The sequence below is a fragment of the Thamnophis elegans genome, chromosome 2, assembly GCF_009769535.1.
Source record: "Thamnophis elegans isolate rThaEle1 chromosome 2, rThaEle1.pri, whole genome shotgun sequence".
Lineage (NCBI taxonomy): Eukaryota > Metazoa > Chordata > Lepidosauria > Squamata > Colubridae > Thamnophis > Thamnophis elegans.
The window spans coordinates 161,470,184-161,688,279 of record NC_045542.1 but is presented as its reverse complement, the minus strand read 5'-3'; the positions used below and the strand labels follow the sequence as shown (position 1 = coordinate 161,688,279).

The following is a 218,096-nucleotide window of genomic DNA, read 5'->3' as shown; positions in this document are numbered from 1 at the left end:
CCTTCGCCTTCATCTCCACGGATGCTCTTCACCCGTTTTCCTCTGTTGCCCACTTGCCTCCCTCGCCTGCCTGGGCTGCTCAGCCAGACTGACATTTGCTTAGCCCAAGATAATGCTGGCAACCATTTCCTTGACCTTTCAAGCAAATGACTGCAATGGAGGGAAACTAATCAAGGAGAGGAGCAACCTAGAACTAAGGAGAAATTTCCTGACAGATAGAATAATTAATCAGTGGAACAACCTTTCTCCAGACGTTATAAAATTCTCCATTGCTGGAGGTTCTTAAGCAGAGATAAGACAACCATTAGGACGGGGGTTGGCAACCTTTGGCTCTGGAGCCACATGCGGCTCTGGGCCCTCTGTTGCGGCTCCCCACCACCCTGTCCTAGTAAAGGGATGGAAGAGCCATTGTCTTGTCTTGGCAGTGGCATAGTCCCAGTCTTGGTGCGGGAGTGAATCACCCCTGCACTTGCCTTTCCACAGCAACAGCTTTCTGCCTTCATCGCATTACATTTGCTATTGCCACCAGCAAAGAGGGCTGGGAGAGAACAGCGTGGGCGGATCTTGTGGGGTGGGGCCTCCTCCACGCTTGGCCTTCCTCCTCCCTTCTCAGGGGGGCCAAGGGAAAGAAGTGGGAGACGTTGGGAAGTGCTCCCCTCCCCCTTGGAGCATTGAGCACAACAACCCAGTGGGGAGGGGGGAGATGGCCTGGCAGAACCCTCCCCATTGGTGAGTTGGATGGCAGAGAGGCCTGGGCCGGTTCTCCCAGTGGGACCTCCAGATGTGAGCTACCGCCTTTGAAAGGCACCTGTTTCTGTTGCCTGTGCCTTCCCCAATCTTAGCTCTTTTGCCCCAGTGAGAGCTATGTCTCTGCTCCCTTTCTTTTCCTGTGCCTTCCCTGGGCAGAGATGCTGAGGCCGTGTTTGTGGGGGGGGGGGGAAGCAGAGGTGTCAGGGCTGCTCCCCCCCTCTCAGCAAGCCGGGCCTGGAGGAGCTCAGAGAGTTTCAGGGGACCACCGGAGGGTCAGAAGAGGCTCCAACAATCCTTCGCAGTGCAAGCTTCAGAAGTGGTTTTCGGCCGGTTTGCTCCGGTCCAGGCGGACGGTTAGAGGCAGTGTTACAATGCTCCGCCCACCCACCCAGGCATCATCCCAGCCCTGTGCATTTCCAGGGCGCGTGCGTTCCCGCTCCTGAATCGGTGTTGAAGAAAAGAGGATGCCGTTATTGGCACTCTTCTCTGTGCCGAAGTAGATTGAGTGGGAGAGAGGAGGAGGAGGGGGAGGGAAGCCTCCACTGTGGCAGAAAATAACAGGGCTTGGACGTCTCAGGATCAAGGAGAAGTTTATTTGGCAGCCAGGTTCAGAAAAGGAAGTCAAAGGCAAGCATGCAACTTCCGAAGAACTCTTCCCATGGAAGGAGGCATTCTTATACGTTCTCAAAAGCAGCACAACACGGAAACACTTAGCCCATTTCTGACTGGTTACGTTGAGGAGAGAAGCCTTAGAAGCAGATACTGTCTTGCTTCCCCTTTTGTCTGGGCCAAAGGTATGAAGCTCTAGTCTCGTAATGGCTTTGTGAGAACTTTAGCTGAACTCCCTGTGGTTTTGGGCTTTTGACAATTCCTGTTTTTGTACACATCTTAAAAGCAGGTCTTTATATCTTCTTTCCGCCACGTCTCACTTTATGTTTTAATTTACTTTTTATCCTGCCTTACCACTGCGGGTTCGCTCATTACTCACCCAGCCTGGATTTCCAAAAGGAAGGAAGAAAAACAGGAACCGAAAAGCCTCAAGGAGAGCACGCAGGGCTTTCCAAGAGAGCGAGAAGAGACAGAAAGACAAAGAGAGACAGAGGTAGAGACATAGAGAGAGGGAGGTAGAAAGAGAAAAAGGGGGATGAGAGAGAGGGCGATAGAGAGAAAAAGAAAGCCAGGGGAGAGGGAGATAGAGAAAAAGAAAGATGAGAGAGGGAGATAGAGAAAAAGAAAGGGAGGGAGGGAGGTGAGAGAGAGGGAGATGCCTATTTCCCATAGCAAAGAGAACATGGAGAGCCACAAAACCTGGATAGGCGTGGCTGAGAGGGTCATGTGACTGGGGAGTCAGTGATGTCATGTTGGCCATGCCCATCCAGGTTTTGTGGCTCTGGGTGTTTCATTTTCGGTAGGAAACCAGCCCAAGTGGCTCTTGGGAGAGTTTAAGGTTGCAGACCAGAGGTGGGTTGCTCCAGGATCGGGCAAAGCAGTGATGGTGAGGTGGGAGACTCTGCCCGTCCCGGCTGGACGCTTCTGCGCGTGCGAGCACCCACATGAGCACAAGCAAACTGATAGCCCCAGGATTTGCAACCCACCTCCGTTGCAGATCCCTGGCATAGGATTTCCTACATCATTGGGGGTTGGACTAGAAGACCACCAAGGTCCCTTTCCAACTCTGTTATTCATCCATCCCTTCATGCTGTGTCACTGGAAGCTTTCAAGGAGATACTGGACTGCCAGGTGTCTAAACTTGTGTAGTCTCCTGCTTGAATAGAGGGTTGGACTAGAAGACCTCCAAGGTCCCCCCAGCTCTGATTAAATAGGATTCAAGCTTCCCCCACTCCCCGGGGGGGGGGGGCAAAGATCCCAGGAGGAAAAAGAGAGATGCCTGTCCCAAAGGGGCTTTTTCTAGAGGCAAATGGACTTTCTTGTTTTCCTTTGAAGACGTTTTGCTTCTCATCCAAGAAGCTTCTTCATCTCTGAATGGATGGGGAGGGGGGAGGGGGAACTATTTGAGAGGCTGCCAACAAAGAAAACGTGTCTATTTGTATATATGTCTGTGTGTTTGTGTGTGTGTGTGTGTGAGAGAGAGAGAGAGAGAGAGGGAGACAGACAGACAGAGACAGAGAGAGGGGAGAGAGAGAAAGAAAGAAGAGGATGAGAGGGAGATAGAAAAAGAGATGAGAGAGAAATGAGAGGGATAGCAAGATAGAGGGTAACAGAGGGAGAGAGAGAGAAAAAGAAAGACAGACGAGAGAAAGAAAGATGGGAGAGAGGGAGATATATAGTGAAAAATCCTCAATAAAAGAATTGTTCAGAATAATGAAGAGTCTTTTTAGAGCATGGACTGAGTCAAGATGGCCGTCAGATGGTGCCGTGCTGTGCAGTCCATGCACTGTAGTTGTTGATGTGCTCCGAATGTTGGATCTGCCGGACTCCTATTGGCTACTTCAGTGGGGCTTCTGGCATCGTCCCGCCCCCTGTGAGCCCCTTGATCCGGACACCTGGTTCCCCCGAGGCGCCTGGTACCCGGATGCCCCTCAGGTCTGATGGAGGCTCTTTCTCCTTATGGATTTCGGGCTCTCTGGGAAGAAGGTCCAGTCCTGGGAGACACGGAAGGTCAACTGGAAGTAGGGAAAAGAGCCCAGTGTGCCTGTTTCACACTGCTAATTCCTTCACACACACACACACACACACACACACACACACACACAAAAACATACACAGCATCTCCATCTGCCAGCCTTCAGCTCCTCCTGCCATAAAGGGGTTTCATTATTTGTGGCCCCTCCTGTGTGGGATTCTCTGTCCTTCCTTCCCTTCTGAGCTCAAGTGGGAGAGGCTGAGTTTGGGTCGGTCCCCCCTTTCAGCCCAGAGCCCATCAGGCACAGCTGGAGGGCAGAGGCAGCCATGGGGGTTCACCACAGGCAGCCATCACCTTACGACCATTTGAAAGTACAAGAGAGCCCCCACACACACAAAAGGTCCTTTATGACGGAGGTTCATAATGGGCAGATGACCATAAGTTGAGGATCACCTGTAAGGTATTGATTTTTATTTATTACCTAATTTGGAAACCACCAATATCACCCAGCAGAGTGAATGATTTGCCTTCTTGGGAATGGATGGGGAGAAAGAACTATTTGAAAGATTGTGCATGTTTGTGTGTCTGTGTGTGTGTGTGAGTGAGTGGGTAATTATTCTACAAAGCCCCAGAGGGCAGGAGAAGAAACAATGGATGGAAAGTAATCAAGGAGAGAAGCAACGTGGAGTTAAAGAGACGCTTCCTAAGAGAATAATTCACCAGTGGAAGAGCTTTGCCTTCAGAGGTTTTGGGTGCTTCATCACTGGAGGCTTTTAAGAAGAGGCTGGACGGCCCTTTGTGAAGAATGGGATAGGATCTCCTGCTTGAGGAGAGGGCTGGACTAGAAGACCTCCAGGGTCCCTTCTGTTCGGATTCCTGAGAGCAAGGGGCGTGGCTACTTGCAGAACGCGGAACCCGAAGGGAGAGCAGAAGCCCCGCCCCGGCCTTCCCGTCTCCGTCTGCGCCTGCGCGTTCATCCCCGGTCTTTCCTCCGCTGCTCAGCATGGCCGCTGAGTCCTCCGTAGAGGGTCGCTCGGCCTCGCCTTGAACAGTTGGGGCTCCTTCCGCTGCGGTCCCTTCCTGCCAGGAGGGCTTTTCCTTCGCAGGAGAAAGGTAGCTGGAGTGGCCCCTCTTCCCCGGAGGGTCCCTGAGCCTGCGAGGATCCCGGGATGGGAGGGCTGGGACTGGGCGTCTCTGGGAACAGAGGGAAGGCTCCCTACAGACGGAGCTTTTCCCCTAAGGATTATGGGGGGGATGGAAGGGAAACCCCCAGAGAGGCTCCTCGCCTCCCCCGTTCAGTTTGGGGGGTTCTTTAAGGGGGGGGAGTTAAGTTGCTTTGAACTGAGCTCAGGATCTCCCAACCCGGAAAAGGTCCTTTTTCTTTCTTCTTAATCTAAAGAGAGAGAGAGAAAGCGGATGTTCTTTGCTTTCGCTTCCTTTTGTTTGGCGAAACGGAACAAAACCTTTTAAACTCCCAACTATTATTATTATTGTTTGGTTTTGTGCTGAAGAGGCTGCGATGTGGAGGTTCACAAATGACACCCTTGAAAGCCCTTTGGACTGGAGGCCCAGCCTGCTACCATGGCTACCCCCTCTAGCAAAGATAAGAAACTGTACACTCTGGATGCCAGCCTGGAGGATTTACTTAAGCTGCCACCTATCGATCCTCCGGTAGCGGCCCTCACCTCAACGTCTGTGCTTCCGCCTGATCTGTTGGGGGGCCTTAAGGCTGAGGATAAGAAATCTGAGAATGCCTGTCATAAGAAGCACCAGGCGGCCGCATGGGCAATTAAGACGTCTGCCTCGGCTTCCTTTCTTTCCAGGGCTGCTCTCCTCTGGTGGAGGAAGTTAATGGCGAGGGTTCCAGTTAAGGATACCAAGTTGAGGCAGGAGATTAATAAAATCATGGCGGCCACTGAGTACACTGCTGATGCCACCCTCAGTGCGGCTAAGTTCGCTTCTCGAACATACTGTACACAGTTATATTAAAGGTCTTTGATAGGCGTATATAATTTATTAATAAAATTATTATTCAAAATAACGAAGAGTGTCTTTTACAGCACGGACTGGACGGTCAAAAGACTCGAGAAGGCAGTCAGATGGTGCCATGCTCTGCAGTCAAAGTCCTGCTGCTTTCTAGCTTTATGTGTGTTTCCCTTTAAAACAGCCGCCATCTTGGTTCTTTTGGCTCCCTCCTCCCTCGCTGGATACTTCCGACTTTGGGATTGAATGAAAAGGAGCAGATTTTCCATTCACTTTAGGAAAAATCTCTTGGCGATTCGGATGGAGCCCCTGCTCGTAAGGGCAGATGATGGGTGGCTGCCTTTGGCAGCATTTACAGCCTCCAGTCTTTTTGTATATAAAGTGACAAGATTTGCACATCTGGATCAGGGGATTTTCTGCCCTTCTTCCTTGCAAATCCTCTCCAGCTCAGTCAGATCAGATGGCAACCCTCCATGGAGAGCCATTTTCAGGTCCCTCCAGAGATGGAAAGGAAGGCGGGTGAGATACGTTCACTGCCTTTCAGTTATTGTAAAAATAATAAACGCAGATATAAGTGAGGAAAAAAAATCAAACCATTTCTATTCGGCAGTGGCTGGGCAACGTTTTCAGCCTTGTATCCCTGTTGCATTGTGTTGGGAACAACAGGAGATCTGAGCTGCTCCCCCAAACTCTCTTCTTTCCTGTCTTGGGGTCTCTGGGATTAGGAAACAAAGGAATGTGAGAAGACCCCTCCATGCTCAGAGACCCCCACCCAATTTTAATTCTCAGATGGAGGGTCATCATGTGACTTCTGCCCCAGTGGCTGTTCCAGATCAGTGTAAATCCTGATGATACCTGAGTGAAAAGTTCCTGGGAGTAAAAGTAAATAAATATTTATTATCCTGTTAGGAAGGAACACCAAAAAAGTAAAAGTACCCCCCCCCCAAAAAAAAGTAGAGATCCCCGCTGGTTTCTGGCTCTTTAAACGGAGTTCCTAAAGAGAAGAACCTTAAAAAGGTCTTCTCTGTGTCTATCCTCATACAAGGGCACACACACAGACACAATAACACACAAATACAGACGAGAAAGATACTGGAGGAGGAGGGGCAGCCCTGCTTCCAATGTGCTGCAAAGGTACACTCTTCCCATGGGCAGAGGAACCCTCGACATCGACGCCCATCGGAGGAACAGAAGAAGTTTCGGAGCAGGGGGAGGGGCGGAGGGGTAGGGAGCTGGCCAAGGGGCGGGGCCTGAGGGCAGGCCTGAGAAGAGAGCAGAGGCCCCTCCCCCAGATGCATCTTCGCTTCACTCCGCGTGTCCCACTTTGCACGAGGAGGATCGTCACTGGATCCCTCGGGAGAGACTTCTGGGTCCCGCTCGGGACAGGTGAGGCTGCCTCCCAGGAGATCCCCTCCTCGCCAGGAGGAAGGGAGCTGCGGATCCCACTCTTAAATGGGCCTTAAAAGGTGTTTTGCGATATGCAATGTGCAATTAACCCAGACTGAGCTCATTGCAATGGGGAGGCTGGGATGTGGCAGCTCCTCCTTGGTGGATCTTTTGGAAAGCACAAACAGTCCGGAGGTTTTGAGGATGGTCTTGTGAGCAGCTGAGAGAAGAAGCTGGTGGCCAGGAGGTTGCCTTGCCTGATTTTGAAATGCCCAAAGTAGCGTTGGGTCCCCTGAAGCCTGGAATCTCGGGGGCCTTGCAACCTCCAAAAAGAGCAGGAAAGAGCAGCCCTTTTCTGATCTCTCTCACCTTCCTTTGAGGTTTCCTACTCACAACTATTCATTGGTCCCTCTTGGGCTTCATCCTGCTGGCTTCCTCCATTATGGCCCATCAAGATCTTCTTGAACCTCGATTCTGTCTCCTGTTATTTTGTATCCTCCTCAAACAACCCTATTTTTCCTCTTCCTCCTCCAGGTCATTTCTGGATTAAGCTCAGCATCTGAGTCCTTTTCATTTCCCTTTGCAGGGGAATAGTGAAGATGTGGCTGTGAACTCCAGAGAAGAGAAAGGGGCATTTTGGATCAGAACCCCCGAAATTTTGGCCGGGACTCAATCTTAGAAAATTAGGAAATCTTGGCCCCTTTGGAGGAGGAGCTTCCTGCACAAAGGGCCAATCGGTTAAGGAGAAATCAAACTGTTTGGCGGTGGGGATCCTCCCTGGCCTTGACCCAGAGGGGTAACAAGTAACCCAGAGACAATATTAAAGGTGAGTCAATGAAACTTGGTTTGGAAAATAAGTTTTTTAAAAATCTTTATGTGTAGCTTTATTTGCTCTGATCGGCAATGATCCTTTTCGGGGTGCCTGTGCTGTCACCCCTGGAGAAAAATGAAACTCCGAATCGGAGCCATTTCCCCCTCCTCCTTTCCTGTGGGATCTTCTGGGATCGAGTCTCTTTTAGGGTGGCCTGACTGAGCTCCTCCTTCTAATACACAAACACAGACACAGCATTTTGGTCTGACCTGGTTGTGCTCAGGGCATCGGAGAAGCAACCTGGGGTGTCCCAAGGAATCGGCCGGCCTCTCTCCCATCCGGGTAGGAAATGCAGAGGGATGGTCTCAATTCAGACAGTCCCATGTCTTCTGCTAATCCCTGGGTTGTGGAAGGAACCAGATGGGGCCCCAAGGGAAGCTCTGGATGGAGAAGCCAACAGCTGCTCCGTTCCCTTCTTGAAACGACATGGAACAGGCGGCTTGGAGGATGGCACGAAGGCTGCAGAGGCCTCCGGTCTGGGGATTAAGGGAGCATTTCTGGGTGGCAACGGTGACACTGGGCTGAAGTCCAGTCCTGGGGTCAGTGGCAGATGTCTGAAATGGCTGAAGGCCCCAGAACTCCACTTAAGGCACCATCTTGGCACTTCTGCCCCATTGCAGGGCCCAGGTGGGGCGACTGAGGCTTGTGGGGGCAGCTGCAGCTCTCCTACTTCATGCATGGCCTGTGCTGGACTTCCAGGGTCTCCCCCCTTCACCCCTTCAGGCACCCCTCCACCTCTTCCCTGGGTCTGCCTTCACTTAACAACCTCCCCAAAATCACTTAATGACCACAACAACGTAAGTGTTTTCCACCTAGAGATTTTTTGACTCTGCATTTCCCAAAAGGAAATACTTTTCTCTCTTTCTTTTTTCCTTCCAACAGCAGATAAAAGATTGTGACCAAAGATTTACCTTGAAGACAACAGAGGGTAGAAAATCAGCCCAAGTCAGCAACCAAGAGGAACCATGGAGCCTTGGAAACTTTTTGACCCCTCACCAAACACAAGCAGCTCTCCACCAAAGGACAAAAAATCCCATGAATGCTCAGAGTGTGGGAAATCCTTTGCTCTCCAGTCCCTCCTTTTGACCCACAGGAAGGTCCATGTGGGAAGTGGATCCAGTGAAGGTTTGGAGGGTGAGAAATCTTTCTCTGGGAAAAACTCCAAGGATCTCAGAATCCCCCCAAGACTAAACCCCTATAAATGTGAGGAATGTGACTTATGCTTTAGTCAAAAGTCAAGCCTTCTTAGACATCAGAGAATCCACACTGGACAGAAACCTTATCAATGTCTGGAATGTGGGATTTTTTTCCGTGAAAAAGCCACTCTCAGAAACCACGAGAGAATCCACACAGGGGAGAAACCTTACAAGTGTTGGGAACGTGGGAAGAGCTTTTCTCAGTACTCAGGTCTTTGGCTCCATGAGAAGATCCATGCAGGAATAAAGTCTTACAAATGCTTTGAGTGTGGAAAATGTTTCACCCAGAGTTCAGGTCTTCGGAGTCATCAGAAAACACACAGAGGGGATAAAAATGTAAAGTGCCTCGAATGTGGGAAAAGTTTTACCTTGAAATCAAGCCTGGTGCTACATCAGAGAATTCACACTGGAGAGAGACCCTATGAATGCCCAGAATGTGAGAAAAGATTTGTAAATTCTTCTCAACTTCGGAGGCACCAGAAGAGGCACAAGGGGGAGAAACCCTATGAATGTAGGGAGTGTCGGAAAGGTTTTGTTACACAAACAGAGCTCCAGGTTCATCAGAGAATCCACACGGGAGAAGCCGTATAAGTGTGGGGAGTGTGGGAAATGCTTCTCCACAAAAAACAACCTTGGAAGTCATCAGAGGCTCCACACAGGAGAGAAGCCACACAGATGCGTAGAATGTGGGAAATCTTTTGCTCAAAGTGCAGCCCTTTGGAGACATCATAAAACCCACACAGGGGAGAAGCCACATGAGTGCAACGAATGTGGAAGATTTTATCCTACCTCATCAGCCCTTAGAAGTCATGTGAAAACTCACACAGGGGAAAAAAAGTACAAATGTTTGGACTGTGGGAGACAATTTGCTGCGTCATATTCCCTTAGAAGTCACAGCCGAATCCATACAGGAGAGAAACCTCACAAATGCTCAGAGTGTGATAAATGTTTTCCACGGAAAGATTCTCTTGTGAGGCATCAGCGAATCCACACTGGAGAGAAACCATATAGATGTCTGGAGTGTGGAAAATGTTTTGCCCGATCTTCAGCACTGCACAAGCACACCAGAAGTCATACATGAGAGTGGCCTTACAAGTGTGCAGAGTGTGAGAAACCATTTCATTGCAAATCACAGTTAAAAATGCACCAGAAAGTCCATAACAGAGATAAACCTGCTTAGTCGTGAACAATTTGGATTTTTTTTTTTAACGTCACATGTTATAATTTACCAGGAACTGAGTTATATGTGTGTTGGCAGAGAACTGGAAGTCTTTTATTTCTGACCATAAATGGGAATGGATTTCTGATCATAAGTTACTACAATCATAACGTGTACCAGGATATCCTTGTTATTTTTTACTAGCCCTTGTTAATGAATAGGGAGAACTGAAGATTTAGAGAGGAGAAAAATGGGCTGAGGGTGGAATGAAGATGCATCTTATTATTTTATTTAGTGATAAAGGGTTGGTGTTGAATATGCTGGCTGAGGATGAAGAGGAAACATTTATTTTTCCTACTATCTTTTTGGGAGGGATTTTTTTTTCATTGTTTTTTCATACGTTCACGCACATACATACAGTATATTCACAATCATACTAGTACACAGTTGTATTGAAGGTCTTTGTTTGATCGGCATATATAATTCATTAATAAAATTATTATTCAAAATAATGAAGAGTGTTTTGTAGAGCACGGACTGGACGGTCAAAAGACTCGAGAAGGGAGTCAGATGGTGCCATGCTCTGCAGACAAAGTCCTGCTGCTTTCTAGCTTTATGTGTGTTTCCCTTTAAAACAGCCGCCATCTTGGTTCTTTTGGCTCCCTCCTCCCTCGCTGGATACTTCGGACTTTGGGATTGAATGAAAAGGAGCAGATTTTCCAGGGCGCTGCTCAGGAGAGTCCAAGCAAGGGTTAAATACAGCCAAACTGCCCAGAACTGAATTGAAACTTTAAGCCACGCCTCTGGTGCTGGTTATCTTCAGAATTTTTCAATTCAGCTAGCCCAGCGAATGCGCTTAAGGTTTCTCTGCAATTAATTTACTAGCTTGGACTCTCTTGGGCATTTATTGTGAGTATTATTCAGTTTAGGATGTGAACAGGCTGAGTGAGTGTATTTAGGATTATTTAATTCGTTCTTGGCTCACTGTTCTTTCCTCCCGCATCCTGTTTAACTCCCAGGCGCCGCTCGTAACGCAGGCAGCTGCTCGGGCAAGCGCGCGGGTCGGAGTTCCGATGCCAGCGCTGTTGCGACCCTTGTTGGGGAGGGGGAAGCCCCACTGGGGCTCCTGTTGTTGGCGTCCGTGCCTTGAGTGGAGGTGCGGAGCCTCAGAGCTCCGGATTGCTTGGCGGCAACTTTTAAAGTGATTAGTTTCTTTCCGGCCGCCATTTTGGAACTATTTATAGTTTCGGTTTCTACTTTATACCTTGTGCCGTAGCTGCCTGCAGCCTGATTCACAGCAGGAGCCGCGAGGAGCCACTCTTCGTCCGGCCTGGCTGGCAATTTGGTGTGTGTCCCTTTCACTTGAGCGGCAAGGATTGGCGCTGCTGGCCACAAGCCTCATTCCTGCAGTGCTGGGAGCCGTTAACGCTTGCCCTTTATTCCACCTGCTGGATATTGGGGCTGTGACCCCCCACGTCTCTTCAGAGCGTCTGTTGTTTTGCAGGGCTTTTACAAGGTGGTGAGTGGAGGTAGCCCCTGATTATCATTTTGCCCACAGTTCCTATATGGCTGAGCAGGCTCCCGAGGATTCCACCCAGGTAGGGGGTTCGTCGAGGGTTTTCTCCAGGCAGGCTGGCATTGCCGATCTGGTGAGTCTGTCCGTCCGAGACCCGTGGCGGATTCGTCCACAAAAGATTTCTCTCTGCCAGGGGGCCCTTCTTCATCCAGCCATTTGGCACTTGAGAGGGATCTCTTAAGCAAGGACAACCTTTCCACCAAGGTGATCAGCACCATTCAAGTATCACGTCGTCCTTCCACGACTCAGATTTACGACGCCACCTGGAGGGCCTTTGTTGCCTGGTGTTCTTCCAGAGGTGTTGTTACCTCGAGGCTTGACTACTGTAACGCGCTCTACATGGGGCTGCCCCTGAAAAGTGTTCGGAGACTACAACTAGTCCAGAATGCAGCCGTGCGAGCGATATATTGATACACCCACGTCATACCTATCCTCCGCGAGCTGCACTGGCTTCTCATTGGTCTCCGTACGCAATTCAAGGTGCTGGTTATCACCTTTAAAGCCCTACATGGCCTAGGACCCGGATATCTGTGGGACCGTCTTCTGCCACTCCCAATGACCGATACGATCGCATAGGGAGGGCCTTCTCCGGGTGTCGTCAGCCAGACAATGTCGGCTGGCAACTACCCGGGGGAGGGCCTTCTCTGTAGCCGCTCTGACCCTCTGGAATAAACTGCCCCTAGAGATCCGGACCCTACCCACTCTCATGGCCTTCCGTAAGGCTCTTAAGACCTGGCTATTCCGGCAGGCCCCGGGCTGTTGAACTCACGATTGAGTTCCATCCCCGATTAGACTGGGTGTATGTTGTGGTCTTTTTAATCTATGTTTCTGTGTTTTTAACTTCTATTGTAAATGGATTGTTGTAAGGCCCCCGGAGTCCTTCAGGATTGGGCGGCCTATAAATTTATTAAACATCAACATTAAACACAGCTTCGATTCCTGTCATCCTGGACTTTCTGCAAGACGGCCTTGACAAGGGTTTGGCGCCTAACACTCTTCGTCGTCAGGTGACTGCGCTCTCCACCATCCTGGCCCCCGAGGGTCACCTTTCTCTCGGCCGTCACCCCACCATTCGCAGTTTTCTCAGGGGGGCGACTAACCTGAGGATTAATGGGACCCCACCTCACTTAGGACATTCAGGCCCACTTGGCTTTTGCCCATATTGTTATGCTGCAGCCTGATTGTGCAGTTGTTGAATTTCATTTTTCCCCTCATTAAATCTACACTCAATTCCCCCTAATGAGAAAAGAGAACAGAATTTTAGAAATGTTTGCAAATGAATTAAAAAAAAGGGGGGGGACATTGGCATAAGTATTCAGACCCTTCACTCAGTTACTTTGTTGAAGCTCCTTTGGCAGCAGTTACAGCCTCCAGTCTTTTTGTATATAAAGTGACAAGATTTGCACATCTGGATCAGGGGATTTTCTGCCCTTCTATCTTGCAAATCCTCTCCAGCTCAGTCAGGTTGGATGGTGACCATCCATGGAGAGCCATTTTCAGGTCCCTCCAGAGATGGGAAGGAAGGCGGGTGGGATATGTTCACTGCCTTGACTTATTGTTAAAAATAATGAAGGCGGATATAAGTAGGAAAAAAATCAAATCATTTCTATTCCGCAGTGGCTGGGCAATATTTTCAGCCTTGTATCCCTGTTACATTGTGTTGGGAACAACAGGAGATCTGAGCTGCTCCCCCAAACTCTTTTCTTTCCTGTCTCGGGGTCTCTGGGGATTAGGAAACAAAGGAATGTGAGAAGACCCCTCCATGCTCAGAGACCCCCACCCAATTTTAATTCTCAGATGGAGGGTCATCATGTGACTTCTGCCCCAGTGGCTGTTCCAGATCAGTGTAAATCCTGATGATACCTGAGTGAAAAGTTCCTGGGAGTAAAAGTAAATAAATATTTATTATCCTGTTAGGAAGGAACACCAAAAAAGTAAAAGTACCCCCCCAAAAAAGTAGAGATCCCCGCTGGTTTCTGGCTGTTTAAACGGAGTTCCTAAAGAGAAGAACCTTAAAAAAGGCTTCTCTGTGTCTGGCCTCATACAAGGTCACACACAGACACATAGGAAAAAAGGAAGAAACTGGAGGAGGAGAGGCAGCCCTGCTTCCAACGTGCTGCAAAGGGACACTCTTCCCATGGGCAGAGGAACCCTCGACATCGACGCCCATCGGAGGAACAGAAGAAGTTTCGGAGCAGGGGGAGGGGCGGAGGGGGAGGGAGCTGGCCAAGGGGCGGGGGCTGCGGGCGAGGGCGGGGCCGGAGAAGAGAGCAGAGGCCCCTCCCCTCCCCCTGGATGCATCTCCGCTTCCTTTTGCGTGTCCCGCTTTGCATGAGGAGGATCGCCGCTGGATCCCTCCGGAGAGATTTCTGGGTCCCGCTCGGGGCAGGTGAGGCTGCCTCCCAGGAGATCCTCTCCCCGCCAGGAGGAAGGGAACTGCGGATTCCGCTCTTGGGTTTCCAGGGTTTTCCTGGGGAAGATCCGGCTCTGGCGTTGCCTGCAGGAAGCGGATCCCTCCCCTCCAGGGGGGCAAAGGGGGTTCCGTCCTCGGGCTTGATCTGCCCCCTCCTCGCCCGGCCAAGGCTCCCCGGGGGGAGGGGTGGATCTGGGAAGCAGCTTTTGGGGAGATCGCTTTCAGAAGGTCTCTCTGTGGTCCTTTTGAACAGGAAGCCTCTGAACCTCCGTCTCCCTCAAGTGCAGTTGGAAAAATGGAGTAAATGGGCCTTAAAAGGTGTTTTGTGATATGCACTGTGCAATTAACCCAGACTGAGCTCATTGCAGTGGGGAGGCTGGGATGTGGCAGCTCCTCCTTGGTGGATCTTTTGGAAAGCACAAACTCTCCGGAGGTTTTGAGGATGGTCTTGTGAGCAGCTGAGAGAAGAAGCTGATGGCCAGGAGGTTGCCTTGCCTGATTTTGAAATGCCCAAAATAGCGTTGGGTCCCCTGAAGCCTGGAATCTCGGGGGCCTTGCAACCTCCAAAAAGAGCAGGAAAGAGCAGCCCTTTTCTGATCTCTCTCACCTTCCTTTGAGTTTTCCTACTCACAACTATGCATTGGTCCCTCTTGGGCTTCATTCTGCTGGTTTCCTCCATTATGGCCCATCAAGATCTTCTTGAACCTGGATCCGTCTCCTGTTATTTTGTATCCTCCTCAAACAACCCTATTTTTCTCTTCCTCCTCCAGGTCGTTTCTGGATTAAGCTCAGCATCTGAGTCCTTTTCATTTCCCTTTGCAGGGGAATAGTGAAGATGTGGCTGTGAACTCCAGAGAAGAGAAAGGGGCATTCTTGGATCAGAACTCCTGAAATTTTGGCCGGGACTCAATCTTAGAAAATTAGGAAATCTTGTCCCCTTTGGAGGAGGAGCTTCCTGCACAAAGGGCCAATCGGTTAAGGAGAAATCAAACTGTTTCGCGGTGGGGATCCTCCCTGGCCTTGACCCAGAGGGGTAACAAGTAACCCAGAGACAATATTAAAGGTGAGTCAATGAAACTTGGTTTGGAAAATAAGCTTTTTAAAAATCTTTATGTGTAGCTTTATTTGCTCTGATCGGCAATGATCCTTCTCGGGGCGCCTGTGCTGTCACCCCTGGAGAAAAATGAAACTCCGAATCGGAGCCATTTCCCCCTCCTCCTTTCCTGTGGGATCTTCTGGGATCGAGTCTCTTTTAGGGTGGCCTGACTGAGCTCCTCCTTCTAATACACAAACACACACACAGCATTTTGGTCTGACCTGGTTGCGCTCAGGGCATCCGAGAAACAACCTGGGGTGTCCCAAGGAATCGGCCGGCCTCTCTCCCATCCGGGTAGGAAACTCAGAGCGATGGTCTCAATTCAGACAGTCCCGTGTCTTCTGCTAATCCCTGGGTTGTGGAAGGAACCAGATGGGGCCCCAGGGGAAGCTCTGGATGGAGAAGCCAACAGCTGCTCCGTTCCCTTCTTGAAACGACATGGAACAGGCGGCTTGGAGGATGGCACGAAGGCTGCAGAGGCCTCCGGTCTGGGGATTAAGGGAGCATTTCTGGGTGGCAACGGTGACACTGGGCTGAAGTCCAGTCCTGGGGTCAGTGGCAGATGTCTGAAATGGCTGAAGGCCCCAGAACTCCACTTAAGGCATCATCTTGGCACTTCTGCCCCATTGCAGGGCCCAGGTGGGGCGACTGAGGCTTGGGGGGGCAGCTGCAGCTCTCCTTCTTCATACATGGCCTGTGCTGGACTTCCAGGGTCTCCCCCCACCCCTTCAGGCACCCCTCCACCTCTTCCCTGGGTCTGCCTTCACTTAACAACCTCCCCAAAATCACTTAATGAGCACAACAACGTAAGTGTTTTCCTCCTAGAGATTTTTTGACTCTGAATTTCCCAAAAGGAAATACTTTTCTCTCTTTCTTTTTTCCTTCCAACAGCAGATAAAAGATTGTGACCAAAGATTTACCTTGAAGACAACAGAGGGTAGAAAATCAGCCCAAGGCAGCAACCAAGAGGAACCATGGAGCCTTGGAAACTCTTTGACCCCTCACCAAACACAAGCAGCTCTCCACCAAAAGACAAAAAATCCCATGAATGCTCTGAGTGTGGGAAATCCTTTGCTCTGCAGTCTCTCCTTTTGACCCACAGGAAGGTCCATGTGGAAAGTGGATCCAGTGAAGGTTTGGAGGTTGAGAAATCTTTCTCTGGGAAAAACTCCAAAGATCTCAGAATCCCCCCAAGACTAAACCCCTATAAATGTGAGAAATGTGACTTATGCTTTAGTCAAACGTCAAGCCTTCTTAGACATCAGAGAATCCACACTGGAGAGAAACTTTATCAATGTCTGGAATGTGGGAATTGTTTCCGTGAAAAATCCACTCTCAGAGACCATGAGAGAATCCACACAGGGGAGAAACCTTACAAGTGTTGGGAATGTGGGAAGATCTTTTCTCAGAAGTCAAATCTTTTGGCCCATGAGAAGATGCATGCAGGAATAAAGCCTTACAAATGCTTTGAGTGTGGAAAATGTTTCACCCAGAGTTCAGGTCTTCGGAGTCATCAGAAAACACACAGAGGGGATAAAAACGAAAAGTGTCTCGAATGTGGGAAAAGTTTTACCTTGAAATCAACTCTGGTGCAACATCAGAGAATTCACACTGGAGAGAGACCCTATGAGTGCCCAGAATGTGAGAAAAGATTTTTAAATTCTTCTCAACTTCGGAGTCACCAGAAGGAACACAGAAATGAGAAACCCTATGAATGTAGGGACTGTGGGAAAAGTTTTCTTACACGAAGAGACCTTCAGATTCATCAGAGAATCCACACAGGGGAGAAGCCGTACAAGTGTGAGGAGTGTGGGAAATGCTTCTCCAGAAAAGACCACCTTGGAAGGCATCAGAGGGTCCACACAGGAGAGAAGCCATACAGATGCGTAGAATGTGGGAAATGCTTTGCTCGTCAGGGAGTCCTTTGGACACATCATAAAACCCACACAGGGGAGAAGCCATATGAGTGCAACGAATGTGGAAGATTTTATCGTACCTCATCAGCCCTTCAAAGTCATGTGAAAACTCACACAGGGGAAAAAAACTACAAATGTTTGGACTGTGGGAAAGCATTTGCTCAGTCATCTCACTTTAGAAGTCACAGCCGAATCCATACGGGAGAGAAGCCCCATAAATGCTCAGAGTGCAATAAATGTTTTTCTCAGAAAAGTACTCTTGTAGTACATCAACGAATCCACTCTGGAGAAAAACCGTATAAGTGTCTGGAGTGTGGAAAACGTTTTGCCGGATCTTCAGCACTGCGCAAGCACTCCAGAAGTCATACAGGTGAGTGGCCTTACAAGTGTGCAGAGTGTGAGAAACCATTTCTTTGCCAATCAAAGTTAAAATTGCACCAGAAAGTCCATAACAGAGAGAAACCTGTTTAGTCGTGAACAATGTGGAATTTTTTTTTTACGTCACAAGTTATAATTTACCAGGAACTGAGTTATATGTGTGTTGGCAGAGAACGGGAAGTCTTTTATTTCTGACCATAAATGGGAATTAATTTCTGATCATAAGTTGCTACAATCATAACGTGTACCAGGATATCCTTGTTATTTTTTACTAGCCCTTGTTAATGAATAGGGAGAACTGAAGATTTAGAGAGGAGAAAAATGGGTTGTGGGTGGAATGAAGATGCATCTTATTATTTTATTTAGTGATAAAGGGTTGGTTTTGAATATGCTGGCTGAGGATGAAGAGGAAACATTTATTTTTCCTACTATCTACGCACATACATACAGTATATTCACAATCATACTAGTACACAGTTGTATTGAAGGTCTTTGTTTGATCGGCATATATAATTTATTAATAAAATTATTATTCAAAGTAATGAGTGTTTTTTACAGCACGGACTGCCACATTAAATCTACACTTAGTGCCCCATAATGAAAAAAGAAAACAATTTTAGAAATGTTTGCAAATGAATTAAAAAAGAAAAAAAACTGAAACGAGACATTGGCATAAGTATTCAGGCCCTTCACTCAGTTACTTTGTTGAAGCACCTTTGGCAGCAGTTACAGCCTCCGGTCTTTTTTGGGTATGAAGCAATAAACTTTGCACATCTGGATCAGGGGATTTTCTGCCCTTCTTCCTTGCAAATCCTCTCCAGCTCAGTCATGTCGGTGACCGTCCATGGAGAGCCATTTTCAGGTCCCTCCAGAACTGGGAAGGAAGGCGGGTGGGATATATTCACTGCCTTAACTTATTGTTAAAAATAATAAAGCTGGATATAAGTGAGGAAAAAAATTAAATCATTTCTATTCCGCAGTGGCTGGGCAACATTTTCAGCCTTGTTTCCCTGTTGCATCTAGTTGGGAACAACAGGAGATCTGAGCTGCTCCCCCAAACTCTCTTCTTTCCTGTCTCGGGGTCTCTGGGTATTAGGAAACAAAGGAATGTGAGAAGGCGACATGCTCCATGCTCAGAGACCCCCCACCCAATTTATAATTCTCAGATGGAGGGTCATCATGTGAATTCTGCCCCAGTGGCTGTTCCAGATCAGTGTAAATCCTGATGATACCCGAGTGAAAAGTTCCTGGGAGTAAAAATAAATATTTATGGTAGTGGCGGCATTACGAGGCTCCGCCCACCCACCCAGACATCATCATGGACCTTCTGCGGATGCGCTTCCGCTACCTAACAGGTGGTGAAGAGGATACCATTATTGGGGCACTTCTCTGGGCCTAAGCAGGATTCAGTGGGGGAAGGGGAGCAGGGGGAAGGGGAAGCGTAGGAGGGAAGGAGAAGCCCATCTGGCTTTCCTCTGAGGTGGGGAAGACCCAGTATCCCCTCCTTGGTCTGCCCACTGATCTCGCAGAGCCTCGCTGTGGTGCCTCGGCTGTGGTGGGGCCAGGAGGCTTTGCACGAGAGGAGAAGGAGGGGGAGGAAAGCCTCCACGGTGGGTTGACTCCTTCCTCCCCCAGCCCCAAGGAGACCACGCAGGGCTTTCCAAGAGGGTGAGAAGAGAGAGAGAGAGACAGAGGGGAGAGAGAAAGAAAGAGGAGGATGGGAGGGAGATAGGAAAAGAGATGAGAGAGAAATGAGAGGGATAGCAAGATAGAGGGTAACAGAGAGGGAGATACAGAGAAAAAGAAAGACAGACGAGAGAAAGAAAGATGGGAGAGAGGGAGATATATAGTGAAAAATCCTCAATAAAAGAATTGTTCAGAATAATGAAGAGTCTTTTTAGAGCATGGACTGAGTCAAGATGGCCGTCAGATGGTGCCGTGCTGTGCAGTCCATGCACTGTAGTTGTTGATGTGCTCCGAATGTTGGATCTGCCGGACTCCTATTGGCTACTTCAGTGGGGCTTCTGGCATCTTCCCGCCCCCTGTGAGCCCCTTGATCCGGACACCTGGTTCCCCCGAAGCGCTTGGTACCCGGATGCTCCTCAGGTCTGATGGAGGCTCTTTCTCCTTATAGATATGAGGCTCTCTGGGAAGAAAGTCCAGTCCTGGGAGACACGGAAGGTCAACTGGAAGTAGGGAAAAGAGCCCAGTGTGCCTGTTTCATACTGCTTCACAAGCTTGTACTCAACCCGGAGAAGACCGAATGGCTGTTGTGTTTCCCTCCCAATAATTCGACCAGTGTTCCATCGCTCAGGCTGGGGGGTCAAATTTTACACCCCTCAGAGAGGGTTCGCAACTTGGGAGTCCTCCTGGATCCACAGCTGACTTTCGAACACCATCTGACGGCTGTGACCAGGGGGGCATTTGCCCAAGTTCGCCTGGTACGCCAGTTGCGACCCTACCTGAACCGGGAGGCTCTCACAACAGTCACTCGGGCCCTTGTGACCTCTAGGCTGGAATACTGCAATGTGCTCTACATGGGGCTTCCCTTGAAGAGCATCCGGCGACTTCAGCTAGTCCAGAATGCGGCCGCGCGAGTGATCGTGGGTGCACCTCGGTTCGCCCACATAACACCCATCCTCCGCGAGCTGCGCTGGCTACCTGTTGATCTCCGGGTGCGCTTCAAGGTGCTACTTACCACCCATAAAGCCCTCCATGGTAGTGGATCTGCGTACTTGAGAGACCGCCTCCTGCCAATTACCTCCCTGCGACCTATAAGATCACATAGATTGGGCCTCCTCCGAATACCATCTGCCAGTCAGTGCCAACTGGCAACTACACGGAGGAGGGCCTTTTTCAGTAGCAGCTCCGACCCTTTGGAACGATCTCCCTGTGGAGATTCGTACCCTCACCACCGTCCAGACCTTCCGCACAGCCCTTAAGACCTGGCTATCCCGTCAGGCCTGGGGTTAAGATCACAATCTGTCCCCACCCGAATGAAGAATGAATGTTGTGTACTATTTTACTCTTATGTATTGTTTTATGTTTATTGTTTATACCCCCCCCTCCCTATTTTATGTAAGCCGCCCTGAGTCCCCTCGGGGAAAAGGGCGGCCTATAAATATTAATAAAATATTAATAAAATATCAAAAATATCAAAAAAACTGCCTCCCTCTCCCTCTCTCTCTCTCTCTCTCTCTCTCTCTCTCTCTCTCTCTCTCTCTCTCTCACACACACACACACACACACACACACACACACACACCATCTCCACCTGCCAGCCTTCAGCTCCTCCTGCCAAAAAGGGGGTTTCATTATTTGTGGCCCCTCCTGTGTGGGATTCTCTGTCCTTCCTTCCCTTCTGAGCTCAAGTGGGAGAGGCTGAGTTTGGGTCGGTCCCCCCTTTCAGCCCAGAGCCCATCAGGCACAGCTGGAGGGCAGAGGCAGCCATGGGGGTTCACCACAGGCAGCCATCACTTTACAACCATTTGAAAGTACAAGAGAGCCCCCCCCCCCCACAAAAGGTCCTTTATGACGGAGGTTCATAATGGGCAGACGACCATAAGTTGAGGATCACCTGTAAGGTATTGATTTTTATTTATTACCTAATTTGGAAACCACCAATATCACCCAGCACAGTGAATGATTTGCCTTCCTGGGAATGGATGGGGAGAAAGAACTATTTGAAAGGCTGTCAAGAAAGAAAAGATTGTGCATGTATGTGTGTCTGTGTGTGAGTGAGTGAGTAATTATTCTACAAAGCCCCAGAGGGCGGAAGAAGAAACAATGGATGGAAAGTAATCAAGGAGAGAAGCAACGTGGAGTTAAAGAGACGCTTCCTAAGAGAACAATTCACCAGTGGAAGAGCTTTGCCTTCAGAGGTTTTGGGTGCTTCATCACTGGAGGCTTTTAAGAAGAGGCTGGACGGTCCCTTGTGAGGAATGGGATAGGATCTCCTGCTTGAGGAGAGGGCTGGACTAGAAGACCTCCAGGGTCCCTTCTGTTCGGATTCCTGAGAGCAAGGGGCGTGGTTACTTGCAGAAGGCGGAGCCCGAAGGGAGAGTAGAAGCCCCGCCCCGGGCTTCCCGTCTCCGTCTCAGGCTGCCCGTTCATCCCCGCGCTTTCCTCGGCCTCGCCTTGAACAGTTGGGGCTCCTTCCGCTGCGGTCCCTTCCTGCCAGGAGGGCTTTTCCTTCGCAGGAGAAAGGTAGCTGGAGTGGCCCCTCTTCCCCGGAGGATCCCTGAGCCTGCGAGGATCCCGGGATGGGAGGGCTGGGACTGGGCGTCTCTGGGAACAGAGGGAAGGCTCCCTACAGACGGAGCTTTTCCCCTAAGGATTATGGGGGGGATGGAAGGGAAACCCCCAGAGAGGCTCCGCGCCTCCCCCGTTCAGTTTGGGGGGTTCTTTAAGGGGGGGAAGTTAAGTTGCTTTGAACTGAGCTCAGGATCTCCCAACCCGGAAAAGGTCCTTTTTTCTTTCTTCTTAATCTAAAGAGAGAGAGAAAGCGGATCTTCCTTGCTTTCGGTTGCTTTTTTTGGCGTAACGGAACAAAACCTTTTAAACTCCAACTATTATTATTGTTTGGTTTTGTGCTGAAGAGGCTGTGATGTGTAGGTTCACAAATGACACCTTTGAAAGCCCTTTGGACTGGAGGCTGGTCTTGCTAGGAAGCTGCAGAATAGAATAGAATTAAAATTAGAATTTAGAAATAGGAATTGAATTCTTTTTTGGCCAAGTGTGAATGGACACACAAGGGATTTGTCTCGGGTGGAGATGCTCTCAGTGTACATAAAAGGACAAGATACGTTCATCAAGAATCATCAGATGCAACACTTAGTGAGAGTCCTAGGGTACAAATAAGCAATCAGGAAACAATATCAATGTAAGGATGAAAGCCACTAAGTTCGTCTTGCAGTCATAAGTGGGAGGAGATGGGTGATAGGAATGATGAGAAGACTAATAGTAATAGTAATGTAGCATTTGTGAAAAAACTGTTCTTGTGTCTAGTTGTCTTGGTGTGCAATTTCTGTCCAGGATGTGAGGGGTCTGTAGATATTTTCACAGCCCTCTTTGAATCAGTACAGTACAGTTAAGTTAGTCCCATGGTTGTTAAATGCATCCGATTTTTCCCTTTGGCTTTGCTTGTCAGAAGGTCGCAAAAAGGGGATATCGCGACCCCAGGACACTGCAACAGTCGTAAATATGATTCAGTGGCCAAGCGTCAGAATTTGGATCATGGAACCAAGGGGAGATCCTTGCAACGGTGGGTTGAAAAACCCTCATGTCACTTTTTTCAGTGCAGTTGTAACTGTGAACGGTCACTAAATGAAATGTTGTAAGTTGAGGACTACCATATTTTTCGAAGTATAAGATGCACCAAGATTTTGAAGAGGCAAATTTTTAAAAAAGTAGGTAGATAGATAGAGGGATAAAGAGGGACAGAAAGAGAGAGAAATACAGTAATTAGTTAGGGAGAGGGATAGAGAGAGAGAAATACAGTAATTAGGTAGGGAGAGAGAGAGTGGGTAGGTAGGTAGGTAGAGGGATAGAGAGAGAGAGAGAAATACACTAGGTAGGGAGAGAGAGAGTGGGTAGGTAGGTAGGTAGAGGGATAGAGAGAGAGAGAAATACACTAGGTAGGGAGAGAGAGAGTGGGTAGGTAGATAGAGGGATAGAGAGAGAGAGAGAAATACACTAGGTAGGGAGAGAGTGAGTGGGTAGGTAGGAAGATGTTTCCAGATGTATTTATCCATGTCCTGGAGAAAGAAATTGCTGACAACCTGCAGCACCTAAGACTTGTTTCTGTTGGCACAGTACTTGATCAATGTAATTGTCATCAATCACTCTAACTAAAGACCTTTCCGAAAGGAAAAAAAAGGTTTTGCACTCTGCAAACCCCACCAAAACGGCCGATTTTTCACGAAAACGGGCCTGTTTTTTTCAAATAAAAGCCATGGATAGCCTTGTGGAGGGGGGGCTTCCAGATTGCTCCTTGGGGGGGAGGGGCAAACACCAAGCAAAAAACAGCCCGGTTTTTGTCGAAAAAATTGAATGGGTAGCCTTATGGAGGCTTATAGAGTGCTATTGGGGGGTGGGGGGGTAAAAAATGGCCCATTTTTTGCTCATTTCTGCCCTCCCCTGCCCCCAGGACCTGGGAGCAAGGGAGGGCAGGATCTCCTGTTTGAGGAGGTGGCTGGACTAGAAGACCTCCAGGGTCCCTTCTATTCGGATTCCTGAGAACAAGGGGCGTGGTTAGTTGCAGAAGGCGGAGCCCAAAGGGAGAGCAGAAGCTCCGCCCCGGCCTTCCTGTCTCTGCCTGAGCCTGCGCGTTCATCCCCGGGCTTTCCTCCGCTGCTCAGCATGGGCTCTGGAGTCCTCCGGAGAGGGTCGGGCAGTTGGGACTCCTTTCGCTGTGGTCCCTTCCTGCCAGGAGGGCTTTTCAACTTTGCCCATATCATTTAGGTAGTCCTCGACTTACGACCACAGCGGAGCCCCAAATGTCTGTTGCTAAGTGAAGCATTTGTTAAGTGAGTTTTGCCCCGTTTTGTGACCTTCCTTGCCACAGTTGTTAACTGAATCAGTGCAGTTAAGTTAGTCCCACGGTTGTTAAGTGAATCTGTTTTTCCTATTGGCTTTGCATGTCAGAAGGTCACAAAATGGGGATCATGCGACCCCAGGACACTGCAACAGTCATAAATACGAGTCAGTGGCCAAGCATCAGAATTTAGATCACGGGACCATTGGGGGATGCGTTGGGCTGGAAGACCTTCATGATCCCGTCCAAGGGAAAGCTTTTGTGATTCTCTATATTTCGCAAAAGGAAATTTATTTCTCCTCTTTTCCCCCCTCATCTCACAGAGAGTAAAAGATTGTGACCAAAGATTCACCTGCAAGGCATCTATCAACAGACAGTAGAAAATCAGCACAAGATAGCAGCCAAGAGGAAGGATGGACCGTGGGAAAGTGCTGGATCCCCCATCAGGCACAAGAAGCACTCCAAAAAAACACAAAAAACCTCATGAATGCTCAGAGTGTGGGAAATCCTTTGCTCACAGGTCCCTCCTTTTGACCCACAGGAAGGTCCATGTGGGAAGTGGATCCAGTCAAGGTTTGGAGGGCGAGAAATCCTTCTCTGGAAAAGACACCAAAGATCTCAGGAGCCCCCCAACACTAAAACCCTATAAATGTGTGGAATGTGACTTATGCTTTAGTAAAAAGTCACACCTTCTTAGACATCAGAAAATCCACACTGGAGAGAAACTTTATCAATGTGTGGAATGTGGGAATTGTTTCCGTGATAAAGCCACTCTCAGAGGCCACGAGAGAATCCACACGGGGGAGAAACCTTACAAGTGTTGGGAATGTGGGAAGAGCTTTTCTCGGAAGTCAACTCTTTCGTCCCATGAGAAGATGCATGCAGGAATAAAGCCTTACAAATGCTTTGAGTGTGGAAAATGTTTCACCCAGAGTTCAGGTCTTCGGAATCATGTGAGAACACACACAGGGGAGAAAAACGAAAAGTGCCTCGAATGTGGGAAATGTTTTACCTTGAAATCAACTCTGGTGCAACATCAGAGAATTCATACTGGAGAGAAACCCTATGAATGCCCAGAATGTGAGAAAAGATTTGTAAATTCTTCTCAACTTCGGAATCACCAGAAGGGACACAGAAATGAGAAACCCTATGAATGTGGGGACTGTGGGAAAAGTTTTCTTACACGAAGAGAACTTCAGATTCATCAGAGAATCCACACAGGGGAGAAGCCGTACAAGTGTGGGGAGTGTGGGAAATGCTTCTCCGCAAAAAACCACCTTGGAAGGCATCAGAGGGTCCACACAGGAGAGAAGCCGTACAGATGCATAGAATGTGGGAAATCTTTTGCTCATAGTGGAGCCCTTTGCAGACACCATAAAACCCACACAGGGGAGAAGCCATATGAGTGCAACGAATGTGGAAGATTTTATCGTACCTCATCAGCCCTTAAAAGACATGTGAAAGCTCACACAGGGGAAAAAAACTACAAATGTTTGGACTGTGGGAAAGCATTTGCTCATTCATCTCACTTTAGAAGTCACAGCCAAATCCATACAGGAGAAAAGCCCCATAAATGCTCAGAGTGCAATAAATGTTTTTCTCAGAAAAGTACCCTTGTAGTACATCAACGAATCCACTCTGGAGAAAAACCGTATAAATGTCTGGAGTGTGAAAAACGTTTTGCCCAACCTTCAGCACTGCGCAAGCACTCCAGAAGTCACACAGGAGAGTGGCCTTACAAGTGTGCAGAGTGTGAGAAACCATTTCATTGCAAATCAAAGTTAAAATTGCACCAGAAAGTCCATAACAGAGATACACCTGTTTAGTCGTGAACAACGTGGAATTTCTTTTTTTAACATCACATGTTATAATTCACCAGGAACTGAGTTATATGTGTGTTGGCAGAGAACTGGAAGTCTTTTATTTCTGACCATAAATGGGAATTAATTTCTGATCATAAGTTGCTACAATCATAACGTACCAGGATATCCTTGTTATTTTTTACTAGCCCTTGTTAATGAATAGGGAGAACTGAAGATTTACAGAGGAGAAAAAAGAAAAATTACAAGAAAGGAATGTGAGAAGACCCCTCCATGCTCAGAGACCCCCACCCAATTTTAATTCTCAGATGGAGGGTCATCATGTGAATTCTGCCCCAGTGGCTGTTCCAGATCAGTGTAAATCCTTTATGATACCCGAGTGAAAAGTTCCTGGGAGTAAAAATAAATATTTATGGTAGTGGCGGCATAACGAGGCTCCGCCCACCCACCCAGACATCATCATGGACCTTCTGCGGATGCGCTTCCGCTACCTAACAGGTAGTGAAGAGGATACCATTATTGGGGCACTTCTCTGGGCCTAAGCAGGATTCAGTGGGGGAAGGGGAGCAGGGGGAAGGGGAAGGGTAGGAGGGAAGGGGAAGCCCATCTGGCTTTCCTTTGGGGTGGGGAAGACCCAGTATCCCCTCCATGGTCTGCCCACTGCACTCACAGAGCCTCGCTGTGGTGCTTCGGCTGTGGTGGGGCCAGGAGGGTTTGCACAAGAGGAGAAGGAGGGGGAGGGAAGCCTCCACCGTGGGTTGACTCCTTCCTTACCCAGCCCCAAGGGCTTTCCAAGAGGGTGAGAAGAGAGAGGGAGACAGACAGACAGTCAGAGTGGCGGGAGTGTCAGCCTCTGCTTTGCTACTGCTTCGCCTGCCATTGAAACGGGGAGGGGGGGCATGGTATTTGGGAGGGGACTCATTGTTGTGCTGGAGGAAGATTCTAGATTTTGAACTGACCACCTTACTGCTCATGTGGAAGAGGAGTGTTTCCCGCCCAGGCCAACGGACCAGCATTCCATCTTGATGATGCCTTTCGACGTTATCTCACACCTGACATTTGGGAGAATTATTATTGGACCGTGCACGGGATGCCAAAGGGAGGGGGATGAATTATACAATATATTATTCGCTTTCGCGCCTAAATAACCAGACTTAGCTTAGCTTAGCTTCTATTCATTTATAATTAGTAAAAGTACACTTGATTTCAACAAATGGAGTTCTGTGGTTTTCTTTCCTGATTTTTGAATGAAGAAGGGCTGACAGGGAGAGAGAAAGAAAGAGGAGGATGAGAGGGAGATAGAAAAAGAGATGAGAGAGAAATGAGAGGGATAGCAAGATAGAGGGTAACAGAGAGGGAGATAGAGAGAAAAAGACAAACAGACGAGAGAAAGAAAGATGGGAGAGAGGGAGATTTATAGTGAAAAATCCTCAATAAAAGTATTGTTCAGAATAATGAAGAGTGTTTTTAGAGCATGGACTGAGTCAAGATGGCCGTCAGATGGTGCCATGCTGTGCAGTCCATGCACTGTAGTTGTTGATGTGCTCTGAATGTTGGATCTGCCGGACTCCTATTGGCTACTTCAGTGGGGCTTCTGGCATCTTCCCGCCCCCTGTGAGCCCCTTGATCCGGACACCCGGTTCCCCCGAGGCGCCTGGTACCCGGATGCTCCTCAGGTCTGATGGAGGCTCTTTCTCCTTATGGATTTCAGGCTCTCTGGAAAGAAGGTCCAGTCCTGGGAGACACGGAAGGTCAACTGGAAGTAGGGAAAAGAGCCCAGTGTGCCTGTTTCACACTGCTAATTCCTTCACACACACACACACACACACACCATCTCCACCTGCCAGCCTTCAGCTCCTCCTGCCAAAAAGGGGGTTTCATTATTCGTGGCCCCTCCTGTGTGGGATTCTCTGTCCTTCCTTTCTGAGCTCAAGTGGGAGAGGCTGAGTTTGGGTCGTCCCCCCTTTCAGCCCAGAGCCCATCAGGCACAGCTGGAGGGCAGAGGCAGCCATGGGGGTTCACCACAGGCAGCCATCACTTTACGACCATTTGAAAGTACAAGAGAGCACCCCCACACACACAAAAAGTCCTTTATGACGGAGGTTCATAATGGGCAGACGACCATAATTTGAGGATCACCTGTAAGGTATTGATTTTTATTTATTACCTAATTTGGAAACCACCAATATCACCCAGCAGAGTGAATGATTTCCCTTCCTGGGAAGACAACCGTTTCATTCTATGGCCGCCTCTCTTGTGAAACACAACAGGGTGTGTGGGGGCTCACAACAAAAGTAAAACCAACATCAAGAGGAGTAAAAAAACCTGACATCTGAAACACACACACACACAAACCACAACCTCTAATCCTGCAGAAAAGTCACACTTCCTGGGTCCCTCTAGATGGCAAATGAAACCGGTCAAGATCAGGGTTAATTACAACTTTGATCATGGTTTGTGTCCCCTTCATCAGTTGCTGCTTTCAAAAGTGAGAAAGGGCCCTGCCAGCCACACTCACCTCAAACAACTTCTGGCCTTGAAGGTGGATTTGAATTCTAACATTTCTCCTTCTGGAGCAGAGGATAATTTTCCTAAAGGTTCATTATCCTCAAACATATGTGTGTCTACACGGATATTGGTACATACATGTGTATGTCAACATCCGTGTTTCTCAACCTTGACCACTTTTAAGCTGCGTGGATGTCCACTCCCAGAATCCCCCAACTGGCCTGAATCCCGGGAGCTTTAAGGCTTTAAGAATGACCATTCCAAACCAACCCCCAGGACATCCAGTATGGCCTAGTGGTTAAGGCCCTGCGTTAGGAAGCCTGAGGCCATGGGTTCCAGTCCCCTCTTCGCCATGAAAGCCAATGGGTGACCTTGGGCCAGTCGCTTTCTCAGCCTAGCCCACCTCACAGGGTTGTTGTGAGGAGAATAGGCGGAGGAAGATGTGTTCCCTTCTTTGAGTTATTTGTAAAAATAATAAAGACAGATATAAATAAAATAAAAAAAACAATTCCCAATTTGCAGGGGCTGAGCAGCATTTTCAGGCTTCTTTCCCTCTTCTGTTGCCTCCTTGGGAAGAAGCTTGAGACCTTGGCTGCTCCCCCAAACTCTCCTCCCTCCTGCTCCCCTCCAGGGCTCTGGTGATTGGCAGCTGACCCACCCAAGAATGTGAGTCTCTGCAGAAACCCCCCTCACTCAGAGACCCCTCCCCCATTTAAGTTCTCAGGAGGGAGGGGCATCCCGTAACCTCTGCCCCAGCGGCTGTTGCAGATGACTGTAAGGTGTGACCGTCACTCAATGAAAAGCTCCTGGGAGGAAAATGAAAGATTTCTTATCCACTTAGGAGGAAACAGCCATAAAGTCTTTCGGCAGGCAGGAAAAAGCCAACTCTGTGTTTCTGCTAGAAGTTACTGGAACTTTGAGCGGAGTTCCCGAAGAGGAAAAAATGGGAAAAAAGTGTCTATCTGAGCTCATTGAAACAACAGACAAACTCTTCTCCCGAGAGGAGGAACCCCTCCCACTCCCCCTGGCTGGATTTCCGCTTCCCTCCGCGGGTCCCTCCTTTGCAGGAGGAGGATCGGCGCTGGATCTCTCGGGAGAGGCTCCTGGATCCCGCTCGGTGCAGGTGGGGCTGCTCTCCCTCCCGCCTCCACGCCGCCCCTTCAGCCAGGAGATGATCTCCCCTCAGGAGGAAGGGAGCTGCGGATCCCGCTCTTAGGTTCGCAGGGTTTTCCTGGGCGAGATCCGGCTCTGGCGTTGCCGGCAGGGAGCGGATCTCTCCCTTCCCTCCAGGGGGACAAAGTGGGCTCCGTCCCTCGGCTGGATCAGGTGCAGTTGGAGAAACGTAGTTTAAAACGTTTGTTGAGGTTTGTAATTTGCTCTTAACACAGATTGACCTCATTGCAATTGGGGGGGGGGGTTGTGGGGAAAGAAAAAAGGCTTTAAATGAATTGAATGGAGTTCATGTTGTCTTAACCCCCAAGAGATCCTTTTTCTTTGAGCTCCACCTAAAAGGCCAACAATTAAATCCTTTCTTCTAAGGCTAATCTTTACTTTCCTTCTGCTTTAAGAACGTGGGTAGAATTTCTAAGCTTTGTATTTTCCTCCTTTTGCCCAGAAGAGGCTGGGATGGGGCAGCCCCTCCTGGGTGGATGTTTTGGAACCCACCAATTCTATGGAGGTTTTGAGGCTGGTCTTGTGAGCAGCTCCTAGGAGAAGCTGATGGCCAGAAGGCTCACTTGAATAATTCTCTCTGTATTTGTTTGAACCGCCTACCTGGATCCTTCAACTTCCAAAGAGAGCAGCCCTTTTCACACATGCTCTTTTGCCCATCTGATCTCTCTCTCTCTTCTTCCATTGAGTCTTCCTACTCACAACTATGCAATGGTCCCGGCTGGACTCCCTCTTGGTAGTTTCTCTCCATTTTGGCTCATCAAGATCTCCTTGAATCCCGATTCTCTCTCCTTTATTTCTACCATTAACAAATAATTCCACCTTCTGCTTCCTCTTCCAGGTCATTTAGAGTACAGAATTAATGTTGGCATCTGAGCCTTGTTCCTTTCTCCTTGCAGGGGAACAGTGAGGATCTGGCCGTGAACCCCACAGAGGAGAAAGGGGAGTTCTTGGATCAGGATCCACCAACCTTTGGCTGGGACTCCATTCTAGAAAATTTGGAAATCGTGGCCCGGATGGAGAAGCAGCTTCCTGCACAAAGAGCCAATCGACTAAGGAGAAATAAAATTGGTCGGCAGTGAGGGTCATCCCTGGCCTTGACTCAGAGGGGTAACAAGTGACCTCTTGATCGTAACTTTAAAGGTGAGTAAACAAATCTTGGTTAAATCTTGGTCTGGAGAATAAGCATGTTAATTATTTTAATCTTAATTTGACAAGAGAGTGATGCAGTGAATTGAGGGCGTAATATCTTTAATTGATACTTGTTGTAAGAAGCCACTCTTGGTCTAGTTGGAGGTGGACCCTGGAGGGAAGGCCACAGAGTGGGGGAGTTGCAACGGCTGGGTGGATGCACCCTTGAGGCCGAAAGAGGCTTCCTGGGGACTCAGCTTGGGGTGGGGCTGCCCCTGTCCAGCCTTCATCCTGTCCCTCCATGGGGAAATGTTCTCTCAGCCCAAACTGCGTCTTGTTCCAGGGATACATTTTTAGCCATGATCCGTGCAGGCTGTTTGTGCCTTGTCCCATAATGCACTTGGGGGTACAGTTTAGTAAGCTGAAGTGCTTGTGCCTTGTCCTTAAACCTCTATTTAAACTCAATTATTGTGGATCCTTTATTGTGGATTTTGTGGCTCTCTACATTTCTGAAAAGGAAATACTTTTTTCTCTTTCTCCTTCTAACAGAGGATAAACGATTATGACCAAATGTTTACTTGCAAGACAACTGGCAACAGATAGTAGAAATTCAGCCTAAGGAAGCAGGTGCCACAAAGCATGGAGCGTGAGAAAATCTGGAATCTCCCATCAGATACAAACAACACTCCGAAAAACTATCAAAGAACCCATGAATGCTCCGAGTGTGGGAAATCCTTTGCTCTCCACTCCCTCCTTTTGACCCACAGGAAGGTCCATGTGGGAAGTGGATCCAGAGAAGGATTGGAAGGTGAGAAATCCTTCTCTGGAAAGGATGCCAAAGTTGGCAGAGTAAAACCCTATAAATGTGAGGAATGTGACTTATGCTTTGGGCGAAAATTAGGCCTTCTTACACATCAAAGAATCCACACTGGAGAGAAACCTTATCAGTGTCTGGAATGTGGGATTTTTTTCCGTGAAAAATCCACACTCAGAAACCACGAGAGAATCCACACGGGGGAGAAACCTTACAAGTGTTGGGAGTGTGGGAAAAGCTTTTCTCAGAAAGCTCATCTTTGGATCCATGAGAAGATTCATACAGGAATAAAGTCTTACAAATGCTTGGAGTGTGGAAAATGTTTCACCCGGAGTTCAGGTCTTCGGAGTCATTGGAAAACACACACAGGGGAGAAAAACGAAAAGTGCCTCGAATGTGGCAAATGTTTTACCCTGAAAGGAAACCTAGTGCGACATCAGAGATATCACACTGGAGAGAGACTCTTTGAATGCCCAGAATGTGAGAAACAATTTGTAAATTCTTCTCAACTTCAGAGACACCAGAAAGGGCACAAAAAGGAGAAACCCTATGAATGTAGGGACTGTGGGAAAAGTTTTGTTACACGAAGAGACCTTCAGATTCATCAGCGAATCCACACAGGGGAGAAGCCGTACAAGTGTGAGGAGTGTGGGAAATGCTTCTCCAGAAATGACCACCTTGGAAGCCATAAGAGGGTCCACACAGGAGAGAAGCCATACAGATGCGTAGAATGTGGGAAATCTTTTGCTCATAAGGGAGTCCTTTGGACACATCATAAAACCCACACAGGGGAGAAGCCATATCAGTGCAACGAATGTGGAAGTTTTTATCGTACCTCATCAGCCCTTAAAAGACATGTGAAAACTCACACAGGGGAAAAACACTACAAATGTTTGGACTGTGGGAAAGCATTTGCTGATTCATCTTCCCTTAGAAGTCACAGCCGAATCCATACAGGAGAGAAGCCCCATAAATGCTCAGAGTGCAATAAATGTTTTTCAGAGAAACGTACTCTTTTGAAGCATCAGCAAATCCATACTGGAGAGATACTATTTAAATGTCTGGAATGTGGGAAATGCTTTGCCCAACCTTCAGCACTTTGCATGCACACCCAAAGTCACACAGGAGAGTCGCCTCACCCAAAGTCACACAGGAGAGTTGCGCCTTGCAGAGTGCAAGAAATCTTTTCATAGCAAACCAAAGCTAAAAGTACATTAGAAAGTCCAGAGGAGATAAATCCCTTCAGCTGTGAACAATGTTGTTAAGCAACCTCAAATCCCATTAGAGAGTACACAAGGAGGCAAGAGGGCGTAGGTATGGGGAGTGTGAGGACGTTTGGCTCACAAAGCAGCATTAGTCACTTACCAGAGTGATTACACAAAAGAGTTATCAGTTCGTGTCTATATATAATGTTTTGCAGAGGACTGGTAATTCCCAACTTGCGACCACAACTGGAAATGGGTTTCTGGTTGTAAGTTATTAATAGTCATAAATCAAGACACCCATTTTTATCTTTTACTAGACCTTTGTTGATCAATGAAGAGAACTGAAGATTTAGAGAGGAGAAAGTAGGGTGAGGGGTGGGGTTCACCCACAAATGCGCGATAGACGTAAGCGCGCCAACAAAACCACGACGGACAAATGAGCGCCGTCAAAATTGCTAATTGATTTTCGACAATAGCGCGCCGACAAAATCGCGAGTGAATGTGCGGGTCTCTGAGCCGAGGGCAGCCCTGCCTGCCTGCTGCTGCCCTCCTACCGGAGGATTTCCTGAGCCTGCCGTAAGTTGCAGGCAGGGATTTTCCTCCCGTTTTACGTGCTCAATGAACATTTGAATTAAGGTTTGGCTTAAGATCTCCTGGGGGACGAGGGTGGGATGGGGGCTGCTGTGAGCTTGGAAGCAGAGGGGGAGAAACTTTCTTTGGGCCTTTGCTCCGGACTGACCACCGGAGAGGGCCAAAAGGGCTCCAGGTTGTGTCTCTGGACTCAGTGGGGATTGAAAGAGACAGGGATGAAGCTGGAGGACGGGCAGAGAACTGGGGGGGGGGGGGAGGCAGCCGAGCCCTTGGCTGTGCCTAAGAGGGCTTGCATATATGTAAGGCAGAGGGAGGAAAGTAAGGTTTGCCCCTTTACTTCTCGAAACTGAAATTACCTTCTTGTGCTTGTCATCGCACTTTTGTCGGCGCGATTTTGACGTCGCGTTTTAATCGGCACTATTTTGTCGGCGCGCATATGTCTTATCGCGCAATTGTCGGGTCACGAGGGGTGGAGTGAAGATGCATCTGGTGTCTTATTTAGTGATAAATCATTGATGTTGAATATGCTGGCTCAGGATGAAGAAGAAAAGTTACTTTTTACTATCTTTTGGGGAAGGTTTTTTTTCCTTTTTTGTCATATGTGCACATACTTACATGCTGTATATTCCCACAAAGTCATATTTAAACGTTTTATATAGATTTCCCTTATAAGTAGTTCCTTTTGTCAACTTACAGTTTCTTTCCCACAGTTTTTTTCCATTTGTCTAGTTCTATAGTTATCCCAAAAAAAAATTCCCCATTCTATCATTGTCTCTTTTATCTGTTCATCTTTCATTTTTAGGCTTAACAAAAAAATGTATATTTTCTTTATTATCTTTTCATCTACCGCTAACATTATTTGATCAAATTTTGTTTGTTCTTTATAGAAACCATAAGTCTTAATATCTTTATATCTCGATTGTATTTGCATATGTGACCACCATGGTAGGTCCACACTTTGATTCTGTAACTCTCGTTGGGTTTTTAAGTTTCCCTTCCACATTCAGAATATCTTTATATGTAATTTTTTTTCAAGATTTACTACATTTGGATGGATAAATGCTTCCATTGTTGAGAGCCAAGCTGGTATTTCCCTGTAAATGTTTCCTTCCACCTTTTCCCATACTAGGAGCAGAGCATTTCTTATCTGATGTCTTTGGAAAATCTTTGGAGTTTTCTTTTTATTACACCATAAAAAGGTGTGCCATCCTAATTGGAGATTGTGGCCTTCTAAAAACAGTAACCTTCTGAATCTAAGAGTTATCCAGTCTCTCACCCATGTTAATGCAGAAGTTAGATAATAAAGCTCTCAATCTGGTAACCCGAACCCCACATTGTTTTTAAATTCTTGCAACATTTTCAGTATTATTCTTGCTTTTTTCCCTTGCCAAACGTATTTCAGAATTATGTTTAGCTCATCAAAGTATTCCCCCCCCCTATTTTTATGGGGATCATTTGGAATAGAAAAAGTAGCCTCGGTAAAATATTCATTTGTATAAGTTGCAATCCTCCCTACCATTGATATCTGCAAATGTTTACATTTTTCAAGTCCGGATTGATTTGTTATAGTAATTGTATATAATTATCTTCTTTGATTGTTACAAATCTTGCTGTTAAATATATTCCCATGTATTTTACTTTCTTAACTATTTGTAGATCTAATTTCTTCGTCAATTCACCTGTTTTTCTGTAAGATTGTGAAGATATTAGTTTTGTCTTCTTTTATTTTCAGTCCTGCAACTTTCCCATATTCTGATGGACCCTTTGGACGCCTGATGGACCCTTTGGGATTTCAGACGGCGCTTGGAGAGATACCTGACTCCCTTGCCCACAATCCGGCAGAGTCCTTGGTCGCTGCTTGGAACACAGTGGCGGCTGAGGAACTGGACCAGATTGCGCCTTTGTGGCCTCTCCGTGGCAGTGGATCCAGGAGGGCTCCTTGGTTCACCGAGGAACTCCGGGAGATGAAGCGCCAAAAGAGACGCCTAGAGCGACGTTGGAGGGCTAGTAACTCCGAATCCGACCGAACACAACTAAGAGCCTTTATTAGGACTTATTTAGTGGCGATACGGGCGCCAAAATGTACTCATTTTTCCGCTCTTATTGCATCCGCAGAGTCTCGCCTGGCCGCCCTGTTTAGGATAACCGGCTCCCTCCTGAAAGGGAGGGATGCGGGAGAACCCTTACAGGGGAGAGCTGAGGAATTCTTTCAGTTTCTGTCGGACAAAGTCGCTCGGATCCGGACGGACCTGGACTCCACTTGGACAGTACCAGCAGAGATACCAGGGGAGGGCCTTGATCGGATTTCTTGGAGCGAGTTCCAGCTTGTCTCTCCTGAAGAAGTGGACAAGGCCATGGGAGCAGTGAGTCCCTCCACCTGCTTACTGGATCCGTGTCCCTCCTGGCTGGTCTTGACCAGCAGGGAGGTAACACAAGGCTGGCTCCAGAGGATTGTTACACCTCTCTACAGGAGGGATCTTTCCCGCACCCTCTGAAGGATGCGGTGGTAAGACCCCTCCTTAAGAAGCCTTCTCTGGACCCAGCTATCCTTAATAACTACCGTCCAGTTTCCAACCTCCCTTTTATAGGGAAGGTTGTTGAGAAGGTGGTGGCCTTTCAACTCCGACGGTCCTTGGATGAAGCAGATTATCTAGATCCCATTCAGTCGGGTTTCAGGCCTGGTTACTGCACCGAAACTGCTTTGATCGCGCTGACCGATGATCTCTGGCGGGCCAGGGATAGAGGACATTCCTCTATCCTGGTGCTTCTTGACCTCTCAGCGGCCTTCGATACCATCGACCATGGTATCCTTCTGCGACGGCTGCAGGAGGTAGGAGTGGGAGGCACCGTTTTACAGTGGTTCTCTTCCTCTCGGACAGGTCGCAGTCGGTGTTGGTTGGAAGACAGAGATCGACCCCTAGGCCCCTTAAATATGGAGTAACGCAGGGCTCAGTCCTGTCCCCCCTCCTATTTAATATCTACATGAAGCCACTGGGTGAGATCATACGCCGGCACGGGATTAAATACCACCAATATGCGGACGATACCCAATTGTATCTGTCCGCCCCGTGCCAACTCAGCGAAGTGGTGGAAGTGATGTGCCAGTGCCTGGAGGCTGTCAGGGTCTGGATGGGAGCGAATAAGCTTGCACTCAATCCAGACAAGACCGAGTGGCTATTGATGTTTCATCCCTTAGCCTGGGGGTGAAATCTTACACCCCTCAGAGAGGGTCCGCAAGTTGGGTGTCCTCCTGGATTCGCAGCTGACGTTAGAACACCATCTGTCGGCTGTGACCAGGGGGGCTTTTGCCCAGGTTCGCCTGGTGCACCAGTTGCGGCCCTACCTGGACCGGGAGGCACTTCGAATGGTTACTCATGCCCTCGTCACCTCAAGGCTTGATTACTGTAATGCGCTCTACATGGGGCTGCCCCTGAAAAGTGTTCGGAGACTACAGTTGGTCCAGAATGCAGCCGTGCGAGCGATATCGGGTGTACCCAGATACACCCATGTTACACCTATCCTCCGCGAGCTGCACTGGCTTCCTATCGGTCTCCGAACGCGCTGCAAGGTGCTGGTCATCACCTTTAAAACCCTACGTGGCCTAGGACCTGGATATCTGAGAGACCGCCTCCTGCCACATACCTCCCAACGGCCGATAAGATCTCACAGGTTGGGCCTTCTCCGGGTGCCGTTGACCAGACAATCCCAGCTGGCGGCCCCTCGTGGGAGGGCCTTCTCTGTAGCTGCTCCGGCCCTGTGGAATGATGTACCCGTAGAGATCCGGATCCTTCCCACTCTCTCGGCCTTCCGAAAAGCCACTAAAACCTGGCTATTCCGGCAGGCCTGGGGCTGTTGACTTCATGAACGAGGTCCAGCCCCACCTAGATTGAGTGTATGGTGCGTTGCTTTTAAATTTGTTTCTCTCTTTCTATTTTTTAACTTTTTATCTTTAACCTTGTTTTTGTAAGCCGCCCGGAGTCCTACGGGATTGGGCGGCATATAAATTTATTAAATTACAATTACAATTAATTCTCCTCTTTTTCCCATTAACTTGGGAGTGGGGGGGGGGCATTTCCAATGGTGGTTCTAAACTAAATACTGAATCATCTGCCAACGAAAAGAAAAAGAAAACTTGCTTTGAGGACTCAGCCAGTCTACCTACTTCCCCGCTTCCTTCCCCCTCTCAGGGCTTGTGGCAGCTCTGAGGCAGCCAAAGATGGCTTCAGCCAGGTTCCCTTCAGAGTGGGCACAATGCAGTGCTCAATCCCTTCTCCTTTTCCCAGCGTCCTCCATAAGCTTCCACAGGGGAGCAAGCAGGTTTCCTGGACGGTTGAAGAAACATCCTTCTCGACTCCTGGGTGTTTCTAGCAGAGTCAGCATTATGTGTGTGACAATATTGTGCAATATTCAATTTACTGTGAATTGTAAATGGATACTACATTGTGTTTCGTGGGACCCAAAATTCAGTTACTGTGAGGTTGTCCTGTGTACAGTTCTCTTTTTAACCATAAATAAATAAATCTACCCCCAAACAACTCCGTTTATCTAATCTGGGAGAACCAGTCTGGCCTAGTGGTTAGAGCCCTGGGCTAGAAAGCTGGAGGCTGAATTCAAGTCCCTCCTTGGCCTTGGGGGCCTCCTGGGTGACCTGGAGCCAGTCACCCTCTCAGCCTAACCCACCTCACAGGGTTGCTGTGAGGAAAATAGGCAGAGGAAGGTGTGTGAGATATCTTTGCTGCCTTGATTAATTGGTAAAACTAATAAGGGTGTGTGTGTAAATAAATAAATAAATAAAATTCTACTCTGCAGAGGCCTATCAGGGTTTCCAGGCCTCTTTCCCCTCTCAGCTGATGAGCTGCCATACTTGTATTGCCCCGATGGGAACAAGCATGAGACCTGGGCTGCTCCCCCAAACTCTCCTCTTTTTGCTGTCCTGGGGAAGACTCACCCAGGCTCATTCGTCTTCAGAGTCCCCCACCCAATTTAAATTCTCATGATGTGGGGGGGGGGCATCACGTAACCTCTGCACCAGTGGCCATTGCAGATCACTGTAAGACGTGAAACTATTTAAGTTTAAATTAAAATTTCCAGGGAGGAAAATGAAATATTAATTATCCAAATAGAGGGAATTTATAGGACAGGGGAGGCCATTGGACTCCCAGCATCATCCAGGTTTGATTTGGGGGGGGATCCCGGAGAAGCTTTGAGATGCTTTGGTCAAGACGGCTTGGAGAATGGCACAAAGCTGCAAAAGCCACCAGAGTGGAGATTAAGGTGACCCTGGGGTGAAGTCCAGGCCTGGGGGCAGTGGCAGTTGGCTGAAACTGCTGAAGGCCCCATCCCTACCCCTTTAAGGCAATTATTGTGTGGGAAATATTTTTCTGGACTGTCTACCTGGGTCTGGAGGTAAAAATGCCCTCCATAAAACCTCCAGGTGCTCAGATGGCCAGACCCTCTTTCCGGGTGACAAACCACATCAGAGCTTGGAGTGTGGAAAATCTATTGCTTGAAATGAGACAATCTCTTTATGGATTTAAAGCTCCTTGGGAAGAAGGTCCAGTCCTGGGGCACACAAAAGGTCAACTGTGAACCTCTCAATCTGGACACCTGGTTCCCCAGAAGTGGATCCCACTGTAGCACAAGACTGGAGGGGAGACGGAGTTCCCCTCGATGCTGCTCTTCCTCTGGGTCAGGATCCCCCCCCCTTCTTCTTCTACAGTGGCCCCTAAATCAGTCCAGGAAAAGAGCTGAGGGTGGGAATGGGGGGTAGGTCTTTGGTGGCCTCCAAGCTTCGGTGTCTCCCTGGAGACGTCTCATTCCCCAACTGGGTAACATCATCAGGGCAGCAACCAACCACTGACTTCAGGAGCCCCAAGGATCCTTCAACTGTTACGGGGCCTTTTTGCACAACTCTTTCAGGGGCATCTGCAGAGCTTCAGCTTCCAGCGCTCTCTCTCACAAACACATACACACAAACAACAAACACAGCATTTCGGAGCACGTGGCCCTAGCTGAAAAGGGGAGGTGAAGGGGCGGGGCTTCAAAGAGTAGGCGGAGCCCGAGAGGAAGCCAGACGTCCCGCCTCCCCGCATCTCCCCTCCCATTGGCTCCGCTTCCCTTCGCCCGGCGAGGATCGGCGCTGGATCCCTCGGAAGAGGCTTCCGGGTACCGCTCGGAGCAGGTGGGGCCGTTCTCCCTCCGGTCTCCAAGCCGCCGCTCCAGCCAGGAGATCTTCTGCCCCCCAGGAGGAAGGGAGCTGCGGATCCCGCTCTTCGGCTCGCAGGCTTTTCCTCGGGGAAATCCGGCTCTGGCTTTGCCTGCAAGGAGTGGATCCCTCCCTTCCCTGCAAGGGAAACAAGGGGGCTCCGTCCCCGGGCTGGATCTTTTTCCTCCTCGCCCGGCCAAGACTCCCCTTGGGGGATCCGGGAAGCAGCTTTGGGTAAGTTGTTTCAGGAGGTCTCTCTGTGATCCGTCTCTGAGCATGCGTACTGAGCAAGTGCATTTGGAAAACAAAAGTGTAAATTGCGCTTTAAAACATTTACTGGGATTTGTAATGTGTTATTAACACCCTCTGACCTCTTTGCAACGGGGAGGGGAAAAGAAAGAAGTTTAAATTAGTTGACTTGAGCTCGTGTTTTCTTGAGCCACAAAAGAGATCCTCTTTCTTTGAGCTCTTTCCTCTGAAAGGCGGAAAAACCCTTTGTTTTTATGCTAATCTCTACTTTGCTTCTGCTTTAAAAAGATGGGTAGAATTTCTAAACTTTGTATTTTCCTTCTGTTGCCCAGAAGAGGCTGGGATGTAGGAGCCCCTCCTTGGTGGGTGTTTTCCTAAGCACAAAGGAAGTTTTGAGGGGGGTCTTGTAAGCAGCTGCTATATAACAAGCAATAGCAATATAGCAATAGCAGTAGACTTATATACCGCTTCATAGGCCTTTCAGGCCTCTCTAAGCGGTTTACAGAGAGTCAGCATATTGCCCCCAACAATCTGGGTCCTCATTTTACCCACCTCGGAAGGATGGAAGGCTGAGTCAACCCTGAGCCGGTGAGATTTGAACCGCTGACCTGCTGATCTAGCAGTAGCCTGCAGTGCTGCATTTAACCACTGCGCCACCTTGGGCAGGAGGCTGCCTTTCCCAATTGTACATAGATTCCTATACATTCCATAAATTCCTAACTGGAATCTTGATTGCTTTGCAGCCTCTAAAAAGACCAGGAAAGATCAGCCCTTTTCACACATGCTCTGCCCCATCTTCCACTGAGATTTCCTAGGCACAATTATGCTTTGGCCCCTATTGGACTTCAGCCTTTCTTTCATTTTGTCTTATTCGGACCTTCTTGAATCTATCTCCATTATTTTGTATCCTGATCCAATACTCTTATTTTTGCCTCCAGAATCCAGATCACTTCCAGATTATGTTCAATATCACTGTTGGCATCTGAGCCTTTTTTTCATTTCTCTTTGCAGGAGACCAGTGAGGATGTGGCTGTGAACCCCACAAAGGAGAAAGTTCCTGGATTGCGATCCACCAACCTTTGGCCAGGACTCCGTTCTAGAGAATTCGGAAATTGTGGCCTGGATGAAGAAGCGGCTTCCTGCACAAAAATGGCCAATAGATTAAGGAGAAGCCAAACCGGTCAGCAGTGAGGGTCATACCTGGCCTTGGCCCAGAGACCTCTTCATGGTAACTTTAAAAGTGAGTAAACAAATCTTGGGTTAAATCTTGGTTTGGAGAACAAGTGTCCATTTTTTAAATCTATATTTGACAAATGAGCAATGCAGAAAAAATGGGTTTTGCTCCCAAGGTGAGGGCATCATGTAGTTCCATTGAGGACTATACCTTGAATGCGGTTGGTCAGCCAGTTACAAATCTACCAGGTGGTGATCCTATTCCACATTTTCTTTATCCCGGCAAGAACTAGGCTGTGGTCTACTTTGTCACATGCCTCACTGAAGTCCATGTATTTTATGTAGACAGAATTGTTATTGTTTTGTCAAAGAATGCAATAAGGTTTTCTGCCGTGGTCTCTTTTTGACAAACCCATGTTGGCTTGTAATAATAGCTTTGTTTGTTTCTAGGCTTTGGCAGATCCAATGCTTGATTATCTTTTCCAGGATTTTCCAGGGACTGATGCCATAATGTTTGGTTTTTAATTTCCTTGATCCAATTCCCCTCCCCCCTTTTTTAATCTTTATTTTATAAAATGTACAAAAAGTGTCACGAGGAAGGCCGGATTGAGAAGTCATGGTGGGATGGGGCTCATATGAGCCAAAGTGAGAAGAAGCAGGAAAGGGGATAAGAATCAGAAATGGGTTGTTTACATTAGCCTGAACTCTTTTTCCTTCTCTTTTGCTTAAGTGATGCCTTAGTTTATTTTATTGTCATTGCACCTCGTACAACAAAATTAAATGCCATCTTCGGTGTATACTATAACTATCAAAAAATAAAACAAAAACACTCATACTTTGCATTTTATGCAACTGAATTGAAAACCCCTGATATTGCATTGATATTGCACTATACAGTAGAATTCAATCTAGTTACTGCCCTGGGATAGAAGTTGTTTTTCAGCTTCTTTGTCCTTGTTTTTATTATCCTGTATCGTCTGTCAGATGGTAATAGTTAAAAAAAAAGAGTGCCCAGGATGAGATATGGATATTTAAGGAGGTTTTGAACTTTCTTAAGGCAGAGGGAGCTATAAAAACTCTCCCAAGGAAGGGAGAGGGCAAGCAATGATCCTCTGGGCAATGATGTTAAACCCTCTGGAGAGCTGTCCTATCTGCCTCCGTGCAATTGGCAAACCAAACACAGGTGCAGTAAGTTAAAATACTCTTTGTGGTGCAGCAGTAGAAGGTCACTTAGTTTTTGGTAATTTCTGTAGTTTGTCCTGGACTTACCACCACAATTGGAGTCTTGGTCGTTGAGCAAAGTGGTCATTAAGTAAGATGTCACAGGAGAGCTTGGCTCAATGACTGCAACGCTGTACTCCTGATTGTGGTTGTGAAGCGATTTCACATGTGGCTAAACAAAGTCCCAGGTAAGGAATGTGGGGTTGTCTGAAGGGAGCAGGAGAGGCCTGGTGATTCCCAGGCACAGGCTGCATTCGACTTCAGGGCTCCTGGACAACCTAAGAGATGCTTTGGGACACGTTGCTTGGAAACAGTGCGGAACATGCAGCTTAGAAAATGGAGCTAGGTTGCAAAGGCCTCCAGTCTGGGGATTAAGGGCGCATCTCTCAGTGACAGTGGTGACCCTGGGGTGAAGTCCAGGTCTGGGGACAATGGCAGCTGCCTGAAACTGCTGAAGGCCCCATCCCCTCCTTTAAGGCAATTATTATGTGGGAAATATTTTTCTGGACTGTCTACCTGGGTCTGGAGGTAAAAATTCCCTCCAGAAAACCTGTGGGAGAGGCTGAGTTTGGGTCGGTCAGTCTTGTAGATGGGTTTGCAGGGATCACAGGAGCCATGGAATAGCCAGTAAGATGGTCTTTATTACATATGAGTAAGGTGACAGCGATTCGAATTGTAACAGATCGCGCCCCAGTATTTATAAGACATGTAACAACCCAAATAACCAATCAGAGCCAGATACTGCACAGCAACTGCTGCTGCAGTACCTTGGCCAATTAGAGGAGCCTAGCTGCTTCTTGGAGGCTAGCAACAGCTTCTAATGCCCCTAGGCCAATTAGGGCTCAGCAGAGTGGTTGCTGGCCCTTTTCAATGTATCTGAATACACAACACCCCTTTCCCCCAGATTAGTTGATGGGGGAGGGTGGAGGACACCAAATTATAACAAGCAACTTTGAGATTTACTTTTGCATTATCCCCCAGGTTAAGAGAATTATTTTTATTAATACATTTCAACAGCAGTTCCCCCAATTTTATTGATTCATCCCCAACAGCATTCCGTGAATGAACTATTACATGTGAGTGTGTGGTTCACTTTAAGAAGCAATTCTATGTCTTTCTCCTTCCCTCCAGCTCATTTATTCGCATTTGCATTTCTCCTCCCTCCAGTAATTTATTCCCATTACGTTACGTTCCTCCTTCTCTCCAGCTAAGTACACTTTGTTCTTTTGTTAGCTCACTTTATTCTTTATTAGCTCACTTTTCCCAAGTTCTCAATTCACATTCCTCCCTTTCCCCCCAGCTAATTGTTTGCATTACGTTTCTCCAGTTAATTTGTTTGCATTACGTTTCTCCTTCCCTCCAGTTGCTTTACACAATTCACATTTGCATTTCTCCCTGTCCCTCCAGTTGCTTTACACAATTCCCAATTTCATTCCTCCCTTTCCCTCCAGCTGCATTATTCACATTTTATCTTATTTAATTTAAAATTCCCCCAATTTTACTGCGCATGCCAACAGACCCCAAAAAGTTCTCTTTACAGTCCTGGCTTGCAGGAACGGCCCTGGAGGCGGCTCGCGGCTTGCCGATAGCTCTCCAGGAGTTGTGGATTAGCCGGGCAGCATGGAGATCGGTGAGGCAGGCAGGAGGGATTTCAGCTTTCCTCCCAGCATCGGAAGGCTTTGGCCGGAGGAGAGGCACAGCGGCAAGGCTCGGGGAGGCCGTGAAGGCAGGCGCGGAGGAATGGGGCCCTTCTGGGAGGGCGCGGAGGCCTTGGGAGGCCGCAGAGGCGACAGAAGGCCGAGAGGGCTGGCGCGGAGGCCGCGGAGACATCGGGGCCCTTCTGGGAGGGCGCGGAGGCCGTGGGAGGCCGCAGAGGCGACAGAAGGCCGAGAGGGCTGGCGCGGAGGCCGCGGAGACATCGGGGCCCTTCTGGGAGGGCGCGGAGGCCGTGGGAGGCCGTAGAGGCGACGGGAGGCCGAGAGGGCTGGCGCGGAGGCCGCAGAGACATCGGGGCCCCTCTGGGAGGGCGCGGAGGCCGTAGAGGCGACGGGAGGCCGAGAGGGCTGGCGCGGAGGCCGCGGAGACATCGGGGCCCTTCTGGGAGGGCGCGGAGGCCGTGGGAGGCCGAGAGGCGACGGGAGGCCGAGAGGGCTGGGACACGCCTCTGTCCTCCTCCTTCTTTCTCCCTCTCTCTCTCCGGGTCAGGCAACGAGGCTTTAATTTTTTCTGGCTGGCTGGTGGGCAGCCTTAGCAGCAGAGAAGCAGGCAGACTTCGCAGGCAGGCTGAGTTGCCGGATCGCGACGCAGTTCGGCGATCGGCACGGCTGGCTGGCTCCCTGAAGTGCACAGGCCACCCAACGACCTCGGGCCCAAACAGTACCAGCTGAGATTGGCTTCCGCAGAGGTTGAAGCTTCTCTTGCTGGACTCTCCTTCAGCTGGGCTCGAGCTGGCTGTGGGTTCCGGCGGGTCCTTCACGGGCTCTTCACGGTTGAGCCACTCGGTCCGTTGCTCGTCCTTGCGCATCGGCGGCTCTCTGTCCCACGGGCAGAGGCCGTGCCAGATCGATGCCAAGTTGGCGTAGACGCCAGCAGGCTCCAACGGGGGAGGCTTGGTAGCCTCTGGAGTTGTGCGAAGTAGAGGTTGCTGCGACTGGCTATTTCTTCTCGTTCCAGGCTCCGTGGGAATCGCGGATCCCATCCTCGTCGCCAGTCTTGTAGATGGGTTTGCAGGGATCACAGGAGCCATGGAATAGCCAGTAAGATGGTCTTTATTACATATGAGTAAGGTGACAGCGATTCGAATTGTAACAGATCGCGCCCCAGTATTTATAAGACATGTAACAACCCAAATAACCAATCAGAGCCAGATACTGCACAGCAACTGCTGCTGCAGTACCTTGGCCAATTAGAGGAGCCTAGCTGCTTCTTGGAGGCTAGCAACAGCTTCTAATGCCCCTAGGCCAATTAGGGCTCAGCAGAGTGGTTGCTGGCCCTTTTCAATGTATCTGAATACACAACAGTCCCCCCTTTCAGCCCAGAGCTCATCAGGCACAGCCGGAGGGCAGAGGCAGCCATGGGGGTTCACCTCAGGCAGTCCTCCAGCTGCACCATTTCAGAGTTACGATGGACCCCACTCACAAAAGCTATTCATGACCTGGATCCATAATGTGCAGGGACACACTTAAGGTTGAAAGTCTGTAGATATTTATTTAGATTTATTATATAATATAGAAACCACCCACATCACAAGTTACTTATTTCCCCTGTTGGCAAACATCTATGCTCTAAGTTGAGGATACTCACCTTGAACAAATTCTGGTCTTGATTGTGGATTTGAATTCTTACATTCATCCTATCAAAAACAGCACCACAAAAAAACAGATTAGGAACACAAGTTGAAATAGGGAAGAAAATGGTAAGTGAGCACCTGTCTACCTTAGACAAGTTCAAATCACCAGGACTGGATGGATTACACCCCAGGGTTCTGAAGGAACTGCCGGACGGGATCACAGAACCACTGAACTATATCTTTCAGAGATCCTGGAGCACCAGGAAACTGCCAGAGGACTGGAAAAGAGCTGATATAGTTCGCATCTTCAAAAAAGGGAAATAAATAGATCGAGGAAACTACAGACCTATCAGCCTGACCTCAATAACAGGGAAGATTCTGGAAAAGATAAGCAATGAATCAACAAACACCTAGAAGGAAACAGAGTAATAACCAAAAGCCAACAAGGGTTTGTCAAAAACAGATCATGCCGGACTAATCTTATTGTATTCTTTGACAATGTGACAAAATTAGTGGACCAGAGGAATGCCGTCAATATACCGTATTTTCACCCATATAACTCGCGGGTTATATGCGTTTTTACATGCATAGCACCCCCCCCCCCTCGTGGGGTATAAAAGTGGGCGGGGTATACGGAAAATATTTTACACAGATTAACTACGGTAAAGGGAGAGCTTGGGAGTTCGAGGAATTGGGAGGCAGCTTTACCTCGGTTCCCCATTCTCCATCGGGGGCACGTGCAACCAGACTGGAAAGGGCTGGGGAGACTTGGCTCGGCGGCTCGGGCTGGGGAAGGGTTGGAGGAACGGAGGAGAAGGAAACTGCTGAGATCGGGGGAAGGAACGTGAGACGAAAGCCTGTGCGAGCTGCGGAAGGGTTGGAGGAACGGAGGAGAAGGAAACTGCTGAGATCGGGGGGAAGGAACGTGAGACGAAAGCCTGTGAGAGCTGCGGAAGGGTTGGAGGAACGGAGGAGAAGGAAACTGCTGAGATCGGGGGAAGGAACGTGAGACCCCACAGCCCATTGACCCCTCCATGTTTCCAACGTGGCCGGCCAAAAGCGAAGCGTGTGAAACGAGGCACAAGCCCGCGACCCCCAGAAGGAGGACTGGGGTACAGTCAGCTGGGTGACGATGACATTAAAGATACTTCCTTATGGCATAGTTTATACTCCTTCACTTCAGAGGGGGGCTAGGAGAGCTTTTCCTCCCACGGAGTTCAATAAAGTAGATGGAAGGGAGGGAGGAAGGGTCCCTCCCTCTTACTTTCCGCCCATTGAGATGAACCAGAGCCCTTCTTGAACCGGAGCCGCTTGCGTTGATATACTGTCCATCTATCCGTCCATCCACCCACCCTTCCTAAATAACACCGAAACCTTTTACAAGAAAATCCGCTCAAATCCTCTTACAAATATCTGGGGATATGGATTTTTTCTTCTTTGGGGAAAAAATATTTCCTTCCACTCCCCTCCAGAAGAACGGAGCTGATCTCGGAGTTTGGATTCTTAGGACTTAGGAGTCCCAGGGCGGTTTTCTCCCCCCGTAAAATCCCCCTTTTCTCCCACGATCCTTGCAGGCAAAGCGTTGAATTCCCTGGCAAAGAACAAACGGCAGGAAGGGAGAATCCGGCTCCTTTATTGTAGGAAACGTTTCTGAGGTTTATGGAGCTTAAAGGTTCAAGTGCAAGAAAACGGGAAAGAAAAAATGAAAGAGAGAGGGGGGGTGCCGTTCTTGACTTCCGCAGGACTTCTTCTTGTCGTCCTCCCTCCCCCGAGCTGTAATACACATGCTCGTTCAAACACACACAAGCACGCACACACACACACAAAACACACAGGCGCACGCGCTGCCCGTCTGCCTTGCTAGCGAAGGGCGAACGCCGCGGAGCGCTCTCGTTTAGCAGGCGCGGGCAGGGGGTTTTTCGGGGCGAGAGAGGGGTGGTCGAGAGGTGAAGAAGCGGAGGGTGAGGCGTTGGGCTCCGGATGGTATGGAGAAGGGTGAGCAATTGTCTTTTGGGGTCTTTTTTTTGGGGGGGGGAGATTGGCACGGTTGGGCTCTCCTTCTTCCTTCTGATCACCTCTTCAGCTGACTGTTCGGGCTGTGCAGTTCCGCCCGCAGGCGATGCCCCTTTGATCCGAACCGCGTCTCCGCTCCCTCGTGCCAAATAGCAGCAAAAGATACAAAGAGCAGGTGGAGAGTACTCTTCAACATCTTCAACAATGATTTGGATGAGTGAGGGGATCGACGGGGAACTCATCAAATTTGCAGATGACACCAAGCTGGCAGGAATAGCCAACACTCCAGAAGATAGGCTTAAGATACAGAAGGATCTGCACAGATTTGAACATTGGGTGCTAGCCCACAAAATGAAATTCAGTGGTGAAAAAAATAAGGTTCTACATTTAGGCAAGAAAAACGAAATGCACAGGTACAGTATAGGTGGTACCTGCCTCAACAGTAGTAACTGTGAAAGGGATCTTGGAGTCCTAGTGGACAACCATTGAAATATGAGCCAGCCGTGTACAGCAGCTGCCCAAAAAGCCAACACAGTTCTAGGCTGCATAAACAGAGGGATAGAATCAAGATCACGTGAAGTGTTAATACCACTTTATAAGGCCTTGGGAAGGCCACACTTGGAATACTGCATTCAGTTTTGGTCACCATGATGTAAAAGGTTGTGGAGATTCTAGAAAAATTGCAGAGAAGAGCAACAAAGATGATGAGGGGACTGGAGACTAAAACATATGAAGAACGGTTGCAGGAACTGGGTATGCGACTGCGTGGGTGTGGCCAATTTAAGAGATCATTAATGCACACAAAATAAACTTTTTTTTTTTTGCACCTCGGGGTGTTTTATTTGCTTTTGTTTGCATGTTGCTCTTTTGATTGACTTTTCGTTTTACTAGACCATTTTTTTCAGTTGCCTAAGAGTCTAGTGGCCCACTTCCACATTTGCAGCAATTTTTCTCAGCCCCAAGGAGCTTGTGAAATCTCTCGTTTTCTTTCTCTCTCCCTGTCTCTCTTTCTCTCAATCCCTCTGTCTTTTTCTCTCCCTCTTTTCCTGTCTCTCTCTTTTGCTCTCTCCCCACTTTCTCTTTCTTTCTCTGTCTGTCTCTGTCTCTCTTCCTCTCTGTCTCTCTGTTTCTCTGAATATCTTCTGGGGGAAGAGGAGGTCAAAAATGGGTCCCTTTTTTTACTTTCCCGCCTCCTGGGCATCCATGCAGGCCAAAAATGGGCTAAAATAGCCCAATTTCTTTTGCCTCCTGGGGCATCTCTGCACTCCGTTTTTCATCTCCCCAACCTCCAGAAGCATTCTGCAGATCAAAAATGGGTGAAAGCAGCCCATTTTCTTTGCCTCCTGGGGCATCTATGCTCTCCATTTTTCACCTACCCTGCCTCCAGAACCTCTCTGCAGGTGAAAATTGTTGGTCTTGCCTTCCAGTTCCAGCCCATGGGACTCACGAAGGTACGTTCTGCACTCGGCGAAAGGGTGAGTGGGCCGATGTGGGCGGGGCAGCCTCGTGGTCCTGTGCGGGCCGAATTAATGGCTTTGGCCGGCCATATGCAGCCCACGGCCCGTAATTTGAGGACCCTTGTTATTAGCAATAGCACTTAGATACATAATGCTTTACAGCATTCTCTGAGCACTTTACAAATGACAGCATCTGGCCCTCAACAATTTTGTGATTTTTTCTGTTTCTCGAAAGGAAATAATGTTCTCATCTTCTTTTTTGTTCCACCAGCAGGAAAACAGCTGTGACCAAAAGTTTACCCGCAAGGCAACAAACAAGAGATAGTAGAAATTCAGCCCCAGGAAGCAGCCAAAGGGCCAGCATGAAGCGTGGGAAACTCTTGGATCCCCCACCAGACTCAAACAGCCCTCCAAGAACGGCCAAAAGACCCCATGAATGCTCAGAGTGTGGGGAATCCTTTGCCCGCAGGTCCCTCCTTTTGACACACAGGAAGGTCCACGTGAGAAGTGGATCAAGTCAAGGATTGGAGGATGAGAAATCTTGCACTGGGAAAAACTCCAAAGATCTCAGGAGTCTCCCAACTCTAATACCCTATAAATGTGAGGAATGTGACTTATGCTTTGGTCACAAGTCAAGCCTTCTTACACATCAGAAAATCCATACTGGAGACAAACTTTATCAATGTATGGAATGTGGGAAATCTTTCAGCAGAAATTGCATTCTCAGACAGCATGAGATGATTCACACAGGGGAGAAACCTTACAAGTGTTGGGAATGTGGGAAGAGTTTTTCTCAGAAGGCAAATCTTTTGGCCCATGAGAAGATCCATGCAGGAATAAAGTCTTACAAATGCTTTGAGTGTGGAAAATGTTTCAACCAGAGTGCAGGTCTTTGGAGTCATGTGAAAATACACATAGGGGAGAAAAATGAAAAGTGCCTCGAATGTGGGAAATGTTTTACCTGGAAATCAAACCTGGTGCGACATCAGAGAATTCACACTGGAGAGAAACCCTTTGAATGCCCAGAATGTGGGAAACGATTTATGGTTTCTGCTAACCTTAAGAGACACCAGATGCGTCACAAAGGAGAGAAACCCTATGAATGTGGGGAGTGTGGGAAATGTTTTGTTACACGAACTGAGGTTCAGAGTCATGAGAGAATCCACACAGGGGAGAAGCCGTACAAGTGTGGGGAGTGTGGGAAATGCTTCTCCCAAAAACAAAACCTTGTAAGCCATCAGAGGCTCCACACAGGAGAGAAGCCATACAGATGCATAGAATGTGGAAAATCTTTTGCTCAAAGTGGAGCCCTTTGGAGACATCATAAAACCCACACAGGGGAGAAGCCACATCCATGCAACGAATGTGGAAGATTTTATCGTACCTCATCAGCCCTTAGACGTCATGTGAAAACTCACACGGGGGAAAAAAACTGCAAATGTTTGGACTGTGGGAAAGCATTTGCTCAGTTATTTCACCTTAGAAGACACAGCCGAATCCATACAGGAGAGAAGCCCTATAAATGCTCAAGAGTGCGATAAATGTTTTTCTCAGAAACGTACTCTCTTAAAGCATCAGCGAATCCACACTGGAGAAAAACCATATAAATGTCTGGAATGTGGGAAATGTTTTGCCCAACCTTCAGCACTTCGGATGCACACCAGACATCACACAGGAGAGTGGCCTTACAATTGTGCAGAGTGTGAGAAACCTTTTCACAGCAAATCAAAGCTAAAAATACATTAGAAAGTCCATAGCAGATAAATATCTTCAGCGGTGAAGAACATTGGAAACTTTTTTTTAAAGACCCATCTTATAATTCAGCCGGAACTTCACAGAGTGATAGAAGGGAATTCCTATGAATGTTTGGCCTGGGGGAAATGTTTTTGCTAGGGAAACAACTTCAAATTCTCTGAGAATTACACAATGAGGGAAAAGGCCATAAATATTCGGAGTGTGAGGATGTTTTGCTCTGAAAACAGCATTAATATATTACCAGAGTGATTACACAAAAGATATCAATTCATGAGGAGTATATATAATGTTTTGCAGAATACAGATAATTCCCGGTTTGCAACCACAACTGGAAATGGATTTCTGGTTGTAAGTCATAAATCAAGGGACCCAGATATTATTTTTTACTAGAGCTTTGTTGATCAATGAAGAGAATTGAAGATTTAGAGAGGAGAAAGTGGGGTGAGGGCTGGAGTGAAGATGCATCTGATGGCTTATTTAGTGATAAAGCCATGTTGAATATGCTGGCTCAGGATGAAGAAGAAAAGATTATTTCTTTACTATCTTTTGGGGAAGGTTCTTTTTCCTTTTATCACATTATCTTTGTCATATGTGCACATACTTACATGCTGTACACAGTCATACATAAACATTTTATATAGATTTCCCTTAGAAGTAGTTCCCATTGTCAACTTACAGTTTCTTTCCCACAGTTTTTTGCCATTTGTCTAGTTCTATAGTTATCCAAAAAAAAATTCCCCATTCTATCATTGTCTCTTTTACCTGTTCATCTTCCATTTTAGGCTTAACCAAAAAATGTATATTTTCTTTATTATCTTTTCATCTACCGCTAACATTATTTGATCAAATATTGTTTGTTCTTTATAGAAACCATAAGTCTTAATATCTTTATATCTCGATGGTATTTGCATATGTGGCCACCATGGTAGGTCCACACCTTGATTCTGTAACTCGTTGGGTTTTTAAGTTTCCCTTCCACATTCAAGATATATTTATATGTTAACTTTTGTTAGAGATTTACTACATTTGGATGGATAAATGCTTCCATTGTTGAGGGCCATACTGGTATTTCCCTGTAAATGTTTCCTTCCACCTTTTCCCATACTAGGAGCAGAGCATTTCTTATCTGATGTCTTTGGAAAATCTTTGGAGTTTTATTTTTATCATACCATAAAAAGGCGTGCCATCCTAATTGGAGATCGTGGCCTTCTAAAAACAGTAACCTTCTGAATCTAAGAGTTATCCAGTCTCTCACCCATGTTAATGCAGAAGCTTGATAATAAAGCTCCCAATCTGGTAACGTGAACCCCCCCATTGTTTTTATATACTTGCAACATTTTCAATCTTATTCTTGCTTTTTTCCCTTGCCAAACATATTTCAGAATTATTGTGTTTAGCTCATCAAAGTATTTCCCCCCCCCCCCCTATTTTTATGGGGATTGTTTGGAATAGAAAAAGTAGCCTCGGCAAAATCTTCATTTGTATAGTTGCAATCCTTCCTACCATTGATATCTGCAAATTTTTACATTTTTCCAAGTCCGCTTTGATTTGTTGGAGTGGTCGTGTATAATTATCTTCTTTGATTGTTACACATCTTGCTGTTAAATATATTCCCAAGTGGAGTTGCATTATATATAAGAAATAATTACCTCTCTACAGAAATAGAGCACAACAATGATGAGAACTATCTTGAAAGCATTTGGGCCAATATTAAAGGTTGGGGGGGGGGGGGAAATGACATTGCCATAGGTCTATACTACTGGCCACCCAACCAAGCAGAGGAAGTAGATGAACTTTTTGCTAATCAGTTAACTAAGGTATGTAGAAAACACACCACAATAGTAGTGGGGGATTTTAACTACCCTGACATCAACTGGGAAATAAACTCTGGGGAAGCAACTTAGAACTGAGGAGAAATTTCCTGACAGTTAGAACAATTAATCAGTGGAACAGAAGTTGCCTCCAGAAGTTGTGAATGCTCCAACACTGAAAGACTTTAAGAAGAAGTTGGATAGCCATTTGTGTGAAACGGTATAGGGTTTCCTGCCTAGGCAGGGGGTTGGACTAGAAGACCTCCAAGGTCCCTTCCAACTCTGCTATTGTATTGTTGTATACTGCAAATTCTTTGTCAATTCAACTGTTTTTCTGTAAGATTTTTAACTAAGGTATTAGTTTTGTCTGTGTTTCTTTTCAGTCCTGCAACTTTCCCATATTCTTTTATTTTTCCCATTAACTTGGGAGGCCCATTTCCAATGGTCCTTATAGAACAAGGGTAGTCAACCTTTTTATACCACCCACTTTTGTATCTCTGTTAGTAGTAAAATTTTCTAACCGCCCACCGGTTCCACAGTAATGGTGATTTATAAAGTAGGGGAGTAACTTTACTTTATAAAATTTATAAAGCAGAGTTACAGCAAACCCCTATCGCCCACCATGAAAACTGGAACGCCCTCGAGTGGACGGTAGGGACCAGGTTGATTACCACTGTTCTGGAATAAATACTGAATCATCTGCCAATGAAAAGAAAAAGAAAACTTGCTTTGAGGACTCAGCCAATCTATCTACTTCCCCCGTTCCTTCCCCCTCTCAGGGCTTGTGGCAGCTCTGAGGCAGCCAAAGATGGCTTCAGCCAGGTTCCCTTCAGAGTGGGCACAACGCAGTGCTCAATCCCTTCTCCTTTTCCCAGCGTCCTCCATAAGCTTCCGCAGGGGAGCAAGCAGGTTTCCTGGACGGTTGAAGAAACATCCTTCTCGACTCCTGGGTGTTTCTAGCAGAGTCAGCATTATGTGTGTGACAATATTGTGCAGTATTCGATTTACTGCGAATTGTAAATGGATACCACATTGTGTTTCGTGTGGCCCAAAATTCAGTTACTGTGAGGTTGTCCTGTGCACAGTTCTCTTTTTAACCTTAAATAAATAAATCTACTCCCAAACAACTCCACTTATCTAATCTGGGAGAACCAGTCTGGCCTAGTGGTTAGGGCCCTGGGCTAGAAAGCTGGAGGCTGAATTCAAGTCCCTCCTTGGCCTTGGGGGCCTCCTGGGTGACCTGGGGCCAGTCACCCTCTCAGCCTAACCCACCTCACAGGGTTGCTGTGACGAAAATAGGCAGAGGAAGGTGTGTGAGATATCTTCACTGGCTTGGTAAATTGGTAAAACTAATAAAGGCAGGATGTAAATAAATAAAAATTATTTTAAGGCAGCATGAATTCTGGGAGCTGAAGTGCCCCCATCTTCAAAGACGACCATTCCCAACCAACAACCAGGACATCCAGTATGGCCTAGTGGTTAAGGGCGTGCATTGCGAAGCCTGAGGTCATGGGTTCCAGTCCTGCCTTGGCCATGAAAGGCTCATGGGCAACCTTGGGCCAGTCTCTCTCTCTCTCTCTCAGCATAACCCACCCCACAGGGTTGTTGTGAGGCAACTAGGTGAAGGAAGATCCGTGGGATATCTTCACTATCTTTGACTTATTTGTAAAAATAATAAAGGTGGATATAAATTTTAAAAAGCATTTCCATTTTGCAGGGGCTTGGCTGATGGTTTCCCCCTTGCAGGGCGTTGCCTCCATGGGAAGAAGGAGGAGATCTGGGTTCTTCCCCCAAACATTCCTCTTTCCTGTCTTGGGGTCCCCGCTTCCAGCCTGCAGAGAGGGTCACTCTTCCCATGGGCAGAGGCATCCTCCATGCCCACCGGAGGAACAGAGCCGATTGCGGAGCACGTGGTCCCTGTAGGGAGGGGAGATTAGAGGGGAGGGGCGGAGGGGGAAGGACACGCCCCTCCCCTCCCCCTCGCTGCATATCCGGTTCCCTCCGGGGATTCCCGCTTCTTCCTCGGAGGATCGGCGCTGGATCCCACTCGGGGCAGGTGAGGGAGCCCTCCGGCCTCCAGGCCTCCCCTCCTCCCAGGAGATCCTCCCCCCGCCAGGAGGAAGGGAGCTGCGGATCCCGCTCTTCGGCTCGCCGGGTTTTCTTCGGGGAGATCCGGAATCTGGCGTTGCCTGCAGGGAGCGGATCCCTTCCTTCCCTCCAGAGGGACAAAGAGGGCTCCGTCCCTTGGCTGGATCTGCGCCCTCCTCCCCCGGCCAAGGTTCTCCGGCTGGATCCGGGAAGGAACCTTTGGGTAAGTTACTTTCAGAAGGTCTCTCTGTGGTCCGTCCGAGGTCTCTGAGCAAAGAAATCCCGCGTGTGCAGTTGCAAAAAGGGAGCTTTAAAACTTGAGGTTTGTAATGTGCTCTTAGCACAGATTGACCTCATTGCAATGGGGAGGGGAGAGTTCGGGGGAAAGAATGGAATGAATTAAATGAATTGAATTGATTCTATCCCTCTGTTTATGCAGCACCGCCGGCTCATATTTGAAAGGTTGTCCACTAGGATTCCAAGATCCCTCTCACAGTTACTACTATTGAGCAAGGGATCACATATACTGTACCTGTGCGTTTTGGGTTTTTTTTGCTTAATTGTAGAACCTTACTTTCTCCTTCTTTTGCCCCTAAGGGGCAGTGATGTGGCCTTTCATGGCGGATGTTTTACAAAGCAACGGTGCTCTCCTCTGCTTCCCTCCTACTCCCTGAGGGACTGGCATGAAGAGTGGGGGGAGGCAGAATACTTGGGGCTGTTGGAAGGAACAGAACTAAGGGCAGTATCTCCTGCAGATGCTGCTTCAAGATCAGCCGGCATCCCTCTTCATACCAAACTGCTTGGACACCTTGCCTAAACCTCTTTAGTTGTGGGGTGAGGGAATGGAAGGAGAATCAGTCTTTTTCACTCATCCTCTTCCCCCTCTGGTCTCTCTCGTCTTCCTTTGAGATTTCCTACTCGCAACTGTGCATTGGTTCCTCTTGGGCTTCCATCTTGCTTGTTTTTGTTTTTTTCATTTTGGCTCATCAATATCATGGTTAAATCTTGGTTCGGAACATAAGCAATTTTTCATGGTTCCAATTTGAGTCGGTCACCAGGATCAGAGGTTTTATCTTCCAAGCTTTCAGACTCATGCTGGAGCCCATCTTCGGTGAAGTTCTCTCTAGCAGAGTGTGTCCTGTTGTGTGTGTGTGCTCCACACACACAACCACACCACACCCAGAACAGCACACACTCTGCTGGGGGGAGGTTCCCTGAGGATGGGCTCCAGCACGAGTCCGAAAGCTCGGAAGACAAAACCTCTGGTCCCAGCAACCGGCCCAGATTGGACCCTGCAATTTCATCCTGGGATACGAATATTTACCTTCATTTGTGCTTTATTTTTATTGGACAAAACAACAAGGCTGTGACGTTTTTTGCCTTAATTATTTGTCTTTCCTATAGGCAGTCCTCGATGTATGACTATAACTGGATTGCAATCCCACTGGTTGAGCAAAGCAGTAATTACTTGACAGGTCACATCACTGTTTGCTCAAGAACTGCAATTCTAAACTCAATGTTGCGGTTGTTATTAGCAATGGCACTTCGACTTAGATACTGTACATAGTGCTTTACAGCAGTCTCTGAGCAGTTTACAAATGTCAGACTCAACAATTTTGTGATTTTCCATGTTTCTCAAAAGGAAATAATGTTCTCATTTTCTTTTTTGTTCCACTGGCAGGAACACAACTGTGACCAAAGCTTCACCTGCAAGACAACTGTCAACAGATAGTAGAAAACAAGCACAAGGCAGCCACCGCCAGGAAAGCATGGAGGGTGAGAATCTCTTGGATCCCCCATCAGACACAAGAAGCACTTCAAAAACGGCCAAAAGAACCCATGAATGCTCAGAGTGTGGGGAATCCTTTGCTAGCAGGTCCCTCCTTTTGACCCACAGGAAGGTCCATGTGGGAAGTGGATCCAGTCAAGGTTTGGAGGGCGAGAAATCCTTCTCTGGAAAAGACACCAAGGAGAGAATCCACACAGGGGAGAAACCGTACAAATGTGGGGAGTGTGGGAAATGCTTTCCCCAAAAAAACACACTTGGAAGGCATCAAATGTTCCACACGGGAGAAAAGCCATACAGATGCGAAGAATGTGGAAAATGCTTTGTAGACAAGCGAGGACTTTTGCGTCATCATAAAACCCACACAGGGGAGAAGCCATATCAGTGCAACAACTGTGGAAGATTTTATCGTACCTCATCAGCCCTTAGAAGTCATGAAAAAACTCACACAGGGGAAAAAAACTACAAATGTTTAGACTGTGGGAGACAATTTGCTGGGTCATCTGCCCTTAGAGTTCACAGCCGAATCCATACAGGAGAGAAACCTTACAAATGCTCAGAGTGTGATAATAGTTTTCCACGGAGAGATTCTCTTGTGATGCATCAAGAAATCCACACTGGACAGAAAGCTTATCAATGCCTGGAATGTGGGAAATGTTTCCGTAGAAAATCCACTCTCAGAAACCACGAGAGAATCCACACAGGGGAGAAACCTTACAAGTGTTGGGAATGTGGGAAGAGCTTTTCTCGGAAGTCAACTCTTTCGTCCCATGAGAAGATGCATGCAGGAATAAAGCCTTACAAATGCTTTGAGTGTGGAAAAGGTTTCACCCAGAGTTCAGGTCTTCGGAGTCATGTGAAAACACACAGAAGGGAGAAAAAGGAAAAGTGCCTCGAATGTGGGAAAAGTTTTACCTCGAAATCAACCCTGTTGCAACATCAGAAACTTCACACTGGAGAGAGACCCTATGAATGCCCAGAATGTGAGAAACGATTTGTGGATCCTTATCAACTTCAGACACACCAGAAGAGGCATCAAGGGGACCTTCCCCATAAATGTGGGGAGTGTGGGAAAAGTTTTATTTCGCCATCCCAAGTTCAGATTCATCAGAGAATCCACACGGGGGAGAAACCCTTCAAATGTGGGGAATGTGGAAAATGCTTTGCTCAAAAAACAAATCTTGGAACGCATCAAAGGTTACACACAGGAGAAAAGCCCTACAGATGCGAAGAATGTGGAAAATGCTTTGCAGAGAAGCGAGGCCTTTTGGGTCATCACAAAACCCACACAGGGGAGAAGCCATATCAATGCAACGACTGTGGAAGATTTTATAGTACCTCATCAGCCCTTAAAAGTCATGAGAAAACTCACACAGGGGAAAAAAGCTACAAATGTTTAGACTGTGGGAAAGCATTTGCTCATTCATGTTCCCTTAGAAGTCATAGCCGAATCCATACAGGAGAGAAACCTTACAAATGCTCAGAGTGTGATAATAGTTTTGCTCGGAGAGATTCTCTTGTGATGCATCAACGAATCCACACTGGAGAAAAACCATATAAATGTCTGGAGTGTGGGAAATGTTTTGCCCATTCTTCAACCTTTCGCATTCACACCCGAAGTCACACAGGAGAGTAGCCTCACAAGTGCACAGAGTGTGAGAAAGCTTTTCGTAGTAAAGGAAAGCTTAAAAAGCACCAAAAAGTCCATAGCAGAGATAAATCTCTTCAGTTGTGAACAATGTTGGGAACACTTTTCCCCCCCAACATTAAGTCACATCTTAACATCTTAAGTTGCTACAGTCGTAAGTCAAGGAACCAGATACTTCCATTAATTTTTACTAGGCTTTGTTGATCAATGGGGAGGACTGAAAATTTAGAGAGGGGAAAATGGGGTGAAGGGGGGAATGAATCTGGTGGTTTATTTAGTGATAATAGTTTTGTTGTTGAATCTGCTGGCTGAGGATGAAAAGGGAAACTTTTCTTTTTCCTATTATCTTTTTGGGCGGGATTTTTTCGCTTTTTTCATTGTCTTTCTCCTATATTCACACACAAATATTTGTATTAACTTTCTTTCCGTGCATATAATCCTTAATAAAAGTATTGTTCAAAATAACCAAGAGGGCCTTTTTCAGGAGATGGACTGGGAGGGGTTGCAACACACAAAATGGCAGTCAGATTGTGAGATATTTGTGCAGCCAAAGTGGGCTGAGGAAGTGGCTCTCGGACTTCACTGGATGAGGAAATGGGCGGAAGGGAGGAGCAGGAGGAAGAGGAAGGCCGTCACTGAGTCCAGGGCCCATGGTTCCCAGCAGCTACTAGAAGGTGGAGCCACGCTTCTCAGGAGGGGTGAGAAATCTGATGCAAGAGGCTACTGGAAGACGCCCCCTAGAGGAGAGATGGGGAAGTGTCGGTTGCGGCAGGGTGCACCTTTGGTGTGGGGGGGGGGGTCTGGAAGGGGGAGGAAAATTAGGGGAAGGGGAGGTGCTTCCTGATGGACCTCCTCCATCTTCCCAGGGTGGAAAAAGGCAGGCAGACGTTCAACTGGTCCAGCAGTCCATCTGGAGGGAACCTTGGATCCCCCTGGGGCCTCTTTGCCCCCCAAAGTGGCAGGAAATACGAGGGAAGGGAAGAGACCCCCAGGAGTTCTCTGGGCTGCAAGGAAAGTAATATTCCTGCTTCTCTCTCCCTCTTCCTTGTGGGGGAGGGATCTGGGGAGGGGGCCACAATAAGGATACCTACACCCATAATCCTGAGCTCTCCCAGTCCCCAACTTCCCTGGATATCCCAAACTCCCCCCCCCCCAAATCTTCATCTCCACTAGCTTTATTTGAATGGTTTTCATGGCCTCTTTCCTGTCCCCCTCCCAAATAGCCTTCCCCCCCCAAGACCATCTCACAGGGAGGGGCCCCACCACCCTTTGCTAAAGGGGGAGTTTGGAAGGACAACTCAGAGCCCCGCCCAAAAAAACAGAAGCAGAGTAGGTGAGAGAGGAAGGTTTTCTGTTTTGGGGGGGGGTTTGCAGCTTCAGGGGGGGTATTCAGGGAGCTCCTTCATGCCAGGACCGGAGGGCAGTGTGAGCTTCCTTTTGGGCCCCCCCCCCCCCATGACTCTCAACTGGAATCTCCCTTTCTCTGTGTGTCTGGAGGGGTGGATTAGATGGCCCCTTAAGGTCTTTTAGGGCCTCCACCAGTCCCGGCTGTGTGTGCTGAGATTTCAAAAGGGGAAAGTGGAGTCAGGGTCTCTATGGAGAACCTCCATCCTCCAGCTCATGGTTGTCTCTAAGATGCTTTTCCAAAAGGAAATTGGACTTTCTTGGTTTTCCCCCCCTGAAAACATTTCCCTTCGCATCCCAGAAGCTTCTCCAGTTCTGACTGAGTGGTGGAGGATGGAAGGATTGATATTCCTTGCAGTCCTTTGGTTCTGAATCAGGGGTGCGGAGCCTTCCTGAGGCTGCTGAAAGGACCCTGTTGTAGACCGTAGGAGGGGGGGGGCTCCTTTCCACCCTCCCTCAGGAGGGCTCCTCATTTTGGCAAAGATGGCCGCTTTGGCCCTTCTCTCCATCCAGGGCTCCTCTCCGTCCAGAAGGTGGACGTGGCTGTCCCAGAAAGAGCCACCCAGGTCTTTTCAGGAGCAGATGGACCTCTCCTCCTGATGGGCTTCTCCTTTGAGACGCTATACAAATCCTTCCTTTCTCCCCCCACCCCTCCCAGTCAGCCAGAACTGAAGAAGCTTCTTAGGTGAGAAGCGAAACATTTTCAGGTCCCCAAAAAGTCCAGTTTGCCTTTTGGGGGGAAATGAACCTTTGGGAAGAGAAGCAGAGTTTTGGGGCTCCTTCCATCTCAGTCGGGGGGGGGGGGGAGGAAGTTCCCAGCAGTAGCTGGTCCTGAGCTTTTTTTAGAAGTTAACTAAGGGGGGGGGAGGCAGAGACTGCCTGGAAGATTATCTGGGGGGGGGGGTAGTATACCTGAAGGGGCATCCTGGGGGTTCTGAGAAGGGGACCCCCAGATTCCCTGGTTATACCCAATTTTTTTTCTCCCCACAACCTAAGTGTTACTATCTGCCCTTGCATGAATTTGGGGTTCAGGTCTCTTCTCTGTCCCCTGCAGCCCCCCCCCCCCGGGCCATCTCAAAGGCATAGTTCCACAAAAGGGATAGTTTTGGGGAGTCAATTTAGGGGAGCAACCCCCCCCCAATATTTTTCTCCCTGAGTTCCCACTTCCCATCCAGGTTCTGAATCACCAATGGGGGATGATGCGGTGGGGGGTTCTGGGTCTCTTCCTCAATTTCAGACTCTTCCCCCAAGAAGGGAATCAAAGCTCAGCGCTTCTCGCACTGAAAAACTGAAGTTGGGGAAACACTTTTGCCAAGAAAGCATCCTTTTTTATATATACTTTTGGTGCAATTTGTGGATTCAAGCCAGAAAATGCCTGAGTTTCCCTCTTTCCCTCTTCCTTTCCGTCTCCTTCCTCTTTGGGCTCACAGCCACTGGTGTGCGTGTTTGTGTGGTCATCTTATCTCACATCAGCTCCCTTTCCGCTACCCCTCCCCATCTGGGCTACTAGGGAAGTGGAAGGGGGGAGAGCCCCCTCTTTGTCCAGCCCGGGAAAATTGGGCAAGAGGGAGGCTCCTGCAGGTTCCCACCTCTTACCCCCCCACCCTATTCCCCACTACTGACATACCAGCCCCTTTCTCCCCCCTCCTTCCCCCAGGAGCAATGAGGGCCCCTCCCTGCTCCGCCTCTTCCCCAGAGGATCCCCCTCCTTACTGGGGGTCTCCTTCCCCCCTTCACTTCCAGGGATCCAGGCTAGTGCCCCCACCAGCAGCATGGGGGGGGGGGAAGGATCCCACCAGAGACATATACAGATGCAGATTAACAGACTTGGAAGGGAACTTGTAGATCATCTAGTCCAACCCCCACCCAATCAGGAGACCCTGCACCATTTCTGACAGATGGCAGTCCGGTCTCTTCTTGAAAGCCTCCAGTGATGAAGCTCCCACAACCTCCGATGGCAAAAGCTGTTCTATTGGTTGATTGATCTCACTGTCAGAAAGTTCCTCCTTATTCCCAGGTTGAGTCTCTCCTTGCACAGTTTCCATCCCATGGATGTTGCCCCACAAGCCCCCCCCACAAAGAGAGATGAGAAATACACAGATGCTCCCAGCCCTAGAGGCAGCATCCGTGGGTCTGGATGGGGGGGAGGGGAAGGGAGCGTTCACTTCGGAATTGGGGGTACCCCAAATCAAGGCAACAGTCGGTCCACTAAAGAAAGAAAATTGCAAAGAAGTAACAGGCAGCAGAGAGAAAGCAGAGCTGCTGAACTCATTCTCTGCCTGAGTGCAAAACCTTTTCTGAAAAAAAGTACTCTGTGACACCTCAGCAAGATACAGGACATTGTAGAAAAAAGATTGTGAGAAATGCTCCACTCACCATTCAGCATTTCGCAGGCACAACCGAAATCACACAGGAAAGTGCTTTTACAAGGGTGCAGAGTGTGAGAAACCTTTTCATTGTAAATCAAAGCTAAAAAGGCATCAGAGACTTTCTGATAGCAGAGATAAATCTCTTTAGTCGTCAACAATGCAGGAAACATTTTTTAAAAAACTCACATCTTATTGCTCATTAGTAACCAATGATTATCACTGTTGTATCTTATGATTCTTGATGAATGTATTCTATTTTATTTTTATTTATGTACATATGCACCAAAGACAAATTTCTTGTGTGTCCTATTGCACATGGCCTATAAAGTATTCTATTTTATTCCTATTCCTATTCTATTTTGTTCTATGAAGTTTAAATCCACCCCTCTCCTAGAGAAATGAAATATTTTAGGAAATATTAAAGGGGAGAATATTTCCTCTAAATACGAGACAGAAACTCACCCCCCACATCCCTTTTGTCAATGAGCCATCAAGGCCTGAGTCAGTCTATTCTACATAACAAAGATCTCCCCCTTCAGCTCCAGGGTGATGGGATTAAGGCATGCTAGTATTAGCCCTTTACCCATCTCACCACAGGGCACCAATCAGAATACAAGGTTAAGTTCAAAGTGCAGAAAGGGCACAAAACCAGGGACTTTCAGCATCTCTGTTCCTTTTTCTTCTTCACCCAACATCTGGGAGCATGTGATCCCCCATTTCTGTTCAGGAGCTCAAGCCATGTGGTCCTGTCCACCATTAAACCATCTTTCCAAACAGCCTCCATGTCTCCAGTGTCTTTTTCCCCACTTGGAGCTGAACCCAGAAGGACATTTCTTCCAACAGTATTTAAATTCCTTTGTGGATATTCTTGGTATTTGTTTTACTGTGATATTTCATCATTATCCATATACCATGTTACATTCAATATTATTTCTGTTAGTCTGGATCCAATTACCTTGTATTCCATAGAGATATCACTTCAAATAGTCTAAATTTAATGTGATGTGTTTGTAGCTTCAGTAAAGGAGACTCACTTAAATTAGTCACTTGCCTCTAACCAGGGTTACTTCTCTCCTTGTCCATGAAATGGCATCTCCTCCCCAGCCCCCCCCCCCAGCACAATGTTATCCTGGCTGTTTTACTTGGGAAGTGGTCTCTTCCCTCTTGATCCCATAGAAATATCCTTTGCGACATAGTTGTTGATATGTTCAGAAACCGGGATCTGCCATTGACTCCTATTGGCTACTTCAGTGGGGCTTCAGGCATCTCCTCGCCCTCTGTGAACATCTGGATCTGGACACCTGGTTCCCTAGAAGTCCATCCCACTGTAGCACAATGGAAGACGCCCCCAACTGGAGGGGAAACGGAGTTCCCCTCGAGGCTGCTCTTCCACTGGGTCAGGATTCTTCTTCTTCTTCTTCTTCTTCTTCTTCTTCTTCTTCTTCTTCTTCTTCTTCTTCTTCTTCTTCTTCTTCTTCTTCTTCTTCTCCTCCTCCTCCTCCTCCTCCTCCTCCTCCTCCTCCAGCTGCAGTCAAGGGAAAGAGCTGAGGGTGGGAATTGGGGGGATGTTGGTAGCCTCTGACCTTCGGTGTTTCCCTGGAGACGTCTCATTGCCCCGACTGGGTAACATCATCAGGGCAGCAACCAACTAGCAACCTCAGGGACGTCAACTAACTCTCTCTCTCTCTCTCTCTCTCTCTCTCTCTCACACACACACACACACACAAAGAATCACAAAAACACAAAAGCGTTTCGGAGCACGTGGTCCTAGCTGAAAGGGAGGGGGGAAGGAGAAGAGGCGGTGAAAGGGCGGAGCTTCAAAGAATAGGCGGACCCGAGAGGAAGCCAGAAACCCCGCCCCCCGCCTCTCCCCTCCCATCGGCTGGATCTCTGCTTCCCTTGGCCCGGCGAGGATCGGCGCTGGATCCCTCGGGAGAGGCTCCTGGATCCCGTTCGGAGCAGGTAAGGTTGCTCTCCCTCCGGCCTCCAGGCTGCCCCTCCTCCCAGGAGGTCTTTCCCCCCGCCAGGAAGGAGGGAGCTGCGGATTCCGCTCTTCGGCTTCTCGGGGATTTTCTCGGGGAGATCCGGCTCTGGCTTTGCCTGCAAGGAGCGGATCCCTCCCTTCCCTCCAGGGGGGCAAAGGGGGCTCCGTCCCTCGGCTGGCTCTGCCCCCTCCTCGCCCGGCCAAGGCTCCCCTTGGGGGATCCGGGAAGCAGCTTTGGGTAAGTTGTTTCAGGAGGTCTCTCTGTGATCCGCCAGAGGTCTCTGAGCATGCGTACTGAGCAAGTGCATTTGGAAAACAAAAGTGTAAATTGCGCTTTAAAACATTTATTGGGATTTGTAATGTGTTATTAACACCCTCTGACCTCTTTGCAACGGGGAGGGGAAAGGAAAGAAGTTTAAATTAGTTGACTTGAGCTCGTGTTTTCTTGAGCCACAAAAGAGATCCTCTTTCTTTGAGCTCTTTCCTCTGAAAGGCGAAAAACCCTTTGTTTTTATGCTAATCTCTACTTTGCTTCTGCTTTAAAAAGATGGGTAGAATTTCTAAACTTTGTATTTTCCTTCTGTTGCGCAGAAGGGGCTGGGATGTAGGAGCCCCTCCTTGGTGGGTGTTTTCCTAAGCACAAAGGAAGTTTTGAGGGGGGGGTCTTGTGAGCAGCTGCTAGATAACAAGCGGATGGGCAGGAGGCTGCCTTTCCCAATTGTACATAGATTGGCCCAGACACCTCTTCATGGTAACTTTAAAAGGGAGTAAATAAATCTTGGGTAAAATCTTGGTTTGGAGAACAAGCGTCCATTTTTTAAATCTATATTTGACAAATGAGCAATGCAGAAAAAAATGGGTTTTGCTCCCAAAGTGAGGGCATAATGTAGTTTCATTGAGGACTATACCTTGAATGCGATTGGTCAGCCAGTTACAAATCCACCAGGTGGTGATCCTATGCCACATTTTCTTTATCCCAGCAAGAACTAGGTTGCGGTCTACTTCGTCACATGCCTCACTGAAGTCCACGTATTCTATGTAGACAGAATTTTTATTGTTTTGTCAAAGAATGCAATAAGGTTTCCTGCCGTGGTCTCTTTTTGACAAACCCATGTTGGCTTGTAATAATAGCTTTGTTTGTTTCTAGGCTTTGGCAGATCCAATGCTTGATTATCTTTTCCAGGATCTTCCCAGGGACTGATGCCAGGATGTTTGTTTTTTAGCTACCTTGATCCAATTGCCCCCCCTTTTTAACTTTATTTTATAAAATGTACAGTGTCACGAGGAAGGCCGGATTGAGAAGTCATGGTGGGATGAGGCTCATATGAGCCAAAGTGAGAAGAAGCAGGAAAAGGGGATAAGAATCAGAAATGGGTTGTTTACATCAGCCTGAACTCTTTTTCCTTCTCTTTTGCTGATGTGATGCCTTAGTTTACTTTATTGTCATTGCACCTCGTACAACAAAATTAAATGCCATCTTTGGTGTATACTATAACTATAAAAAAAAATCTTTGCATTCTATGCAATTGAATTGAAAACCCCGGATATTGCATTAATATTGCACTATTGTATTTGTATTTATTTGGTATGTATGCCGCCCAATCTCGGAAGACTCAGGGAGGCTTACAGGTAAAAAAAGGGAAGGGGGGGATACACAGGATACAAACAACATTAAAAATTCGACAACATTCATAACTTAAGATGGGGCTGGATAAATCAACAGCCCCAGGCCTGCCGGAACAGCCAGGTCTTAGTCGCTTTGCAGAAGGCCAGAAGGGTAGTAAGGGTCCGGATCTCAACGGGGAGATCGTTACATAGGGCCGGAGGAGCTACTGAGAAGGCCCTCCCCCGGGGAGTCGCCAGCCGACATTGACCAGCAGATGGAATCCGGAGGAGGCCTAATCTGTGGGATCTAATAGGTCTCTGGGAGGTAATTGGCAGGAGGCAGTCTCTCAGGTAGCCAGGTCCGATACCATGTAGGGCTTTAAAAGTAACGACTAGCACCTTGAAGCGTGTCTGGAGACCAATGGGAAGCCAGTGCAGCTCGCGGAGAATAGGTGTAACGTGGGTGTACCTAGGTACACCCACAATTGCTTGTGCGGCTGCATTCTGGACTAACTGAAGTCTTCGAACACTCTTCAGGGGCAGCCCCATGTAAAGCGCGTTACAGTAATCCAGTCTTGAGGTGACGAGGGCGTGGGTGACTATCCGAAGGGCCTCCCAGTCCAGATAGGGTCGCAATTGGTGCACCAGGAGAACCTGGGCAAAGGACCCCCTGGTCACAGCCGACAAGTGATGTTCTAGCATCAGCTGTGGATCCAGGAAGACCCCCAAATTGCGAACCCTCTCTGAGGGGCGTATAATTTCACCTCCCAGGTTGAGAGTTGGACCATCCTTGGGAGGGAGCATCAATAGCCACTCAGTCTTGTCGGGATTGAGTGCAAGCTTGTTCGTTCCCATCCAGACCCTGACAGCCTCCAAGCAATGGCACATCACTTCTACCGCTTCACTGAGTTGGCACAGGGTGGACAGATACAGCTGGGTATCGTCCGCATATTGGTGGTATTTAATCCCGTGCCGGCGTATGATTTCACCCAGTGGCTTCATGTAGATGTTAAATAGGAGGGGGGACAGGACCGAACCCTGCGGCACCCCACTATACAGTAGAATTCAATCTAGTTACTGCCCTGGAATAGAAGCTGTTTTTCAGCTTATTTGTCTTGTTTTTATTATCCTGTACCGTCTGCCAGATGGCAATAGTTCAAAAAAAAAAAAGAGTGCCCAGGATGAGATATGGATCTTTAAGGAGGTTTTGAACTTTCTTAAGGCAGAGGGAGCTATAAAAACTCTCCCAAGGAAGGGAGAGGGCAAGCAATGATCCTCTGGGCAATGATGTTAACCCTCTGGAGAGCTGTCCTATCTGCCTCCGTGCAATTGGCAAACCATTCAGAGGTGCAGTAAGTTAAAATACTCTTTGTGGTGCAGCAGTAGAAGGTCACTTAGTTTTTGGTAATTTCCGTAGTTTGTCCTGGACTTACCACCACAATTGGAGTCTTGGTCGTTGAGCAAAGTGGTCATTAAGTAAGATGTCACAGGAGAGCTTGGCTCAATGACTGCAACGCTGTACTCCTGATTGTGGTTGTGAAGCAATTTCACGTGTCGCTAAACAAAGTCCCAGGTAAAGAATGTGGGGTTGTCTGAAGTGAGCAGGAGAGGCCTCCCAGGCACAGGCCGCATTCGACTTCAGGGCTCCTGGAGAACCTAAGAGATGCTTTGGGACACATTGCTTGGAAACAGTCCGGGACATGCAGCTTAGAAAATGGAGCTAGGTTGCAAAGGCCTCCAGTCTGGGGATTAAGGGCGCATCTCTCAGTGACAGTGGTGACCCTGGGGAGAAGTCCAGGTCTGGGGACAATGGCAGCTGCCTGAAACTGCTGAAGGCCCCATCCCCCCTTTTAAGGCAATTATTATGTGGGAAATATTTTTCTGTACTGTCTATCTGGGTCTGGAGGTAAAAATTCCCTCCAGAAAACTTCCAAGTGCTCGGATGGTCGGACCCTCTTTCCGGGTGACAAACCACATCAGAGCTTGGTGTGTGGAAAATCCGTTGTTTGAAATGAGACAATGGTTGTCCTGCATTTGTGAGTCCCCTCAGAGGGGGCCCTTAGAAATCTTTTTAGCATCGAAAAGGTTTTATCCTGAAATCTTTTCAAAAAACACACAAGCGGGTCAAAATCGTGATAAAGAAAAATGCTCCCTGGCCTGGGTTATTATTAAATAAAGCTTCTCATTTTTTAAATTTAGAGTACACTTAAATCCCTTTAAGGATATTCTTGTTAAGTCTCTTCCTACGATATTTCATTATTATCCATATACCTTGTGACATTAAATATTTTTCTTGCCTATTTCTATCGATCTGGAAGCAATTACCTTATATTCCATAGAGATATCACTTCAAATAGTCTAAATTTATTGTGATGTTTTTGTAGCTTCAGTAAAGGAGACTCACTTAAATTCGTCACTTTACTCTAACCATGGTTAATTCTCGCCTTCTCCTCCATCCTCTATGAAACGGCATCTCCTCCCCAACCCTCCCCAGCACAATGTTTTCCTGGCTGTTTTGCTTTGGAAGTGGTTTGAAATGTTCCTTTATGACATAGTTGTTGATGTGCTCAGAATCTGGGATTTGCCATTCCTATTGGCTACTTCAGTGGGGCTTCTGGCATCTTCCCGCCCCCTGTGTCTGGCATCTTCCCGCCCCCTGTGAGCCCCTTGATCCGGACACCTGGTTCCCCCGAGGCGCCTGGTACCCGGATGCTCCTCAGGTCTGATGGAGGCTCTTTCTCCTTATGGATTTCAGGCTCTCTGGGAAGAAGGTCCAGTCCTGGGAGACACGGAAGGTCAACTGGAAGTAGGGAAAAGAGCCCAGTGTGCCACTTTCACACTGCTAATTCCTTCACACACACACACACACACACATACACACACACACACACACACACAGCATCTCCACCTGCCAGCCTTCAGCTCCTCCTGCCAACAAAGGGGGTTTCATTATTTGTGGCCCCTCCTGTGTGGGATTCTATGTCCTTCCTTCCCTTCTGAGCTCAATTGGGAGAGGCTGAGTTTGGGTCGGTTCCCCCCTTTCAGCCCAGAGCTCATCAGGCACAGCTGGAGGGCAGAGGCAGCCATGGGGGTTCACCTTTCACACGTTTCAATGGACCCCACCTGCCAAAGCTATTCATGACTTGGATCCATAATGTACAGAGACCCACTTAAGGTTGAAAGTTGAGGAATCGCCTGCAGTTATTTATTTATATTTATTTAGTATCAAATATGGAAACCACCCACCTCACAAGTTAGCTTCTTTGCCCCGTTAGGAAACGTCTATGCTGTAAATTGTGGACTGAATGTCATAAAGCGCTGATAAAACTTGGGGCACTTGCAAAAGGGGGTCATTGTATAAAGGCAAGAAATTGGACTCTGTGTCCAGAGTTGTCTTATAAAACACAACTCTGAAAAGGGACTCGCAACTCTAAAGCCAAAATCAAGAAAACCAAAACAATAAGGTACCTGAGACACACCCACAAACACAACCAAATTCTCCAGTCCCAGCCTTCCTCTGTCCCAGATATTGGGGAGGGAAACAGCCCCCTAAAGCTTTCCAGAAGGTTGGGGGGGGGCTGCAGCATCCCCCCCAGGACAGAGACTGCTATAGAAAAATCACACTTCCTGAGTCCTGCTGGATGGCAAATCATAAAGGTGAAGATCTGGGTTGATTCTCCATTTCATAATAGTTTGTCTCCCCTTCTGCAGCTGCTTGTTAAAAGTGAGCAAGGGCCCTGCCAGCCACACTCACCTCAAACAACTTCTGGTTTTGATCCTGGATTTGAATTCTTACATGTCTCATTGAACAGGGAAAAGATTTTCATAGACACACTCCTCAAACACGCATGTTTCTACATGGACACCGATGCAAACATTAATATTTGTTTTTGGCAGTTAGTATGCCGAGGTGGCGCAGTGGTTAGACTGCAGTACTGCAGCCACTTCAGCTGACTGTTAGCTGCAGTTCAGCGGTTCAAATCTCACCGGCTCAAGGTTGACTCAGCCTTCCATCCTTCTGAGGTGGGTAAAATGAGGACCCAGACTGTGGGGGCGATATGCTGACTCTGTAAACCGCTTAGAGAGGGCTGAAAGCCCTATGAAGCGGTATATAAGTCTAACTGCTATTGCTACTGCTATTTTAGAAAGCTCCATTGTTTTTTTGGGGGGGGGTAACTTTATCCTGCCTAATTCTAAACAAACTGCAAAATGCTACCTTTGTTCAATTCTTAAATATTAAATATGTGAGGCTGAGCTTTAAATTGACCGATAGAGATCATGCAGGCTGAGTTAAGGGATGCTCATCAGCTGTCAAAGTCAAAAGTTAACTCATTCACTCATTTCTGCCCTTTAGGGAGCATGACCACCAAGCCACGCCCACCCAGTCACATGACCACCAAGCCACCGCCACAAAATAAGCCATGCCCACAGAACTGGTAGTAAATATTTTTGAATACCACCACTGGTCCACACACAGAGAACATCACAGACTCCGCTGGAGGGAAGTTCCTCGAGGATTGGCTCTCCGAAAACTCAAAAGACAAAACCTCTGATGATCCAGATTGGATCCTGCAACTTCATCCTGGGACACATATATTCGCCTTTATTTGTTTTTTATCTTTATTTCACAAAACGGCAATTGAGTGAAAGTTTTTGCCTTGACTTTTGCATTTCCTATAGCCAGTCCTCGAGTTACGACTGCAGCTGGGCTGCAAACTCATTTCTTGAGCAAAGTGGTCATTACTTGAGACATCACATAACCGCTTTGCTCAAGAACTGCAATTCCTCCTTCACTGTTGCAGTTGTTATTAGAAATAGCATTTCAAGTTAGATGCATAGTGCTTTACAGCACACTTTACAAATGTCAGCATCTGGTCCTCAACAATTTTGTGATTTTCCTTGTTTCTCGAAAGGAAATAATGCTCTCATCTTTTTTGTTCCACCAGCAGGAAAACAGCTCTGGTCAAAGATTTACCTGAAAGGCAGCTATCAACAGGTAGCAGAAATTCAGCCCAAGGCAGCAGCCAAAAGGCAAGCATGGAGGGTGGGAATCTCTTGGATCCCCCATCAAACACGAGAAGCACTTCAAGGACAAAAAACTCCAAAAATCTCAGGAGCCCCCCAACACTAAAACCTTACAAATGTGTGGAATGTGACTTATGCTTTGGACGAAAGTCAAACCTTCTTACACATCAGAAAATCCACACTGGAGAGAAACCTTATCAGTGTCTGGAATGTGGGAAATTTTTCCGTGAAAAAGTCACTCTCAGAAACCACGAGAGAATCCACACAGGGGAGAAACCTTACAAGTGTTGGGAGTGTGGGAAGAGCTTTTCTCAGAACTCAGGTCTTTGGCTCCATGAGAAGATTCATGCAGGAATAAAATCTTACAAATGCTTTGAGTGTGGAAATTGTTTCACCAGCAGTTCAACTCTTCAGAGTCATGTGAAAACACACACAGGGGAAAAAAATGAAAAGTGTCTTGAATGTGGGAAATGTTTTACGCAGAGGTCAGCTCTTCGGAGTCATAAGAAAACACACACAGGGGAGAAAAACGAAAAGTGCCTTGAATGTGGGAAAAGTTTTACCTCGAAATCAAACCTGGTGCAACATCAGAGACGTCACACTGGAGAGAGACCCTATGAATGCTCAGAATGTGAGAAACGATTTGTGTCTTCTTATGAACTTCAGACACACCAGAAGATGCATCAAGGGGACCTTCCCCATAGATGTGGGGAGTGTGGGAAAAGTTTTATTTCACCAACCCAAGTTCAGATTCATCAGAGAATCCACACAGGGGAGAAGCCCTTCAAATGTGGGGAGTGTGGGAAATGCTTTTCTCAAAAACAACACCTTGGACGCCATCAGCAGTTCCACAGAGGAGAGAAGCCATACAGATGCGAAGAATGTGGAAAATGCTTTGTAGACAAGCGAGGCCTTTTGGGTCATCACAAAACCCACACAGGGGAGAAGCCACATCAATGCAACGACTGTGGAAGATTTTACAGTACCTCATCAGCCCTTAAAAGTCATGAGAAAACTCACACGGGGGAAAAAAACTACAAATGTTTAGACTGTGGGAGAGCGTTTGCTCATTCATGTAACTTAATAAGTCACAGCCGAATCCATACAGGAGAAAAGCCCCATAAATGCTCAGAATGTGATAAATGTTTTCCACGGAAAGATTCTCTTGTGACGCATCAGCGAATCCACACTGGAGAGAAACCATATAAATGTCTGGAGTGTGGGAAATGTTTTGTCTATCCTTCAACACTTCGCACGCACACCCGAAGTCACACAGGAAAGTAGCCTCACAAGTGTGCAGAGTGTGAGAAACCTTTTCACAGTAAATCAAAGCTGAAAAAGCATCAAAAAGTCCATAGCAAAGATAAATCTTTTCAGTTGTGAACAATGTTGGAAACACTTTTTTCCAATACATCTTAATGTTTACCAGGGACTTCTCACAGTGACAGAAGGAAAATCCTACAATTATTTGGTGTGAGTAAATGTTTTTCCTACAGAAGCAAAGGAACCTCAGAGAATTCACAATGAGGCAAAAGGGTGTAAATGTTGGGAGTGTGAGAATATTTTGCCCGCAAAGCAGAATTAGTAACTTACCAGAGTGATTACACAAAAGAGTTACAAGTATGTGGGGAGTAGATTTAATGTTTTGCAGAGTACAGGACATCCTTGACGTATGACCACAAGTTGGAATGGATTTCTGGTCATAAGTTGCTACAGTTGTATGTCAAGGAACCAGGTTTTCTGTTAATTTTTACTAGGCTTTGTTGATCAATGGGGAGAACTGAAGATTTAGAGAGGGGAAAATGGGGTGAAGAGCGGAATGAATCTGGTGGTTTATTTAGTGATAAAAGTGTTGATGTTGAATCTGCTGGCTGAGGATGAAGAGGGAAAGTTTTCTTTTTCCTATTATATTTTTCGGAAGGTTTTTTTTCCCCTTTTTCATATATTCACAGACAAATATTTGTATTAACTTTCTTTCTGTGCATATAATCCTTAATAAAAGTATTGCTGAAAATCATGGCTCCTCAAACTACGGGCCACATGTGGCCGCTGAAGTCATTAATCTGGCCCGCACTGGACCACAAGGTGGCCCCACCTACATCACACACACACCCTTCCCCCAATCGCAGAACTTAACTTCGGGACCCCCATGGGGTAGAACTGAAAGGTAAGGCCAACAATTTTGGTCTGCAGAATGCTTCTGGAGGTGGGGTGTATGTGAAAAACAGTGGACATGAACGTTCCAGTAGGCAAGAAAATCCCAGGCAAAAATGGCTCGTTTTTCACCACCTCTGCCTGAAGAAGAAAGAGAGACAGAAAGCAAGAAAAAAAGCGAGAAAGCAGAGAGTAAAAGAAAGAGAAGGGGGGAGAGAGGGAGCAAGGGAGAGATAGAGAAAGAGAGGAGGGGAGATTTCTCAAGTTCCTTGGTACTGAGAAGAATTGCTGCAAAACTTGAGTTCCCTGAAGTGGGCCACTAGACTCCTAAGCCAGTGTTTCTCAACCTTGGCGACTTTAAGTCCTGTGGACTTCAACTCCCAGAATCCCCCAGCTATGCTGGCTGGGGGATTCTGGGAGTTGAAGTCCACAGGACTTAAAGTCGCCAAGGTTGAGAAACACTGTCCTAAGCAACTGAAAAAACAATCTAGTCAACCAAAAGAGCAACATGCAAACAAAAACACCCCCAGGAGCAAAACAAATTAAAGTTTGTGCATTGTTCAGTGGACTGTTAAAATTGGACACCCAGTCACATGACCATCTGGCCAGGCCCAGCCAGTCCCCCCCCCCAACAGTCTGAGGGACAGTGAATTGGCCCCCTGTTTAAAAAGTTTGAGGACCCCTGTTCAAAATAACCCAGAGGGCCTTTTTCAGGAGATGCACTGGGAGGCATCACAGCGGACAAGATGGCAGTCAGATTGTGCCATATTTGTGCAGCCAAAGTGGGCTGAGGAAGTGGCTCTCGGACCTCCAATGGATCAGGAAATGGGCTGTGGGAAGGAGGAGGAGGAGGAAGTCCAGGGCCCATGGTTCCCAGTGGCTATGGTGGAGCCATACTTCTCAAAGGAAGGGTGGGAAAACCTGACGCAAGAGGCCACCGGAAAACGCCCCCTAAAGGAGAGATGGTGAACTGCAGGTCCCTGCGAGATCTACCCTTGGAGGGGGGAGGAAAATGAGGGGGAGGCGCTTCCTGATGGACCTCCTCCACCTTCCCAGGATGGAAAAAGGCAGGTAGACGCTCAACTGGTCCAGCAGTCTGCCTAACACACACACACACAAACACACCGTGTGTCTCAACCCGAATCTCCCTTTGTGTCTGGTGTGTGTGTGGACTAAATGCCTCCTTAAAATCTTTTAAGGCCCTCTTCAATCCAGGCTGTGTCTTTTCAAGAGCAGATGGACCTCTCCTCCTGATGGGTTTCTCCTTTGAGACACAATACAAATCCTTCCTTTCTCCCCCTCCCAGTCAGTCAGAACTGAAGAAGCTTCTTAGATGAGAAGGGAAAGGTTTTCAAGGGAAAAAAAATACCCAAGAAAGTCCAGTTTGCCTTTTGGGGGGCAGGGGAGGAAATGCACCTTTGGGGAAATAAGCCAGAGTTTTATTATTCGTGGCCCCTCCTGTGTGGGATTCTCTGTCCTTCCTTCCCTTCTGAGCTCAAGTGGGAGAGGCTGAGTTTGGGTCGGTCCCCCCTTTCAGCCCAGAGCTCATCAGGAACAGCTGGAGGGCAGAGGCAGCCATGGGGGTTCACCACAGGCAGCCATCACCTTATGACCATTTGAAAGTACAAGAGAGCCCCCCCCACACACAAAAGGTCCTTTATGACGGAGGCCCATAATGGGCAGATGACCATACGTTGAGGATAACCTGTAACATATTGATTTTTATTTATTACCTAATTTGGAAACCACCAATATCACCCAGCAGAGGGAATGATTTGCCTTCCTGGGAAGACAATCATTTCATTCTATGGCCGCCTCTCTTGTGAAACACAACAGAAATAAAACCAAGAGAAAAACCAACCAAAAAACCTGAATCACAGACGCCGCAGTCTCTAATCCTGCAGTCCCAGCCTTACCCTGTCCCAGAAACTGGGGGAGAAACAGCCCCTACAGCTTTCCCGGAAGGCCAGAAGGGCGGGGGGCATGCAGGATCCCCCAGGAAAGGGTCTTCCCAGGGCAAGGCAGCAAGGCAAGGCTGCTCCAGAAAAGTCCCACTTCTGGGGTCCCACTTCCTGGCAGATTGTAACCATCACAATCTGGGTTAATTATAACTTTTATAGTGGTTTGTCTCCCTTTCTTCAGCGGCTTCTTGCAAAAGTTGAGCAAGTTATTTGTAAAAGTAATAAAAGGTGGATATAAATAAAAAAAAATATAAAAATAAAACCATTCCCATTTTGCAGGGGCTGAGCAGTATTTTCAGGCTTCTTTCCGTTCTGTTGCCTCCTTCGGAAGAAGCTTGAGACCTTGGCTGCTCCCACAAACTCCCCTCTTTCCTGCCCCCCCCCCAGGGCTCTGGTGATTGGCAGCTGACCCACCCAAGAATGTGAGTCTCTGAAGAACCCTCCCCTCACTCAAAGACCCCTCCCCCATTTAAGTTCTCAGGAGGGAGGGTCATCCCGTAACCTCTGTCCCAGCGGCTGTTACAGATGACTGTAAGATGTGACCGTCACTGAATGAAAAGCTCCTGGGAGGAAAATGAAAGATTTCTTATCCACTTAGGAGGAAACAGCCATAAAGTCTTTCGGCAGGCAGGAAAAGGGAACTCTGTGTTGCTGCTAGAAGTTACTGGAACTTTGAGCGGAGTTCCCGAAGAGGAAAAAATGGGCGGGGGGGGAATGTTTGGGCTCATTAAAACAACATACAAACACACCGAAGGAGGCGAGGCAGCCCCGCTTCCAGCGTGCAGAACGGGACACTCTTGCCGTGGGCAGAGGAACGCTGGACACGGACACCCACCGGAGGATCAGAAGAAGCTTCGGAGCACGTGGTCCTGGCTGGGAGGAGAGTTTGGGGGTGAAAGGCGGAGGGGCCAAGGAGAGGAGGCGGCTAAGAGGCGGGGCTTCAGGGCGGGGCGGAGCCCGACAGGAGAGGAGAAGCTACTCCCCCTTCCCATCCACTCCTTTGCTGGATCTCCGCTTCCCTCCGCGTGTCCCGCTTCTTCCTTGGAGGATCGGCGCCGGGATCCCTCGGGAGAGGCTCCTGGGACCCGCTGGGGGCAGGTGAGGCTTCTCTCCCTCCGGCCTCCAGCCAGGAGGAAGAGAGCTGCGGATCCCGCTCTTCGGCTTGCTTGCAAAGAAAGATCCTTTTTCTTCGGGACCCGCTTAAAAGGCGAACAACGAAATCCTTTGTTTTTCTGCTAATGTTTGCTTCTGTTTTTAAAAGCCTGGCAGAATTGGTTTAAATTCAGTATTTCCCCCATTTGGCCAGGAGGGGGCGTGGTGGTGCAGCCGCTTCTTGGTGTGGGTTTCCCAAAGGGAGTTTCGAGGCTGGTCTTGGAAAGCAGCTACTGGCTGGGAGAAGCTGGTGCCCACAAGGCCGCCTTCCATAGCTGTCAATAGGCTTTGAAAGGCCTGCCTGGGCTCTTCATGGCCTTGCAAACCCCCCAAAGCCAGCCCTTTTCCCAGCTGCTCTTCCCCACCTGATCTCTCTCATCTTCCCTGGAGTTTTCCCCACTCACAGCTCTGCATTGGTCCCTCTTGGACTTTTCCTTGATGGTTCCTCCCCATGTTGGCCCATCAAGATTTCCCCTCTCCATTATTTTGAACCCCCAACAAGGGATTCCATCTTCTCCTCCCTCTTCCAGGTCATTTAGAGGTTTATCTTCAGTATCACCTTTCATTTCTCTTTGCAGGAGGCCAGTGAGGATGTGGCCGTAAACCCCACAGAGGAGAAGGGGGCGTTCTTGGACTGATACCCCAAAACAGATTTACATTTAACACATTAAGAGTTGTGGTGGCACAGTGGTTAGAGTGGAGTATAGTCAGCTACGTCTGCTGCCTGCCAGTTGCCTGCAAATCAGCAGTTTGAATCTCATCAGGCTCCAGGTTGACTCAGCCTTCCATCCTTCCCGAGGTCAGTAAAATGAGGACTCAGATTGTTTGGGGGCAATAGGCTGACACTGCAAACTGCTTAGAGAGGGATGTAAACTGCTGTGAAGTGGTATATAAGTCTGAGTGCTATGGCTAACAGAGTTGGAAGGGACCTGGTAGATCATCTAGTCCAACCCCCTCCCCTGCCAAAGCAGGAGACCCTACCACACGATTTCTGAGAGATGGCAGTCCGATCTCTTCTTGAAAGCTTCCAGTGATGAAGCTCCCACAACCTCTGAGGGAAAAATTGTTCCATTGGCTGACTGTTCTCACCGTCAAAACATTTCTCCTTATTTCTAGGTTGACTCTCCCCTTGAGTCTTTGGCCGGGATTCCCCTCTGGAGAATTTGGAAATCGTGCCCTGGTTGGAGAAACAGCTTCCTGCCCAAAGGACCAGTCCATTAAGGAGAAATCAAACCGGTCGGCAGTGAGGGTCCATCCCTGGCCTTGACTCAGAGGGTAACAAGTGACCCAGAGACCTCTGAGCTCTAACTTTGAAGGTGAGTAAATAAATCTTAGTTTGAACAATGAGCATTTTTTTAATCTTTATTTGAAAAAACAGCAATGCAATTAAATTCTGCCAAGGTGTGAAGATGTCTTCACACCTTGACCTGCCAAGCTTGTACTCAACCCGGAGAAGACCGAGTGGCTGTTGTGTTTTCCTCCCAATAATTCGACCAGTGTTCCATCGCTCAGGCTGGGGGGTCAAATTCTATACCCCTCAGAGAGGGTTCGCAACTTGGGAGTCCTCCTGGACCCACAGCTGACTTTCGACCACCATCTGACGGCTGTGACCAGGGGGGCATTTGCCCAGGTTCGCCTGGTACGCCAGTTGCGACCCTACCTGAACCGGGAGGCCCTCACAACAGTCACTCGGGCCCTTGTGACCTCTAGGCTGGAATACTGCAATGTGCTCTACATGGGGCTGCCCTTGAAGAGCATCCGGCGACTTCAGCTAGTCCAGAACGCGGCCGCGCGAGCGATTGTGGGCGCACCTCGGTTCGCCCACATAACACCTATCCTCCGCGAGCTGCGCTGGCTACCTGTTGATCTCCGGGTGCGCTTCAAGGTGCTACTTGTCACTCATAAAGCCCTCCATGGTAGTGGACCTGCGTACTTGAGAGACCGCCTCCTGCCAATTACCTCCTTGCGACCAATTAGATCGCACAGATTAGGCCTCCTCCGAGTTCCATCTGCCAGTCAGTGTCGACTGGCAACCACACGGAGGAGAGCCTTTTCAGTAGTAGCTCCGACCCTTTGGAACGAGCTCCCCGTGGAGATTCGTACCCTCACCACCGTCCAGACCTTCCGCACAGCCCTTAAGACCTGGCTAGCCCGTCAGGCCTGGGGATAAAGATTATAATCTGTCCCCACCCGAATGATGAATGAATGTTGTGTACTATTTTACTTTTATGTATTGTTTTGTGTTTATTGTCTTGTACCCTCCCTTCCTTATTTTATGTAAGCCGCCCTGAGTCCCCTCAGGGAAAAGGGCGGCCTATAAATACTAATAAAATCACTAAAATCACTAAATGTCATTCCTTTAATATTTGTTGAAGAACCCACTCTTGGTCAGGTTAGAGGTGGCCTCTGGGTGGAAAATCACAGAGTGGGGGACTCTCAGCGGCTGGGTGGATGCACCCCTGAAGCTGACAGAGGCTGCTTGAGGATCTGGGATGTGGCTGCCCCATCCCAGCCTCTTCTGTGCAAAACAAGGAAAATAGAAAGTTTAGAAATTCTGCCCATGTTTTTAAAGCAAAAAGAAAGTAAGCATTAGCATTAGAACAAAGGATTTCATTGTTGGCCTTTTAGACTGAGCTCAGAAAAAGGGGATCTCTTGGTATGAAGGAAACAGGAACTCCACTCAAATAATTTAAACCTTTTCTGTCATCCAAACCCTCCCCTCCCCATTGTAATGAGGTCAGTCTCAGAGGAGTAACAAGTGACCTCTTAATCATAACTCTAAAGTTGAGTAAACAAATCTTGGTCTGGAGAATAAGCATGTTAATTATTTTAATCTTAATTTGACAAGAGAGTGATGCAGTGAATTGAGGGCGTAATATCTTTAATTGATACTTGTTGTAAGAAGCCACTCTTGGTCTAGTTGGAGGTGGACCCTGGAGGGAAGGCCACAGAGTGGGGGAGTTGCAACGGCTGGGTGGATGCACCCTTGAAGCCAAAAGAGGCTTCCTGGGGACTCAGCTTGGGGCGGGGCTGCCCCTGTCCAGCCTTCATCCTGTCCCTCCATGGGGAAATGTTCTCTCAGCCCAAACTGCGTCTTTGTTCCAGGGATACATTTTTAGCCGTGATATGTGCAGGCTGTTTGTGCCTTGTCCCATAATGCACTTGGGGGTACAGTTTAGTAAGCTGAAGTGCTTGTGCCTTGTCCTTAAACCTCTATTTAAACTCAATTATTGTGGATCCTTTATTGTGGATTTTGTGGCTCTCTACATTTCTGAAAAGGAAATACTTTTTTCTCCTTCTAACACAGGATAAACGATTGTGACCAAATGTTTACTTGCAAGACAACTTCCAACAGATAGTAGAAATTCAGCCTAAGGCAGCAGATGCCACAAAGCATGGAGCGTGAGAAAATCTGGAATCTCCCATCAGATACAAGCAACACTCTGAAAAACCACCAAAGAACCCATGAATGCTCCGAGTGTGGGAAATCCTTTGCTCTCCACTCTCTCCTTTTGACCCACAGGAAGGTCAATGTGGGAAGCGGATCCAGTCAAGGATTGGAGGGTGAGAAATCCTTCTCTGGAACAGACACCAAAGACCTCAGTCCCCCAACACTAAAACCCTATAAATGTGAGGAATGTGGCTTATGCTTTAGTCAAAACTCAATCCTTTTTAAACATCAGAAAATCCACACTGGAGAGAAACCTTATCAATGTCTGGAATGTGGGGATTTTTTCCGTGAAAAACTCACTCTCAGAAACCACGAAAGAATCCACACAAGGGAGAAACCTTACAAGTGTTGGGAATGTGGGAAGAGCTTTTCTCAGAAGTCAAATCTTTGGATCCATGATAAGACTCATGTAGGAATAAAATCTTACAAATGCTTTGATTGTGGAAAATGTTTCACCCGGAGTTCAGTTCTTCGGACTCATGAGAAAACACACACAGGGGAGAAAAACGAAAAGTGCCTCGAATGCGGGAAATATTTTACTCAGAAATCAACCCTGCTGCGACATCAGAGACTTCACACTGGAGAGAGACCTTATGAATGCCCAGAATGTGAGAAACAATTTATGTATTCTTATGAACTTCAGAGACACCAGAAATGGCACAAAGGAGACCTACCCTATAAATGTGGGGAGTGTGGGAAAAGTTTTAATTCACCAGGAGTGCTTCAAATTCATCAGAGAATCCACACAGGGGAGAAACCCTACAAATGTGGGGAGTGTGGGAAATGCTTCCCCCAAAAACAGCAACTCAAAAGGCATCAGAGGCTCCACACAGGAGAGAAGCCATACAGATGTGGAGAATGTGGAAAATGCTTTGCTCACAATGGAGACCTTTGGAGACATCGTAAAACCCACACAGGGGAGAAACCATATCAATGCACCGAATGTGGACAATTCTATTGTACCTCATCAGCCCTTAAAAGTCATATGAAAATTCACACGGAGGAAAAGAACTACAAATGTTTGGACTGTGGGAGAGCATTTGCTCATTCATCTCACCTTAGACGTCACAGCCGAATCCATACAGGAGAGAAGCCCCATAAATGCTCAAGGTGCGATCAATGTTTTGCTCGGAAAGATTATCTTGTGAAGCATCAGCAAATCCACACTGGAGAGGAACCGTATAAATATCTGGAGTGGGGGAAATGTTTTGCCCAACCTTCAGCATGTCAGATGCACACCAGACTTCACACAGGAGAGTAGCCTTACAAATGCGTGGAGTGTGAGAAACCTTTTCATTGCAAATCAAAATGCACCAGAAAGTCCATACCGGAGATAAACCTGTTTAGTTGTGAACAATGTGAAAAACATGGGGTTTTTTTTCCCAATTCAATCCAATCCAATCTGTGAATCTTCTAATTCAGCAGAAACATTACACAGTCACCTCAAGCCCTTGTCACCTCAAGGCTGGATTATTGCAATGCGCTCTACATGGGGCTACCCCTGAAAAGCTTTCAGAGACTACAGCTAGTCCAGAATGCAGCCGCGCGAGCGATATTGGGTGTACCGAGATACACACATATTACACCTGTCCTCTGTGAGCTGCACTGGCTGCCAATTGGTCTCCGGATGCAATTCAAGGTGTTGATCATTACCTTTAAAGCCCTATGTGGCTCAGGACCAGCGTATTTGCGAGTCCGCCTACTGCCCCATGCCTCCCAACGGCCGATAAGATCCCACAGAGTGGGCCTCCTTAGGATGCCGTCAGCCAGGCAGTGTCGGCTGGTGGGCCCCCGGAGGAGGGCCTTCTCTGTGGCTGCTCCAACCCTGTGGAATCAGCTACCCCCAGAGGTCCGGACCTTACCCACTCTCATGGCCTTCAGAAAAGCTGTTAAAACCTGGCTTTTCCGGCAGGTCTGGGGCTGTTGACCCTATTGTTAAAGTCCAGCCACGATTGATCGTATGCGTGTTGGGAATTTTTTAACTATGTTTTATTTTGCTTTTCTTTTTTTCTCCTTTGTAAACCGCCCGGAGTCCTCCGGGATTGGGCGGCTTATAAATCTAATAAATACAAATTCAGTGACAGAAGGGAAATCCTAAACTTTGGTGTGGGGAAAAAAATTTTTTTTTCTACTGAAGCAAATTCAAATCTCATCAGAGAGTACACAATGAGGCAAAAGAATGTGAGGATGTTTTGTTGACAAAGCAGCATCAGTAACAGAGTGATTATACCAAAGAGTTATGAGTGTCTAAGGATGTAAAGTTTTGCAGAGTACAGGAGGTCCTTGACTTATGACCACAAGTGGGAATGGATTTCCAGTCATAAATTGTTACAGTCAAGGCACCCAGGTATTTTTTTTCCCCGTTCTTAATGGACCTTTGTTGATCAGTAAGCAGAACTGAAGATTTAGAGAGCAGAAAATGGGGTGAGGGGTAGAATGAAGATGCTAAATAACTGGTAAGTTATTTAAAGATAAAGTGTTGGTGTTGAACCTGCTGGCTGAGGAGGGAAAGTTTATTTTTCTTACTATCTTTTTTGGAGGGATTTCTTTTTTGCTTTTTTCCACATTGGCACTCTTACATACCATTTTAAGTATACATTCACATAATTATTTTTCTTCTTTACATTTATCATTCTTATACATTTGTTATTCCATTTTATAGGTTATAATATAGGTATACAGTTTGGGTTGCTTTGTTTACCATTCCTTCCTCCTGTTGTAACACCATCTTATTTTCCCTTTCTTTTCTCCCTCCCTCCCTTCTCTACTTTCCTCTTTCCTCCTCTCCTTTCCATTCCTTCTTCCCTTCCCTTTCTCCTACTCCTACTCTTCCTCTTCCCCTACCTACCCTCTCTCCTTCTCTTCCTCTCCCTACCGTCCTCCTCTTCTTATTGTCCCCAGTGACTCTACATTTCTGAAAAGGAAATACTTTTTTCCCCTCCTTTCTCCTTCTAACAGAGGATAAAATATTGTGACCAAACATTTACTTGCAAGACAACTGCCAACAGATAGTAGAAATTCAGGCCAAGGTAGCAGAAAGCATGGAGCCAGGGAAAATCTGGAATCTCCCGTCAGACACAAACAGCACTCCGAAAAACCACCTAAGAACCTGAAGCTTTTTGAGTTCTTTTTTGGATCCCCAAAAAGCTTCAGGTTCTTTGGTAGCTTCAGTGGTGGGTTTCAAAAAATTTATAGAAACTCGTCTGTAGGTGTGGCTGCAGAAATGCAGAGGAATATGATTTCACTTTCTTCTCTGATAGACATCAATCCCTTTCAAGGATTGATTTTATACTAATCACTAATGATTTGCTTTCTAGGGTCAAGAAGACAAAGATTGCGGCTAGGGTCCTTTCGGACCACAACCCAGTTTGGATGGAGTTGGGAAGGGTAGTGCAGGCAAGAAGGTTTTGGAGATTGAATGAAAACTTATTTAGATATGAAAAGTATATTAATGATTGTAAAAAATTGTTATCTGAATATTTCGTTTTGAATATGAATAAGGGTACATCTATGGAATTCATATGGGATGCAAGCAAAGCGTATATGAGAGGAGTGCTGATGAATATAAATAAAACACATAGATATAAACAAGGGTTAAAACGAACAGAATTGGAAGAGGAAATTAAGAGAAAAGAGTTGGAGTTAACAATGAATCCAGGCGATACAAAGGTTAAGGAAGCTATCACCATATTAAAATCTCAATTTGACATGTTGATCTCTGACCAGGTAGCCACTAATTTATTATATGCAAAACACAATACTTTTTGTAACGCAAACAAACCTGGCAGATGGTTAGCTTATCAGATTAGGGAAAAAAGGAAAACTCGAAATATATCTAAACTGATTTACAGAGGGAAGGAGGTGTTTCAACAGGAAGAGATTCAAAAGGTATTTCGGGAATTTTTTATAGAATTGTATAAAGGGGATAAAATTAATGGTCTAGATATAGACAAATATTTAAATAAAGAGAAAATACCTTCAGTTAGAGAAGAGCACAGGCAAAAATTGAATCAACCAATAACCTCGGGGGAAATTTTGCAGGTAATTAAGCAATTAAAGTTAGGGAAAGTACCAGGTACAGACGGTTTGACAGCGGTTTACTATAAAAATTTACAGTTAGAAATGGTAGAACCTCTTAGAGAATTATTTAATAAGATTCAAACGGAAGGTAAAGTTCCTCCATCTTGGAAGACAGCGTTTATATCTTTGATACCCAAAGAAGATCAAGATACTACCCAACCCAAAAATTATAGACCTATCTCATTACTTAATGTAGATTATAAAATCTTTACTAAAATACTAGCAAATAGGTTAATGCTGGTTATTCAACAATTGATACACACTGACCAAACAGGTTTTATACAGGGGAGACAGATGAAAAGTAATGTCAGATTAATTAATAATGCATTAGAATATTTGGGAAAGAACAACCAGATCCCTGCTGCGTTTATATTCTTGGATGCTGAGAAGGCCTTTGATCGAGTTAATTGGCAATTTCTGTTGAAGATATTGCAAAAAATGCAGATAGGAGATAATTTTTTTACAGTCAATTAAAGCAATATGCCAACAGCAAACAGCACAAATTATAGTCAATGGAAGTTTAACAGACTCTTTTCAAATTGGAAAAGGTACAAGACGGGGCTGTCCTTTGTCCCCATTATTGTTTATTATAACTTTGGAAGTATTGTTGAGTAAAATACGGGGCTTGGGTGGTCTAAAAGGGATCAAGATTAGGCAGCAAGAATACAGAGTGCGCGCTTTTGCGGATGATTTGGTCATAATATTGGAACAACCGCAGGAATCCAGTAGGGTTTTAATGAATATGATTAATCAATACGGTCAAGTATCTGGTTTTAAAATAAATTTAGGAAAAACCAAAATATTAGCTATAAATATGAATACTAAACAAAAGGAAGAACTAGGAGGGACGCTAGGATGTGAGGTGGTCAAAAAAGTCAAATATCTTGGAGTCAATATTTTAACTTCAAATGGGAAATTATATAAGCATAATTATGAACCACTTTGGCATAGCATACAGACAGAGATGAAAAAATGGGAGAAATTGCACTTATCTTTGCTGGGTGGGATAGCGGCAGTGAAAATGAACATTTTACCAAAATTTTTATTTCTCTTCCAAATGTTACCTATACTTAAAAAAGATGCGAATCTTTTAGAATGGCAGAAGGGTATCAACAAATTTGTATAGGCAGGAAAGAAGCCGAGGGTAAAGATGAAAATAATGCAAGATGTACGGGAGAGAGGAGGCTTGAAATTACCTAACCTAAAATTATATTACGATGCAGTGGCGCTATCTGTAATTAGTGATTGGACTCATTTAACTAATGATAGGCCACACTTGGAATACTGCATCCAGGTTGGGTCACCATGATATAAAAAAGATGTGGAGGCTCTAGAAAGAGTGCAGAGAAGAGCAACAAAGATGATTAGGAGACGAGACTAAAACATATGAAGAACAGTAGCAGGAACTGGGTATAGTTTAATAGAAAGGAAGACTAGGGGAGACATGACACCAGTGTTTCGATATCTCAGGGGTTGCCACAAAGAAGATGGAGTCAAACTCTTCTCCAAGGCACCTGAGGGCAGAACAAGAAGCAATGGGTGGAAACTAATCAAGGAGAGAAGCAACTTAGAACTGAGGAGAAATTTGCTGACAGTTAGAACAATTAATCAGTGGAACAGCTTGCCTCCAGAAATTGTGGGTGCTCTATCAGTGGAGGGTTTTAAGAAGAGATTGGACAACTATTTGTCTGCAATGGTACAGGTAGTCCTCAAATTATAACAGTTCATTTAGTGAGCGTTCAAAGTTACAACAGCACTGAAAAAAGTTAATTCTGACCATTTTTCACACTTAAGACCGTTGCAGTATCCCAATGGTCAATGTGATCAAAATTCAGATGCTTGGCAATTGGTTAATATTTATGACGGCTGCAGTGTCCTGGGGTCATGCGATCCCCTTTGGTGACCTTCTGACAAGCCAAATCTATGGGGAAGCCAGATTCACTTGTCACTAACTTAACACCTGCAGTAACCCACTGAACAACACTGGCAAGAAAAAGTCATAAAATGGAGCAAAACTCCCTTAACAAATGTCTCACATAGCAACAGAACTATTGGGCTCAATTTGGGGTCGTAAATCAAGGACTACTTGTATAGGGTTTTCTGCCTGAGAAGGGGTTGGACTAGAAGACCTCCAAGGTCCCTTCCAACTCCATTGCTTTTGTTGTTACCCTACAAAGCAACTGCCTGATGTGTGCACGGGAGAGAATCCGAGAAGGGAAAGATCTCATCTGTGTCCTCAAGACACGTTAAACCCCAAGCCGTTGCTTTTAGAGACAGGGTTGTGCAAACCAACACCCACTGAATTGTATATAGAGATTCTCAGTCATCCAAGCCATAGTTGTCCCCAAAGTTGTTGTTTTTTTTCCAGGAGGCAACTGGACTTTCTTGTTTTTTCTTTGAAATGTTTCGCTTCTCATCCAAGAAGCTTCTTCAGCTCTGACTGGATGGTGGGGAATGGAAGGATTTAGTATTCCTTGCAGACAGCTGGTCATTGGCATCCTTTTAGAGGGCCCTTGAAGCACTTGGATGTTTGTCTGTGTCCTCAGGGTCACCTGAGTGATGCTCCTGGTTCCTGTAGTCCGCAAATTTTCCCCATCCCTAGAAATCCGTTCATACTCCCACACCATTCAAAGGGTCTCCATCCCTAATTGCATTAACTAAAAGTCTGTAAAGATTCTCTGTCATCCAAGGTCATGGTTGTCCCAAAGGGGCTTGTGTCAGGAGGCGACTGGACTTCCTTGTTTGTTTCTTTTTCTTTTCAGGATGTTTCAAAGAACCCATTCAAAGGCTTCTTCCTCCTTTTGTTTCCCCCCGCCCGCGAAGGGTTAAAACCATCGAGGTTGTTGCCGGCCAGAAGGGCCGGGAAGAAATTCGCGGTGCTGATCTGTGGCCGCCCAGTCCCTTCCGGTGGCTGGAGGGGGAGGAGAAAAGGGGCGAATTGCAAAGGGAGAGGGGAGGAAAAGAGAGAGAGAAACGAGATTGGTGGGTTGCAACCCCGGGCTTTGCTTTCTCGCCTGTCCCGGGCAAGACCCGGGTTCGGTGCTGCTGCAGAGGTGAGTTTTGGGAGGGTGGGTGGGTGGGTGCGGGGAAAGTGCATCCTCGGTCGGTGCAAGCCAGCCCGCCCTGCCTGCTCTCTTGTCCGGATCCCGATTACGATTCCTCGCGATGGATTCGCTAGTGAATCTTTCCCGCTTCTTTGCTTTGCAGCTCCGCTTGCACGAAGTGTGGCTTCGATCTGTCTGTCTGCCTGTCCACATCCATTCTTTCTGCTTGGCATTCTACCAATGGAGGGGCTGGAGACAGATTCTATGCGGATCGGTCAGTCTGACTGTCTGTCTGTCTAGCTACCTACCTACCTACCTACCTATCTACCATCTGCCTGCCTGCCTGCCTGCCTGCCTGCCTGCCTGCCTACGTATGTATGTATCTATCTATCTATCTATCTATCTATCTATCTATCTATCTATCTATCTATCTATCTATCATCTGTCTGTCTATCTATTTATCATCTACCTATCTATCATCTCTATCTATCTATCTATCTATCTATCTATCTATCTATCTATCTATCTATCTATCTATCTATCTATCTATCTATCTACCTGTCTACCTATCTATCTAATCTACCTACCTACCTACCATCTGCCTGCCTACGTATCTATCATCTGTCTGTCTGTCTGTCTGTCTGTCTATCTATCTATCTATCTATCTATCTATCTATCTATCTATCATCTACCTACCTATCATCCATCTATCTATCTATCTAGCTCTCTCTCTTTCTATCTTATCTACCTACCTACCTATCTACCTACCTACCATCTGCCTGCCTGCCTACATATCTATCATCTGTCTGTCTGTCTGTCTATCTATTTATCATCTACCTATCTATCATCTCTCTCTCTCTCTCTCTCTCTCTCTCTCCCTATCTATCTAATCTACCTACCTACCATCTGCCTGCCTGCCTACATATCTATCATCTGTCTGTCTGTCTATCTATTTATCATCTACCTATCTATCATCTCTCTCTCTCTCTCTCTCTCTCTCTCTCTCCCTATCTATCTAATCTACCTACCTACCATCTGCCTGCTTACGTATCTATCATCTGTCTGTCTGTCTGTCTGTCTGTCTGTCTGTCTATCTATCAATCTATCTATCTATCTATCTATCTATCTATCTATCTATCTATCTATCTATCATCTACCTACCTATCATCCATCTATCTATCTATCTAGCTCTCTCTCTTTCTATCTTATCTACCTACCTACCTATCTACCTACCTACCATCTGCCTGCCTGCCTACATATCTATCATCTGTCTGTCTGTCTATCTATTTATCATCTACCTATCTATCCTCTCTCTCTCTCTCTCTCTCTCTCTCTCTCTCTCTCTCTCTCTCTCTCTCCCTATCTATCTAATCTACCTACCTACCATCTGCCTGCTTACGTATCTATCATCTGTCTGTCTGTCTGTCTGTCTGTCTATCTATCTATCTATCTATCTATCTATCTATCTATCTATCATCTACCTACCTATCATCCATCTATCTATCTATCTAGCTCTCTCTCTTTCTAACTTATCTACCTACCTACCTACCTACCATCTGCCTGCCTACTTATCTATCTATCATCTGTCTGTCTATCTATCTATCTATCTATCTATCTATCTATCTATCTATCTATCTATCTATCTATCTATCTACCTACCTACCTACCTACCTACCTACCTACCCATCCATCTATCTATCTACCTACCTACCTATCTACCTACCTATCATCTATCATCTCTATCATCCATCTATCTATCTAGCTCTCTATCTACCTACCTACCTACCCATCATCTATCATCTCTATCATCCATCTATCTATCTAGCTCACTCTCTATCTATCTATCTACTATCTGTCTGTCTGTCTATCTGTCTATCTATCTATCTATCTATCTATCTATCTATCTATCTATCTATCTATTATCCATCTATCTATCTAGCTCTCTATCTATCTACCTACCTACCTATCATCTATCATCTCTCTATCTATCTACTATCTATCTATCTATCTATCTATCTATCTATCTATCTATCTATCTATCTATCTATCTATCTATCTATCATCTAGCTAGCTAGCTCGCTTGCTCTCTATCTATCTACCTACCTACCCATCATCTATCATCTCTATCTATCATCCATCTATCTATCTAGCTCACTCTCTATCTATCTATCTACTATCTGTCTGTCTGTCTATCTATCTATCTATCTATCTATTATCCATCTATCTATCTAGCTCTCTCTCTATCTACCTACCTACCTATCATCTATCATCTCTCTATCTATCTACTATCTATCTATCTATCTATCTATCTATCTATCTATCTATCTATCTATCTATCATCTAGCTAGCTAGCTCGCTTGCTCTCTATCTATCTACCTACCTACCCATCATCTATCATCTCTATCTATCATCCATCTATCTATCTAGCTCACTCTCTATCTATCTATCTACTATCTGTCTATCTATCTATCTATCTATCTATCTATCTATCTATCTATCTATCTATCTATTATCCATCTATCTATCTAGCTCTCTATCTATCTACCTACCTACCCATCATCTATCATCTCTATCTATCATCCATCTATCTATCTAGCTCACTCTCTATCTATCTATCTACTATCTGTCTGTCTGTCTATCTGTCTATCTATCTATCTATCTATCTATCTATCTATCTATCTATCTATCTATTATCCATCTATCTATCTAGCTCTCTATCTATCTACCTACCTACCTATCATCTATCATCTCTCTATCTATCTACTATCTATCTATCTATCTATCTATCTATCTATCTATCTATCTATCTATCTATCATCTAGCTAGCTAGCTCGCTTGCTCTCTATCTATCTACCTACCTACCCATCATCTATCATCTCTATCTATCATCCATCTATCTATCTAGCTCACTCTCTATCTATCTATCTACTATCTGTCTGTCTGTCTATCTATCTATCTATCTATTATCCATCTATCTATCTAGCTCTCTCTCTATCTACCTACCTACCTATCATCTATCATCTCTCTATCTACTATCTATCTATCTATCTATCTATCTATCTATCTATCTATCTATCTATCATCTAGCTAGCTAGCTCGCTTGCTCTCTATCTATCTACCTACCTACCCATCATCTATCATCTCTATCTATCATCCATCTATCTATCTAGCTCACTCTCTATCTATCTATCTACTATCTGTCTATCTATCTATCTATCTATCTATCTATCTATCTATCTATTATCCATCTATCTATCTAGCTCTCTATCTATCTACCTACCTACCCATCATCTATCATCTCTATCTATCATCCATCTATCTATCTAGCTCACTCTCTATCTATCTATCTATCTATCTATCTATCTACTATCTGTCTGTCTGTCTGTCTATCTATCTATCTATCTATCTATCTATCTATCTATCTATCTATCTATCTATTATCCATCTATCTATCTAGCTCTCTATCTACCTACCTACCTACCCATCATCTATCATCTCTATCTATCATCCATCTATCTATCTAGCTCACTCTCTATCTATCTATCTACTATCTGTCTGTCTGTCTGTCTATCTATCTATCTATCTATCTATCTATCTATCTATCTATCTATCTATGTATTATCCATCTATCTATCTAGCTCTCTATCTATCTACCTACCTACCTATCATCTATCATCTCTCTATCTATCTACTATCTATCTATCTATCTATCTATCTATCTATCTATCTATCTATCTATCTATCTATCTATCTATCTATCATCTAGCTAGCTAGCTCGCTTGCTCTCTATCTATCTACCTACCTACCTATCATCTATCATCTCTCTATCTATCTATCTACTATCTATCTATCTATCTATCTATCTATCTATCTATCTATCTATCATCTAGCTAGCTAGCTCGCTTGCTCTCTATCTATCTATCTACCTACCTAGAGCTGAGGTGGCGCAGTGGTTAAATGCAGCACTGCAGGCTACTGCTAGATCAGCAGTTCAGCGGTTCAAATCTCACCGGCTCAGGGTTGACTCAGCCTTCCATCCTTCCGAGGTGGGTAAAATGAGGACCCAGATTGTTGGGGGCAATATGCTGACTCTCTGTAAACTGCTTAGAGAGGGCTGAAAGCCCTATGAAGCGGTATATAAGTCTAACTGCTATTACCTACCTACCTACCTATCATACCTATCATATCTATCTATCTATCTATCTATCTATCTATCTATCTATCTATCTATCTATCTATCTATCTATTATCATCTATCTATCTAGCTCTCTATCTATCTACCTACCTACCTATCATCTATCATCTCTCTATCTATCTACTATCTATCTATCTATCTATCTATCTATCTATCTATCTATCTATCTATCTATCTATCTATCTATCTATCATCTAGCTAGCTAGCTCGCTTGCTCTCTATCTATCTACCTACCTACCCATCATCTATCATCTCTGTCTATCATCCATCTATCTATCTAGCTCACTCTCTATCTATCTATCTACTATCTGTCTGTCTGTCTATCTATCTATCTATCTATCTATCTATTATCCATCTATCTATCTAGCTCTCTATCTATCTACCTACCTACCCATCATCTATCATCTCTATCTATCATCCATCTATCTATCTAGCTCACTCTCTATCTATCTACTATCTGTCTGTCTGTCTATCTATCTATCTATCTATCTATCTATCTATCTATCTATTATCCATCTATCTATCTAGCTCTCTATCTACCTACCTACCTACCCATCATCTATCATCTCTATCTATCATCCATCTATCTATCTAGCTCACTCTCTATCTATCTATCTACTATCTGTCTGTCTATCTATCTATCTATCTATCTATCTATCTATCTATCTATTATCCATCTATCTATCTAGCTCTCTATCTATCTACCTACCTACCCATCATCTATCATCTCTATCTATCATCCATCTATCTATCTAGCTCACTCTCTATCTATCTATCTACTATCTGTCTGTCTGTCTGTCTGTCTATCTATCTATCTATCTATCTATCTATCTATCTATTATCCATCTATCTATCTAGCTCTCTATCTATCTACCTACCTACCCATCATCTATCATCTCTATCTATCATCCATCTATCTATCTAGCTCACTCTCTATCTATCTATCTACTATCTGTCTGTCTATCTATCTATCTATCTATCTATCTATCTATCTATCTATCTATCTATCTATTATCCATCTATCTATCTAGCTCTCTATCTATCTACCTACCTACCCATCATCTATCATCTCTATCTATCATCCATCTATCTATCTAGCTCACTCTCTATCTATCTATCTACTATCTGTCTGTCTGTCTGTCTGTCTATCTATCTATCTATCTATCTATCTATCTATCTATCTATCTATTATCCATCTATCTATCTAGCTCTCTATCTATCTACCTACCTACCCATCATCTATCATCTCTATCTATCATCCATCTATCTATCTAGCTCTCTATCTATCTATCTATCTACTATCTGTCTGTCTGTCTGTCTATCTATCTATCTATCTATCTATCTATCTATCTATCTATCTATCTATCTATTATCCATCTATCTATCTAGCTCTCTATCTATCTACCTACCTACCTATCATCTATCATCTCTCTATCTATCTACTATCTATCTATCTATCTATCTATCTATCTATCTATCTATCTATCTATCATCTAGCTAGCTAGCTCGCTTGCTCTCTATCTATCTATCTATCTATCTATCTATCTATCTATCTATCTATTATCCATCTATCTATCTAGCTCTCTATCTATCTACCTACCAACCTATCATCTATCATCTCTCTCTCTATCTATCTATCTATCTATCATCTAGCTAGCTAGCTCGCTTGCTATCTATCTATCTATCTATCTATCTACCTACCTAGAGCTGAGGTGGCGCAGTGGTTAAATGCAGCACTGCAGGCTACTGCTAGATCAGCAGTTCAGCGGTTCAAATCTCACCGGCTCAGGGTTGACTCAGCCTTCCATCCTTCCGAGGTGGGTAAAATGAGGACCCGGATTGTTGGGGGCGATATGCTGACTCTCTGTAAACCGCTTAGAGAGGCCTGAAAGCCCTATGAAGCGGTATATAAGTCTAACTGCTATTACCTACCTACCTATCTATCTACCTACCTACCTACCTATCATATCTTTCTATCTATCTATCTATCTATCTATCTATCTATCTATCTATCTATCTATCTATCTATCAGAATAGATAGTTGGAAGGGTCCTTGGAGGTCTTCTAGTCTAACCCCGTTGCTCAAGCAGGAGACCCTATACCTTTTCAGACAGGCAGCTGTCCAGTCTTTTCTTAAAAACTTCCACCGATGAAGCACCAGCCAAATAATGATGAAGCTCAAGCCAAGAGATGCTTTGGCCATACTTTTTAGTCAGCCCTAGGAACAAGCAGAAGTCTGTCCAGAAACGTGGCTTGGTTTGGAATGTGGCATCCTGAAAGTGCCGCCTCCCTTTCCAATAAACTCCCATGGTTTTGTTGCAAAGGGTGTGCCTGTAAGTTTCCCCCCCCCCCTCTTTTGTTTTTATCTTTTCCCCTATAGGCGATTCTCTCCTGGAGGCACAGAGTTATAGCTGGCCAAAGGGCTCAGGCACACTTGAAGAATATCACTTCCTGCCTACCTACCTGCCTGCACCATTAACGTCAATGGGCTTCTACTCCAGGTAGGTGGGACTAAGCTACAACACCTGGACAAAGACATAATTTTGACAAGCTTGTATATATTTTAGCTCAGCAAAGCCTACAGTTCTATGGTATTAAATATCATTTGAGTTGAGCAGCTGTCAACAGGTACATCAAGGTGAATGAGGTTTCGGGGGTGATGCCTCCTTAAGTCAAATATGCACTGCCTTGGGTTCGAAGGGCCACTGTGCAAACTCAGGAAAAGATGCAGCTGCTTTAAAGAGGGACCAGTAGGTGCCCAGTGCTGTTTCTGCTTCCAGTTTAGAGCAGTGTTTTTCAAGCTCGGCAACTGGGGGAATGTATGAACTTCAACTCCCAGAATTCCTCAGGGCTATTTTTCACATCTCTTCAAATTGCCAAACTTGAATAACACTCGCCTAGAGAAATCTATAGTCCCCAAATTCTTAGCAACGGGCCACACTGACAGAAGAATTCTGGGAATCGAAGTCCAGACTCTCAGAATTTTTGTTAATGGCCATGCTACTGGAGAATTCTGGGAACTGAATTCTGAATTACCATATTTTTCGGGAGTATAAGACGCACCAAGGTTTTGAAGAGGCAAATTAAAAAAAAAGTTTTTGCACTCTACAAACCTCCCAAAAATGGGCCTGGTTGTTGTTGCTTTTGTTTTCAAAAAAGGGGCATGAATAGTCTTTAGGAGGCTTGTAGAGTGCTCCAGGGGGGGGGGGGAGAGCAAAAAAAGGCCCGTTTTTTGCAAAAATGAACCTGCTTTTTGTCAAAAAAGGGCATGGATAGCTTTTAGGGGGCTTATAGAGTGCTCCTGGGGCTGGGAATTGAGCAAAAAAGGCCCATTTTTTTTCTCATTTCTGCCCCCCCCAGCCCCCAGGATCACTCTGCAAGGTTCCTAAAGCTCCGCATGGCCATTTTGGTGAAGGGGACAGGGTGTCAGGAGGCAAAAAATGCTATATTCAGTGTATAAGACGCACCCAAATTTTCAGCCTCTTTTTTGCAGGAAAAGGATGCATTTTATACAGGTTTCAGGAGACAAAAATGCTGTATAAGACACACCCAGATTTTCAGCCTCTTTTTTTGGGGGGGGGGGGGAAGGTGTATCTTATACTCCGAAAAATACAATATGTACTCCCAGAATTTTCAGCCGTGACTGGAGAACTCTGGGATCCATTGTCAGTGTCCAGTCAGCATGGCCCGAATTGAGACCAATATCTATGCTCCCAGAATTCTCTGCAATAGCCATGCTGCCTGGAGAATTCTGGGAAATGAAGTCTAGTGCGTGCCCAGATTGGAGAAGGCTTCTTCTATCTCAGCTCTTTTAAATAACCCAATGTAATGACCCTTATGTCTTTGTGGCAGGCAGATTTCTTGAGTGGCGGCAAGCCGACCAAGGTTGGACTTTTCTCACCTCAACCCAATTGGGACCCAACGCCAGTAGACCCAAAGAATTGAAAGGGAAGGGAGGAAACCGAGCTGGACTAAAGTCACGCTGGCCTGGAGGAGTTGAAATGGCCTCCAAGGAGGCAGAGGAAGACTTGATGAGTCCCCGTGATCAACAGGATTATCTCCCAGTGGTACAGCAGGAGGAGAAAGCAGAAGGACAGAGTGTGGCAAGTCCTGGAGATGTTTCTGAGGGAACGGAGTTGAGCAACCATGTTGGCCTGCTAAAAAACGAAGAGAAAACATCGCCCGGAAAAGATGCCCCAGGGATGGAGGAAAGGTCTCCATCTCAACCCGAGCATGCTCCGTTCCCGGCTTCCCAACGCTGGGACGATTTATTTCTGACCTCCATCGAAAAGGCAATCAACACTCACCCGGGGAAATGGATGTCCCAGCTCATCCCAGGCCTCAAAGACGAAGGGGAAGCATTTGAGGACAAGGAGATTGGAGACTACGGGAAAGTGAAGGCGGCCGTCTTGCGGGTGGATGCGATCAGCACCGAAGTCCAGCGGCAGCATTTCCGGCGGTTCTTATACCGAGAGGTTGATGGTCCCCGGGAAGCCTGCAGCCGTCTCTGGTTCTTGTGCCACCGGTGGCTGAAGCCGGAGAGGCACACCAAGGAGCAGATCCTGGAGCTGCTGATCCTGGAGCAGTTCTTGGCCATCCTGCCCAGGGAGATCCAGGGCTGGGTCAAAGATGGCTGCCCTGAGACTTGTGCCCAGGCAGTGACTCTGGCTGAAGACTTCCTCTTGAGCCAACAAGAAGTTGAGAGACAGACTCAGCAGGTAATAGATTTTCAGAAGAATAGATTTGTTTTGCATGATTAAGCTTCTGCACTCCAAGCGTGAAAACATTTGAAGGTTGAAACACTTTGGGATGGGATTCCTCCTTAAGGGGGTATTGAATCAGATCTGCTCTCCCCCCCCCCCCAAATAGATTGCAACTGAATTGATCAACCTTCTGCATCCTGAAGTTTTTTAACAGTTGTTCAATCATGTTTATCTGGATCTTTAGTCAATATAATACAATAGAGTTGGAAGGGACCTTGGAGGTCTTCTAGTCCTTCTAGCCTAGGCAAGAAACCCTATACCATTTCAGACAAATGGCTATCCAACATCTTCTTAAAGACTTCCATTGTTGGGGAATTCACAACTTCTGGAGGCAAGCTGTTCCACTGATTAATTGTTCTGTCAGGAAATTTCTCCTCGCTTCTAAGTTGCTTCTCTCCTTGATTAGTTTCCACTCATTGCTTCTTGTTCTACCCTCAGGTGCCTTGGAGAATAGTATGACTCCCTCTTCTTTGTGGCAACCCCTGAGATATTGGAACACTGCTATCATGTCTCCTCTAGTCCTTCTTTTCATTAAACTAGATATACCCAGTTCCTGCAACCGTTCTTCATATGTTTTAGTCTCCAGTCCCCTAATCATCTTTGTTGCTCTTCTCTGCACTCTTTCTAGAGTCTCCACATCCTTTTTACATCGTGGTGACCAAAACTGAGAGCAGTATTCCAAGTGTGACTTACCAAGGCATTATAAAGTGGTATTAACACTTCACATGATCTTGATTCTATCCCTCTGTTTATGCAGCCTAGAACTGTGTTGGCTTTTTTGGCAGCTGCTACACACTGCTGGCTCATATTTAAATGGTTGTCCACTAGGATTCCAAGATCTCTCTCACAGTTACTGCTGTTGAACGAGGTACCACCTATACTGTACCTATGCATTTCGTTTTTGTTGCCTAAATGTAGAACCTTACTCTTTTCACCACTGAATTTCATTTTATTAGATAGTGCCCAGTGTCCAAGTTTGTCAAGATCCTTCTGTATCTTTAGAAGTCAATAAGAATAAGGTTTGTAATTCTGTGGAATGATAGCTGCTTATAATGTCAATGGTATGACACGCAAGGAAAGAATTGCACCAATGTTCCCCAACCTTGGGCCGTGGCCTAATCTCCACTGGGCCACGTGAATGGCTGTCCTGTATACAAGCATCGTGGGCACTTATGGCTCCGCTCGTGCAAGTGTCGCCACAAAAATCTTGGGTGCTCACACACACATGAGATGGCCCCTCCCACTAAATCATCTGCTCTCCCCCCCTCCCCAAACATTTTGGGCTGCCAATGTAGAAAAGTTTGCACGGGTTCAGGCCCTCCTCTAGCTATGATTCTGCCCAGTTTGGTAAACATCCAAATGCTACCCCTGGCTGGCCATGCAGTTTCTCCCATCCCATCCAGTCCCTCCCAGGAGTATCCACGCTGCCCATTCATCATGCCAGGTAAGTGCAGGGCACACACAGAGGCTTGGGGATGGGGGGGGAGGAAGAGGAGGTTCTGGATGTCCGGTAACAGCCCTATTTCTGGCCTCTGGAGGGCCTCCAGAGCCCAGGGGAAGCAGTTTTCACTCTCCCAGAGGCTCAAAGAAAACGTCCAGAGCCTGGGGAGGGTGAAAAATGCCCCCCCCCCCCGCCTCCACCGTGGTGCAGGAGGCCAACGAGGCCACGCCCAGTCAGTAACGGGGCAGAAAACCATTGCTTCAATTTTTGAAGCCCACCCCTGGTGAACTCTGATCTATGGGGCGGGCTGAGGAAGAAAGCAAGTTCCTGCCCCTCGTTTTAACAGTTTTTAAAATAACAGAGAAAGAGAAAAATTAAGGTAAAACTAATTGCTACTTAATTCTGAAGAGGGAATCCAAGATATTTAGAATTGTCCTCTGTTTATCTAACCTCCTGCTGGGTACAGGCAGTCCTTGCTTACGACCATTCATTTAACGGCCATTCGAAGATACATCAACACTAAAAAAAGGGGGGCTTGCCTTAGCTGTGAACATGCAATTGTCACAGCATCCCCATGGCCCATGCGATGGTGATTTGGGCACTGGGCAACAGGCTGGCGTTTACGAAGGATGCAGCATCCCAGGGTCATATGATCACCTTTTGGCACCTCCCCACTCGATTTCCAACAAAGTCAGCAATTCGAAAGGTTGCAAAGCATAGTCACCTGGTGTCTTGCTTAACAGCCGTGGTGGTTCGCTTCACGACTGTGGTAAGAAGCTCATAAAATTGGGCACAGTCACACGTTGCCTCGTTTAACCACCCTATTTCTTAACCATACATTTCTGGTCCTGGTGGTAGTCATATGTCAAGAACTACTTATTTCTCTAGATCAGTGTTTTTTTTTTGTTTGTTTTTTTAAGTTTGGCAACATTAAGACGTGGACTTCAACTCCCAGAATTCCCCATACAGCCGGTTGGTTGAGGAATTCTGGGAGTTGAAGTCCACCTGTTTTAAAAGTTGCCAAGTTGGAGAAATAATTGCTCTCAATGATTTTTAAGTTGGGGGGGGGGGGATGTCATTGGTCACAGTTATGGAACGTTTCCAGTCAACTCTGATCTCCTCATCCTTGAATGGGATTTCTCCTGCTTTTCCAGGTGCCTGAGTTGTTTGAGGAGACGGGGGCGAGCTCCCCAAAGACCAGCGACCAAATCTTGCCAGACATTGAGCAGAGTCAACGGTGTTTGGAGGTTAAACAGGAGCAGCCTCTGGAGAACTTGTCTTTAGGTGAGACACAACCCGCGTGGCATTCAAAGTCCCCTGAAGCGCATCGCTTCGCCTCAGAACCTTCTGACGGGAGATTCTCCTGCACCCAAATTCCATTTCATTCATTTAGGCTGGGAATATCTTCCTCTTTTTTTAAAAAAATAGAATTTATTTTTATTTTCAAAACAAACACAACACATAAAATCTTCCTTCTTTACATACTGTAGAAAGTGTATCAGTTGGTGACAAAAGTTTTTTGTGCATCTCTACCGAAGTCATCAAGCATAATTCATATTAACTCAAGTATTTTAACTCAGATATTTATACATGCTACCATCATCATACCTCCATTTTCATTTGACTATAATTGTTTAAACATCCTTCATCATAAAATATACCAAGATTTAATACATAACCACATACTGGCATTTCATTTAATATTTCTAAAATCCTCCAATAACACTGAATCCTTATGTCCTATTCTAGCTAAACATCCATAATACTTAATAACAAAGTTTTCTAATCCACCTTTCCAAATCGCTGTTGGCAATTTTCATCTAGTTTCCTTATATTATACTCATACATATATATATAGGTTGTCAATATCCCTCCTTTATTTGACTATATCCTGTATCATAAAATTTTCCCCCTAATAATCAAAACTTAACTGTATCTAACGTAATTCTTTTTTATTAACTTTTGTATATAATCCAAAAGGATTTCTAATCTTCCTTTCATGGGTACCATTCAATATTCATATCCAATTATAACTTATCATAACACCTCTTGAACATGGAGAACTTGTGCCAATTAACAATAGTCCAATTCAATTAAAGGTAAGCTTTGGGAGTAAACGAAGGCCTCATCAGGCAGACAGGAAAAATGGTTCTCAGTTGAGGCACAAAAGACTCAAATTATTCTATTCTGGACACGTGATGTCTGTTCAGAACTCTCAGAAGCCTGTGAAGGTGGAAGGAAAGAGAAGAAGGGAGGCGACTAGCACCAAACAGGATGGGCTCGGTTACAGTGGTGATGAAGCACCATTGGAAGAGCTGAAGCAGGGGTGAAATGCTACCGGTTCAGACCAGTTCACCCGAACCAGTAGTTAAAAAATGCTAACGGTTCGGACGAACCAGTATTTCTGACCCATCAACTTCGACGCACGATTTATATTAGCTAGAAAAGAAGGATTTTCTGTTTTCTAGCTAATCTAAATCGCGTGGCATAGCGGATTCTACTCACCCCATCGCTGTTTTACTTACCTTTGCAGGCGCTCTCAGTAGCGGGCTCTATGCACCCTCCTGGACGTCATCACGTCCGTTTTTGACGCTCTGCGCATGCGCGGACAGTCCTGTGCATGCACGGGGGTGGCCCGTGCACTCACATTTGCAAACTGGTAGCGAAGGTAAGTTGATTTCACCCCTGACTTGAAGGATCAGGTTGAGCGAGAAGATCATGGAGGAAATTTTTCTGTGTGATTGTTAAAAGATAATTTGCCACCAGTTTGCAAGAAAAATGTCTCCATTAAAAAAAAGAGGCTTAATGTTGAGATATTTTATTATTCACATTGTCAATGATAACTGGGGCCAACATCACCTCTGTAATAGAGTTCATCTCCTTCACTGCCGGTGTCTCTCTTCTTCTCTTTCTTTCCACCTTTCCCAGAATTGCAGCTGGGAAATCAATCCATCAGACTAGAATAGGAATAGAATAGAGTTAGAATAGAAAAGAAGAGAATGAAATAGGGATAGAATAGAATTAGAACAGAATAGGATGAAATAGAAATAGAATTAGAATGAAATAGGAATAGAATAGAAATAGAATAAGAATAGAATAGAATAGTATGAAATAGGAATGGAATAGAACAGAATAGATGGAATGGGATATGAATAGAATAGAATGAAATAGGAATAGAATAGAAATAGAATTATTTATTGGCCAAGTGTGATTGGACATACAAGGAATTTGTCTTTGGTGCATATGCTGTCAGTGTACATAAAAAGACAAGATACATTCATCAAGAATCATAAGGTACAACATCTAATGATCATCATAGGATACAAATAAGCAATCAAATCATATTAGGAAACAATCAATATAAATCGTAAGGATAAAGCAACAAAGTTACAGTCATATGACTTATAGACCAGGCTCATACTATCCTATTGATTGAAAGGCTCGGGGAGGGGGAAAACAGAAAGCCTCCGGACCCCGGGGAAGGCAAAAATGCCTCCCCCCTCCCCTGGTACAGGAGACCGACTAGGCCACGCCCACAATGTCCACGCCCACCCAGCAACCGGGCAGAGAACCCCTTGCTGAAATTTTTGAAGTCACCCCTGAATGTAAGTGCTGTTGCTATTTCCTCATTTGCCCTTTTGGTTTGAAAGAACAGAACTAGAACAATTTTATACTAACGTTGGTCCAAATTTATTGGGGTTCCTTTTAGATGATCTCTGCGCGAGTGAAAACGACGCTGGGATCCCCCAGCAGGCAAGGCGAGAACCTGAGATGCTGCCCGAGGCATCCGAGGGAGGCACTCCGGATTCCCTTCCCATTTCAGATGAGCAAGGAGCCATCTCTGAAAGCCAGCAGAAGCCAGAACATGCTGGCTTGAGAAAACCTCCAAGGAAGAGGGCTCAAAACTCCATTTCTTTGGTGGAGGGTTACAAACATCTCAGCGTCGCCCCAACAGAAAAGAAAAACACAGATGATGAACCAGCTGTCAAGATCATCATATGCAAAGAAACTTTCAGCCAGGGTTCTGATCACGCAGGGGAAAAAGTCCACAAATGCTCGGTGTGCGGAAAGTGTTTCAGTCTTCGTTCGCGCCTGATTGTCCACGAGAGGACCCACACGGGCGAGAAACCTTACACCTGCTCGGAGTGCGGACGAAGCTTCAGCGTCAGCTCCAGTCTCATCGCCCACCGGAGAACCCACACGGGCGAGAAGCCCTACAAGTGTTCCCATTGTGCCAAGAGTTTCAGCGTGAAGTCCGGGCTGATCGCTCACGAGCGGACCCACACGGGAGAGAAACCCTACAAATGTCTGTACTGCAGCAAAAGTTTCCGCCGCAATTCGGGTCTCGTGAGTCACCAGCGGATCCACACGGGGGACAAGCCGTACCAGTGCTCGGTGTGCGAGAAAAGCTTCAGCGACATCTCCAACCTCATTACCCACCACCGGATCCACACGGGAGAAAAACCTTACAAGTGCTTGGAGTGCGGGAAAAGCTTCAGCCAGAGCTCGTACCTCAACAGCCACCAGAGAATCCACACGGGGGAAAAGCCATACGAGTGCGCCGAGTGCGGGAAGACCTTCAGCGTTAGCTCTCGGCTTCGGAAGCACCAAAGGAGCCACACGGGAGAAAGACCTTTTGTCTGCTTGGACTGCGGGAAAACGTTCAGCGAGAGCTCCGATCTCCTGGCCCACGAGAGGGCGCACACGGGAGAGAAACCCTTCCGCTGCTCCTTTTGCGGGAAGAGTTTTCTCCGTAGCTCTGAGGTGGTGAGCCACGAGAGAATCCACACGGGCGAAAAACCGTACCAGTGCGGGGAGTGTGGGAAAAGCTTTAGTGTCAGCTCGCGCCTCAGCGCACACCGGAGGATCCACACGGGGGAAAAGCCATTCCAGTGCGTGGTGTGCGAGAGAAGCTTCAGTTACAAATCCCACCTCATTACTCACCAGCGAATCCATACCGGGGAGAAACCGTTCCAGTGCTCCGTCTGCGGGAAAAGTTTCCGGGGCAGTTCCAGCCTGGTGGCGCACGAACGGACTCACACGGGAGAGAAGCCGTACCGGTGTCTGGACTGTGGGAAAAGCTTTACTCAGAGCTCAAACCTCATTAGTCACCAGCGAATCCACACAGAAGGCAATTCCTGAGATCCTCCTCAAGTGGACCTCTGTGGATTCTTAGTGGGCTCTTCCTTTTCCCAGGGAGATGTCGGCGGCTTCCGTATTTCGGCGGCAATTCCACCTCTTCTCTAGAAGGGGCGCATTTTCAGCAATTGTGCACTAACAAAGGGTTTCCTTTCTCAACACTGATGCTACAACGAACTGGCAGGTGTGTGTTTGTGTCCACCAATTTACCCAGACCAAAGTACGTGAGGTTTGGGGGAGATGCTGATGGTGTGATGCCTGGAGAAGTTGATCAGAGGGGTAGATAGATGATCACACCCCTTCTGTTCAGAATCCCCTTCGCACCTGCACTGCAGGGCTGGGGGAATCTTCTCTTTTTTTTCCAGAAAGGGAGAATCTGCCACGTGTGGGGTAGAATGAAAATGTCTACGGTAAAGGAGGACTTCCGTTTTTATTTTGAGATCCAAGATCCGATCGGTTGGCTTTTTAGTTCCTGGAGAACCTATTAGAACTAGAGGAGGAAATTCCGCTTGGAAGGGGAGGGAATTCTAGTTTACGGGAAACAGAAGAGCACGCGATCTCGGGTTTGAAGTCAAAGGCTGCCGCAGTTTTCAAGTAGGGAAATAATTGAAAGGAGCGGGTGGGCGCAGGTTCATCATCTGAAGGCTTAACATTTGCAGAATTATTTGGGAAGAGGGGTTCTATCCCTCCCTTCCCCCCCCTCAAAAAAAAAGAAAACAGGACTCCAATTTTTAGAAAGTTTGGAAAGATTGATTTGGCTGACTTAACAGGCCTGCCTGTAGCTCTGGCTCTCCAGAGAAAAGGAGGAACTAGGAGAAGTATGGAAAGTATTTGAAAAATGTCCCAAAGGTGCTTTTTGCAACAGGCAACTGGACTTTCTGGTTTTTCTTTGAAGAGGTTTCGCTTGTCTTCCAAGAAGCTTCTTCAACTCTGACAGGATGGTGGGGAATGGGAGGATTTATGAGTAGCTCTCTGCAAGGAATATCAATATCTCAGGGGCTGCCACAAAGAAGAGGGAGTCAAACTATTGTTTAGTTATGTCTAGTTTAATGAAAAGAAGGACTAGGGGAGACATGATAGCAGTCTTCCAATATCTCAGGGGTTGCCACAAAGAAGAGGGAGTCAAACTATTTTCCAAGGCACCTGAGGGTAGAACAAGAAGCAATGGGTGGAAACTAATCAAGGAGAGAAGCAACTTAGAACTGAGGAGAAACTTCCTGACAGTTAGAACAATTAATCAGTGGAACAGCTTGCCTCCAGAAGTTGTGAATGCCCCAACACTGGAACTCTTTAAGAAGATGTTGGATAGCCATTTGTCTGAAACGGTATAGGGTTTCCTGCCTCGGCAGGGGGTTGGACTAGAAGACCTCCAAGGTCCCTTCCAACTCTGCTATTGTATTGTATTGTCCTTTGGGCCTCCCCTCCTTTCTGTTCAGCCCCTTCAACCCTCCCTAGGGTTGAAGGGCCGGAGGCAAAGGGGGTTGGACTAGAAGACCTCCAAGGTCCTTTCCAAATCTGTTATTCTGTTCTATTCAATCCTTCCATTCCCCACCATCCAGTTAGAACTGAGGAAGCTTCTTGGATGAGAAGCAAAACGACTTCAAAGAAAAAACAGAAAGTCCAAGTTGCCTGTTGGGGGGAAAAAAAGCACCTTTGGTACAACCAGGACCTGGGATGGCTGAGAATCTCTGTAGATTAGTGTTTCTCAACCTTGGTCACTTGAAGATGTCTGGACTTCAACTCCCAGAATTCCAAATGCAAATGCTGGCTGGGGAATTCTGGGAGTTGAAGTCCAGACATCTTCAAGTGGCCAAGGTTGAGAAACACTGCTGTAGATATTTCAGAAATGGTTTTCTACCAATCAAGAGAAGGTTTCTATGACTCCCAGACCCAAAGATTCGAACTCTTCAAAGTTGACCGTGGCCAGTTGCAGGGACTGGAGCTGTTATATGATTTAGTGCATTGACGTACAGGTAGTCCTTGACTTACGACCACAATTGGGACCAGAATTCCCGTTGCTGAGCAAGACAACTCTTAAGGGTACTGTACCTGATTTTATGAACCCCCCCCCCCCAGGTTGTTAAGCAAAATCCCTGCATTTGTTAAAAGAGAATCAAACGGCCGGTTTCCTCCATTGACTTTACTAAGAAGGTAACAAAAAGTGTTAGGTAAGCTCCCCGTTGGGAGAGCGAGTACGTTCAGCGAAGCGTTGTGAGAGTTGTGTTGGAGAACACACAAACCAGCATACAGAGACACTGCAGTTTAAATAGGCTTTTACTTTCATGGAAATAGAGGTATCAGAGTCCATCAAACAGTCCAAGTCATACGCGGATAAGACAATCAGTCATCAATGTCTTTCAGTTAAGGGATAATCCAAATAACATAGTCCATAATCATACAATCAGTTCAGAACTCAAAGTTTGCTAGCAGTTGCAAAACTTACAATAGCTCACAGCCCTCAGATCAGATCAGCCCAGCATCTAACGAACATAGAGCTAACATTCTGGCTCCCTCTTATGGCCGATTGAGGAAACAGCAACCAATCACATTTTACAGTATGATTTAAAGGTGGCCCTGGGATGCTGCAACTACCCTTTACACATGTGGTCACCAAGTGCCTGAATTTTGACCAGGTGGCTATGGGGATGCTGCCTGAGTTACAGGTGGTCCTCGACTTACAACAGTTCACTTACTGACCATTTGAAGTTACGACAGCCCTGGGAAAAAAATGACATAGCCATTTTCCACCCTTACAACCTTCCAGCATCCTCACAGGCATATCATGCTCTGCATTGGGATGCTCGACAATGACTCATAGGTATGATGGTTGCAGTGTCCCGGGGGCAGGGATGAGTGTCATGCGATCCCCTTTGGCCACCTCCAGACAAGCCAAGTCCATGGGGGGGGGGGGAGCCCGAATCACTTAACAACCATGTCGCTAATTTTAACCACTGCAGCGGTTCATTTAATGGCTATGGCAAGAAAAGTCTTGATGAAGGTTGCAAAACAAAACAAAAAAATGGGTGCATTCATGTGGCACCTCGCTTAGTGACTGCTGCAGTCCCAATTGTGGTCGTAAGTGCAGGAACCCATATGTGGTTCAGTCTTGGTGTGTTGGCCTACCTAATCGGACTTTTGTTCTTCTCTGATTGGAGTCACAATATATTGTTGAGCCAGACGTTTGATCTTAGCCTAGTGTACAAAATCGGCCACTTGCAGGTAGTTTTCGACTTACAACAGTTCATTTAGTGACTGGCGTTACAACGGCACTGAAAAAAGTGACTTGCGACTATTTTCGTAGCATCCCCATGGTAGCGCGATCAAAATTCAGATGCTTGGCAATTGACTCGTATTTATGATGGTTACGGAGTCCGGGGGGGGGGGGGACATGGGACGTGTTCCCCTTTTACGACCTTCTGACAAGCAAAGGGGAAGCTGGATTCATTTAACAACCATAGCAATAGCAATAATAGCAGTTAGACTTATATACCGCTTCATAGGGCTTTCAGCCCTCTCTAAGCGGTTTACAGAGTCAGCATATTGCCCCCAACAATCTGGGTCCTCATTTCACCCACCCACCCCGGAAGGATGGAAAGCTGAGTCAACCTTGAGCCGGTGAGATTTGAACAGCCGAACTGCAGATAACAATCAGCTGAAGTGGCTGCAGTACTGCACTCTAACCACTGCGCCACCTCGGCTCAGGAACTTGCATACCAACTGCAGCAATTCACTTAACTATGGCAAGAAGGGTCATTAAAACGGGGACAAATCTCCCTTAACAAGCGTCTCACTTAACGATGGGAATTTTGGGCTCGGTTGTGGTCGCATAAAAAAAAATCAGGCTGCAGCATAACGTGAAGTTAGCTTCCAGTGTTTTCCCCACTGAACAGATCCACTCTCTTCTTGGCATTTGGGTATTTTTATTTTTTACAATTTTTTTAACATTTTTATTAAACAAACAACACACACACACAAAAATCATCATCTTACATTACATCTTGTAGAAAGTGTGTCAATTGGTTACAATTAGCTTTCATGCATCTCTTCCACAGTCATTACGTACATTCATATCAAATGTCAAAGTTCTTAATGAGTCTTACTTTCAACATATCATAGTTCTCATTTGACTGAAATTGTTTTAGTATCCTAAAACGTATTTTTAATGTTAACAAGGAGAAAATCTTAGGTATTTATTTTAAAAAATAACAACAGATGAAGAAAGTCTTGGTTAAAAAGAAAATAAAATCCTTACAGGTTCTAGATTAGAGGCATGATTTAAAAGTGAGGTATTCAATTACATTCCATGTGCAATCTGGAACTCCCAATTTGATTTGATATCTCCCAGATGGTGGTGGGGAGGGAGGGCACTTCTACTCTATAGAAATCTATAGTCCCCAAATTCTTAGCAATGGGCCACACTGACAGAAGAATTCTGGGAATCGAAGTCCAGAGTCTCAGAATTTTTGTTAATGGCCATGATGCTGGAGAATTCTGGGAACTGGATTCAGAATTACCGTATTTTTCAGAGTATAAGACGCATTGAGATTTTGAAGAGGCAAATTTTTAAAAAAGTTTTTGCACTCTGCAGACCTCCCAAAATTTTTTGGGAGGTCTGTTTTTTGTTTTTTAAAAAAGCATGCATAGCCTTTAGGGGGCTTGTAGAGTGCTCCTGGGGGCTGGGGGGCAAAAACGAGCAAAAAAGGGCCCATTTTTCACTTATTTCTGCCCTCCCCAGCACTCTGGAAGCCTCCTAAAGGCTTTGCATGGCCATTTTGGTGAAGGAGGTGGGTTTTCGGGAGGCCAGAAATGCTGTATTCAGTTTATAGGACGCATTCAGATTTTCACCCTCTTTTTTTGCGGGAAAAAGGTGTGTTTTATACTCCGAAAAATACGGGACTCTTAAATTTTGGAAGTAGTAAGCAGCCCTATGAAAAGAGAGGGGGGTGGTTTTGTCCGGTTAAGAGGTCTCCAAAATAAAAATGTCATTCGCAGTTCCATCTACTTTATGGTGCTTGTGGTTTTTGACACATAACCTTTTCATTTGTGAAATCTGTTTCTGTCGAAGGGAGGGGGGGTATCTGAAACATGGTTTTTGATCACCACACTATAAAAAAGATGTTGAGACTCTAGAAGTGCAGAGAAGAGCAACCAGGATGATGAGGGGACTTGAGACTAAAACATATGAAGAACGGTTGCAGGAACTGGGCATGGGTAGTCTAGTGAAGAGAAGGACCAGGGGAGACATGATAGCAGTCTTCCAATATTTGAAGGGCTGCCACAAAGAAGAGGGGATCAAGCCATTTTCCAAAGCACCCGAAGGCTAGACAATGAATAATGAATGGAAAGTGAACAAGGAGAGATTCAACCTAAAAATAAGGAGAAATTCTCTTGACAGTGAGAACAATCAACCAATATAACAGAAGTTGCCTTTGGAAGTTGTGGGAGCTTCATCATTGGAAGCTTTCAAGGAGAGACTGGGCTGCCCTCTGTCAGAAATGGTGTAGAGTTTCCTGCTTGGGTGGGGGAGTTGGACTAGATGACCCACAAGGTCCCTTCCAACTCTGTGAATCTGTTTGTCAACTGGAGGTGGGCGAACAGGGTCTCAATCAAATGGAAGAAAGAAAATACGGCAAGACTTCGTGGCGGGGATCATGTGTCTTTAAAATTATGGGATCTCCATTGCAATATAAGAGTCTGTCCTGCTCAGCGGCGTATATCAGGGGGTCTCCAAACCTGGCACTCAGCCAGCATGGAATTCTGGGAATTGAAGTCCACAAGTCTTAAAGAGTTGCCAACTTTGGAAATCCCTAGTCTATTTTGTTCTGTTTGACTCCTGTTCCTGGGGTTTCCTAAAAACAACCGTGTGATTTGACTAACTCAAGCCATTTAATTGCTCAGTTTTATATTTCTATGACTGGATATTTTTTTTCCTTTGTTCCCTCTCCCTTTTCCAATGCAACCCAAAATCTGATTTTGCCTTGCTGAATGGATCAGTGGTATATCCCTTAGAGCAGTGGTTCTCAACCTTCCCAATGCCGCAGCCCTTTAATACAGTTCCTCATATTGTGGTGACCCCCAACCATAAAATTGGTGTCTCGGTTCCTAAGACCATCGAAAATATGTTTTCCGATGGTCTTGGGCGATCCCTGTGAAAGGGTCGTTTGACCCCCAAAGGGGTCCCGACCCACAGGTTGAGAACCACTGCCTTAGAGCCTTCTCCAGTAACCTTGAACAAAGACTTTTATTTTAAAAGTACCGTATTTTTCAGACTATAAAATGTTCTCGACTATAAGATGCACCTAGCTTTTGGGGAGGAAAACAAGGGGGGGAAATCTGCCTCCCAGCACCCATCTGGTATTCTTCTGGCCTATTTGCCACCAAGGTGGCCTATTCGCTGTGGCCCGTCAGTGTGGCCTGTTTGGCACAGCCCGTTGCTGCCACCATAGCTTGTTCTAGAATAGCTGATCGCTGCCATGCGAACCTCCCTCCCCCCACTGCAATATAAGACAGTATAAGACACACAGACATTTCCACACACTTTTTTGGGAGGGGGCACGGAGTAAGTGTGTCTTATACTCTGAAAAATATGGTATTTTCCTTGGCAAATGGCAAAACAAAGGCACCACTCCAAGAAGACTTGTTTATTTCAGGCTACCCTAGGATGATACGATCTAGGACGCCGTGGTTCTGTGGCTAACACATTGAGCTTGTCGATCAGAAAGATCATCAGTTCAGCGATTTGAATCCCTAGTGCTGCGTAACAGAATGAACTCCCGTTACTTGTCCCAGCTGCTGCCAACTTAACTGTTTGAAAGCACATAAAAATGCAAGTAGAAAAATAGGAACTGTTGCAGCAGATTGAGGTTTGTAATCTACTTACGAAAGACCAGGACTTGATACCACGAAGGTGAGAGAAACAGGTTTATTGGATGCATTGAGTTCAGTGTGTTCACACACCAAAATCTGAACTGATCTGAGCTACGCCCAGGGCAGGGATTTTATACCTTTAATCAAACTTTGTCAATCAGAGGGCGTTTAAAGAGGCGTATTCATACAAAACGTAAAAACCCCTGTTCAGAACAGGGAAGTACATCTTGGAAAAATACAAAAGCAGAAATTCATACCAACAGTTTTCTGCAACTTCTCTGTTCTATCTCTCACCCACGTCTGGCTTCCTGTGGCTCCACTTTACAGGGTCTTGCCACACAGTTCAGCCCTATTTGTAATACTTATGAGGATGTGGGGGAGAAGGTTCACTGCAGCTAAAAGTCACCTTTGGGACTCTAGGGCACTGGACTAAAAGCCAAACTAAAATGAATTTATAAGGTTCATTCTATTAAGACCACCTAACCTGGCCAGCCACTGGTGGGTTTACCTGTGCAACCCATGCTGTATCAGAACCACCTTTGGTGGGAAGTGTTAGGAATATAATCTAACGGTTGAATTGGCAATATATAAATCATGTAACAATGCTATACCTGTTTCTTTAAATCATACTGTAAAATGTGATTGATTGCTGTTTTCCTCAATCAGCCATAAGAGGGAGCCAGAATGACTGTTAGCTCTCTGTTCGGTTAGATGCTGGGCTGATCTGATCTGAGTGTTTTGGAAGCTGGCTGTTAGAAAGTGCTGTGAGCTATTGTAAGTTTTGCAACTGCTAGCAAACTTTGAGTACCAGGCTGTTTGTATGATTATGGACTATGACATTTGGATTATCCCTTAACTGAAAGACGTTGATGACTGACTGTCTTATCCGTGTATGACTTGGACTGTTTGATGGACTCTGATACCTCTCTTTCCACGAAAGTAAAAGCCTATTTAAACTGCAGTGTCTCTGTATGCTGGTTTGTGTGTTCTCCAACACAACGCTTCTCTGAATGCACTCGCTCTCCCAACAGGGAGCTTACCTAACAGGAAGTTAACAGCGTTCCCTGCACCTTCGGAGTTCAATCACGCCGGCCACATGACCACGAAGACATCTTCAGACAGCGCTGGCTCTTTGGCTTTTAAACGGAGATGAGCACCGCCCCCCTAGAGTTGGGAACGACTAGCACACATGTGCGAGGGGAACCTTTACCTTTAGGATGATAAAACAATTTGCTCCTCGGTAAGCGGGGATTTTAAGATGGGACTCTTGCACAGAGCTGTTTCGTGAGTAAAAAGGTTGGAAGGGAATTTGTAAGTGAGCCTAGTAAATACATCCAATTATCAGCATTGAAACTCAGATGTGGGGGTCCTTAGTGCTCTCTGAGCTTTATGGGTTTCTTGCAGACATTTCATTACCAAACTAGATAGCATCATCAGTGCTGTTGAGATAGTTATCTCATTGCTCTTCCTACCCTGGATTATCTTCCATTCCCAAAAGTCCCTCATGGTCTTGTTGACTGATTACATTGCCCAAATGCCAGAAGAAGAAGAAGGAAAGAAGAGGGTCATCAACTCTTCTAGATCAGAGGTGCCAAACTCAAGGCTCACGGAGTTGCCCTGGAAACAGTGAAGGACCGGCCCGCATTGCCTCTGCCAGTGAAAACAGCTTCAGAGAATCACATGTGGCCCTTCCAGGCGCTGAGCTCCATTTTCACTGGCAGAGGGCTGCAGGAGGCTGTTGCAGCTGAACCCTCCTCCCCCCAGCTCCATTTTCATTGGCGGAGGGCTAGCAAAAGAAACTAAAAGCAAAACAAAAGGAGAAAGTTTCCAACCCCCCCCCCTTTGCATTTGAGCATCCAAGAAGGGAGAAGAAAGGGAAAGACAGAAAAAGATGGGAAGATACCAAGGAAGGGGAAAAGAAGAGGGGGAAGGAAGAAGAAAGGAGAACGAAGAGGGAAGGAGAATGAAGGAAGGTTATAATGAGAAGGAGGGAGGGAGGGTCTGAGGGAAGTCTTGCCTTAGCACATTGTTTCTCAACCTTGGTGACTTTTAAGTCCTGTGGACTTCAACTCCCAGAATTCCCCAGCCTGGCTGGGGAATTCTGGGAGTTGAAGTCCACAGGACTTAAAAGTCACCAAGGTTGAGAAACACTGCCTTAGCACTTGGCCACCAGGAGCCCTGCTACTCCTTTCACCATCCCCTTGGCTGCTCCTCCTGAACTCTCCTGGTGGTCTCCCATCCTATCACTGAGGATGCTTGGGTTACAAAGCCAGGTCTCCTTGTGTGGAGCGGGAGTGGGAGGGAGCCACGTAGTTTTCCCTCCTGCGCACACCATGAGCAACCTGGTCAAGGAGAGCGAGAACAGCAACCTTGAGAAGGTAAGTGCAACGGGACACCCCTTCAGGGAAGAGGGGCTGCGCTGTGGGCAGGGGTGAAATTCAGCAGGTTCTGACAGGTTCTGGGGAACCTGTAGCAGAAACTTTGAATAGTTCAGAGAACCGGCCAATGCCACCTCTAGCTGGCCCCAGCAATGTCAATTTTGCAGTAACCTTCCCCTGCCATGCCCACCAAGCCATGCCACGCCCAGAGAACCAGTAGTGAAAAAATTGGAATTTCACAACTAGCTGTGGGATCCCGGTGCCCTGGGAACTCGAGGGCCCAGCTGGGTGCTTGCCCTCCACTGCCTAGAGCAGATAAAGTATACGCCTTTCGTGGCATCCAGCTAAGATAAGTTCACAGGAGGAGGAACTGTTGGGCAGAGGAAAGCCAAATCATGGACTGCAATTTTGGCCAGGGTGCGAAGGTGGGAGGGTAGGAAAAGGAAGGGACTTTCCTTTGTGTGAAAACAGGGAGGAAAACACCTGCCTGCCGGCTGGATTTTCCACAGCCATCGCTTTGGCCATCCTTATCCAAGACAGACGCTCCTCACTCACTGCCAGCCAAGCCACTGAAGCCGTAGAAACAGCCATTCCTTCTTTCCCCTCTTTAACTCTCTTCCTAGTCCCTCCCTACGCTTTGCCAGCCCCACACTGGCTGTCTTCTAGTCCAACCCCCTGCCTAAGCAGGAAACCCTATACCGTTTTAGACAAATGGCTATCCAACATCATCTTAAAGACTTCCAGTGTTGGGGCATTCACAACTTCTGGAGGCAACTTCTGTTCCACTGATTAATTGTTCTAAGTGTCAGGAAATTTCTCCTCAGTTCTAAGTTGCTTCTCTCCTTGATTAGTTTCCACCCATTGCTTCTTCTGCCCTCAGGTGCCTTGGAGAATAGCTTGACTCCCTCTTCTTTGTGGCAGCCCCTGAGCTATTGGAACACAGCTATCATGTCTCCCCTAGTCCTTCTTTCTATTAAACTAGACATACCCAGTTCCTGCAACTGTTCTTCATATGTTTTAGTCTCCAGTCCCCTAATCATCCTTGTTTCTCTTCTCTGCACTCTTTCTAGAGTTTCCACATCTTTTCTTCATCATGGCGACCAAAACTGGATGCAGTATTCCAAGTGTGGCTTTACCAAGGCTTTATAAAGTGATATTCACACTTTAGGGGGGACGCAGTGGCTCAATGGCTAAGATGCTGAGCTTGTCGATTGAAAGGTCGGCAGTTTGGCAGTTCGAATCCTTAGCTCCCATTTCTTGTCCCAGCAGACAAAGAAGAGGGAGTCAAACTATTCTCCACGGCACCTGAGGTTAATAACAAGAAGCAATGGGTGGAAGCTAATCAAGGAGAGAAGCAACTTAGAATTAAGGCGAAATTTCCTGACAGTGAGAACAATTAATCAGTGGAACAGGTTGCCTCCAGAAGTTGTGGGGGTTGGACTAGAAGACCTCCAAGGTCCCTTCCAACTCTGTTATTCTATTATTCTATTAACCTGCTTCTTCGGTTGCATCAGAGGCCTTTGTGTTTCCATTTCTGCTCTTAACATGTTTAGGCTGAACTCAACCGAACATTCTGTCCAAGCTGCACCTTTACGGAGCTTGGAAGCTCATTAATATATGTACATAAATTATGCACAATATACATATGGTGTTGCAATTTGTCTCATCTACAAAAGTCTCCCCATCAAGAAAGGGCAAAGGACTGCATTCAGGGCTCTGGGTTTTAATAATAATAATAACAACAGAGTTGGAAGGGACTTTGGAGGTCTTCTACCCCCCCACCAGCTCAGGTAGGAAGCCTGTGGCCTATTCGCAACCTTCCCAGCTGGGCTGCCAAACTGCAAAAATCGGGGACCGCTGCCCAATACCATTTCAGATTGGTTGTGCGATCACTTTTTTAAAATGTCCAGTGTTGGAGCATTCACAACTTCTGAAGGCAAGTTGTTCCACTGATAAATTGTTCACACTGTTAGGAAATGTCTCCTTAGTTCTAGGTTGCTTCTCTCCTTGATAAGTTTCCACCCAATGCTTCTTGTCCTGCCTTCAGGTGCTTTGGGGAATAGCTTGACTCCCTCTTCTTTGTGGCAGCCCCTGAGATACTTGTTCTGGTCCACTGGTGGATTGCAGAGCTGGTATTAGAGTCGGACAATGAGGAGGTTGGGGAGGAACATGGGCCAGTCCTGGAGTCTGGGGAAGGCTCAGATGAGGGCTCTGCGTTGGAGGCAGAGAGGGGACCAAGGCCATCTGGTTATTTGCTGCCTCCAGAGTCTGACATCAGCAAAGCAGAAGAACAGCGGGAGCATGTGTGCATATGCAGAGCTGCATGTGCAGAACTGCCAGAAGGCAAGAACAATTAAGAAAACAAGGTCGACTTGAGAGCAAAGCTTGGAGATGATTGCCACCTTCCCATAAGACGTAAAAGAGGATCAAACGGAACGTGAACTTTTGCAAGAAGCAGTTAGTTCATCTGGTTGGTTCAAGCTTTGCAAAGTTCTGTTTGACTCTGTGCTAAGTTTGGCCTTGCTCTGCATTTGGCAATTAGGTCTCTGGCAGCATTTCAGGGGAAATAAGGTGGGTGTTTATCAACATTCCCCTGAAAGACCATGGCAACTCGAGCAGACATCTGTCGGAATCTTCACAGTTTGTGAAGCCTTGCGGACTCTGAATGACCATAATTCACAGCCGTAAAAATAAAAGAGGGTTTTGGGGACTAAGAATGTGACTTATGCTTTCTTAGGAAGCCTAGATCAGAACAATACTGGAACACTGCTATCATGGTGAGTTTATACAATTTTAGGCGAACTAATCTTTTGGTGACCATCAAAAGCAAAAATACCAAATTACAATCCAAATGGCAAAATCTGCTTGGCATGAAATCTCCTTGATGCTGTTGTCATTTTAGGCTGCATAAATAGAAAGATAGAATCAAGATCACGTGAAGTGTTAATACCACTTGACAATGATGCCTTGGTAAGGCCACACTTGGAGGACTGCATCCAGTTTTGGTCATCACAATGTTAAAAAAAAGTGCAGAGAAGAGCAACAAAGATGATGAGGGGACTGGAGGCTAAAACATATGAAGAGTGGCTGCAGGAAATGGGTATTTCTAGTTTAATGAAAAGAAGGACTAGACGTGATGTAATATTAGTGCCCCAATATCTCAGGGGCTGCCACAAAGAGGAGGGAGTCAAGTTATTCCCCCAAACACCTGAAGGCAGGACAAGAAGCAATGGGTGGAAACTAATCAAGGAGAGAAGCAACGTAGCACTGAGGAGACATTTCGTGACAGAACAATTAATCAGTGGATCATCTTGCCTCCAGAAATTGTGAATGCTCCAACTCTGGAAGTTTGTAAGATGTTGGATAACCATATGTCTGAAGTGGTGTAGGGTTTCCTGCCTAAGCAGGGGTTGGACTAGAAGACCTCCAAGGTCCCTTCCAATTCTGTTATTCTGTTGCATTCATTTCGAAAATTGTGTAAAGCTAATTGTCTGTTAGGGAACATGGTGTCCAGAGACTCCTATCTAAAGCACAGGGTGCCTCTGAAATTCTTAAAGGAGATAATTAAAAAAAAGAACCTCCTCATTTAATCTGCAGGACGATCAGTGTGAAACAAAACTGATATTGCTTTAGATAATAATCCACAAGCACAGAGTGCTGTTCAAAGAGATCTGCCTGTTCAGGGTTAGGTCTGATTAAATTATGATTGGTTGCCCAATTGGGCCAGTTGAAATGATATAAGAATATAAGAAAAGGCTTCAAATGATATAAGATTTAAGAAAAGGCTTCAATAGAATAGAGTAGAGTAGAGTAGAGTAGAGTAGAATAGAATAGAATAGAATAGAATAGAATAGAATAGAATAGAATAGTGTAAGATTCCAGAAGTTTTCCCAGAGCCAAAGCTGAGATGCCAAAGAGAGTGAGATTCGAGATGGGCCTTGCAAAAAATGCCAGGTTTTATTTATGGCCATAGCAAAAGCTGGGCGACAAAACTATATCCAAAACATAAAAAATGCATGTAAGGAATAACCACACCCTGCGAGAGTGGCTCAGAGTATTATATACATTTCAGGCAGATAGAAACAAAGCGTTTGCAGTCCAGTGTTAAGGTTACAATTTGCTATGCTAGAAAACAACTAATTTCTGACAGTATACAATAATATAAGCAGAAGCCAATATTGATTCATATTGGTTCATATACTCCTTCATTCCTCCCTTTTTATTATTGGACAGGTTTCTACCTGTCGGCGATGAAGTAGGGGAGCATGTTCTTTAGGGATGGTGCTAAGAACCATAATATTAGCTGGGTAACCAGGAGTGGCAGAGTTCACCGAGGAGGCAATGACCGTCATACCAGAAACGGTAGACTGAAGTATACCCTGGGAAAGAGGGATGAGGCAAAGAAAGGAAAGGAGACCTCCAAAGGCCAACATGATAAAAAAATCCAATCCTTTTCCAGTTAGAGAACATATTAGCAAACCAGTCAAACTTGATAACACTAGTCCGAGTTCGTAGAGAGACATGAGCAAGTTTCCTAATCGGAGTAGTAATTTCCTCCATAGCTTTTCCTTGGTCATCGATCTGTAAACAGAATTTGTGAGATAATTTTTCCACAGAGACATCCTTTTGTTAACCAATCATGTAAAGCAAAGGTATTCCGGGATATTGTTGTTTTAAAAGTTGGAGCACTAGAAGTTGCATTAGTTGTTATTGCAAGCATTGGCAGGGTCCGTATAATTCTATTCACCCTGTTCCCATGCTTCAAACCATTGGCTAGGCACATAGGCAAACCCTATGACCCAGCTGGAGCATGCTAATTAAGAGTTACCACATCCGTCCATAACTGCGATTTCTCCGCGGGTCGCCCATGAGGCCAATGATGAAAGAAGACTCGGAGGCAGGTCTCTCTCGGGATGGGCCGACACGGAATAGAATCCGGAGGCCTCTTTTATTGAGCATACACAAGGAAAAGGGTGGATTCACATGGTCTATGTGGACCAATCATGGTTGTACAAGTTTATGGTATATGGTAACTCATGTACTTCCATGTAGACCTAAAGAATACCCATAGTCAATAAATCTTTTACCAGCATGCAAACTTCTAATCCTTAATTAATGTTTGAGAGTTAAACAGTTGTACCCCCTGATTTAATCAACGCTTGTAATTAAGAGTCTGTGATTACTGATCTGCTTAATGCTTAGAGGTAAACAGTTTGTTTTAAACAGTTTGTTCTACTGATAGAGGTAAACAGTTTGTTTTACTGATCTAATTAATGCTATGGTTAATCATTACTGCTGTTGTATACGTGTTCCAACACAGCTATGCCACATAACCCACTCCGTCTAGTTATATTTACAAACGAGTTAGTAGGTTGTTTCAGTTTAATTCCAGACTGCAAGGTGACAGTAAGTGAAGAAAACACTCTTACTTGGAATGTATCCATCATGATGAATGAGGGGTGCATATTCAGCAGGGATAGTGCGTGGCACGACAAAACCGCGCTCGACTAAGCCGCGCCCGATTAAACTGCGTCTCTGATGTCATCAACAGGGCAACAACAGCGAGCGCGGAGAAAGAAGGGCGCTTTAAATAGCGCTTTGAAAGCAAGCCGATTCAACTTAAGGTAAGGGTTAGGTTTAGGTTTAGGGTTAGGTTAAGGGTTAGGTTTAGGGTTAGGTTTAGGGTTAGGGTTAGGTTTAGGGTTAAGGGTTAGGTTTAGGGTTAGGTTTAGGATTAGGTTTAGGGGGGTTAGGTTTAGGTTTAGGGGTTAATTTTAGGTTTAGCGTTTACAGCGTGCTTCTGTCTCCGCACTGTTGTCGCCCTGTTGATGACATCAGCTACGCGGTTTCGTCGAGCGCGGTTTAGTCGAACGCGGTTTTGTAGTGGAACCGGGATAGTGTGGTGGACCATGATATTTGCAGGCTTATGATGAGGAGTGGTAGGCACGAGGACGCAGTGACTGCCATTCCAGAACATATTGTAATTTCCAACTCATGTCTAATAATTCTAAAAAGGACAATAACTTGTGTTGCAAACAAACAAGCAGACAGACAAAATAGCATAGGGTGGGGTGTTTAAAAATGCTCCCAAGCATAAAAGAGAGAGGGAAGAAGAACAGCTTCAAAAAAGTATAAGTATAAAAAAAGAAGAAGAAATTGGAGTGTTAGTCAACACTCCAAAATATCAGATTCCATTCAGTTGGAAGCAAATTCTCCAAAGGCAGATATCAGAAACAAACAAAGAAAGAAACAGTGACATAGGATGGAGCACTTTAGACTCCGACATCAAAGAGGGAGGTAGGAAGAACAGCTTTAAAAGTAAAACAAAATAGCTTCAAAATAAAACAAACTTAATGAGGTAGGTTAAAACATATACAAATGTAAGCAAAATATCTCAAAATCATTTCTTTTCATAGGTTTAATTAAACATTTTAAACCTAAAAAAAAATCCAGAAGAAAAATCAAAATTGTATTCAGAGCAGAAAAGGAAATATAATTGCATAGCTTTTATACGCAGATCAAAAAGATCAAAACAATGAAAGATAAAAGTGCCTGAGCAGGTCACCCATTTGCCCCAAATTTTTCAGGAGAGAAAAAAAAGGTTAAAATGAACAGGAAAACCACAGCCCCCTTTAATGACACAGAAGGAGGGGGAAAGAGGGGGGAATGCACAGAGGCATTCACAGATCTCGCTCAGGGCATCTCTCACACAAACACTCATGGTTAAAATGAGCAAACACACGCAACCCCCCCCCCCTTGCTGCTTGGCATGAAATCTCCTTGATGCTGTTGTCATTCTAGGCTGCATTAACAGAAAAATAGAATCAAGATCACGTGAAGTGTTAATACCACTTGACAATGATGCCTTGGTAAGGCCACACTTGGAGGACTGCATCCAGTTTTGGTCATCACAATGTAAAAAAAAAGTGCAGAGAAGAGCAACAAAGATGATGAGGGGACTGGAGGCTAAAACATATGAAGAGTGGCTGCAGGAAATGGGTATGTCTAGTTTAATGAAAAGAAGGACTAGACGTGATGTAATATTAGTGCCCCAATATCTCAGGGGCTGCCACAAAGAGGAGGGAGTCAAGTTATTCCCCCAAACACCTGAAGGCAGGACAAGAAGCAATGGGTGGAAACTAATCAAGGAGAGAAGCAACGTAGCACTGAGAAGACATTTCGTGACAGAACAATTAATCAGTGGCCCATCTTGCCTCCAGAAATTGTGAATGCTCCAACTCTGGAAGTTTGTAAGATGTTGGATAACCATATGTCTGAAGTGGTGTAGGGTTTCCTGCCTAAGCAGGGGGTTGGACTAGAAGACCTCCAAGGTCCCTTCCAACTCTGTTATTCTGTTGCATTCATTTCAAAAATTGTGTAAAGCTAATTATCTGTTAGGGAACATGGTGTCCAGAGGCTCCCATCTAAAGCACAGGGTGCCTCTGAAATTCTTAATTAAGGGAGATAAATAAAAAAAAGAACCTCCTCATTTAATCTGCAGGACGATCAGTGTGAAACAAAACTGATATTGCTTTAGATAATAATCCACAAGCACAGAGTGCTGTTCAAAGAGATCTGCCTGTTCAGAGTTAGGTCTGATTAAACTATGATTGGTTGCCCAATTGGACAAGTTGAAATGATATAAGAAAAGGCTTCAATAGAATAGAGTAGAGTAGAGTAGAGTAGAGTAGAATAGAATAGAATAGAATAGAATAGAATAGAATAGAATAGTGTAAGATTCCAGAAGTTTTCCCAGAGCCAAAGCTGAGATGCCAAAGAGAGTGAGATTCGAGATGGGCCTTGCAAAAAATGCCAGGTTTTATTTATGGCCATAGCAAAAGCTGGGCGACAAAACTATATCCAAAACATAAAAAATGCATGTAAGGAATAGCCACACCCTGCGAGAGTGGCTCAGAGTATTATATACATTTTAGGCAGATAGAAACAAAGCTTACACAATCAGAGACAAAGAATTGTTACCAAGGTGTGATTTTTAAAGCGTTTTTTTGTTCAAGCTTCTGTCTCTGTCTACCTTATCTATGGAGTATTCCTATAGCCTTGTGTAGGGGGTGGCTGCCCCCTTTGGCCAAGTTGTTTTTCAGAAAAAATGCTTTAAGGATTGATGAGCCAGGAAAACTCCCTAGTTTGGTTCCTTTATCTATACAGTTTGATATTCCCGTGTAACAATTTCTTCTACTAGCTCTCAAAAATGTGCCAAGCTTTGAAGCCAAGAATAGAAGCCAGACGCAGCAGTGAGGTAACGTTTGCAGTCCAGTGTTAAGGTTACAATTTGCTATGCTAGAAAACAACTAATTTCTGACAGTATACAATAATAGAAGCAGACCTCCGAAGGTCCCTTCCAACTCTGTTATTCTGCTGTATTCATTTCAAAAATTGTGTAAAGCTAATTGTCTGTTAGGAAACATGGTGTCCAGAGACTCCTATCTAAAGCACAGGGGGCCTCTGAAATTCTTAATTAAGGGAGATAAATGAAATAATACCAGTAATCTTCAGGGATTATGATATTACTATCTCTTAGGACAACTGGGTTCAGATCAGGTTGATCTGATGCAATGTCCCAATATATATGAAGTTTATATGGGAGCAATCATATAAGAAAAGCCTTGACAGTCCACCCATCAAAAGAACTGCCAGAACACCTGACCGTCGGACAAAGAACCAAGCAAATTAAACTTTAAGGCAATTTCCTTTGGCCGGGATACTGAGTGGGGGAAAAAAAATCCCATCTCTGATCTCAGGACCTTCCCACCATGGAAATGACATGGGGTCAAACTCTGTGGACGATGGCACCTTACTTCTACATTTCAGCCCCGTTTTTATTCCTCGGGTGGGCTCTTTACTATGGCCTCACCAGCATGCATATCCCTCCGGGAATCGACCAGGGGACAAAACTGCGCTTTATCTTTTTGATCGTGAAAACTTTTGCTGGACTGGTAAGTCTCTGACTTTGGATTCTAGCTTTGCTTTCGGTTGGTTTGCCTGGCCAGCACAACCCCTCCACTGGGTGTGCCGTAGGATCCAAAAAAACAATTTGGTTAGACGGCTTTATAAGAAAACCAAAATCCAGGGTTTGTTTGTTTTTTTGCCTCAGATTGCTTTGGGGATCTACCTCACCTTTGCCACTCTCTCCCTCTGATCCCGTGATCTCCCTGCAATGCTCCCATCCATCCAACACTGGAAGTTTTAAAGAAGATGTTGGATAGACATTTGTCTGAAGTGGTGAAGGGTTTCCTGCCTAAGCAGGGGGTTGGATTAGAAGACCTCCAAGGTCCCTTCCAGCTCTGTTATTCTATCCTATCCTCCCCCTTCAGCTTTGTGTGTCTTGCTCCCTGCTTGGTGTTCCTTCCGGTCCTGTTGGAAAGATTTTCTTGGCAGGTCCTCCAAAGGGCTGGGTTTGGTGCCGAGACCCAATTGAGACAATCTATTCACCAGTTTCTGGATTGCTCTCTTCCAGTATTTGAGGGGCTGCCACAAAGAAGAGGGAGTCGAACTATTCTCCAAAGCCCCTGAAGCAGGGGTGAAATGCTACCGGTTCATACTGGTTCACCCAAAGCGGTCGAAAAAAAAACCCCATCAGTTAAGCTGAACTAGTAGTAAAACAAATGCTAATGCTTCAGGTGAACTGGTATTTCCAGGTTGGATTTGAAGACCTCCACGGTTCCTTCCAGCTATATTCTGATTGATTGATTGATTGATTGATTGATTGATTAGAATATCTGCTTGATTTCAAAGGAGTTGAACTGATACAATACAATACAATACAATACAATACAATAGCTGTTTTTTTCTTTGAAGACGTTTTGCTTCTCATCCAAGAAGCTTCTTCAGCTCTGACTGGATGGTGGAGAATGGAAGGATTGAATAGAATAGAATAGAACAGAACAGAACAGAACAGAATAACAGATTTGCAAGGGACCTTGGAGGTTTTCTAGTCCAACCCCCTGCCTAGGCAGGAAACCCTACAACATTTCAGACAAATGGCTATCCAACATCTTCTTAAAGACTTCCAGTGTTGGGGCATTCACAACTTCTGGAGGCAAGCTGTTCCACTGATTAATTGTTCTAAGTGTCAGGAAATTTCTCCTCAGTTCTAAGTTGCTTCCCTCCTTGATTAGTTTCCACCCATTGCTTCTTGTTCCACCCTCAGGTGTCTTGGAGAATAGTTTGACTCCCTCTTCTTTGTGACAGCCCCTGAGATATCGGAACACTGCTATCTCCCCTAGTCCTTCTTTTCATTGAACTAGACATATCAGTAATCCAGTTTCTCTTGCAGTGGAAAAAGGGATTGCTTTCTATTCAAGCAGAGTCCATTTAGAAGCGTGTCTCACTCCAACGAGAACAGACAGAGTTATGGATAGATAAAAGTGCCAATCACTAATGTGGGAACAAAATGCCACCTTCTCTGAAAGGAGGACATTGATAGGGTCGATTGCCCCAAAGTTTCCGAAGGCTCAGCTAAGGATACGAATTTGCTAACTAAAGCTATTTCGTCCCTGTTTTTATCCCTCCGATTCTGTTTCCCGGAAAAGAAATTACTTTTGACATTTCTTTCACAGCAGAAGAGAAAGTGAGGGATGTTAATAATTTATCTCCCATTTCCCCAGAGATTCTCCATCGGAGGAAAGGGAAAGATACAATAACCACAAAAACAGGAAAAAGAAAAAGAAGTTGTTAGAGGGAAGGGGGGAGAAGAAGGAAAAGAATTACAATTGGAATTTTTGAGAGCCCAAGAGAAAATGGTTCAAAGAGGAAGAAAGGGTGAAAGAGTTACTTTAGTAGACTAAAGAGAATAGTAGTAAGATTGTTATTGTTACGTAATTAATTAAGAAGTAAGGAAATGATATTATATTGTTAATTGTAGAAAAAACTTGAAACAAATGTTCTCTTTGCTTAAATTGAATGAGAGGATGTATGCTGTTTATAGCAAAATATACCAATGGAGAAAATAAGAAATGAAAATTTGGTGTATTTTTGAAGGGGCGATGGAAGATACTGTTTAAAAAACAACTATAAAGATGAAAAACAATGGAAGGGAATAATTTGGCTGAAAGTGAAAACAAAACTACGATGTAAAAAGGACTATATAAATGAGATGATGTAAAAGAAAAGACCCAGACAACTCTTTGTTCCTATAATATGTATAACTTGTGTTAAAAAAAAATAAAAAACCTTGAAAAAAAAAAAAAACCCGAAACCCTTCATGCGTTATCACTCGGTTTCTTCCTTATGTTTTGCGCTGTGCAGGCCTTACTTCTGGATAAACTGGGCATCTGCCCTGAATATGTGATGTTTAGGCTTCTTATGAAAGGAACGCCCGCAGGGAGGCCGTCTGACTTGATCATCAAGGATATGCTTTTTGATGGAGTGTCAGTAAGGGTTTATTGGCCCAAAACACCAAGTCCTGAGAAGAGGCGAGCAGTTGTCTGGATCTACGGAGGGATAGGCATGTTTGGGAATGTCGGTAAGTTCTCCAAATAATTGTTTGATCTGCAAGAGGGATGGGGAAATGTGTGGGCTAAGGGGCATCAGGATTCCTCCACACCAGAGGTGGGTTCCTATCAGCTCGAACTGGTTCGGCCAAATAGGTAGTAACTCGGCCGGATAGGTAACCGAACCGATTCTATCCTCGGCGGTGCCATCTTGATTTTCTGTTCTGCACATGCGCAAAACAATCTTCATTGCAAAAATGTAATTTTCCCTTTTTTAATGTTGTGCGCATGCGCAGACCTTTTTTTAAGTGCAAATGTGCATGCGAAGTGAGCCCGCCCACCAGTGGTGGGTTTCAAAAATTGTTCGAACCTACTCTGTGGGTGTGGCCTCCTTTGTGGGAGTGGCTTGCCACCCATGTGACCGGATGGGAGTGGCTTGCTGCCCATGTGACCGGATATGAAGATGCCGACGACACTTGTCAGAACCACCTTAAATTACCTCACACACAGCACTGGCATGCATAAGAATATGATGTAAACTTGTTTTTTTTAAAGGCATCTTTGGTTTGCGTTAAAACAACTTCAACACACGCAATGTTCTGATTGCACCACAAACGCAGTAGTCATCCTTACCTTTCACAGAGGCACTGAGTTTTATAAATAGGAGCATGATAGTGTAGAATAATTATATCCAAGGACCAGTGGTGGGTTTCAAAAATTTTTTGGAATCTCTTCTGTAGGTGTGGCCTGCTTTCCGGGTCCACTAGTGGAACCTCTTCTAACCGGTTCGGTAGATTTGACGAACCGGTTCTACCGAATAGGTGCGAACTGGTAGGAACCCACCTCTGCCGCTCACGCAAAACTTTTTGGGCACCAAACCAGTAGTAATGCTGGCAGGAAACACCCCCTACTCCGGCAGCACACAAAGGACCAAATTGGAAAAAGGGATGTGCTCAGAGAAAAATCTATGAGTTAGGGGTGGGAGGAATGGGATCTTCTCATCTGAACATCAATTCAACCAATTCTTTTTTTTTTTTTTTTTTAAATAAAAGAGAAAAAGAAAAAAAGAAAAAAGAAAAACGAGCCGCAGTATACAAGTGAATTCTTATTGTTCTAAGAATTGAAACTGTAATTCCACCCTCCCCCCTCCCCCCTATAATCCCCCCTCCCTAACCCCCTTACGGCTTCGCAGGTCCCATACCCGGCATAATTCTTTAACAAGCATTTGAGTATAATAAGGCCAGCTAACTTTAAAATTAAAAAAATAAAATAAAAGTAAAGCCAAAGAAAAAAAAAGAGAATAGTAAAAAATACAAAATAAAAAAACACACACACACACACAAAAAGAAAGGAGAAACAAGAAGGGTCAATAAACCCACTACGTTAACACAGCTTCCCATTATCTGTAAATCTTAAACAATGTAGCTCATTCCAAATTTCGGTTATTTTACTACTTGCAGGGTTTCAAACTGTATTAGAGCCAGGTAAGTTGATCAATTAGGATTCCCCAACTAAAAGTCTCATTGCTTTGTCTATCTATTCAGACCTTTAATTTATCTCTTTTTAATCCGAATATCCAAACCTTTCTATAAAACCATTAAACTCAAGTACTTCTTTCATTTTTCATTTCCAACACCTCCCTTTCTATCCTTACCCACCTCCACATGTAAATTTTTTTACCTTCCACCCTGCCTTTATCCATATCCACATATATATTTTATCCGCATCCATTGCTCCTCCCATATTTACTCCACTTTCCTGAAGACTCTCCGACCAATCTTTCTTGACCTTATATTGAAATAGCAACTCAAACAAACATCAGCTTGCATTCTAGCCCCAGGTAGTCTAATTAAGCTTTCGCTACCCTTCCCTCTCCCACGCGCCTCCCAACTCCGTTCGTCCCAGACCACAACTCAAAAAGATCGCAATCTCCGCTCTCCTCGCCTAGGAAAATAATTCATGCGCAATTTGAGTTAGAGTTCAGACAAATCTTATATACAATATGTGTCCACAATCAGCAACGCTTCTTTCAGTCTCCATGTCTCATCATCGATATACAACTTTTCCATTTTATCCCAGACAGAAATCATAAAGCTTTAAGAACATCGCTAAGTCTTTATTCTTTAGTCTTCTGCCCTTCCGGAAGAGGAAAGCAACACCCTCCGCCTTGTAGCCACGTGTCTCGCTGTTTGTCTTCTCCTTCTCCTTGTCTCTCTCCAGGTCCGGATGAATCAGGAAGTCCCGCCTTCAGGGTCTCGTAGTAAAATTCTCGGGCTTCACAGACAGAATTAATGCGGTGTTTTTGGTTGCCAAATGTAACTGTAATACCAGCTGGGACTTCCCATTTGTATGGAATCTGAGAATTTCTGAGTTCTTCGGTTAAGAAAGCGTACTCTCTCCTTGTTCTTAATATTTGAGATGGTATCTCTTTAAAAACAATCAAGTCCTGTCTATCAATTCTCAACCTCTTGCTGTAAAGCCTCTGTATTATCTCATTTCTGGATTCCCTTGTGGTAAAGTATATAATTATGTCCCTCGGAAGCTGTCGCTGTTTTGCTACCCACGAATTCTGGCGGTAAATTCTTTGAATCTGCCAATCAAAGTTAAATCCCGGACTTCCCACCAAGCGGCTGAAAGCCTCAAAGAAGATCTGTTTCAAATTCTCCTGTTGGTTTTCACGCAATCCTCTAACTCTTATGGCAAAGGCAGTCTTATTATAATTTATCATGACAAGTTGTTTTTGAGCATTTTCAATTTCCTGTTGTAACGTTTGAATTTTGGATATCAAATTAAGATTAGTTTCTTCCAAAAGTTCCAATTTGTCCTCCGTTTCAGCAATATAATCTGTCATGACTGTCATTACTCCGATCATATCCTTCTTTGCCTGAGCAATTTTAGCATCAAATTGATCATATAAATCCGATATCAGTTGATTAATTTCCTGTCTGAAATCATTAAGCGTTTTGAGAAGAAATTCTTGTGTTAACAAATCTCCCGTGGAGGGTGTAGGAGGCAAGGGTAGCGGCTTCATAGCAGTTTTTGGAGATATGTTATTAAGGAAGCGCTTCTGTTTAGATTTGGGAGCCATTCCAGAGTAAAAATAAAAGACAAGCAATCAAGCGAGCCAAAAATCAAAGTCTCTGCTCCCCTCAGTTAATCTTTTAGCAATTAGTACGGAGAAGCCTTCAGGAGGGTAGGGCTGACTAAGTACGTCACATCAAACACAAAAGCTACGAGATCGCCATCTTGTGACGCAGCTAAAAAAGAAAGGGAGCCTTTTGCGAAATTGAAGCTGGTATTTTAGATAGTAATAGAAGAAATTCCTCAGGAATGGTCCCCGCCCGGATTGACTTTTAAATAGCTTAGCTTTGTCCTGGGGGGGGGGGGGCAATCTGCCTAGGGCTGCAAAAAAAGCAGCGCGGAAAACTGGCCGGAGTAAAGGCTCAGCTAATGTTGAACCTCTTCTCCATTCACAGCAAAAAAAAGCTATGAATTACAAAGAGATCCTAACGACTGACCTTCTCCCTGCCCCTTTCTGCCAGAAAGGGGAGATATCTATAGATCTTATAAGATATACGAACCAGAATCCTGACAGGAGCTTCGTTGAGCTCCCGACGGCGGCAGGCTCCTCCCCCCGAAGCCTATTCAACCAATTCTTTGTGGTATTTCAGAAAGCCATGAAAAGCTGTCCCATTTCCTTGTCCGGAAAAGTGACACTGTGGTCGTATGCGTCAGGTAAGTGAACTCTGATTGACTTTCATTGCAGAAGGCTCAAAATCCAATTGCGGTAACCAGTGGTGGGTTTCAAAAATTTTTCGAACCTACTCTGTGGATGTGGCCTCCTTTGTGGGAGTGGCTTGCCGGCCATGTGACCTGGTGGGAGTGGTTTGCCGGCCATGTGTTTTCTCTCTCTCTCTCTCTCCTTCTTTTTGTCTCTCTGTCCCTTTTTCCTTTTTTTCTTTCATCTCTCTCTCACTTTTTCTTTCTTTTTTTCTTTCTTTCTTTCTTTCTTTCTTTCTTTCTTCCTTTCTTTCTCTTTCTCTCTCTGGGTGAGTCTGTGTGTGTGGTGTGTGTGTGTGTGTGTGTGTGTGTGTGTGTGTGTGTGTGTCGGTGGTGGGTTTCAAAATTTTTTGGAACCTCTTCTGTAAGTGTAGCCTGCTTTCCGGGTCCACTGGTGGAACTTCTTCTAACCGGTTTGGTAGATTTGACGAACCGGTTCTACCGAATTGGTGCGAACTGGTAGGAACCCACCTCTGGCCGTAACCCTTCTCTTTCTGGATGGGCCACTAAGATACTGACAGCCATGAGGGACAAACAAGGATGCAGTACATTACTTCAGAGTAGTCTACAAAATTACAGGCAGTCCTCAATTTATAGCAATAGCAATAGCAGTTAGACTTATATACCACTTCATAGGGCTTTCAGCCCTCTCTAAGCGGTTTACAGAGTCAGCATATTGCCCCCAACAACAATCCGGGTCCTCATTTTACCCATCTTGGAAGGATGGAAGGCTGAGTCAACCCTGAGCCGGTGAGATTAGAACCGCTGAACTGCAGATAACAGTCATCTGAAGTGGCCTGCAGTACTGCACCCTAACTACTGCGCCACCTCGGCTTTCTGACTATAACTATGACTACAACTGACCCCCAACATTTCTGTTGCTAAGTGTTAAGTGAGTTTTACCCCCTTTTGGGCCACAGTTGTTGCATGCTTTCCAGTCTTTGTGGGGCAACAACAACAACCACAACAATAATGTGGGTTAGTAGATGCCTGGAGACAGCAGAATAGAAGAGAAAGAACTGGAGAAGATAACAAAAAAGAAAGCCCTACAAATAGAAATAGAACAACTGTAGCAAAGGCAAGGAAGCGTAGAACCAATAGTAATAGGCGCCTTGGGTGCAATCCCAAAACAGCTGGAGCATCATTTGAACGCCATGAGTGGCATTGACAAATTCGCCATCAGTCAATTGCAGAAGGCGGCTTCACTTGGAACAGCTTCCATCCTGCAACGGTGTCTTTAACACCATCAAACATCCAGATCTGCCTATTTAGAGTTTAGAGTTTTATTTCATTTGTATGCCGCCCTTTTCCCTAAGGGGACTCAGGGCAGCTCACACCTCAAAAAGGGAAGGGGGGGATACAGACAGTTTAACAACAACACAAAACAATACATAGTTAAAAAGCGCAACAATCATACCATTCGAGATAGGGGCAGCGAATCTTTAGCCCCAGGCCTGTCGGAACAGCCAGGTTTTAAGGACTATGCGGAAGGCCTGGAGGGTGGTGAGGGTACGAATCTCCATGGGGAGTTCGTTCCAGCGGGTCAGAGCAGCCACAGAGAAGGCTCTCCTCCGGGTAGTCGCCAGTCGACACTGGCCGGCGGATGGAATTCGGAGGAGGCCTAGTCTGTGGGATCTAATTGGTCTAGTGGAGGTAATTGGCAGTAGGCGGTCTCTCAAGTACCCAGGTCCAATACCATAAGGGCTTTATAAGTGACGACTAGCGCCTTGAAGCGTATCCGGAGACCAATAGGCAGCCAGTGCAGCTCGCAGAGGATAGGTGTTACGTGGGTGAACCGAGATGCACCCACAATCGCTCGCGCGGCTGCATTCTGGACAAGCTGAAGTCGCCGAATACTCTTCAAGGGCTGCCCCATGTAGAGCACGTTGCAGTAGTCCAGTCTGGAGGTCTCAAGGGCGCGAGTGACTGTTGTGAGAGCCTCCCGGTTCAGGTAGGGACGCAACTGGTGCACCAGGCGAACCTGGGCAAATGCCCCCCTGGTCACAGCTGACAAGTGGTGTTCAAAAGTCAGCTGTGGGTCCAGGAGGACTCCCAAGTTGCGGACCCTGTCTGAGGGGCGTACTGTTTGACCCCCCAGCCTGAGAGATGGAACACTTGGCCAATTAGTAGGAGGGAAGCACAGCAGCCACTCGGTCTTATCTGGATTGAGTACAAGCTTGTTAACCCCCATCCAGTCCCTAACAGCCTCGAGGCCCTGGCACATCACGTCAATCGCTTCATTGCTTCATTACTCTATCCCAGATCCTTGGTAAGGACTCGATAGGTAGACAAAATGCCAAATCCAGTCTGAACATCTGGATGACTGGGCGATGATGATGAGGAGGAGGAGGAGGAGGAGGATAGGAAGGCCAATGCATTTGAAATATTTTGTTTTGACTCCCTGTTGCTTCAGATATCCCTTGGCACCAGAGCACCCCTATCCAGCTCAACAACGCAGCTGCTACACGGCCGTAGCGCACTTTTTGAAGAATGCGCAGGACTACGGGGTGGACCCTAAGCGGATTGTGTTAGCCGGCGACAGCAGCGGAGGCACAATTGCTGCCAGCATTGCTCAGCAACTTGTGACAACGAAGGACCTGCCGCAGCTCCGGGGACACATCCTACTCTACCCTTTCCTCCAATGTCTGGATTTTAATTTACCTTCTTACCAGCAAAATCGCTCCGTTCCCCTCTTAACCAAGGAACTAGCCATTCGGCATGGCACAGTTTATATCTCAGGAAGGAGGGACAGAGCCAATGAGATTATGGCCAATGCCCACGTTCCCCAGGAATTCATGAGAAAGTATCAGAACTGGATCAATGTAGAACTCATTCCGGAAGAATTTAAAAGCCGGGGTTACGTGCCATTTGTACCTGGTCCGGTTTCAGAAGAACTTTTCACAAAATGCCAAATGATTTTCGAACCCACATTTTCCCCACTCTTGGCGGAAGATGCCATCATCCAGAAATTTCCAGAGACTTTCCTTTTAACCTGCGAATACGACATTTTCCGAGACGACGGCTTGCTCTACAAGAAGAGGCTGGAAGACAACGGTGTGCCTGTCACCTGGGTTCATCTCAAGGAGGGATTCCACGGGATCAGCATGATGATAGGTATGGGGCTACTGGAGTTCCCAGGTACGAGGAAGAGTCTCAACAGCGTGATCCAGTTTCTACAACGGTTCTAGAATTCAACAGAACTGTTTTATGTCAAGGACTACCTTTATTCCAGTAGAGAGGAATTCCCTGAGGATGGGCTCCAGCAGAAATCCGAAAACTCGGAAGAGTGAACCTCTCGTCCCGGTGACCAACCCAGATTTGATCTTACAACGTTATCCTGGGACACATATATATGTTCCTTCATTCTTCATGGAAAACCCAATGTAGCTCTTTCAGGGGTTCACTGTTCCCACAGGCGGACAAAAGTGAATTAAAAAAACCAGATTTATCCCACCCACCCTGAAAAGTCTCTCGATGTCTTTTGTGCCAGCCTCCCTCAACTATAGGCATAAGTTTTGTCTCCTAGCAGGACCTTGCCTTGAACTGTACTTTACTTTCACCTTAGGCTTAGACCAACTTTATTGTCACTTCAAATGTACCCTAATCGGCATACATTAAAATTACATTTCGCTGCATGTAGCTCTCAAAAGGTCACCGCCTCCAATATATACTACATAAACATGACTAAATAAATAAATAAATAAATAAATAAATACCAACTTATGCATATATACAAACTGATCTCTCTGTCTCTGAAGAGACGTTTCTCTATAGCAAGACTGATGTAGTCAAATCTGAAGGGACCTCTCCTTGTTGACGCTTCCCCCTCATCTTTCCCTCTGTCCTCTTTCCTTGCTCCCTCTTCGCTTAGGCAGCAGGTTGTTTCCCCTCCCCTCAGTTGCTGAGCTTCTGGAAGAGCGATGGCTGACTTCATGTGAATCCTTGGGGCGTCAGTAAAAAAGCAAACAATAAATCCCAGTCTGTTTCATTTCCGAGTTTCATTTCTGCCCGCCGCAAAAGACAAAGGGAGAAAAGGGAGGGTGGCGCCGAGGTGTTGCAAATGGCACGGCCGTGTTGACAGAATGGGGGTGTGTGTGCAGGTCGGTGTTCTCTGCATGTGTTGGAAGAGCAGGAACTAGCAAGGCCCTTCAGTGGGTAGAAGACTGCAAGCCCCTCATGAAACGTGTGGTCCTTTGTCCTCAGCCCCTCTGCGATCAGGGACTGCAGGGATAAATGTGTGGGAATTACACAGCCAATGTCCAAATGGAGTCAGAGATGCTGACACAGACATGTAGTTTTATACAAAGAAATACTGTGTATTATCAGTAAACAAGATAGTCAATGTTAGATATCAGAGGTCGAATTCCATTGGTCAAGAGGTCTGGCTGATCCCTTTAAAAGGGAATGCTGTCCAACCACATCCAACTCAAGCCCGAGAATCTCGGAAGACTTATCTGACTTCTATGCAGGCCCGCAGTGAGGTCTGAGTGAATTAACTCCAGAAGCTCCAGCTGCAGCCTGTGGAAAGTTCCAGGAGTTTCCATCAGGCAGAACCGCAGAACAAACAAGACTTGTCCGAAGGAACCACTCGCACTGAACTGTGCGGGTCAGGCAGAGCTACGCAAAAGCCCGCCTATCTGCGTGACTACGTCACCAGCTGGGTTCATCTATTCTAGAGGGGAAGGGTGTCAGATATCCCCCCCCCACTGATAGAGGTGTCCACCAAGGCCCTCTGTTCCGGCGGGAACAGAGGTCGAATTCCATTGGTCAAGAGGTCTGACAGATCCCTTTAAAAGGGGATGCTGTCCAACCCGTCTGAGACGGATGTTTACTTGACTTGCAATAAAGAGCTGTTGTTACTGGAGCTTTTGTGTGCTTTCCTTTACCCGATCTAACACTGGTGACAAGGATGGGATCGGAAGGCAGCTCAGTCCTTCTCTTTGTTAGATCCAACATAACCAATCCCAGCAACCATTCTTTGTGTGTTTTAGCCTCCAGTCCCCTAATCACCTCTGTTGATCTTCTCTACACTCCTTTTAGAGTCTCCACCACTTTTTTACATTGGGGCAACCAAAAGTGGATGTAGCATTCCGAGTGTAGCCTTACCAAGGCCTTATAAAATGGCATTAACACTTCATGTGATCTTGATTCTGTTCCTCTGTTTATGCATCCCAGAACTGTGTTGGTGTTGGAGCTTCTTGATGTTGCTGACCTGGTGAGGCTGGCATTATGGAAAAAAGTATTAAAGGGGTACCTTCAGGAGCCGAGGTGGCACAGTGGTTAAATGCAGCACTGCAGGCTACTTCAGCTGACTGCAGTTCTGCAGTTCGGCTGTTCAAATCTCACCAGGCTCAGGGTTGACTCAGCCTTCCATCCTTCCGAGGTGGGTAAAATGAGGACCCAGATTGTTGGGGGCAATATGCTGACTCTCTGTAAACCGCTTAGAGAGGCCTGAAAGGCCTATGAAGCGGTATATAAGTCTACTGCTATTGCTATTGCTATACTCAATCCCAGCAATCATTCTTTGTGTGTTTTAGCCTCCAGTCCCCTAATCTCTTCTCTACACTCTTTTTAGAGTCTCCGCCACTTTTTTACATTGGGGTAACCAAAAGTGGATGTAGCATTCCGAGTGTAGCCTTACCAAGGCCTTATAAAATGGCATTAACACTTCATGTGATCTTGATTCTGTTCCTCTGTTTATGCATCCCAGAACTGTGTTGGTGTTGGAGCTTCTTGATGTTGCTGACCTGGTGAGGCTGGCATTATGGAAAAAAGTATTAAAGGGGTACCTTCAGGAGCCGAGGTGGCACAGTGGTTAAATGCAGCACTGCAGGCTACTTCAGCTGACTGCAGTTCTGCAGTTCGGCTGTTCAAATCTCACCAGGCTCAGGGTTGACTCAGCCTTCCATCCTTCCGAGGTGGGTAAAATGAGGACCCGGATTGTTGGGGGCGATATGCTGACTCTGTAAACCGCTTAGAGAGGGCTGAAAGCCCTATGAAGCGGTGTATAAGTCTAACTGCTATTGCTATTGCTAATCAAATAAATTGTGCACTTTTCTTTCTTTCTTTCTTTTTTGCTGCCCACCACCCAGTGAATGGATTGTGAAGTCCTGCGCTGGGAAACCTCGAATCTGACTGTTGTCTTACCTGAACGGTCCTTCTATGGGTGCTGCAAAGGGAATCCAATCATGGGTTAACTTTGTCCTTTAGCCTTGAGACTGAGTATGTAAATTTTGACCACGCCTCCTCTGACTGGACCGATTCAGTTTTCGCACGAAGTCCGCCAAAGTATGCCAATGTCAATCATGCTGTAGGCAATTCTGGTACTAAGGTACAGTCAAAAAGTCCAGTCAGAAAAAGTGAAAGGTTAGTCACAGAGTCACAATCAAGGTGGAGCCCTGACCATCCGAAACTGTGGCCGGGTTTGGATTCCCTTCGCAGCACCCATAGAAGGACCGTTCAGGTAAGACAACGGTCATTCTCCTGTGTGCTGCTCAGGGAATCCAATCATGGGATATGCCAAAGCAATTAATTCCCAGGGCGGGAGCTAGGCTGGTCAGGCTCCTCCGCAGAAGGAAGGACCCTTTGCAACACTCTCCGCCCGATCGGGCAACCAGGAATTGTCAATTCTGGTGCGTTGGCAGCTACTAACATTGCATTATGTTTTTGAACCGCTGCTTCAGCAATACTCTGCATAGTGGAGCGTAACAATGGTAAAATACATGGTAGCATTATTAAACTTAATAAAATCATACCAATAAAAAACAATCCTTGTTTCCAATTGTGAAATATACCTCCTAACCATCCATCGGTATCTAACCTACCTTTCCAAGTTTGTATTGGAACATGTGCAGTCTGTATCATTTTTTGAGTTATTTTCTCTATTACAGTTCCGGAATCATCTATCTGTATACAACAGTTACTAAGATTAAATTTTCCACATACGCCGCCTTCAGCAGCAAGCAAGTAATCTAAAGCTAAATGATTTTGCATAATATAGGTTCTTGATAATACACTTTCTTTTGCAAGTTTTGTTAATGCCAATGCAGTTTCATTAGTAATTATTTCTAACACAGCTTGTAATATAATAATTCTATTAAGCATATATATTGGTGTGCGATAGCCCCATGAGCCATCTTGTGCCCATGATGCAGGATCATAATATGCAATAATTCTTTCTGGGGGCCATTCATCACCCTTCCAATTTCCTATTTTTGTCCCCTTGGAAAGATTTACTGAACGTTTATGTCTTTCAAGGGTGTCATATACAGGTATTCCTAATTTTTGTTTTTTCTCTATCGGAATTAGGAAGAATGAAGGTTGAATGGCACCCAGAATACACGACCCGTACCATCCTGCAGGTAACATATTATAAGCAAAATTACCACATATCCAAAACAATCCATCCGGTGAATTCCATTCAATGGTATCATTTTCAGGGTCCGAAATTCCCTGTAATTTAGTCAAATTTATTAACGAGTTTTCAGGTTGAGTCATATTAGTTTGTGAAATCCAAGTATTATTTTCCCATTCATTTGAACATTTCAAAAATCCCATAGGTTTATTTCTATTGGTCTGGTTATTCTTATTTCTAGTATAACATATATGGCCAACAATATGTGAGGTAACTTGCCATGTCTCATTAAATTTATTATTAAAGGTAAAATTCCCATGCCATTGTGCTATTTCAGTATAATTTGCTTCTTGTACGTGCCATGGCCAGCGATCTCCCATAGTAGTACCTCCACAAACAAAACAATTCTTCAACATAAGCTCTCTAGCAACTTCTTAAGCTAAATTAATAAACATATTTTTTGCTCTTGGGGGTGTAGGTAGGTCATTAAGTTTTTCAATTTCCTGTTCATAACTCCAAAAAAACTTTACAGGCTGATTTGTTAATTTTGTGGCTTCAGTTTTTACAAGAATATATCCATAAGGATCCTTCCCTGTTCTATCTATACCAATACCATAATGATAGTACCGGGTACCCAAAGTACCTGCTACATGAGCAGAAAGGCAAATAGGTGTACAGTGATGAGATCGACAATCAGTACTAGCTGGGGTGATGGAGAGATTAAAATTATTAGGTCCCCGACCGTTCGTATACCAATACGCACTAGGTTGTCTATAGCCTCCATATGAGGAAGCTGTTGAGCGGGTAAATAAATATTTACGGTATTGGATATATGATTGTTCCCATGATTGTCCTCCACAAGGCACTCCAGCGGATCCCCACCCTTGTCCTTTATCAATTGCCAAACATGCATCAAAACAAACAGTAGTAGGTTTTTCTCCTCTGGTAATATTATGGGTTATATATCCTGATGATTTCTGTGCTTGAGCAAATTGATCTTCCAGACTAGTAGATCCACCCTTATAGCCATAAACATAAATACTACTAGTAACAGATCCTACTGCTTTTGGTTCATAACATTGTATCCCATTTGATGTGTGGCACTGATTATACTGTGTATTATTATATATACATGGCGGTAATGTAGTCCCATTACATTCTGGTTTCATAGTATAATATATTAAGGTCATAGAGACCTTTATACCCTGCTTAGTTTTTTGTAAACAGGCTGTACAAACGTTTTCTTCTATTGACCTTTTATTTAGGTGGCTAAAAGAACCTCTTCCCATTTCTTGTTGATAACTTAAGAACCCTGAGAAGGAACGCATACAGTGATTAATCATTTGTTTAGTTGTTTCTCCTCGCTGTGGGGTTGCAAAAATAAATCCTGAAAAGGTATCCACCGTAACGTGAATATACTTCCAGGGTGCAAAAGGAGGGTACTGGGTGACATCCATTTGCCATATTTCACAGCGATTGATTCCTCGGGGGTTAACTCCCATAGGAATTGATGCTCCCTGCTTGCTACAGGTAGGACATTGTTGTATTATTGCTGTGGCTTCCATTTTTGAAATTTTAAACATTTTCATTAGTGCTTTTGCATTCTGGTGAAAATATTCATGACTTTCCCAAGGAGTTACAAACGCGATAAAACCTTCCCTAGCGGCTTTATCTGCATAATCATTTCCTTCTGTTAATATTCCAGGAAGTGACTGATGGCTTCTAATATGAGCCACAAAATATTGACATTTTCTATCCATAATTAATTGCTGTAATTGTACAAACATACTTAACAATTGTTTATCCAAAGCTGGTGAAAGATAGGCATCAAACAAATTATTAATTATTTGAAAAACGTACAATGAATCCACAATCAAATTAAATTCTTGATCTTTCAACTTTTCAAAAGCCAAAATAGAGGCAGCCAACTCTGAACGTTGAGCCGAACTCTGAGGGGTAGTATGGTAAACTACCCATTGTCCTTGAATTTGATACACGCAGGCACCTCTATTTTTTGTACCATCGGCAAAGACTGTGACCGCACCTTTTATTGGCATCTTACTTTGTAATGAGACTAATTGCAAATGTTGCTGATTAAGTAACAAAAATCTATAATCCGTAGGAAGATGGTATTTAATTGCTCCTACGTAATCACTTAAAGCCAATTGAAGTTCATCTGATATTTGAAAATATTTTTCCCACCATGGCAGTGGATATGGAACATAAATCGTTATTGGATCTATTCCTATTACAGCTCGGGTTCTTTCTCTAATCTTCAATATTATCTGAGATAACAGTAGCGGCTTAGGTGAAACTGTTCTTTTTGGAGTATTGGCTAAATGTATCCATTCAACAACAAAGGCTTTTTTCTGTTGTGTTTGCAATAAGCACCCTGTGGGCAAGTTTTAAGTATTAAAAATAGCCGCCGAAAGGGGTACCTGTGGAATCATCCTATCTACCCATCTCTTTGCCATGGCAGTTTGAATTATTTGAATACATTGTCTTTCCTTCTCTCCAATTGTTAACACTGTGGCGGGTTCTTTTCCTCCCGCCAAAAGTGCAAACAATGGTTGTAATTGACCTGTAGTCAGCCCCATATATGGACGTGCCCAATTAATAGAACCCAAATATTGTTGCAATTGTACTAAAGTACATTTATCCATTTCTGGCGATTTTGGAATTACTGGCGAGGCATAAGCTGTCATTATTTTGTGTCCTAAATACATATACGGTGGCATTTTTTGAATTTTTTCTTTAGCTATCACAAATCCTTTATTATTAAATTCTTTTATTATTTCCATCATTATTTGTAAATGTACACCTTGCGCATTTTTTTCTGTTGCAATTAAAATATCATCCATATAATGATAAAATAAAATTCCCCTATATTTTAACCTAAATTTTTTTAAAATATTATTAATATAGTATTGACAAAGTGTTGGACTATTTAACATTCCTTGAGGCAAAACTTTCCATTGATATCTTACTGTCGGTCTACTATAATTCAACACAGGAATAGTAAATGCGAATAATATCCTATCCTTTTTATGCAAGGGTATTGAAAAGAAAGCATCCTTTAAATCAATAACCATTAATTCATAGTTCTGAGGAATAATATTAGGGTTTGGTAGTCCACACTGTAAAGGACTCAGTGGTTGTATTACTTCATTTATTTTTCTTAAATCTTGAAGCATTCTCCATTTTCCTGATTTCTTTTTTATTACAAAAACAGGCGTATTATACGGACTATTGGATAATTCTATTTTTTGATCTAACAATAATTGCTGAACAATTGTTTCTAAGGCTTCCAATTTAAAATTGGGGAGTGGCCACTGGTCGATCCATATGGGGGTGCTATCTTTTAGTGTAAGTTTCATAAGTGGGTCCATTTTATTCCAATGTCAAAGTTGCTCCAAATTGGGACATCAAGTCTCTACCCCACAAATTAACATGTAATTTTAAGACAACCGGACGAATACGTGCCTTGGTTGTAGAACCCGGGATAGAAGCTTCTAGCCACTCCACACTGGATTGAGCCAGTTGAACACCTCCCACTCCTTTAACGGCTGCTGCAGTTTGCAAGGGCCAAGAGGCTGGCTACTGTGTGGAACTGATTACTGATACATCAGCACCAGTATCTAAAATACCAGTAAAGGGAACACCATTGAGTACTACAGTCAGAAACGGTTTTTGAGCTTTTACCCCTGTAGTAAAATATTCTTCATGGGTAGTTATTAAATCTCACAAAGGCATTTTTTCACAATGCCTCAGGGGGTTATATCCGTAGGGGTTGGCTTCTTAGGAAACAGGTATTACAATAGCAGCGTCCTCCCCCGCCCTGACTGTGAGCGGACTACCGCAAATACATGCCAAGGCTAGAGAGGAGATATCTGTATCCTCCAGTAAAAAAGGTGAAGCCAAAACCTTGCGAGATATAAGATCCCTGTGGGGATACATGATTAAGGGAGTTGCTGGTGGAAAATGAGCCGCTGACATATTTAGTGGCAAAAAGTACACTAATCCTGGAGTAAACATTTCAATTGTTTCTGAAGCTTGAATTACCACTGATTGCACAACTGCTTCTTTTTCTGCAAAATCCACTGGTTCTCTAGGGGAAGTTACTATAGCCATGGGTTCTGGTTTATCAGATGGTAGAGAAACTATCGATTTATGACTTTTTGAAATATAATTTGGACAATTTAGCAATAGCAATAGCAGTTAGACTTATATACCGCTTCATAGGGCTTTCAGCCCTCTCTAAGCGGTTTACAGAGTCAGCATATTGCCCCCAACAACAATCTGGGTCCTCATTTTACCCACCTCGGAAGGATGGAAGGCTGAGTCAACCTTGAGCCGGTGAGATTTGAACCGCCGAACTGCCGAACTAGCCGAACTAGCAGTCAGCTGAAATAGCCTGCAGTGCTGCATTTAACCACTGCACCACCTCGGCTTTACATTGAATATGGCTCCTTTGATTACCGGGCTGGAACCGCGCCCGTTATCTAGTTTCCCGAAAACTGTTGTCTATTCTCACTTTCCCTCTGGTTACCTTTCCCTCTACATTCTCTTGTCCAATGACCATTTTTTCCACATTTTGGACAAGGAGTTTTTGGTCAAACTCCTTCATTTCTATTATTTGATGGTCCCGCTCCTCCTCCCGGGGCTCTACATTGATTTTTTAAATGTCCAGGTTTTCCACAGTTAAAACAGTTTCCCATTCTAGGGCCTTTAGGTTTTTGACTATTTTGGCTAATTACTAACGCATCGGCCATTAATTGCGTCTGATCCGACTACCGCGGCTTTGCGCAAGTAGTCTACCAAAGTTTTTGTCAGATCTCCTCTTAGTGGTTCCAAAACCCTTTTACAATCCTCATTGGCATTTTCAAAGGCTAATTTTATCATTAATTCTTTTCTCACTAATGCATTATTAATTTCCCTATTAATTACTTTTTGCAATTTTTCTACAAAGTTACTATATGGTTCCCCGTTCTCTTGCTTAATGGAAGTAAAACTAGATGTACTGGCGGATCCCATATCATCCAAATGAGCAAAAGCAAATACAGCTGCTTTTCCAGAGACCTTTAAAGAAGCTCTCGGAATGGCCATTTGTTGATCATGTGTGGCAAAGTTGCCCACTCCTTGTAACTGATCGGTGGGAAAATTGGCATTAGTACCATGTAATACCGCACATTGTTCTCGATAAATAGCCTTCCATAACATGGCTTGTGTCATACTAAGGACTGATTTTGCAACGGAGTACCATTCATTTGTCAGTAAAACGTAATTGTCAGATAAGTTTTGAAATAAACCCTGCACATATGGAGATTGTAGTCCATATGTTGATATTGCATTTTTCAAGTTTTTTAAGACTTGGAATGCCAGGGGAGTATGAACGGGATTTGCTCCTGCAAAATCAACAGGAAAAGCAGCCATCATTTGTAGATCATCTAATTCTACGTGTCCACTACTTCTTGCGGCCTGGACTCCCGTGGTCAAAGGGCCGTATGGACATCCAGTATTTAAAACTGGATAAATATTAGATTTTTCTTCCTGAGGAGTTTGTTGCATGATCTCCTTTTTATTTTCCTCCTTTACTTCCTCTACAACCTCTGTTGTCACCTCTTCATATTTTGGAGGGGCGCTTGGACCTATTAAAGGTTTCAATTCATTACTTTGTTTTTTGGAAAGAGTAAAAGTATCTCCCTGGTGTAAACAAAGGGCAGTTAAAACAGCCTTCCAATTTATTAATATGGATGGTGGCGCCCTAGGTTCCTCATGTAAATAAGAACCTATATCTGTCCATGTTTTAATATCCAATGATCCATATAGGGATATGATGGACAGTTTTGCCAAATATATTTTAATAGTTCCTGAACTCCTTTCTTTGTAGGAAGTTCCCCTCTATTCTTTAATATATTTTTATGAGCTCCAACTATTTGTCCAATTTCCTTAAGGTGAGCCACCTGCTCTTTAGACAAATCTGCCCCCATACTTACGAATTTGCGCTGGGTAAGAGATGAGGGTGTTGGGCACGCGATGAGCCCCTTCTGTCTCTCCGCGTTGCACCTCGACTGGTTCCTGGCATTGTAAAATGAATCACGTCGGGGTCACCACTTGAAGAGACTGCGCCTGCAGGGTGCCATATATGATAATATGTAGCATCGAGAGAACCACACCTCCAACATTTAGGCTGTACATTCGGATACATAGAAGCCAGCTTTTTAGGATCTAAATGCCATCTATAGAACATCTTGTAAAAATTTTCTCTCAGATTTTGAGCTTGTGTAAATTTCACATTTCTTACCCAGATTCTTTCCCATGTGTCCAACATTATTGGTTCCTCAATATTTTGAGCCCATTTTATCATACAATCTTTAACTAATTCTGTTTCCGAATCCATCTGTATTAATACATTATATATCCTCTTTATATGCATTAAGCTTTTTTTTAAAAAAAATATATTTTATTCATTTTCACATTCCATTTTACAGTCACTTATATACTGAATATTTGCTATAAGAAAAGAAATAAAATAAAATAAAAAAGAAAACACAACTCATCATCATTCACAACCCCACCTGACACTTCCATCCTCCATACACCCCATCTTCCACCTCCAACTTTCCTTTCCTCCCTCTAACACTCCCCTTCCCTACTTCCCTTTCCCCTCAAACCTTCCTTTCTCCCCTTCCTCCTAGCATTCCCCTTGCGCCCTCCTTACATTCCCCTTACTCCTTCCTTACTCCTCCCTCCTCTTTCCCTCTACCTCTCCCCTTGGTGTGTTCCTTTATTCAACTCTTATTTATTAATATTGAACTATAATATAATAAAAAATAAAAAATAAAAAATAAAATAAACCAAGGAAAAAAATATAAAGAAAGAAAAGAAAAAAAGAAAGAACAACCGTATACAAGTGCATTCTTCTTCTTATTGAAACTATATTAGCACCCACTCACCCACCCCCCATAGATCCCCATCCCTAGTCCCCCCGACTTCCCAGGGCCCACACCTGGCACTGCCCTCTGTCAAACCCCTTCTAAAGTATCTTATGATCGTGTGAATTAAAGATAAAAGTAATATAAAAAAAATAGATAAAAAGAATTTACAAATTATAAAAAGGAAAAGAAAAGAAAAAAAAGAGAAAAAAAGAAAAAGAAAAAAAGAACTCTTTGTATTAAGCTCAGCCCCCCATCTTTATTTATGTTTAAACAGTATAAATCATTCTATATGTATTTTATTCTCATCTCTTGCTTCTTTGTTATTTACCCCAACCTCCTGTAGACTCTCCAGTTCATCTTCCTTAACCTTATATTCAAATAAAAATTTATACAAATTTGTGCAGACATCAGTTTACAATCTAGCTCAGAATAATCTCACCAAACTTTCCCTTCTAGTAAGATTTAAGCAGCGTGAATCATTCCACATATTCAAATAATACTTTACACAAAAATCAGTTTGCATTCTATCTTAAAATAATCTCATCAAGCTTTCCCTTCTAATAGGATTTAAACAACGTAAATCATTCCGCATGCATTTTGCCCTCGTCCCTTGCTTCTCTGATGTTTACCACTATTTCCCATAGTCCCTCCAAATAATCTTTAAAAATTTATACAAATTTGTGCAGACATCAGTTTACAATCTAGCTCAGAATAATCTCACCAAACTTTCCCTTCTAGTAAGCTTTAAGCAGCGTGAATCATTCCACATATTCAAATAATACTTTACACAAGAATCAGTTTGCATTCTATCTTAAAATAATCTCATCAAGCTTTCCCTTCTAATAGGATTTAAACAACGTAAATCATTCCGCATGCATTTTACCCTCATCCCTTGCTTCTCTGATGTTTACCACTATTTCCCATAGTCCCTCCAAATAATCTTTCTTAACCTTATTTTCAAACAATAATTCACACAGAAGTCAGTTTACCTTTTAACTCGAAATACTCTGATCAGGCTTTCGCTCCCCCTCCACCTATCCCGCGTTACCCGGCTCCCTCCTCCCAAACTAAAGTTCAGTAAGGTTACCATCTCCACTCTCTTCACTTTAGAGTCCTGGACAGTTTAAATTAAAGTTCAGACATACAAGTCCCGTGAAATATACATTCAGCATCCACATAATTCAGTCCCAATATCACACCACCAATATCCAGTTCCGCTTTTTCTACCGGAGAGAGATCGCAAACCCCCATTCAATCCACAACTTTGGCGAATATTTTGGAATATCTAAATCCTCGATCTCCGCTCTTCTGCTTCTCCGAGAGAGGGAGAGCTACCCCCTCCATCTTGCAGCCATGTGGTCTGCTGCTTGCCTTCTCCTTCGGCTTGTCTTTCCTCTTTTCCAAGTGAATCAGGAAGTCCCGCCTTCAAAGTCTTATAGTAGAAATCTCGAGCCTCCGAAACAGAACTGAGACGAAATCTTTGATTCTCAAATGTGACCGTAATGCCGGCTGGGGCTTCCCATTTATATTGTATCTGGTGGTTTATAAGCTCTTTAGTTAAGAAAGTATAGTCTCTTCTTGCTTTTAACATCTGGGATGGTATTTCTTTGAAGACAATCAAATCCTGCCCATCGACTCGCAACCTGTTATTGTAAAACTTTTGCATGATCGCATTTCTGGATTCTTTTGTGGAGAAATATATAATTATGTCCCTCGGGAGCTGTCGCTGTTCCGCTACCAACGAATTCTGGCGATAGATTTTCCGAATCTGCCAATCAAAATTAAGTCCCGTGCTTCCCACCGCATGGCTGAAGGCCTCAACAAAGGTCTGTTTCAAATTCTCTCGCTCCTTTTCGCGCAATCCTCTGACTCTTATTGCAAATGCCTTCTTGTTAAAATTTATCATAACGAGCTGTTCTTGAGTATCTCTAATTTTTTGTTGTAATGTTTGGATATTAGTAGTCAAATTAGAATTAGCCTCCTCCAAGCTTTCCAATTTATTCTCCATTTCAGCGGTATAATCTGTCAGAGCAGACACGGCTACAAACGTATTCGCCTTCATTTGGGCAATCTTAGACTTTAAATTACCATATAGCTCCAATACAAATTCTTTAATTTCCTGTTTAAAGTCATTAAGCATTTTAAAGAAAAATTCCTGTGTTAAGAATTCTCCAGTAGAGGGCGTAGGAGACAAGGGCAGCGATTTCATAGTAGATTCTTTAGATTCATTCGTAGATTCTTTAAGCACATTCGTAGAGAAACGCTTCGATTTTGACCTGGGAGCCATTATAAATAAACAAATAAACAGCGCTCTCGCTCCCCTCTGTTTCCAAAAAAAAATTATTTTGTTAAGGAGCGGTCTGCAGGAAGGTAAAGCCGGCTAAGTACATCCCCTATCAGTCACCAACGGAGAAAAATCGCCATTTTGAAGTCTGTTTAAACAAAGAAGCCTCTAGGACAAATGAGGCTGGTGTTTAAGATAGTAATAAAAGCAAAAATCTCACAGGGGTGGGACCCGCCCGTATTAATCATAGCTTCAAACAACTTTGCTTTGTCCTGAGGGGGGAGTCACCTGTCTAGGGCTGCAAAAAAAAGCAGCTGAGAAGAACTGGCTGGAGATAAAAGCTCATATGCATTAAGCTTTGATCTCTTATTTGTTTAAACAGATTATCCTCAACTTGGATAAAACCAATTTTTTGATCTATTTTCCACCTAGCCTGTAATTGCCCATACTGGAACCATGTTTGAACTACCTTCTCCTCTTTTAATACCTCTAAAGATTTTAATTGTAATACCCCCCTTTCCGAGGTAAGAAGCTGTCTGTAAGTAATTCTGTCCTGTTTTTGTGCTGTATTCATATTTTCAATTGCGTGTCTAGGAATTGCCCACATGGGTATCTTGTCATTTAATTTATATTGGTATTTCTTCCAAACCCGCAATAAAGTATTTCTTAAAATATGACTTTTAAAATTCTTATCCAATTTTTTGTTGAATAACAGGTAAGCATGCCAGCCAAATACCAGATCGTGTCTCTCAATATTCAATATTCTATCATTGGTTAAATGAGTCCAATCACTAATTACAGATAATGCCACTGCATCATAATATAGTTTTAAATTAGGTAGTTTCAATCCTCCTCTCTCACGTACATTTTGCATTATTTTCATCTTTACCCTCGGCTTCTTTCCTGCCCACACAAATTTGTTGATACCCTTCTGCCATTCTAAAAGGTTCGCATCTTTTTTAAGTATAGGTAACATTTGGAAAAGAAATAAAAATTTTGGTAAAATGTTCATTTTCACTGCCGCTATCATACCCAGCAAAGATAAGTGCAATTTCTCCCATTTTTTCATCTCTGTCTGTATGCTATGCCAAAGTGGTTCATAATTATGCTTATATAATTTCCCATTTGAAGTTAAAATGTTAACTCCAAGATATTTGACTTTTTTAACTACCTCACATCCTAGCATCACTCCTAATTCTTCCTTTTGTTTAATATTCATATTTATAGCTAATATTTTGGTTTTCCCTAAATTTATTTTAAAGCCAGACACTTGACCATATTGATTAATCGTATTCATTAAAACCATACTGGATTCCTGCGGTTGTTCCAATATTATGACATAGAGCCAAGGTGGCGCAGTGGTTAAATGCAGCACTGCAGGCTACTGCTAGATCAGCAGTTCAGTGGTTCAAATCTCACCGGCTCAGGGTTGACTCAGCCTTCCATCCTTCCGAGGTGGGTAAAATGAGGACCCAGATTGTTGGGGGCAATATGCTGACTCTCTGTAAACCGCTTAGAGAGGGCTGAAAGCCCTATGAAGCGGTATATAAGTCTACTGCCATGACCAAATCATCCGCAAAAGCGCGGACTCTATATTCTTGCTGCCTAATCTTGATCCCTTTTAAACCATCCAAGCCCCGTATTTTATTCAACAATACTTCCAAAGTTATAATAAACAATAATGGGGACAAAGGACAGCCCTGTCTTGTACCTTTTCCAATTTGAAAAGAGTCTGTTAAACTCCCATTGACTATGATTTGTGCTGTTTGCTGTTGGTATATTGCTTTAATTGACTGTAAAAAATTATCTCCTATCTGCATTTTTTGCAATATCTTCAGCAGAAATTGCCAGTTAACTCGATCAAAGGCCTTCTCAGCATCCAAAAATATAAACGCAGCAGGGATCTGGTTGTTCTTTCCCAAATATTCTAATGCATTAATAATTAATTTAACATTACTTTTCATCTGTCTCCCTTGTATAAAACCTGTTTGGTCCGTATGTATCAATTGTTGAATAACCAACATTAACCTATTTGCTAATATTTTAGTAAAAATTTTATAATCTACATTCAGTAATGAAATAGGTCTATAATTTTTGGGTTGAGTAGTATCTTGATCTTCTTTGGGTATCAAAGATATAAACGCTGTCTTCCAAGATGGAGGGACTTTACCTTCCGTTTGAATCATATTAAATAATTCTCTAAGAGGTTCTACCATTTCTAACTGTAAGTTTTTATAGTAAACCGCTGTCAAGCCATCTGTACCTGGTGCTTTCCCTGACTTTAATTGCTTAATTACCTGCAGGATTTCCCCCGAGGTTATTGGTTGATTCAATTTTTGCCTGTGCTCTTCTCTAACTGAAGGTATTTTCTCTTTGTCTAAATATTTGTCTATGTCTAAACCATTAATTTTATCCCTTTTATACAGTTCTGTAAAAAATTCCCAGAAAGCCTTTTGAATCTCTTCCTGTTGAAACACCTCCTTCCCTCTGTAAATCAGTTTAGATATATTTCGAGTTTTCCTTTTTTTCCTAATCTGATAAGCTAACCATCTGCCAGGTTTGTTTGCATTACAAAAAGTATTGTGTTTTGCATATAATAAATTAGTAGCTACCTGGTCAGAGATCAACATGTCAAATTGAGATTTTAATATGTTAATAGCTTCCTTAACCTTTGTATCGTCTGGGTTCATTGTTAACTCCAGCTCTTTTCTCTTAATTTCCTCTTCCAGTTCTGTTCGTTTTAACCCTTGCTTATTTCTATGTGTTTTATTTATATTCATCAAGACTCCTCTCATATACGCTTTGCTTGCATCCCATACAAATTCCATAGATGTACCCTTATTCATATTCAAAACAAAATATTCAGATAGTAATTTTTTACAATCATTAATATACTTTTCATATCTAAATAAGTTTTCATTCAATCTCCAAGACCTTCAAGGTGGCGCAGTGGTTAAATGCAGCACTGCAGGCTACTGCTAGATCAGCAGTTCAGCGGTTCAAATCTCACCGGCTCAGGGTTGACTCAGCCTTCCATCCTTCCGAGGTGGGTAAAATGAGGACCCAGATTGTTGGGGGCAATATGCTGACTCTCTGTAAACCGCTTAGAGAGGCCTGAAAGGCCTATGAAGCGGTATATAAGTCTACTGCTATTGCTATTGCTTCTTGCCTGCACTACCCTTCCCAACTCCATCCAAACTGGGTTATGGTCCGAAAGGACCCTAGCCGCAATCTTTGTTTTCTTGATCCTAGAAAGCAAATCATTAGTGGTTAGAATAAAATCAATCCTTGAAAGGGATTGATGCCTGTCCGAGAAGAAAGTGAAGTCATATTCCTCTGCATTTCTTTCTCGCCAAATATCTCTCAATTCAAAATCATCCATAATGTCAAAGAAAGGTTTGGGTAACTTTGCTCGCATCTTAGTATTTAGGCGGGAAATCTTCTTATCTCTCTTAGTGTCTATCACTCCATTCCAGTCACCCAATAGTATACAGGAACTATAGTCCCACTGTACTAATTTAGCATGAAGATTTCTATAGAATCTATCTTGCTGTTGATTGGGAGCATAAATTCCCAAAAGTAATGTCTTTTTCCCTTCTAAGATTAAATCTAAAGCAATATATCTTCCGAAGGGATCTGCTTCTATTAATTCAGCTTTCATATCTTTTCTTAAGTATACAACTATACCATTCTTCTTTTCCATAGCAGAAGTTGCAAAATGTTGACCAAGTTTTGAGTTGATCAAATATTTTTGATCAGTTGACTTGATATGAGTTTCTTGCAAACAAATTACATCGTTCTTAAACTGTTTGAGATAATGAAATATTTTCTTCCTCTTCTGTGGAGAATTCAGTCCGTTGACATTCCATGTTAAAATCTTAGTTGTCATCTTTGGTTGGTTGAAGCATTTTTAGAGCTTCCTGCATGGCCTGTTTAACCTTAGGTCTAGCTCCTCCCACTGCTTCCAGATTTGTTATTGTAGTTCCTTGATCGATGGACGATGATTGTTGATGCTGTTGCTTTTTAGCTTGTTTCTCCATACGTCTAGTAGTCATGCGGCTAGGTCTTGGTTCCACAGCACCTTGCACTTCTAGAGAAGAGAGATGCTCCTTCTTGTCTGGTGGTGGTGTAGTTTGCTGTCTATCCTGTCCTTCTTGTGATCTTTCTCTAGGTCCATATGGTGCAGGGTATCCGGCCTTCAATATATTATAATAAAAATCTCGGGCTTTCCATACAGAGTTGAGGCGGTACCTTTGCTTATCAAATGTAAATATGATGCCAAATGGTGCATCCCATCTATACTGTATCTGATGATTTCTGAGTTCTTTGACCAAAAAAGCGTAGTCTCTCCTGGCTCTTAACATTTGAGGTGGTATCTCTTTCAAAACAGCCAGGTCTTGACCGCCAATTTGAAGCTTAGTGTTATAAGACGCTTGCAGTACCATATTTCTAAGCTCTCTTGTAGTAAAATATATAACGATGTCTCGAGGAAGCTGCTTCTGCTTTGCCAGCCAGGAGTTAACGCGGTAAGCTTTGTCAATTTGCCAGTCTAGGTTGGTCCCTGGTCTTCCCATCAGGCGGTCAAAAGCTTCCGATAGGATCTGTTTCAGGTTCTCCTGTTTCTCCTCACGCAGCCCCCTTACTCTTAATGCAAACTCCATTTGTCGGTACTGTATCATAATAATTTCTTTTTCAGCATTTTCCACTTTTTGTTCTACCACCTCTGTTTTCAATGTCAAGTTAGTATTGGCATCATTAAGAACCTCTAGGCTTCCGGGGGAGGAGCCTGCCGTCGCCGGTGGCTCAAAGGAGCTGCCCTCAGAGTTCTGGTTTGTATATCTAAAAAATCTATAGATATCTCCCCTTTCAGGCAAAAAAGAGGCAGGGAGAAACTCAGTCATTAGAATCTCTTTGTAGTTCACAGCCTTTTGTTTTTCACTGTGAACGGAAAAGAGGTTCAACAAAAGCTGAGGTTTTTTTTTACTCCAGCCAGATCTTCTCAGCTGTTTTTTTTTCAGCTCAAGGCAGGTTGTCCCCCCCCTCAGGACAAATCTAAGCTATTTAAAATCGATCCGGGCAGCGACAATTCCTGAGAATCTTTTTGTTTATTATTATTCAAAATACCAGCTTCAATCTTACAAAAAACTCCTTTGTTTAACTGCTTTTCAAAATGGCGATTTTATAGCTTTCGCATTTGATATATAATATACTTAACTAGCCCCGTTTCCCTGAAGACTTCTCTTTACTAACTGCCAAAAGCTTATTGAAAGTATTTTATCTTAAATCAAGGTGAGCAGAGACTTTGTTTGTTTTCTTTTTTTCTTTTATAATGGCTCCAAAGTCAAAGCATCCGAAATGTTTTTTCAACAATACATCCCAAGCAATTGCTATAAAGCCGCAGCCTTTGTCTTCTACGCCCTCTACTGGAGATTTGTTAACGAAAGAATTTCTTTTTGAAACTCTTAAAGAATTTAGAGTGGAAATGAAGCAACTTGTTTCGGAATTATGTGATAAACTTGATGCCAAGATTGCTCAAACAAAGGAGAATATGATCGAGGTTATAACTGTAATGACAGATTATATTGCAGGAATGGAAGATAAACTGGAACTTTTGGAAGAAGCTAATTCTAATTTGACATCTAAAATTGAAATGTTGCAACGGGAAGTTGAAAATGCAGAAAGGCAACTTGTTATGACAAATTATAAAAAGACTATGTTTGCAATAAGAGTTAGGGGATTGCGTGAAAATGAACAGGAGAATTTGAAACAGACCTTTTCTGAGGCTTTCAGTCGTTTGGTGGAAAGTCCAGGACTCAACTTTGATTGGCAGATCCAAAAAATTTACCGCCATAATTCATGGACAGCAAAACAGAGACAGCTTCCAAGAGATATAATTATATATTTTGCTACAAAAGAATCTAGAAATGTGATACTACAAGAGTTTTACAATAACAGGCTGCGAATTGATGGACAGGATTTGATCGTCTTCAAAGAAATACCACCCCAAATGTTAAGATCCAGGAGAGACTATGCTTTTTTAACCAAAGAACTCAGAAATAATCAAATAGAGTATAGATGGGAGGTGCCATTTGGTATTACGGTTACATTTGATGACCAGAAACATCGCCTCAACTCTGTTTGGGAAGCCCGATCTTTACTACAAGATCCTGAAGGCGGGACTTCCTGAATCACCCGGACACGGAGAAAGACAAGGAGAAGTAGAAGAGAAACAACCAAACATACAACTACAAGGCGGGAGGTATCGTTTTTCCACTCCAGAAGGGCAGAAGAGCAGAGAACAAGGATTTAGTTTTGCTTCAAAAACATTTGCTTAATTTTAAGTTGAATAATACTTTGTGACTTCTGTCTTATATAAAATGGTATAGTGATATACCGATGAAGAGACATTAAGGTTGAAAGAAATGATGCTGATTTTCTCAGAAAATATACTGTATGGGACTTAAAAAAAAAGACTTGATGGATAACTTTGAACTTTTATATAAATTGTTTATGATTTATTCTCTAGGGTGAGGAGGGCGGAGATTGTGATGTTTCTGGATTGTGGCTTAGGTTGAATGGAGTTGGGAAGTGTGGTGCAGATGGGAGGGTAGTGAAGGTTCAATTAGAGCTTATTCGGAGCCAGAAAGTAAGTTGATTTTTATAGAAATTGTCATGGTATTTGAATATAATGCCTGGAAGGATATATTCAGGGAGTTTGAAGGAAGGCGGAGCAAATATGAGAGGAGTACGGATGATATAAAATATATATATGGACACGGGTAGAGGCAGGATGAGAGGAGTTAGAATGGAAACCGTGAGAAATATTTGAGGTGTTTAAATTGCTTTATAGAGAAGGAGGTAAAAGGGACAAATTAAAGGTTTGGAAATGGACACATATTTAGATAAAGAGATAAGGCCCCTAGCTACAGTAGAATTTTATCTGATTAACTCACTTGGTTTCAACATAGTTTGAAATCCTGCAAGTAATAAATTAACTGAGATTAGGAATGATGCACATTGCTTAAGTTTTAATAATGATGGGAAGCTGAGCTTAATATAGAGAGTTTATTGATTTTTCCCCTTTTTTCTTTTTTTGTTTTTTCTTTTTTATTCCTTTCTTTTTTTCTTTATTTTTAATCTTCTAATTCTTAATCTATTTGGTTTTAATATACTCCAGACTGTGCTTGATAAAGAGTTATGCCGGGAATGGGATCTGGGAAGTCGGAAGGGGGCTAGGGAGGGGGGTTCACGGGGGGGAGGGGGGGAGGGTGGAGAGATAGTTTCAATTTTCAAAACAATAAGAATGCACTTGTATACTGTTGCTCTTTTTTCTTTTTTTTTCTTTTCCTTTCCCCCCCCTTTTTTTTCTCTTTTCTTATAATTTTAGTGTAAAATACAAATTGAATAGATCAATGAATAGTAGAAATACACCGAAGTGAGGAGTAGAGGGAAAGAAGAGGGAGGAGTTAAGAGGGAGTGAGAGGGGAATGTAAGGAGGGTGAGATGGAGGGAAGGGGAGAAAGGAATGTTTGAGGGGGAGGGGAAGTAGAAGAGGGGAATGCTGGAGGGGAGAAATGAAAGTTGGAGGGGGAGAAGAAAGGGTGTATGGAGGATCGAAGTGTTATGTTGGTTTTCCATGGTGGAATAGAAGATGAGTTGTGTTTATTGCTTTTTTAATTGCACAGTATATAAGTGATTGTATATAAAGGAAAATGAAAATGAAATAAAACAGTTTTCAAACAAACAAAAAAAGAACCTCTAGAGTATCTTCAATTCCAGAAATATGTTCTGTTAATACAGTTACAAGTCTCAGCATTTCGTCTCTAATTTTACCAACCTTAGCGTCAAATTTCTCATACAGCTCCTGTTTAAGTCCTTTTATTTCACTTTTAATTTCTTCTTTCATTTCTTTTATTTCCTCTTTTCTCTCCTGCTTTACCACCTCTCTATTATCTCTAAACTTATCTTCCATTTTAATTGTCTGTGCATTAAGAGCCTCGCTTAGATTACTCAGGAAAAATTCTTTCGTTAACACATCCCCAGCAGGGGGCGTGGGAAGCGGAGGCTGCAGCTTTGTGCCAGGCACTGAGGATGTGCCCCTGGAAGTAGAGGGTGACGACTTCAAGTTAATATTTGGTTTTGAAGCCATTTCAAAATTTATCTGCCTGCAGTTAATAAAACTCTATTGCCTGAATATGCAGCTTTAAGTAAAGAGGCTGAGTTCCCCTTTTATTTTGAAGTTTAAGGCTTGGTTAAACTTTCAGTGAGTAAACATTGTAACAAGACCATTCAGCAGATTCATCACCGTTTAACTTCCAGATAAGCAAGATTAATGAAGGAGTAAAATTCTTGTAGAAATGAAACTAATTAAAAAGCTTCTGCTGGCCTATTGTGAAACCAAAACAGATGATAAGCAATCTCTTTTGTTTTGAATTCTTGTGACAATTAACAAAAAGTGTTCGTTATTACTGGAGAAACCAGCCTGCTCGGTGCCATTTTAAAAGCCTCTAAGTAAATAATTTTTCGGAGGAGAAAAAGAAAAGAAGCTAAAATGTTGATAAACAATTATTGTCCACGCAAACGGATTCAGCTCGTGATAAGATTAAATCAAATAAAACTTTGAACTGAGTGGGGGAGACCTACTTTGTCCCGCACAAGGCAGTTTGAAGTTCCCAGCACGGACTGCCTTGGGCTAGCCCCCCTTTCCCTGCAAGCACAAAAGCTGCAAAAATCGAAGAGCATTTGCCAGCAAAACAATTTCTTCTTTCCTTCTTGCCTGAAGGATAAGAAAACCTGATAAGACGTAAGATGGAAGATCCTCTAAACAGGTACGTAGCCAGGAATTCGGAGGCAGCTGATTTTTTTGCTGCCACCACCAGCAGGCTCCTCCCAGGAAGTCACTGGCGTTCTTGAGGATGGGAGGGATGTGGACAAAAGTCCGGCAGGACGAGTTCCTGAGTCCTGTGGAATAATGAGTTGATCTTAGGAAGGAAGGTTACAATTTGCTATGCTAGAAAACAACTAATTTCTGACAGTATACAATAATATAAGCAGAAGCCAATATTGATTCATATTGATTCATATACTCCTTCATTCCTCCCTTTTTATTATTGGACAGGTTTCTACCTGTCGGCGATGAAGTAGGGGAGCATATTCTTTAGGGATGGTGCTAAGAACCATAATATTAGCTGGGTAACCAGGAGTGGCAGAGTTCACCGAGGAGGCAATGACCGTCATACCAGAAACGGTAGACTGAAGTATACCCTGGGAAAGAGGGATGAGGCAAAGAAAGGAAAGGAGACCTCCAAAGGCCAACAAGATAAAAAATCCAATCCTTTTCCAGTTAGAGAACATATTAGCAAACCAGTCAAACTTGATAACACTAGTCCGAGTTCGTAGAGAGACATGAGCAAGTTTCCTAATCGGAGTAGTAATTTCCTCCATAGCTTTTCCTTGGTCATCGATCTGTAAACAGAATTTGTGAGATACTTTTTCCACAGAGACATCCTTTTGTTAACCAATCGTGTAAAGCAAAGGTATTCCGGGATATTGTTGTTTTAAAAGTTGGAGCACTAGAAGTTGCATTAGTTGTTATTGCAAGCATTGGCAGGGTCCGTATAATTCTATTCACCCTGTTCCCATGCTTCAAACCATTGGCTAGGCACATAGGCAAACCCTATGACCCAGCTGGAGCATGCAAATTAAGAGTTACCACATCCGTCCATAACCCACTTCGTCTAGTTATATTTACAAGTGAGTTACTAGGTTGTTTCAGTTTAATTCCAGACTGCAAGGTGACAGTGTGAAGAAAACAGTCTTGCTTGGAATGTATCCATCATGATGAATGACGGGTGCATATTCAGCAGGGATAGTGCGTGGCATGACAAAACCACGCTCGACTAAGCCGCGCCCGATTAAACCGCGTCACTGACGTCATCAACAGGGCGACAACAGCGAGCGCGGAGAAAGAAGGGAGCTTTAAATAGCGCTTTGAAAGCAAGCCGATTCAACTTAAGGTAAGGGTTAGGTTTAGGGTTAGGATTAGGGTTAGGGTTAGATTAAGGGTTAGGGTTAGGTTTAGGGTTAGGTTAAGGGTTAAGGGTTAGGGTTAAGGGTTAGGGTTAGGGTTAGGGTTAGGTTAAGGGTTAGGTTTAGGGTTAGGTTTAGGGGGGTTAAGTTCAGGTTTAGGGGTTAATTTTAGGTTTAGCGTTTACAGCGTGCTTCTGTCTCCGTGCTGTTGTCGCCCTGTTGATGACGTCAGCTACGCGATTTCGTCGAGTGGGTTTAGTTGAACATGGTTTTGTAGTGGAACCGGGATAGTGTGGTGGACCATGATATTTGCAGGCTTATGATGAGGAGTGGTAGGCACGAGGACGCAGTGACTGCCGTTCCAGAACATATTGTAATTTCCAACTCATGTCTAATAATTCTAAAAAGGACAATAACTTGTGTTGCAAACAAACAAGCAGATAGACAAAATAGCATAGGGTGGGGCCTAGGGACTCAAAAGTGTTTAAAAATGCTCCCAAGCATAAAAGAGAGAATTTGAATTGTGAGCCGCCCTGAGTCCCCCCAGGGAAAAGGGCGGCATACAAATAAAGGAAATGAAATAAAAGAGAGAGGGAAGAAGAACAGCTTCAAAAAAGTATAAATATAAAAAAAGAAAAAAATTTGGAGTGTTAGTCAACACTCCAAAATATCAGCTTCCATTCAGTTGGAAGCAAATTCTCCAAAGGCAGATATCAGAAACAAACAAAGAAAGAAACAGTGACATAGGATGGAGCACTTTAGACTCCGACATCAAAGAGGGAGGTAGGAAGAACAGCTTTAAAAGTAAAACAAAACAGCTTCAAAATAAAACAAACTTAATGAGATAGGTTAAAACATATACAAATGTAAGCAAAATATCTCAAAATCATTTCTTTTCATAAGTTTAATTAAACATTTTAAACCTAAAAAAAATTCCAGAAGAAAAATCAAAATGGTATTCGGAGCAGAAAAGGAAATATAACTGCATAGCTTTTATATGCAGATCAAAAAGATCAAAACAGTGAAAGATAAAAGTGCCTGAGCAGGTCACCCATTTGCCCCAAATTTTTCAGAAGAGAGAAAAAAAAGGTTAAAATGAACAGAAAAACCACAGCCCCCTTTAATGACACAGAAGGAGGGGGAAAGAGGGGGGAATACACAGAGGCATTCACAGATCTCGCTCAGGGCATCTCACACACACACATTCATGGTTAAAATGAGCAAACAGACGCAACCCCCCCCTTGCTGCTTCCCTCCAAAGAATGACCCAGAAGGAAGAGGGGGAAGAGGGGGGGGATTCTGAAAGAACATTCTTTGTTGTGCTTTTTTGATAAATAATTGATGATAAATTGTGAGAAGCAATAAGGAGAAATTTCCTGACAGTGAGAACAATTTATCAGTGGAACGGGTTGCCTCCAGAAGTTGTGGGGGTTGGACTAGAAGACCTCCAAGGTCCCTTCCAACTCTGTTATTCTGTTGCATTCATTTCAAAAATTGTGTAAAGCTAATTGTCTGTTAGGAAACATGGTTTCCAGAGGCTCCCATCTAAATTACAGGGTGCCTCTGAAATCCTTAATTAAGGGGAATAAATTAAATAATACCAGTAATCTTCAGGGATTATGATATCACTATCTCTTAGGACAACTGGGTTCAGATCAGGTTGATCTGATGCAATGTCCCAATATATATGAAGTTTATATGGGAGCAATCATATAAGAAAAGGCTTGACAGTCCACCCATCGCCTACTGTTCAAAGAACTGCCAGAACACCTGACCGTCGGACGAAGAACCAAGCAAATTAAACTTTAAGGCAATTTCCTTTGGCTGGGATAGTAAGTCGGGGAAAAAATATCCCATCTCTGATCTCAGGACCTTCCCACCATGGAAATGACATGGGGTCAAACTCTGTGGACGATGGCACCTTACTTCTACATTTCAGCCCCATTTTTATTCCTCGGGTGGGCTCTTTACTATGGCCTCACCAGCATGCATATCCCTCCGGGAATCGACCAGGGGACAAAACTGCGCTTTATCTTTTTGATCGTGAAAAGTTTTGCTGGACTGGTAAGTCTCTGACTTTGGATTCTAACTTTGCTTTCAGTTGGTTTGCCTGGCCAGAGGATCCAAAACAACAATTTGGTTAGCCGGATTTATAAGAAAACCAAAGTCCAGGGTTTGTTTGTTTTTTTCCTCAGATTGCTTTGGGGATCTACCTCACCAATATCTCAACGGTTGCCACAAAGAAGAGGGAGTCAAGCTTGCTTGTTTTTGTTTTGTTTTGCCTTTATTTGTATGCCGCCCTTTTCCCTGAGGGGACTCAGGGCGGCTCACAATTCAAAAAAGGGAGGGGGAAAAGACAAACAATAGACAATACAACATGTTAAAAAGAAAACACAACAATCGCACAATTCGAGTGGGGCTACAATCTTAACCGCAGGTCAGCCGGGACAGCCAGATCTTTACAGCGGCGCGGAAGGACTGGAGGGTGGTGAGGGTCCGAATCTCCATGGGGAGTTCGTTCCAAAGGGACGGATCAGCCACTGAGAAGGCTCTCCTCCGGGTAGTTGCCAGTTTGCACTGGCTAGAAGATGGGATTCGGAGGAGGCCTAATCGATGCGATCGAATCGGTCTAGTGGAGATAATTGGCAGTAGGCGGTCTCTCAAGTACCCAGGCCCACTACGATGAAGGGCTTTATAGGTGATAAGTAGCACCTTGAAGCGCACCCAGAGATCAACAGGTAGCCAGTGCAGCTCGCGGAGGATAGGTGTTACGTGGGTGAACCGAGGTGCACCCACGATCGCTCGCGCAGCCGCATTCTGGACTAGCTGGAGTAGCCGAATGCTCTTCAAGGGCAGCCCCATGTAGAGCACATTGCAATATTCCAGCCTAGAGGTCACAAGGGCACGAGTGACTGTTGTGAGGGCCTCCCGGTTCAGGTAGGGACGCAACTGGTATACCAGGCAAACCTGGGCAAATGCCCCCCCGGTGACAGCTGACAAATGATGTTCGAATTAGTTCGAAGCTATTCTCCAAAGACCCCTGAAACGGGTAAAATGCTACCAGTTTGGTCTGGTTCACCCGAAGCGGTAGTAAAAACTAAACAAAAACCCTATATTTGATTGTAAATATTTTAACAGCAGCTAGAATTGTATTTTCAAAAAACTGGAAAGATGAGAAAATACCAACGCAGGGGGAAGTTATTTGAAATATAATGGAACGTGCTGAAATGAGTAAATTGACATTTGAAATCAGAGAACAAGAAGATGCATACTTTTATAAGGTATGGGACTTGTTTTATCAGTGGTTAGATAAAAAAAACATGGAAATGAAAAATGTGGGAGAAGCTTTTCGTATTGTAAGAATAATAGAATGAGATAGGTGATACTATAAAGACATATTATTAAATAGACTAATAACGATGTAAGGGAATATTGGTATATACATGAATCGAATGTCTAAAACATTTTGCTTAAAATGAAGGAATAACTATTGTAGTTGAACATATGATGTACAATGATAACAATGTACCTATGTATACTCAATGGACAATTTGTGATTCTATATACAACTGAAAGTAGTGATGTACAAATATAAAATGTTGGAAATTCTTTCATATTGCAAAATAATAGAATGAGATAGGTGATTCCATAAAGACATATTGTTATTAAATAGACAAATAAGGATGCAATGCAATGGAATATTGGTATATATGTGAATCTAATTTCTAAAATATTTGTTTAAAATGAAGGAATATCAATTGTAACTGAACAATATGATGTACAATGATAATAATGTATCTATCTAATATGCTTGATGGATAATCTGTGATTTTATATACAATTGAAAGTGGTGATCCACAAATGTTTTTAACCAAACGACATGCTATATGTAATTGATGAGGGTTTATGTTTCATGTTTTGTTCGTCTTTGTTTAAAAATAAAACACTTAAAAAAAAAAACACCTACCGGTTCAGCTGAACCGGTAGTAAAAAAATGCTATTGGTTCAGGTGCACCGGTATTTCCAGGTTGGACTTAAAGACCTCCAAGATCCCTTCCAGCTCTATTCTGATTGATTGATTGATTGGAATATCTGCTTGATTACAAAGGAGCTGAACTGGTATAATACAATACAGTACAATAGCAGAGTTGGAAGGGACCTTGGAGGTCTTCTAGTCCATCCCCCTGCCTAGGCATGAAACCCTACACCATTTCAGACAAATGGCTATCCAACATCTTAAAGACTTCCATTGTTGGGGCATTCACAATTTCTGGAGGCAAGTTGTTCCACTGATAAATTGTTTTAACTGTCAGGAAATTTCTCCTCAGTTCTCAGTTGCTTCTCTCCTTGATTAGTTTCCACCCATTGCTTCTTGTTCTACCCTCAGGTGTCTTGGAGAATAGTTTGACTCCCTCTTCTTTGTGACAGCCCCTGAGATATCGGAACACTGCTATCATGTCTCCCCTAGTCCTTCTTTTCATTGAACTAGACATATCAGTAATCCAATTTCTCTTGCAGTGGAAAAAGGGATTGCCTTCTATTCACGCAGAGTCCATTTAGAAGCGTGTCTCACTCCAACGAGAACAGACAGAGTTATGGACAGATAAAAGTGCCAATCACTAATGTGGGAACAAAATGCCACCTTCTCTGAAAGGAGGACATTGATAGGGTCGATTGCCCCAAAGTTTCCGAAGGCTCAGCTAAGGATACGAATTTGCTAACTAAAGCTATTTCGTCCCTGTTTTTATCCCTCCGATTCTGTTTCCCGGAAAAGAAATTACTTTTGACATTTCTTTCACAGCAGAAGAGAAAGTGAGGGATGTTAATAATTTATCTCCCATTTCCCCAGAGATTCTCCATCGGAGGAAAGGGAAAGATACAATAACCACAAAAACAGGAAAAAGAAAAAGAAGTTGTTAGAGGGAAGGGGGGAGAAGAAGGAAAAGAATTACAATTGGAATTTTTGAGAGCCCAAGAGAAAATGGTTCAAAGAGGAAGAAAGGGTGAAAGAGTTACTTTAGTAGACTAAAGAGAATAGTAGTAAGATTGTTATTGTTACATAATTAATTAAGAAGTAAGGAAATGATATTATATTGTTAATTGTAGAAAAAACTTGAAAGAAATGTTCTCTTTGCTTAAATTGAATGAGAGGATGTATGCTGTTTATAGCAAAATATACCAATGGAGAAAATAAGAAATAGCAATAGCAATAGCAATAGCAATAGCAGTAGACTTATATACCGCTTCATAGGCCTTTCAGGCCTCTCTAAGCGGTTTACAGAGAGTCAGCATATTGCCCCCAACAATCTGGGTCCTCATTTTACCCACCTCGGAAGGATGGAAGGCTGAGTCAACCCTGAGCCGGCGAGATTTGAACCGCTGACCTGCTGATCTAGCAGTAGCCTGCAGTGCTGCATTTAACCACTGCGCCACCTTGGCTCTTAGAAATGAAAATTTGGTGTATTTTTGAAGGGGCGATGGAAGATACTGTTTAAAAAATAACTATAAAGATGAAAAACAATGGAAGGGAATAATTTGGCTGAAAGTGAAAACAAAACTACGATGTAAAAAGGACTATGTAAATGAGAGGATGTAAAAGAAAAGACCCAGCCAACTCTTTGTTCCTATAATATGTATAACTTGTGTTAAAAAAATAAAAAAACTTAAAAAAAAAACCCGAAACCCTTCATGCGTTATCACTCGGTTTCTTCCTTATGTTTTGCGCTGTGCAGGCCTTACTTCTGGATAAACTGGGCATCTGCCCTGAATATGTGATGTTTAGGCTTCTTATGAAAGGAACGCCCGCAGGGAGGCCGTCTGACTTGATCATCAAGGATATGCTTTTTGATGGAGTGTCAGTAAGGGTTTATTGGCCCAAAACACCAAGTCCTGAGAAGAGGCGAGCAGTTGTCTGGATCTACGGAGGGATAGGCATGTTTGGGAATGTCGGTAAGTTCTCCAAATAATTGTTTGATCTGCAAGAGGGATGGGGAAATGTGGGCTCAGCGGCATCAGGATTCCTCCACACCAGAGGTGGGTTCCTATCTGCTCGAACTGGTTCGGCCAAATAGGTAGTAACTCGGCCGGATAGGTAACCGAACCGATTCTATCCTCGGCGGTGCCATCTTGATTTTCTGTTCTGCACATGCGCAAAACAATCTTCATTGCAAAAATGTAATTTTCCCTTTTTTAATGTTGTGCACATGCGCAGACCTTTTTTTAAGTGCAAATGTGCATGCGAAGTGAGCCCGCCCACCAGTGGTGGGTTTCAAAAATTGTTCGAACCTACTCTGTGGGTGTGGCCTCCTTTGTGGGAGTGGCTTGCCACCCATGTGACTGGATGGGAGTGGCTTGCTGCCCATGTGACCGGATATGAAGATGCCGACGACACTTGTCAGAACCACCTTAAATTACCTCACACACAGCACTGGCATGCATAAGAATATGATGTAAACTTGTTTTTTTTAAAGGCATCTTTGGTTTGCGTTAAAACAACTTCAACACACGCAATGTTCTGATTGCACCACAAACGCAGTAGTCATCCTTACCTTTCACAGAGGCACTGAGTTTTATAAATAGGAGCATGATAGTGTAGAATAATCATATCCAAGGACCAGTGGTGGGTTTCAAAAAAAATGTGGAATCTCTTCTGTAGGTGTGGCCTGCTTTCCGGGTCCACTAGTGGAACCTCTTCTAACCGGTTCGGTAGATTTGACGAACCGGTTCTACCGAATAGGTGCGAACTGGTAGGAACCCACCTCTGCCGTCCACACAAAACTTTTTGGGCACCAAACCAGTAGTAATGCTGGCAGGAAACACCCCCTACTCCGGCAGCACACAAAGGACCAAATTGGAAAAAGGGATGTGCTCAGAGAAAAATCTATGAGTTAGGGGTGGGAGGAATGGGATCTTCTCATCTGAACATCAATTCAACCAATTCTTTGTGGTATTTCAGAAAGCCATGAAAAGCTGTCCCATTTCCTTGTCCGGAAAAGTGACACTGTGGTCGTATGCGTCAGGTAAGTGAACTCTGATTGACTTTCATTGCAGAAGGCTCAAAATCCAATTGCGGTAACCAGTGGTGGGTTTCAAAAATTTTTCGAACCTACTCTGTGGATGTGGCCTCCTTTGTGGGAGTGGCTTGCCGGCCATGTGACCTGGTGGGAGTGGTTTGCCGGCCATGTGTTTTCTCTCTCTCTCTCTCTCCTTCTTTTTGTCTCTCTGTCCCTTTTTCCTTTTTTTCTTTCATCTCTCTCTCACTTTTTCTTTCTTTTTTTCTTTTTTTCTTTCTTTCTTTCTTTCTTCCTTTCTTTCTCTTTCTCTCTCTGGGTGAGTCTGTGTGTGTGGTGTGTGTGTGTGTGTGTGTGTGTGTGTGTGTGTGTGTGTGTGTGTGTGTCGGTGGTGGGTTTCAAAATTTTTTGGAACCTCTTCTGTAAGTGTAGCCTGCTTTCCGGGTCCACTGGTGGAACTTCTTCTAACCGGTTTGGTAGATTTGACGAACCGGTTCTACCGAATTGGTGCGAACTGGTAGGAACCCACCTCTGGCCGTAACCCTTCTCTTTCTGGATGGGCCACTAAGATACTGACAGCCATGAGGGACAAACAAGGATGCAGTACATTACTTCAGAGTAGTCTACAAAATTACAGGCAGTCCTCAATTTATAGCAATAGCAGTTAGACTTATATACCACTTCATAGGGCTTTCAGCCCTCTCTAAGCGGTTTACAGAGTCAGCATATCGCCCCCAACAACAATCCGGGTCCTCATTTTACCCATCTTGGAAGATTGGAAGGCTGAGTCAACCCTGAGCCGGTGAGATTAGAACCGCTGAACTGCAGATAACAGTCATCTGAAGTGGCCTGCAGTACTGCACCCTAACTACTGCGCCACCTCGGCTTTCTGACTATAACTATGACTACAACTGACCCCCAACATTTCTGTTGCTAAGTGTTAAGTGAGTTTTACCCCCTTTTGGGCCACAGTTGTTGCATGCTTTCCAGTCTTTGTGGGGCAACAACAACAACCACAACAATAATGTGGGTTAGTAGATGCCTGGAGACAGCAGAATAGAAGAGAAAGAACTGGAGAAGATAACAAAAAAGAAAGCCCTACAAATAGAAATAGAACAACTGTAGCAAAGGCAAGGAAGCGTAGAACCAATAGTAATAGGCGCCTTGGGTGCAATCCCAAAACAGCTGGAGCATCATTTGAACGCCATGAGTGGCATTGACAAATTCGCCATCAGTCAATTGCAGAAGGCGGCTTCACTTGGAACAGCTTCCATCCTGCAACGGTGTCTTTAACACCATCAAACATCCAGATCTGCCTATTTAGAGTTTAGAGTTTTATTTCATTTGTATGCCGCCCTTTTCCCTAAGGGGACTCAGGGCAGCTCACACCTCAAAAAGGGAAGGGGGGGATACAGACAGTTTAACAACAACACAAAACAATACATAGTTAAAAAGCGCAACAATCATACCATTCGAGATAGGGGCAGCGAATCTTTAGCCCCAGGCCTGTCGGAACAGCCAGGTTTTAAGGACTATGCGGAAGGCCTGGAGGGTGGTGAGGGTACGAATCTCCATGGGGAGTTCGTTCCAGCGGGTCAGAGCAGCCACAGAGAAGGCTCTCCTCCGGGTAGTCGCCAGTCGACACTGGCCGGCGGATGGAATTCGGAGGAGGCCTAGTCTGTGGGATCTAATTGGTCTAGTGGAGGTAATTGGCAGTAGGCGGTCTCTCAAGTACCCAGGTCCAATACCATAAGGGCTTTATAAGTGACGACTAGCGCCTTGAAGCGTATCCGGAGACCAATAGGCAGCCAGTGCAGCTCGCAGAGGATAGGTGTTACGTGGGTGAACCGAGATGCACCCACAATCGCTCGCGCGGCTGCATTCTGGACAAGCTGAAGTCGCCGAATACTCTTCAAGGGCTGCCCCATGTAGAGCACGTTGCAGTAGTCCAGTCTGGAGGTCTCAAGGGCGCGAGTGACTGTTGTGAGAGCCTCCCGGTTCAGGTAGGGACGCAACTGGTGCACCAGGCGAACCTGGGCAAATGCCCCCCTGGTCACAGCTGACAAGTGGTGTTCAAAAGTCAGCTGTGGGTCCAGGAGGACTCCCAAGTTGCGGACCCTGTCTGAGGGGCGTACTGTTTGACCCCCCAGCCTGAGAGATGGAACACTTGGCCAATTAGTAGGAGGGAAGCACAGCAGCCACTCGGTCTTATCTGGATTGAGTACAAGCTTGTTAACCCCCATCCAGTCCCTAACAGCCTCGAGGCCCTGGCACATCACGTCAATCGCTTCATTGCTTCATTACTCTATCCCAGATCCTTGGTAAGGACTCGATAGGTAGACAAAATGCCAAATCCAGTCTGAACATCTGGATGACTGGGCGATGATGATGAGGAGGAGGAGGAGGAGGAGGATAGGAAGGCCAATGCATTTGAAATATTTTGTTTTGACTCCCTGTTGCTTCAGATATCCCTTGGCACCAGAGCACCCCTATCCAGCTCAACAACGCAGCTGCTACACGGCCGTAGCGCACTTTTTGAAGAATGCGCAGGACTACGGGGTGGACCCTAAGCGGATTGTGTTAGCCGGCGACAGCAGCGGAGGCACAATTGCTGCCAGCATTGCTCAGCAACTTGTGACAACGAAGGACCTGCCGCAGCTCCGGGGACACATCCTACTCTACCCTTTCCTCCAATGTCTGGATTTTAATTTACCTTCTTACCAGCAAAATCGCTCCGTTCCCCTCTTAACCAAGGAACTAGCCATTCGGCATGGCACAGTTTATATCTCAGGAAGGAGGGACAGAGCCAATGAGATTATGGCCAATGCCCACGTTCCCCAGGAATTCATGAGAAAGTATCAGAACTGGATCAATGTAGAACTCATTCCGGAAGAATTTAAAAGCCGGGGTTACGTGCCATTTGTACCTGGTCGGGTTTCAGAAGAACTTTTCACAAAATGCCAAATGATTTTCGAACCCACATTTTCCCCACTCTTGGCGGAAGATGCCATCATCCAGAAATTTCCAGAGACTTTCCTTTTAACCTGCGAATACGACATTTTCCGAGACGATGGCTTGCTCTACAAGAAGAGGCTGGAAGACAACGGTGTGCCTGTCACCTGGGTTCATCTCAAGGAGGGATTCCACGGGATCAGCATGATGATAGGTATGGGGCTACTGGAGTTCCCAGGTACGAGGAAGAGTCTCAACAGCGTGATCCAGTTTCTACAACGGTTCTAGAATTCAACAGAACTGTTTTATGTCAAGGACTACCTTTATTCCAGTAGAGAGGAATTCCCTGAGGATGGGCTCCAGCAGAAATCCGAAAACTCGGAAGAGTGAACCTCTCGTCCCGGTGACCAACCCAGATTTGATCTTACAACGTTATCCTGGGACACATATATATGTGCCTTCATTCTTCATGGAAAACCCAATGTAGCTCTTTCAGGGGTTCACTGTTCCCACAGGCGGACAAAAGTGAATTAAAAAAAACAGATTTATCCCACCCACCCTGAAAAGTCTCTCGATGTCTTTTGTGCCAGCCTCCCTCAACTATAGGCATAAGTTTTGTCTCCTAGCAGGACCTTGCCTTGAACTGTACTTTACTTTCACCTTAGGCTTAGACCAACTTTATTGTCACTTCAAATGTACCCTAATCGGCATACATTAAAATTACATTTCGCTGCATGTAGCTCTCAAAAGGTCACCGCCTCCAATATATACTACATAAACATGACTAAATAAATAAATAAATAAATAAATACCAACTTATGCATATATACAAACTGATCTCTCTGTCTCTGAAGAGACGTTTCTCTATAGCAAGACTGATGTAGTCAAATCTGAAGGGACCTCTCCTTGTTGACGCTTCCCCCTCATCTTTCCCTCTGTCCTCTTTCCTTGCTCCCTCTTCGCTTTGGCAGCAGGTTGTTTCCCCTCCCCTCAGTTGCTGAGCTTCTGGAAGAGCGATGGCTGACTTCATGTGAATCCTTGGGGCGTCAGTAAAAAAGCAAACAATAAATCCCAGTCTGTTTCATTTCCGAGTTTCATTTCTGCCCGCCGCAAAAGACAAAGGGAGAAAAGGGAGGGTGGCGCCGAGGTGTTGCAAATGGCACGGCCGTGTTGACAGAATGGGGGTGTGTGTGCAGGTCGGTGTTCTCTGCATGTGTTGGAAGAGCAGGAACTAGCAAGGCCCTTCAGTGGGTAGAAGACTGCAAGCCCCTCATGAAACGTGTGGTCCTTTGTCCTCAGCCCCTCTGCGATCAGGGACTGCAGGGATAAATGTGTGGGAATTACACAGCCAATGTCCAAATGGAGTCAGAGATGCTGACACAGACATGTAGTTTTATACAAAGAAATACTGTGTATTATCAGTAAACAAGATAGTCAATGTTAGATATCAGAGGTCGAATTCCATTGGTCAAGAGGTCTGGCTGATCCCTTTAAAAGGGAATGCTGTCCAACCACATCCAACTCAAGCCCGAGAATCTCGGAAGACTTATCTGACTTCTATGCAGGCCCGCAGTGAGGTCTGAGTGAATTAACTCCAGAAGCTCCAGCTGCAGCCTGTGGAAAGTTCCAGGAATTTCCATCAAGCAGAACCGCAGAACAAACAAGACTTGTCCGAAGGAACCACTCGCACTGAACTGTGCGGGTCAGGCAGAGCTACGCAAAAGCCCGCCTATCTGCGTGACTACGTCACCAGCTGGGTTCATCTATTCTAGAGGGGAGGGGTGTCAGATATCCCCCCCCACTGATAGAGGTGTCCACCAAGGCCCTCTGTTCCGGCGGGAACAGAGGTCGAATTCCATTGGTCAAGAGGTCTGACAGATCCCTTTAAAAGGGGATGCTGTCTGACCCGTCTGAGATGGATGTTTACTTGACTTGCAATAAAGAGCTGTTGTTACTGGAGCTTTTTCATTTCATTTCATTTCATTTCCCTTTATTTGTATGCCGCCCTTTTCCCTTGGGGGACTCAGGGCGGCTCACAGTTCAAAAAGGGGGCGGGGAAGGACAAACAATTTTCCAACATGAAGACAATACAACATATTAAAAAGAAAACACAACAGTCACACAATTCGAGTGGGGTTAGAATCTTAACCCCAGGCCAGCCGGGACAGCCAAATCTTTAGAGCAGCGCAGAAGGACTGGAGGGTGGTGAGGGTCCGAATCTCCACGGGGAGTTCGTTCCAGAGGGTTGGAGCAGCCACCGAGAAGGCTCTCCTCCGGGTAGTTGCCAGTCTGCACTGGCTGGATGATGGAATTCAGAGGAGGCCTAATCGATGCGATCGTATCAGTCTAGTGGAGGTAATTGGCAGTAGGCGGTCTCTCAAGTACCCAGGTCCACTGAAGGGCTTTGTAGGTGATAAGTAGCACCTTGAAGCGCACCCGGAGATCAACAGGCAGCCAGTGCAGCTCGTGGAGGATAGGTGTTACGTGGGTGAAGCGAGGTGCACCCACGATCGCTCGCGCGGCCGCATTCTGGACTAGCTGAAGTCGCCGAATGCTCTTCAAGGGCAGCCCCATGTAGAGCACATTGCAGTATTCCAGCCTAGAGGTCACAAGGGCACGAGTGACTGTTGTGAGGGCCTCCCGGTTCAGGTAGGGACGCAACTGGTGCACCAGGCGAATCTGGGCAAATGCCCCCCTGGTCACAGCTGACAAATGATGTTCGAAGGTCAGCTGTGGGTCCAGGAGGACTCCCAAGTTGCGAACCCTTTCTGAGGGGCGTACAGTTTGACCCCCCAGCCTGAGAGATGGAACACTTGGCCAATTCGCGGGAGAGAAACACATCAGCCACTCGGTCTTTTCTGGATTGAGCACAAGCTTGTTGACCCCCATCCAGTCTTTAACAGCCTCAAGACCCTGGCTCATCACATCCATCGCTTCGTTGAGTTGGCACGGGGCGGACAGATACAACTGAGTATCGTCCGCATACTGGTGGTATTTTATCCCGTGCCGTCGAATGATCTCACCCAGCAGTTTCATGTAGATGTTGAAAATAAGGGGGGACAGGACCGAACCCTGCGGCACCCCATACGTTAGGGGCCTAGGGGTCGATCTCTGCCCCCCAACTAACACTGACTGCGACCTGTCCGAGAGGTAAGAGGAGAACCACTGTAAAACAGCGCCTCCCACCCCCACCTCCCGCAGTCGTCGCAGAAGGATACCATGGTCGATGGTATCGAAAGCCGCCGAGAGGTCAAGGAGCACCAGGATTGTGTGCTTTCCTTTACCCGATCTAACACTGGTGACAAGGATGGGATCGGAAGGCAGCTCAGTCCTTCTCTTTGTTAGATCCAACATACTCAATCCCAGCAATCATTCTTTGTGTGTTTTAGCCTCCAGTCCCCTAATCTCTTCTCTACACTCTTTTTAGAGTCTCCGCCACTTTTTTACATTGGGGTAACCAAAAGTGGATGTAGCATTCCGAGTGTAGCCTTACCAAGGCCTTATAAAATGGCATTAACACTTCACGTGATCTTGATTCTGTTCCTCTGTTTATGCATCCCAGAACTGTGTTGGTGTTGGAGCTTCTTAATGTTGCTGACCTGGTGAGGCTGGCATTATGGAAAAAAGCGTTAAAGGGGTACCTTCAGGAGCCAAAGTGGCGCAGTGGTTAAATGCAGCACTGCAGGCTACTTCAGCTGACTGCAGTTCTGCAGTTCGGCTGTTCAAATCTCACCAGGCTCAGGGTTGACTCAGCCTTCCATCCTTCCGAGGTGGGTAAAATGAGGACCCGGATTGTTGGGGGCAATATGCTGACTCTGTAAACTGCTTAGAGAGGGCTGAAAGCCCTATGAAGCGGTATATAAGTCTAACTGCTATTGCTATTGCTAATCAAATAAATTGTGCACCTTTCTTTCTTTCTTTTTTGCTGCCCACCACCCAGTGAATGGATTGTGAAGTCCTGCGCTGGGAAACCCCGAATCTGTTGTGGTCTTTCTGCTTTCTTTTGCATCACCTTTGATTTTGCAGTGTCATCTCTGAGGGCGTTTATAAAACTTGCTAGGTGGGTGGCATAAAATTAAAAGAATAACTAGATGTTCTATAACTAGATCTATTTTCTTGGAAGAAGACTTCACCCGTCCCAAGCTGAAATTGCGAATAACACAACCCTCTAATTTATTGAAACCTCTGTAGGATGTGTTGGAAGAAAACCCATGACATAAAAAGGTAAATAGAGTATAAAAAGGATTAGTAACCCCTCACCTGTTTTTAGCCTTATACTGCCGTGTCTCTGGTACCGAGCCTGCCTCTGGCCCAGTTTATGCTTTCGAAGAGGCATTTCCAAATCTTATGGGGAATTTCTCCTTTAGACATCCGTGTATGTGCTGTCCAAACAGGCAGAGATGTCACAGTTTGTACCTTGGCTTGCCGGAAGATTTGAAGGGAGACTTTGCATGAGACTTTCCTTGAGCTAAGTGCTCCCCGCCCCCTGAACATTTTTATTTTATTTTTATTCTCTTACATACTATTTACATTCACATAATTATTTTTCTTCTTTACATTTATCATTCTTATGCATTTGTTATTCCATTTTATAGGTTATAATATAGGTATACATTTTGGGTTGCTTTGTTTACCATTCTTTCCTCCTGTTGTAACACCACTTTATTTTCCCTTTCTTTTCTCCCTCCCTCCCTCCCTTCTCTACTTTCCTCCTTCCTCCTCTCCTTTCCCTTCCTCCTACTCCTACTCTTCCTCTTCCCCTACCTACCCTCTCTCCTTCTCTTCTTCTCCCTTCCATCCTCCTTTCTTTACCTCTTTCTTCTTTCCCCCATCTTCCTTTCATTCTCTCCTCCTCTCTCTCTTTCTTTTCTATTATTATAGGTGTCTCTTTCGGGTCTCACTTTATGTTTCCTTGGGATGGTATTTCGGCAAACCCAAATATAATTGGTATCTTTTCTTGTTCCCTTACCTTTGCTAATCTATCTTAGTTATATCCCCCCCTCTTTGTATCTCTCTATTATATATATACTTATGTATTTAATCTTTTCTATTCTGTTTTCCCCTCCCCCCCTTTTTCCATAACAGTGCATTCCCTGGGTTCTGTATCTCCTTCCTACTTTCTTTTCTAGTTTTCTTTCTCTAGCCAATCATAAAATCCTCCCCATGTCTTGAAGTACTCCGATTCCTCTTTGTCCTTTATTTTCATTGTCAACCTGCTCATCTCTGCACAATCTAATATCTTTTTTACTATCTCTTCATCTGTTGGTAGCTTATTTAATTTCCATTTTTGATTCTTGCTGCTGTAGTTACATGTATAATCAAATAGGTATCCTCTTTCTTAAATTTCTCTGGGATAATACCTAGTAAAAATATTTCTGGTCTAAATTCTATTTCTTGTTGTAACATTTTCTTTAGCCATACTCTTATCTTAGTCCAGTATTTCCTTGCTTCTGCACATGTCCACCACATATGATAATAGGAACCTGTTGTTTATTGACACGTCCAACATTTGGCTGATTTATCTTTAAACATCTTTGCTAGTATTTCCGGTGACATGTGCCATCTATAAAACATTTTGTATAAGTTTTCTTTTTAAGCCGTTGACATGGTTAATTTGTAGTTCCTTTCCCATAGCTGTTGCCACTTTTCTAGTTCAATCGTGTAACCAAAATTCCTTGCCCAGGTTACCATTGTCTCTTTAATCACTTTTTTTTCTAACCTAGTTCGTAGTAGGTAGCTATATAGTTTCTTAATTATTTTTTCTTCCGTTCCCATAAGTATCTTATCCAACTCCGAACTTCCTAAATTAAAACCGCATTCCCTTTTATCTTTTTCATAAACTTGATTGTATTTGCAATTGTGCAAACCATCCTATATTAATCCCTTGTTTTTCTAATTCGATTTTTTAGTTCCCCCCTTTCTGTTAAGATATCTTTGTATCTAATATTTTCCATACTAATATTTGGATGTGTCAGTGCTTCCATCGTTGAAAGCCACATTGGTATTTCCAAATAGTGTTTCCCTTTCACTCTTTCTCATAGTGTTCCGTACATAATGTCTTTGAAAATAACCATGTTCCTCGCTTTTACCATACCACAAAAAAGCATGTTGCAAATCATGCCTTCCAGCATTAATAATTTTGTATTGCTCCATAAGATCCTTTCTTTCATCCAAGCTAATCCCGCTGCTTTATAATACAATTCCCAATTTGGTAATCCAAATCCATCTCAAACGTTTGCATCTTGCAACATTTTAATATTAATTCTTGCTTTTTCCCCCCCTGCCAAATATATTTCCCCACTATTTTATTCATGCTTTCAAAGTATTTTTTCTCTCGTTTTGAACTTTTAAACGGGTAGTTTCCTTGTTTCCCGCCTTTTTTTCCTCTGTGTGCCCTGAGGGCTCCATAATTTCGTGGCACGACAAAAGCGCGCTCGACTAAAGCGCACCCGATTAAACCGCGTCGCTGACGTCATCAACAGGGCGACAACAGCGAGCGCGGAGAAAGAAGGGCGCTTTAAATAGCGCTTTGAAAGCAAGCCAATTCAAGTTAAGGTAAGGGTTAGGTTTAGGTTTAGGGTTAGGGTTAGGTTAAGGGTTAGGGTTAGGGTTAGGGTTAGGTTAAGGGTTAGGATTAGGTTTAGCGTTAGGTTAAGGGTTAGGGTTAGGTTAAGGGTTAGGTTTAGGGTTAGGTTTAGGTTTAGGATTAGGTTTAGTGGGGTTAGGTTTAGGTTTAGGGATTAATTTTAGGTTTAGCGTTTACAGCGTGCTTTTTTCTCCGCGCTGTTGTCGCGCTGTGATGACGTCAGCTATGCGGTTTCGTCGAGCACCCTTTAGTCGAATGCGTTTTTGTGGTGGAACCCCATAATTTACCTCACGATGTTCTTGCTGTGTTGATTTACCTGACAATGCTCCTGTTTGCTGATCTTGTTTACTGAAAATATAATTCTTTATATAAAACTACATGTTTGTGTCAGCGTCTCTGACTCCATTTGGACATTGCTGGTGTAATTTATCCCTGCAGTCCCTGATCGTAGAGGGGCTGAGGACAAAGGACCGCCCGTTTCATGAGGGGCTGACAGTCTTCTACCCACTGAAGGGCCTTGCTAGTTCCTGCTCTTCCAACACATGCAGAGAACACGGATCTGCATCCCACCCCCCATTCTGTCAACATGGCCGTGCCATTTGCAACACCTCGGCGCCACCCTCCCTTTTCTCCCTTTGCCTTTTGCGGCGGGCAGAAATGAAACTCGGAAATGAAACAGACCGGGATTCATTGTTTGCTTTTTTACTGACGCCCCAAGGATTCACATGAAGTCAGCCATCGCTTTTTCAGAAGCTGGTCTGCCTGTGGGAACAGTGAACCCCTGAAAGAGCTACATTGGGTTTTCCATGAAGAATGAAGGCACATATATATGTGTCCCAGGATAACGTTGCAAGATCAACGTTACCGAGACCAGAGTTTTCGGATTTCTGCTGAAGCCCATCCTCAGGGAATTCCTCTCTACTGGACTATAGGGGCTGTAAGAGACTGTCCTTACTATAGGGGCTATAAGAGACTGTCCTGACTGTTAAGTTCGTTATTAATTGAAGAGGCGTGAGGCAGCTGAGGAAGAGAACAGCTATTCATTCGGTAGAACAGCAACAACAACTATGTACAGAGCACCTTGCCCTGCAGCTATTTATACCAGCGCTGTCAAGCAGAGCGACCAATAGGAATGCTTAGACAGCTCGCGCTCAGCCAGGTGCGCCTTAGCCAATCAGGCACGGCTGAGCTGTTGCTGGCTGTCAGTCGTATGTCGAGGACTTGCGGCTGGTCGTAAATCAAGGACTTTAGGACCGGTCGCAAGTCGTGGACTCAGCATTGACTATAGGGTCAATAGGAGACTGTCCTGACTATAAGGAGGATGGGAGCGCAAAATTTAGATGTCTGGTTACTCTCCCAATAGTGCTGTTAAGATTATCCACTTGGGAAATTCTGTTTTTGGGTAAGAGGGAAAACCATACTTTCTGAGTGATAACGCATGAAGGGTTTCGGGTTTTTTTCCCCAAGGTTTTTAATTTTTTTAACACAAGTTACACATATTATAGGAACAAAGAGTTGTCTGGGTCTTTTCTTTTACATCCTCTCATTTATATAGTCCTTTTTACATCGTAGTTTTGTTTTCACTTTCAGCCAAATTATCCCCTTCCATTGTTTTTCATCTTTATAGTTATTTTTTAAACAGTATCCTCCATCACCCCTTCAAAGTTACACCAAGTTTTCATTTCTTATTTTCTCCATTGGTATATTTTGCTATAAACAGCATACATCCTCTCATTCAATTTAAACAAAGAAAACATTTCTTTCAATTTTTTTCTACAATTAACAATATAATATCATTTCCTTACTTCTTAATTAATTACAATAACAATCTTACTAGTATTCTCTTTAGTCTACTAAAGTAACTCTTTCACCCTTTCTTCCTCTTTGAACCACTTTCTCTTGGGCTCTCAAAAATTCCAATTGTAATTCTTTTCCTTCTTCTCCCCCCTTCCCTCTAACAACTTCTTTTTCTTTTTCCTAGTTTTGTGGTTATTTTATCTTTTCTTTAGAGTAGCTTTTTTAAAAATTCTAATAACTTTCCCCAGGGTTTCCCCTGTTCTCCTCCTTTTCCATTTTATTGTTTCTTTTTTGGGAGATCTCCCCTTTTGTCTGCTTTTTCTTTAGGACTATAAATCCCAGTAGAATCTTCAATCTGCATTTTATTTTCAATTCTTTTCTTCCACCTTATCCTCCTGCATGTCATTTGTGTTCTCTTTGCACCACCACCCTCTTCTATTTCCTTTTCTGTATGTTCCCTTTGAATTCCTACGCCTGAAGGATTTGTATAGAGGCCGTCCAAAGTGAGTTCTAATGAAGGAGAACAGTGTAGCTCAGGATTGACCTAAGGGGGTCTTTCCTGGTCTCTGCTCTTGCTTGTGTTCTTGCAAACCTTTCATTAACCCAAACTAGGTAACTAGCACTGATGTTAGGTAAGGAAACATCTGCAGGGAAGTAGGCTCAGAGACCACCAAGGACCCCTCAAAGTGGGCTCTCTTTCCTCCGACGGAGAATCTCTGGGGAAATGGGTGATAAATTATTAACATCCCTCACTTTCTCTTCTGCTGTGAAAGAAATGTCAAAAGTAATTTCTTTTCCTTAAAACAGAATCGGAGGGATAAAAACATGGAAGAAATAGCTTTAGTTAGCAAATTCGTATCCTGAGCTGAGCCTTCGGAAACTTTGGGGCAATTGACCCTATCAATGTCCTCCTTTCAGAGAAGGTGGCAATTTGTTCCCACATTAGTGATTGGCACTTTTATCTGTCCATAACTCTGTCTGTTCTCGTTGGAGTGAGACACGCTTCTAAATGGACTCTGCTTGAATAGAAGGCAATCCCTTTTTCCACTGCAAGAGAAACTGGATTACTGATATGTCTAGTTTAATAGAAAGAAGGACTAGGGGAGACATGATAGTGTTCCAATATCTCAGGGGCTGCCACAAAGAAGAGGGAGTCAAGCTATTCCCCAAGGCACCTGAGGGTAGAACAAGAAGCAATGGGTAGAAACTAATCAAGGAGAGAAGCAACTGAGAAGAAATTTCCTGACAGTTAAAACAATTTATCAGTTGAACAACTTGCCTCCAGAAATTGTGAATGCCCCAACACTGGAAGTCTTTAAGATGTTGGCTAGCCATTTGTCTGAAATGGTGTAGGGTTTCGTGCCTAGGCAGGGGGTTGGACTAGAAGACCTCCAAGGTCCCTTCCAACTCTGCTATTGTACTGTATTGTATTATACCAGTTCAGCTCCTTTGTAATCAAGCAGATATTCCAATCAATCAATCAATCAATCAGAATAGAGCTGGAAGGGACCTTGGAGGTCTTTAAGTCCAACCTGGAAATACCGGTGCACCTGAACCAATAGCATTTTTTTACTACCGGTTCAGCTGAACCGGTAGGTGTTTTTTTTTTAAGTGTTTTATTTTTAAACAAAGACAAACAAAACATGAAACATAAAACCCTCATCAATTACATATAGCATGTCGTTTGGTTAAAAACATTTGTGGATCACCACTTTCAATTGTATATAAAATCACAGATTATCCATCAAGCATATTAGATAGATACATTATTATCATTGTACATCATATTGTTCAGTTACAATTGATATTCCTTCATTTTAAACAAGTATTCTAGAAATTAGATTCACATATATACCAATATTCCATTGCATTGCATCCTTATTTGTCTATTTAATAACAATATGTCTTTATGGAATCACCTATCTCATTCTATTATTTTGCAATATGAAAGAATTCTCCAACATTTTATATTTGTACATCACTACTTTCAGTTGTATATAGAATCACAAATTGTCCATCGAGTATACATAGGTACATTGTTATCATTGTACATCATATGTTCAACTACAATTGTTATTCCTTCATTTTAAGCAAAATGTTTTAGATATTCGATTCATGTATATACCAATATTCCATTACATCATTATTAGTCTATTTAATAATAATATGTCTTTATAGTATCACCTATCTCATTCTATTATTCTTAAAATACGAAAAGCTTCTCCCACATTTTTCATTTCCATTTTTTTTTATCTAACCACTGATAAAACAAGTCCCATACCTTATAAAAGTATGCATCTTCTTGTTCTCTGATTTCAAATGTCAATTTACTCATTTCAGCATGTTCCATTATTTTTCGAATAACTTCCCCCTGCGTTGGTATTTTCTCATCTTTCCATTTTTTTGAAAATACAATTCTAGCTGCTGTTAAAATATTTACAATCAAATATAGGGGTTGTTTTTTTTTTACTACCGCTTCGGGTGAACCAGACCAAACCAGTAGCATTTTACCCGTTTCAGGGGTCTTTGGAGAATAGCTTGACTCCCTCTTCTTTGTGGCAACCGCTGAGATATTGGTGAGGTAGATCCCCAAAGCAATCTGAGGGAAAAAAAAAACAAACCCTGGACTTTGGTTTTCTTATAAATCCGTCTAACCAAATTGTTGTTTTGGATCCTCTGGCCAGGCAAACCAACTGAAAGCAAAGTTAGAATCCAAAGTCAGAGACTTACCAGTCCAGCAAAACTTTTCACGATCAAAAATATAAAGCAGAGTTTTGTCCCCTGGTCGATTCCCGGAGGGATATGCATGCTGGTGAGGCCATAGTAAAGAGCCCACCCGAGGAATAAAAATGTGGCTGAAATGTAGGTGCCGTCACCCACAGAATTTGACCCCATGTCATTTCCATGGTGGGAAGGTCCTGAGATCAGAGATGGGATTTTCCCCCCCACTTACTATCCAGCCAAAGGAAATTGTCTTAAAGTTTAATTTGCTTTGTTCTTCGTCCAATCGTCAGGTGTGCAGGTGAAACTCGAAAAATTAGAATATCGTGCAAAAGTCCATTTATTTCAGGAATGCAACTTAAAAGGTGAAACTAATATATGAGATAAGACTCATTACATGCAAAGGAAGATAGTTCAAGCCGTGATTTGTCATAATTGTGATTATTATGGCGTACAGCTCATGAAAACACCAAATCCACCATCTCAGAAAATTAGAATATTACATGCAATCAATTAAACAAGGATTGTACATAGAACAATATCGGACCTCTGAAAAGTATAAAGTCCTGTTGCTCAGTGGTTCAAAGTTCTTTTTTCTGATGAGAGCAACTTTTGCCAAAAGCACCCAAAACTGGTTCAATGACTGTGGGATTACTGTGCTTGATTGGCCTCCCCATTCTTCCTCCATATTCTGGGTCCTTGGTTTCCAGATGAGATGCAAAAGTTGCTCTCATCAGAAAAGAGGACTTTGGACCACTGTGCTTCATTAAGACCAGGGTCAACGCAGCCGTCTAACAGGAGATTTTGGAGCATTTCATGCTTCCTTCCGCAGACTAGCTTTATGGGGATGCTGACTTCATTTTCCAGCTGCCCACACTGCCAAAAGCACCAAAACCTGGTTCAATGACTGTGGGATTACTGTGCTTGATTGGCCAGCAAACTGGCCTGACCTGAACCCCATAGAGAATCTATGCCAAGAGAAAGATGAGAGACATGAGACCAAACAATGCAGAAGAGCTGAAGGCTGCTATTGAAGCATCCTGGTCTTCCATAACATCTCAGCAATGCCACAGGCTGATAGCTTCCATGCCACGCCACATTGAGGCAGTAATTGCTGCAAAAGGGGCCCAAACCAAGTACTGAGTACATATGCATGCTTATACTTTTCAGAGCTCCGATATTTTTCTATGTGCAATCCTTGTTTTATTTATTGCATGTAATATTCTAATTTTTATGGCTGTACGCCATAATAATCACAATTATGACAAATCACGGCTTGAACTATCTTGCTTTGCATGTAATGAGTCTTATCTCATATCTTAGTTTCGCCTTTTAAGTTGCATTACAGAAATAAATGAACTTTTGCACAATATTCTAATTTTTTGAGTTTCACCTGTATGTCACCTGGCAGTTCTTTGAACAGTAGGCGATGGGTGGACTGTGAAGCCTTTTATCATTTCAACTGGCCCAATTGGGCAACCAATCATAATTTAATCAGACCTAACCCTGAACAGGCAGATCTCTTTGAACAGCACTCTGTGCTTGTGGATTATTATATAAAGCAATATCAGTTTTGTTTCACACTGATTGTCCTGCAGATTAAATGAGGTGTTTTTTAATTAATCTCCCTTAATTAAGGATTTCAGAGGCACCCTGTGCTTTAGATGGGAGCCTCTGGACACCATGTTCCCTAACAGACAATTAGCTTTACACAATTTTCAAAATGAATACAATAGAATAACAGAGTTGGAAGGGACCTTGGAGGTCTTCTAGTCCAACCCCCTGCTTAGGCAGGAAACCCTACACCACTTCAGACATATGGTTATCCAACATCTTACAAACTTCCAGAGTTGGAGCATTCACAGTTTCTGGAGGCAAGACGGTCCACTGATTAATTGTTCTGTCACGAAATGTCTCCTCAGTGCTACGTTGCTTCTCTCCTTGATTAGTTTTCACCCATTGCTTCTTGTCCTGCCTTCAGGTGCTTTGGGGAATAACTTGACTCCCTCTTCTTTGTGGCAGCCCCTGAGATATTGGGGCACTAATATTACATCACGTCTAGTCCTTCTTTTCATTAAACTAGACATACCCATTTCCTGCAGCCACTCTTCATATGTTTTAGCCTCCAGTCCCCTCATCATCCTTGTTGCTCTTCTCTGCACTTTTTTTTTACATTGTGGTGACCAAAACTGGATGCAGTCCTCCAAGTGTGGCCTTACCAAGGCATTATTATCAAGTGGTATTAACACTTCACGTGATCTTGATTCTATCTTTCTATTTATGCAGCCTAAAATGACAACAGCATCAAGGAGATTTCATGCCAAGCAGATTTTGCCATTTGGATTGTAATTTGGTATTTTTGCTTTTGATGGTCACTGAAAGATTAGTTTGCCTAAAATTGTATCAAATCGCCATGATAGCAGTGTTCCAGTATTGTTCTGACCTAGGCTTCCCGAGAAAGCATAAATCAGTGTCTTAGTCCCCAAAACCCTCTTTTATTTTTACGGATGTGAATTATGGTCCGCAAGGCTTCACAAACAGTCTGTGAAGATTCCGACAGATGTCTGCTCGAGTTGCCACGGTCTTTCAGGGGAATGTTGATAAACACCCACCTTATTTCCCCTGAAATGCTGCCAGAGACCTAATTGCCAAATGCAGAGCAAGGCCAAACTTAGTACAGAGTCAAACAGAACTTTGCAAAGCTTGAACCAACCAGATGAACTAACTGCTTCTTGCAAAAGTTCACGTTCCGTTTGATCCTCTTTTACGTCTTATGGGAAGGTGGCAATCATCTCCAAGCTTTGCTCTCAAGATGACCTTGTTTTCTTAATTGTTCTTGCCTTCTGGCAGTTCTGCACATGCAGCTCTGCATATGCACACATGCTCCCGCTGTTCTGCTTCGCTGATGTCAGACTCTGGAGGCATCAAATAACTACCAGATGGCCTTGGTCCCCTCTCTGCCTCCAATGCAGAGCCCTCTTCTGAGCCTTCCCCAGACTCCAGGACTGGCCCATGTTCCTCCCCAACCTCCTCACTGTCCGACTCTAATGCCAGCTCTGCAATCCACCAGTGGACCAGAACAAGTATCTCAGGGGCTGCCACAAAGAAGAGGGAGTCAAGCTATTCCCCAAAGCACCTGAAGGCAGGACAAGAAGCAATGGGTGGAAACCAATCAAGGAGAGAAGCAATCTAGAACTAAGGAGACATTTCCTAACAGTGTGAACAATTTATCAGTGGAACAACTTGCCTTCAGAAGTTGTGAATGCTCCAACACTGGACGTTTTTAAAAAGTGATCGCACAACCAATCTGAAATGGTATAGATAGATAGATAGATAGATAGATAGATAGATAGATAGATAGATAGATAGATACTTTATTTGTATGCCGCCCTTTTCCCTGAGGGGACTCAGGGCGGCTCACAATTCAGGGGGAGGGAAAGACAAACAAGTTACAAACATGAAGACAATACATCATTAAAAAAGCGCAACAGTCATACTATCCGAGTGGGGTTGAAGTCTTTAGCCCCAGGCCTGTCGGGAGAGCCAGGTTTTAAGGGCTACGCGGAAGGTCTGGAGGGTGGTGAGGGTACGAATCTCCACGGGGAGTTCGTTCCAGAGGGTCGGAGCAGCCACCGAGAAGGCCGATTTTTGCAGCTTGGCAGCCCAGCTGGGAAGGTTGCGAATAGGCCACAGGCTTCCTACCTGAGCTGGTGGGGGGTAGAAGACCTCCAAAGTGCCTTCCAACTCTGTTGTTGTTGTTATTATTATTAAAACCCAGAGCAGTCCCTGAATGCAGTCCTTTGCTCTTTCTTGATAAGGAGACTTTTGTAGATGAGACAATAAGGAGACTTTTGTAGATGAGATAAATTGTAACTATTAGAGGTGGCGCAGTGGTTAGAGTGCTGTACTGCAGCCACTTCAGCTGTTATCTGCAGTTCGGCGGTTCAAATCTCATCGGCTCAATGGTTGACTCAGCCTTCCATCCTTCCGAGGTGGGTGAAATGAGGACCAAGACTGTGGGGGAGATATGCTGACTCTGTAAACCGCTTAGAGAGGGCTGAAAGCCCTATGAAGCGTTATATAAGTCTAACTGCTATTATTGCTATTGCTATTTTTGGTAGAATCTCTGGAATTAAGTCCGTTTTACCCAAAGATGCTTTTCATTTTTGCTTCAGACTTTACCGATATTGGCAACTGAAAGTCCATTTAAAAAAAGGGCAGATCGATATCTTTAAGTTTATAGGGCTAGGGAAAAAACCCTCTCCTCAAGGATTAGATATAAATTATTACAGGACACTAAAGAAAGTTTGGGTTTACCAGATTTGAAATTGTATTTTGATGCTTGTGGTTTGGTCTGGCAAAAAGAATGGGAGGCACTCCAAAATAAGACTTGTCAACCTAGACTCCCAGAGGGATATGAATTAATATTTGGATGGCCCGGCTGTTTATGCTCTACATGGGGCAGCCCTTGAAGAGTGTTCGGAGATTTCAGCTTGTCCAGAATGCAGCCGCGCGAGCGATTGTGGGTGCGCCTCGGTACACCTATCCTCCGCGAGCTGCACTGGCTGCCTATTGGTCTCCGGATATGCTTCAAGGTGCTAGTCGTCACTTATAAAGCCCTACATGGTATTGGACCTGGGTACTTGAGAGACCGCCTCCTGCCGATTACCTCCCAGAGACCCTTTAGATCCCACAGATTAGGCCTCCTCCGAATTCCATCGGCCGGCCAATGCCGGCTGTCAACTACCCGGAGGAGGGCCTTCTCTGTGGCTGCTCCGGCCCTCTGGAACGAACTCCCCGTGGAGATTCGGACCCTCACCACCCTTCAGGCTTTCCGTAAAGCCGTTAAGACCTGGCTGTTCCAGCAGGCCTGGGGCTGCTGAGTTCCATCCCCACTCGAACTGGTGTGCTTGTTGAGACCTTTTAAATTGGTTTTGTATTGTTGTCTCTCTTTGTTTTCTTTTCCTTTTGTATTGTTTCCCCTCCCTTTCGGTTTTGTTAGCCGCCCTTAGTCCCTCGGGAATAGGGCGGCATACAAGTTGAATAAAACCACTAAACCACTATAGTATAACCTGAAAGTATAATTTGAAAGTATATCAGACAGAGTAGCTCAATGCATCATGCAATTAACCAAACAATACAGGCTTCAAATCACCCAGGTTTAGGCGCCAACAATAAGCTAGAGTGATGAGGAGGTTGAAAATGCGACTTGCCTTCAAGACAGAGAAAAATGCAGACACAAAATACTAATGGATGACTTTAACGCCAGAATAGAAAGAACAACATCTGGAGAAATGGAACGAGATAATAAGACGCAACAAGACGAGTAGATTTTACTGAAGGGCAGGGACTTTATATCATAAACTAATTCGTGAAGAAAACAACTAGCAGAAAATGGACCTGGAAGAGTTTTATTTATTTTACCTTTTTTTTTAATTTCCCTTGTATTTTTGTATTTTAAGCTTTGATAAAACTAATACAATTTTGAAATTCGATAATGAAACATTTGCGGGGTTTCAGAACACGCCTCAGATGGAAGAAATTGAGGCCTATAAATTGGCCTATAGTCCTTGCCTTACGACCACAATTGAGCCCGGAATGTCTGTCGCAGAGCAAGACAAGTCATTCAGTGAATTTTGCCCCATTTTGCGACCTTCCTTCCGACAGTTGTTGAAGTGCATCACAGCAGTTAGTAACAAGGCTGTGAAGTGAATTTGACCTTCCCGTTGACTTTGCTTGTCAGGAGGTCGCAAAAGAATCGCATGACCCCGGGACACTGCAACCGTCGTAAATATGGGTCACTTGCCAAGGGCCTGAATTTTGATCAGGGGATCATGGGAATTTTGCAACGGTAGGAAGGGAGAAAAACGATGGTAAGTCAACTTTTTTCAGTGCTGTCGTAACTTTGAACACTCACTAAATGAACGATGATAAATCGAAGACCATCTGTACAGGATCTTAGGCTCTCTGTTTTAAACCCAAGGCTCCATTGGGGCGAGGAATGTGATGTCATTTATTCTACCCCCTTGTTATATATTCCAAGATGCATATAAATTAATCCAGGCAGTAACCTCACCCCGCCCAAACCCATTGAATGCTACACCTTAATCCATAATCAGGAACGAACCTGCGAACACCAAGAGACAAGCAAAGTTACGTTGCTTTTTTTAGCACCCTTGTAACTTTGGTCATTAAAAGAATGGCCGCAAACCGAGGACTACCTGTGTTGCCAACAAAAGGTAACAATTTAAGTGAGAGTGTCCCGAGGGAAGCCATGCAGGGAACACCATATGTATATTTTGCATAATTTATGTACATATATTAATGAGCTTCCAAGCTCCGTAAAGTGCAGCTTGGACAGAAAAGTCGGTTGAGTTCTAAACATGTTAAGAGCGGAAATGGAAACACAAAGGCCTCTGATGCAACTGAAGAAGCAGGTTAATAGAAGAATGGAATAACAGAGTTGGAAGGGACCTTGGAGGTCTTCTAGTCCCACCCCCACAACTTCTGGAGGCAAGCCATTCCACTGATTAATTGTTCTCACTGCCAGGAAATTTCTCCTTACTTCTAAGTTGCTTCTCTCCTTGATTAGTTTCCACCCATTGTTTCTTGCTTTGCCTTCTGGTGTGTTGGAGAATAAGTTGACCCTCTTTTCTTTTTGGCAGCCCCTCAAATATTGGAAGACTGGTGTCACGTCACCCCTACTCCTTTTTTTTCACTAGACTGGCCATATCCAGTTCCTGCAACTGCTCTCCGTATGTTTTAGCCTCCAGTCCCCTAATCATCTTTGTTGCTCTTCTCTGCACTCTTTCCAGAGTCTCCACATCTTTTCTACATTATGGCAACCAAAACTGAATGCAGTATTCCAAGTGTGGCCTTACCAAAGCATTATAAAGTGTTATTAACACTTCACGTGATCTTGATTCTATCCCCTCTGTTAATACAGCCTAGGATTGCCTTGGCTTTTTTGGCAGCTGCAGCACACTGGTGGCTCATAGTTAAGTTATTGTCCACTAGGACTCCAAGATCCCCCTCACAGTCACTACTATTGAGCCAAGTGCCCCTTAGTTTTCAAGTGCCACTAAACCGTTTGCAGGATTCTGTGGAAAGACTAATACGCCCATCCCTGTGTTAAGTATTTGGGGGGAATCTGACGGAAACGTCCCCTCAGTGTGGACCTTCTGATGCAAAGTCAAGTTTGTGCTCTGGCTGAAGCTTTTCCCACACTCGGAGCAGGTGTAGGGCTTCTCCCCGGTGTGGGTTCTCTTATGTCTAATAAGGCTCGATTGGTCCCGGAAGTTCTTCCCACAGTCTGAGCATCCGTACGGCTTCTCCCCCGTGTGCATCCGCTGATGTGCATTGAGGCTGCCCCTGTGACTGAAGCTCTTCCCGCACTCGTAGCATTTGTAGGGCCTCTCCCCCGTGTGAACCCTTTGGTGCTGAATTAGGCTCGGCTTGTCGGAAAAGGTCTTGTTGCAATCGGCGCACTGGTGTGGCTTCTCTCCCTTGTGGATCTTCTGGTGCCTCAAAAAGTTGGTGCTCTTGTTGAAACTTTTCCCGCACTCTGAGCAACGGTACGGCTTCTCCCCCGTGTGGATGATCTGGTGGGAGGCGAGGTGGGCACTCTGAACGAAGCTCTTCCCACACTCTAAACACGTGTACGGTTTTTCCCCAGTGTGGATGATCTGGTGGGAGGTCAGGTGGGCGCTGCGACTGAAGGACTTCCCGCATTCCAAGCATTTGTACAACTTCTCCACTTTGGGGACTCCCGGCGGTTTCAGCAGGGTGGATGGACCATGAAAGGTTTTGTTGAAATCAGAGGGTTGGTGTTGTCCATCAGCAAGGACAGCTCGATCCAAAGGAGGGATTAAAGGGCCCAGAAACTTCTCTCCGTTTTCCAGAAATGTATATGAACTCTCTCCTTCCGAAAGTGTTTCCCTATCTCCGGGGTTCTTCCCAAACATACTTTTCTGGGTTTCAGTCACGGAAGACATTTCCCAGCGATCACGGAGAGCTCCATTCCTTTCCTCTCCTCCCTCATTGTTTTCCTGGAGTGAGATCGGATGGAGCTCTCCGACTGGACAAGGAAGAGATTTATCGATCCATTCTCCTTGTGGGTCTCTTTCTCGGTGTGTGGGTTGAGCTCGGCTCCAGACTTTCTCTTCAAAGGGTTCCTGCTCGGTTTCTTCAGAGAAATCCCCACACGGTTTCCCCTCCGTTTCACTTTTCCATTCAGATCCTGTTGGAATGAAGATTGGAAGATTGGTTAGAGCACAAACCAATTTTTTCAGAAGTAGCCTCTTCCGGAATATTTGGGGTTCTGGATAGTGGAAGCGGCAGGACCAGGAGACAGCAGAAGAGAAGAGAAAGAACTAGACCCAAATCACAAAATGCAAAACTTCTCACTGCTACCGTGTTTCCCCAAAAAAGTTCACCTTATATACTGTATAAGACGCACCAAGATTTTGAAGAGGCAAATTAAAAAGAAATGTTTTTGCACTCTGCAGATCTCCCGAAAACGGGCCTGTTTTTCCTGAAAACGGGCCTGTTTTTTTGGGTGGAAAAATGGGCATGAATAGTCTTTAAGAGGCTTATAGAGTGCTCCTGGGGGCTGCACTCTGATTTTTGCTCGTTTTTGCCTCCCCTCAAGCCCTCAGGAGCACTCTGAAAGCCTCCTACAGGCTCTGCACGGCCATTTTTGCAAAGGGTGTGTGGTTTCAGGAGGCCCAAAGTGCTGTATTCAGTGTATAAGATGCACCCAGATTTTTACCCTCTTTTTTGAGGGGAAAAGGTGCGTCTTATACTCTGAAAAATACAGATCCATTCCAATTCTATGATTATGTAATTCTTTTATTCTATTATTCTGTTACCATCATGCAACTGTCCAGTCCAAATGCATACAAACGATACACCTCCAGGATGCATCAAGAAAATTGTTGTTTTTTTGGGTCAGCCCATATTAAGAACCTGGTGACTGGCTGAAGGACAAGAACATGGGACTGATCCAGAAACACATTTCTAACGATCTACAAAGAGCCGGGATTAGAGCAAGGCAGATGGATTTAGAGCAAGGGCTAAACACATTCACATTGGAATTAAAAAAAGAGAACGATCATTTTCTTTTGATAGTTCCAAGTTCTGATTTCATCACCTGGTGATAACATCAATCTGGGTCAACCCACGGATCTCCAGACAATAATAGAAACGTGCAGCTACCCCAAGGGTTTGCAAAGGTTATTCTGCTTTTGGTGATGTGCAAAAGAACACCACATCAAAAGAAATACCTGTGGGGAGTGTTTGGCAGGGCGCCCAGGGCAACCGTCATAAATATGATTCAGTTGTCAAGCATCTGAATTTTGACCACGTGATCATGGGGATGCTGCAAAGTAAAAACCGGTCACAAGTCACTTTTTTTCAGTGCTGTTGTAGCTTTGGACGGTCACTAAATGAATTACTGTAAGTCAAGAACTACCTGTTATCACCTCCATACAAATGCCTTTCTAGGAAGAAATATTGAATAAGGATTTTAAAGGTCGCATCTGTTATGTACAGCCTGTTCGTTTGTTTTAATAATATATTCCTGTGTATTTTATTTGTTCTTTATATGTTTCGTTTAAATATATTTGAATATAAGGAGCTCAAGTTGGGAGCCGGGCTATTGGTCTGAGCTCCGAGCTTGGCAATTTGTTTGGTTGCAAATGTTTCATCACGGTTCAAGGAGACATCGTCCGGGCCCTTTGAATTGTGCTCATCTGTCGGAGCACTGGTCTTTAAACTGGACCACGCTTGAAACCCAGGTGAAATCAAGGATCTGCTGAGTCAGTTCTACAGAGGAATTATTGAGTCAGTCATGTGCACTTCCATAACTATCTGGTTTCGCTCTGGTTAGTCTTCTTTAAAGCCTCCAGTGTTAGAGCATCCACAATTTCTCACAATTAATCGTCAATTATTTATCAAAAAAGCACAACAAAGAATGTTCTTTCTGAATGAATGGACTTTCAGAAAGTTCAAATTGCCCTGAGCTGCTGATTCAATTCTACGGAGGAATCATTGAGTCTCTCATGTGCACCTCCATAACTGTCTGGTTTGGCTCTGCAACCCAACAAGACAGACACAGACTTCAGAGGAGAATCAGAACTGCAGAAAAACCAATTACTGACAACCTGCCTTCCATGGAGGACCCGTAAACTGCACGAGTTAAAAAGAGGGCTGTGAAAATATCTACAGACCCCTCACATCCTGGACAGAAATTGTTTCAACTTCTATCCTCAAAACGCCGCTATAGGGCACTGCATACCACAACAACTTGACATAATGCCATCACTCTGCTAAACAACTAATCAAATAATTTACTAAGACTGCATTACTATTATTTTTCTCTTCCTTCCTAGTATCTTTCTCTTCCAACTTATGACTATAACCATGTTGCTTGTATCTTTCAATTTCCATTGTTTTTATTTGTTTCCTAGTATGATTTGATAGCTTATTAGTAACCTTGGCTATCACTAAGTGTTGTATCTTTTTATTCTTGATGAATGTATTTTATTCTCCTTATGCACACTGAGAGCATATGCACCAAAGACAAATTCCTTGTGTGTCCAACCACACAATAAAGAATTGAACTGTTTCAACCTCTTTCCCCAAAACAATGCTATAGGGCGCTGCCTGTCAGAACAACTAGACACAAGGACAGTCCCCCCCCCCCAACCCAATGCCATCACTCGGCTAAAAAACTAATTCCTACAACACTGTCAAAACTATTGAAAAAGGCGGCATTACCATCGTTATTCTCATCTTCCCTATTACCTATCACCTTACCTTCTTATGTCTATAACTTCGTCGCTTGTATGTTAAGATTTAAATTGCTTACGGTATTTTTCAGAGTATAAAATGCACCTTTTTCCCTCAAAAAAGAGGCTGAAAATCCGGGTGCGTCTTATACACTGAATATAGCATTTTTTGCCTCCCGACATCCTGTCCCCTTCACCAAAATGGCCATGTGGAGCTTTAGGAAGCTTTCAGAGAGCTCCTGGGGGCTGGGGAGGGCAGAAATGAGGAAAAAAACAGGGTGTTTTTTGCTCAATTTTGCCCCCCTCCCAGCCCCCAGGAGCACTCTATAAGCTTAAGGCTATCCATGCCCCTTTTTTGACAAAAAAATGGGCCAGTTTCCGTGAAAAATGGGCCATTTTTTGTCGTCCCCCCCACCCCGAGCACTCTATAAGCTTCCTAAAGCCCTTTTTTTTTGGAAAAAAAAAACAGGCCTGTTTTCACGAAAAACGGGTTGTTTTTGGGAGGTTTGCAGAGTGCAAAACCTCTTTTTAAAAATTTGCCTCTTCAAAACCTTGGTGCGTCTTATGTTCAGAAAAATATGGTAATTAGTATCCTAGTATGGTTTATGTTGATTGCTTGTTAGTATCCATGTCACTAAGTGTTATGATTTGTGATGAATGTACTTTTACAATGACTATAATTATGATTGATCACGTATTGCTTGTTGGCACACTGAGAGCTTATTATGCAATGGAGACAAATTCCTTGTGTGTCTAATCCCACGTGGCCAATAAAGATTTCTAAAGGACTCTATGCTATCAAGGAGATCTGGTTCTCCACCAATGTCAATAAAGAGACATATTGACATCGATCCAGTCCACCATTCGCCAAGAATGAAAGAACTGCATCAACCGCCGTTAGGAATATAATCTAACGGTTGGGTTGGCAATATATAAATCATATAGCAATACTGTACCTGTTTCTTTAAATCATACTGTAAAATGTGATTGGTTGCTGCTTTCCTCAATCGGCCATAAGAGGGAGCCGGAACGACAGTTAGCTCTCTGTTTTTTAATGTTGGGCTGATCTGATCTGAGTGTTTTGGAAGCTGGCTGTTAGAAAGTGCGTGAGCTATTGTAAGTTTTGCAACTGCTAGCAAACTTTGAGTACTGACCTGATTATATGACACTGGACTATGTTATTTGGATTATCCCTTAACTGAAAGACCTTGATGATTGTCTGTCTTATCCGTGTATGACTTGGACTGTTTGATGGACTCTGATACCTCTATGGCCATGAAAGTAAAAGCCTACTTAAACTGCAGTGTCTCTGTATGCTGGTTTGTGTGTTCTCCAACAACACTCTCCCAACACTGAACGTACTCGCTCTCCCAATGGGGAGCTTACATAACATCCCGAAAATAGCATCTGAAACAAACAACAGGCACCCCACTACGCAACAACAACAAATAAATTAAAAAAATCACAACCCATCAGTTCACAAGAAATCGGACCCTCTCTCAGTAACACCCACCCGCTATTCAATCAGACCAAAACCAGACCTTGACTCAGCAGTATCCGAACAAACAACACTAATTTACATCACACAGACAGTACTTAGAACCAAAGACAACATCTCGGTAACAACAGAAAAGCCAATCCAATAGTCCAAAATCAGGTGTAGCCAAACAAACAACATCCACACTAATAGGCATCAAATAAAAAGATATTTTGAAGACCAGTGCTCTGACAGACGAGCACACTTCAAAGCCCACTGACGATGTCTCCTCGAATGGTGACAAAACGTTTGCAACCAAACTGCCAAGCTCGGAGCGCAGACCAACAGCCCAGTGTTTTGTTTATAAAGAAAAATAAACCTTGGCCAATTTTAACAGTGACGTAACAAAACTAATCCGGAAAACATTGCCGAAACAGCGGTTAATTTAAATCAAATTTCTCCCACCCTGATCTTTTCTAGAAGTATTGCGTCGCAATTCCCCCTTAGCAGGACTACCCATGCTGGCTGGGGATAATAGGAGCCCTAGTCCTGTCAACTTTGAGGGCTTGGGCTCCTCAAGGTGAAACTCTGCAAAATTCCCCAAAGATTGTCCACTTGACTGCAAGGAAAACAGAGGAGGTCTCCTTACCTAAGAGATCAGTACAGGCGTCATCGTTCTCCTGTTTGGTCTCCACATACATCATCCTCCACCCAGCCTCAGATCCAGCTTGGCTAATTCTGGAGATTGTTGCTGCCTCCTCTGATAATACCTGAAAAGAAAAGGATGGCGTTGCCCTCTATCAGCCACTGGGCAAAAAGGGTTGAAAACAGTCATCAAACACAATCTTCAACCATCAGGCATACAAGGACCCTCCAAATTTTTAGGTGTGACACTCTCCTAAACAAATAATTCCCTCACCACTGTCAAACCATTCACTAAGGCTGCATTTCTGTTACTATTATCCTTCTCATCGTTCCTATCACCTACCTCCTTCCACTTATGACTGCAGGACTGTAACTTTCTTGCTTGTTGCCTTATGATTTATATTGATATTGATTATTTCCTGATTGCTTATTTGTACTCTAGGACTCTCACTAAGTGTTGTATCTTATGATTCTTGATGAAGGTATCTTCTCTTTTTATGTACATTGAGAGCATCTGCACCCAAGACAAATCCCTTGTGTGTCCATTCACACTTGGCCAATAAAGAATTCTAGAAAGAATTCTAAAGCTCTTTGAGGGCGGGCAACACAGACTATTGGGCTGTACTCAAAGCTGAGGGTACTGGAGAGATGCCAAAGGAGACCACAGTGGTCCCACTTAACATCCACTCATTGAGCGACCGTTTAGAAATAACAACAGTGGTGAATGAAGGGCATTTGCAATGGGATGGGCTCACAGTGGTGGCCATCGCAATGTCCCCTTAGTCACCTGTTTCCGAATGAATCAGAGTTTCGACATTGTAGCGTCCTGCAGTCCCGTAATCCCACTGTCCACCTTCTTTGCTGACTTCGGACAAAGTCAACAAGGAGGCGAGCACTTCTCAAAAACGCCAACACTGCCCTAGGCTGCATAAATAGAAGGATAGACTCAAGATCACCTGAAGTGTGAATACCACTTTATAAGGCCTTGGTAAGGCCACACTTGGAATACTGCATTCAGTTTTGGTCGCTATGATGTAAAAAAGATGTGGAGACTCTAGAAAGAGTGCAGAGAAAAGCAACAAAGATGATTAGGGGACTGGAGGCTAAAACATATGAAGAACGATTGCAGGAACTGGGTATGTCTAGTTTAATGAAAAGAAGGACTAGGGGAGACATGATAGCAGTGTTCCAATATCTCAGGGGCTTCCACAAAGAAGGAGTCAAACTATTCTTCAAAGCACCTGAGGGTAGAACAAGAAGCAATGGGTGGGAACTAATCAAGGAGAAAAACAACCTAGAACTAAGGAAGAATTTCCTGATAGTGAGAACAATTAACCAGTGGAACAACTTGCCTCTAGAAGTTGTAAATACTCCAATATTTTATAAAGAAGAGATTGAATAACCACATGTCTGAAATGGTATAGGGTTCCTTCTCTGAGCAGGGGGTTGGACTAGAAGACCTCCAAGGTCCCTTCCAACTCTGTTTAGTGTAATTTTAATTCTAATTCTAATTCTATTCTCTCTTCATTCTCCTCTCCTCTCCCTATTCCATTCCATTGGTCGCAAATGGCAATCAGGTAACCCGTGGGACACTACAACTGTGCAGTATCCACCTAATGCTGGCAACTGGGCGGTTGCTTTGGTGGTTGGCAGGGGTCATGTGATGTCGCACCGTGTGACCACGTCATTATCAACAGAGGTCCTAATTGTGAAAGGTCCGTGGTGCTCGCTCCTCTTGGTTGTTTTCTTGCAGATGTTTCCTTATCCAAACCAGGAAACATCCCCAATGTTGGGTAACATCATTGGCCCTGATGACATTTATCTAGTTGGGTAATGAAACATCTGCAAGAAACAGAGGAAGCACCAAGGACGCCTCGGGTCAACCCTGAGCTAGAAATATTTTCCCTTATTGGTCCTCATTATCATTGGTACGCAATCACCACTTGCCCTCGGGTGGATTATCAACAGATCAAAGTGGGGAAATGAAAAAATGAGTTGGGCAAGGACTCTGTCCTGGGACGACCTGGTCATCAATTCCCTTCAGACCTCATAAGAAAGGATCCATTGAAATACCCCTGCATGATGTTCCCACGTGTTGAGCTCTTCCTTCTTCCCAAGGAAGTCTTCGACCAAGACCACGGCCTGGGAACAGCTCTCTGGGCCGCACGCCCGGACCCAGCGCTGCATCTCCGGCGGTAGGATGGCCAAGAACTGCTCCAGGATCAGCAGCTCCACGATCTGCTCTTTGGTGCACACGTCCGCCTTCAGCCACTGCTGGCAATGTTCCTGGAGTCGGCTGTAAGCCCCTCGGGGCCCTTCCGCTTCCTGGTAACGGAAGCGCCGGAAACGCTGGCGCTGTTCCTCCCGCCGCCGGGCATCCCTTTGCAAAATGGCTGCCTTCACTTTCCCATAATCCCCCTTGCTGCATCCTTCCAGGTTCAGAAGGGCCTGCTCAGCTTCTCCCCTCAAGGCTGGCTGGAGCCGGGCCACCCATTCCTCCTCGGGCCACCGACAGGCTCGGGCCACTTGCTCGAAGGAGTCCAGGAAGGCCAAGCTATTTTCCCACGGATCCTCGGGCGGTTTAGAGCTCCCCGAACGCGGGGTCTCCACTGTCTTCAGGAACTCCCGCCACTGAGCTTCCCATTGCTGAAGGGATCCCTCATCCGGTTCCTGCTTGATCTCTCTGCTTGTCCTTTGGGGCGGGGATTCCCCTCCGCGAGGGTCATTCTTTTGCGGGTGATCCCTGAGGTTCTGCTCTTCCATTGTCCTTTTCAGAGGGTTTCCAGGCAAAAGCACCACCAAGCCCGACGGTCCGGAACCTGCCCTGGGATCCAAACTGTTGCAACTGTGCTGGCATCAAAGGCGATTCCTCAGGTTACGATCTCTGAATCCTTGTTGGTCAAGAAACAAAAGCTAAGGACACAAAAGGAATTTGCAAATCAGCCACAGGGAATGCTGGGCGGCTTGAGGTTGTTGGGGTTTTTGATCTCACATTATTGAATAAGCTCAAAATCATGAAATAATACTATAATACTGTATAAATTATATATACATACATGTATGTATGTATGTATGTATGTATGTGTGTATATATATATATATATATATATATTATATATGTTGTATTTGTGCTGATAAATAAATAAAGGGAGACTAGTATAGATCTACTTCAAGCTATTTAGCTCTCATCAGCTAGCCATACCCTTGCTGGGATTTGAACCTGAGCTATATTACATACTAGGCAGACTTCTTAGCCATTAGGCCACAGGCTCTTATCCGTTATCAGCGAAGCCAGGGTGAAAGGTATCTATTAGATTTTTACAACCCCTGGTATGCCCAAATATGGGAGGAAGATCACTACTTCCATTCTCTGTCCTTTGGCTCGTCACAAGAGACCATCCAGGCAGAAACCCAATATTTTTACTGTTGCCTTTTTGTTACAATTTGTTGTATTTGTGCTGATAAATAAATAAAGGGAGACTAGTATAGATCTATTTCAAGCTATTTAGCTCTCATCAGCTAGCCATACCCTTACTGGGAATCGAACCTGTGCTGTATTGCATCTTAGGTAGATGTGTTAACCACTGAGCCACAGAGCTCGACTCCTTATCAGCGAAGCCAGGGTGAAAGGTATCTATTTTAGATTTACAACCCCCGGTATGCCCAAATATGGGAGGAAGATCACTACTTCCATTCTCTGTCCTTTGGCTCGTCACAAGAGACCATCCAGGCAGAAACCCAATATTTTTACTGTTGCCTTTTTGTTACATTTTGTTGTATTTGTGCTGATAAATAAATAAAGGGAGACTAGTATAGATCTATTTCAAGTTATTTAGCTCTCATCAGCTAGCCATACCCTTACTGGGATTTGAACCTGGGCTATATTACATACTAGGCAGGCATCTTAGCCTATATATATATATAGCGCATTTGTGCTGATAAATAAATAAAGGGAGACTAGTATAGATCTATTTCAAGCTATTTAGCTCTCATCAGCTATCCATACACTTACTGGGATTCGAACCTGGGCTGTATTACATATTAGGCAGTTGTATTAGCCACTAGACCACAGGCTCTCCTCCTTTATCAGCTAGGCCAGGGAAATAGGTATATATTGTGTCACAGGTTCGAATCCCAGTAAGGGTATGGCTAGCTGATGAGAGCTAAATAGCTTGAAATAGATCTATACTAGTCTTCCTTTATTTATTTATCAGCACAAATGCAACACAAATGTAACAAAAATAATGCAACAGTAAAAATAATGGCTTTCTGTCTGCATGGTCTCTTGTGATGAGCCGATAGACAGAGAAAGGTTCCTCCCATATTTGGGCATACCAAGGGTTGTGACACAATATATATAATTTATATATAATTTACTACTACATAAATTGAACTATAATTTTATCTTTGACTGTGATTCCACTTTTACTGATTTAGAAATAGTTATCTTTTATGATTTTAACGCTGTAAGCCTCCCAGAGTTGTTGGCAAATAAATCAAATAAATAAAAAAAGCCAAGCCATCCCTTAGCACTGACAATGTTACCTAGCCAGGTAATGATATGTCAGCAAGAAAAGAATCCAAGCTCGGAGAGCTTCAAGGACCCCACATTTCCACCCTGAGCTACCTCCTTGAGAAGAAAGAAAAGGATCAATATTCTTTCAATAATACAACTACCACATCTTACAATACTAGACAACACAGTAGCAACAGTAGAGACCTTCCAGTTTCTAGGCTCTATCATATCTCAAGACTTAAAATGGACACCTAACATCAAAAACATCATCAAAAAGCAGAACAAAGAATGTTCTTTCTGTGCCAACTCAGGAAGCTCAAACTGCCCAAAGAGCTGCTGATTCTGTTCTACAGAGGAATCATTGAGTCTCTCATGTGCACCTCCATAACTGTCTGGTTTGGCTCTGCAACCCAACAAGACAGACACAGACTTCAGAGGAGAATCAGAACTGCAGAAAAACCAATTACTGACAACCTGCCTTCCATGGAGGACCCGTAAACTGCACGAGTTAAAAAGAGGGCTGTGAAAATATCTACAGACCCCTCACATCCTGGACAGAAATTGTTTCAACTTCTGCCCTCAAAATGACACTATAGGGCACTGCACACCAGAACAACTAGACACAAGGACAGTTTTTTCCCCAAATATCATCACTCTGCTAAACAAATAATTCCCTCAACTGTCAAATTATCTACTAAGACTGTATTACTATTATTCTTCTCTTCCTTCCTAGTACCGATCTCTTTCCTATCTCTTCCCACTTATGACTATAACCTTGTTGCTTGTATCTTTACAATTTATATTGTTTTATGTGTTTCCTAGTATGATTTGATTGCTTGTTATGACTATCACTAAGTATGACTATCACTAACCTTATGATTCCTGATGAATGTATTCTATTTTATTTTTCTTTATGTACCCTGAGAGCATCTGCACCAAAGACAAATTCCTTGTGTGTCCAATCACACTTGGCCAATAAAGAATTCTATTCTATTCTATTCGCACTGCCCTACCCCACAAGGTTGTTGTTCGACGATAAAATGGGGGTTTCTCTATAAGCCACTTTGAGCTCCTGAAGAAAAGGGCTTATACATGCACAGGAATGAATAACGCGATTTTTTTTTTGGCATTTTATATCTTAAATGCACTTATGTGAATTAATTAATAGTAATTTGGACTTTAAATTTGGTTAAAAACCCATAATATAAAAAAAATACAAAATTTTTAAAAAAATGATAAATTTGGAGACAATTTTGCATGTTGTGGCAAATCATGACGTCTAGGAGTTTTTTCAATATTTTATTTGTTTTCAGCACACCAAAATACATGGGAATTAGATGAAAATAACCAAACGGTTTTTTAGTAGCAGACCTGTGTAATGTGTATAATTAATGTATAACGTATGGCATTTTTTTCACGTGCAATATAGACACTGTATTATAATGTACAAACAATGCGCATGTAATAACAATGTGATAGCATGAACAATCACAATGTTTACCTTGTCTCCTTTTTTTCCAAATTTCCCCCCGTCCTTGCACCACAAAGGCATCTGAGCGTGCTGTAAACCTTGATGTTTTGCTCTCGCACGTTGTTTCAGATTTCTTTCTTGCTTCCGGCTGTTTGCAATTGCGATTTAAATTAAAATAATGATAATGGAGAAACCCTGCTGGGAGGCAGATGTGCCTCCCTACCTCCCAAGCTTCCCCCCTCCCCAAAAAAAGTCCATTTCCGGGGGAGGAGCCAGTCTAGGAAGAAGACTGCAATGTTCACATCCTTTTGCAATCTTTTTTTTTTAAGCCAAAAAGGGGAGACGCGTCCCGTCTAGCCCTCTGCTGGCTGGATCTTTCTGATCCTCTTTCATTTTGCTTTTTTTTGGGGGGGGGATGGAGATTTTGGGGGACCCCTTTGTGCTCCTTGCTCCTAAGGAAAAATATGTCTTTGTGCTCTCCCCAGGGACCCTTGAACGCTTTGCAGCGCTCCTGATTAGATCATAGAATAAACAAGAGTTGGAAGGGACCTTGGAGGTCTTCTAGTCCAACCCCCTACTCAGGCAGGGAACCCTATGTTGGAAGAAATGTCCTTCTGGGTTCGGCTCCAAGTGGGGAAAAAGACACTGGGGACATGGAGGCTGCTTGGAAAGATGGTTTATTGGTGGACAGGACCACATGGCCTGAGCCCTGAACAGAAAGTGGGGATCACATGCTTCAATGTTGGTGGAGAAGAAGAGAAGGAAGGACTGAGATGCTGAGTCCCTGGTTTTATGCCCTCTCTGGTCTTTGATCTTGATCTTGTATTCTGATTGGTTGTCAGACTCCCATGGAGCCATGCAGGGGCAACTCACTAGGCTGCGTTTGGAGTCCAGGTTTGGTTGAGCTCTCAGATGCCATGTGCGGAGTTGGGTAAAGGGCCAATATTATCATGCCTTAATCCCATCCCCTGGAGCTGAAGGGGAGAACTCTTTATTATGTAAAGTGGACTAACTTGGCCTTCTTTTTTTATAATTTTTTTTAATTTTTGTTACATAGACAACATATACACACAACAATGGAAAAACAAAAAAGAAAGAGAGAAAAAACACAAAAAAGAAAAAAAAACCCATCATCACATACAGCATGTCGTTTGGTTACAGGTGTTTTAACATCATTCTTATACATTTATTAGTTCATTTAATAAGTTATAATTTAGTATCATTTCTTATTCCCCTACCTGTGGCAATCCATCCCAACTACATTCCCCCCCCCACACACACATCGTATCTCTCTGTTATATATTTAATACACACAACAATTTAAAAAAAAACCCACACACACACACACACACAAAAGAAAAGAAAAGAAGAAAAAAAACACACAAAAAGGAAAAAGAAAAAAAACCATCATTACATATAGCATGTCGTTTGGTTACAGGTGTTTTAACATCCACATCCTCAAATAATATTTACCATATCAGACTTTTCATCTAGTATAACTGAATACCTCACTTTCATTCTACAATATATATTCAGTTACCATTAGTATTATTTTTCCCCAGAAAATATACTTATGTTCATTATTATCCTTGTACTTCATACTTTCAAACAGAGATCTTATTCCTTCATTTTTCAACAAAACATCACTACATATATATACCAGTTTTCAATTATTCCCTTATTAAAATTATTTATCAACAGCAGAATATCATTGTAATACGTTCTTAACATTATACATTATATCACCAGACCTCTATTGAATATACATAAAATCATTATTATCCTTATCCTTTTTAAAGCAAAAAATTCTAAAATATTCAATTCATTGATATATTAATTTTTCATTGTATCATTATTAGTTTATTTTACAGAATAGTTGTATCATCATTTAACTTCTTCAATTAAAGCATAAGTATATCATTTTTCATTTCCAAGTGTTTTTTTCCCCCCTAGCCACCGATAAAACAAATGAGTATGAGTATGAGTAGTTTATTTATATGCCGCCCTTTTCCCTGGGGGGACTCAGGGCGGCTCACAATTCGGAAGGAAGGGAGGACAAACAGATTAAACACATAAGACAGTACATCATTAAAAGCACAACATTCATACAATTTGGGTGGGTTGCGGTCTTTAACCCCAGGCCTGAAGGGACAGCCAGGTTTTAAGGGCTATGCGGAAGGTCTGGAGGTTGGTGAGGGTACGAATCTCCACGGGGAGATTGTTCCATAGGGTCGGAGCTGCCACCGAGAAGGCTCTCCTCCGCATGGTTGCCAGTCGACATTGACCGGCAGATGGAACTCGGAGGAGGCCCAATCTATGGGATCTAATTGGTCGAGTGGAGGTAATTGGCAGTTAAATCCCATATCTTATAAAATTGCTCGTCCTCTTGTTCTCTAATTTCAAGTGTCAATTTACTCATTTCAGCACAGTCCATTATTTTTCGGATAACTTCTTCCTGTTTTGGTATTGTTTCATTTTTCCAGTTTTTTGCAAATACAATTCTGGCTGCTGTTAACACATTTACAATCAAATATTTTAAGTCTTTGTTGTAGATTTCTAGTATGATCCCCAATAGAAAGACCTCTGGTTTAAAGTCTATTTGTTTGTGTGTCATTTTCTCCAGCCACATGTGGATTTTAGTCCAGTATCTTTTAACTTCAGTGCAAGTCCACCACATGTGGTAGTACGAACCCGGTATCTGGTGACATTTCCAACACTTTTCTGATTTATTCTTGAACATTCTTGCAATTCTAGTTGGGGGTAGATGCCACCTGTAAAACATCTTATACAAGTTTTCTCTATATGCAGTAGACATTGTCATTTTATAATTTTGAGACCATAATTTCTGCCAATTCTCTAAATCAATCCCATACCTAAAAACATTTCCCCAAGCTATCATAGTTTCTTTAACTCGCTTAGTCTACACTCTAACTTCTCGGTTTTCTTCTCTCCTTCTTGGATTTTGTTTTCAATCTTTTGAATCCAGTCTTCATATTTTGTCATCCAATTGTGCATACTTTCAATTTTCCCTTCCATTTTATCAACTTTTTGTACTATGCTTTGGTTTTGTTGTTCCATTACCTCCATTTTTTTCCATACTCTCACTCTTCACAAGGGTGTCTAACTTGTCATCCTTACTGTCAAGTCCTGCTTGCATTTTCTGCATTGCTTGCATGAGTGTTTCAAAATTTGCTCCTTTCTCTTTTTCATGCTGAAGCATTGGCTGTGTTGTCCTCTGGCCTCCTGCAGGTGAGGAAGCAGAAGTTGATGTAAAGCCAGGGGGGGCTGCTTTTCTACTCATAGTCAATTAGTATTAGAAGGTGGAAGATTATAAGTACAATGGGGGAAAGGCTTAAGAAACAAAAGATAGAGAAAGAGGAGAGATAGTGGGAGAAGGAAAAAGGAAAAAAAAGAAAGAAAGAAGAAACTCTTCAGACTATTTTGTTCAAAATTTAAAGTGAGCCATCTATTGATGTCCCAATGTCTTCCAAAAAAAAAAAAAATACAAAAAGAAGACATAAAATAGGACCCCCCCCCAAAAAAAAGAGGAAGGGTGCTTCAAGCCACAAGTGGAAAAAAAAAGGTGTAAATAGTCAAAAGGTCAAAGAGAGTAATCATAAAAAGAAAAAGAAAAACAATGTCAATATCTCCCCAGCAGAATGATATAAAAGTAATGTTGAAAAGAGAAAAATGCCACCAAGCTAAAACAAACAGTCTTTCAGGCTCTTTTCCCCCCCCTAAGATAAAAGTCTTTCCAAGGTCATTCTCAGCTCTTTCGCCGCTCTGTTATTATTTAGTCTAACAGACCTCCAGATAAAGAAAGAGAAAAAAAAAGAAAAACAAAACAAAACAGCACCTGTGTTTTCTTTTTAAAAGACAAATGAATTACAGGGGAAATTTTGGTAACAATAGTTCAAGTCCGCTAGATGGCAATATTAACTTGTAGCTTGTGGCTTGCATTAATTCTATGTTAAACTTCGGTAGCTTCTTTGTTTGTTTACCAATTACTAATTACTAATTGTTAAAACGTAGCCAAAAAGCTAAAAGAAAACAAAAGACAGATCTTCAAAGCACTTTAGGTTTAAATTCAATGTCCCCACAAGGTTCAAAGTTAAAGATATCAGCAGCAAAGAGAAGAACACAAAAAGCCGATCTGAATTACAAAAAAGTCCAGCCCGGTTTCCAGAGATAAAAAAATCTGGTGACATTTCCAACACTTTTCTGATTTATTCTTGAACATTCTTGCAATTCTAGTTGGGGGATAAAAAAAGGAACAGAAAAAATAATCCTTCAATTGGCAAAGCTTACCCGCCACTTTTCTCACTAGTCAGCCTTATTTTAAACTAAGTTTCCAGATTTAGAGTGTTCTCTTTCCAACAACAAAAAAAAGATTTAAAACTCACACCAAACGACATGTTCTTATCCAGTCTCTTTAGGGCTATCCGCAGTTTCAGCAGCCTTGATGGCTGGTCCGGAAATCACTGGCAAGGAGGGCTTTTCCTTAGGTTCCCAGAGACTTTGCGTACGTCTCTGGGACCACTGGATTTCCCTCTATCTTTCACTGTCTCTCCGGGACAGCTTAGGCCCAGAACGAACCGTCCAAATGACCCGGTTTAGATGGTCCCTCAGGAGCTGCCTGAAAGTCCGTCTTCTCACTGCTAAGCCCCGCCTTCTTCCTAGCTTGGCCTTCTTAATGGCCCATTGACAAAGTGGGGATGGGCAGGAAGCTACAGGCAGCTATTCTGTCTTTTAAAACATGTTTCTTTCTTTTCATGTCCAGAGAAATATTCTGCTTTTTCAATATTTCCTAGGATATTTCATTTTTTTCTGGGAGAGGGCTGGGTAATAACTTCCTACACCTACACTAAACCAAACTCTATACCAGTGATGGCAAACCTATGGCACATGTGCCACAGGTGGCACGGGGAGCCATTTTTGAGGGCACGTGAGGCTTAGCCCTGTCAGCTCCAGCGCACATGTGCACACTGACCAGCTGATTTTTGGCCTTGATTTTCACCCGTTTTTTTTTTCGCCCTCCCGAGGCTTCAGGGAAGTGAAAAACCACCCAACACGCAAACTGGAAATTCAGGAACAGACTTTTATTATTTATTATTATTGTATACTGTCAGAAATTAGTTGTTAGGAGCTAATTATAGCTTGTAAATTGTAGCCTTGATACTGGTTAGCATTAGTACAAAGTTTGTTATCTCGCTTCTGTGTCTTGCTTCTATTCTTGGCTTCAAAGATAGGCACATCCTTGAAAATATAGAAGAAGCTGTTACCCAGCAATATCAGGCCCCATGGATAAAGGAACCAGAACAGGGAGTTTTCCTGCTTTACAAATTCTGAATCCTGAAAGCCTTCTGCTAGAATGCTCCATAGATAAAGGTGGACAAAGCCTGAACAAGGAATGCTTTAATGATCACGTTGGTAACGAACCTTTTGTCAATGATTGGGTAAACTTTGTTTCTATCGGCATAAAATGTATATAATACTCTGAGCCACTCTCGCAGGGTTTGGCTGTTCCATATACGCATTTTGTCCATATGTTTTGGATGTAATATTCACCCAGTCTTTTTACTTTGGCCAAAAATAAAAAGCAGTTATTTTTTGCAAGCCTCGTCTGGAGTCTCACTCTCTTTAGCCTTTCTGTTGCAGGAAATCAGGAGACCCGGACTGTGAGATCAAGAAAAGGTTTATTTAGCCAAATAGTTCAGACAGAGAGAGCAATTTCTAACATCTGAACAGCGTTCTAATCCAAACACGTGTTCTTTTAGTATGCTCAAAGCATCAAAAACACGGAAATATATTAGCTCATTTCTATTGGCTAAGCAGATTATATTGTGCTGCCCTTTCATGTCTAGGCTGCAGTTGGCATGCAGGAAACACTAGTTTCATTCTGACATATGTGGTTAAGCCCTATGTCTGACTCCCAAGTGAGTCCTCCAAATGACTTGGCCTACTTACAGCAGATGTTGCAGTTTGGCATTTGAATTCCCTGAGTTCAAGTTTCCTGTTCTTCTTCAAGACTAGAAAATGTAGAACGAGATAGAGTGGATAGATGGGTTCCCCAGGAGATCTTCTAGTCTGACCCCGTTTCATGTTCACTCCTTATAGTTGTTAAGTGAGTTTTGCCCCGTTTTACGACTTTTCTCCCCACAATTGCTAAGCAAATCCTTGCAGGGGTTACGTTAGTAACAGGGTTCTACATGAATCTGGCTTCCCCATTGTTTTTGCTGGTCGGAAGGTTGTGAATGGTGATCCCGTAACCATTCTGGGACACTGCAACCGTCATAAATATGAGTCAGTATAAATATGCGACGGGCTGTCTGCTAAAGCAAGGTCATGGCCAGGGCCGGATTTAGATGAAAAGAGGCCCTAGGCTATTCCACTTATGATGCCCTTTCCCCTCCCATTTTTAAGTTTGTAAATTGCATGAGAGACAATAAAATACATCATTACTGTGATATATATCAATATATATCAATATATATAGCTGGCCTCCCGACGGAGGGCGGCTCTGCTCTGCGGCAAAGGCAGCAAGGCCAGCCGCCTCCCCTGCTGTGCTCAGCTGCCCGGCTCGGCCCCCTCGCCCTCACCTGCCTGGCCGCTGGTGGGCTCCGCGTCGACGGGGCGGCTACTGGGAGCGGCCGCACCTCTCGCCCGACCGCCGGTGCCGGGAACGTGGGCGGGCTCCCCAACTGCCGCGGCGCTGGAACGATCTTAACCAATATATTTTTATGTTTGTTTATTAGTCATATGCGTAGAATTTCTCCTTATTTTTGGTTCAGTGTTTTAGTGTTCACTGTTTTTAGAATAGTGTAATTTTAATTTTGCTAACAATTTGAACGTAGGCCCCTCTTGATCTTGAGGCCCTAGGCTGAAGCCTAGTTAGCCTGTAGGAAAATCCGGCCCTGGTCATGGCACACACTTGAAAGTAAATCAGAGAAGACTGTAATTGTTGGGGGTCTGTCTGGCAAGAATGAAGAATGCCTATCAACAGGAAAATATGCATGTGTAAAGCTTGTAGCAATTATGGGTAGTTAGAAAGTTGGTAAAAGTAATAAGAATTAGACAACTTGCAGACCTCTGCTAAAAGTTAGGAATAGAGATGGCCTGCTGCAAATGAAATGTGTATTAGATAACTCCAACCATTAGCACAGGCTTAGGAGTAGGGACAGCTAGAGACCAATAGAACAAATTGTAGAATTATTACTAAAATGTTTATTAGATCAGTGTTTTTCAACCACTGTGCCGCGGCACACTAGTGTGCCGTGACATAGTGTAAGGTGTGCCGTGGGAAAATTACTTTATATATAGTCAATATAGGCACAGAGTTAATTTTTTTTAACATTTTCTAATGGTGGTGTGCCTCATGATTTTTTTCATGAAAAAAGTGTGCCTTTGCACAAAAAGGTTGAAAAACACTGTATTAGATGATATTTCTTATTATTTCACCTTGTCCTGCCTTCTCCTTTAGTGAAAATGTATAAAGCAGTGATGGTCGAACCTTTTTGGCTTGCGTGCCAAAAGCGGGTGTGTGTGTGTGTGCAGCACAGGAGGGTCGTGCGTGGGCATGCCAAACCCATAATGCAATGTGCAACATCCCCAGCATGCATGTGTGCATGACAGGCGCTCCCCTCTCATTTTTTGCATGCTTTTTTTCGCCCTCCCCTGGCTCCAGAGGCTTTATAGGAGCCTGGGGAGGGTGAAAAAAGCCTCCCCTGCCTCCCCCAACCCCCGGAGGCCCTCCAGAGGCTTCAGGAGCTTCAGGGAAGTCCGGTTTGCTCGTAGGGTCTTTTTTCATCCTCCGGAGCCTTCAGGGAACCCTCCTGAAAGTCCCTGAAGGCTCCAGAGGACTAAAACCGGCCCTACAAGCAAACCGGAAGTATGTCCCCAAACTTCCGATTTGCCCATAGGGGCGGTTTTTTGCACTCCGGAGGCTTTAGGGAAGCTTCTGAAGCCTCTGGAGGGCCTCCGTTGGGGGCAGGGGAGGCTGTTTTCGCCCTCCCCAGGCTCCTATAAAGCTTCTGGAGCCTGGGGAGGGCGAAAAATGGCCTCAAAAAAAAAAAAAAGGCTGAAATCAGCTGGCCAGCGCGTGCATGCATGTTGCAAGCTGACAGGGCAACATGTTGCGTGCCCTGACAAATGGCTCCTCATGCCACCTGTGGCACGCGTGCCATAGGTTCGCCATCCCGGGTATAAGATTTCTTAATCCTTTGTAATTGGTTTTTGGCCTTTAGACCAGGAGTACTCCAATAAAAAGCTATCAGAGAAGCTGCACCTCGTGTCCGGCGTCCATCATTGGCTTCGGCACCAGGCTCGGGGTTCACCGACAAATGCGCGAAAGTCTTTTCCGCGCTGACAGAACCGCGGGGGTCAAATCTGCGCCGTCTTAACCGCTAAGCGTTATGCGACAGTAGCGCGCCGACATGTGTGCACCGACACAATCGCGCTGTGCCTTTAAAATCAAAACGCAGTCAACACTCGTTAAAACAGATGAACTTAAGGAGACATAGTTCTTGGCTCTCTTGCCTTTGTGACCCAGTTATAAACCTTGATGGCTTGTCACAAGCACACACAAACCTCACAGTCATGGACACAATCGCGCGCTGTGGAAAGTAGAAAAGAAAGAAAAAACCTGTATAATAAACTTTACTACTGCATTTTACTGCTGACTTTTTAACTTTACCCAGTACTATGGCCTTCATAGATTATGCCCAAAATATAGTCATTTGTTTTTGAAATGAAATATCTGGTTAATTTGTTCGAGGATCTATTTATTAATTTTCTTGACTATCCATGGTATTCTCAAGAGCCTTCTTCAATACTAGCATTCAAAAGCTTCAGTATACGGCAGCTTGACATAGTCAACAAAACTGAGGGGGTTTCTGTAAATTAAAGTCAAAACATAAATTTGAGACTTTATAATTTTAGCAATTACAGTAGACATTAGAGGAAATTAAAGATTCCATACACAAAAAGCAAAGCTAGTAAAGTTGCAACAAAATAAACCTTTCCTTCATCGCGGTTTCGTCGCATTGTTGTCGGTGCTATTTTGACGATCGCTGTTTTGTCGGGTCACGCAGGGCTTGGACCTGAATTGGAGACGACATATCTGAGCCTTTGAATTTTGGTCATGTGACCATGGGGATGCTCCGACAGTTAGGGTTAGGGTCATGAATCCCTTTTTTCAATTCTGTCCTAACTTTGAACCAGGGGTGGGTTTCAACCAGTTCGCGGCGGTCCCCGTGAACCGGTTGGTCAGCGAACCCGGAAGTAAGTAATTTCCGGGAATGGCGAAGGGCCCACCCGCCCGCCCACACTCCTTACCGGTCTTTGAAGGCTTCTTCGCTTCCACGCAGGCGCATGGCACATACAGCACCTGCGCGATTCTCCGCGAGCAGCTGGATGGCACATACAGCGTCTGCGCGAGCAGCTGGAGCATCACGCAGGCGCTAAGACGCATGCGTGAGCTGCGCGCATGCACGAGGACGCTGCCAGCCCCGTTCCAACCGAACCGGTTGGAACGGGATTAGCAACCCACCACTGCTTTGAACCAAATGGACTGTGGTAAACTGAGAACTACCCCATTGAAAAACACAAGCTGCCTTGCAGTCATCCTAAATGCACACAGCTGTTTCATGGGAACATCTCACAATTTATAGACCCAGTGAAAAAACAGCCAACCGACCACCAAAGGGGTGTTTTGTTTTGTTACACAAACTCTGTTTTGTTCAAAAAAAAAACAACCAACCGACAACCACAGGGGTGTTTTGTTCAAAACGAAAAGAAAATAATAATAGCACCTAGTTAATGTCAAGCGTTTAAAATTCCTGTTTTCCGCCGGGAGGGGGCGTGAGAAAACGCGGCCGCAAAGCGACAGAGTTGCAGCCTCCGGCCAGAGACCATAGAGCTGAGGGTGAGGAGCGGGGAAGGCGGGGTAGAGCAAACCATTCCCCGGTGCTGGACTTCCGGCCTGGGTTCTTCAACGGAGCATTTTCCCATCGTGGAATGATAGGAATTCCTTTTTCCGCCGGGAGAGGGCAGGGAGTGAAAAAACGCCTCCGCAAATCCACAGAGCTGCTGCAACGTCTTAGAGGGGCTCCTGCCAGAGACCATAGAGTTGAGGGGGAGGAGCGGGGAGGGGGAGGGGGCAGACACCCCCCCCCCCAATGCCGGACTTCCGGCCTGGGTTATTCAACGGGGCATTTCCCCCCCGGTGGTTTCGGAGGCTCGTCGGGCTCCCTCGTGCTCCGGAGCGGGGAAGCAGCAGCGGTGCAAAAAAAGGGGTGAGTGGCCGAAGGCGGAGGAGGAGGAGGAGGACGCTCCTGTCCTTCCGAGAGAAAAGGCGTGTGGAGAAAACAGGCTGGATATATTTTAAAAAGGGTGGGGGCTTTTCCCCCCCATCCCCCGCTTTTCTTTTTGCAGAGCAATCAAGCGGCTCGATCCCAAAAGATCCCCGGGATTTGCTCCCTCTTAGCTGGGAAAGGACCCGCAGGAGACCTCCCCTTCCACAGGGACTCGGTGCCTGCTGTTCCCCTGAATTAGCAATTAACGTGTAAAAAAAAAAAATCTGTTATTAAGTATGAACTTTTGAATTGCCTTGAGAGACTTGCCAGGAGATGTAAAACAAAGTAGCGGCGGGGGAATCCATTCAAATTTAATTAGATCCGCCTTCCTTAATTTAATATTGAAGAAGAGGGAGCCAAGCTAGTCTCCAAAGCCCCTGAAGGCAGGTCAAGAAGCAATGGGTGGAAACTAATCAAGGAGAGAAGCAACCTAGAAATAAGGAGAAATTTCCTGAAAGTTAGAACAATTAATCAGTGGAACGAGTTGCCTCCAGAAGTTGTGAATGCTCCAACACTGGAGGTTTTTAAGATATTGGATATCCATTTGTCTGAAGTGGTGTAGGGTTTCCTGACTAAGCAGGGGGTTGGACTAGAAGACCTCCAAAGTCCCTTCCAAGAGTCTGTGATTCTTTTCTATTCTATTGGAAAGGTGGAAGGAAAGAGAAGAGCCCCTCTCTGAGGATGATGGGCGGTTCAGAAGTGGGAAATACGTATAAATGAATATAAATGTTTATACACACTCTGGTAGAGAGAAGTTCCCTGAGGATGGGCTCCAGCATGAATCCTTAAAACTCGGAAGACTAAGCTGCTTATTGCGGAGACTGACCCAGATTGGATCCTGCAAACATAACCGGGACAGGTATATTTACCTTCATTAATAAGAATCTATATATAAGAAAAGGCTTGTAAAGCCTTAGTAAGACCACACTCAGAATAATGCATCCAGTTTTGGTCGCCACATTGTAAACAAGATGTTGAGACTCTAGAAAGAGTGCAGAGCAGAGCAACAAAGATGATTAGGGGACTGGAAGCTAAAACATATGGAGAACGGTTGCAGGAATTGGGTAAGTCTTGTTTAATGGAAAGAAGGACAAGGGGAGACATGATAGCAGGATTCCAATATCTCATGGGTTGTCACAAAGAAGAGGGAGTCAAGCTATTCTCCAAAGCACCAGAAGACAAGACAGGAAACAATGGCTGGAAACTAATCAAAGAGAGAAGCAATCTGGAATTAAGGAGAAACTTCCTAACAGTGAGAACAATTAACCCGTGGAGCCGCTTGCCTTCAGAAATTGTAGGTACTTCATCACTGGAGGTTTTTAAGTAAAGAAATATACAAATCAAGGTAACAGTATTCGTGATAAATGAATGCTTGTTTGTTGGCAAGAGTCAGCATTTTAAGAGGAAGAAGTAAGATGGCAATGTTTTTTGTTAGCATATTCTCGATTTCCAGAGAATTTGAATATGTGAGAAACTTATCTTCCTAATTATTTATAGAAACAAGGCTATGTTGAGTTCTTTTATGTCTCTGAGTTTTTTTGTTGCTTAGCCCTTCATTTTTGTGGGATTTTTCCATTCAGAATAACAAAATAATATGAGCTGTAAGGAACTTTGAAGATCTTCTAGTCCAACCCCCTGCTCAGGCATGAAACCTCTACCATTTCAGATAAACAATTGTCCAACCTCCTTAAAAATCTCCTGTGTTTTAGTCCCTTTTTTTATTTAATCAGCTCTTATTTCCTGTCACTGAGCATTTCCCTTTCAGAAGGCTTTTATCCAAAGACTTTGAGGATGGCCTTTTAGATTTCCCTTGTTCACCTAAATATCTGAGATCAAAACTAAGCACATTTTTTGGTGATCTATCAAAGCCTGGCTTAACTTGGCAGACTCACAATTACTAATATCCTTGTCTTTGTCAAGTTAGATCTGGTGCATTCTCTTTTGCCTGCAAATTACTTTTCCTGTATTAAATATAGAATGTATGACTGGGTGACTTTGAGGAAATGGGAGGAGGAGATGTTGCCTAGGAAACAATCAGAGAAGAGAGGCAGGAGCCCTCAGTGGCTCAACGGTCAGAGGAAGGAAGGAAGAAGGACCCGCCCTAACGGCAGCAGGAAGTTTATACTTGCAAACTTGCAAGATTCTGTTAATGTAGCTTCCCAAAAAGTGGAATTAATTCATCCAGTTACGAGGGCTGATAATATCAGAGTGTGCAGGTTTACACGTATGGCCCCCTCTAAGGCAAAATGTGCATCTGGTTAATGTACAGGTAGTCCTCAATTTACAATCATTCATTTAGTGACCATTGAAAATGACAACGGCATTGAGAAAAGTGACTTATGACCGATTTTTCACACTTAACGGCTGTTGCAGAACTACACATACCGTATTTTCCAGAGTATAAGACGCACCAAGATTTTGAAGAGGCAAATTTAAAAAAAAGTAGGTAGGGATAAAGAGGGAGAGAAAAAGAGAGAAATGCAGTAGGTAGGTAGTAGGGAGAGAGAGAGAATAGGTAGATAGGTAGGTAGGTAGGTACGTAGATAAAGGGATAGATAGATAGATAGATAGATAGATAGATAGATAGATAGATAGATAGATAGATGATAGATACAGTAGGGAGGGAGAGAGTGTGTGTGTAGGTAAGTAGGAAGAGGGATATAGAGAGAAATAGATATATAGAGAGAAATATATTAGGTAGTGGGAGAGAGAGTAGGTAGGTAGGTAGATAGAGGGATAGAGAGAGAGAGAAATACAGTAGGTAGATAGGGAGAGAGAGAGAGAATAGGTAGGTAGGGAGATGTTTCCAGGTGTATTTATCCATGTACTGGAGAAGGAAATCGCTGACAGTCTGCAGTACCTAAGACTTTGTTTCTGCTGGCCCAAAAGGGGCAAAACTCACTGAACAAATGTTTCGCTTAGCAACAGAAATTGTGGGCTCAATTGTGGTCATAAGTCGAAGACCATCTGTATATCCTGTACAGACTAATAATTGGGACAGAAGCCAGTCATTAGGCTGAGATCTTCCTTATTGCTTATTTGGAAGATTAGAGGGAACATTCGTTCTCATTTTCAGTCAATTTTTGCTCAGAATGTCGCAATGCAGTCTCTTCAATGATTGTACCTAGTCCCCATTTTTAATAGCCTACTGCACAGTAAAAAGTTATTATCTCACTCTAAACATAAATAGACAATTTGAAGAGGGATGATCTCTTTGATATCTTCTCCACTCCCTTGTTTCTTTGTTTCTTTTCGTCAGTAAAATCATCCAACATTTTTTAACATCCCACTTGTGTTGTGTAGGGCAGTTACGAACTGAATCTTCTCAAAGCTGCAAGTTTAAGCCTATAAACAGAGCCAAGGTGTAAGCAGGAGTGAGAATAAAGGTAAGTTTGGCAAGGTGAAATCTATCTCTCTATATATAAATGGCTGTGTCTGTCTGTCTGTCTGTGTGTGTGTGTGTGTGTGTGTGTGTGTGTGTGTGTGTAACAGCATAACTCTTAAATACCTTGAGCAATTTCAACGAACACTTAGTACATAGATGACTTACTATCTGGTAAAAAAATATTATTGGGGTAAAACACCCCTAACACCCTTCAGAGTGTGTGTTCTGTTAAGATACAGCCTGTTCTGCCTTAAAATGGCTTCTACTGTACTACCATAAAATGGCTTCTACTGTACAGCGCAGTGAAGTTGCCATGGTAAGGGCTTCACAGTACTCCAGAAGGGGGCTCCCTCCACAAGGAGGCTCCCACAAAGGGAAAAATCCAACATTAGAAATTATGTTTGGCCAGACATTTCCCCCCTATAAATAAATACCCGGGGCAACGCCAGTCTTAGCATTCTAAATATCATGCAGAATTAAATCAGAGTCCAGAGTCTTTAAAGTTCCAATTTAATAAGACAGACATGTTGGCAACGAACTGTGGAATCCCAAATCTGAAAAACCTCCTGGGATTCCACCCAGTTGAAAGTTCATGATCTGATCCCCACACCCATAAATCCATCACATGGTCCAATCTTCTTCGGCCATGCTGGCATCTCCACCCAGCTGGTTCCAGTCAGGTGCAGAGGTGCAGAGACAAAAGATGACCTTGGGCTTCTAGAAAAGAATGACAACACCACATTCCACAATTCTACTCCTTTCTATTCCCCCCTCCCAACTACTACACTAATGAAACAGCATAATGAAATAAGAGAGAGTGTGGCAGGCCAAAAATCCTAAAAGGAACATAACTACAGGCAGGTTATCAACTAGTGTAATATAAAACACAGGAGTTAAAGTTAGAAGAAACCATCAAACGGATAGAAACTGGCTTTCTCACCTCACAGGGTTGTTGTGGGGAAAATGCAGGTCATCCTCGACTTAAAATAGTTCGCTTAGTGACCATTCATAGTTACCACGGCACTGAAAGAAGGGACATGACCATTTTTCACAGTTACAACCTTTGAAGCAACCCCATGGTCATGTGATCAAAATTTACAGGCTTGGCAACTGGTTCATATTTATGACGGTTGCCGTGTCTCGGGGTCACGTGATCCCCTTTGGGTGTGTTCTGCCAAACAAAGTCAGTGGGGAAGCCAGATTCACTTAACAACCATGTAACTAAATTATCAACTGCAATGATTCACTTAGCAGTGGCAAGAAATGTCGTAAAATGGGGCAAAACTCAACAAATTCTTACTGAGCAACATAAATTTTGGCCTTCATTGTGATCGTAAGTAGAGGACTATGTGAATGAGGAAGAAGGGGGGTGTTGGATACGTTCATTGCCCCCCAACAAGCTGGGTCCTCATTTTTACCGGCCTTGGAAGGATGGAAGGCTGAGTTGACCTTACGCCCTGGTGAGATTCCAACTGCCAAACTTCTGGCAGTTGGCCGTCACCGGAAGTAGCCTGCAGTGCTGCATTCTAATCACTGTGCCATCGCGGCTCTTGACAAATGTCTCACTTAGCAACGAAATTGTTGGGTTCTATTGTGGTCGTAGGTTGCAGGCCACCTGAAACCCAAGGGATGGAATTGACAAACTGTGTGTGAGGGTTCCAAATAGCATCCAAAATTAAATCAGAATCCAAGGCAAAGTATTGCTCAAAGTTCCAATTCATTAAGAGAGCTATGTTGGCACATCTGGGAAAACCCGAATCTGAAAGTTTCACGGTTTTCCCCACCCAGTAGAAAGTTCATGATCTTGCCTCCACACCCACAAGTCCATCACATGGTCCAATCTCCCACTGCTATGCTGGCAGTTCCACACATCCAGTTCCCATCAGGTGCAGAGGTGCAAAAACAAAAGGATGGCCTTGGCTTTCTGGAAAGGAATTTTGTTTTGGCTACATAGCATTTAACTCCGTACCATCCCCCCTCCCATTTCCCCACAATAGAAACGGCATAGTAGAATAATAGAAAGTGTGGCAGGCCAAAGATCCAAGAGGAATATGGTTGCAGGGCTGACACTGTGTTTGTGTTCATAGACACCATGATGCTGGGACAAGAGCAGGATCCTGGAGGAGAGAGCCAGCCCTTTGTAACATCGGTGTTCTTCTCCAGGAGCACAACTACTCAGCAGGAAGTGAAGGTGGAAAATCCAGAAGACTTGGGCGAACTCTGGGAGACTCAGTGGCAGGAGTTCCTGAATACAGTGGAAGTCCCCCAGATCCTTCCGGAGCCTTCCCCGTGGGAGGACGCTCACATCTTCCTAACCTCCTTCGAGCAAGTCGCCAGAGCTTTCCAGTGGCCCAAGGAAGAATGGGCAGCCCGTCTCCGGCCCATCTTGGGAGGAGATGCTGAGCAAGCCTATAGCAGCCTGGAGGCGGGAGAGAGAGAGGATTATGGGAAAATGAAGGCGGCCATCTTGCAGGCCGACGCGGCGAGCCGGGAGAAGCAACGGCAGCACTTCCGACGTTTCTGCTACCAAGAGGCTGAAGGGCCGAGGCAGGTATACGACCAGCTGCAGAGTCTTTGCCGTCAGTGGCTGAAAGTAGAGAGACATTCAAAGGAACAGATTCTGGAAATGCTGATTCTGGAGCAGTTTCTGGCAATCCTTCCTCCGGAGATGCAGAGCTGGGTCAAGAGACATAATGCAGAGAACAGCGCTCAAGTCATATCCCTGGCCGAGGATTTCTTGCTCAGGCAGTGGGTGCCGGGGATAACAGAACAAGAGGTATGTGCGCAGAGCTTTCTTTTATTTACCGTATTTTTCAGAGTATAAGATGCAATTTCTGCCCCAAAAGAGGGTGAAAACTTGGATGCGTCTTATACACTGAATGTAGCCCGCCCACCCGTCAGCCCCCACTCTTTGGCCTCTGCCTCCCATCAATTTGCCTCCATGCAGCAAACAACAAATAGCCTGTTTCCGTTTCAGCTTCAACGCAGCCTGATTAGCATGAGCAGCTGATTGTTGGTTGGATTGGCCTCCCGACGATCAGCTGATTGCCAATGCCTATTGCCCCCTCTGCATGCCCCATTTTTGGCCTTCGTATCCCATTTTTGGCCTCTGCACACCCTGTTTTCTGCTTCCGCGAACCCCGTTTTTCACCCATTCCGATCCCCGCCATCCAAACGGGCCAAGCAGAGGCATCAATAGGCTGTGGCAATCCCTGCAGCCTGAAACAGATGACTGTTGGGAGGCCTGATAATCAGCTACTTGTGCTAATCAGGCTGTACTGAAACTGAAACAGGCTATTAGTCAGCATTCCAAATATCATGCAGAATTAAATCAGAGTCCAAGGCAAGAGCTATCCGTAAAGTTCCAATTTAATAAGACAGACATGTTGGCAACGAACTGTGGAATCCCAAATCTGAAAACTTCCTGGGATTCCACCCAGTTGAAAGTTTATGATCTTATCCCCACACCCATAAATCCATCACATGGTCCAATCTTCGGCCACACTGGCATCTCCACCCAGCTGCAGAGTGCAGAGACAAAAGATGACCTTGGGCTTCTAGAAAGGAATGACAACACATTCCACAATTCTACTCCTTTCTTTTCCCCCCTCCCAACTACTGCACTAATGAAACAGCACAGTGAAATAATAGAGAGAGACCCTAAAAGGGATATAACTGCAGGCTTGACACTATTGTCTGTTTGCTGCAAGGAGGCAAATTGCTCGGAGCCATAGGCAGAATTTTTTCCCTTGTTTTCCTCCCCAAAAGCTAGGTGCGTCTTATACTTCGGAGCGTCTTACACTCTGAAAATACAGTATTTTTCTTAGACGTTAGCTGTAATTGGACAGGAAACAGCAAAGTGGAGCACCAAACAAAATACAAACAAGTCCTGAACTCAGAATGAAACTACCCCATTTTGGAGCACCAGTTTAGAACATACTGACAAAAATCTAGCAAATAATCGGAATTCAAAACCATCTATTTCTCCCTCATAGCTACAATAGTTCTCAAGTGTTCATCCCCAGTTGAGGCCAAAGTTTCTGTTGCTAAGTGAGAATTAGGTGAGTTTGGCTCCATTTTACAACATTTGCCACGTTTGCAAAGTGAATCACGGCGGGTGTTCAATTAATAAGGCGGTTGTTAAATGAATCTGTTTTCTCCATTGACATTACTTGTCAGAAAGTCGAAAGGGGGTGTTCGGACCTAGGCTTCCCCAGCAGCCGAGTGCTGATAAACCCCTTTCTTTTAATTTACAGTGAATTCCTCTCCAGCAAAGTCCCGGCCCACAGTCCTTCAAGATAGTTCACAGTTACCAGGCCGATACCCGCAGTATTTGGCAAGAATGAACTAATTGTCTCCTGCAAACTCCACTCCCCTTTCTCCCCTCTTTTATTCCCTATGGGAGGGGCCATATCATCGTCCACCTGTGGCCTTACTCCCAAGTCGACCCCTGTTCTTTAGCTGTTCCCTTCGTCTGGCAACTCTGCTTGTGCACACTGGGAACAGGCTCCAGCTGTTCCTCTGCCTCACTGATATCTGACTCCGAAGGCAGCTGATAACTGGCATATGGCTCTGGGCCCCCCTCTGCCTCCGACGCAGAGCCCTCATCAGAGCCTTCCCCAGACTCCAGGACTGGCCCGTCTTCCTCCCCAACCTCCTCACTGTCCGAATCTCCTGCCAGATCCACTGGCTACTGGCAGGCCACAATACGTGACTTCCGGGGACACTGCAACCATCCAAAACGTGAGTCAGTTGTCAAGCATCTGAATGGAAATCATGTGACCATGGGGATGCTGCAGCGGTCATAAGTGTGAAAAATGGACATGAGTCACTTTTTTCAGGGCTGTTGTAATTTCGGACAGTCACTAAACGAACTGTTGTAAGTTAGGGACTGCCTGTACACATGATTTTCATTCAAATGCTTGGCAACTGGTTCATCTTTATGACTTTTGGACCATCCTGGAGTCACATCATCCCCTTTTGCGATCTTCGGACAAGAGAACCACATTTCCCTTAACAAACGTCTTACTTAACAACTGCAGGAGTGTTCACTTAACAACTGTGGGAAAGAGGTGGTAAAGCAGGGGCAAAAGCCCTCCGAACAAATTGTCTCGCTTAGCAACATAGATTTTGGGCTGAACTGTGGTCGTAAGTCAAGGACTACTTGTACGTAAGTCCCACATATCAGCAAATCAGCTGCCTCAGCCGAGCGCATCTTGTCACCAGTGGGAGGAAGAAGATGTTGAAGGTCAGTGATGGGTCATGGCAGAGTGCAAGGTGGTCGGAGGAGGGGACATAAGGGAGTAAGGAGTATTAAGCCGAAGGTGAGCAGGGCAGGGCGGGAAAAGCATGGAGTCCTCCCCTAACAACAGCACTATCAACCATAACTAGGACTAGTGAAGCTGCCGTCACTATGCAGTGCTATCACGTGACGTTTGCCGTGCTAGTGATGCTTTACGACCGAAATCCTGGCCCATGTATTAGCTCATTAAGCAAAGTCTACTCAAGAGTTGTCTCCCCTGGTGACCTAGTGGTTAAACTGCAGTATTGCAGGCTGACTCTGCCCACAGCCTGGAGTTCGATCTTTACCAGCTCAAGGTTGACTCAGCCAGCCATCCTTCCGAGGTCCGTAAAATGAGGACCCAGATGGCCGAGGGCAAAAATGAGGATCCAGAGGGTCGACTTTATTAGCTGCTTAGAGAGAGCTGTAAAACACTGAAGTGGTATATGCCGTATTTTTCGGCATATAAGACGCACCAAGATTTTGAAGAGGTAAATTTTTTTAAAAAAAGTTTTTGCACTTTGCAGGCCTCCCAAACCTTCTGCATACCTCATTTTTTACAAAAAACAGGGCACGCTTTGGCTTTGGGAGGCTTATAGAGTGCTTCCGGGGGTTGGGTGGACAAAAACGAGCAAAAAAATGGCTCATTTTTCGCTCATTTTTGCCCTCCCCAGTCCCCAGGAGCACTCTACAAGCCTCCCAAAGCCTATGAACACCCATTTTTGTGAAGGAGGCGGGGTTTCGTGAGACCAAAAATGCTGTATTCAGTATATAAGACACACCCAGATTTTCACCCTCTTTTTTGGGGGGGAAAGGTGCGTCTTATACTCCGAAAAATACAATAAGTCTAAGTGCTATTGCTGTTATCGCTGCTTTCTCTTGCAATCTCACATCCAGTTGGTTATTCCTGCAGGGGGGACAGGAGCTTGGTCCTAGGTCTGAAAATACGCAGCTCCCGGAGAGAGTGCCCTCCGATGCCGGGCAGAAAGTACAATTTGCCAGGGAACTGAAGATCGAAGAAGATGCTGATGCAGGTAAGATTTGCGGCGTTTATTTTAATTTAAAGCCTTTGTGGGGGTGGGGAGCTATCCAATCCAGGTAGTCAGACTCGGGCGGCATTTCTCAGCCAAGGCATCTTTAAGATGCACCTTCCTCTTGGTCCTTTTGCTCCAAAGCAAAAAAACAGATGGTTTTTGGGGGGGGTTCACCTTGGGCCTCCTTCCTTGTCATAAAGCAATGCTTCTCAACCCCGGCCACTTTAAGATACGTGGGCTTCAGCTCCCAGAATTCCCCAGCCAGGATAGGCTTTCAAAATTGATGGCCTGTTATAAGTTTGGAGAAACTGGTCATTAAGTGAGGACTACCTATAACAGAAGAGCGTAAAGAGTAAGAGATAGAGAGTGCAGAGGAGAGCAACGGAGATGATTAGGGGACTGGAGGCTAAAACATATGAAGAACGTTTGCAGGAACTGGGTATGTCTAGTTTAATGAAAAGAAGGATTAGGGGAGACATGGTAGCAGTGTTCCAGTATCTCAGGTGATGCCACAAAGAAGAGGGAGTCAAGCTATTCTCCAGGGCACCTGAGGGTAGAACAAGAAGCAATGGGTGGAAACTAATCAAGGAGAGAAGCAACTTAGAACTGAGAATAAATTTCCTAATGGTGAGAACCATTAATTGGTGGAATGGTTTGCCTCCAGAAGTTGTGGGTGCTCCAACACTGGAGGTTTTTAAGAAAAGATTTGACAATCATTTGTCAATTAATTAACCCAGTTTCAGTTCAACTCCGTCTACCCAGAATTCTAGGGAAAATTTACCCAGTATTTCATTATAGCTTGTTGAAGCCAGTAATTGAGTGCAGCATAAGACCATCCACCCAGCCTTCCCCTCCTCCTGTGTAGTGATAGAAGGGGAAACACATTAAGAAGGGGAAAAAAATCTTAGACTCCCAGCTGTATAGGGGTCGCTTACAATATTTAGTGCATTGGAAGGGCTACCCTTTGTCCGAAGCTACTTGGGTGAAGTTAAAGTTCATGATCTTGCCCCCACACCCACAAGGCCATCACATGGTCCAGTCTTCCACTGCCATCCTGGCAGTTCCACCCATCCAGTTCTGGTCAGGTGCAGAGGCACCAAGACAAAGGATGACCTTGGCAATCTAGAAAGGAATTTTATTTTGGCTACATAACCACTCCGTACCATTCCCCCCCTCCCAATTCCCCACTATCGAAACAACATAGTAGAATAGTGTGTGGCAGGCCAAAGATCCAAAAGGAACATGGCTGCGGGCCTGACACTAAAATGGTGTACGGTTTCTTGCCAGAGCGGGGGGCTGGACTAGAAGACCTCCGAGATCCCTTCCAAATCGTTTATTCAGTTATAATGCCTTTTCTTGATATCAACGAGTAAAGGCTGTCTTATAATTCTGGGCAGAACATCCAGGAAATGGATGAATCTGAAAAACCGGAAAGTCCAGTTGCCTCTTTAAAAAAGCAGCTTTGGGACATCCAGGAAATAGCAATCAGATGTTCAGGATGCCGATTCGTTCTGTTAAGTGTTTTTCTCATGGGCCTCGGGTGCTCCCTCACTGGAGATGCGTTTGTCATTTCTGCAGATCTTCGGAAGCTGTGTGAGAGTGAAAATCACCCGCAGGGAAGGACAAAGCAGACTGAGCAAAACGGGGCACCTCCAGAGAGAGCGAATAGCGTTGCTCTACCGTGTTACGACCCAGAAGAGACCCTTGGGGGACAGGAGGGAGTCTATCGCATGGAGGGGAGTCCGTTCATCATCAATTACGAGCAGGACGGCAGAAAAGCAGAAATCATTGTCTTCTGTTCAGACACGCAGAAGGAGAAAAGAAGAAAGCAGTGTTTGGTGTGCGGGAAAAGCTTCACGCGAACCTCAGCCCTTAACCGGCACGAAAGGATCCACACGGGGGAAAAATCATACAGATGTTTCCAGTGCGACAAAAGTTTCTACGATAAGACAGCCCTGAAAAGACATGAAAGAACCCACAATACCGATCGCGGGTATCCTAATGTCTCTCACGCCCAGCTGGGCGAGAATTTACCTCACCTTCCTCCCTCAGACAAAATTGCACAGAACTTTTGCATCGAGTGTGGGAAACAATTTGAGAGCGAACTGGACCTAAATGTACATAAAAGAATTCACCAGGAGCCGAATCCCAGCGGCAGGACAGGGAGTGGAGAGACATCTGGGAAAACTCTGGAGCCAGGGAAACTTGCCCCACAGAAATCCTACAAGTGTCTGGTGTGCGAGAAAAGCTTTGTTTGGGGCTCATCGTATCACAGGCACAAAAAGATCCATTTGAAGAACAAATCTACCCCACTTCCGTATGAAAGGAAAATCTTCAAGCAAGGGTCCCATATCATGAAATTTCAGTCTTTCCCCGTCGGAAAGAAACACTATAAATGCCCCGAGTGTGAGAAGAGTTTCCCGGCACTCAAATCCTTGGAAAAACATAAAAAACTCCACCAGAGAGCAAAACTAAAAAGCTCTTCGCAACCGGCAGCTGACACAAAAGACAAAACCTGTTCGGATTGCGGGAAGTTTTTTGATCGGCTGTCCCACCTAAAAAGGCACCGAAGGGTCCATACAGGCGAGAAACCTTACAAGTGCCCGAAATGCGAGGAGAGTTTCATGTGGCAGGCGGCTTTCGAAAGACACCTGAAGGTCCATAAGAAAGAGAAGCCGACACCTCCTGTGCCAGCGGTGTCTGTTTCGCAGGAGAAACCTAATCAGTGTTCGGCATGCGGGAAGACGTTCAGACAGCACTCGGACCTCATGCAACATGCGCGGGTCCACACTGGTGAGAAGCCCCACAGATGTACGGAATGCGGGGAGTCTTTCATGTGGCCTATGTCTCTCAAAACGCATCAGAAAAAGGTTCACAGGGGGAAGCGATTGGTCCCCCTCCTCCAAAAATTACCCCTGGGGCAAGGGAGATTCTACAAATGTTTTGAGTGCGGTAAAAGTTTCGACCGTTCCTCCAGTCTAATAAACCATCGGCGGACCCACACCAGAGAAAAAACATATCCGTGCACCAGCTGTGAGAAGACTTTCATGTGGCCTCGCTCTCTTCTGAGACACCAAAAGATCCATGACACCAGGAAAGCAGGAAGCTCTTTGCCCCTAAATTCCACTCCAGAGGAGAAATCCTACGTTTGTTCCGATTGTGGGAAACACTTTGTCTATTCGTATCTCTTGAGTCGGCATCGACGCATCCACACCGGAGAGAAACCGTACAAATGTGCGAAATGCGGCGAGAGCTTCAGGTGGGCTTCCTCGTTTAGCCTGCACCAAAAGAAGGTCCACCCGGAGACGAAGATTGCTCATCTCCTCCCAAGACAGGCAGACAGGAAGAAAAAACCTTACAGGTGTTTGGAGTGTGGAAAAGAATTCAGGAAACCATCCCACCTCTCAAGCCATCAGAACACTCACACCGGGGAGAGGAAGCACAAGTGCACCATCTGTGGGAAAGGTTTCTTCTGGCAGACCTCGCTGTCGCTGCATCACAAGCTTTTACATAAAACCAAGGAAAAGAAACCAGTCCCCGCTTTGCGACCTGTGTCTCAGGGACAAGACAATTCCAAACCCCCGCAGGTCCCCGCCGAAGGGAAAGCTTTCAAATGTTCCAAGTGCAAAGAGAGTTTCATGGGGCTTTCAGCACTTCTGCGACATAGAAAGATCCACGAGAGAGAAAAACTCGGGCTTTTTTTCCAAACGAGACCTGTCACCCCGGAGAAATCGTATCCCTGTACTGAGTGTGGGAAAAAATTTAATTGGCCATCCCGCCTCTTAAGACATCAGCGCATCCATTCACAGGAGAGGCCATATCGGTGCCCTGATTGCGGAGAGAGTTTTAGATGGGATTCGGCTCTTAAAGCACATCAGGCGAAGATCCATAACCAGAAGCCGGCGGTCTCTTTCCTGCCTGAAGACGACGCGGACAAAGAGAAAAATCACCTTTATGCCGAGTGTGGAGAAACCTTCTCCTCTGCATCATCTCTCGTAAAGCATCAGAGTATCCACGCAGGAGAAGAACTGGATAAACCCAGCCATGGCGAAGAGAATTCCCCATGGAATTCAGCCCTCCAAGAACACCCGAAGGCTTGTAAGGAAGAAAAACCAGACTTCCCGCTTCAAAAGCTACCCAGTAGAGGTGGAAGCACCTACCCTTGTCTCCAGTGCGGGAAACAGTTCTCCAAATCGAAGCTGCTGCAGAGACACAAACGAATCCACCTCAGGGACAGGCGTTACACCTGCACCAAGTGCGGGAAGCATTTCACGCAGGGTGCAAGCTTGAGAAGACACTGGTTCGCTCACCAAGGAGAAAAGTCGTTCCACTGCTCGCACTGCGAGAAAAGCTTCGTATACAAAGACAGTCTCAAGAGGCACGAGAAGTCCCACGCGGGGCTGGCAGAGTTCACCGTGCAAGTGCTGGACAAAGAATTCCTAGCCACCCCGGAATCGGCCCAATGCCTCGCGTCGGAGCCCGGCGTGTGTGACGGTCCCCTAGAACTCCAAGAGGAGAAACTCGTCCCATCCTTGAATGCTCCGGAAGTGTTGGCGACATGATCTCAAAAGGGGGCCAATTGATCACAGAAGCCGACGTCGAGAAATTGTGCTGCAGATTTTGGCAGCAAACCTGAGGAAATATCGCCAACCCTGTCAAGTTTTAACGGAAGGAAACCTTCCAGAATCTTCTCTGAGCTGTAACATAATGAAAGCCATGGTCCCACCAAAGGGGGCAGAATATCAGCAAACCCAAATGGAGTTTTGCCTGTCTGGGGCCATGTTGGTTTTGTGCTCCCCAGCCCCTTGATTATAGTTCAAAAATTCCAACATGGATGCCCATCCGACATCCGACTTTTGTTATTGAACACAACATCGTATCAGTTGTTCTCTTGTATATTGGTAGATGCAGATAGTTGATTTGAGTTGGGTGGGGCAAGAGGGAACAGACTCAGGGTTTTAAGTATATGTGAAAAACAAGGAAATACGTGTGTGCCATGTCACTGAAAATACTCCGTTATCGATTCTTGTGTCAATGTCCTCAGAGGTGTCAGTAATACAATGGTTGGGAATTCTTTTGCATCGTTCGACTTTTATTGTCATGATCGCAATCTGTTATTTGTTCAATTTTATGGAAAGAGTCTACTAATAAACGCAACATGCAGAATGAAGCCGTGGGGCTTGTGCTGTCCCTCCTTAGCCATGACTTGAATGCCCCACATCATAGTTCCAGGGTACATTTGCGAACACCCGCAGATTCAATCTTGATGCCCCCGGGGAGATGAGAAGAAACTTGGAAGCTGTTACGAGGGTTGGACCCATATTGGGCTAAGCCATGATTTGTTTGAGTCATGGTCTGTTGAATAACCACAAGTAGCTGGGCTTCCTCAACATGATGTTAAGAAGCAGAGCTCATGCTAAGCTGTAATTGGGGAGGGAGTTGGTTGTTTTATTTG

The 218,096-nt window shown here is 44.6% G+C and overlaps 10 protein-coding genes across 12 annotated transcripts; 9 read left to right on the top strand and 1 right to left on the bottom strand.

Annotated features, from left to right (window-relative positions):
* The first annotated feature begins 4,293 nt into the window (after positions 1-4,293).
* Positions 4,294-26,204, top strand: LOC116502792 (zinc finger protein 91-like). The gene is made up of 5 exons (XM_032208723.1): positions 4,294-4,447; positions 7,238-7,529; positions 14,689-14,981; positions 15,906-17,304; positions 24,466-26,204. The coding sequence occupies exons 4-5, from the start codon at positions 15,989-15,991 to the stop codon at positions 25,667-25,669; spliced, it is 2,520 nt and encodes an 839-aa protein (XP_032064614.1). The 5' UTR covers positions 4,294-4,447; positions 7,238-7,529; positions 14,689-14,981; positions 15,906-15,988; the 3' UTR covers positions 25,670-26,204.
* Positions 8,540-9,851, top strand: LOC116502496 (zinc finger protein 501-like). The gene is made up of 2 exons (XM_032208376.1): positions 8,540-9,220; positions 9,318-9,851. Exons 1-2 carry the CDS (start codon positions 8,540-8,542, stop codon positions 9,849-9,851), a joined length of 1,215 nt encoding a protein of 404 aa, XP_032064267.1.
* Positions 26,205-30,247: 4,043 nt separating the features above from the next.
* Positions 30,248-52,120, top strand: LOC116502791 (zinc finger protein 91-like). Its single transcript, XM_032208722.1, is given in 4 exon segments — positions 30,248-30,484; positions 31,022-32,331; positions 49,276-50,215; positions 50,217-52,120. Coding segments are annotated over 3 exon segments (2,379 nt in total). The 5' UTR covers positions 30,248-30,484; positions 31,022-31,111; the 3' UTR covers positions 50,436-52,120.
* LOC116502781 (zinc finger protein 160-like) lies at positions 39,140-58,242 on the top strand. The gene is made up of 3 exons (XM_032208710.1): positions 39,140-39,521; positions 40,548-40,776; positions 56,025-58,242. Exon 3 carries the CDS (start codon positions 56,113-56,115, stop codon positions 57,763-57,765), a length of 1,653 nt encoding a protein of 550 aa, XP_032064601.1. The 5' UTR covers positions 39,140-39,521; positions 40,548-40,776; positions 56,025-56,112; the 3' UTR covers positions 57,766-58,242.
* Positions 58,243-63,117: 4,875 nt separating this feature from the next.
* Positions 63,118-102,444, top strand: LOC116502493 (zinc finger protein 850-like). The gene is made up of 9 exons (XM_032208374.1): positions 63,118-63,512; positions 76,010-76,230; positions 76,548-76,747; positions 78,739-80,139; positions 85,786-86,015; positions 92,582-92,702; positions 94,058-94,919; positions 97,560-97,689; positions 100,115-102,444. The coding sequence occupies exons 4-9, from the start codon at positions 78,815-78,817 to the stop codon at positions 101,545-101,547; spliced, it is 4,101 nt and encodes a 1,366-aa protein (XP_032064265.1). The 5' UTR covers positions 63,118-63,512; positions 76,010-76,230; positions 76,548-76,747; positions 78,739-78,814; the 3' UTR covers positions 101,548-102,444.
* Positions 70,177-71,448, top strand: LOC116502495 (gastrula zinc finger protein XlCGF17.1-like). Its single transcript, XM_032208375.1, has 2 exons — positions 70,177-70,398; positions 70,648-71,448. The coding sequence occupies exons 1-2, from the start codon at positions 70,177-70,179 to the stop codon at positions 71,446-71,448; spliced, it is 1,023 nt and encodes a 340-aa protein (XP_032064266.1).
* An 8,300-nt stretch (positions 102,445-110,744) lies between the features above and the next one.
* Positions 110,745-129,207, top strand: LOC116502492 (arylacetamide deacetylase-like 3). The gene is made up of 4 exons (XM_032208373.1): positions 110,745-110,789; positions 122,055-122,271; positions 125,911-125,974; positions 128,433-129,207. The coding sequence occupies exons 1-4, from the start codon at positions 110,745-110,747 to the stop codon at positions 129,205-129,207; spliced, it is 1,101 nt and encodes a 366-aa protein (XP_032064264.1).
* A 25,403-nt stretch (positions 129,208-154,610) lies between these two features.
* On the top strand, positions 154,611-162,874 carry LOC116502491 (arylacetamide deacetylase-like 3). Its single transcript, XM_032208372.1, has 4 exons — positions 154,611-154,688; positions 158,357-158,573; positions 159,580-159,643; positions 162,100-162,874. The coding sequence occupies exons 1-4, from the start codon at positions 154,611-154,613 to the stop codon at positions 162,872-162,874; spliced, it is 1,134 nt and encodes a 377-aa protein (XP_032064263.1).
* A 17,787-nt stretch (positions 162,875-180,661) lies between these two features.
* Positions 180,662-192,833, bottom strand: LOC116502764 (zinc finger protein 436-like). Its single transcript, XM_032208678.1, has 4 exons — positions 192,620-192,833; positions 188,676-189,515; positions 186,607-186,727; positions 180,662-181,929 (listed from the first exon to the last, which is right to left on the bottom strand). Exons 2-4 carry the CDS (start codon positions 189,363-189,365, stop codon positions 180,755-180,757), a joined length of 1,986 nt encoding a protein of 661 aa, XP_032064569.1. The 5' UTR covers positions 189,366-189,515; positions 192,620-192,833; the 3' UTR covers positions 180,662-180,754.
* A 9,743-nt stretch (positions 192,834-202,576) lies between these two features.
* Positions 202,577-217,811, top strand: LOC116502761 (zinc finger protein 721-like). 3 transcript variants are annotated; one of them, XM_032208674.1, is made up of 6 exons: positions 202,578-202,881; positions 203,690-203,800; positions 206,245-206,327; positions 208,414-209,102; positions 212,521-212,641; positions 214,220-217,811. In XM_032208674.1, exons 4-6 carry the CDS (start codon positions 208,419-208,421, stop codon positions 217,201-217,203), a joined length of 3,789 nt encoding a protein of 1,262 aa, XP_032064565.1. In that variant the 5' UTR covers positions 202,578-202,881; positions 203,690-203,800; positions 206,245-206,327; positions 208,414-208,418; the 3' UTR covers positions 217,204-217,811. The 3 variants fall into 3 exon arrangements, with proteins under 3 accessions (XP_032064567.1, XP_032064565.1, XP_032064566.1); XM_032208676.1 differs by lacking the exon at positions 203,690-203,800 and having other exon boundaries at positions 202,577-202,881; positions 206,250-206,327; XM_032208675.1 differs by lacking the exon at positions 203,690-203,800.
* Positions 217,812-218,096: the final 285 nt, after the last annotated feature.

What these genes read in the sequence shown, in the direction of transcription:
- LOC116502495 (XM_032208375.1), top strand. Translation starts at nt 70,177, where the DNA reads ATGGAGGGTGGGAATCTCTTGGATCCCCCATCAAACACGAGAAGCACT. An exon ending in GGAAATTTTTCCGTGAAAAA is followed by an intron (nt 70,399 to 70,647) that starts GTCACTCTCAGA and finishes TGTTTTACGCAG; the next exon opens with AGGTCAGCTCTTCGGAGTCA.
- LOC116502492 (XM_032208373.1), top strand. Translation starts at nt 110,745, where the DNA reads ATGAGCAACCTGGTCAAGGAGAGCGAGAACAGCAACCTTGAGAAG. An exon ending in AGAACAGCAACCTTGAGAAG is followed by an intron (nt 110,790 to 122,054) that starts GTAAGTGCAACG and finishes TGCGCTGTGCAG; the next exon opens with GCCTTACTTCTGGATAAACT. An exon ending in AGGCATGTTTGGGAATGTCG is followed by an intron (nt 122,272 to 125,910) that starts GTAAGTTCTCCA and finishes GTGGTATTTCAG; the next exon opens with AAAGCCATGAAAAGCTGTCC.
- LOC116502491 (XM_032208372.1), top strand. Translation starts at nt 154,611, where the DNA reads ATGCATATCCCTCCGGGAATCGACCAGGGGACAAAACTGCGCTTTATC. An exon ending in TGAAAAGTTTTGCTGGACTG is followed by an intron (nt 154,689 to 158,356) that starts GTAAGTCTCTGA and finishes TGCGCTGTGCAG; the next exon opens with GCCTTACTTCTGGATAAACT. An exon ending in ACTGTGGTCGTATGCGTCAG is followed by an intron (nt 159,644 to 162,099) that starts GTAAGTGAACTC and finishes CTGTTGCTTCAG; the next exon opens with ATATCCCTTGGCACCAGAGC.
- LOC116502764 (XM_032208678.1), bottom strand. Translation starts at nt 189,365, where the DNA reads ATGGAAGAGCAGAACCTCAGGGATCACCCGCAAAAGAATGACCCTCGC. An exon ending in CGTGGGAACATCATGCAGGG is followed by an intron (nt 186,728 to 188,675) that starts GTATTTCAATGG and finishes TTTTCTTTTCAG; the next exon opens with GTATTATCAGAGGAGGCAGC. An exon ending in CGCCTGTACTGATCTCTTAG is followed by an intron (nt 181,930 to 186,606) that starts GTAAGGAGACCT and finishes TCATTCCAACAG; the next exon opens with GATCTGAATGGAAAAGTGAA.
- LOC116502761 (XM_032208676.1), top strand. Translation starts at nt 208,419, where the DNA reads ATGATGCTGGGACAAGAGCAGGATCCTGGAGGAGAGAGCCAGCCCTTT. An exon ending in CGGGGATAACAGAACAAGAG is followed by an intron (nt 209,103 to 212,520) that starts GTATGTGCGCAG and finishes TTATTCCTGCAG; the next exon opens with GGGGGACAGGAGCTTGGTCC. An exon ending in CGAAGAAGATGCTGATGCAG is followed by an intron (nt 212,642 to 214,219) that starts GTAAGATTTGCG and finishes TCATTTCTGCAG; the next exon opens with ATCTTCGGAAGCTGTGTGAG.
- LOC116502496 (XM_032208376.1), top strand. Translation starts at nt 8,540, where the DNA reads ATGGAGCCTTGGAAACTTTTTGACCCCTCACCAAACACAAGCAGCTCT. An exon ending in CAGAATGTGAGAAAAGATTT is followed by an intron (nt 9,221 to 9,317) that starts GTAAATTCTTCT and finishes TTACACAAACAG; the next exon opens with AGCTCCAGGTTCATCAGAGA.
- LOC116502792 (XM_032208723.1), top strand. Translation starts at nt 15,989, where the DNA reads ATGGAGCCTTGGAAACTCTTTGACCCCTCACCAAACACAAGCAGCTCT. An exon ending in TCCAGAAGTCATACAGGTGA is followed by an intron (nt 17,305 to 24,465) that starts GTGGCCTTACAA and finishes CAAAGATCTCAG; the next exon opens with GAGCCCCCCAACACTAAAAC.
- LOC116502781 (XM_032208710.1), top strand. Translation starts at nt 56,113, where the DNA reads ATGGAGGGTGAGAATCTCTTGGATCCCCCATCAGACACAAGAAGCACT.
- LOC116502493 (XM_032208374.1), top strand. Translation starts at nt 78,815, where the DNA reads ATGCCACAAAGCATGGAGCGTGAGAAAATCTGGAATCTCCCATCAGAT. An exon ending in GGTTCGGTGCTGCTGCAGAG is followed by an intron (nt 86,016 to 92,581) that starts GTGAGTTTTGGG and finishes TTTCCCCTATAG; the next exon opens with GCGATTCTCTCCTGGAGGCA. An exon ending in TCAATGGGCTTCTACTCCAG is followed by an intron (nt 92,703 to 94,057) that starts GTAGGTGGGACT and finishes TGTGGCAGGCAG; the next exon opens with ATTTCTTGAGTGGCGGCAAG.